The sequence below is a fragment of the Lampetra fluviatilis genome, chromosome 28 (assembly GCF_964198595.1).
Source record: "Lampetra fluviatilis chromosome 28, kcLamFluv1.1, whole genome shotgun sequence".
In the NCBI taxonomy this organism is placed as follows: domain Eukaryota; kingdom Metazoa; phylum Chordata; class Hyperoartia; order Petromyzontiformes; family Petromyzontidae; genus Lampetra; species Lampetra fluviatilis.
In genome coordinates this window covers 192,820-447,683 of record NC_136302.1, presented here as the reverse complement: position 1 = coordinate 447,683, position 254,864 = coordinate 192,820, and the positions used below count along the sequence as shown (strand labels likewise).

General features: G+C 48.8%; 3 protein-coding genes and 1 long non-coding RNA gene across 14 annotated transcripts; 2 read left to right on the top strand and 2 right to left on the bottom strand.

The window, feature by feature from the left end:
• Nucleotides 1-11,297: 11,297 nt before the first annotated feature.
• Nucleotides 11,298-143,090, top strand: GIGYF2 (GRB10 interacting GYF protein 2). Of its 9 annotated transcripts, none has more exons than XM_078869497.1 (29): nucleotides 11,298-11,367; nucleotides 27,058-27,110; nucleotides 30,035-30,164; nucleotides 39,836-39,931; nucleotides 41,123-41,234; nucleotides 45,202-45,310; nucleotides 46,504-46,547; nucleotides 74,743-74,931; nucleotides 78,535-78,758; nucleotides 79,067-79,241; nucleotides 81,448-81,630; nucleotides 85,320-85,453; nucleotides 86,661-86,805; nucleotides 92,542-92,708; nucleotides 93,745-93,845; nucleotides 95,255-95,371; nucleotides 96,187-96,296; nucleotides 102,616-102,710; nucleotides 102,915-102,986; nucleotides 104,053-104,172; nucleotides 105,179-105,298; nucleotides 105,765-106,100; nucleotides 122,718-122,837; nucleotides 126,064-126,267; nucleotides 127,780-128,012; nucleotides 129,042-129,199; nucleotides 137,600-137,781; nucleotides 138,182-138,341; nucleotides 142,202-143,090. In XM_078869497.1, the coding sequence occupies exons 2-29, from the start codon at nucleotides 27,070-27,072 to the stop codon at nucleotides 142,264-142,266; spliced, it is 3,942 nt and encodes a 1,313-aa protein (XP_078725623.1). In that variant the 5' UTR covers nucleotides 11,298-11,367; nucleotides 27,058-27,069; the 3' UTR covers nucleotides 142,267-143,090. The 9 variants fall into 9 exon arrangements, with proteins under 9 accessions (XP_078725623.1, XP_078725624.1, XP_078725626.1 ...); XM_078869498.1 differs by having other exon boundaries at nucleotides 105,176-105,298; nucleotides 126,064-126,258; XM_078869500.1 differs by having other exon boundaries at nucleotides 104,080-104,172; nucleotides 142,202-143,089.
• LOC144942685 (inward rectifier potassium channel 13-like) lies at nucleotides 58,764-65,365 on the bottom strand. The gene is made up of 3 exons (XM_078869508.1): nucleotides 64,888-65,365; nucleotides 62,144-62,460; nucleotides 58,764-59,084 (listed from the first exon to the last, which is right to left on the bottom strand). The coding sequence occupies exons 1-3, from the start codon at nucleotides 65,363-65,365 to the stop codon at nucleotides 58,764-58,766; spliced, it is 1,116 nt and encodes a 371-aa protein (XP_078725634.1).
• Nucleotides 143,091-143,660: 570 nt separating the features above from the next.
• On the bottom strand, nucleotides 143,661-193,257 carry LOC144942684 (monocarboxylate transporter 13-like). 3 transcript variants are annotated; one of them, XM_078869505.1, is made up of 5 exons: nucleotides 193,138-193,257; nucleotides 188,522-188,726; nucleotides 151,526-151,669; nucleotides 149,336-150,118; nucleotides 143,661-146,920 (listed from the first exon to the last, which is right to left on the bottom strand). In XM_078869505.1, the coding sequence occupies exons 2-5, from the start codon at nucleotides 188,718-188,720 to the stop codon at nucleotides 146,610-146,612; spliced, it is 1,437 nt and encodes a 478-aa protein (XP_078725631.1). In that variant the 5' UTR covers nucleotides 188,721-188,726; nucleotides 193,138-193,257; the 3' UTR covers nucleotides 143,661-146,609. The 3 variants fall into 3 exon arrangements, with proteins under 3 accessions (XP_078725631.1, XP_078725633.1, XP_078725632.1); XM_078869507.1 differs by having other exon boundaries at nucleotides 193,125-193,179; XM_078869506.1 differs by having other exon boundaries at nucleotides 193,144-193,161.
• A 63-nt stretch (nucleotides 193,258-193,320) lies between these two features.
• LOC144942687 (uncharacterized) lies at nucleotides 193,321-210,946 on the top strand. Its single transcript, XR_013639405.1, has 3 exons — nucleotides 193,321-193,459; nucleotides 200,282-200,374; nucleotides 210,866-210,946. It is a non-coding gene; the product is annotated as an uncharacterized LOC144942687 (long non-coding RNA).
• The last annotated feature ends 43,918 nt before the right edge of the window (nucleotides 210,947-254,864 follow it).

Here is a 254,864-nt window from a genome sequence, read left to right as displayed (position 1 = left end):
GGGTGAGGGGGGTGCAAAGTGGGAAGGGGGGGGTATAGAGTGGGGGGAGGGGGGTCCAGAGTGGGGGGGGGGGTACAGAGTGGGGGAAGGGGGGTCCAGAGTGGGGGGAGGGGGGTGCAGAGTGGGGGGAGGGGGGTCCAGAGTGGGGGGAGGGGGGTGCAGAGTGGGGGAGGGGGGTCCAGAGTGGGGGGAAGGGGGTCCACAGTGGGGAGAGGGGGGTCCAGAGTGGGGGGGGGGCGGGGGTACAAAGTGGGGGGAGGGCGGTCCAGAGTGGTGGGGGGGGGGTACAGAGTGGAGGGAGGAGGGTCCAGAGTGGGGGGAGGGGGGGGTACAGAGTGGAGGGAGGGGGGTACAGTGTAGGGGGAGGGGGGTCCAGAGTGGGGGGGGGGATACAGAGTGGGGGGTGGGGGTACAGAGTGGGGGGAGGAGGGTCCGGAGTGGGGGAAGGGGGGTCCAGAGTGGGGGGGGGGGGGGGCACAGAGTGGGGGGAAGCGGTACAGAGTGGGGGGGGGGGTACAGAGTGGGGGGAGGGGGGTCCAGAGTGGGGGGAGGGGGGTCCAGAGTGGGGGGGGGGGGGTACAGAGTGGGGGGAGGGGGTCCAGAGTGGGGAGAGGGGGTCTAGAGTGGGAAGGGGGGGTACAGAGTGGGGGGAGGGGGTCCAGAGTGGGGGGGGGGTACAGAGTGGGGGGAGGGGGGTCTAGAGTGGGGGGATGGGGGTGCAGAGTGGGGGGAGGAGGGTACAGAGTAGGGGGAGGGGGTCCAGAGTGGGGGGGGGGGGGTACAGAGTGGGGGGAGGGGGGGGGTACAGAGTGGAGGGAGGGGGGTACAGTGTAGGGGGAGGGGGGTCCAGAGTGGGGGGGGGGATACAGAGTGGGGGGTGGGGGTACAGAGTGGGGGGAGGAGGGTCCGGAGTGGGGGAAGGGGGGTCCAGAGTGGGGGGGGGGGGGGGGGGGGCACAGAGTGGGGGGAAGCGGTACAGAGTGGGGGGGGGGGTACAGAGTGGGGGGAGGGGGGTCCAGAGTGGGGGGAGGGGGGTCCAGAGTGGGGGGGGGGTACAGAGTGGGGGGAGGGGGTCCAGAGTGGGGGGGGGGTTCCAGAGTGGGGGGGAGGGGGGTACAGAGTGGGGGGAGGGGGTCCAGAGTGGGGAGAGGGGGTCTAGAGTGGGAAGGGGGGGTACAGAGTGGGGGGAGGGGGTCCAGAGTGGGGGGGGGGGTACAGAGTGGGGGGAGGGGGGTCTAGAGTGGGGGGATGGGGGTGCAGAGTGGGGGGAGGAGGGTACAGAGTAGGGGGAGGGGGTCCAGAGTGGGGGGGGGGGGGTACAGAGTGGGGGGAGGGGGGTCCAGAGTGGGGGGATGGGGGTCCAGAGTGGGGGGGGGTACAGAGTGGGGGAAGGGGGGTCCAGAGTGGGGGGAGGGGGGTGCAGAGTGGGGGGAGGGGGGTCCAGAGTGGGGGGAGGGGGGTGCAGAGTGGGGGAGGGGGGTCCAAAGTGGGGGGAGGGGGGTCCAGAGTGGGGAGAGGGGGGTCCAGAGTGGGGGGGGGGCGGGGGTACAAAGTGGGGGGAGGGCGGTCCAGAGTGGTGGGGGGGGGGGGTACAGAGTGGAGGGAGGAGGGTCCAGAGTGGGGGGAGGGGGAGGTACAGAGTAGGGGGAGGGGGGTCCAGAGTGAGGGGGGGGTACAAAGTGGGGGGAGGGCAGTCCAGAGTGGTGGGGGGGGGGGGGTACAGAGTGGAAGGAGGAGGGTCCAGAGTGGGGGGAGGGGGGGTAAAGAGTGGAGGGAGGGGGGTACAGTGTCGGGGGAGGGGGGTCCAGAGTGGGGGGGGGGGTACAGAGTGGGGGGGGGGGGGTACAGAGTGGGGGGAGGGGGGTCCGGAGTGGGGGGAGGGGGGTACAGAGTGGGGGGAAGGGGTCCAGAGTGGGGGGGGGTCCAGAGTGGGGGGAGGGGGGTACAGAGTGGGGGGAGGGGGTCCAGAGTGGGGGGAGGGGGGTCCAGAGTGGGAAGGGAGGGTACAGAGTGGGGGGAGGGGGTCCAGAGTGGGGGTGGGGGGGGTACAGAGTGGGGGGAGGGGGTCGAGAGTGGGGGGGGGGGTCCAGAGTGGGGGGAGGGGGGTACAGAGTGGGGGGAGGGGGTCCAGAGTGGGGGAGGGGGGTCCAGAGTGGGGAGGGGGGTATAGAGTGGGGGGAGGGGGGTCCAGAGTGGGGGGGGGTACAGAGTGGGGGGAGGGGGGTCCAGAGTGGGGGGATGGGGGTGCAGAGTGGGGGGAGGAGGGTCCAGAGTGGGGGGATGGGGGTCCAGAGTGGGGAGAGGGGGGTCCAGAGTGGGGGGGGAGGGGTACAAAGTGGGGGAGGGCGGTCCAGAGTGGTGGGGGGGGGGGGTACAGAGTGGAGAAAGGAGGGTCCAGAGTGGGGGGATGGGGGTCCAGAGTGGGGAGAGGGGGGTCCAGAGTGGGGGGGAGGGGTACAAAGTGGGGGAGGGCGGTCCAGAGTGGTGGGGGGGGGGGGTACAGAGTGGAGAAAGGAGGGTCCATAGTGGGGGGATGGGGGTCCAGAGTGGGGAGAGGGGGGTCTAGAGTGGGAAGGGGGGGTACAGACTGGGGGGAGGGGGTCGAGAGTGGGGGGGGGGGGTACAGAGTGGGGGGAGGGGGTCGAGAGTGGGGGGGGGGGGTCCAGAGTGGGGGGAGGGGGGTACAGAGTGGGGGGAGGGGGTCCAGAGTGGGGGCGGGGGGTCCAGAGTGGGGAGGGGGGGTATAGAGTGGGGGGAGGGGGGTCCACAGTGGGGGGATGGGGGTGCAGAGTGGGGGGAGGAGGGTCCAGAGTGGGGGGATGGGGGTCCAGAGTGGGGAGAGGGGGGTCCAGAGTGGGGGGGGAGCGGTACAAAGTGGGGGAGGGCGGTCCAGAGTGGTGGGGGGGGGGGGTACAGAGTGGAGAAAGGAGGGTCCAGAGTGGGGGGAGGGGGGGGGTACAGAGTGGGGGGAGGGGGGTACAGAGTAGGGGGAGGGGGGTCCAGAGTGGGGGGGGGGTACAGAGTGGGGGGAGGGGGGTCCAGAGTGGGGGGAGGGGGGTCCAGAGTGGGGGGGGGGGGTACAGAGTGGGGGAAGGGGGGTCCAGAGTGGGGGGAGGGGTGTGCAGAGTGGGGGGAGGGGGGTCCAGAGTGGGGGGAGGGGGGTGCAGAGTGGGGGAGGGGGGTCCAAAGTGGGGGGAGGGGGGTCCAGAGTGGGGAGAGGGGGGTCCAGAGTGGGGGGGGGGGCGGGGGTACAAACTGGGGGGAGGGCGGTCCAGAGTGGTGGGGGGGGGGGGGGTACAGAGTGGAGGGAGGAGGGTCCAGAGTGGGGGGAGTGGGAGGTACAGAGTAGGGGGAGGGGGGTCCAGAGTGAGGGGGGGGGTACAAAGTGGGGGGAGGGCGGTCCAGAGTGGTGGGGGGGGGTCCAGAGTGTGGGGGGGGTACAGAGTGGGGGGGGGGGTACAGAGTGGGGGGAGGGAAGTCCGGAGTGGGGGGAGGGGGGTCCAGAGTGGGGGGGGGGGGGTACAGAGTGGGGGGAGGGGGCACAGAGTGGGGGGGGGGTACAGAGTGGGGGGAGGGGGGTTCCGAGTGGGGGGTAGGGGGGGTCCAGAGTGGGGGGGGGGTACAGAGCGGGGGGAGGGGGTCCAGAGTGGGGGGGGTCCAGAGTGGGGGGAGGGGGGTACAGAGTGGGGGGAGGGGGTCCAGAGTGGGGGGAGGGGGGTCCAGAGTGGGAAGGGGGGGTACAGAGTGGGGGGAGGGGGTCCAGAGTGAGGGTGGGGGGGGTACAGAGTGGGGGGAGGGGGTCGAGAGTGGGGGGGGGGGTTCAGAGTGGGGGGAGGGGGGTACAGAGTGGGGGGAGGGGGTCCAGAGTGGGGGAGGGGTGTCCAGAGTGGGGAGGGGGGGTCCAGAGTGGGGGGGGGGGTACAGAGTGGGGGGAGGGGGGTCCAGAGTGGGGGGATGGGGGTGCAGAGTGGGGGGAGGAGGGTCCAGAGTGGGGGGATGGGGGTCCAGAGTGAGGAGAGGGGGGTCCAGAGTGGGGGGGAGGGGTATAAAGTGGGGGAGGGCGGTCCAGAGTGGTGGGGGGGGGGGGTACAGAGTGGAGAAAGGAGGGTCCAGAGTAGGGGGATGGGGGTCCAGAGTGGGGAGAGGGGGGTCCAGAGTGGGGGGGAGGGGTACAAAGTGGGGGAGGGCGGTCCAGAGTGGTGGGGGGGGGGGGGTACAGAGTGGAGAAAGGAGGGTCCAGAGTGGGGGGATGGGGGTCCAGAGTGGGGAGAGGGGGGTCCAGAGTGGGGGGGAGGGGTACAAAGTGGGGGAGGGCGGTCCAGAGTGGTGGGGGGGGGGGGGGGTACAGAGTGGAGAAAGGAGGGTCCAGAGTGGGGGGAGGGGGGGGTACAGAGTGGGGGGAGGGGGGTACAGAGTAGGGGGAGGGGGGTCCAGATTGGGGAGGGGGGGTACAGAGTGGGGGGAGGGGGGTCCAGAGTGGGGGGAGGGGGGTCCAGAGTGGGGGGGGGGGGTACAGAGTGGGGGAAGGGGGGTCCAGAGTGGGGGGAGGGGGGTGCAGAGTGGGGGGAGGGGGGTCCAGAGTGGGGGGAGGGGGGTGCAGAGTGGGGGAGGGGGGTCCAAAGTGGGGGGAGGGGGGTCCAGAGTGGGGAGAAAGGGGTCCAGAGTGGGGGGGGGGGGGCGGGGGTACAAAGTGGGGGGAGGGCGGTCCAGAGTGGTGGGGGGGGGGTACAGAGTGGAGGGAGGAGGGTCCAGAGTGGGGGGAGGGGGAGGTACAGAGTAGGGGGAGGGGGGTCCAGAGTGAGGGGGGGGGTACAAAGTGGGGGGAGGGCGGTCCAGAGTGGTGGGGGGGGGGGGGGTACAGAGTGGAAGGAGGAGGGTCCAGAGTGGGGGGAGGGGGGGTACAGAGTGGAGGGAGGGGGGTACAGTGTCGGGGGAGGGGGGTCCAGAGTGGGGGGGGGGGGTACAGAGTGGGGGGGGGGGGGGTACAGAGTGGGGGGAGGGGGGTCCGGAGTGGGGGGAGGGGGGTCCAGAGTGGGGGGGGGGGGGTACAGAGTGGGGGGAGGGGGGTACAGAGTGGGGGGGGGGGGTACAGAGTGGGGGGAGGGGGGTTCAGAGTGGGGGGAGGGGGGTCCAGAGTGTGGGGGGGGGGTACAGAGTGGAGGGATGGGGTCCAGAGTGGGGGGGGGGGGTCCAGAGTGGGGGGAGGGGGGTACAGAGTAGAGGGAGGGGGGTCCAGAGTGGGGGGGGGTACAGAGTGGGGGGGGGGTACAGAGTGGGGGGAGGGGGGTCCAGAGTGGGGGGAGGGGGGTCCAGAGTCGGGGGGGGAAGTACAGAGTGGGGGGAGGGGTACAGAGTGGGGGGGGGGGGTACAGAGTGGGGGGAGGGGGGTCTAGAGTGGGGGGAGGGGGGTCTAGAGTGGGGGGCGGGGTACAGAGTGGGGGGAGGGGGTCCAGAGTGGGGGGGGGGGTCCAGAGTGGGGGGAGGGGGGTACAGAGTGGGGGGGAGGGGGTACAGAGTGGGGTGAGGGGGGTGCAAAGTGGGAAGGGGGGGGTATAGAGTGGGGGGAGGGGGGTCCAGAGTGGGGGGGGGGGGTACAGAGTGGGGGAAGGGGGGTCCAGAGTGGGGGGAGGGGGGTGCAGAGTGGGGGGAGGGGGGTCCAGAGTGGGGGGAGGGGGGTGCAGAGTGGGGGAGGGGGGTCCAGAGTGGGGGGAGGGGGGTGCAGAGTGGGGGAGGGGGGTCCAGAGTGGGGGGAAGGGGGTCCAGAGTGGGGAGAGGGGGGTCCAGAGTGGGGGGGGGGCGGGGGTACAAAGTGGGGGGAGGGCGGTCCAGAGTGGTGGGGGGGGGGGGTACAGAGTGGAGGGAGGAGGGTCCAGAGTGGGGGGAGGGGGGGGTACAGAGTGGAGGGAGGGGGGTACAGTGTAGGGGGAGGGGGGTCCAGAGTGGGGGGGGGGATACAGAGTGGGGGGTGGGGGTACAGAGTGGGGGGAGGAGGGTCCGGAGTGGGGGAAGGGGGGTCCAGAGTGGGGGGGGGGGGGGGGGCACAGAGTGGGGGGAAGCGGTACAGAGTGGGGGGGGGGGGTACAGAGTGGGGGGAGGGGGGTCCAGAGTGGGGGGAGGGGGGTCCAGAGTGGGGGGGGGGGGTACAGAGTGGGGGGAGGGGGTCCAGAGTGGGGGGGGTTCCAGAGTGGGGGGAGGGGGGTACAGAGTGGGGGGAGGGGGTCCAGAGTGGGGAGAGGGGGTCTAGAGTGGGAAGGGGGGGTACAGAGTGGGGGGAGGGGGTCCAGAGTGGGGGGGGGGGTACAGAGTGGGGGGAGGGGGGTCTAGAGTGGGGGGATGGGGGTGCAGAGTGGGGGGAGGAGGGTACAGAGTAGGGGGAGGGGGTCCAGAGTGGGGGGGGGGGGGTACAGAGTGGGGGGAGGGGGGTCCAGAGTGGGGGGATGGGGGTCCAGAGTGGGGGGGGTACAGAGTGGGGGAAGGGGGGTCCAGAGTGGGGGGAGGGGGGTGCAGAGTGGGGGGAGGGGGGTCCAGAGTGGGGGGAGGGGGGTGCAGAGTGGGGGAGGGGGGTCCAAAGTGGGGGGAGGGGGGTCCAGAGTGGGGAGAGGGGGGTCCAGAGTGGGGGGGGGGGCGGGGGTACAAAGTGGGGGGAGGGCGGTCCAGAGTGGTGAGGGGGGGGTACAGAGTGGAGGGAGGAGGGTCCAGAGTGGGGGGAGGGGGAGGTACAGAGTAGGGGGAGGGGGGTCCAGAGTGAGGGGGGGGTACAAAGTGGGGGGAGGGCGGTCCAGAGTGGTGGGGGGGGGGGTACAGAGTGGAAGGAGGAGGGTCCAGAGTGGGGGGAGGGGGGGTACAGAGTGGAGGGAGGGGGGTACAGTGTCGGGGGAGGGGGGTCCAGATTGGGGGGGGGGGGTACAGAGTGGGGGGGGGGTACAGAGTGGGGGGAGGGGGGTCCGGAGTGGGGGGAGGGGGGTACAGAGTGGGGGGAAGGGGTCCAGAGTGGGGGGGGGTCCAGAGTGGGGGGAGGGGGGTACAGAGTGGGGGGAGGGGGTCCAGAGTGGGGGGAGGGGGGTCCAGAGTGGGAAGGGAGGGTACAGAGTGGGGGGAGGGGGTCCAGAGTGGGGGTGGGGGGGGTACAGAGTGGGGGGAGGGGGTCGAGAGTGGGGGGGGGGGTCCAGAGTGGGGGGAGGGGGGTACAGAGTGGGGGGAGGGGGTCCAGAGTGGGGGAGGGGGGTCCAGAGTGGGGAGGGGGGTATAGAGTGGGGGGAGGGGGGTCCAGAGTGGGGGGGGGTACAGAGTGGGGGGAGGGGGGTCCAGAGTGGGGGGATGGGGGTGCAGAGTGGGGGGAGGAGGGTCCAGAGTGGGGGGATGGGGGTCCAGAGTGGGGAGAGGGGGGTCCAGAGAGGGGGGGAGGGGTACAAAGTGGGGGAGGGCGGTCCAGAGTGGTGGGGGGGGGGGGGGTACAGAGTGGAGAAAGGAGGGTCCAGAGTGGGGGGATGGGGGTCCAGAGTGGGGAGAGGGGGGTCCAGAGTGGGGGGAAGGGGTACAAAGTGGGGGAGGGCGGTCCAGAGTGGTGGGGGGGGGGGGGTACAGAGTGGAGAAAGGAGGGTCCATAGTGGGGGGATGGGGGTCCAGAGTGGGGAGAGGGGGGTCTAGAGTGGGAAGGGGGGGTACAGACTGGGGGGAGGGGGTCCAGAGTGGGGGGGGGGGGGGTACAGAGTGGGGGGAGGGGGTCGAGAGTGGGGGGGGGGTCCAGAGTGGGGGGAGGGGGGTACAGAGTGGGGGGAGGGGGTCCAGAGTGGGGGCGGGGGGTCCAGAGTGGGGAGGGGGGGTATAGAGTGGGGGGAGGGGGGTCCACAGTGGGGGGATGGGGTTGCAGAGTGGGGGGAGGAGGGTCCAGAGTGGGGGGATGGGGGTCCAGAGTGGGGAGAGGGGGGTCCAGAGTGGGGGGGAGGGGTACAAAGTGGGGGAGGGCGGTCCAGAGTGGTGGGGGGGGGGGTACAGAGTGGAGAAAGGAGGGTCCAGAGTGGGGGGAGGGGGGGGTACAGAGTGGGGGGAGGGGGGTACAGAGTAGGGGGAGGGGGGTCCAGAGTGGGGGGGGGTACAGAGTGGGGGGAGGGGGGTCCAGAGTGGGGGGAGGGGGGTCCAGAGTGGGGGGGGGGGGGTACAGAGTGGGGGAAGGGGGGTCCAGAGTGGGGGGAGGGGTGTGCAGAGTGGGGGGAGGGGGGTCCAGAGTGGGGGGAGGGGGGTGCAGAGTGGGGGAGGGGGGTCCAAAGTGGGGGGAGGGGGGTCCAGAGTGGGGAGAGGGGGGTCCAGAGTGGGGGGGGGGGCGGGGGTACAAACTGGGGGGAGGGCGGTCCAGAGTGGTGGGGGGGGGGGGGTACAGAGTGGAGGGAGGAGGGTCCAGAGTGGGGGGAGTGGGAGGTACAGAGTAGGGGGAGGGGGGTCCAGAGTGAGGGGGGGGGTACAAAGTGGGGGGAGGGCGGTCCAGAGTGGTGGGGGGGGGGTCCAGAGTGGGGGGGGGGGGTACAGAGGGGGGGGGGGGGGTAAAGAGTGGGGGGAGGGAAGTCCGGAGTGGGGGGAGGGGGGTCCAGAGTGGGGGGGGGGGATACAGAGTGGGGGGAGGGGGTACAGAGTGGGGGGGGGTACAGAGTGGGGGGAGGGGGGTTCAGAGTGGGGGGAGGGGGGTCCAGAGTGGGGGGGGGGTACAGAGCGGGGGGAGGGGGTCCAGAGTGGGGGGGGGTCCAGAGTGGGGGGAGGGGTGGTACAGAGTGGGGGGAGGGGGTCCAGAGTGGGGGGAGGGGGGTCCAGAGTGGGAAGGGGGGGTACAGAGTGGGGGGAGGGGGTCCAGAGTGAGGGTGGGGGGGGTACAGAGTGGGGGGAGGGGGTCGAGAGTGGGGGGGGGGGGGTTCAGAGTGGGGGGAGGGGGGTACAGAGTGGGGGGAGGGGGTCCAGAGTGGGGGAGGGGGGTCCAGAGTGGGGAGGGGGGGTCCAGAGTGGGGGGGGGGGGTACAGAGTGGGGGGAGGGGGGTCCAGAGTGGGGGGATGGGGGTGCAGAGTGGGGGGAGGAGGGTCCAGAGTGGGGGGATGGGGGTCCAGAGTGGGGGGATGGGGGTCCAGAGTGAGGAGAGGGGGGTCCAGAGTGGGGGGGAGGGGTATAAAGTGGGGGAGGGCGGTCCAGAGTGGTGGGGGGGGGGGTACAGAGTGGAGAAAGGAGGGTCCAGAGTGGGGGGATGGGGGTCCAGAGTGGGGAGAGGGGGGTCCAGAGTGGGGGGGAGGGGTACAAAGTGGGGGAGGGCGGTCCAGAGTGGTGGGGGGGGGGGGGGTACAGAGTGGAGAAAGGAGGGTCCAGAGTGGGGGGATGGGGGTCCAGAGTGGGGAGAGGGGGGTCCAGAGTGGGGGGGAGGGGTACAAAGTGGGGGAGGGCGGTCCAGAGTGGTGGGGGGGGGGGGGGTACAGAGTGGAGAAAGGAGGGTCCAGAGTGGGGGGAGGGGGGGGTACAGAGTGGGGGGAGGGGGGTACAGAGTAGGGGGAGGGGGGTCCAGATTGGGGAGGGGGGGTACAGAGTGGGGGGAGGGGGGTCCAGAGTGGGGGGAGGGGGGTCCAGAGTGGGGGGGGGGTACAGAGTGGGGGAAGGGGGGTCCAGAGTGGGGGGAGGGGGGTGCAGAGTGGGGGGAGGGGGGTCCAGAGTGGGGGGAGGGGGGTGCAGAGTGGGGGAGGGGGGTCCAAAGTGGAGGGAGGGGGGTCCAGAGTGGGGAGAAAGGGGTCCAGAGTGGGGGGGGGGGGCGGGGGTACAAAGTGGGGGGAGGGCGGTCCAGAGTGGTGGGGGGGGGGGTACAGAGTGGAGGGAGGAGGGTCCAGAGTGGGGGGAGGGGGAGGTACAGAGTAGGGGGAGGGGGGTCCAGAGTGAGGGGGGGGTACAAAGTGGGGGGAGGGCGGTCCAGAGTGGTGGGGGGGGGGGGTACAGAGTGGAAGGAGGAGGGTCCAGAGTGGGGGGAGGGGGGGTACAGAGTGGAGGGAGGGGGGTACAGTGTCGGGGGAGGGGGGTCTAGAGTGGGGGGGGGGGGTACAGAGTGGGGGGGGGGGGGTACAGAGTGGGGGAGGGGGGTCCGGAGTGGGGGGAGGGGGGTCCAGAGTGGGGGGGGGGGGGTACAGAGTGGGGGGAGGGGGTACAGAGTCGGGGGGGGGTACAGAGTGGGGGGAGGGGGGTTCAGAGTGGGGGGAGGGGGGTCCAGAGTGGGGGGGGGGGTACAGAGTGGAGGGATGGGGTCCAGAGTGGGGGGGGGGGTCCAGAGTGGGGGGAGGGGGGTCCAGAGTGGGGGGAGGGGGTCCAGAGTGGGGGGAGGGGGGTCCAGAGTGGGAAGGGGGGGTACAGAGTGGGGGGAGGGGGTCGAGAGTGGGGGGGGGGGGGTCTAGAGTGGGGGGAGGGGGGTACAGAGTGGGGGGAGGGGGTCCAGAGTGGGGGAGGGGGGTCCAGAGTGGGGAGGGGGGGTATAGAGTGGGGGGAGGGGGGTCCAGAGTGGGGGGGGGGGGTACAGAGTGGGGGGAGGGGGGTCCAGAGTGGGGGGATGGGGGTGCAGAGTGGGGGGAGGAGGGTCCAGAGTGGGGGGATGGGGGTCCAGAGTGGGGAGAGGGGCGTCCAGAGTGGGGGGGAGGGGTACAAAGTGGGGGAGGGCGGTCCAGAGTGGGGGGGGGGGGTACAGAGTGGAGAAAGGAGGGTCCAGAGTGGGGGGAGGGGGGGGTACAGAGTGGGGGGAGGGGGGTACAGAGTAGGGGGAGGGGGGTCCAGAGTGGGGGGGGCGGGGTACAGTGGGGGGAGGGGGGTCCAGAGTGGGGGGATGGGGGTCCAGAGTGGGGAGAGGGGGGTCCAGAGTGGGGGGGAGGGGTACAAAGTGGGGGAGGGCGGTCCAGAGTGGGTGGGGGGGGGTACAGAGTGGAGAAAGGAGGGTCCAGAGTGGGGGGAGGGGGGGGTACAGAGTGGGGGGAGGGGGGTACAGAGTAGGGGGAGGGGGGTCCAGAGTGGGGGGGGCGGGGTACAGAGTGGGGGGAGGGGGGTCCAGAGTGGGGGGAGGGGGGTCCAGAGTGGGGGGGGGTACAGAGTGGGGAGAGGGGTACAGAGTGGGGGAAGTTGGGTCCAGAGTGGGGGGAGGGGGGTGCAGAGTGGGGGGAGGGGGTCCAGAGTGGGGGGAGGGGGGTCCAGAGTGGGGGATGGAGAGTGGGTGGAGGGGGGTCCAGAGTGGGGGTGGGGGGTCCAGAGTGGGGGGAGGGGCGGAGCTTGTTTCGCCAGTCATCCGGGTCCTCGAGTCACGTGATCCCCTCCGCGTCGCCATTTTGCGCTCAAGCGATAGTGGAGTCTACGTGCGGATCCGAGTTGAGGTGAGCGGCGCGGCGCCCTCCCTGGCTCCCTCGCACCCTCTCACCGACCCGCTGACTCACCCAGACGGTGCCCGCAGGCACCCGGTGGCAACACGGGGAAAAAGTGTGCGCGTCTTGCCGAATTGACCTGGAGCTGCCCGAGGCAGCGGCCTATTAAAGCGAGGCCTAAGCGAGGCCTCTTGAGACAGAGAGACGGGGACAGGGGCACTGACAGACGAGACACGCGGACAGATTACTAAATGAAGGGACATACACGAACCTGAGAGACGCACATATATATGAAGACGAACGACAACTGAAGGAGACTATAAAATACTGCTGTTTGGGAGGAACCCGGGGCTCATCGGTGAGAGTTATAACCGTGCGGTTAACGAGCGTGAATGTGCGCTTCAGTGGTATCTGCTCAGTGCGGTGTCAATGGGTTAATGTGTCGGTCGGTGTGTGCGCGCGTGCCCTTCGTGAATGCGGAGTCAGTGTGTGTTGTCGAGTGAGTACAGGATTGTCAGTGGTCTTGGGAGAGTGTCATAATCTGCGAGGCTGATGTTGAACCCAGAGCTTGCCATGACCAAAATAAAGCGCCTGCCTGTGTACTTGGTCACCTCACACTACAACGCGTCAACTCTCCATTGTAATTCTATAATGGGGTAGTTCAATAGAGGGTAGACGAGTTCCCATATTGTGTTCTTCGCACCAGCTTTGAGCTGTCTTAACTTTTCATATGTTGTGTAACCCTGTGGAACTGCCTGGCCAGCCCACTCCAGCCCAAGCTCAGCCTGAGTTATGGCCTGGGCCCTAGAGGTCGCGCATTCGACGCTTGCTGGAGAGGTTCATGGTTGGAATCAATTTGCCGCCCTGATTAATTGACACTGCGGGTGTAAACCGTAATACTGTAATATACATAGTGTGCTTCATAGCTGACCTTAAAATTCCTGATGTAATTAACAAGATGAGGCAATTGTGTGCCGGCGTCTAGGTCTAAACTTGCCAAATGCCTCATTTGTGGATGATATACAGGATAGCAATCATCACCCCCGACTGGCAGACGGGTGTCCTCCATTTGAAGACCAGGTGCCGAGTCACCTTGTGTCCACAGGGACAGCTGCCACTGAGGGTGTCCTTTAAAGTGTTTGAGATGTGATGTTAAACGCTCTTGAGACGCTCCGGCGTGTATTGCACTATATTATTTTTCAATATATATTTCTGCATGCAACATATGGATCCATTTACAGGATCATTTGCTTGGAGCATTCAGGTTGGCCTACGTACGAATAATCCTAGATTTAACTAGACTAGATTGTGTGAGGTCATAGACAGAGCTTTGAAATATCTTGATACAGTCATAACCGTGAGCACCGTCGGCAGACGAGGATGGGTTCCCTGAGTCAAGTAGCCCGCATACCCAAGTATTTTCTGTTTTGCCGGATAGAGGTGGATAAACAACCGCTACATCAGCAAAAGACACGATGATCCAACGTGTTAAAGAAATATTTGGATCTCACTGGACTTGTCCATGACTGATGTCAAAATTGACCTTTGTAGGACACAACTGGGCAATTGGAATTCAGTCACCCTCGAGCAACAACGGAAGTAGGATTAGCGATGCTCACAACTTAAGTGGAACGCCCGGGTGCCAAAAACACAGCAGCAACCTGACACAGTGGGGAGCACAGGTGGTGCATCTGCCAGTCATATCGGTTAATCAAATAACACTTGGTTCTGCACCTTGACCTGCCCACAAACCTTGGACACTTGACACAACCTTAAAAGTGCACCCAGCCTGGCACAAGAGGTACGATTCCTTATGTCTCTTTGCAACGTGCATATTTTTTGGAAACGTAAGAGTATTCATAAGCATTCGGCTTACTTTTTGTCCTCCCAATTTTATCACTAAGCCTTCTGATTTCGAGGCCTATTGAGATCATCACCAGTCATGGTCTATCCACTGCTGGATAAAGTCCTATTCAAGCCATCGACATTCCTTGTGGTCTCACAATGCCCAACCCATCTGGCACTTACCATGCACATGAGTTGATATCATCGTCCTATCTCCTTGGTGGTTGTCTTGCTCAACATGTTCTCTGCTTTGGCTGCCATGATTTCACAACATACTCTGAGAATATATGCATTGTCTTTGAGACTAGGCTCAAAAGAAAGATGTCTCTGGTGTGGACCAATCAGTTTCAAAGACAATGCACATATTATCAGAGTTTGTTTTTTGTTTCCATTCTGACCACACGTATTGTGGTTAGTGCAGATATGATTCCTTGTAAAGGGTTTCAGTTTGGTGTTTTCACATCTTAACACCTGTTTTGTTGTCAGAAAAAAAGGGAAAACCTATTCTCATATTTTGGTTCTGGCAAAGGAGTCCCATGATGACTTCACTTGTTTATGATGTTCAGCAGGGGGAGGAATTGCACATAATGGTACTCGTAAATATGGATATTCAAGTTACCGGTCAGGGCCAATGAGATACGGGTTTTGTTGGGCCTGCTAGCATCAGCAACAAAAACCTTGGATGACATTGGACCAATGAGTTGGCTTTGTGTCGACGAGTCATCTGGTGAAAGGGTTATTTGATCTGACGGCGGATGCCTGCGTTGATAGTGGTGATTTACATCTTCTGACCTATTGGCACAAGAAATTGTCGACATAGATTATACAGGCAGACCCCGTAGAACGCTGATTTGTTATAGTGCTATTTGTCGTGGAAAAAAAATCTAAAAAACATCTAAAATGCGTTTAGGATTGAGAACACGCAGCAGTGCCTGCCGAGGACACGTACTGGCTCATCCAATGAGAGCGACGTACGCTAAGCCAACCAGACCCCATCCCCATAATTCGGTTACAGGGGTACCTCGGTATACGTCGTTAATTCGTTCCAGAAGGTAGGACTTATACCGAAAATGACGTATACCAAACGAATTTTCCCCATCTTATATATAAAAGTCTCCACGCGCTCCCGCTTGCGGGGGATTTGGCTCTTGAACGATGGGCTATATGTAGAAAAAAAATTGCCAGGCGGCATGCCCTAAGCCCCGCGGTGGGAATAGCCTCTTTTATTTTCCCATCCCTAAACTTTAAAGTAGTTTAATTAACAAATTTGTGCCGTTTCTATTATTAATTATTTACTTATTGCGCGACATCGACCGTCCCAACTGACGCCAATTGCGTGGGGGGGGGCGGACCCTACCAAGTGATGCGCATTCGCTCCACCTCACGGGACATTTACTTTTACGCGTTTAACAGCCAACATACACACATGACGCTGCGGATATTTCTTCACAGTGTCATGTCTTCTTCGCCCCTCCCCCCCAACACGATGTGTCCAGTTTATACTACAGACTCCGTAGATAATAATATTTTACTGCTTACATACCATTATTCTTGCACGGGCGGGGGATGCTGGGTGGGGGGGTAGCGGCCCAGCCCCTAGCCTGGCAACGTGCCAACTCCGCCTCCTCGCCAATGTAGGCCAGGAGGGGGGCTACGGATGGCACAAGGCCTCAACACGCCTATGGTAAGTACAAAGTTCCAAGTTGCTTACACTAACAAATCAAGTCCAATGTTTTCTATTATTAAACACATTAGTTGACAAACATTACAATAATAATGTTTGTGTGCACAAAACTCCTTATTTTTAGGTTGCTAAATTTTCAATTTTTTGCTGCGCTTTTATGATGCTGCGACGGTCTGCCTGTCTGTGATGTGGCCATGTACGCCCATGTGTATGTGTGTGTCAGTCCATATATGTGTGTGTTAGTCCACATGTGTGTGTGTTAGTCCACATGTGTGTGTGTTAGTCCACATGTGTGTTAGTCCACATGTGTATGTAAGTCTATACATGTGTGTGTCACTCGATATGTGTGTGTAAGTCAATGCGTTTGTGTGAGTCCATATGTGTGTACATCCATGTCTGTGTATCTCAAGTAGATGTCTGTGTGTCGTATGTGTGTAGGGCTGTGTGTGTATCAGTCTATCTATGTGTGTCTAAGTCCATGTGTGTGTGTCTTAGTCCACATGTGTGTGAGTAAGTACATATGTGTGTTTACATCAATGTGTGTGTGAGTCCACGTATGTCTGTGTGTGAGTCGCTGTATGTGTGTACGTCGATATTTGTGTGTAACTCCATGTGTGTGTCTCTCAAGTGAATGTCTGTGTACGGCAATGTGTGTGTCACTCTAAAAACAACCTCCTACCTCCTCGCGGTGCCGGACGGGCAACACTGTCGTGGGCAGTGCTGTGGGGGGAGGGCCCAATGCCCATTGGCCTCTCCCCTCATGGCGTCTGTGACCACCACAGTGGCTAAACGGGGGCTCTGGACGGGTGCGAGGGGCTGGTAACCCCTCCACCTTCAATTAACCACCACTAAACTACGAATTAAACATAAACCTGTAATTAATAAGCTTGTGCCGGAGGCCCCGGGGGGTCAGGCTTTTATGACGTCTCCTGGCCAAACCCCATTTGGCGGAGCCAGGAGATTGAATTTTCACCCTCGGGGCTCCTCCAGAAACAACGAAAAACCATTGCGGATGGCCACGTGGAATGTTCGAACGCTCACTGCGGAGGAGAGGCTGCCACTCCTCTGTCGGGAGCTGGACCGGTACCGCCTGGATCTCTGTGGCATTCAGGAGGTCCGGTGGACCGGTTCTGGCTCCTGCCACCATGAGGGGTGGACAGTTCTCTACTCGGGGCAGGAGACTGCCAAACAACAGGGTGTGGCTCTTCTTCTGAACAAAAGAATGAAGGGGGCGTGGGAGCGTGGCGGTGAGGTGTGGGAAGCTGTAAGCCCCAGGATACTTTGGGCTCGCCTTCCCATCAACCAGAGGCGAGGAGTGGTGGTCGTGGTTACTTATGCCCCCACCGAAGACGAACATCCGTGGAGGGATGCAGGCAAAGCCGATGAGTCAGACGCTTTCTATGACCTCTTGTCACAGGTGCTGGCTAAAGTGGCCACTCGGGACAGAGTCATCTTGTTGGGTGACTTCAATGCCCGAGTTGGTCATGATGCTGGCACCTGGTCTGGAGTGATTGGAAGGCATGGGCCAGATCAGCTCAATAACAACGGTAGGAGGCTGCTAGATTTTTGTGCAGCCCATGGGCTTGTAATTACCAACACGCTCTTCCGGCATCGGCGCATCCACACAACATCATGGATGCATGCCGGGTCCAAGCAAGAACATCTGCTGGACTACATAGTGACGGACCAGCGGATGCGAGCCCATGTCCTTGACACCAGGACCTACCGTGGAGCTGATCTGCCCTCTGACCATCGACTAGTCATCTGTAAGATGCGCCTGCCATTTTTCCACTCCGGTGGTGGGTGTACACCCAGGACCCCATTCCAACCAAAAGTGGCCTGGTCTCAGCTAGCTGATGAAAGTTGCAAGCGAGAATTTCATCATTGCTTGCAGCTGGGGTTGGCATCGTCCCCCACTCCACCTGATGTCGAGGGTAAATGGGCGAGGTTTAAGACTGTGACTCATGCAGCTGCAATGGCTGCTTTGGGTACGCGGTCCAGACCTCCCCAGAAACCCTGGCTGACGGAGGAGGTGTTCAGGTTAATTGAGAAAAAGCGACAGGCCCACTCTCATCGCCTACAGCATCCCACGTCAGAGAATGAGGAGGTTTACCGCAGCCTTCGCTCGGAGGTTCGGAGAGCCGTAAGGCGCTGTAAGGATGGGTGGTGGTCGCGGGTTGCTGAGGAGATGGAGTCTGCCTCAGTGGCCCGCGATCACAAATCACTATTTAACTCCATCAAAAAAGTAACCTGCAGCGCCACACCTATTACCATCATTAGAGGAAAAAACGGTGATCCAATCTCCGACCCCCAGGAACAGGTTTGCAGATTTGCTGAGCATTTCTGTGAGGTCCTGGGGGAGGGAAAATCTCTCAGCCAGGAAAACATCATGGCACAAAGTGGGGATAACCCTGCTGAGGCTGCGGTGCCTCAAATATTGGAAGAGGTCACCCCCTGTGAGTGGCTGGCTGAGGTACCAGCTGTTGAGGAAGTACTGAGGGCGATCCGGAGGCTGAGACCAGGGAAGGCACCGGGCAGAGATGATCTCCCAAGCGAAATGCTGAGGGAGGGTGGCGTTTGTGCACAGACTGCCCTATATGACATCATAACAACAGTCTGGACCACTGGACGGGTTCCGCAGGACTGGAAGGATGCCCTGGTGGTCCCCCTCTTTAAGAAGGGGGACCGTACCGACTGTAACAACTACAGGGGCATCTCACTCCTCAGTGTGCCGGGTAAGGTCCTGGCAAGGATTATTCAACATGGCCTTGCTAGGCACGCTGAGGAGAGGCTTGCGGAGCCCCAATGCGGTTTCAGGAAAGGGCGGTCCTGCACAGATGCCATATTTTCTGTCCGTCTACTACAGCAGAGGTGTAGGGAATTCCAAAAAGACCTACATCTCTGCTTTATTGACCTGGTCAAGGCCTATGATACCATCAGTAGGACTGGGCTCTGGGTTGTTCTTCGTGCTTTCGGAGTCCCTGACCCTCTGCTCACGATCATTAAGGACCTTCATGATGGTGAGCGGGCCCGGGTAAATCTACGTGGCCGGGAGTCGGAGCCTTTCCCTGTACACCTTGGGGTGCGACAGGGATGTCCTCTGGCTCCCACATTATTTAACATCTATTTCGACTGCGTAGTTCGTGAAGCCTTCAATAGCTGTACCGGGGGAATTACCATTTGGTACAGATATAATGGGAGGCTGATCGACGCCCGGGTGCGATCAAGGGATGGCTCCCTATTGGTCAACCACGTTATGTATGCCGATGATTTGGTAATAGCTGCTCATTCAGAAGAGGAGTTGGAGACGCTGCTGCTGAGACTGGAGTGTGCCACTAAGAGGTGGGGCCTTACCATCAGCCCCACCAAAACTAAGCACCTGCCTGGGTATTTTGTACCATCGGGCACTCCACCCCCACAACTCCCAATCGGTGATGGGGCAGTTGTGGAGAGAGTGGAGAGTTTCCCATACCTGGGCAGTGTGCTTATGACCGGCTCCAGTTTATCAGCAGAGGTCTCACTCCGAATCAGTCGAGCGGCAATATATTTTCATCGGTTGCGTAACGCTGTGTGGAAGCTACCTGGTCTGTCGCTCCGCACGAAGCTTCAGGTCTTCTCGGCCACGGTCATTCCCTCCCTTCTCTACGCTTGCGAAACGTGGACCCCCCTAGTGGAGCATCTTCGCCGGTTGGAAACATTTAGGCTGGCCTGCCTACGATCCATCCTGGGTTTAACCAGGCTGGATTGTGTGAGGAGCTCACAAGTCCTTGAAAGATCTGGGCAAAGTCCCATCAGTGAGCTCCTCCGGCAGGCAAGGCTGCGTTGGCTGGGTCATGTAGCCCGCATGCCCAGCCACCGCATGCCTAAACAGCTTTTGTTCGGCCGGATCGAGGGGGCTAAACGGGCGCGGCACGGGCTAGAGAAGAGATGGAGTGATGTGGTACAGGAGGATGTGGAGCTGAGTGGACTTGCCGATGACTGGTACCAGCGGTGTCAAGATCGGCCTCAGTGGAGGAGGCTCGTGAAGGACGCTACTGGGCAGTTGGAGGCAGTCGCCCTCCAACAACAACGGAGGGCGGAGGAGCGACGCTCACAACAACGAGCGGAGCGCCGGGTGGCTAAAGCACAGCAAGTTGGCACAGTAGGGGGCACAGGTGGTGCATCAGCCAGTCATCTCGGTCATCTCGGTCAGTCGACCCGTGGCACCTGGGTCTGCCCCGTGACCTCCTGCCAGCGGGCGTTCGACACTTCACGTGGCCTCAGGGTGCACATGGCCTGGCACAAGCGTCGTGGTGACGTCACCGCCACTTAGTGGCGAATGGCGGTTGTTGTTGTTGGTTGTTGTTGTATGTGTGTGAGTCGCTGTATGTGTGTACGTCCATATGTGTGTGTAACTCCATGTGTGTGTGTGTATCTCAAGTGGATGTCTATGTGTGTGAGTCCATGTGCGTGTGTGTTAGTTGCTGTGTGTGCATGCCTCCATGTTAGTCAGTGTAAGTCCATTTCTTTGCGTGTCTGTAGGCCCATGTGTGTGTCTTAGTCCATGTGTGTGCTTTATTGACCTGCTCAAGGCCTATGATACCATCAGTAGGCCTGGCCTCTGGGTTGTTCTTCGTGCTTTCCGAGTCCCTCACCCACTGCTCACCATCTGTAATGACCTTCATGATGGTGAGCGGCCCCGCGTCAAACTACGTGGCCGCGAGTCAGAGCCATTCTCTATACACCTTGGGGTGCAACAGGGATGTCCTCTGGCTCCCACATTATTTTACATATATTTGGACCACGTAGTTCCTGAAGCCTTCAATGGCTCCACCGCTATAATTTCCATCTGGTACAGATACAATGGGAGGCTGATCGATGCCCGGGTGCGGTCAAGGGATGGCTCCCTATTGCTCAACCACGTTATGTATGCCGATGATCTGCTAATTGCTGCTCACTCGGAGGACGAGTTGGAGTTGCTGCTGCTGAACCTGGAGCTTGCCACCAAGAGGTGGGGGCCTTACCATCAGCCCCACCAAAACTAAGCACCTTCCTGGGTATTTTGTACCATCGGACAATCCATCCCCACAGCTCACAATTGGAAATGCAGCAGTTGTGTAGAGATTGGAGAGATTCCCATACCTGGCCAGTGTGCTCTTGACTGGCTCCGGTTTAACAGCAGAGGTCTCAATCCAAATCATTCGAGCGCCATTATCTTTTCATCGGCTGCGTAACGCTGTGTGGAAGCTACCTGGTCTCTCGCTCCGCATGAAGCTCCAGGTCTTCTCGGCCACGGTAATTCCCTCCCTTCTCTACACTTGCGAAACGTGCACCCCCCTAATGGAACATCTTTGCCGGTTAGAAACATTTAGGCTGGCCTGCTAACGATCCATCCTGGCTTTAACCATATGTGTGTGTGTGTCAAAGTCGATGTGTTTCTATGTGTGTGGGTCGATGTCTGTGTGGAAGTCCATGTGTGTGTCTGCCTTTTTTGCCCGGGCAACGCCGGGTACTAACCGCTAGTAAGAAATAAAGGGAAAGGAAATAATCTGTTCCAGAGTATAATAAATTATATTTTATATGGCATATTATACATTAATGGGGTTGTATAAAATTATCTAGACACTACTTAATACTAAAATGCATTCATAAATTAAAAGAAATGCTTAAATTAAAATAAATTGAAATAAAATTTAACATCACTTTACCTTGCTGAGAGGAGTTGATCGCCTACAAGGATGGTGGTAAGGAAGGGGAGGAGTCGTGAACGGGGGTATACGCGGGTACGCAGTGACTCATCCCGACCCATACAAGTTCCAGCAAGCGCGTCGTATCCCAAGCAAGACGTATCCCAAGGCATTTTTTCTCGTCAAAACACGACGTATACCAAATTCGATGTATTCCAAAGCGGTCGTATACCGAGGTATTACTGTATTACACTTATTACAATGTTATTACAGAGCGTTTAGCCAGTTGAAAACTCATGAGACTCGGACCGAGTCTCAGGCTCCATCTAAAATAAACCACAAATTTTTACTGAAGTCATCGCTCAGACCCAGATTGGAAGCACGGCAGCTCCAACTTCATCTACTCCCGCTGGCTTTTAGAAGTACAGTTGTTTGCACGTGTGAGTATAGTACATAATATTTACTGATTTTGTAATAAATTAGTATTTTTATTTATGAAAATAACGTTTACCATCTGTATTCTTAGCGCTTTCAATGATACCCCAATGAAGCCCTCATGTTGCTCATACGAAAGAAAACGCTGTCGGGAACGCATCCCCATATCTACAATGGTATAATTACCCCTTTTAGCGCTGATTCGATTAGCGCTCACTTCTCCAGGAACGAATCTTGAGTGCAAAGCAAGGTTTGCCTGCTTGTAATTATTTCAGCAAGAAGAGCCCAGTGACCTGCTATGCTCTTTTATGGGCGTCTTACAAGCACAGATCACAATACAAAATAGCAAGTATATCTACATGGATTATATGTTACGGGAATAGGCAATTGGTCAAAAAAGCAACAAAACATGTCTTCAGGAAAACTTTGCCGAACGCAATGTTATCGAAAGCATGTTTTAGCTATACACAGTTTACTTAAGCGATGAGAGTGCTGCATATATTGGAAAGTATGATTGTGTGAATGAATTAACTGTGAAAAGGATTCATTTATCACACATTGCTGCATGCATCTAGCAGTCCACTTATTGAGGACATCAGTCATACGGACGCTTAGATAGCAACTCATTAAAGTGATGTGAGGGACTGGCAATTGAATGTCAGGGGCGAGCGTTGGGCGTGAGTACCACAGCGTGGGAAGAATAATGAAAGAGTGAAAATTTTAACTAAACTTCATAATCATTCATAATCTAAACTAAAAATATTTTTTATTTTAACAGATATCTCTTATTCAGAAGCGACCTGGCCACAAATGATAGCTCAATGAAGTAGCTTATTATGTGGAAATGTATAGCAGCCAAATACTTAAAACTTATACTCTTAGGTTTTTTTCGGTAAAGTCACATATGTAAACAATAAAAAATAAAATTTATAAAAGTAATAATAGAAATAAAATAAAATCATAAATCACGACGTTTCGGAGGCAACACAAGTCTCCCTCATCAGGTGGGACCATCACAGCTAGATGTACTGTATCAAGTGAGGCCTCACATGACGGAGACTTGTGTTGCTTCCGAAACATCGTGATTTATTATTTTATTTTATTTCTATTATTACTTTTATTAATTTTTATTTTATTTTTTACCTATGTGACTTTACCGAAAAAACCTAAGAGTATGAATCCTTGCAGTCACGAAAGCTTCAAATCTAGACTTAAAACTTATGTTTCTAAATGTGGAGGGAAAAACCGAAGGACCCGGAAAATAATCAACATGACCACGGGGAGAGAGACATGCAAACTCCAAATAGACAGGCGTCAGGGTTGGGATCGAACCAACGACCTCCTGTATAGCAGGTGAGGTTGTTCACATCTCGCCACTGTAGCACACTACACACACACAAAATGGAGAGCGACTCAACATCCTTTATTACAATAGCAAGGGTAGACATCATGTAGAATTAGTTAAACAAAGAGGAAGGGGGTGAAAAAATTAAAATGAAAAACAACGACATTTTTACCTACGTGACTTTACCAAATAAAACCAAAGAGTATGGATTCTTGCAGTTACGGAAACTTCAAATCTAGAAGGAAGGGGGTGATCATTCCATACCAAGGAACGCAAAGCGATATTTCCGCTCAGGTTGAACGCGGTTTTGCGCAACACAGTTTTTCTTGTACATTTTTTCACCAGAAAAAAGAAAGCAACGAAAAAATACGTCATTTCACAAAGCCAACACAGTCAGTAACTGGGGGGGGGGGGCCCAAGTGTGATTCACAGACTCGGGTTCACGCTTCTCTTTGAAGGAACTTGAGTTTCGTTAGTGAACGGCGGTTTCTCATGGTCGTCAATTGAACCTTATGGCGGGACCCCGGGGTCCTGAATAAACGGAAGCCAAAATCATAATTAATACAAATTTTGCTGACTCAGTCCCACCGCGCACATAAACGCCGCAACCCACCTGGCGCGGATCATTCTGTTGTCATATCGTCCAAGCGCAGCGAGGACGATATGACAATCCTATTACCTGCAGATATTTAACAGATGAGATGGGTTGCACTGTTAATTCCTCCTGTTTCATAATACTTCTCTTCTCCGTATGCATCTGTGCAGATAGGTTTCTTTTTTTTGCGGTTAAGCCGTAGTCTCCACATACCGCTCGTATCAATACGGATAAGAGGAGCGGCGACCCACTACTTTGTAGAGTAACATTGTATAAACGCTTGTTACAGAATGAACAGCGCATTGAAAACATGTCCTATTTTATGTACTGTTTACCAAGTGTGTTCACAAATGCACACTGAGAAACACGATGATTGACAAAGGGGTGTAAAAAAAATTTTCGATAGTGTATTTAAATAGAGGTACTGCAGGTAAGTCGATTTCAATTTTAAAGGCATAATTTAACAAGACAACACTTGCCACCATCCTTCAAACCCATTGGGGAAAAAGAGCCTAGTTTGTGTTTACATTTTAATATGTTTATGGCGGTGTCCTGCCATAAGGTTCAATTATTAAATTGCCAAATCTAATGAGATAGCGATTTCATAACGAGGGCCTTTTTTCCACAGTCCGAATAAAACTTGGGGTTTTTTAAGAGGAAGTAGGATATTTTGGGGTCAACAGAACCATTAAGTATTTCTAAGATGTATCCAAGTGAAACGTTAAATTAAACAGAGCCCAGTGGATGTTTCTACATGCAGAATGAGTTCAAGATTGCATCAATATAAAGGTCAGAATGGTGAGTATTGTAGAAAGCATCCAGTGCAAAGCATATAGCTGAATGGTACAGTGAGTTGAGCTTATTTAATACAACTGCACAAACCATCTGATAAACGAGATCATGGTCATCAAAAATTGAAAGTATTGCTCTTGCCATATCTAAACCTAGAATAGATGGTGTGCAGTTAAGTATAGGAAGCCAATTTTAATCTTCGCAATGTAAGCAAAGTGAGTGAAACTTAAATTTAGAGTCTCTAGAAGCCCAATTATTTTTACTCCACCACTTCTTGGATGTGTTTATTATCTAGAGGCATAATCTGATTTGGAAACATGGCAGGATTTCTCTTATTTGAAAAATTATTACTTTGGTTTTATTCGCATTCAGAACCAATTTTAAGGAAATAAACTGATGATGAATTCGGTCAAAATCATTTTGCAATTTAAGGTCCTGTATACCTATTTTGGTGAACTTACACCTACCATTATTGGTTTATTGTCAGAAATTAGTTTGACAATCAGAGTAAGGAAGTTGACTTCCCAGATCATTTACAAAGAGGGAGAATAAGGTTGTTCAAAGTATAGAGCGTTGTGGAACTCCGTAATTTTTTTTTTCAACTGGAGAAATTGAGGCTTTTGAGTCTTTTTAGTATAGTCACATGGCCGACTATACCGAAGGGTTTGGACAAGTCAATGAATAGTATCATAGAGTGTTGCTTATTGTCCAGTCTATTAAATACGAAATGTAAGGAGTTGAGAAACCACGGAAGTTGTGCAATAATGTTCGTGGAAGCCTCATGGTTTAGGGTAAAGCAGACAATTTTTAGAGGTGTAATTGTTAATTGGGGCCTAGAGAAATTTCTCAAATATTTAGATTCGTCGTGATAGGATTGAAATTGGCCACTATTTATTTGGGTTGTTTGTAGATCCACTTCTTAGAAGGGGATGAATGGGTGTCTTGGAATGGAGTGCATAACTCTGAGGTGAATTTAATATAACAGACTGGCCCTGACACTTCAAGACAAGATTACAGGGCACATCACGACTATGTGACCAATTGGATGACTGGAGCAATGGCGAACAAAAGAGACTTGGTGAAGCTCATGCAGGAACTTGCCAATTGATGACATTGGCACAGGCTTGGAACATATCACTAGGAGCAATGTACCTGATGAGAGATTAACACCGTTGACAACCACCTAAGCAGGACTGGAATAGATCCATAAGGGTCGAGGATATAATCAGCCATAATCAATCCACTGCTGGATGAAGGCCTTCCGAAGCTGCCGTGACCTTGCAAGGTCTTGCTGCCACACCATTATTATTCTTGACCATCATCCCTTATAGTGATGTAGCCTGCCCAAGTCCACTTTTTTAAGCGTTTGGATGTTCTTATTAACCTGCGTATGTTCTCTAATCCATGGCTTCCTCTTTCTCTCAATGTAATCCCAAGCATGCATCTCTCTGCTTCTATGTGAACTTCAACATTTTCATTATATATTAGTCATGAATTACTGTTTTTCTGAACAATTTATCATACCCAGACATGGTTCTATGATGGAGTTATACAGTCAGTCGTCTACTTACGAACACAATCAGTTCCTGGGAACCGTTCGTAAGTAGAACGTTTCATCATTCGTAACCCAAAAATTACTATTTAAATGTCTATAGGTCAGTGTTCTGAAATGTGTTATGGTTCAACATGGAAGCATTGTTGAACTCATGAGAAGAAATATTGTACATTTGCATGCAACACTGTAAAAATACTGTATTAAATAAAACAAAATGAGGTAACAAATAGGGTTTTATCTTCACTTACCTTGCGTCCTAATGCTGGCTTGCTTGTCAGAAGGGGCACAATGAGTCACCAAAATTGCACACATACGGGGCACGCGCGCATGCACACACACATAGACACAAAAGACAAAGGCACACGGACAGACAGAGGGAATACGCACTCACACAGACACACTCCAACGACAATGGTCTCCCATATAGCCTTAACAGATAGTTGGAGAGCCAGCGCCTGTGAAGGCAGGCGCGACACACGAGAGGGTTAGTGGGCAACACTGCCCGGCCACCATTGACCACCATTGACTCCCCAGTGGCGATGTTTACACACTGAACCAGGTTCTCATTTGATGCTTAGTCGAACTAGAGGAGGCCTAGGACCCATGCAGATAATCGTCATTGGTGTTTGTCATGAGCGGAAATGAAACTGTTTGCCGGGTTCGTAGCGCACATTGCACTTGTGCTCCCCACACACACACACGAGGGCAACGCGCGCACGCACACACATGCACGTCCACACACACACTTTCACATACAGATACTCACTTTCACACACACAGACTTTCACAAACACACGCACACTTACTTTAACACGTGCGTGCACACACACAAACACTCCCAGCGCGAGGCTGACTCATTACATCTTGCGGAGGATCACTCCACTGAACAAAATAGTTCCACGGTTCAGTTTGCAATTGCGAGTTAGTGTTTAAAGTAATTTAAAAAAAATATGTTTCATGGAAGTTGGTTTGTAAGTGTGGGTTTTTGTAACTTGGATATTTGTAAGTCGAGGACTGCCTTATACTGCTAACAAAATACTTTAACGCCTGATGTTTACATCAGTTTGTGAATGTGCATTTGCTGTATTTGTGTGTGAAATTATTTGTACAGTCGAATCTCCCAATGAAGCAGATGCTCCCTGAATGGATTGGCTATCACGGTCGTCTTTATTCTATGCCAATGGTTGTTACCAGTACAGTAATAAAAAATGCTAAGCCATTGATGGCCAGGTGTCTCTCAGAGGTCAGAATGCTAAGCTGGCAGCACCGAGGTCCTGGTTGAAAATTCAGGCAGCTGCTTATAATTACACCGGTTACCAGTGACTGAAAAAAGCCCTCACAATAATTGGCATCTGTATATATTCTGGAGAAATGCCAGCTATGAAAGTAAAACATATCTTACTGTCATGTGCCAAACATTTATCTCTGTGTGGGTGGAAAAGGGTTTCCCCCTACTGTGTGGAACAGAGGTAACGTAAAGGGATCTCAGAGACAGCTATCTGAGATTGATTTCCATGTTCCCGTTCTCTCTCCACAAAGTGCCACGCTGCTCTGTGAGAGATTTGAATTGTTGTTTGGTTTCATGACGTAATGTCCAGCCCCCAGTCGGGCAGTAACATTTGGCAATGAGTGCTGACATGTAAACCTCTCAAAAGTAATTGAGACGTAACCATGGAGAAAATATCGCTCCTAATAGCATTTAAAAGTAAAACTAAACTTGAGTTAACCCGAATATAGGAATTTGTATTTGTTGTTTACATATGGAAATGTGTATTCTGTCCTCAGATAACACAAGCGATGGCTGCGGAAACCCAGACACTCAATTTTGGACCAGAATGGTGAGCACTGTTCTGTGAACTCGTTTATTGGGTGATAGAGATCAAGATGCAAGTACATTTTTTTACATTAAAAAAATGTTACACATTTATCTGTGTATCCAGCCAGGTTAATTGGTTTCATTTGGTTTAAAAATTAAGATTGCTGTGATTTTTGACTCTTGATATGAATAAAGATTAATTTAGTTGCCCATGAATAAGCTTTCATACCTTATTTTTTTGATGGAGCTTTCACATGCTTTCAGCTTGAATATGTGTGTAAAATTCGCTTTAGAAAGTTAATGTCATTTATATTCAAATTAGCATGAAGGCGGTGCTGGTCTCCAAATTAGCATAAAGGCAGTGCTAGTCTCCAATCTACGGTGCAGGTCTCTAATTTAGCATCAAGGCGGTGCTGGTCTCCAATCTACAGTCCTGAACCAGTGGTGGAAATTTCTCAGTTCTACAGCGAGTCTGTCCAGATGACAACCACTATCTATGGGATCTTTTTTGCAAGTATCAAAGTATGTAAAATGAGAATAGGTTTTACCCTGTCTGGCAATAAAACAGGACGTGGTAAGATGTTGAAACACCAAATATATACCTTTTTCAAGGTATCAAGTCTGCATGCTCTGATAATATATGCATTGTCTTTTGAAACTGATTGGCTAACATCAGAGACAGTCTTCTTTATGGCCTTGTCTCACCAATGTCAGACCAGAGAACGCCAATAGGCAAACATTACAAATACAAGTGTAGAGTAGTAGTTAATGATGTTACGTCATGCTCACCCTCCGGTGCGATGACGTAAGAGAGTGACGTCATGCACGGCGGGCAGAACGGTGACGTCATGCCCCCCTGGGGTATTTAGGTTGGGACCCGTGACTTGTTCCAAGTCGTTGTAGGAGTCCGTGATCGTGTGAAGATGGATGTTGGAACCAGGGTAGGGGGAAATTAGCGCCAGGATAGAGCAGCCTGTGTAAGTGCTAGAAATTCCCAGTACCCTTCCCCTGAGGTGTAGAGTGCGGCTAATTAGAGATGGGAACATGTGCCTGCAGTGGGAACAGCCCAGCCGCTGCCGAAGGAAGGCTAGAGGGTTAGAGCCCCACCTCATCGCCGGGCGGTGATGGGCGAGCCCCCGCCCGGGGCAGACGAGGGGAAGCCGTGCCGGGGGGTTAGAATAATGTGAGATAGTTCACGTGCAGGCCAGAGTTCTGACGCGCCCCCTAACGGGTGCAGGCGTTGGGTGTGGAGTGTAGGCAGTGAGCGGGCTGTACTCAGAGTGTAAGCAGAGTCGTGTGTGAAGAAGAGTGTTTAATAAAACAACTGGCGCAAGCCCTTACATGATGTTCCATCTCCGTGTGGATCTACAAGTCTCCAGTGGTGTCATGGTCAACCACACAACACAACTATCAAAGCATTTATAGCTCGGGTTGAGCAATTATATCGAGAGGACCTTTTTTGCCAGTATCAAAGGATGAAAAATTAGAATAGACTATGGGAACCTCATTTGCCAGTAAAAATATGATAATTGGTTCTTTACCCTTCTATCTGGCAACAAAACTGACACCTTTTTACAAGGAGTCATGTTTGCATAGACCGCAATACCTGCAGTCATAATACAAACAAAAGAACATAACTCTGATAATTATTTTGTTTGTATTATAACTGCAGGTATTGCGGTCTATGCAAACATGACTCCTTGTAAAAAGGTGTCAGTTTTGTTGCCAGATAGAAGGGTAAAGAACCAATTATCATATTTTTACTGGCAAATGAGGTTCCCATAGTGTAGATGCTTGCCCCGAGCTCTCATACTCTGATGGTGCATTGTTTTTGAGTTGTGCGCCTTTTGGCGTCATCTGGTCCAACCCATATGAGACTAGGCTCTAAGGAAAGCTGTCTCGGGTGTGGACCAATCAACTTCAAGGACAGTGCACATTATCAGAGTTATGTTCTTTTGTTTGTATTATGACTGCAGGTATTGCGGTCTATGCAAACATGACTCCTTGTAAAAAGGTGTCAGTTTTGTTGCCAGATAGAAGGGTAAAGAACCAATTATCATATTTTTACTGGCAAATGAGGTTCCCATAGTGTAGATGCTTGCCCCGAGCTCTCATACTCTGATGGTGCATTGTTTTTGAGTTGTGCGCCTTTTGGCGTCATCTGGTCCAACCCATATGAGACTAGGCTCTAAGGAAAGCTGTCTCGGGTGTGGACCAATCAACTTCAAGGACAGTGCACATTATCAGAGTTATGTTCTTTTGTTTGTATTATGACTGCAGGTATTGCGGTCTATGCAAACATGACTCCTTGTAAAAAGGTGTCAGTTTTGTTGCCAGATAGAAGGGTAAAGAACCAATTATCAAATTAGAATAGGTTTTACCCGGCCTGGCAATAAAACAGGACGGGGTAAGATGTTCAATCAAGTCTGCATGCTCTGATAATATATGCATTGTCTTTTGAAACTGATTGGATAACACCAGAGACAGCCTTCTTTATGGCCTTGTCTCACCAATGTCAGACCAGGGAATGCCAATAGGTGAACATTACAAATACAATACTAGTTTCAAATAATTTATAGCTCGGGTTGTGCAATTATATCCATAGGACCTTTTTTGCCAGTATCAAAGTATGAAAAATAAGAATAGGTTTTACTCTTGCCAGAAAGGATAAAATCTTTTCTTATTTTTCATACTATGACAACCACTGTTAACATCTCCACAAAGTAGTAATTATGTTGTGCACCCTGGAAGGATGATGGGCTGAGTTAACCCCAAATCAGGATTTGAACTCACAACCTTCCGATTGAGAGCTGCTCGCTCTACCGCTGAGTCCCCTGGCTAATTTTTGCTTTCCAGCATAACAGCCATATATATAGTAGCCATGTTATGGTTAAACGTTCATTGCACGAGTCTCTACATCAACACTGATGGTCCCTTTTCTCACAGGCTGCGTACTTTGTCAAGTGGTGGGAGTGTCACCTCCCCTCCTCCTTCACCGGCCTTACCTAAGTACAAGCTAGCTGACCATCGGTATGGCCGAGAAGAAATGCTTGCACTTTACATCAAGGAACACAAGGTATGTTACAATGGTCTTCTGTATCAGTATTGCTCTGCAATGTTAATTTTCTCTTCCGGAACTAAATATTCAGCTAGGTTGTAGCTCCATTGAAGGGTTAATGTAACTATCCAAACTGGACCAAAAGTACACGCAAAAACACACATCATATATGAACACATATACACAACACAAAAGACAAAGAGTCCCCATATATCTTCTTGGTTCTTTCGGTAAAGTCATGTAGAAGGGAAGTAATAAAAGAATAAAAATAAAACATAATAAAACAATTCTCACGACGTTTCGGCCACAACGCAAGCAGCCGTCATCAGGTGAAAACCAGGTCTGTCGAGGCGACAGCGTCTGAATGAAACAGCACACGTGCTTGGAGCATATATATAAGCTGGGTTGGAAGGGGGGAAAAAGGCGCCTTGACAAAAGAATATGCATATCAAGAGGAATTTAGCATATTTATGGGAAATGCAGGTATGTGATTAGTACTAATGCCCGTGCATTATGCAGGATTAGCAGCATCAAAGGGAAGGGATATGGGAAATGCAGTTTGTGATTAGTAATACTTATGCCCATGCATTATGCAGGATTAGCAGCATCAAAGGGAGGGGATATGGGAAATGCAGGTATGTGAATAGTACTACTTATGCCCGTGCATTATGCAGGATTAGCAGCATCAAAGGGAGGGTATAGGGGTAGCATTAATAAAGGGAAGGAGTGTTAATAGTATGTAGCTGCAGTAACTAAAACCACCACGTAAACAACTAAAGTATAAACTACATAGTATCATCAGTATACTAAATATACTCTTCAATAAGCTGAGTTACTCACAGTAAGTAATACATTACAATTCTACGTCGTAAAAATATATAATATGCTTCCATCTAAACTTTATTCTCTTACATCACACGAGTCTACACCGTACTATATACTGCCATAGACAAACCCAACATTAAATTAAATACTGTATTGCTATAAACCACCCTATACTTTATACATTGTAATATTACACTGTTTTATTCTACCCACCCTAATGTATATCACACTGCTGTATATTGACTATACAATTACGATACTATATATCAGAGGTGGGACAAAGTCATTGTTATGCAAGTCACAAGTAAGTTTCGATTTAAAGCTTTCGTGACTGCAGGGATTCATCTTCTTGGTTCTTTCGGTAAAGTCACGTAGAAGGGAAGTAATAAAATAATAAAAATATAAAACATAATAAAACAATTCTTGTTTTATTACAATTCTTGTTTTATTATGTTTTATTTTTATTATTTTATTACTTCCCTTCTACGTGACTTTACCGAAAGAACCAAGAAAATCACAAGTAAGTCTCAAGTCTTTGCTCTCGAGTCCCGAGTCAAGTCGAGGCAAGTCCAAGTCGAGTCTGAAGTCATCAAAATCATGACTCGAGTCTGACTCGAGTCCAAGTCGCATGACTCGAGTCCACACCTCTGAGGTGGGACAAAGTCATTGTTGTGCAAGTCACAAGTAAGTCTCAAGTCTTTGCTCTCGAGTCCCGAGTCAAGTCGAGTCAAAGATGAGGCAAGTCCAAGTCGAGTCTGAAGTCATTAAAATCATGACTCGAGTCTGACTCGAGTCCAAGTCGCATGACTCGAGTCCACACCTCTGCTATCTATTACTTTGTACATTGTATTAAGCATATAAATGTTATACTATTTGTTATTATACACTGTACCATTGACCGTCGTGTGAAAGATACTAAGAGGAAGCAACGAAATATGTCAATGGGTGAGTAGTGAGGGGAAACTTGCAGCGGAGCAAAGAATCCATTCCCTGCGGAGAATACAATGCCAGTGAGTGGAACGCGGTCTGAAAGTCACCGTAAACGTGAACACAATCAGTTAAGATCCGAAATGGTTTATTACATCCTTCCAATGATTGCTAAGCCAGAATCTATCTTCTCGGTTGAAAACCCGGTTGGCATCCCTCCATAGAGCAGAGAACCTACGGAAGCGCAGAAGGAAGAAAGAACAAACTAGAACTCGATTCTATAAAGATCCCTTCAAGTTCCTTAAAAGTCTCTTCACGAAGGAAAAAAGTGGAGTTCTAAAAACAACAAAGAAAGACCTAGAAGAGCACCTGAGAACAACAAACTTTGACTCAAAGCGACATGAACATCTGGCCATCCCATCAAATATCTCACCCATTGAACCCCCGGAATATCATATTGAGACCAGCCCTCCGACATGGAAAGAGGTGGAAAACACAGTTCGAAGGGCAAGAACAGCATCAGCCCCGGGGCCAAATGGAGCCCCGTACAAAGTGTATAAGAACGCACCAGACGTCCTGAGGTTCCTCTGGAGGCTCATGAGAACAGCTTGGCAAAAGAAGATAATACCCAAAGTGTGGCGTAGGGCAGGCGGGGTCCTGATCCCTAAGGAGAAGGATGCAGTGAACATCAGCCAATTCCGCCCAATCTCCTTACTGAATGTCGAGGGTAAAATCTTATTTAGGGTCATTGCCCAGAGGATTGCCGAGTACCTGCAAAGGAATGCGTACGTCGATACATCTGTACAGAAGGCAGGAATATCAGGGTTCTCTGGCTGCTTGAAACATTCCAGCATGATCTGGCACCAGATCCAAATGGCCAAGGTGGAGAAAAGGGACCTCCATGTAGTCTTCCTCGACCTCGCCAATGCATTTGGCTCTGTGCCCCATGAACTCCTGTGGTCTGCCTTCAGATTTTTCCACATACCGGACACCATCACAACCCTGGTGAAGTCGTACTTTCAGGATCTGCAGTTCTGCTTCACCACCTCAGAGTTCACCACCTCATGGCAATGCCTGAATGTAGGTATAATGGCGGGATGTACCATTTCTCCATTGGCATTCATAGTGGCAATGGAGGTTATCATCAGATCCTCAAAATGGGTTGCTGGTGGACAGCGAGTCGACTCTGGTTTTCGCCTCCCTCCACTCAGAGCCTACATGGACGACATTACAACATTGACCACCACTGTCCCATGCACCAGGAGACTGCTCAGAAAACTCGAGGAGAACATCAGCTGGGCCCATATGAAGATTAAACCATCCAAGTCACGCAGCATCTCGATTGTGAAGGGAGTACTCTGTGACCTGAAATTCTTCATCGGAGATGACCAAATCCCAACAGTGTCTGAGCAGCCGGTAAAAAGCCTTGGAAGGTGGTATGATGCAAGCCTGAAGGACAAAGACCAGGTGCAACAGCTGCGCAAAGACATCAGTAGTAGCCTACAGTCCATCGACAACACCCAGCTACCTGGAAAGTTAAAGGCCTGGTGTCTGCAGTTTGGTCTCCTACCCCGGGTGTTGTGGCCCCTAGCAGTGTATGAGGTTCCAATCTCAACAGTGGAGAAGATGGAAAGAGGAGTCACAAGCTACTTAAAGAAGTGGCTCGGAGTTCCACGATGCCTTACCACAATAGGCCTCTATGGAGATGGTGTCCTCAAGCTGCCCCTCACCAGTCTAACAGAGGAATTCAAGTGTGCAAAAACCAGGCTCCAGATAACACTGAATGAATCTCGAGACCCAGTGGTGAGCAACAACGCGCCGACCTTGGCAACTGGGCGCAAATGGAGGCCAGGAAAAGCAGTCCAGGAGGCAACAGCAGCCCTCAGACATGCTGACATTGTGGGTCATGTTCAGCAAGGGAGAGGATGCCTTGGGCTAACTAGCCGTGCTGCGTGGAGTAAGGCCACTGCACCAGAGCGGCGGAAGATGGTAGTGCAGGAAATACGCCATCAGGAGGAGGCTGCAAGGTGGGCCAAGGCAGTCTCTATTGCCAAACAGGGACAGTGGACTCGATGGGACAGTGTGGAGAAGAGGAAGATCAGCTGGAAGGATCTGTGGGCCATGGAAGCGAGGCGGTTGAGCTTTTCCATCAGAGCAACATATGACGTCCTTCCAACACCAGTTAATCTTCACCAATGGTATGGTGAAGATCCGGACTGTGCCCTCTGTTCCATGCCAGCCAACCTCAGGCACATTCTCACAGGGTGTAAAACAAGCCTCACCCAAGGACGCTACACTTGGCGTCACAACCAAGTCCTTAAAAATCTTGCGTCCGCCCTGGAGGACAAGCGAGCTGCCACCAACTCCCTACCACCCCCAGCAGCATCACACCCCTTACGGACGACCTTTGTCCGCGAAGGGGCTAAACCACCGAAGAGCGGCTCTACACCAATGGAGCGAGACCAGCTGCGCTTGGCCCGCGACTGGAAAATGCTAGCTGACATTGGCCGGAAACTTGTGTTTCCTCCGGAGATCGCAACCACCACCCTAAGACCTGACATGGTGCTCTGGTCCCGTTCGCTCAAGAAGGTCTTCATCATTGAGCTCACAGTACCCTGGGAGGACTCAGTAGATGAGGCTTATGAGCGAAAACATCTGCGCTATGCCGATCTAGCTGCCGAAGCACGACATCATGGCTGGAACACAGAAGTCCGACCAGTGGAGGTGGGCTGCAGAGGTTTTGTGGCAACATCTACAACCAGACTGCTTAGAGACCTGGGAATTAAGGGCCAGAGCCAGCGCTCGGCAATCAGAGCTGTATCAGAGGCGGCAGAAGGCAGCAGTCAGTGGCTCTGGATGAAGAGGAAAGACCCCAGCTGGGCCCCAAAGTGAGAGGGCCAGGAGGTATGCAGTCAACAATGCTTGACTCAGGGAGGAGGACACCCCTGCCATGCATAGTCCCATGGGATGTTGGCTATCAACAACAAGGCAACTCCTATGACTAATTGGGAATGGGACGCAAGCGTAGGATTGATCACCCTGTCGCTGGCCGCCTTTGGGGAGGGTGTATAGTATGAAAGGCCGAAACACCCTAGGAACCAAAGGTTCACTACTGACGATGCGCTCCCCAAATTTCACCAGGCTCACTGTTCATGAACTCTTGGAAGTGCTTGCACAAAGGATAGTAACATCTCATCCTGTGTTCTTTGGAATCTGTGTTTGTATATGTGGATCGCCTCATGAACGAATCTCTCATGGTAGCCAGATGGCTTGCAGAGAACCTCTGTCTTGGAGAAGTCAATATCATGTGAGCCCACTGAATTGTAACAGTGATCTGCCACGGCTAAGGTGTTTGTCCTACCGTGTTTCAAGTCTGCTTTATGTTCACGGATGCGGTCCGAGACATGTCGTTTGGTTTCTCCAATGTAACTGCTACCACAGAGGCAACATGTCTCGGACCGCATCCCTGAACATAAAGCAGATTTGAAACACGGTAGGACAAACACCTCAGCCGTGGCAGATCACTGTTACAATTCAGTGGGCTCACATGATATTGACATCTCCAAGACAGAGGTTCTCTGCAAGCCATCTGGCTACCATGAGAGATTCGTTCATGAGGCGATCCACATATACAAACACAGAGACAATTTCAACCGGGAAGATGGATTCTGGCTTAGCAATCATTGGAAGGACGTAATAAACCATTTCGGATCTTAACTGATTGTGTTCACGTTTACGGTGACTTTCAGACCGCGTTCCACTCACGGGCATTGTATTCTCCGCAGGGAATGGATTCTTTGCTCCGCTGCAAGTTTCCCCTCCCTACTCACCCATTGACATATTTCGTTGCTTCCTCTTAGTATCTTTCACACGACGGTCAATGGTACAGTGTATAATAACAAATAGTATAACATTTATATGCTTAATACAATGTACAAAGTAATATATAGTATCGTTATTGTATAGTCAATATACAGCAGTGTGATATACATTAGGGTGGGTAGAATAAAACAGTGTAATATTACAATGTATAAAGTATAGGGTGGTTTATAGCAATACAGTATATAATTTAATGTTGGGTTTGTCTATGGCAGTATATAGTACGGTGTAGACTCGTGTGATGTAAGAGAATAAAGTTTAGATGGAAGCATATTATATATTTTTTACGACGTAGAATTGTAATGTATTACTTACTGTTAGTAACTCAGCTTATTGTAGAGTATATTTAGTATACTGATGATACTATGTAGTTTATACTTTAGTTGTTTACGTGGTGGTTTTAGTTACTGCAGCTACATACTATTAACACTCCTTCCCTTTATTAATGCTACCCCTATCCCCTCCCTTTGATGCTGCTAATCCTGCATAATGCACGGGCATAAGTAGTACTAATCACATACCTGCATTTCCCATATCCCCTTCCCTTTGATGCTGCTAATCCTGCATAATGCATGGGCATAAGTAGTACTAATCACATACCTGCATTTCCCATAAATATGCTAAATTCCTCTTGATAGGCATATTCTTTTGTCAAGGCGCCCTTTTCCCCCCTTCCAACCCAGCTTATATATATGCTCCAAGCACGTGTGCTGTTTCATTCAGACGCTGTCGCCTCGACAGACCTGGTTTTCACCTGAGGACGGCTGCTTGCGTTGTGGCCGAAACGTCGTGAGAATTGTTTTATTATGTTTTATTTTCATTATTTTATTACTTCCCTTCTACGTGACTTTACCGAAAGAACCAAGAAGATGAATCCCTGCAGTCACGGAATCTTTAAATCGAAGTCCCCATATAGCCTAAACAGAAATTCCATCAATCTTGCGGAACCCATCCAGCAGACCAGGATTGCCAGTGCACACAAATGCCACCCTCCCTCAGCAATTCGTTTGAGAAGTCATCTCTGCCTGGTCCTTTGCTTTGGTCTCAGGTTGTGGATTGCAATTCAGACTTCAGCAACAGATGGCACATCAGCCAGCCACTCAAAGGGAGTGGATAATTCTTCCAATATTTGAGGCACGGTTAGCCCCAGCAGGGTAAACCCCACCTTTCCCCGTGGTGTTGTCTGAGCTGAGGGGTTTCCCCTTCATCCTCATAAATGCTCAGCAAATCTGCATACCTGTTTGTGGGGGATAGAGAATGGATCACTGTTCATTTCTTTAGTGGTGGTATTAGGTGTGGTGTTGAAAGTTACTTTTTTGATGGAATTAAAGAGTGATTTGTGATCACACCCTACTCGGGCAGTTTCCATCTCAGCAACCCGTAACCACCAATCATCCTTCCAGCAATGCACAGCTTTCTCTTAGTGAAGGCTGTGGTAAGCTTCCACATTCTCGGACGTGGGATATTTTAGACGGTGGGAATGGGCCTGCCGATTTCTCTCAACTAGCCGGAACACTTCTTCCATCAGCCAGAGTCTCTGAGGACCACGTACCCAATGATACACAGCAAACACAAAACACTCCTCCATACACAAACACATTTTCAACATAGACAAAAGATAAAGATCCCATGTATACAGTGAGGGAAAAAGTATTTGATCCCCTGCTGATTTTGTACGTTTGCCCACTGACATAGAAATGATCAGTCTATAATTTTAATGGTATTTGAACAGTGAGAGACAGAATAACAACAACAAAATCTAGAAAAACGCATGTCAAAAATGTTATAAATTGATTTGCATTTTAATGAGGGAAATAAGTATTTGACCCCCTCTCAATCAGAAAGATTTCTGGCTCCCAGGTGTCTTTTATACAGGTAACGAGAAAATCTGTGGAGGGAGCTGAAGGTTCGAGTTGCCAAACGTCAGCCTCGAAACCTTAATGACTTGGAGAAGATCTGCAAAGAGGAGTGGGACAAAATCCCTCCTGAGATGTGTGCAAACCTGGTGGCCAACTACAAGAAACGCCTGACCTCTGTGATTGCCAACAAGGGTTTTGCCACCAAGTACTAAGTCATGTTTTGCAGAGGGGTCAAATGCTTATTTCCCTCATTAAAATGCAAATCAATTTATAACATTTTTGACATGCATTTTTCTGGATTTTTTTGTTATTCTGTCTCTCACTGTTCAAATAAACCTATCATTAAAATTATAGACTGATCATTTTTTTTGTCAGTGGGCAAACGTACAAAATCAGCAGGGGATCAAATTCTTTTTTCCCTCACTGTAACTATAACATACTTTTAGGACAAATGCTGTTAGTGAGTACCTATGAAGGCCAGTACGTCAAACGAGCAGGTGGGTGGCCAGCACCATGCCCGGCTACTTTTGTATCCCTAGTAGCAATGTTTTCACACAACACGAAGTGCTAATTTTAGGCTGAGTCGACCTAGGGCATGCCCACAACTATTTCACTGGTGTTGGCCGTGAGTGGGAAACGAACTCGGGTCGCTGAGTTGGTAGCGCAGCGCCCTAACCGCTACACTACCACTCCCCATACCACCATATACAACACACGCACAGCTCGTACAGTCATGCTCTACGTGTTGTAATGTTGATAAGTTCTACTCGAATGTGCCAATGAGTCGTCATGCCATGATGAACTACTGTAATTATGGAGTCGCTTTATTTGCCTCCTGCTCACTTCGGCACTGACTTCCATCAAAAGTTGTTTGCAAAAAAACGTATTGAACGGTATTACACACGATTGACGGTCATGTAATCAGTCCAGCACAGGAAGTCACAAATCTAGGTGTCATCTGTGATCCCACATTGGTCCTTCAAGGCTCATATCAAAAAGATCACAAATACTTCATTCTTCCATATTTGAAATTTCGTCCGTATCTGATCCCTTCTCTCGGGCGCAGATGCAGAAAAGCTGCTCCATGCCTTCATCTCATCTTTCATTGACTATTGCGATGTCTTATTACTCCCTGGCGTGGCTAAGAAAGTGCTGATCAATTTGCAGCATGTTCAGAATGCGTTGTGAGCGTGTTAACCAGAACACCTTCACATCATATTGCACCGTGTTGGCCTCCCTGAACTGGCTTCCAGTTTCACATAGAATTTAGTTTAAAATCCTATGTTTAACTTACAAAGCGGTGAACCATCTTGTCCCAGCCTTCATCATTGACATGCTGCACCCATATATCCTCTCAAGGTGGAGGCTTCGGTCTATGGGTGACCGATATTTTTCCCTTGTAGGCCCTCATGCTATGAAACGCTCTTCCACGAGACATCAGAGTCTGGATATTTTAAAAATGTGTCTTAAAACCTATTTATATGCTTCCGCTTTTTAACTTTTAGTTCATTTAGTAAATGGATTATTAAAATGTATTTACAATATAAGAATTTTATCCCGAGTGTCTGCTGCTGCTGTGTCCTGTACAGCACTTTGAGATCCTTGATGAAAAGCGCTATATACATGTGTAATGCGGGCGTAAACGACCTCCCGGAAGTGACGTCATGGGGGGAGGAGTTACGTCACGTGGGGGAGAGGGTTCAGGTCTATAAGGGGGGAAACCAGAAGCAGTAGGGGAGTGATCGGAGACTGGGAAAGTGTGAGGCCACGCAGGGCGAAGGGTGAGAGAGAGGGTGGCGAGATCGCCACACACACACGGGCCACGAGGATCGGCACCGTCGGCCAACGGTGACCGACCCCGGGGCAGCAGGAGCAGCGAGGAGGCTGCGGAGAGCAGCGGGTCTGCAAGGGAGGAGTTGGGCAGCGGGGGTCTGCACGACGAGACAGCAGCGGGTCTGCTAGGAGGGAGTTGGGCTACGTGAGCGACAGCAGCCTGGGGCTGCAGAGCGAAGAGTATATAGGGGAGTGCCGTGAGGGAAAAGAGATCGAACCCAAATAAAGGACACAGGACAGAGAGAGAAGCGTCCGAGTCTTTTATTACACATGGAATGATTATTATTAATATACGTTCATGATTTTAATGAATGATGAAAATGTAAACATGTATTGCCTTTCCTTATTTGCTTGCTGTGCATACAGGTTCCAGAGGATTTGATGGACAAGGAGTTTCTGCCCATTCTTAATGAGGAGCCCCTGCTGCCACTTGCTTTGGTGCCATTCACAGAGGAAGAGCAAGTAAGAATCTTTATATCGCGGATCAGTCATTCACAAATACAAGTGCATGGGGTTGCGAGTCCTAGAAGAGAGACGTTTCTCACGTGGAGGCAAAGCCTCCTGACACTGGTGACATGTATCGTCTTGCCTGCCGTGCGCTTTCATAGAGTGGTCATCTCGGTCACACTGATGTGACATCGATTTATTGTCTTGTGACTTGGTGCCAATAGTGCAATATATCACGCTGAATGTGGTTATAAGTGAGACCTTTCTGCCTCCCCGTTTGGCTCTTTTGTCTGATTATAAGATGCATTTAATTTCAAGCTGCACCCTACGGCAAGGATTGCCTTCTCCCCTTGTGGGCTTATACAAGTCCTCATCCATCAGCTATTGTATACTTAAGGCACTTGGACCAACTCGCACGACCATTTGTGTAATATAACAACTGAAACCATTGCACGCACTTGGTTCCACAAGGGCAACCCACATACCTTAGGCAACGCTCTTGTGTTGGTAGATTAAAACCTCGAAATTAACAGCATAGTGGTTGTTTTTGCTCAAGTTGAATGTTATCTTGTTTAACCAGGTGAGATAACTCAAGAGACCAAGGTGAGTCTCCTTTGGAAGAATGACCTGGGTCCCCAAAAAATGATTAAAGCTAAACAAACAAAACAAAGTACAGCAACAAAGTAAAGCAATAAGACCAAAAATTAAATCAGAAGCACGATATGACATGAAGAGTTAATATTACACATATAAATCACAAATCGGCTCGGGCAGATTACTTCCATATTTGTTTCAGAACAAATTACACAACTAAGCTACATCAATATTAAACAAATATAGGTTGACTATAATACTTATATTTAAACAAACTAGGATATATGTCAAATGCTTTAATTTTGATTTGGTTGTTATTGCCCTGATTGATATTTACTTCATTTTTGCTTTAGTCATTTTGGTGACCCAGGATGCCCTTGCAGATTAGACTTATCTTGGTCTCTTTATTCAACTGATTACATAAAGCAAGCTGAACACGAAACAGCCTCTGCTACGAAGTGCTCAGCGTGCCGAGTCGGCTTGCCCTGCCGGCCCCACTGACGCTTTTGAACGAACCATCTATTGTCTGCGCAAATTGCGGTGTTGACGTGAGGGTTGTCTGATCCTCGCAGGAACGACTAACACTTTGACACGTCGTGTCTCCCACCGTAGAGAAATTTCTCCATGTCGGTGAACAGTGCGGCGGTGCTGAGGCTCATGGGGAGGGGAGGAGGGCCCGTGGTAGCAGGGGCTCCGAGAGGTCGGGGCGTCACTCGGGGCAGAGGTCAGTGGGCGCATGAAACCACCATGGCATGGTAACCCCCCATACCCCCACGTTCAACTCTTAGGCACCTGCCACTGAGGCATGGGGTTAACTTCTGCTCTTTATCACCTGGCATTTGGAATTTGGTCATCCTTTGCCACAATTTCTTTACCGCTCTCAACGTTGGTCGACACTTCTTTGTTTGAAGGTATAACACTACCACCGTATCACCAACTTCCAGCTGTTATGAAACCACCAGTACTTGCTGGCTAGGAACTTTTCAAGTTGCTTTGTTAATTTTCAGCTCCATTCAGTAATCATCGTCGCCATCAGCCATTCTATTTCCACTGCTAGTTGAATGCCTCCCCACACACCGTCGCCATCTCTCACGGTCTACTGCTGCTACTGTTCATCTACCTACTGCACATTCACGGATCTTGTTGCTCCATCTCCGTGGTCGTCTTCCTCTTTTCACCCACTTTTCTGCCCTTGGATGCTGTTCCATCAACAGTCTTGTCCGTTGTAAGCCCTTTCATCTTGTGATTTCCCTCCTCGGCAACACAGCTCCGGCTTTCATCACGTCGAGGGCACAGATGTTAAAACCCTGTCTTATATTGGAAAGGGGCTTCACACCCCTTCGTCCTCTCCAGCTTCGGAAGGATTTTTATTCCCTTGTATTTAAAGGATCCATAACCTTGGTTGGTCCTTTGGGTGAACCTCCTTTGCGTCCACTTTTGATCCACTTTAGGGTTGTCTACAATTCAAACCCCTTGTAAACAAGTGATAAAACTTAGCAAAATTCTGCTCAGCAACATAGATATATCTAGTATAAAATAATAATAAAATATTTTATACAAGAGAACTCCATTTAGCCGCGGCCCTATTAACCACTACTCGGATTGTCTGCGGCAGCTGTAGGGTTTGGGGAAACTCGTATCCGTGGCCCCTGTTTATATTATCTGCAATTTTACTATTTATTTTAGTGATGCTATTTCGGAATACTCACTTTTTTGTGGATGAGAGGATTCATGCTGCTAGTACCAGGGGGTTATCCGCGATTTATTTTACAAAAGTGTGCCGTTATCACGGGCGGCACTTTAATTGAGACAAAACAGACAGGAGTACCCTCACGGAGACACGAACAGGAAGAGACATACACAGAGATGCTGAAACAGACAAGGAGACACTCACAGACTGGGAGACACAGACACGAAGAAATTTCCATGCAGACATGGAGATGCACACGGAAACAGAAACGCAGAGAGGCATGGAGACCGACACAGAGACGCACACAAATACAGACAAAGATTCACCATATAGCCTTAACAGACCATACTCTTTGGGTCTTTTGGTAAAGTCACATAGATAGAAAAATTATAAAATAATAAACAATCACGACGTTTCGATCCCAACACAACCAATCGTCTTCAGGTGAAAAAATACAGCAGGCAGACTGCCGAGGCAGGAAGAAATATAGCGAGAGAGCGACTGCAGCCAAAGGTTATATAGGTTTGAGATGGGTATCACCCAAGGGTAAGTGGGCGGGGCTAGAGATGGAATTTGCAAGTAAATGTAAGATCACAGAGCTAGGTATACCTCGGCTATTGTGTTGCTAGAGATTAACATGTCAATCTGTTAATTTAACCCACGGTTACGGTGCTGAAGAAGCCATTGTATTGCTCGAGATTAGAGATTAGCATGTCAATGTGAGATGGCTCCCGCAGCAGCGGCTGTGTTAATGAGAGACATTCAGCCTATTAAACAACGAGCGCCACCGCCGCATCGAGGACAAGGGAGCAGCAGCTATGTTAGTGAGACATTTAGCCTGTTAATGTAAAGGCATTTAAAAAAGTAATGTAACTCGGAGAGTCGGAAATAACTGCTAACATAGGCAGGTACGATGGAAGCATCACAGCCAGTCATGACTTTACCTGGTTAATAACATCCTTCCAATGATTGCTCAGTTTGTACCCATCTTCTCGGTTGAAATTGTGTCTGCGTTTATATATCTGGATGGCTTCATGAACAAATCGGGTCTCCGATCACGTGGTTGCCTCGTAGGACAGAGAGCTTCAGCTTGAGACGTAGAGCTTCCCGCTTGTAGATGTTGAGCTTCCAGCTTGTAGAATGCAGCGACCCCGGTCCCTCTCAGGAACCCGCCTTATATCCCCCTAAGGTCGGGGCCGCTCTGACCTCGGCCCCGCCCGCCTTCTCGAGCATTCTCGTTCCTTCTCGATCCTTCTCAAGAGCTCTCTCCGGACACGTGATTACCCACTAGCCCCTCCACCTGGGGCCCCCTGTGTGGACATTCCGGATCACGTGTCTACGGGGTCAACCAGAGTGCCACGGCCCGGGACAACCCTGCCCCTGGGCTGACACTCACCCCCTCCCCCTCCGGGGAGCCCCCACCACACGCTGTGCGTGGTGCCCGCACTATCCCAGTGCTCGCCAAGCCCCGCTAGTGCTGGTATTACACACAGTCACCCACACGGCGCTGTCCACGATGTAGGAACATCGAACGGCACGACCCTTCCGGGCCGGCGCCATACAGTGACATCTCTGATGTCACTACACAGACAGACAAGGAGACACAGAAATGGGAGACACGGAAACAAAGACACGAAAACAAAGACACATACACAGAGAAATGCACACCCAGACATGGGGATGCACACACAGACATGGACGCACAGAGACACGGAGATGCACACAGAAACAGGGAGAAACGCACACACAAACATGGAGGCGCACATGCAGACATGGAGACACAAAGACACAGACAAGGAGCCACAAACAAAGACCTGGAGACGCACAAAAAGACAGGGAGACGCAAAAGATAAAGAGATACACAAATGTACAGAAAGAGACGACAGAGATGATGACAGAGACTTGGGCACGACATGTCCCTCACATTGTGCGCCTTGTGTCGTCATGTCTGTGTCTCCATGTTTGTGCCTGTCTTTGTTTATGTGTGTCTATCTCCCTTTCTGTTGTTCATTGTTCACTTTTCAAAGGCACTCCGTTCTCTTATTCCCTGCTTTATTTTTATCATTTGGATCCTGATCCACCTTCAATAACTGCCCTAAATACACATTTATTCTGCCGTGTTTTGTAGTTATGTTCGTACAGTGCTTTACTTGTTGAGCAAATTTGTTTAACATTACGTTTTTTTGCTCTTATTTATCTTTCATTAACTATGTGGCCTTCGTGAAGTTCTTCAGTGATATTTTGTTATTCACTTTTAATTCAAATTACTGTCATTGGTAAATCTGACATGGCTAAAACTGTCTGTTTATTGTTCAGCATTTTTATCTTCCATCTATAGATTTTGAATGGGAGAAAGATGTCTTCTGATATTGTGTAACACCTTATCTGACTGCTCTTCTGATTTGTGTTTTGTTTCTCCTGTCATGCAAACTCAACGTGGCCGTCACTTTATTAATAATTCTAGTAATGTCTCTACATTGTTTTAATTGATCCCTTGGTTGGTGAGAGCTTGGATAACTGCTTCAGTTTGCACTGAATCAAGTGCTTTTTCATAATTTATTAAATATAACCAGGCCTAATCGCATTTGTTTTTAGGATTTGATTGACCTTGTGTATGTGGGCATTGGTGCCAAAGCCTTTGCGATATACAGCTTGCTCATATGGTTGGTTGGCCTCTAAACCTCCGTAATTCGGTTCCCTAAGGGCTTTGTTAACAATATATATCGTTGCGATTGGATGCCAATGGATCTGTTATTCTTTAATAACTTCATCAATATTGCTGGAGTCCGCATCACAGGATGTGAATCAGTCTAGGGGTTATTATCATTTTACATCGATTGTATGGAAATGCAATCATCCCAGATGTGTTATGCTACACTTATAGTACGATCAAACCAAATGTCATTTTATCTTTAGTGTCCACTTTGTGGCAGAGAATCTCCTCAATGAGAGACTGCATTGACGGCGTTGTGCTAATTGTCTTTGTCGCTCCCGTTTATAGGGCGAGGGAGAGGTGAGCCAGGTTTCTACCAAAGAAGTTTCGATGAAGTGGAAGGAGGGTTTGGCAGGGGAGCTCGAGAAATCAACCGCAGCCAGAGCTGGGAGGAGCGGTAAGTGCTGCACCAGAGAGCCTTCGCGAGACGTTAACTGCCTCGCCTGGTATATAGGTCGTGGGTTTGATGCCGACCCTGACACCTGCTATATATTTGGAGTCGGCGTGCTCTGGTTTTTCCTTCCACATTTGGAAACATGCACTTTGAGCTTGGGAAAGGCGCTTTATAAATAAAATGCATAATTATTATAACATTTCCACATGATAAGCCACTTTGTTGAGCTACCATTTGTGGCCAGGTCGCTTATGAAAAAAGCTATATAGCTCAGTGGGCCTTACCTGGTAAAAAAATATAGATCTACAAGAGCAGTAATACATTTTCACTTATTTTTTCCGTTGACCGATTCATAGTATGTGGTTAATGGTAGAGAAACTTTTCCCAAAGCCTGCTTGCTTCCATAGGTGGTCAGTTGGACTCTAAAAGTTCCCGTTTTCTCTTCCTAGTGATTTCCACAATCAGTTTATGTACGTGCAATAAAGCGGGTAATGGGTTTGTAATTTTTCAAGTCGAAATTTATGTAGCTGTATGAATGGGATAACGATTGAGATATTCCATTTCTAGTTATTAAACGTAAATGTCAGTTTGTGCAATTTACCTCCACCGGACGTCCACTCTGCTGATTCCCTGTTTTACTCAAATCGCACCTTAAGGCGCCACTTATTTTTAAGGGCTTTTCTACTTCTTGAATTATTTGCTTTCGGATTGGATGTTATTTGTGTGAGCCTGCATGTACAGCTTTTTATGATCTGCGGGTGAAAAGCGCTTTAGAAGTATAAATATATTTAAAAATTACTCATAAAAAAAGTAAGTGGGCTTGGGCAGGATAAATTGCTGTAATGGGTGATGAAGGCCAGTGGTCGTGTCATAAGGATGAGAGTTGTCACCTTTGAATCGTTTTGGTGGCTGTGGAAGCTATCTTATGAAGCTAGGCCCTATAGTGGTGATCTAAATAGTCCTCAGCAGCACGATGCTGTAGCTGCAAGCGTCTTCGTGGTAACATTTTGCCATTTAGGTGTCTTGCTTTTTTTTCAATCACGAGTGCAGGAAGAATGTAGTTGTGATGGATCTCCTTTGCACACATCTTTAATGTTTGTCTTTTGAAAATAATGAGTAGTTTCTCTACATGCCATCCATGTAATTGGAAAGGGTTATTGATATTCTTTTGGCATGTTGTGCTTATCTGGCAACAGAGGTGGTGACAGAAGATTTGAGAAGCCAGGCCGACGCGATGCCCGTGAGTAAACATGTTTCTAACTTGTGCTACAATATTGACTATGTCGTGAAGGACTGTACACATGAGGTTGTGCATTGCCTTCATGGGGTACACATTTTTACACGTGTGGTTTTTATTTAGGCTCACTAAAACATTGTCGAGGACACTAAATAGGTTTGTGGTCTAGATATGAGCAGGTGCAATTTGGCATACAATTTCAAATGAAACCCCACAAACTCACCACATTGTTCATTGATGCTGTCTTATGAGGAGCACATGATAAATTGATCTTCTGAGCGTTGTCCCTACTTGAGGGTAGAAGGCTTAGACTGATAGACTTGTGGTTGAAGATTGTACTTTTCGCTCTAGAGCGTTGAGAAAAAAATTGACATGTGAACATTTTAGAAGTGACGCAGTTTTTCATTTGCAAATGGGTAGCAAACAAACCCTGAAGTAGTATATATATAAATATACAGTAAACCATGGCTATTTGACATTTATCCAGACTAATGACATAGTAATATTACGAAAAGAAATGTACTGTTAAATGTAGAATACGGTAAGTCGTCTCTTTACATACAATGCATAACACAGTGCTTCCAGAACACGGTGCTTCTATTCGGGAACGCTTTTCGCACAACACGGAACCCGCCCGATATAACGCAGCTTCTGAGTGGTTGATGATGAATAACTTTCTTGAGCTGCGCGGCTGACCGGTTATGATCCAGTACACGGAATTATACAGTACATGGCATAACCTTCTTCTCAGTTCTCTGTCTCTCCATGGGATAACTGCAAGCTGAGTTTACAGTGCAAATGTGAATCAGTACATTAATTTCTCGCTTGGTGCGTTTTTCGCTTGACGCGGAACTTTTGAGGAGCATGTCTGTCGCATTAAATGAGGGATTACTACGTTATAAAATATAACATGCATAATCAAAACACAATAACATGTTATATTGTTTACAATGCGTAAAATATGTCATTTTTGTGACATCAACACCGATACATGGGAAGCTATGGCAAGAGGAAGGGAAAACTGGCAACATTCTGGGTTGGCTCTCGGAACCTTGATGTCAAATGTCTTCAGTGGTGAAATAATCGCGAACGTGCGAAGCGGGGTGACAGCCACGGCCTTTGGTTGTGGCCCCACAAGTGTCTGTCTCTCCAGGATCAGCCTTTACAGCCATGCTAGGACATGTCATTCAAACTGGGTCAAGCCTTTCAGCATAGTATGCTGTTGACAGAAGGATACCGTTGTCTATAAATGTGTTGTGTGGTAGAAAGGACGCTGAAGCCGGTCGTGTAGGGGCTGACACCAAACTGTTTATTCAGGGCTTATGCCTAACTCGGGGGAAGGGGTTAACGCCACAAGAGTTCTTAACTAATCTCCCCAGGGCAAGGGTACTGGGAGTTCCCTACACCTTACCAGGCTATCAGGCTCTTCCCACAGCACTGACCGAGGGTTCAGCCAACTCGGCCAGTCGGGTAAAGCAGCTCTTTAGCCTGGCTCTCAACCCTCTATCCTGGAGCCCCCTACTTTCCTAACGCTCACTCCTCCGATTCCCGGCGTAGACCCCGTCTACGTCACGGGTCTTCCCTTAAATACTCCGGGTGGCATGACGTCACTTTACCTTGACGGCATTCCCCCCGAGGCGAGTGTGACCTGACGTCAGCACTCCACTCAACAAATGTACCTGCTGCAATACGGGTATGGTACAGGCTATTTTTCTTGTTTAACGTGAGGCTGGGGTTTCCCCAAGGGGTTCATACCACTGAAAGGGTTCATACCACTGAAACTTGCTTCATCACTGAAAAACACCCAACTCCCTCCCCAAGTAAATATTTTGGGTTGGACGCAAAAGCAGAGGTGGTGTTAGAGTAGTGTGTGCTCGCACACAGATAGGTACACTCCCTAAAGTTTTGACACCAAGACACTACCCCCCTTACTTTGGGCTTTAATTTTTATATTTTTTATGAATAGATTATTTAACTCTGCCATGGTGTAATGGTTAGCATTCTGGACTTGCAATGCAGAGGTCTTCGGTTCAGCTTGATTTCTTGGCATAGGAGTGGAAACAATGGCGCAAGTTTTGTAAATCTCCCCACCTCTGTCCACCCAGCAGTACAAATGGGCACAACATAGTTATGTGATTGACAAGTCACATGTGGTGGGGTAATGTGTGGGTTCTCCCACTGACTTCTTATAATATGTCTGAAGTGTGGAAGAGTAGGCCAAATGCCTCTAGAGGTGCTCTCTAGAACTCTATGTAGTGGAAGCCCTTCTGCCAGCAGAAAAATGAGCAGGAAATTGCAGGGCTCCACATTTCACTATTTGACTGCCAGCTGCCTATACACTGCGGAATCTTGTGTGTCTAGTGTGAGGCTTGTGTGCCTCGATGCCACCACCTTATAATGACTATATACATGACTAGCCTTTTGCCCGTCCAAGGACGGGTATATTTCAGTAAATCTGAAACTTCCAAGCGAAAAGAAGACTGCGACGTGATATTCATTGTATCAATTTGTGTGCAATTTGTAAGGCCGCGGTGACAGACTTATTTCATTTAAAAGTTATAATCCCTTGTTCATCATGACGTCCTTTTTACTTCTACGTCTTATTAGCATTACGGAGATCGCGTGATGTGAGGGTTGTAAGTTGACGCTGAGGAGGGGGAAGGAGGTGCCTCGCCCCCCCCATGTGGATTGACGTCACCCAATATTAATGGGGGGGGGTCCATTTGGAAGACGTCACCGTTTCATGATTAATAATGTGGGACGGCTGTTAGATGTGTAATGACGTCACCTGATCATGATTATTAATGAGGGGGGGTGCTACATTAGGAGTGACGTTACCCGCTCATGATTATTAATGAGGGGAGGAGGCGCCTCGTTCCCCCATGTGGAGTGACACCACCCGCTAATTATTATTAATGGAGGGGGGTGTCCATTTGGAGGACGTCACCTGCTCATGATTATTAATGAGGGGGCCTGGTCGACGTGGAGTGACGTCATGCGCGTTACACACTTACATTCTTGGGTAAATATAGTAGTCAATGTTGCTGTAATATATTGTGTTTGCACTTATATTACTCCCATAATGTAACAATACGTCTCAGATTGCACTGTTTAGATTCTTAGCCTAGGGGACCTCCTGATGGCCGTTGCCCCTATGGCACAGGGTAACTCGGCACCGGCTCGTAAGTGGGCATTAGTCTGCTAATAGGGAGCCATCATCGCTATATGTAATTCCAGTTTAATACATTTTGACCATGACTCCAGCACTCGATGGCCTCCTCTTATCAAATAACTTACATTGTAAAGCAGATGGTTTATATTTATGGTTAGTGCACACCGCAGGATTAACCAGAGTGGTTTGCCAGAATTGATCCATTAACCTCTGAACCAAGTGGTGAACACACTACAGCTGAGCCAATACATAAGATGCAAATGTTTTCTCTTCATATATATGCACACACACACAATGCAGTATACGGAATATGATCAAAACATCCGGCCTGATTTTGTTATGTGTGTAAATAAGACTTCTCATTAAGTAAAGGCTGTACCCTCGAAAGTACGCTCATCTGCAATTCCAGTGTTCCTGTAAATTCTCAAAACACTTTTGGTAACACCCTATCTCAGCCACTTGCAGAACCAGTTTTATTTGTAACTAGCGGTAAGTACCGGGCGTTGCCCGTGCGAAAGAGGCAGACACACACATCGACTTACACACAGACATCGACCCACACACATAGAAACACATCGACTTACACGCACACACATACATATCGACTGACACACACAGACATCGACTTTAGACACATACATGGAGTTACACACACACATCGACTCACACACACACATATGGACTTACAAAGACACACATATTGACTAAGACGCACACACATGGACCCATGCACACACATGGACCCACGCACACACATGGACCCACGCACACACATCGACTTGCACACACATGGACTCGCACACACATATACATAGACTCACACACACATGAACCTACACACACACATGGACTTACAGACGCACATATCGATGCACACACACACATGGACTCTCACACACATACACACATTGCCGTACACACATCAACTGACACACATAGACTCACACACAAACACACATCGACGCACACATGCATATAGAGGCACACACACATGGACTGACACACACACACATGGACTTACGCACACACATGTACGTACACACACACAACAACAACCGCCATTCGCCACTAAGTGGCGGTGACGTCACCACGACGCTTGTGCCAGGCTATGTGCATCTTGAGGCCGCGTGAAGTATCCAAACGCCCGCTGGCAGGAGGTGACGAGGCAGACGCAGGTGGCACGGGTGGACTGACTGAGATGACTGGCTGATGCACCACCTGTGCCCCCTACTGTGCCAACTTGCTGTGCTTTAGGCACCCGGCGCTCCGCTCGTTGTTGTGAGCGTCGCTCCTCCGCCCTCCGTTGTTGTTGGGAGGGCAACTGCCTCCAACTGCCCAGTCGCGTCCTTCACAAACCTCCTCCACAAAGGCCGATCTTGACACCGCTGGTACCAGTCATCGGCAAGTCCACTCAGCTCCACATCCTCCTGTCGCACATCACTCCATCTCGTTTCACAAGCGTAGAGAAGGGAGGGGATGACCGTGACCAAGAAGACCTGGAGTTTCGTGCGGAGCGACAGACCAGGTAGCTTCCACACAGCGTTACGCAACAGATGAAAATATATTGCCGTTCGACTGATTCGGAGTGAGACCTCTGCTGTTAAACGGGAGCTGGTCATGAGCACACTGCCCAGGTATGGGAAACTCTCCACTCTCTCCACAACTGCCCCATCACCGATTGGGATTTGTGGAGTGTCCGATGGTACAAAATACCCAGGCAGGTGCTTAGTTTTGGTAGGGCTGATGGTAAGGCCCCACCTCTTAGTGGCACGCTCCAGTTTCAGCAGCAGCGTTTCCAACTCCTCCTCTGAATGAGCAGCTATTACCAAATCATCGGCATACATAACGTGGTTGACCGCACCCGGGCAATGATCAGCCTCCCATTATATCTGTACCAAATGGAAATTCCCCCGGTACAGCTATTGCAGGCTTCATGAACTACGTGGTCAAAATAGATGTTAAATAATGTGGGAGCCAGAGGACATCCCTGTCGCACCCCAAGGTGTACAGGTCCTTAATGATCGTGAGCAGAGGGTCAGGGACTCTGAAAGCATGAAGAACAACCCAGAGCCCAGAGCTACTGATAGTATCATAGGCCTTGACCAGATCAATAAAGCAGAGATGTAGGTCTTGTTGGAATTCCCTACACCTGTGCTGTAGCAGACGGACAGAAAATATGGCATCTTGCCAGGACCGCCCTTTCCTAAAACCGCATTGGGGCTCCGCAAGCCTCTCCTCAGCATGCCTAGCAAGGCGATGTTGAATAATCCTTGCCAGGACCTTTCCCGGCACACTGAGGAGTGAGATGCCCCTGTAGTTGTTAGTTTGTGCGGTCCACCTTCTTAAAAAGGGGGACCACCAGGGCATCCTTCCAATCCTGCTGAACCCGTCCAGTGGTCTAGACTGTTGTTATGATGTCATGTAGGGCAGTTTGTGCACAAACGCTACCCTCCCTCAGCATTTAGCTTGGGAGATCATCTCTGCCCGGTCCCTATCCTGGTCTCAGACTCTGGATCGCCTTCAGTACTTCCTCAACGGATGGCACCTCAGCCAGCCACTCACAGGGGGTGACTTCTTCCAATATTTGAGGCACCGCAGCCTCAGCAGGGTCATCCCCACTGTGTGCCACGATGTTTTCCTGGTTGAGGGATTTCCCCTCCCCCATGACCTCACAAATGCTCAGCAAATCTGCAAACCTTTTCCTGGGGGTCGGAGATTGGATCACCGTATTTTCCCCTAATGATAGTAATAGGTGTGGCGCTGCAGGTTACCGCCGCAGACACATGCACATCGTTCCACACGCACACATGGACTTGGACACATGCATAATTATTGTGAAAATAAGTAACTTAATTTTAAAATAGTAGTTGTCTACACACGCAGACCACGCACACACATTGACTAACACGCACACATCGACTTAGGCACACACACATCGATGGTATGCACTGCTATCACTACAGCAATGCATACCGACTGTGGTGGTACCTGCTTTCAATACAGCAGTGCAAACCGACTATGGTGGTTCCTGGTATCACTACAGCAGTGCCTATTGACTGGTGTAACCTGCTATCACTACAGCAGTGCATACTGACTGTGGTGGTACCTGGTATCACCACAGCAGCGCATACAGACTGGTGGTACGTGCTTTCACTACAGCAGTGCATACCGACTGTGGTGGTGCCTGCTATCACTACAGCAGTGCATACCGACTTTGGTGGTACCTGCTTTCATTACAGCAGTGCATACTTACTGTGGTGGTACCTGCTATGATAACAGCAGTGCATACTGTGGTGGTACCTGCTTTCGCTACAGCAGTGCATACTGACTGGTGGTACCTGCTATCACTACAGCAGTGCATACCGACTTTGGTGGTACCTGCTTTCACTACAGCTGTGCATACTGACTGTGGTGGTACCTGCTATGATAACAGCAGTGCATACTGTATTGGTACGTGGTTTAACTACAGCAGTGCATACTGAATGTGGTGGTACCTGCTATTATTACAGCAGTGCATACTGTGGTGGTACCTGCTATCAGTACAGCAGTGCATACTGACTGGTGGTACCTGCTATCACCACAGCAGTGCATAACGATTGGTGGTACCTGCTATGATTACAGCAGTACATATTGTTGTGGTACCTGCTATCATTACAGCAGTGCATAGTGACTGTGGTACCTGCTATCATTACAGCAGTGCATAGTCTGGTGGTATCTGCTTTCACGACAGCAGTGCATACTGACTGTGGTGGTACCGGCTTTAACTACAGCAGTGCATAGCGACTGTGGTGGTAACCTGTTTTCACTGCAGCAGTGCATACTGCTATCATAACAGTAGTACATGCTGACTATAGCAGTATACATCAACTGTTTAGTACAAACCACGAACCTGACCGAGTGGCGTGGTGAGGCGTAATCCCGTGCAGAGCCCCCGGCCTTGCCTAGATTGCCCAGCCTACAGGCTGGGGGCTGGCCCGCTACCCCCCCCACCATCCCTCCGGCCGCGCTACAATACTATCTAAGCGCTATATACATAATAGCTACGGACTTAATAGCAGTAACTGCACGCATTGGGGTGGGGGGGAGAAGAGGACATCACACGGTGAAGAATTTACCTCAGCGTTGTGTGTTTTTAGCATTTTTAATGCGAATGAGTAATCCCCCTCTCCTCACACCGAACGCGTATGTGCATTGCTAGGGGCAACCACGGCTCGGCTTTGTCGCGCATGCGCAGATTTGTGCTTTGGCACGCGCTCGGCGAAGTAATATAATAATTAATAGTACTAAATTGTTAATTAAACTACAGTACTTTAAAGTTGACGGATGCAAAATTTGAATAGTGCTGGCTCACCACGGGGCTTATCGCGTGGTACCTGGGAACTTTTTTTAAACTTATACCCCATGGTTCACGAGTCAAATCCTTCGCAAGTTTCTTCCACACGCAGGCAGACAGACAGATAGACAAAAAATGCCTTTTATAGGTTAGATAAACACTCTCTACAAATACTCCTTTGTGACAACATCCTTTGGAGTAGGAAAGTCACAGAGTGAGATCTTCTTCTTTTTTTATATATAAAAGTCTCCGTGCGCTCGCGCTTGCGGGGGATTTGGCTCTCGGACGGTGGGGTTTAAGACCGAAATAATTTGCCAGCCGGCACGCCCTAAACCCCGTGTTGGGAATAGGCTATTCCGTTTTCCCATCCGTAACCTTTAAAGTAGTTTAATTAACACATTTGTGCCGTTTCTATTATTCATTATTTACTTATTGCACGACATCGACCGTACCAAGTGACGCCAATTGCGTGGGGGGGTGGGTGCGGACCCTGCCAAGTGATGTGCGTACGCTCGAGCTCACGGGGGACATTTTCTTTTACGCGTTTTACAGCCAACACATACACACATCACGCTGCGGATATGTATTCACAGTGTCATGTCCTCTTCGCCCCCCCCCCAACACGATGCGTCCAGTTTATACTACAGACTCCGTAGATAATAATATTTTACTGCTTTTTTGCTGCGCTTTTATAACGCTGCCACGGTCTACTGCCAGTCTGTGATTTCTGCTTATTTATTAAATGCATTTCTATTGTTTCCATCGCTCACGTCACGCTATTTACTCATACATAGTACTGCGATACTGATAGCTGTGCCATCATCGGGGATTGTTGTGCCCGTCGATGTGTGTGTGTGAGTCCATGTGTGTGTCTTTGAGTCCATATGTGTGTGCGTGTAGAGCCATGCGTGTCTTTAACTCCATGTGGGTGTCTTTTTCGAACGGACAACGTCAAAGTGTTTATGTGTGTGTGTTAGTCATGTGTGTGTGTCAGTCGATCTGTGTGCGTGTACATCGATGTGTATGTCAGTCCATATGTGTGTGTGTGTTACTCCACATGTGTGTGTATGTCTATACATGTGTGTGTCACTCGATGTGTGTGTGTAAGTCAATGTGTCTGTGTGTGAGTCCATATGTGTGTTAATCCATGTCTGTGTATCTAAAGTAGATATCTATGTGTCACAGTCCATATGTGTATGTGTGTGTAGGGCTATGTGTGTGTCAGTCTATGTATGTGTAAGTTCATGTGTGTGTGTCTTAGTCCATATGTGTGTGTGTGTGAGTACATATGTGTGTTTACGTCAATGTGTGTTTTAGTCCACGTATTGCTGTGTGCGAGTCGGTGTGTGTGTGTGAGTCGCTCTATGTGTGTACTTCCATATATGTGTGTGCAACTCCATGTGTGTATATCTCAAGTGGATGTCTGTGTGACAGTCCACATGTGTATGTGTGTGTACGGTAATGTGTGTGTCACTCTATGTATGTGTGTGTGTCGCTGTATGTGTGTACGTCGATATGTGTGTGTAACTCCATGTGTGCGTATCTCAAGTGCATGTCTATGTGTGTGTGAGTCCATATGTGTGTGTGTCTGTAAGTCGATGTGTTTGTGTGTGTCAGTCCATATGTGTGTGTGTGTGTCTCAGTCCATGTGCGTGTGTGTTAGTCGCTGTAACTCCATTTCTTTGCGTGTCTGTAGGTCCATGTGTGCATCTTAGTCTATGCATGTGCTTTATTGACCAGCTCAAGGCCTATGATACCATCAGTAGGCCTGGCCTCTGGGTTGCTCTTCGTGCTTTCCGAATCCCGAACCCACTCATCACCATCCTTAAGGACCTTCATGATGGTGAGCGGCGCCGCGTCTTAACTACGTGGCCGTGAGTCAGAGCCATTCCCTTTACACCTTGGGGTGCAACAGGGATGTCCTCTGGCTCCCACATTGGACCACGTAGTTCGTCGAGCCTTCAATGCCTGTACCGGAAGAATTCCCATCTGCTACAGATACAATGGGAGGCTGATCGATGCCCGGGTGCGGTCAAGGGATGGCTCCCTATTGCTCAACCACGTTATGTATGCCGATGATCTGCTAATGGCTGCTCACTCGGAGGAGGAGTTCGATGTGCTACTGCTGAACCTGGAGCTTGCCACCAACAGGTGGGGCCTTACCATCAGCCCAACCAAAGCTAAGCACTTGCCTGGCTATTTTGTACCATCGGACACTCCACCCCCACAACTCCCAATTGGTGATGGGGCAGTTGTGGAGACAGTGGAGAGTTTCCCTGGGCAGTGTGCTAATGACCGGCTCCGGTTTAACAGCAGAGGTCTCACTCCGAATCAGTCGAGCTGCAGTATCTTTTCATTGGCTGCGTAACGCTGTGTGGAAGCTACCTGGTCTATCACTCCGTACGAAGCTTCAGGTTTTCTCGGCCACGGTCATTCCCTCCCTTCTCTACGCTTGCGAAACTTGGACCCCCCTAATGGAACATCTTCGCCGGTTAAAAACATTTAGGCTGGCCTGCCTACGATCCATCCTGGGTTTAACCAGGCTGCATTGTGTGAGGAGCTCACAAATCCTTGAAAGATGTGGACAAAGTCCCATCGGTGACCTCCGGCAGGCAAGGCTGCGTTGCCTGAGTCATGTAGCCCGCATGGCCAGCCACCGCATGCCTAAACAGCTTTTGTTCCGCCGGATCGAGGGGGCTAAACGGGCGTGGCACGGGCTGGAGAAGACATGGAGTGATGTGCTACAGGAGGACTTGGAGCTGAGTCCACTTGCGGATGACTGGTACCAGCCGTGTCAAGATCGGCCACTGTGGAGGAGGCTCCTGAAGGACGCTACTGGCCAGTTGGAGGCAGTCACCCTCCAACAACAACGGAGTGCGGAGGAGCGACGCTCACAACAACGAGCAGAGCGCGGGGTGGCTAACGCACAGAAAGTTGCCACAGTAGGGGCCACAGGTGGTGCATCAGACAGTCGTCTCAGTCAGTCGACCTGTGCCATCTGGGTTTGCCCCGTGACCTCTTGCCAGCGGGCGTTCGACACTTCACGTGGCCTCAAGGTGCACATAGCCTGGCACGAGCGTTGTTGTGACGTCACCGCCACTTAGTGGCGAATGGCGGTTGTTCAGTCTATGTACGTATGTGTGAGTCCATTTGTACGTGTAACTCTATGTGTGTGTATCAATGGATTTGCATGTGTAACTACATGTCTGCCTTTTTCGCCCGGGCAACGCCAGGTACTAACCGCTAGTAATCAATAAGCTTGGTGGTCAAAAACTTGAAGGCGTTTTGATCAAAAAGCGGTGTTTCGACGTGCAATGTGTGCTTCGACATAATTTTCCTGAACCCTTGGGTGTCCTATTTTATGAGGCTATTTCAAATAGTTGCTGTGATACTGTCCATAAAAGGGTGGCCCATAGTGTGGTTGATAAAACCTATACTATAACGGTCTATATTGAGTTCAAACCTCCGATTAGCATAGTTGGCTACTTAGGGTGCGAAAGAAGTTCAAGAAAACGAGTTTGCATTGCCCCTGTGGGTTCCAGCATGTCTGCAGTTAACCATCTTTTTCCAATTTTCAAACAACAGCAACTCTGTGTTTACCATTAAATCTTCCACACACTTGAAGCATTATGCTACTAAATGTGCATGTGTATGTATTTTGAGATGTCGTTACATGTATTGAATCTTCGAATCCCAATGGAAAAACTACAGCGTTGTCTCATGGAATATTTGTCATAAATTATCTTCCAGTACAATCGGTCCGGCAATTAAGACTGAAGGGGCCGAATGGTGCTCACCCTGCCCAACTGCCTGAAACATCGCAGAAAGTTTTTGTGGACACTTAAAATTATTATACTTGTTTACCAAGTAAAGCCTCCCTACCAACAGTTTGCAGGAGGGGGCGACATTGCTATGTATAAGCCCAAATGTGAAATTTGCAGGTAATTATTTTGAATTAAGATGCACCAGTTACATAGTTTTTTAAAATTATTATGGAAGGAAACCATAGAGCCTAGAGGAGACCCATGTCGAACAGGTGAGAACATACAAACTCCACACAGAGATGCCCGAGTTGGGATTTGAACCCAGAAACTTCTTGTTTGAAGCACAAGTGTTACCACTCCGCCATGCTACCACGCGATGGGTTTTATTCATGGTGGCAGGATTTAATTCCACGTTCATTATGATAAACAATCATGGTCGGTAGAATTCTCAAGAGTAGACTATGTACACAGCTCTCCACACAAGTGGCTTTAATGTAAAATGCAGATCCATGCATACAAAGTAAAGTTTCTACATGTATGCTACACACCGCCTCATGCAAGAAAGTTGTACGCATCTATACGCATTTACAAGGAGAGTACGGATTGGGTTTACGTTTCATAGTGATACATTTATTAAAAATGTGCGCCACCTGCCCTTCTAAAAGCAACTCAGTACGTCAGTGTCTATAGTTTGTGTTGCATTATTAATCGTCTCTCCTACCCATACAGGGAAACTAATTCATCTGTAGCTTATTCACAACACGTATATGTTGGTAGGTTGACAACTAATTCACATACATATTTAAGTGAGTTGTCATTATAAATTCCTTAAATACCTTTTAGTTGTGGATGTGTTTTTGGAAAGTTATTTTTGTCAATAATATTTCTTCAAAAGATGAAAAGAATAACAGCAGCATAGGTCTTGCGTTCTACATATTCCTCTGGTTGGATTAGGGGCTGGACTCATCGATAATCAGAGCGACAGTGGAACGGTTTCCTTCGTTGGATTCATCGTCTCTCTGGTCTGCGGGAGCCCCGTTCATCGCGAGTCTCTCGATGTTTACACCTGGCTCTGGAAGGGGCCTGTCAAAGTCCCTCACGTTGTAGGTGTATTGTCCTTCTTTGCTGATCACTGCAGGAGGGTAGCAGTGGTTGCACAGGATTTCCTCGCTGATGTAAGATGTCCGCTTCTGACATACCTCCCCCGTATTTTCATCTCTGGCGGTGAGGAACACCACCAGCTCTAGGCCTGGCTGCACACTCCCAAGAACCTACAGCAATATGAGACCAAAAGTTAGAAACATAATGTGTTTGTTTTGTGTGAATTCCCAACATGTTTCACATTAACATGGAACTAAAGTTTGGTCGAATACAGTGATTCTTATATTTTCTGGACCTGCCCCACGGCACAAACCTCAAACAAATGTTAGCAGACCACCATGCTGTAAAGAATCTGGTGTTTTTTACTAAAACATTTACAACAGTTCCACGGAACCACTTTACACAGCCACTTGGCAGACCAGCTCTGAACCAATTCCTCAACCACATAAATTCCATACACCCAACCATCAAATTCACCATGGAGGTCGAAGAGGATGGCAAGCTACCATTCTTGGATGTTTTAATCGAAAAGAGACCAGATGGCTCAATGGGCCACTCCGTCGACAGGAAAGCAACCCATACGGATGCCTACCTAAAACCTGACTCCCACCACCATCCATCCCAGAAGAATTCCCTCATCAAAACTCTACACCATAGAGCGCAATGTATTTCCGACCATCACCTAGGTAAAAAATGAAATTTAAATTAATAAAAATAAAACAATAAAAATCACGACGTTTCGGAGGCAACACAAGCTTCCGTCTTCAGGTGAAACCGTCACAGCAAAATATCTGTACCTTATATAGAAGCTGTGACTTCTTGTCTCGTCTGTTAAAAATTCTAACAGATAGGTGAAATTCCTCCCCGTAGAGGGTATTAATTCTAGATTTGAAGCTTTCGTGTCCATACATAGCAGGGGTTACCAAAAATATTTCCCAAAGCATGAGCAAACACAAGATCCAGATTCGATTTAACACAGTACATACAATTTGTGATCTGATCCCATCTGTGAAGGATGTGATCCCCGACATGCAATACCCCGGCGTCTACAAACTAAGCTGTGGCTGCTGCAGTAGTTACATTGGGGAAACTAAGCGACATGTCTCGGACCATGTTCGTGAGCATAAGGCAGATCTGAAACACGGTAGGACCAATACCTCGGCCGTGGCTGATCATTGTTATAATGCGGTGGACACACACGAAATGTATTTCTCTAAGATGAAGGTACTTTGCAAACCCACTGGCTGTCAATAAAGATTCGCTCATGAAGCCATCCATATATACAGACATAGACATAGACACAATTTCAACCGAGAAGATGGGTACAAACTCAGCAATCACTGGACGGACGTTATCAACCAGTTTAAGTCATAATTGGCTGTAATGTTTCCATTTTAGACCTGGCAGCCCTTTAATTGGTGGAAGCCCACCACCAGGACCATCACTGCCCACTACTACCATCACCACTAGCAGTAGCTCTTTACTGGTGGAAGCCCACCACCAGTGCCGTCGTGGCCGTTTACGAGTACCATCACCTCTAGCAGCAACCTCCACCGTCAGCCGTGTGAGTGTGTAAAGCGAGGTGCAATGATTACTTAGCAGCCCTTTAATTGGTGGAAACCCACCACCAGCGCCGTCGTTGCACTCTATATGAGTATCATCACTGACACTTGGGCTACGCCCATTTCAAACCTTTATAACCAGTTTACCTTTAGAGGATGACCCCCTTTTCCTGGTGACGGCCCCTTGTGTTGCATTCGAAACGTCGTAGTTTTTTGTTATTTTCTTTGAACCTATCTACGTGACTTTACCGAAAGACCCAAAGAATATGAATTCCTGCAGTCACGAAAGCTTTCGGTCAAGATTTGGTACTCTTTTTAAATCCTTTATATTAAGTCCACTTGCTTGCTTGCTTGCGCGCTTACGACCATGCAAATCTTTCGGTCGTTTTTTAACCTACTTCCCGTGATCCAATCGAGCTGACATTTTGCACACAGACTCGTTGTGCGTGACAATTTATTTTCGTGAAAATTTTTTTCCAAAATTTTCCACTTTTTAGGAAAAAAAATTTTCATATTTAATTTAAAATACCAATGTGATAAAAATGAAACTCTTACTCAAGAAAAACAGAAATGAATAATAAAATAAAACCGATGCCACGCATATAAAGGATTTATAGTGAAAAACGTTGTTTTTTGGGTTAATTTTTATTGACTACAGAGGGATGATGGGCTGAGTCAACCCCCAACCAGGATTTTAATTCACCACTTTCTGATTGCGAAGTGCTCATTCGACTACTGTGCCAGCTGGCCGGAGCATCAACGGGAAAACTAAATAAAAAATAGAACTCCATTCTGTGTCTTCATATATCTAAAGAATAAGATTTCCAGACCAATATTACCAAGTGTCATTTTCTTAACAAGCAAACTCCGGACTCATATTCTTGGTTCATGTAGAAGGGAAATAATAAAATAATAAAAATAAAGCATAATAAAATAAAATTCTCACTACGTTTCGGCCACAAAGCAAGCAGCCGTCCTCAGGTGAAGAAACAGAGCTGTCGGAAAGACAGCGTCTTAATGAACACTGCTAAGCTTGGCAGCGTATTTTAAGCTGGGTGGGAGGAGGAGAGCGCCTTGACAAAGGAGTTTACATATCAACAGAGGAATTTAGCATATTGATGACAAATGCAGATATGGGATTAGTCACTCCTTGTGGAATGTGTAGGCGGTGGGGGGTCTCAAAGTCATATTATGCTAGTGTATTATGTAGGATTAGCAGTAATAAAGGGAGGGAAATTTTTATAATAAAGAACTGCAACAGCCCAAACCACCACGTATCAAGCTAGTGCATTATGTGGAAAACAAAAAAGGAGTTTCTAAAGAACTACACATACCCTACTACCATACAGTAAACCGATGTGAAAAAAACGAAATATAAACTACATCAATATAATCAATGTACTCAATATACTCTACAATAAGCTGAGCTGTTAACATTAATTAACTCTTTATACACTACACTATATAATGACTACCATATAATAAACTGACTTTGCCGAAAGAACCAAGAATATGAATCCCTGCAGTCACGAAAGCTTTAAATCGAAATTTTAACTCTGGGCTGTTTTCGACCTTCTGGATCTCAGCAGAGTATTGCTCGTTCCATACGCAGTTAATTCACGTCAGCACTCTCCACCGAAGTTTGTGAGTGACGTCGCACTGCTCACCTGCTGTTGCCTGTAGAAGGGGCTGGTCTCGGTGATGCCGTGGCAGTATGTGAGTGGGGACAGGAAGAAAGGGCAGTGTTCCTCCCCGTCCATGTGGTCGAGAGTGAAGGGGACAGCCGTCTGGTGCAGCAGCTCTGTGCCGTGCGTCTGGTAAAGCACCGCCTGCAGGCGAATGTGCAGAAGCGGCGATGGCAGCAGGTTCGCCACACGGAACTGGAGGCAGCTTTGCTCTCCCTGCCGGTTCACCACCGCGAAGTGGCTGAAGCGTAGTGTTTCCGAACGCAGCTTGGGCCTGGCTAGTTTGGCCACGAAAGCTCCTGTAAGAAAAAAAAAATGTGTACGTGTTCAGTCAGCACTGTGTAGACTTGGCCAGGTGGCATCAGTGGTCGAGCGATCGGCTCGCAATCAGAAGGTTGAGAGTTAAATTTCTGGATCCGGCCATTGGCTCAGCCCATCATGTCTGGGATGAAGACAAATGGATCACCACTTTGTGGGGGAAGCTAACTGTGGTTGTCCTATGGATAGACTCACCCACGTCATAAAATGGGGAATTTTCTGGCTGAGGGCTGTAAACGCGATATGAGCACCACCTGATTGTGTGAGAGCTTGGATGGTGCATCAGTTGCCACTGAATCAAAAGCCTTTTCGTAATTGATAAAAAAAAAACACATGCTTAAAATGCCAAGGAAAAAAAGTTGCTTGGCCTTCAAATAAAAAACTAATTAGTTGACCTAGTCACTGCATTTTTATATGGAAACTAAATCTATCGTACTTCAATATAGTTAACGCTCCTAACACATTGTTCATAAAGATGAAGTGAATAGGAAATTCAGATTATTAAAATGAGGTCTTCCAATCAGTGTTTCCACCATTAACCGCATAGACACTGTCATACGATTCTGTAAAACACAAAGGGTACGGTGGGTGTACCTTGATATACGTTTGGGTTATGTTCTTGAAAACATATTTCCCATAAGGTCCCATTATATAACCTAAAATAAATTCCTATGAAAAGATTTCTGACCCAAAATCTACTGAAATGACACTTTACAACACAACTGAGATCTTCATGCATACATATGTATGATAATGACTAGACAGGTAATGCAAAACAATTACTGTACACAGTAATTTACTAACCATAAACTGTTGTGCACATTCTGAGGTGATGCTGTGGTGAGGTGTTGATGAGCGGAGGGGTGACTGGGAGGGTGAGGGTGGGGCAGTATCTACAGTATGTACAGTACGTACAGTACAGAGCATGGTTGGATCATACGCTACTTTTGAACTACGCGGCGCTTGGCTTGGAAACAAGGGGTGGCGTTACATAATGCGGCGGCCAGGCAAAGAGCCTGGAACAGTATACAAATTCACGGACAAATGACACAGCATGCATTTACTTTAGGGATTTAGATTATTTTCCAGTAAAATTTTTTTCGAATACAAAATAATATGATCACAAAACAATCAAGGCATAAACCGAAACAGCGTCAATTAATGACGAACGCAATAGCGAATATTCGTAAAGCAAATTAACATACATTGGGATACACCACTATCAAACATTTAACCTGAGCATGCATTACTACGTTTGGATTTACTCTTTTAATGTTCATAATTTCAACAGATTTTAGTCACTATGGGCTAGTTTCACATTAAAATGGTTATTCATTAGGTTAACGTGCACTAAATGTAAGTTAACCCTTTACTTCTGTAGCTTTGAGTAATGTGAATGTAAGTAGAGGTCGCAAATTCCTGTTTTATCAGGAATGATTAGACTTTTTTAACGTGCAAAAAATACATTTAGCATAATTCCTTAGGTTACTTGAGTTTGATTGAGGTATGCTCAGTTGGCTTCTCTGCAGTGAATTTATTCATGATTATTTATATAAATAAGCGCACAATTTTATCTGTGATGAACGCTGCACTTTCTGTCGTTTTCATGCAGGGGGCGCTGCAAACCTACGCGCCCCCTGCATTAACGACGGAGGCGCAGGGACAGACGTTCGATTACGTTGGAATCGATCTGCAGACGGCGGTCTTCTCACATGACCAGCTCTGTCGCCTTATCTCGATCCCGCAATCCCAAACAGGTGAAAGGCCGCATCGAACTGAACCCCCAGCAAGGCCATCTATTTAACGACGAGAGAAAATTCACACGAAATGTCGTTTAGCTTTTAATGAAGAAATAAAATGATCTACTTCAAAACAATACAATTCAAAGATGTTTCATTTTAAAACTTTAAAACGGAGCATCGGGTGCTTGCGTGAATGCGTCGTTCGTGTGCAATTTTTTCGTGATTTTCCTGGCCGAAGGCCGTAAATGGTTGTGAGGGGGTGCCACAGGCTCCCCCGAATAATCCCGAGTTTTACATTTTTAGCCAGGAGAGCCTCACTGAGTCTCAAGATTCTTTTTCAGGAGGGTCCGGCTTCCTTTTTGCATTCAGGGGGCGACTTTGCGTTGTCGTCCTAATTAAGTATTCTGCCGTGATTTTTTTTTATTTGGACCATGACACTGGCACACAATGGCTTTACTCTTGTTCAAATTACTTCACAGGATTTTTAAAGTCCACTGTGAAGCAGACGGGAGCATAGCATCTTACGTTTAACACGCAGCACCGCGGTACTAACCTGAGCCACGAGCCGGATTCGAACGGCGAATCTCTGCAACAAGCGGCAAACGCACTCCTACTGCTGTCCCACATTACAATTTTGAAATGCAATGTGACGTAGCGACCTCCCACCTGTAATGAGCGCTTCCAGCATGAGTCCCAGGATCATTTGTACAGTAAGCAGAGCCACGGCCTGCGGGCACTCCCCGTTGGGGTACATCTTGCCGTAGCCGATGGTGAGCTGAGTCTCGACGGCAAATGAAAAAGCGGCACGCAGGCTCGTGATTGCCTGCACGCAGACCACGTGCTCAGGGTCCAGGGTGGCCTCCACGTCCCCATGCAGGTACGCAATGAGGTACCAGAGCAGCGCAAACACAAACCAGCTGAGAAGAAAGGCGGCGGAGAAGACGAGCAGCATGAAACGCCATCGCAGTGACAGCAGCGTGCTCCAGATGTCACGCACGTAGCTCCAACAGCCCATTGAGGAGGAGGAATGCATGCGCAGCGTGGGGCGGCCATCCTTGGTCATGAAGCGTGGCCGAGGTTGGGCCAGCAGCGGCCTCAGGCACACTTGCTCGTAGCCCACACTGTCTCTGTACAGGGCACACATTCTGAGACCACCTGCCATGGTGGTATCAAGTTAATATCACTCTGTTGACGTTCCTTACCCAGTCAGTCTTGGTCCGGTTTCCCTAGTTGGGCTACATTCTGAGCAATTCCTCTATAAATATTGAACTTCTGAAGGTGGCCGCAGGCGTGGGTGTCAAGTTTGACGACTTTAGACAAACACTCTAGAAGATGGCCGCAACCCAACCCGAAAAACCCCTTAAAAGCGCCTGTGGAAAATGTACGTCTTGAATTACCCAGTAAGCATATGTTACAGATGTATTTAGTTTGTATATTAAACCAGAGCACAAGTCATCATAAGTAGCTTATCGTTTTTGTTTTCAGGCTGCTTTTGGTTTGTCATTCCAAGATAACAGTGTATAGGATTGCTTCTATATGCAATGCTTTATGAAGTCAAGACTTTTCATTTTGCCACGTGATAATCTTGTGCCATGAACAGGATAAATAGCATACAAAGTACAGTGCTGAGGTTATAGATCTCTATAATTGGAATTCACATGCTCAAATTAAAGTTGCAATTAAAGGTTTTTGCAAATTGCATCCATCCACATTTAATAGTTCACTTACTGGGCTGGGGATGTAAGTAGTTTACTTACTAAATGTAGTGTTTATAGGTAATGTTTATATATACATGCTTATTGGTTTTCAAGGTATGGTGACATTGTTGCTTGAGGCTGCGATGCATGAACACCTTTCACTCGGGCAGTTATTTTTTTAGCTCTGGGCATTCAGGAATTGATAAAAGCTACCATACTGCCTCTACTTGATTACTGTGACATCGTATATAAATCAGCCCTCAGTACTGCACTGAAGAAGCTTGACTCAATTTATCACTCGGCCTTAAGATTTGCGTTGAACTGCCCATATAGGACCCACCACTGTGATCTCTACATTGGGTCAAACTTACCATCTCTTAATGATCGACGGCTTGTGCATCAGATCTTATTTATTCACGACTAGCTTTACTACCCGGCTTTGCTCGGGACTTGGATTCACCACGCCCGGCCGCCTTTGCCTCCCCAGTGGTGATGTTCACGCACCACACCAGTTACTCGTTTGAGGCTGAGTCGACCTAGGGGAGGCCCAGGAGCGGTTCAAAGAATCGTCACCGGTGTTGGCCGTGAGCGGGAATCGAACTCGGGTGGCCGGGTTCGTAGCGCAGCGTGCTAACCACTACACATGCGCGGGTGACATGACAGATGTGACGTCACAGCTCACTTGCCGGGCAAAAAATATGCATTATTGCGTCCCCCCCCCCCAAAATACCAAAGTCTATTTTTATAATTTTTGCATTGTGTACAGTCTGGAAAGTACCCACATCGCAAATTTCAAGTTTGTTACATGTCGGGAAGTACGCTAAACATTTTGAACAGACACACATTTTTTTGTATATATAGATACATACAAAAAAATCAGCAGACTACCTGCTGGATCTCCTCACTGTTTCGAAGAACAAATTATGCCATAAGGTTTTCGCTCATTTACCAGCTTCACATTACTTATTGCCGTACAAATACTGGAGGAAGGGCCTTTGCTTTTGATGCCCCCAGGGTCTGGAATGTTAGCGCCAATAAACTGAAACTTGGATCACTACCTGTGAGATCTTCACTCAAAACTGCTTTAGAGGAGTTGTACACCCCTAGCTGCCACTGCTATTCAGTGGCCTGAAATCAAAGGTATCGCTCTGGATGACCGCTGCAAAGTATGATCTTGAGTTTTGATTATAGTGTGCTGATCTTTAAAGGTGCATTGAAAAATGTTGATACTCCTACTGATACTCCTGCTGTTATGGAGTGACTCATGCTGCCAGCTATGGCTGCAAAGTTTGGTCGTACATGTTTATGTATATCGTTTATTGTTAAATTTGAATCACAGTTCCTATGATCACTGTAAAAAAAATGTATAGCTTTATTTTGCGGATTTTGAAAACGTTTTGGTTTAGCCATATTTGTTTGTTGTAGTACAGAGTTAGACTGATAACTTTAATTTAAATTGTCTTATAGTTATTGTTTGACTTGCATCCCACTGGTATTTTTGAACACAGCATTGATATACGGTGCTTTTTCTGGAAGACTTTGCTGTTTTTTCCTGGCTTTTCTGTTGCGTGTAGTCACTTCAAGTTGTTTCTTGTTCATGTTTTTGTTTGTTGCGGTTGCACCGGATTCAAGAGCCGCATGGCTCACAGGGCTATACCTAATAAATAAACTGAAAGAAAAACTAATATAACGTGCTAAACGTAAAGGCCTTCTTTGAAGACCTCGTGGTTCTTGAAGTTACTGCAGTGAGGCCCCGTTCACAATTTGGCTCTTAAGAGAGATATTTCGATCACAAGTCACCTTCCTGGATTATTTGCTTAAAGTCGTGAATAAACAACCACAGCTAGAAGAGTCGGTTTCATTGAGAAGGTAACATACTCTTAAGTGATTTTGGAAAATGTAATGGCTGTCTCTAATATTCACGTTTGTTAAATTTGAAATTCACAAACTCGTACCGTTTAAATTTTTTCTTAACAATTCGGTCACACTTATTTGTCAAATATATTCTTTGGGTCTTTTGGTAAAGTGATCTAGATAGGTTATTTTCTTTGAACCTATCTACGTGACTTTACCGAAAGACCCAAAGAATATTAATTCCTGCAGTCACGAAAGCTTTAAGTCAAGATTTGTGAAATATTCTTAAGCTTGATTCTTGTTTCCACCTCTGTGATTTGGAGCGCCATGCGGCCAGCAAAGTTGACAACGCACTGTACGTTGAGTTTGCTCGCAAGTCTTTCTTGGCCATACGCAGCAACGTGTCTTTTTTAGCCATTGGTTTTAATATATGGCCCAGAATTGAAAGGTTACAGGCTGCCAACATCACACTAACATTCTATGTAAAACATGCTGCTTGCCTCGGTCAACTTAGCAATGGTTATCTTGAACAAAAAATAAATATACCCCTGGTTTCAATGGACTCTCATCTGGTTATAAATGTCTACTAATACTACTGTTTTTCAACAACTGAAGACAAAGTAGGACATTTTGGAACATTCTTTATTATGTCAACAATACAGTAATATTTATCGCGTGTCATTTTGAGACTTTTAATTTGTAAAAAAATGTATTACCCCGTAGCGATTTAAACGTTTCACGCAGTGCAGTGGAAAGGCAAGACGAGGCATGAATGATGAAATGATCTGCGCTATTTCATAATTTTGCCGTTGGAACCAAGTAATATGTTATTGTTTATAAAATACACACTGTCATTCTTACAATGAAAACCCGTTTTTATGAATATTGGGTTGCATGCATTTTTTTAGACCCACCTTTGCTGGTCGTCGCTGAGCTGTCTAATAGTTGTAGAATGGATAGCAGCACAAATGTATTAATCGTTTTGCGTATGATGTGTACGTGTGTATGCTCTTTAATAAGTTACTCGGTGGTTATTGTTAATGTAATAACAAGCGACTGTTCTTACCGCTGGCGGTCTTTAGCCGTTCTTTAGACAGTCTTATTTAAAATCAAATGGCGGGAATTGTGTTGATTGGCACAAATAATGGTGCAGCGTCAGGCCTGAAGGAAATGTGATAAGGAAACCGCAAGAACAAATTGGGTTACTCCACATAGTACCCCGTGTAGTTTTATGTGTTTAAATATAAAGGACAAATCTGTAGCTTGATAATGTAAATTAGCATGTTCTGTTTACGTGACAACCCTTAATAGTTGGCTGTGTAGGGTGGTGGTGGATCTTAATGACACATTTATATATTTAGGTGATCTAACCCAAAAAAACCTTATGGACAGTGTGGTGAAGTATGCTCAAATGATGCCCCCGTGACTCACATAATATGGTAAGGCGAGTGTCCAGCAGTGGATTGACCAGCGATGTAAATAGTTATAGAGTAATTACAGGCCCGATGAGTCAGTGGTAGAGAGAGCGGCTCACAATCACAATGTTGAGAGTTACAATCCTGGTTGGGGTTGATAGCCTATCATTTATCTGGGGTGGATAAAATTACGGTAGTACCACTTTGTGAGGAAGTCAACAGCGGTTGTCCTATCGATAGACTCGCCTACATCACAGGAATGTAACATTTCTACCACTGGCTCAGTGCTGTAAGGAGGATATGAGCATCACCTCAATACTTGTTTGAGCAGAAAATAACGGAATTCTTGACAATAGATCATTTATTAAGCATTGGGCTGGAACTCAGTGATTAAGCGATGTCAGGATGCATAGGTTAAAGATGTTAACTGATGTCACTAAACACGTAAAATAATCATGAGTGCTATCGTGGAGACTATACGTAACAATAAATAAACAGCCGAATGGATGTGTGAAGAAAAAATACTTGTATTTATTATGTGGAGAGACCAATATGGGAATGAGGTGTGTTGCCTCGTTATTATATACCAGCCTTTTGCCCGTCCAAGGACGGGTGTATTGCAGTAAATCTGAAACTTGCAAGTGAAAAGCAGACTGCGACGTGATATTCATTGCATCCATTTGTGTGCAATTTGTAAGGCCGCGGTGACAGACTTATTTCATTTAAAGGTTTTAATCCCTCTTTCATCAAGACGTCCTTTTCACTTCTATGTCTCAACAGCGTTACGGAGATCGCGCGCGTGACGTGAGGGTTGTGAGTTGACGCTGAGGAGGGGGGAGGAGGCGCATCGCCTCCCTATGTGGAGTGACGTCACCCGCTAATTATTATTAATGGAGGGAGGGTGTCCATTTGGAGGATGTCACCTGTTCATGATTATTAATAAGGGGGGGTTCTCCATGCGGAGTGACATGACCTGCTCATTACTAATGAGGGACGGGTCCATGTGGAGGACGTAACCTGTTCTTGATTATTAATGAGGGGGGCTGGTCGACGTGGAGTGACGTCACGAGCGTTAAGGGGATTCCTGGGTGATTATAGTAGGTATTACGAGGGTGGTTAAGTGGATGAGTGATGCAGTGTGGTGGTTGAACACAGTATGGATGAGACGAAATAGTCAGTCTGGTCGACCGAATCTACAATATGTGTGGAGGAATCGATGAGTGAAGTTCATAGAAACAGTAACTATGGTAGTAGCCCGAGAAATCCTGTGGTTAGAATATACAGAAACTGGAATTGTAGGTGTCAGGCACATTGGTGTAAACGAAAATTTCAGTCGTGTTCACCTGTGGAAACTCCAATCCAGTTTTTAGCATCCAAATCACTTCACAATGGCCACTCTAGTCTGTGAATTTTTAAAATTCATCACTCTTGGCGTCCAAAGTATCTTCGAGCACAGTGTTCATTAATATGTGTTGTGTTGGTTGGCCAGCCTTCATTCAGGAAATAGTGAAAATACTGCAAGGGGACAATCTGCATAAACGTGCGTCTCGCCTCTCGGTCAGTCACGTAATCCGGTTTTTAGCTTCTGCTTTAGGAGGAAACTTCTACATTTAGAGCCATACACACATACCTCTGTTTATACCTATGCCTTTGTTTCCCCAATCCACTTTACAGGAACATCTTCTAATATCACTGTGAGAAACGTTGACTAACTCTGTCACCTTGTCCGACTCTTCTTCTGATATGTATGTTGGTATCTTAATGGATTCTCAGTGTAGTTCCACTCTATTAAATGGTTTGTTCGTTCCAAATCTTTTTATTTAGGCCTTGGTTTGAAGTCGTGGATGACTGCATGAATTTCCACTGGGTAAATGCCTTTTCATCGTTTAGAAAGGCTTGGATACGTTAACATGTAGGTTTCCTTAACACGTAGGATTTTTCAGCCATGATTATGAATAGTTGTTTTTTGGGTTAGCCCACGGAATGACCTGATCAAATTTGTGCCGTTAAACCCTCCACCACAAAAGCATTTAATACACCAGCTATTATTGTTTCAGGTCACCGGTAAGTGCAAGAACTATTTTCATAACTAAATTTAGCAATAAGATTTGTGAATTCGTTTCAAACCTTGTAAAGCCGCTTCAGTTCAAAATCCATGACGTCAGAATAAAAATCCAGGAAGTCGTGCTTCCCGTGTCACCTGACCAGGCTTCTTAAATAAGTGTCATGGCCTCAGAGGAACAATCAATCGGATTTAAGCTAGATATTAGGAAAATCTTGGCTCATCAGACTAATTGAGAAGCCCTGATTCTGTGAGCTGAAGTCTGGCTAGCTGCTAAATTTATGAAAACTTAAGTAACAAAAGCCCTATGTATATGTGTATATAAATTTAATGTACCAGTGTGTGAATGTGTGTGTATTTTCCATAATACAGGTTTTTTTGGGTTAGATCGTGTAAATATATAAATGTGTGGTGTTAAACCCGCCACCACCCGACACAGTCAATTAGTAAGGTTTGTCACGTGAACAGAACATGCCACTTCGTTATTAATACAGCACACCGGTGTGTTGGAGAGCAAAGCCACAACATTTAATGACACATTTATACATTTACGTGATCTAACCCAAAAATTGGTATTATGGGTGATATTGGTAACGAAAGCCTTACGTGTTAAACTGTGTATTTTACTATATAAGCCAACAACTATTTAATGTACTGTATTCTGTAGTGTTTTAACTGCATTACCATATTGTCTATTGGTCAGAATAATTTAACTTGTAGTTATGGTTAATGCGACAGTAAAACCCCATGTAGCCACACCAGTCTGCATTGTGCAGCTACATACAATCAATGTGGTTTTACTCTAGTGTTCACCATGGCCAATTAATTAATTATAGATTTATTCTCATTCATCTGGACCATTCATCAACATATGGATTATTATTCGAGCCACTCATGAATATACAAGCCTGTAGTGGGATAGCATTATTATATGAACTAAAGCTGAAAGAACATTTGATCATCTTACAAGAATTAGTTATTGAAAATATGACTACTATTTAAATTGTTTCCAAGCCACGTTAAATTGATAACTATCAGCTCAATTAAAATATTTTTTTCTAGTTTTCTATGTTGCTACAGCAGACACCCCAGTCTGAGTATTCAATGCATGTCTTGCATGTGAACGCAAATATTTGTTTCTTTTTGACGAATATGATACTTGTCACAAGTGCACATAATGCGATAGGTAAAATGGTAATTGATATTCATTCATCAAATTTGCTGATGACATGGTCATTATCATCAATCACCAATGGTAAGGAACTGTAGCAAATGAATTAAACACTTGATATGGCTGCAAAGTTTGGCACAAGATAAATGAGCAAAATGTAACTAATGTACAACAAGTTCGCTAAACGCTTGGAGATGTGTCGAAGGGACACAATTGGAAGACACAGCAGGATACATTTACTTCGGACAGCTATTGCAGATGAACCGAAATCAAAGTTACGTAATAGAGGCGGTTGAGAACAGGTTGGAATGCTTTTTGAGAACTGGAGTTCGTGATGAAAACAACATAAGTTATCCTAGGTGTATATTTTAATAAACAAAGCTGGATGAAAATGTTTAATCGCAAAGCGATAACCTTCCACCAGCAGTGAATTGATCATAGTTGATGATATTGTTGGTAAGTATATTGTTCATGTGTATGATTGTAAGTTGTATTTGTGTCTTAATGCACTTTGCTATAAATTCATTCGCATTAAATCGGCCAAATCAGAGAAACTCAGAGGACCCCAAGAGCAAGGGAAAACATCTCTAAGACGCCCTCGTTATTTAAACGCCGTGGATTTCTAATCAGTTTATTTTATTTATTAACGTTATTTTGTTTCTAATACCATTCCGAAATATACAGAGAAATGATATTACATCACAAACTGGTTTATAATATCTATACATCATCCACACCTATTAACATGGTTGGCTACATACGGCGTGAAATAAATTAAATATACGTACATCCAGTCACGTTTATTCACAAGCCTTAGCCAGCTATACAATACTCAATTTTTCTATGTGTTATTTATAAGTGCCTTCACTATGACCCTTGTTGAGACCAAACATATAAAACCATGTCAGCATATAATTAACAATTGTATACACATTATTTATGTCCACAAACTGAATCTCTACTTGTGTACATACAGACTTCTCGTATTTAAAAAAAAATGTCCATTCTCTGCTCATCGTTGTTCGGGTGCTCTTCACGGTTTTCTAGAATGTTTCTATCAACCCTGTCACAATAGATTGCCCTTATTGCTTGTGTTTAGCTTTTCCCCATTTGGTTACAATCCACGTGAGCACACATGATCTGCAGAATGCATGGGTGTGAGATTTATGAAAAATGTTGTTTGTTTGAAGTTAATTTGGGTCTTAAAATGTCCGTGGTTATGAATGTAAAATCTGCAGTCTTGGGTTTTTGCCATCTCAGGTCTAAGTTTGCTGTATATGACTCGATAAAAGTGAATCGCAGCACGTTCAGCAATAAGGCACGGTATAAATGCAGACAATATATGATAGATGTTCAAAAACATAACGTTGTGAGTTCAATGCTTTTTTTTTACAAACACATCAACTTGGAGAGAGATTTTGACAACAGGCACGTGTTATATACACAAACATTAAATATCCCACACACGGCTTTAGGCTTAGGAGAGGCGACATACCTGTGACCGGTATGAGCGCTGTGCGTAGGGCAGCACAGGAGCAGTTCACGATCATGCTTAGCCAACTGCAGGGCACTCACCGTTCTACTGGCTTATGGAAAAGTTGGATGTGTGCTCAAACCTCCCTATGCGCTGGGTGGGGGGTGACAGTTGTCTCTGTGTACTCTGTGTTGTTTTTACACTCCATTACCCAGTCGCACTGCTCCAAGCAGCCTTCTGAAAGGTTAATGCACACATGCCTGGTTGCTATTGAGCGCGCTAAGAGGGGGGAAATTCAATTAGTTGGTGTCTGGATTAATCATGTGACATGTCATATGAGAGCTGTGGGAAAGGGAACAAAAAAAAGATTGCAAAAGGATTGTAGTCTATACTTATAAACAGTGAATGAAATGTTAAAGAATGGATCTGAACCTTATTTTCTTTAAATATATTTGTATTTGCACATTTATTGAATGTGTGTGTACATGTTAAATATATATGTGCAGCCCTGTACTTAGTTTGCTAATGCCACTGTTGGCGGAAAATGCTTCTACAAATTAGAGCTCTGGAGGGTATTTGGTCTACTCTTTCACACTTGCCAGTTGTCTGAAAAGCTGAGTGACAAATAATTTAAGAAAAATCGGCCCATGGTTTCAACTGCCACGACAGGATATGGAAATGAAGCGGGGACCTCTGGATAGCAAGTTCAGTGTGGTCACTTTTACACCACGGCAACTCCTTGTAAAGTGTATGTATACATCAATATTATTTGATGATGTAGTGATGTAGCTTCTCTTGAGTGTAATTTTCACGCTGCACTGTTGTTCTTGTTTCTCAATGTTTTGCAGCTGTTGGAGCCGTGGTGCCACCTGCGCCCCCGCCACCCACAGCCGTTCCGTCCGTTCGACCGGTGTTTGACGAAGCGAGTGCATTACTGGCCAAAAAGCAGCAGCACGACTTCACGCGGTCTGATAGTGAGAACTGGCGAGCCATGCGCGAAGAGGCCAATGGGGAGCGGTGGAGGCAGAGCAGTCCGGGTAAGGTATAAATACAAGTCCTTACACGTAAAATTGACAAAGACCCCCCAAAGAGCCTTAACATAATTTTGGGGCAAGTGCTGTTAGTGAGCACCTATGAAGGTCAGAATGGTACATGAGCGGTTGCGTGGCAATGTTTACACACCGCACCAGGTACTCATTTGAATACCTGGCAATGTTTACACACTGCACCAGGTACTAATTTTGAGGCTGAGTCAACCTAGGGCAAGCTCAGGACCTGTTCAGATAATTGTCACTGATGTTGGCCGGGAGTGGGAATCGAACCCGGGTCGCCGAATTCGTAGCGCAGTGCGTTAACCGCTGCATTACCACTCTCACCACACACATACAGATACATAGACATACAAACACATGCACACATACAGCTGTCGTCCTGTTGCAATAAGCATCAAGGCTGTACTCATCTCCTCTCTACAGCACTGAGCCAGTGGTGAGGATTCCTCATTCCATAGAACAACCACTGTTGACTTCCCCACAAAGTGGTGATAGGCTAAGTCAACCTACATCCTGGATTTGAACTTGCAACCTGCTGATTGCGAGCCACTCGCTCTAGCGCCGAGCCACCTGGCCGGGTACACTATGGAAGAGATATTTTGAAACATACTATAGTAGAAAAAAAAATTCTGACTAAATTCCTGGCTGGCTTGTGCGCAAGTGCTCGCGTGTAGTAGTGGTGCCACCACACACATCTGCGTCACCGACATCCCACAGTTTTGAGCCAGGTTCATGCATCGCACTGACGTCACGCCTCCCTCCCACCCACGCTCCACCCAGACTGAGGATCCCGTGCAAATGGGATAGAGACGGGAGGTGAGGGAGGGAGTTAGAGGAGAGAATCAGAGTAGGATAAGAACAGAGAGGAGAGTGAATGGATGTTAAAAAGAGAGGAAAGAGAATGCACAAAGTGGGAAGTGCGAATAAGGAGAGTGAGGAAAGAGAGAAATGGGGGAGGGGGAGAAGGAAGTGGGTGAGATGTAGTTTAGGGAAGAGAGGAGGGGACAGGAATTGATAATAGAAACAGATACCAAGGAGGATGGTTAGATAAAATGCGATATAGATTACAGAGAAGGCAAGAGAACGGTGGAGAGATGCACGACTTTTATAAGATCAAAGTTTTTCAACGGTTTTACTTAACTTGATTCCTCTGTTTGTCGTGGTCAAATCTTGTAATAAAGTTTCGTCCACTTCCCGTTGTCCAATCAATTCCACATTTAGCACATGTACTCAGATCCGGTACGCCTGTATCAAAACCGGCATCAATTAATCAATTAATTCGCTACTTTAAGGCAATTCACATTTTGTATAGACGCCTTATTATTTATATATATTGGTGTAGATCAAAAACGCCGCGGTCCCTAAACTGTGGAATCGGCTCGCACAAAAAGCAGGCGCCGCGTGTCACAGGCGCCATTGACATACTTCTCGACCGTGAATTAAACGAAGTTGTTGATAAAACCGTTGTTTAAAAAAAAATGTTTTAAGGAGTTTATTTTTCTGGCTGACTTGGATTGACGGACTGTCACGTCCAAAGGATGTGCAGATTGCTAGTCTAATATTTATAAAAGAGAAGACCCTCACCAAGCAATCAACGTCTTATCAGTAAACAATAGATTGATAAAAAAAAACTGAAACGGACCAAAGTACTGGCTTGTTCATGACATGCACTTCAGTACCAAATTTAGAGATGGATCTGAGCCAGCATGTACATGGCCCCTTGTTACTCCACTGCTGGATGAGGCCCTCCCCACGCCAGGCCCATCATGGGAATTAATTGATCCTACATATTGTTCCATAATTATGTTTAGCCAAACATTTGGCTCCTGCACTGAAAGACGTTTTCAAATTACCTTTTTTTGACTGTTAAAAATATAATCTTTTAAAATTCGTATTGTACTGTTTTTTAACATATGTGTAATAACCGACGTTGACGACACACAGCTTGGTCTCCGTCTCTGTCTTTATTCTTGTTATGCCGCTCACACTCCGCCGGTCCCGACTGTGGACCGGCTGTTCCACTGGCGCGCCCCGCGCGCTCATTCCGTCAGTTGCACTCCCACACACCGTTGGCTGACGGTGTGCTTGGAGTCGTCTCCAGCCACGTGGCCGATGGCGCTGGAGACCTCCCACGGCTCGACGTGGTCCCACTTTGAGTCTATGCCAACTGCCACGAGCCTCTTCCGGATCCCCCATATATTCCCCTCTCTCGTCATCCCGTCTCCACCTTCCATCACGCCCTTTCCGAACCTTCCAGATCACGCCCTTCACTTAGCGCCCCCCCCGGCTCCGCCCCTAGGCTCCGCCCCTGATCATCCGGGCATCCGATTGGACCGGAGCTGAGCGGCGGACCTCCCCATACGCCCACCTTACTGGGCCCCGCCCCCAATACTCCGGACCGTCCGATTGGCCCAGAGCTGAGCGGCGAAACTTCGCTTACGCTCGCATTACATATTTATTATGAACTTCTTTCACACCGTACGTAGCCAACCTTGCTAATTGGAAGTGCGGGGAAGGACAACAAAGTAAACGGAAAAAGCACTTAACAAAGTTAATTTGAAAAAAAAAACAGATCCATTGTCATTACATGGTAGGTGTGCGATTTGGGTAGAGTTTTTTTTTTTTGCGTCGCTTATAATCACATGACGAAAGTCAACATCCGTACATGCAAAACCGATACAAGCCCATTTACCGGATTTCCACACACAAAGAAGTGTCTAGAGCACGAAATGCAATGCCTTCATATTTTAAACTGAGAAACAAAGGGAGCTGCCCCAGTTGTGTTATGGACAGCACACCGGAGATCGCTGGGTTCAGTTCCATCTCCTGGCCTGGCAGTTGAAACAATGGAGCAAGTTTCTCGAATCCCCCCCCCACCGCCTCTGTCCACCAAGCAGTATACATGGGTGCACCACAGGTAGTCGATCATGTCGAGTGTGGTGGAGTACAGTGTGGGAATGTCTACCTCTCCACATTTAGGAACATGCATTTAGAGTATTTGGCTGCTATCAATTTCCACATAATAAGCCCCTTCGTTGCGCTATCATTTATGGCCAGGTTGCTTCTGACAAAATAGCTATATAGCTCAGTGGGCCTTACCTGGTAAAATACAAATAGTTTTTTTACAACAGTGCAACGGAACAATTGCAGGGCTGCAAGTTTTTTTATCCTTAATGTCGCCACCCACTGAATGATGTTGGTATCAACATCAGCATTGTCCTGCACGGCCCATCCAGACCACAGAGGGAGATTTTGGCCACCTAGCCCATCCCTTAGTGCTACACAGCATGCCTTACTTCATCTCTGCACCCGACTCGTTTGCCGTGAGAGATTTATCTACAGACTAAAGTTAGTTAAAATTTAGTTTAAAATCGTGCAATGTTGCATTCAAGCCATTTGAGCCTCCGATGAGTTTTTAGCATCAGGCCTGCTGCCAGTGCAGTTTGTACATTCGCACGTGCTGATCGGTGTTGTACTAAACTTTCACTGGAATCAGTTGCCGGTTTTAGCAACAATGGTTGAACAACCCTGGTGCTTGGAAGAAGTGTTCTTATGATGCACCGCACGTCGGGGTTTTTGCGTATGTAGACGGGCCACGCTCTGCCGGGTGGCGCGAGCCGGGTGAGCGTCCCAGGAGGAGGTTCGACTTTGAGTTCCGGGAGAGGGACGAGGAGCGAGGAGGAGGAGGAGCGTACCGGCGCACGCGGTCTGGCTCGGGCAGTTTTGACGATGACAACCTGCCCGAGTGGTGTCTGGATGACGAGGGGGAGATGGGCACCTTCGACTCATCCGGAGCGTTCATGTCCTTCAAGGTAACATTCTGTCACCGATCCCTCTGTCCATTTGGAGTGCAGCATGGGCCTGTGGGAAATCTGTACTAAGATTTATGAATGTTAATCAAGAAATTACTATAAATGTGCAAATAATGACTTGGAATTATTTTGTATGGCAGAGTGATTCGCAAAGTTCTATGTTGATATCGAGATTGGTAAACCATTTGAGGGCTAAGGACGTGATGTCGTCTCTTGAGATACTGCCAGTGAATGAGCGAAGCCTGTAGTTGTCGTGTGTAGATGCAGGTCGGGCGTGTGGTGCTTGTAACGGGCCATTGCTTTTGCAGAAGGGCCCGAAGGAGCCCATCCCTGAAGAGCAAGAACTGGAATTCAAGGGCGCCGACGAAGAGGATGAGGAAGCAGATGATGAGGGGGAGTTCAGACGGGAAGATGCCGAGGAACGACAGTGCAGCAGGGACAACAAAGACGGGGAAAAACTCTTATCTCAAGACGACTGGGATGGTAATTGTTGTTCAGAGCGCTACTCGTGATGTGTAGATCTGCGTTGGTTCTGTAAACAATGATGAGAGATGAGCTCTGTCCACCCCGGTATCGGAAGACCTGCAAGTTTCTGACACTTTTTGGTCTGTCGATGCTCATGACGCAAGGTTAAGGCCAGATGGATTTTTAATCCTTTCACAGCCAGATCTCGTCTATTCTCAATACCTGGCAATGATGCCCTCCTGTGGCCGACATCGATATTTCATATGTGTGGATGTAGATGTGTTCTTTTGCAGGTCACACACGATGATAGTGTAGTGGTAGTGTAGGGGGTTAGCGCACTGCACGACGAACCGGGCGGCCTGAGTTCGATTCCTGCTCACCGCCAACACGAGTGACGATTAGCTGAACCAGTCCTGGGCCTCTCCTAGATCGACTCAGCCTCAATTGAGTACCTAGTGTGATGTGTAAAAAATTGCCACTCCAGAGACAAAGACGCCCGGGCTTGATGCTGGCCACCCACCGCCTCGTGTGCGGTTCTGACCTTCATAGGTACTCGCTAACAGCACTGGCCCCAACAGTCTGTTAAGGTTATACTGGGGAATCTTTGTCTTGTTCTTTTGCAGGTCACACATACGACTATATGCCCACTGCCATCTATTGGCAACATTTGGAAAACAAACATTGCAGTTTAAAAACAAGGGTCATGCCATGGTTATTCCACAAATTTCCACTAAAAAGAAATCTAGGCTCACCACCATTTTGAACAACAAAACGGTGGCTGGCTGGCTGCAGGCTGACACATGGATACGAAAAATGGGTGTATATCAAAGGGTTAAAACATTTGATTTAAAGCTTTCGTGACTGCAGGGATTCATCTTCTTGGTTCTTTCGATAAAGTCACGTAGAAGGGAAGTAATAAAATAATAAAAATAAAACATAATAAAATCATTCTCACGACGTTTCGGCCACAACGCAAGTAGCCGTCCTCAAGTGAAAACCAGGTCTGTCGACAGCGTCGCCTCGACAGACCTGGTTTTCACCTGAGGACGGCTACTTGCGTTGTGGCCGAAACGTCGTGAGAATTATTTTATTATGTTTTATTTTTATTATTTTATTACTTCCCTTCTACGTGACTTTACCGAAAGAACCAAGAAGTTAAAACATTCCTTTATCCATGGAAGAATATGGGGCATAATATGACAAGCTTCATTTTGTATTGATTTAGTTGGGTTTATCCTGCAGCAGATGTGTGTGCAGTCAGAACACGCGCAGTCCCACTTGTTTATGCAATGTACAGGGTGTTTCAAAAAGATGAACCCAATTTCAAAGCAGTATATTTCACGATGGCAACATGTTACAATTACACAAAAAGTTACAAACGGTTTAATGAGTTATCAAGTTTTTCTAATAATTTTCTAAATTCTCTGTGCCCTCCACCTGCTATACGGACAACATCGAGACGATAGTTGAATTCGTCCCAAACGCCTCTCGAAGTGTCTTCTTCCACTGAAGTCACCGCTGCCGTGATTCTGTTTTTGAGGTCATCCAGATTAGTCGCTAATGGTGGCACAAAAACACGATCTTTGATGTATCCCCACAAGAAAAAGTCGCAGGGTGTGATGTCTGGGGATCTTGGGGGCCAAGAGTGTAGCGCCAAGTCTTGGGGTCCCGTGCGACCTATCCAATGTTGAGGCAGTGTGTCTTGCGAATGACTGAGGATAGGGGCTGTTTGTGCACTGGGAGAGGCATCTAGTGGTAATCATTTGAAACTCTATGCCCTGCCCTTTCAAATAGTAATAGTTTCATTCATGGGCGGTTTGTGGTTGCAGAGATATAGCGATTTCAAATCGGGTCCATCTTTTTGAAACACCCTGTATATTGAACTTCTTTCGTACCGTATGTAGCAAACAGTGCTAATTGGAGGCGTGGGTGAAGGACAACAAACTAAACACAAAAGGCAGTTCTAAAGAAATGAGTTTTCAATCTAGATTTAAAAGTGCATAACTCCAGTTGCTTCCTAATATGCTGTTGCTGAAGAAATTTCTGCAACACCTGGGTTTTCTCGCTTGAGAGACAAGCATATTAACGACATACTTAGATGTGTAACGCAGCAAACAGCGAGCTCTCAGTTGAGTGTCGGATGGCATGTCTCCAGACACCTAGGATATGTGTCTTATAGCTTCCGCATTCTCATGATGTTATTGTTACATTCTCTCTTGTGCAGAAGCATCCCTCGAAAGTGGAAAACAGGAAGACCGACTGTCACCAACGCAATGTTTTTCAAAAGAGCTGCCTGCTGTGACTGGGAACCAGCTCTCATTGCGGGAAGAGGGTTCCATTTCACATAAAGATCCTGAAAAAATGGATGTGCCTGACAATCAGACACTGCAGCATGGCTCACCACAAGGTGTGTATATCACCATGCAGTACTGGGTACATGGTGTCATACTGGTAGGAACCTCCTGGTTACACCAGCCCACAGCGGATTATTGTATCCGTCCGTCGTGCATCAAAAAATGGGAGGGTCGGGCTGGGTGGAGAGGGGAGGGTGGGGAGGGGCTGGGTGAGGAGGGCGGGGCTGGGTGGGGAGGGGAGGGTGGGAAGGAGCTGGGTGGGGAGGGGCTGGGTGGGGAGGGGCTGGTCACCCCGTGGTGCCCTTATAAAACTCAACGTTTAACCTACTCACGCCGGCTTGTGCCCGCCCTCACAGTTGCGGAATACACCACGCCGCCGTTGACCCTGGCCATTGACCGAGCAACCCAACGTTCCTACCATCTCCCTCCGCAGGAAGGTGTTTATAACGATTGTCTTATACCTCGGGGAGCTGTTGTGGTGCAATTGTGAGTGAGCATATTAAATTTGCAGTTCAAAGTTCGCCAGTTTGAATTCACGTCTTGATGCTGCAGTTGAGACATTGGGAAATGCTTCCTCTATAATCAGGGGTTCCCAAACCTTCCCAACTCGGGACCCACCTGAGTAGGCACGTAATTTTTTTAGGACCCATATCCATTCAGGCGGTGTGTGAAAAGCAGTGGTGGCTGGTGGCTTCTAAGTCAGAAGAGGAGGCACAAATACTAACCCTTGCTGGGAAATAGGGTAATTTTACACATTTTGGAATTATCTTGGCAGCAAAGGTGTGTTTCAGAGGATCCTACCTTTGTATGAAGATGTTAGTGCTGCTCACAGGGTGATAATGCATTTGGCCAAACAGACACAGAGATACAAAGACAAATACACTTGCACAAATACATGGAGACAGATTGGAGACTGATATGGAGATACACAAACATGGAGACAAATACATAGGGAGACACAGACACCAATACTCTCGCAGACACACAGAGAAATAGACAGATACGGAGAAACACACAGATACAAAGACGGCAACAACAATAACCGCCATTCTCCACGAAGTGGGAGTGACGTCACCACAGTGCTTGTGCCAAGCTATGTGCACTTTAAGTCCATGTGAAGTGTCAAACGGCCTGCTGGCAGGAGATCACGGGATAGACCCAGGTGCCATAGGTTGACTGACTGAGATGACTGGTTGATGCACCACCTGTGCCCCCTACTTTGCCAACTTGCTGTGTTTTAGCCGCCCGGCACTCCACTCGTTGTTGTGAGCATCGCTCCTCTGCTCTCCTTATTTTCTAAGGGCGTCAGCCTCCAACGACCCAGTAGAGTTCTTAACGAGCCTCCTCCACAGGGGTTGATCTTGACATCGCTGGTACCAGTCATTGGCAAGTCATCTCAGCTCCATATCCACTCGTATCTCATAATTCCATCTCTTCGCTAGCCCCGTTTAGCCCCCTCTACCCTGCCGAACAAAAGCTGTTTGGGCATGCGGGTTACATGCCCCAGCCAACACAGCCTTGCCTGCCGGAGGAGCTCACCGATAGGACTGTTCAGATTTTTTAAAGATTTGTGAGTTCACACAATCTAGCCTGGTTAAACCCAGGATGGATCCTAGGCAGGCCAGCCTGAATGTTTATAACTGGCGAAAATGTTCCATTAAGGGGGGGGGGGGTCAATAAATGGAAGCTTTATAGCCCGAATTGTGCATTAGCATGAATTTGAGAAGCTGTATGCAGTCACTGGTCAAGTTATAAACAACAGGAACATTGATACACCTAATGATTGTGTTCTAAACTTTATTCAGTTTTATCTGCAATTTAATCTGTGAGATGGCCAGGAGACGGCAGTGCAGAGGGAGATTGAAGCCATATGCACGTATGTGTGTAGTTTTCCCTAGGTTCTCAGCTTTGCTCACCATGAGTAGTATTAGGATTCGCTGAGGCTTCTCTAGATAAAAAGGGCATTATTTGAAAACATCTTTTCAAATAAATGTGTGTTTTATGAAAATGGCATTTCTTAAACTGGTGATGTAAATGTGCCCATTGTGTGCCTTAAATGTGTTCATGAAGAAGAAACATTTTTAGTTTGTTAATTCCACCTCGTTACTGCATTCATGTTTAGAAAAAGAAAAATCTATACTTTTGTAGTGACATGGCTGGATGTGACCATGCAGTAGGTGCAGTACCGGCCCCAGAGGGGCACGGCGTGCGGTGTAGCGACATCGCCGGATACCACAATGTGGGTATAGTTCCGGCCCTAGAGGGGCACGGTGTGCACTGAATAATAGCGCTGGATGGCACCACACTTTAAGTGCAGTGCCGACCCTACAGGACAGGGTGTGTGGGTGCCGACCGAAGGATAGAGTTGTGTGAGGCCATGGCACTCTGGTTGACCTGGGAGGACACGTGACCGGTGAAGTTGATAGTGGCCCCAAGAGGGGGCTCGGGGAGTCACGTGATTGGGACCCAGATCCTTCCCCAAGAATTCTGGAAGGTGAACGTGGCATAGGGCGGAGCCGGCCACGCCATAGAGAATATAAGCCGGGTCCCGAGAGGGGACCAGGGTTGTTGTTCATCCTGGAAGAAACCCTTCCATCTACGATCTCCGTTCAACGAGTCTCAAACACGTGGACCCGGGCCGAAGTCGTTGGTCCCGGTCCGTAGTAGCAGTTACGTAGTAACCAGTGTAGTTAGCCGGGTGCTTCACCACCTTAGGTTGTTATTTTGTTCAGGGGAAGTTACCCCGTGTGTTGGAACTGAATAAATGTGTTGTTTCCAAAGTCTACGTTTGCGACTCAGTTGAACCCATTACACTTTTATAACGGTATATTTTTAGGTTATCCGTGTGGGGATAGAGTCCACATTCGTAAATAATCCAGCCTCCTATCCACTACAAATAGTACGTGGCTGAAGCCAATTCCCACCCAAACATGGACCAAGTAAGTTCATTACAATTCTCCGATCACGCCGTCAACGTTGTCACATTGCTACGGTGTACGAGACACCCAGACTCAATCTGATCAAAGAAACTAAATAAATTGATTTCAGCCACCTAAGTGGGACAGTTTGTCGGAGGCCGGACTTATTAACTAATGTGGACTCTCTCGCCACAGCTAACGTGAATATACTCTTAGAATTAGGTTTGATTTCATTCTGCAGAAAGGGCCCAATGAGCTGCTGTTCTCTTTTATGGGAGTCCCATGACATTATGAATGGAATATGCTATATATGGTGACAGATCTTAGTTCGAATCAGTATACCTGTGAAAGCCCAAGACAGAAATGTACTCATCGCTACATATGTTTTTGGGAAGGAACAATGTTGCATTGTTGAGCATGGAGCTCGAAGTTCAAAATTTTTATTTTTTTCAGGACACTTTCTGATGTTTTTTTAATTGTTTACATCTTGTAGTGTGTTTGTACGTCTGTGCGCTTGCAAAAGCGATATCACCCGATGCCAGTTGGTGCCATTTTTGGCGGGAAAACTACGTAAGTGACCAGACATCCGGTTTCTGAGTCAATCCAAAACAAAAATACATTTTGTGTTATATCCAGGCCTGATTTTCTGTTTTTTTTTTTATTTTGAATGAGAATGCCTATATTAGAGTGCATAATGCTCACAATGTATCTCCTTGATCCATAATCTTCCAAAACTAAACGTTCATACCATGCATCAATGTAGAATGTGTACTGAAGGTAAGAGTTAAATTTTCACCAATGCAACTTAATTTTTTCCCTTTCAGACCTCTCAAGCTCAAAGGCTGTCAGTTCTGATGTCCTGAACTCTGTGGGCATTTCGGGGCCTGGCTCTGGCAAGCGAGATGGAGTCGTTGGCCATGATCATGATGATGATGAGGGCCTCAAGCACTTAGAGCAGGTGAGCCCACACAAGCCGGGCGTATAATCTACAGGTGCTCAAGTCATGCGACAGGCCTTAACTGAAAAATTAAGACGTCTGGGATTATATAAATCATAGTTTCTTTAAAAGGACTGGACTCCAAAATCCATATTGAAACACATTGGTAGCATCTGCGCTATCATAACAATACAAACGCAACTTAATTTCTCATTCTGTCTGTGTGTTTGTGTCAGTCACAGTATCATACATGGTCAATTGAGGCCTCATTTAATTTGTTGGTCACACAAAGGTCCCTGTAGTTCTCAAGGTCAGGGACTGAAGGATCAAGTGACTGGTTTGGTTTTCCACCCGTTTGAAGGTGCAACATCAAAACAACAACGCTTAGGCTACAATATTTATTAACCCAAAATATGCAGGCTAAGGAACCTTAAGTAATAACGCAATCAAACACATTACCTTCGAAGAACAGACAGCATAAACTTAACGTAAGGTAGGTTTATACTGTTTACACATGGTAGAGTCGCTGCACGTGTTTTTATATCAATATCTATGTGCAGTGTCGACCACGTGACGCAACGGCTATTAACAGAGCACAATAGCATACACTCAATTACCCAACTCGCACACCACCATCAGCACAATACAGAACGTACCATCAATCACCGACCCACTCATCCCAATAGCACTGTCGTCTGCAGGATCAAAGTGTCGCAGGTGTCTGTTTAATGAGGTCCCTGATTGTCATTGAGATGGACCCCAAGGAGGACTCAGAGGGCAGAGATCTGCCTTGTTCCGCCCCACTCCAGATTATTGCCTTGGTCCCGACTCGTGCTGGTCTTGGCCCTGGGACTGAAGTCCTCGTCACTGGTCACTGGAATGCTTTTAGGCCACCTGTTCACTGACTTGGCCCTGCCACTTGCAGTGGAGTGGCTTAACTTGGCGCTGGCACTTGCGGTGAAGTGGCTTGACTTGGCCCTGCTACTTGCAGTGACTTGACTTGGCCCTGTCAGTAAGTTCTTCTTGGAGTGATTGAATCCTTCAATGTGAGTCCACTCCTTCAGCACTGTAGCAGCAAGTCCCCTCTTTTCTGAGTTGCACACCTCAGCTGGTGAGAGGTTTCTGTCATGGGTGGAGGCCTCATTTTCAGTGAGACCCCCCTGGCTGTTTAACTCCAGCGTGGTGTTATTTTTCCTTCTCACATCCCTCTCTCTCTCATGTGCCTCAGGAAGCTGAGAAGATGGTGGCATCGCTGCAGGACACCTCCCTGGAGGAGGATCGTCTGGACACAAAGAACAGGGCGTCTGCTCTTCCACTTACCCACGAGGCCGCTATGAAGTGGTTTTATAAGGATCCACAGGGAGACATACAAGGTATCAGTTGTTTGTTGTGTATGCAAACGGTCATGTCTGATTTATTATCTGTAGTCAAGACATTTGGTGATGTCTGTCTTGTATTAATGTTTTGCAAGCTTGTAATTTGTACTTTTCTAAGATAGGGTGTGGGAATGCACGATTCAAATGGCACTGTTTTCAATGCGCTTGTTGCTGCCATTTTAACCACAAGTGATTCTCAATTGTTGAGCAACAAATTGTATGTAACATAACTCTTCGTCTTTTCCTTCTATCGCACCGTTTTTTCATCGTTTTATTCTATACTCTTTGGTTTTTTCGGTAAAGTCACGTAGGTAGAAAAAATAATAGATCGCGACGTTTCGATTGCCACACAAACAATCGAACTCAGGTGGGATAGAGAAACAGGCTGCTGAATCAAGTCCTTATATATCGAGCCGAGAGGGGGGGGGGAGGGGAGTTGCCGCATCGGGCAAGAGGGTGGGGGCTAGAGATTGTGCCTAAGCGAGTGGGAAATCCAAAGATGGGAATCGATATGGGGGGGAGATACGTAGATGACACGTTCGTCATCTGGTCACATGGCCTGTCAGCACTGAACCAATTTTTCAACCACATCAATTCCCCATACACCCATCTATCAAATTTAGCATGGAAGTGGAAAATGATGGCAAGCTACCATTCCTGGATGTTTTGATTGAGAAGAGACCTGATGGCTCGTTGGGACACTTGTCTACAGGAAAGCCACCCACACAGATTACTATCTAAAGCCTGATTCCCACCACCATCCAGCCCAGAAGAATTCCCTCATCAAACACTACACCATAGGGCCCACTGCATTTCCGACCAGCACCACCTATCCAGTGAACTGGAGCACGTACGCCAAGCCCTCAAGATGAATGGATATTCTGACCGCACAATCCACAAAGCTGTATCCCCAACCATGGGTAGAGAACCATCTGAGGACCCAATCAAAACCATCACCTTGTCATAGATAGCAGGGGTTACCAAAAAGATTTCCAAAATCTTGAACAAACACAAGATTCAGGTTTGATTCAACACAGTACACAAAATCCGTGACCCGATCCCATCTGTGAAAGATGTGATTCCTGACATGCAATACCCTGGTGTCTACAAACTAAGTTGTGTCTGCGGTAGCAGTTAAATTGGGGAAACGAAACGACATGTTTCGGACCGTGTTCGCGAACGCAAGGCAGATTTGAAACACGGCAGAACCAATACCGCTGCCGTAGCTGATCACTGCTTGAATGCTGTGGGCTCACGCGACATTGTTTTTTCCGAGACCAAGGTACTTTGCGAACCGTCGGGCTACCATCAAAGATTTGTTCATGAAGCCATATAAACATAGACATAACGTCAACCGAGAAGATGGGTACAAATTGAGCAATCAGAAGGACGTTATTAACCAGGTAAAGCCTTAACTGGTTGTTCAATGTTTCCATCCTACTTGTCATTGTCAGCAGTTATTTCCGACTCTCTGAGTTACATTACCAATTTACATTACCAAGTTAAATGTTTTTACATTAACGGGCTAAATGTCTCACTAACAAAGCCAATGTTGCCCCTTTCCCTCGATGTGGCGATGGCTCTCGTTTTTTAGCAGATGACAACTGGCTGTGATGTTGTGTATGTGTCTTTCTGTGTGTGTATCTCTTTGTGTGTGTGTCTCTCGGTTTATGTGTGTCTCCCTCTGTGTTCGTCTCCCTCTGTCTCTCTCTTGTGTCTCTTTGTGTGTATGTCTCTCTCTGTGTCACTTTGTGTGTATGTCTCTCTGTGTATAGGTGTGTCTTTCTGTGGGTGTGTCTCTCTCTGGGTGTGTGTCCCTGTGTGGGTCTCTGTGTGGGTCTCTGTGTCTCTCTGTGTGTTTCTCTGTCTGTTTCTCTGTCTGTGTCTCTCTCTCTGCGTGGGTGTGCCTCTCGTTGTGCCTCTCTCCTTTCCTCGATGTGGTGTCGTTTGTCCAAAGAGCTGGATGTCTCACTAGCACAGCCACCGTTGCCGTTGGTTTGTTTACATTGACATGCTAATCTCTTCATGGGACCTCCTTTGCCAGTACCAAAATATGAGAGTAAGTTTTTCCCCTTTTATCTGGCAAAAAAACAGTTGTTAAACACCAAACTGAAACCTTTTAGAAATAAGATAAAACAAATCATGACGTTTCGATCGCAACACAAGCGACCTTCATCAGGTGGCACCCATATAGCAGGACAACCGTTAACATACCGAAAGAACCAAAGAGTAAGCTGTTACCAGCAAGAGCTTTCTAAGTTTTTGAGAACAAAGGTAGCTTAAGTTGTGTTACAGGGGTATTATAGTGTAAAAGTAATAAATAGCGTGGCATGTTAAAGGAAATGAACTTCGATTGGCAACCATTGGAAGGACGTGATTAACCAGCGCAGCAACCAGCTCCACAACCTGGTCTGACCAGTCTTCCTCTAGCAGCACAGCAGCGAGCTTCTCCGCGGCGGCAGCGAGCGAGCTCCGCACCCTCACGCGTTAGCACGGCCATCTTTTGGATCACTAACATTGACTTTAACATGATATTCTCATTAACTTCGCTCATTTACTTTTACATGCTTTTCTCATTAACTTTAACATGCTATTCTTGGTTACACAGACTGACATTCACTTGCTATTTTTTTCATTAACTTTACATGCTTCTCTCATCAAAATACATATGCTAATCCTACATTCTAATCTGAGCTCTTATGTGCTACGGAAGCTGATTAACTTTCCACTATAATCCAACATGCTAATCTAAGTTCATTTATTTTAACATGCCACGTTATTTATTACCTTTACACTATAATACCCCAGTAACACTACTTCGGCTACCTTTTTGTTCTCAAAAACTTAGAAAACTCTTTCTGGTAACAGCTTCTCTTCACAAGGCAGCTGACATCGTGCTGCTCGCAGCAGATATCGCGGTTATCGCGATTTTCACCTGAAGACGGGCGCTTGTGTTGCGTTCGAAACGTCGTGATTTATTTTGTTTTATTTCTATCTACGTGACTTTACCGAAAGAACCAAAGAGACAGAATTCCTGAAGTCACGAAAGCTTCAAATCAAGAAAAAACGTACTCTGATAATATATGCATTGACTTTGAAACTGATTGGTCCACATCAGAGACAGCTTTCTTTTAAGCCTCGTCTCAAATGGTGTTCGACCAGAGGACGCCAAAAGGCGTACAGCACAAAGACAAGCACTATCAGAGTAATGAGAGCTCGGGTGAGCATCTACATCATGGGACCTCCTTTTCCAGTACCAAAATATGTTGATAGGTTTTCTCCTTTTTTCTGGCAACAAAATAGGTGTTAAGATGTTAAAACACCAAACTGAAACCTTTTACAAGGAATCATGTCTGCATTGACCACAATACTTGTGGTCAAAATGCAAAAAAAAAACACACTGATAATATATGCATTGTACGCCTTTTGGCATCCTCTGGTCTAACACCGTTTGAGACGAGGCTCAAAAGAAAGCTGTCTGGTGTGGATCAATCAGTTTCAAAGACAATGCATATATTTTGATTGTGGTTAATGCAGACATGATTCCTTGTAAAAGGTTTCAGTTTGGTGTTTTAACAACTTCACCTGTTTTGTTGCCAGATAAAAGGGGAAAAACTTAATCTCACGATAATCTCTCAAAATACAATATGGCCACCCCCACGGCTCTCGCGGCTCTCGCATCAACCACACCCCCCCCCTTTCCCATCCTTCATCTCGGTTCCCATCTTTGGATTTACCACTCGCTTAGGCACAATCTTTAGCCCCCACCCTTTTGCCCGATGCGGCAACTCCCCCCCTCTCGGCTCTATATGTATATGAGGACTTGTTTCAGCAGCCTGCTTCTCTATCCCACCTGAGGACAATTGCTTGTGTGGCGATCGAAAAGTCGTGATCTATTATTTTTTCTACCTACGTGACTTTACCGAAAGAACCAAAGAGTATGGATTCCTGCAGTCACGAAAGCTTCAAATACAGTTTTATTCTACTTCTGCCTCACGCTACAAATACGGTATACCTCGTGTCATTTCTGTTGCGCAAGTGGCTGATAACGGATTTCTTTTTTTTCCGTAATTCACCCGCCTAACCTGACAGGACACGTGGATTTGTTATTCAGCTTTACAGAGCTGTTGAAGAGAGTTTCAAAAGGTTTCCTGAGTTGTAACAGCAAAGTTAATTATTCATGTTGTAATATTTATAATAATGTGGCACCCTTAAACAATGGATTTCTGACCAACTTGCATAAAAAGAAGAAATAAAAGTGAAGTTATCGAGGAGATAAAGATTAAAGAAACCAGATAGAGACCTAGAGAGGAGGAGATCAGTTGGTGGGGTCTTCAGCTGGAAATTAAAAGTGTCCATCCACTCTTGAGTTCCTGACTTCCCAAGGGCATGGAATTCGAGACCCTGGACACTGTACAGACAGAACCTCGGTGATCACCACCCAAGGCTCGAAACCTGGAGTGTGGTAACGCTGCTCAGTAGGGCACGGATTGGGGAACCTCAGATATCTCAGTGGAGCATGTAGCTGGATGTTTGAGTTTGTGGCTGAATAAAGTCGTGGATGTACAGTGGCGCAAGCCCATAAAAACCTTGAACACAGCGAGGAGAATCTTAAACTCAATGCAGGCTTGAGCCGGAAGCCAATACAGTGACGTGATGAGCACAGGTGAGCTATGATCCTGAAGAGGAGTGCGAGTGAGCACCCTGATGGCTGCGTTTTGGCCGGACTTCAGTTTAGTCAGGAGGTTATTCGGGGCTCCAGAGAAACAAGACATCGCAATAGTAAAGACTTGAAAAGAAGAGCGAATAGGCCCGCTTCTTAGTCTTCAAAGCAAAGAATGTGGTGCAGCTGGGTAACATTCCTTAAATGAAAGAATGATGTCCTCACAACTCTGTTGACATTTGAATGGAAAGATAAATACTGATTCAATAAAATATAAAGATTTTTAGTTTTGTGTGTTAGGCAGACGTTTTGATTGTCAATCACCAGATTGAGGGGGCCAACCTTGCACAGCTGGCTGGGACAGCTAATGATGAGGAGCTCGGCTTTCTGCCACATCCAGGATTTTACGAGCAAGAGCGACGATGTATGGCGCATAGGCCGAGGACACGGAGTCTGGGTTCCAGTTGAACATTTTGTCTTTGTGTGATTTCTGCGTCGCAATGGTCACGTAGGCCTTGGCCTTTGAAGCAAAGTTCCACGTGTGGCCACGATTGTTGGTGTTGGAGCAAAGCAACAAGCAGGGACATGATTATAACTTCATAAAGTAATTTATGTTCCATTTAGAACCTTTGATTTGATTGTGCTAAAGGATGAGTTAAATGTGAATTTTGAAAACAAGTAAACAGTTAAATTTTGGAAATTGAAAAACGTGTTAACTTGCAAAATTTTCTCAGTTAAATTATTGAACCTGGAAAATCCCTTGAGATGGAACATTTCGTTTGCAATAGTATCCAGAGTGTGAATTGACACATACGTGGCAATAATGCATGTACAAATATACATTTGCAGTGTTTGAACCATGCACAAGACAAAAACTGCTAAGTGGCTGCATCTTCCTAGTGGTCCTAGCAGGTTTATGATGTAGAAATCATTGCATGGTTCTTTGGAAAACATTTGTGTAAACAAAAAAAATCACTCTCTTATCTGGATGTCTTTTTTTTTTTAGAAAAGGCGTCCAACAGGATCCTGCGGCTGAGTTGGTGAATGTTCTGTCTCATGTATTTTGGCAGGTCCCTTCACCAACCAGGAGATGGCAGAGTGGTTCCAGGCTGGGTACTTCACCATGACTCTGCTTGTAAAACGCGGCTGCGACGAAGGTTTCCAGCCACTTGGGGAAGTTATAAAGATGTGGGGGCGTGTGCCGTTTGCGCCTGGCCCTGTACCTCCACCGTTCCTGGTTTGTTCTTGCGCTTTCTGCCAAACCTAGAATTTTATGCCGTTATTTTTTGTCATTTAATTCTCGTGCTGAAAGATACACCTGTACACATTGCCCATCTTACTGCAACCAGATGATTTCATGCTAAAGACATTTTTATGACTTCTACAGCAACCAAAGTACAACTGTTTTCTAAACACAACAGGTTTCCACTTTATTATTGAAACACAATGATTTTATGCTCATCCACTGGACGAAAATGTGTAAGACATTTTTCATGAGTTTTACTAAAGAACCTCAGTAACATGTTTTGCAATCGTATTCCAAATGTAACTTGGTCATTCGTTTTTATATCGTATTACTTCTGGTGCATTGGGTTTCACACTCGGCCTGTGTGGCTGTGGTTGTGTTTTTGCGTATATTTTCTCCATTAGCACACAACACAGTAGGGGAGTGACACACGGTAAAAGCCTGCCAAAGAGTAGCCATCGTTCACCGGGCAAGCGATGCACCCTGTGCAACCATGGATTTTTCTCTGAGTCCTCCGGTTTTTCCTTCCACATTTAGAAACATACCTTTTGAGTATTTGTCTGCTGTTCATTTTCACACAATAAGACACTTGGTTGAGCTATCATTTGTGACAGCCAGGTCGCTTCTGAAAAAGAGCTACATAGCTCAATGGGCCTTACCTGGTAAAATATATATCGTTGAGTTTTTTAAGCAAGTATTGAATTTTGGCAGCGGTGTACTTTTTTAGTGGGGTGTTCCAGTTTCTGTAGAGTTCATATTGATTATGAGGCTTAATACTATACTTGCAGGTAAGATGTGTTTACCCTCACTCCATTGAAGCTCTCTTAGTTAAGCGCATCATTTTATTTAAACGATGGGCTAATTTTATAAATGCCTTCAGTATTAATAATCATCTGCTCTATGCAATCTGCATCTCCGTTGCCTGCACTTGCCATTAGTTGTGCGTCTTCATTTTTACGTGCACTTCTCACTCTGAATTCTTACAGCGTCTCTGTGCATCCATGTCTTGTTTCCGGTGTCCCTGCAGAACGACCCTGACCACGAACGGTTGAAACGCCAACAAGAGTTGGCGATAATTCAGATGCAGCTGCAGTATCAACAGTTTCTGCAAGCCCAGCTCTACAGCAGGTGCTACACATTGCACGACATAAACAAATCTTGTTGATTTGTGTCCCTCTTTCACACTTTTGAATGAAGCTCCTAGTATGCCAATAAAAGTGTTAGAGGTTACACTTGAAGAATATATGGCCCTTTTTTTTTAGCTCACTTTGTGTTCCGATTGTGCTGTTGGTGCCTGCCATGTCATGAGACAGAGATGTATCATCCATGTGGAACACTGGAAGAGCAGCGCACCAACCTGTGTTAGAAAACAGCTCCAGAGTGGGGCATCACAGGATTACATCTGAGAGCACTCGGTACTACTTATCTGCACTTGTCCACGTGCCATGTTATGGAACTTTTTTGGCACAATTCCACTACATTTTTAAAAATAAATTTTCCCACCGGTGAAATTTTCACAAGTTAAACGAAATCTAAATTTACTACGTGTGTTGTTAGTGCAGTTCTTGGTGACCGTATTGAGAACATCAACTTGATACACAACCCGGTGTAGTCACAGTGGGCCGCTCCTCTCATGAGAACTTGTGTGTTCTATGTTCTCATCGGAGCCGGCTCTCAATACATTTGTTTTAAACTACAACATTAATATCATACACAACATCTAATACACAGTAGTCGACTTTTCAAGAAAGACTGCCAGTAATAGTAGTTCAGCTAGATCACTTTGTTGATAATTCTTTAAGTATTTAGCACTTTTATTGTCACTGTAAGCTTATACTTGTTGAGACTTCTTATTTTCCATGATTTTTATTTGAAAGTAAGCATGCGAGTTGTTAAATACTGCCTCTGCTAACTTTAGGTGATGCACTCAACATTCAAAACTTCTCGAGTCATTTTCCAAAAAAATTTGCACATGCTTCATTTTCTGACTATTTCTTATGAAGAAAAACAACTATGGGTTGGAGCTTTGGATGGTTGATATGGAAATTCCTCATTACCATGGTGGGGGAACCGTCTTGTCCATAGTCTGGCCATTGTTGAATTTCCACAAAGTGGTACAAATTTTATAAACCCTTGAGAGATGATGGGCTGACTTAACTCTTGAGAGGGGATTGAACTTGTGTCCTTTAGGTTGCAAGTCAGGCGATCAATTGCACTGTTAAACATGTTCATATAATTTAATATTGGTTATTTAAAAAAAAAGTTTTCTTCCACGTTTAAAATGTGCGAAACATCCCAGTATCGGACCACAGAGCTTAGTCAATTGTTGGTGGCAGCTCTTGCTGCCTTCCCTGCTAATCTGTGGGTTCCTGCATCTCTGTGTGAAAACAGTGCATGTTCCAAATTTTACCACATTTTTGAGGTGCAATTTTTATGATTAGTGCTGTATAAAAATTAATGTATTCACAATTATATTTTCAAAGAACGTGTGGTTGATTGAATGCTGATGGAACAATGTGGATGCCTTTTGTACACAGGCAATGTGCTCAGTCCATTGCGCAGCTCCAGCAGAAGGCCACTTTGGCACCATTGACCCCACAGCAACAGCAGCACTTAGCTCTTCTCATACAGCACTACCAGACGCTCAAGCAGAGGTGAGTGATGTGCACACAATCCGCTTGCTACTGGCATCTTCACACCAAACACGAGACACAAAACCAGCACACAGACTACACATACACAGACTACAAAGACAAAGTTCCCCCCTTATGGCCGTAACAGACTTTTGGGGCAAGTGCTGTTAGCGAGGAGCACCTATGAAGGCCGGGACGGCACACGAGCGAGTGGGTGGCCAGCACAGCGCCCTTTGTCTCCCCAGTGGCGATGACTAAACACTGCACCAGTTTAAACACTGCACCAGGTACTCATTTGAGGCTGAGTCGGCCTAGGGGAGGCCCAAGACCGATTCAGATTATTGCCACTGGTGTTTGCTGTGAGCAGGAATCAAACTCGGGTCGCCAGGTTTGTAGCAAAGCACGCTTATCAATACACTACACACTCGGACTAAAAATACAAAGACACATGCCAACACGAGCACGCAGATTCCAAAGACAAAGCTCCCCAGTATAGCCTTAAACAAACTGTTGGTGAAAGTGCTGTTAGCGAGCACCTATGAAGGGCAATACGGGGGTTTGGTGGCCAACACCATGCTCATCTGTCTTTGTCAGGCTAGCTGCACTTGGAGACCATGTTAAGGTTTGATGGCTTGCTGGCACTTCATTGACCAGATCCAGGTTTTATGGGTTAAATAAATTAGATAACTAGCAGGTGCACCACCTACATTGCCCCGCTGTGCCAGCTTGCTGTGCTTTAAGGATGAGTTATGGAATTATTGGTGTCTGTGTTTTTGTGTTCTGTTGCACTGTGTGTGCAGTGTGCTTCAGTGTGTTTAACGGCTGTGCTGTTGTAGGACCCAGGAGCACCAACAAGGCCTTATCCCTGCAGTGTCACGGTCCCTATCGGTACCCGAATCCACAGGTTCACTGTGGGAACTCAAGACGCCTACCTCCCAGCCTGCAGGTGAGCAGCACAGTGTATGAAAACCCTTGGTAGATAACACTATACAACATAATTTTTGTTCCTGGGTAGTAAGTGTTATTTCGTAATTGCTTATGCCTAAAAAGTATAGAAAATGGCTATTATTCCCCACAAACTTTGCTTTTGTGACCAGGACAGTGATATTTTTTAATTTACCTATTTTCAATGAGAAACGGGCGATTTGGGTCTTCGTTCACATAAAATCAGTAAAAAAAACATTTGAATCAAAATTAACATGTATTCATACTAAAGTAATACAAAAATTACGACAAAAGATTTAGAAGTGGGTAGTTTTTCGAGATTTACCATTATACTGTAAATCACTTTCACCAATCCACCACCAAATGTAGTCTCCCATCATGTTCCGTGATACTGTCCTTGGTAGCGGCGTTCAAAGTCCAGTATATCCTGGTGGAAGCGCTCGCCTTGCTGCTCAGAGTACACTCCCATCTTCTCCTTGAATTTATCAAATTGAGCATCAAGGATTTGGACTTTGAGGGACATCCTACAGCTCGTGCCGTAGTTCTTCACCAGAGTCTCTATCAGCTCCACATAGTTTTCGACCTCGTGATTGCCCAGGAAGCCACGCACCACTGCGACAAAGCTGTTCCAAGCCGCTTTCTCCTTACTAGTAAGCTTCTTGGGGAATTCATTGCACTCCATGATCTTCTTTTTCTGTGGTCCGATGAAGACACCGGCTTTGACATTTGCCTCACACAGCTTAGGGAAGAAGTCTTGAAGGTACTTGAAGGCTGCCGACTCCTTATCTATAGCTCTGACAAATTGTTTCATGAGGCTCAATTTGATGTGCAGTGGTGGCATCAGCACCTGCCGGGGGTCCGCCAGTGGCTTCCACTTGACGTTGTTCTTCCCCACAGAGAACTCGGTCTGCTGTGGCCAGTCCCGCCTGTGGTAGTGTGCCTTGGTGTCCCTGCTGTCCCAAAGGCAAAGATAGCAGGGAAAACTTGGTAAAACCGCCTTGGAGACCCATCAGGAATGCTACCATTTTGAAGTGTCTGATGACCTCCCAAACGTACTCATCATACTTCAAGGCATCCAGCAAGGTCTTGATGCTGTTGTAATTCTCTTTGAGGTGCACCGAGTGAGCCAGGGGAAGAGATGGGTTGTTACCATTATGGAGCAGCATGGCTTTGTGGCTCTTGGATGAGCTGTCAATGACGAGGCGCCACTCATTCTGGTTACAGGCGATTCCGATTGCCTCTAACAGACTGGTCACATTGTGGTAGAAGCAGAGCCCATCTTGACGAGGGAAGAAGCTGCAAAAAAGTTGCTGACGCTTCCTCTGATCTGCGACTTGCACACTTTCATCCAACAAGTTCCACTGCTTGAGCCTAGACGTCAAAAGCTCGGCATTGGACTTGGTAAGACTGAGATATCTGATCAAGTCGTTGAGGTCTTTCTGGTTGGGGTAGTATGGGTTTCTCTCCTCAGCTCCACCTCTAAAATTGTCATCTGGATCTACATCTTCCTCATTCTCTGACTTTGCTGCTCTCCGGAGAAGTGGGTAAAGAGAGCTCATGGCAGTGTGGCACCGGGATGATGGATGAAGGAAGGTCCGGATACGTGATAGCAGGTGCATTCTTGCCAGTCCGACGTTTGGAAGAGTCCACCATGCAGAAGTAGCAGTTGCTTGAGTGGTCAGTGGGTTCCCACCAAATTCTTGGGATAGCGAACTTCATGGCTCTCTTTTCCCCTCTGTAGCATCCTACAAAAATACATTTATTTCGCCCATGACTATTGTGTAAGAGATTCTCGCAACATTTTTCATGTATGATATATTTTTTCCATAACATTGAAAATTGTAAAACATTTTCAAATTATAAACTTTACAATTTTACAATTTTTTGACAAATTTTATAACATAAAATTCCGAGCAACAATTGTCCATCTTACCTTCCAGATTTTCTTGCATTGCTCGCAGGTGAAATGAGGTGTCCAGGGTTTGTCTTGATCCCTGACAGGTATGCCGAGATATGCCTTGCAGGCCTAACACATCTTAGCAGATCCTTTCACAGAGTACTTTTTCGCTCTTGTCTTGATAAATTGGCTGCATATAAAGCAAAATGTGTCTGCCGGATGCTTGCAGCCTCTTGATGCCATCTCAGAAAAATGCAGATATGTATCCTATTTAGGCAGCTGGAACTATACTGAACTGGTGGGCTTAAGGCCCCTGTATTTATGCTACTATTACTGGAAAGTTATAGAATGTTCTAGAAGTTACTCCAAATTTACTCAGCACTGAATCTATCTGGAATGTTCTGGAAAATAGGTACATTTCAAAATATCACTGTCCTGGTCACAAAAGCAAAGTTTGTGGGGAATAATAGCCATTTTCTGTACTTTTAAGGCATAAGCAATTAGGAAATAACACTTACTACCCAGGAACAAAAAAAATGGTTACACAGTGTAATTTACCTTTATTTAAACAAGTGCGAGTTCTAAAACATAGACATACATTTTCAAGATACACAGTACAACGTTTTATGGAGAAGCCCTAAATGAATACATTGCATTTGTGTAGCACGTGGTTAACAGCCATAATAACCTTTATTGTGCTCTGGAAGTATGATAAAGATTATTATGGCATTTGAGCACAGATGTCCGAGATGGATGATAAGAATTGTCATGTCAAGACAAGATTAGCAATGGAGAAGTCCAGAATGAGAACACTTTTGTGTTGTGGATACGATCAGGTAGGAACGGTGGCACTGGGTAGGGCACGAGTGTGTCGGATGGGTGAGGGCCGTTTGCCAAAACAAGCATAGGGAAGTGGTCTCCACGAGTCCGGCGGCGACCAAGAGAGCGACCTAAGGCCAGATGGTGAGGGACTGTAAGGGCACACCTTGGAGGTTGCGTGTCTACTGTGTGGCAGCTGGTAGATTTGGTGGAGGGTAAGGGAGTTTTGGCGACGTGTGGTGGCATCAACATCTTTGGCCCTGATGTGACATCTTGACATTCTGGGAAAGGTTTGCTTTCAGTAGCATAGAGGATTTTATGCGTTGACAAACTTGATATTACTTCCTCCATATAGCAGGATGTAAAGAGTAACAGTTTTGAAACGTATTATCGTTAAACGCTACACTTTTTCAACCAATCGAAGGGGGCAATAGACATACTATGGAACACATTGACGCCGCCAGGATGTGCATGGATGACACATTCGTCGATGTTGTAGGATAATGTAGGCAGGCTAAGCGTCCTCAAGAAATGGTGCAATGCAATGCATAACACTCAAAAAGTAAAAATCATTAATTTAACTGAAGGTAGGTTTGAACTCTTTCAACAAGGTATAGTCCCTGCGCTTGTGTCTATATCAACATCTATGCACAGTGTCTACCTGGCGAGGCAATGGCTATTAACAGCACAATAGCATACACTGAACGACCCAACTCACACACCACCATCAACACAATACAGAGCGTATCCTTGACACAATCACCTACCCACTTCATCCCAATAACACTGTCGTCTGGGTACTGTATGGAATAGAGACTGTCTCCTTATTGGCCCGTCCTGATGACCTAACGACATCTTGTCGTGCAGGATCAAAGTGTCGCAGGTATCTGTTTAATGAGTTCCCTGGTTGTCAAGATGGACCCCGAGGAGGACTCAGAAGGCGGAGGTCTGCCTTGTTCCGCTCCGCTCCCGATCCTTGCCTTGGTCCCGGCCCGTGCTCAATCCATGCTGGTCTTGGCCCTGGGACTGAAGTACTGTTCACTGGAATGCTGTTAGGCCACCTGCTTGCTGACTTAGCCCACGCACTTGCAGTTCAGTTGCTTGATTTGGCCCTGGCAGTTGCAATGGAGTGTCATTACTTGGCCCTGGAACCTGCAGTGCTGTGGCTCTACTTGGCCCTGGAACCTGCAGTGCAGTGGCTCTACTTGGCCCCGGAACCTGCAGTGGAGTGGCTTTACTTGGCCCCGGAAACCTGCAGTGGAGTGGCTCTACTTGGCCCTGGAACCTGCAGTGGAGTGTCATTACTTGGCCCTGGAACCTGCAGTGGAGTGTCATTACTTGGCCCCGGAACCTGCAGTGGAGTGGCTCTACTTGGCCCTGGAACCTGCAGTGGAGTGTCATTACTTGGCCCTGGAACCTGCAGTGGAGTGGCTCTACTTGGCCCTGGAACCTGCAGTGGAGTGTCATTACTTGGCCCTGGAACCTGCAGTGGAGTGTCATTACTTGGCCCTGGAACCTGCAGTGGAGTGTCATTACTTGGCCCTGGAACCTGCAGTGGAGTGGCTTTACTTGGCCCTGGAACCTGCAGCGGAGTGTCATTACTTGGCCCTGGAACCTGCAGTGGAGTGGCTCTACTTGGCCATGGAACCTGCAGTGGAGTGGCTCTACTTGGCCCTAGAACCTGCAGTGGAGTGTCATTACTTGGCCCTGGAACCTGCAGTGGAGTGTCATTACTTGGCCCTGGAACCTGCAGTGGAGTGGCTCTACTTGGCCCTGGAACCTTCAGTGGAGTGTCATTACTTGGCCCTGGAACCTGCAGTGGAGTGTCATTACTTGGCCCTGGAACCTGCAGTGGAGTGTCATTACTTGGCCCTGGAACCTTCAGTGGAGTGTCATTACTTGGCCCTGGAACCTGCAGTGGAGTGGCTCTACTTGGCCCTGGAACCTGCAGCGGAGTGTCATTACTTGGCCCTGGAACCTGCAGTGGAGTGGCTCTACTTGGCCATGGAACCTGCAGTGGAGTGGCTCTACTTGGCCCTGGAACCTGCAGTGGAGTGTCATTACTTGGCCCTGGAACCTGCAGTGGAGTGTCATTACTTGGCCCTGGAACCTGCAGTGGAGTGGCTCTACTTGGCCCTGGAGCCTTCAGTGGAGTGTCATTACTTGGCCCTGGAACCTGCAGTGGAGTGTCATTACTTGGCCCTGGAACCTGCAGTGGAGTGTCATTACTTGGCCCTGGAACCTTCAGTGGAGTGTCATTACTTGGCCCTGGAACCTGCAGTGGAGTGGCTCTACTTGGCCCTGGAACCTGCAGTGGAGTGTCATTACTTGGCCCCGGAACCTGCAGTGGAGTGGCTCTACTTGACCCTGGAACCTGCAGTGGAGTGTCATGACTTGGCCCTGGAACCTGCAGTGGAGTGGCTCTACTTGGCCCTGGAACCTGCAGTGGAGTGGCTTTACTTGGCCCTGGAACCTGCAGTGGAGTGTCATTACTTGGCCCCGGAACCTGCAGTGGAGTGGCTCTACTTGGCCCTGGAACCTGCAGTGGAGTGTCATTACTTGGCCCTGGAACCTGCAGTGGAGTGGCTCTACTTGGCCCCGGAACCTGCAGTGGAGTGGCTCTACTTGGCCCTGGAACCTGCAGTGGAGTGGCTTTACTTGGCCCTGGCACTTGTAGTGGAGTGGCTGGACTTAGCCCTGTCAGAAACTTCTTCTTGGATTGACCGATTCCTTCAATGTCCAGTCCTTCACTAATGTAGCAGCATGCTGTGTTGACACCTCAGCTCGTGAGAGGTCTCAGCCATCGGTAGAGGCCCCTGCTGTAGTACAACAGCATAGTGGTTATTTCTCCAATCTCTTCCCGTGCCTCTCCTTCTCATGTCCCTCTCCACGTAACTTGGCCTCGCCTTTCCCTCAATTTTCCCTTCCTCTGCAAGTGCAGCATTGGCATGGCTATCCCACGCCCCCTGTAGGATTGTTTTCTTTTCCATGTCATCCATACCCCCATTGTCCTTGACAATACATATATAGGTTCTCGGGGGGCATTTAAAACTCGCTTCGTCACATCGGCACTCTCTCCAATTTGCTCAACAAGGCTGGACAAGCGAAGAGAGAAGCAGAAGCAGAGTAATGTGGAGGAGAGAATTGTGGCTCAGCTCTGTCTACAGACAACATCGAATGAATGCATTTCCAATATATATTTCAGATTGCATAGATATTGGATAGTCCTGGAAATATAAAATATAATCATTCAAACATGCAAAACAAGAAACGTTTAAGAGCAGTACGATTTGACGTGTACATAGCAGAGGTGTGGACTCGAGTCATGTGACTTGGACTCGAGTCAGACTCGAGTCATGAATTTTATGACTTGCGACTCGACTTGGACTTGCATAACAATGACTTTGTCCCACCTATGAGATGTGGACTCGAGTCATGTGACTTGGACTCGAGTCAGACTCGAGTCATGAATTTGATGACTTGCGACTCGACTTGGACTTGCATAACAATGACTTTGTCCCACCTCTGGTACATAGCCATACCTGGTATTTATGGCCAACAAATTGTTGTCTCTGAAGTTGAATTGGTTTGCTTGTGTGTGCAGGCTGGGAGGGAGGCAGCATCTGGGATTTGCCACCCGAGTCGCAGGGCCCCACTCTGGAGCAGTTGCAGCAATTAGAACGTGAGAAGGGAGGCAAGGTGAGCAAATAAATAATCCTCATGTTAATTTTGTTTCGTTAATTTTGTTTCACCAGTTGAAATTTATCCAGGTTAATGGAACCAGGATAATCTCATTTGCAGTGAAAAAGACCAAATTGCAACTGCCCCATGGCATTCAAATCCAACACCTTAGGCAGTCCATTAGTGGTATGTGTGTGCACTGAAGGTGAACTTGTCTTTCAGCTGCTGGATCCAGAGAGATGCGAGGCTGAGCTCAGGATGAGGGACGATGATGAGAGAAAGCGTCAGGAAGAGGTGTGACACGGGGTCCCCTACCCTACCACACCTATGTACATTGTTAACACGTTTTCTTTGAGCTCGTAAAGCCTCGTGTATTCACACCAGTGACTGCGCTATTGCTTTGTTACTGGGCCAGTTAAATTTTTTTACAAAATAGGTTTTAGGTTATTTCTTGTATGTTATCCTAGATATGACTGGGTAGGCACCTGCTAATAAAGAAAGTTATTTAATTGACTTGTTTTTATTTTATTTAAAGGAGTAATGTTACCTTTTATTGACCAATACAGAAAATAAGATTTTTTCTTAAACATAAATGTTAATACCCTCACATGGTTTTGTGGGTTGTGAAAATTAACATCTATATATTGCTAAGGAAGAGAATGATTAATCTGTGTATACTACCTACAATGACATGGCTTTTAAAACATGGTCATTAATGTAAAATTTTGAATGAGAAGTGCACAAATAAGCGTGGATAGTTACGTTACTGGCATTGCATGCACACCTGGATACGGAAAGTGGGATTCATGGATTGGACAATGTACACAAGTTAATGGCAACATCTACATGCCGAGTAAAAGTGAGTGGGCTAGGGCAGGCCGCGTCCCAGCTAGAAGGGACGATGATGGCCAATGGTCACGAATAATAAAGGAGCGGCAGCCAAGGAATTGGAATGCGTACGGGAGGACATCCCCTGACGGACGTTATTAATTTTTATTGATTTGCGTACCTCTTCTATACTTTGCACTCCTATTAGTTTTTGTATTTTTTTTTTACTTTGACCTGCCCCTATTTGTGAAAAAGAGCTTCATAGCTCATTGGATTCCTCCAGGATAAGTACAGATTCTGAGATGGAAAAATACAATCAGTTAATGTATGTACTTTGAACTTCTTTTGCACCGTACCTAGCGAACCATGCTAATTGTACTGAATGTGCAGGTCTTGAATGGATTGCTACATCGCAGGATCATGAGAGGTGGTGGTGGTTTGTGGCAGCCTTTATCCAACAGTAAAATTGATCCATGTCTGATGACGACAAATGATTTGTTCACCTGTTGCGAACGTCGTGACATCCTCGCAGCAAGTCACCCGAACGTGTGCTGTGAAGGTGACAACGCGGAGACAACAGGAGGAGCTCCTCCAGAGGCAAGAGGAGGAGAGGAAACGGAGAGAGGAGGAGGAGGCTGCCCGACGAAAGCAGGTGACCATTGAGAAGTGATCTCTCCGTGTCGTTATCATTCTTCACCGAGACCTGGATTTGAGAATGGTCCACAGATTATTGCAGACCCTGCTCAAGAACCTATATTTAACGTCATGTCGGGTGACCCTGACAAATCATTGCTCTGCCACAGAGCAAAGATAAGATATAGAGCCAAGAGAGGCAGGCTCAGTTGGTTTTTTAAAAGATGAGACAGATTTTGATAGCATCCTATTAACAAGTTTTAGCTTTGACTTTGATGTGCCGCCTCGGTTGTGGAGCAGACCAATCATTCGTGGGGTTTAGGAGGGTGCTGTCTGTTAAGCAGACGTTTGTGTCATAAGGGACCGCACCAATGTCGGCAGCGCAATTGGATTATTATGGCACCTCATGCATCAGCATCTGAAGATATCACAAATGATGTGTAACCCCTTGGCCATCACCTTTCCTTATTTATTTCCAGGAAATTGGCTGTTGGTCATGACAAACAATATGTTTAGAGGAGTGGTTCTCAAACTTCCTGGATTTTCAGGCCATTATCAACCCTCATATATATTTAGTGGACCAATATAATGTAAACAAAATAGTGTTTTCTGAAGAATTCTTATCCGCAACAGTTAGGCTCAGCACTTCCCACGATCTTGTGGTCCCCATTACACCTACACAGGCTGCAAACTACTGGTTTACAGTATTGTGGGATAATAACATTGAAATGGTCAATGCTATAATAAATATAATTTTGGCAAAATTAGAAAATAATCAGACCGATAGTCAAGTTTTCATGATGATGTTTTTGGTATGAGTTGCATATGATGATAGGTGTGGTTGCGTAAATGAAATATTTTTTGTTTGCAAAATAAATACCAATGTCTCTCCATTACATACAAATTGGGGAAATGGTCAAGGCGATGTATTCCAGCTGGTGACCCATACAGCGAGTCATCGTTATTGTAACTGTGAATAGTGTGTGTTTGACTTGTCACCGGGGGGTAATGACTTGTCACAGCAGCAGGAGGATGAGGAGCAACTGAGACGCCAGCAGGAGCAGGAGATGCTGCGGAGACAGGAGGAGAAGCGGCGGAGAGAGGAGGAGGAGCGGCGGCAACGCGAGGACATGATCCGAAAGCAGGTGATAGCCCTCCTCCCCACCCGCAAGCCTTCCCCGCACTCTGTTGTGTTCCATCTTTTGCCTAGTCTCTGATGTACTTGTTGTCTCTGTTTTTGTTGGTGGCTTGTGCCAAAACACTCGATTATATAACATATTAACAACGTCAGAGCCAAATTCTGCCCTGAAGTACGTATCTTGCATTATTTTTGGTAACGTAACTTAATCCGGTCAGTGTGGCTCAGCGGTCAAGCAAGCGAATCATATTAGGAATGTTGGGAGTTCAAATCCAGGCTGGAGGTTGACTCAGCCCATTATCCCCCCCGGGGTTGATAAGTGAGCCCCCATGGTGGTTGTCCTGTGGATAGACTTGCTGCCGCCATTGGAATGGAGAAGGCCCACCACTGGCTCCGGCCTGTAAAAGAGGAGATGAGCGCCACCTCAACGCTCACTCGAGCAGCAAATCGCTTTTACTTTGTGCGAGAAAAAGGCGGTCACGCCGGCGGTGGCGTCTCTACCGCAGGAGGAGGAGCGCCGGCATCAGGAGGAGGAGGAGGCACGGAGACGCTGCGAGGAGGATGAGGAGAAAAAGCGCAAGGAGGTGGAGCTCCAGCGGCAGAAGGAGCTGCAGCAGCAGCAGAGGCAGCAGGAGTTGGAGTTGCAGCAGAGGCAGCAGGAGCTGGAGCTGCAGCAGAGGCAGCAAGATCTGGAGCTGCAGCAGAGGCAGAAGGAGCTGCAGCAGAGACAGCAGCAGGAGATGATGCGGCAGAGACAGCAGCAGGAGGCCTTAAGGCGGCTGCAGCAGCAGCAGCTTGCGCAGATGAAGGTATGGCCATTCATTTTCCCCATTGAGCACCGCTCTGTGTGGAAGTGAGCAGTGGTCCTTTGGATAAATACAATTTTTTATTTTACCAGGCAAAGCCCACTGCTATTATCTCTTTTATAATAGCACCAAAAAATCTAAATGCATGTTTCTTCATGTGGAGGGCAAAGGCGGAAGAATCAGGGAAAAATCCACATGAACACATGGAGAGAGAACACACAACCTCCAGAAATACAGGCGCCAGGTTCAGGATTGAACCCACAACCTACATACCAGGCGAGGGAGATTACATCTCGGCACCCCATCATAGGAATGTAGAATTTCCACCACTGGCTCAGGGCTGTAAATTGGATATGAGCACTGCTTCAATACTTGTTTGAGCAGAAAATCACTCTGGCATCTGTAGTGCATAACAGTCAACTAAGCTAACATGTCACACTTTTCATAATAATACCGAGCAATAGTCACATTATGGCGAGATCTCTGGGAACAAAATGTTTCACTTGAGTATCATTGTGTAGTGTGTGATACACTGCTGCGCGCACACAACACTAGCTACTTGGGTTCTGTAGCTAAGTGTAGCTATACTGTCACTATATGCGTGCGAGTTAATCTCAGCGAATGGGCCAGCCAGCATACACGCTGTCTGACCCACGATTCGCTGCTAAAGTTCAACCGACGAACGAAGAGCGAAGAGCATAGAGTTCCAGGATGATCCCCACAAACAAACCCCGATCCCTGTAGGGGCTTCCCATTTATTTTCCTGGCCGTGACTTTGCCACGCGCTCCCCCCCCCCTACTGTATGATGGCAAGGCTCTCGGCGCCCGGTCACGTGTCCCTCCAGTACCCGTCGCTACAGTATAGTGATAGTATATGTCACTACAATTGGAATAAACTATTCTGTAGGAAGTGGTTACTGAAATGGCACTGACTGGCAGGTTAGAGAATTAATACTGGTAGGAACCTCCTGGTTACACCAGCCCACAGGGGATTATTGTCTCTGTCGTGCAGGGAGGGGCTGGGTGGGGAGGGGAGGGTGGGGAGGAGCTGGGTGGGGAGGGTGGGGAGGGGCTGGTTGGGGAGGGTGGGGCTGGGTGGGAGGGGTGGGGCTGGGTGGGAGGGGTGGGGCTGGGTGGGAGGGGTGGGAGGGGTGGGGCTGGGTGGGAGGGGTGGGGCTGGGTGGTGAGGGGCTGGTCACCCCGTGGTGCCCTTATAAAACTCAACGTTTAACCTACTCACGCCGGCTTGTGCCCGCCCTCACAGTCGGGCATATTTGCGGAATACACCATGCCGCCGTTGACCCTGGCCATTCACCGAGCAACCCAACGTTCCTACCAGCTCCCTCCGCAGGAATGTGTTAGATTGTCTAACTGAAACACCTTCACAGATGGCCCTATGACCCCACGTTCAGCCACACATGTTAGACACAAGAACAAATTCTAAAGGCTATTTGAATGTTTTTATTGTTTTGATGCTGTGTAGTGACGTAGAATTGGTCACTAAGTAGCATAGCGCTGGCTGCTGGCAGGGAAGGCGATCTGCAATTTGAAGCAGCCCTGATTAACAGCAGGCCAAGTGATAGACCCGAGAGGGATCTAGGGGAAAGGTTACTGAAGGGACACATCTGGAACCCGCTAGTAGGTTCTATAAAGGGGGCGTGGTCAGGGCGGAGCGAGGCCACGCTGGGTGGATTAAAGGGGGCCCCAAGCGGGAGCTTATGGCTCATATTCTTAGGTTTTTTCCGTAAAGTCACGTAGGTAAAAAATTAATAAAGATAAAATAGAAATAAAATAGAAATCACGACGTTTCGGAGGCAACACCAGCTTCCGTCTTAAGGTGGCACTGTCACAGCACGATTGCTGTATCAAGTAAGAGAAATTCCACGAAAACAGTCCTTGTATATATACTGGTTGAGGGTGGGAGGAGCCAAGGCAGGCCCTTGGATATTATTATTGTGAGGTTCAGTGCGGCTGAAGCACGCTGCTAGGAATGAGCCTTTGTTGTGTAGACTGGTTGAACTGGGAGGTTCCAAGAGTTGTTAAGGTGCGGCTGATGTAAAGGTGCGGCTGCTGTAAATTGGGACTGAGCCTTTGTTATGTAGAGGTGGTGCGGCTGAAACCGCTGCTAGGAATGAGTCTTTGTTGTGTAGACTGGTTGAACTGGGAGGTTCCAAGAGTTGTTAAGGTGCGGCTTATGTAAAGGTGCGGCTGCTGTGAATGGGACTGAGCCTTTGTTATGTAGATGAAACAGCACTTTGCTATGTTGCTGGTATTAATTCTAGATTTGCCAAATATGTGTGGTAAAACTTAAAGCAGGAAAACCAGTGTGTGAAAAAAGAAGCAGAAACTATTCGGTAACTGAAGAATAGTGCCTGTCAAATAAGATGGTCCAAATATGTGTAGTTAAATCTTTTTTGCATGGTTAATAACATCTTTCCAATGATTACTAAGTTTGTACCCATCATCACGGTTGAATTATGTCTGTGTTTGTATATTTGGATGGCTTCGTGTACAAACCTTTGATGGTAGCCAGGAGGTTTGCAGAGCACTTTGGTCTCGGAAAAGACAATTTCATGATAGCCCACAGCGTTGTAGCAATGATCGGCAACGGCGGAAGAATATGTTTTGCCGTGTTTCAGATCTGACTTGTGCTCGCGGACACGATCAGAGATATGACGTTTCGTTTCTCCAATGTAGCAATCACCACAGCGGCAACTCAGTTTGTAGACTCCAGGATATTGTAAGTCAGGAATGACATCTTTCACAGATGGAATTAGGTCACGGATTTTATGTACTGTACTGAATCGGATTTGGATCTTATGTTTGTTTAGAATTTTGGAAATCTTTTTGGTCACGCCTGCTATGTATGGCAACGTGATAGTTTTGATCGGAGTTTCATGTGGCTGTTTCTGTATGGTGGGAGAAACAGCTTGGCGGATGGTGCGGTCAGAGTATCCGTTCATCCTGAGGGCCCGATGTACATGTCTTAATTCACTGGCCAGGTGGTGTTGGTCAGAAATGCCATGAGCTCTGTGGTATAGTGTTTTGATGAGAGAATTTTTTTGAGATGGGTGGTGGTGGGAATCAGGTTTCAAGTAGGAATCTGTGTGGGTGGCTTTCCTGTAGACAGAATGTCCCAAGGCTCCCCCTTGTCACCAGTGATAGCCAACATGTTCATGGAAAAGTTTGAATCAGACGCCATCCAGACATCCACCCTGCGTCCTTCCCTGTGGAAGAGGTATGTGGATGACACTTTCGTCATTTGGCCACACGGCCTCCCAGCATTGAACCACTTCTTGGACCACATTAATTCCAGACACCCATCCATCAGATTCACCATGGAAGTGGAGAAAGATGGTAAACTATCATTCTTAGATATTCTGTATGAGAGGAGACCTGACGGATCCTTGGGACATTCTGTCTACAGGAAAGCCACCCACACAGATTTTGACATTTATTTGTTGTTGGGTTTTCTGTAGTAATACTATGTCTACCTTTTATACTGATAAATAGACTCTTTAACCAATGAATATTTATTGTATTCAGATGGCTACAAGTGTAGCGTGGAGTGGAGTGGTCGTGTAATATTTAGCACACTGATTTAAATCCAATCACCCACATGGCATGAGCCTTCATCTGTCAATGTTTGCATCATCAATCCTCTGGTGTTTCTGTCTGAATTTTAGTGTACACTAGCGGGAAGTACCCGACGTTGCCCGGGGGTAAAATATATTTCAAAATGTATATACATACACAAATAGTAAGCTATTGTAAAAGCCTGGCGTTCCATTTGTCCATAAACAAAATTATAAGAGGCTTGCAGAAGTCCAGAAAGTTATAGAAAGTGGGGGGTAAATAGTTGATCTTAAAGGTTTCCGAAAAGTGTGGACCCACCCCCCCCTCAAAAAATATTTTCACCCCCGCATAGGCATATATACCTACACACCCAATAGTGTGAGTAGTACTGACTCTATAGTCGTATCTGCTGACTCTGTAGTTGTAGCTACTGACTGTACAGTAGTATCTACTGAGCCCAGTAGTAGCTACTGACGGTATAGTAGTATCTACTGACTGTCGTAGTAATTACTGACCGTAGTAGTATCTACCAGAGGTGGGACAAAGTCATTGTTATGCAAGTCACAAGTAAGTCTCAAGTCTTTGCTCTCGAGTCCCGAGTCAAGTCGAGTCAAAGATGAGGCAAGTCCAAGTCGAGTCTGAAGTCATCAAAATCATGACTCGAGTCTGACTCGAGTCCAAGTCGCATGACTCGAGTCCACACCTCTGGTATCTACCGACCCTACGGTAGTATCTACCGACTCTATATCATATTAGCATCTATCGACTCAATAGTAGCATCTACCGACTCTATAGTAGTAACTACTAACTCTACAGTAGTATCTACTCGCTTTATTGTAGTATCTACTGACTGTAGTAGTATTTGCCGACTCTATAGTTGTATCAACCGACTCTATGGTAGTAAATACTTACTCTACAGTAGTATCAACTGACTATAGTAGTATCTACTGAATTTGTAGTCATATCTATTGACTCCAAAGTAGTATCACCTGACTATAGTAGTAACTATTAACTTTATAGCAGTATCTACTGACTCTATAGTCGTATCTACCGACTTTACAGCAGTATATACTGACTGTAGTAGTATCTGACTATATAGTAGTATCTACTGACTCTATAGTAGTGGAGGACTCTTACTCGGGTTGTCTTTCTGTTCTCTTTAATTTCCGCTTAAGAGTCCACCTCCGCAGCGCCACCACTCCTCGTCTCTCTGTGGCCTCACTCCGCTCCGCGTCTCTCTCTGCAGCGCCACCGCTCCGCGTCTCTCCATGCCCTCACTCCGCTCCGCGTCTCTCTCTCGCCACGCCGCGTTTCCTCCTCATCTCTCTCTCGCTAGGTCTGTCGACTCCACTGCTACTCTACTCTGCACCCTTCAGATGCATGGCTACCCCTCGTTGCACACTGCGTTCTCGCTACTACCGTCTCTGTATACTCTACTCCGTCTGTCGCCGCTAACCCACTTTCTCTCTGCTCTGCTCTATTACCGTTACCGCCTGCTCTGCGATTCCCCGGGCACCGTCGCTGCAGCTCCATCCAAAACGCCGACCAAGACAAGACTCCCTTCTCTCCGTCGCGCTGTGGCTTATATCCCCACACCAATTAATCCCCATTAATTATCTCAACCCCCCGCTTATCACTCGCCCCCGGTCTCACGTGACCTTGTTGTTGCCGCCAGAGCGACGCCAGCTAATAACCAATTACCCTCTTAGCCAATCGCTGGCCTGTGTCCCCCCGGCTACCCCAAACACCTGTCTCAACACTTAACGACCCTCTCACCTAATGCCACAACAACAACCGTGTCCTCACATACACTCCACTGTACTCTGCTCGCTTGCATAGCAACAGTGGAAGAGAATGCGTGGCGCACTATAACTCAAGTCCTACAGTAGTATCCACTGACTATCGTAGTAACTAACTCTATAGTAGTACCTTCTGATTCTATAGTAGTTAATGCTGACTCTATAGTAGTGTCAACAAACTCTATAGTTGTGAATACTGATTCTAAAGTAGTATCTAATTACTATAGTAGTATCTAACTCTATTTTAGTAACTTCTGACTCTATAGTAGTATCTCACCTGATGATGGACGCTTGTGTTGCGACCTAAACGTCGTGTTCTTTTTATTATTTTTTCTACCTACGTGACTTTACCGAAAGAACCAGAGAGTATAACTCTATAGTAGTGAATACTGACTCTAAATTAGTATCTAATGACTAAAGTAGTATCTACTGACTTTATAGTTGTATCTACCGACTCTACAGCAGTATATACTGACTGTAATAGTATCTACCGACTTTAGTAGTACCTACTGACTCTACAGTAGTATCTACTGAATCTATAGTAGTATTTATTTACTCTAAAGTAGTATCTCCTGACTGTAGTCATAACTACTAACTATATATCAGTATCTGCTGACTATATAGCAGTATCTGCTTACTCTATAGTAGTATCTACTGACTCTAAAGTAGCATCTACTGACTGCAGTAGTATCACCCGACTACAGTAGTATCTACTGAATCTATAGTCGTATCTATTGACTCTATACAGTGATACCTCGGTTCACGAACGCTTCGGTTCACGAACAACTCGGTTCCCCGAACAGAAAATTTCATAAAAATATGCTCCGGTTCATGAACTCCGCTTCGGTTCACGAACAGGAGCCGTGGCCATTTTAATGCTAATTCCAGGCTGTCACATGGTCGTGACTTCCTGTAGGAAGATCGTGGAGAGAAGCAGAGACACAGAAAGAAGTACTGTGAGTACTGTGAAGACACTTTCAGTGACTTTTTGATTTTTGGTGTGCTTTTTAGCACATACAGTACTGTACTGTACAATACTGTACTTACTGTATTGTACAGTTCACCCGTTTGAGTGCTCACTGTCTCCCACCCGCCTCCCACCTGCCTTCCTCCATGCCAGAAGTCATCTCAAGCAAGGTTAGTGTTCTCTCTTTATACATTACTATACTGTACAGTACTACAGTAATGTGTATTGTCATTTGATTCATATTTTTGTGCTTCAAAAACCAAAAAAAAAGGTCAGAACGGATTAACCGCAATTTACATTGAACCCTATGGGAAAATGTGCCTCGGTTCACGACCAATTCGGTTCACGACCAGAGTCAGTTCACGAATTAAGTTCGTGAACCGAGGTATCACTGTAGTGGTATCTTCTGACTAGTCGTAACTAACTCTATATCAGTATCTGCTGACTTTATATTATTGTAGAGGTGTTACGGGAGGGCAAACAAACACACTGGGCGTGGTTATGCCCGTACGCGAAGAGATGCTTACATCCACGTCCGCACCGTTTAGCCTGGGGGGCTAACACGGTGCTGGGATCCCCCACGGCCCCACCCCTCAGTGGGGGAGTTGCTATATAAGGCAGTGAGCCGGAGGGCTCGGGGTTCAGTGTTCAGCTTAAACCAGCGAAGCAAGAAGACCGGCTAGATAGGCCCTGGGACTGTTGTATATGTTGTAATTATTAAATTTTGATAAAAAATAATAAAGATTAATGAAATTTCGAAAAATGCGCAAATCGCATAAATTATGATAATGTGTGTAATTATATGCATAAATTATGATAATCACAGAGATAATCGTAGTAATTTATGCGAATGCTTGTGATTATGTTAATGTGTGCAGTTATAATAATTAAGCTTAGTTTCGTTTATCCAGAGTTGTATCAATCAGGATAACACGATTATCATTGATTAAACATTTACTGATTATCTTAGTGTGTTTATGTTATGTTAGGTCTCCAATTTCATATCTCATCGCAGGATACAGTTCTTATGAATAAGACAGTTTTGCATGGATTTGAAAAGAAACACTCGAGATACTTCTGTGTTAACAATTTTATTCTAAACAAACCTGTGATATTCTAACATACACAGGCGAAAGCATACGTTAATAAATTCATGAGCAAGATTATGCAATTAACGAAAATGAATGACTAAAACACTTATTCATGTAACTCGACGGCAGCAACTGCTTTGCATGATCAGTTGATATTGAACGCACCACCCTGAAATGGCAACCCTTTTTGAAACGCAAAGATAACTTTTTGAAAGTCTTATTCATGTGCGTGTTGTGTGTGCGTTGTCCCCTTGTAAAATTAATGACATTTTCTTAAAGCCGGGAGTTGTGTCGTTAGCTTGTGGGGTGGGGGAGGATACAACCAGCAGCCAGAGAAGTTCCTCTCGCTTGGGCGTGGCCGCAGCGAGCCCGTGCTGCTCCCTCTCTCCACTGCTCGATTGAGTTGGCACGACGCTCGCCGACATGGTGCGCGATGATTCCGTCGTCGCTGCTGAACGTCTTGTCTGTTCTCACTGGGTGTTGGTCGGTGTGTGTATCAAACACACGGCGCATTCGATGGCGCTCTCTCTCTCTTGGTGGCAGCTCCAGGCTTCTCCACTGCTGGATGATTGTTGAGTCGGCACAATGCTCGCCTTCGGCGGTGTGCGATGATATCGTCGTCGCTGCTGGACGTCTTGTCTGTTCTCACTGGGTGTTGGTCGGTGTGTGTATCAAACACGCGACGCATTCGATGGCGCTCTCTCTCTCTCTCTTGGTGGCAGCTCCAGGCTTCTCCACTGCTGGATGATTGTTGAGTCGGCACGACGCTCGTTGACGCCCGGGTCGTGCTGCTGCTGTCGCTCTCTCCTTGATCGCTGCCGACTTCACACGGACACTCGCCCTTACTTCAGGCTGTGTTGGCTCAGGCTCTGGACGACGCAGCTGTGCGCGCTCACCGGCTTGGAGTGCTCTGGCAATGAACGATGGCTCTTGTTGCTCATCCGCTGCTGCTCGTCCTTTTCGATGCTCGCTTGGTCGACGCTTGGCGATTTCCACCCTTTTTTACAGGTTGATTGCTTGTTTTCACTTGTCACTCTCTCTTCTCCGTGCCTTCCTTTGTTCGTGCAGCTGCCAGCTTCATACGGGCACTCGCTGATGCCTCTCCCGCCCTCACTTCAGGGGCTTCGTTGTTTAAGTTCTCTCACGAGAATTATAGCTGGAATCTCCGTCAGCTTCACTCGCAGCTCGGCGACTCAGGGTAGCGATCCTTCTTCGTTGTCGGCGTTGAGATGAGATGGGGCCGGAGCCCTGGTGAGAGGTGGGGGCCGGAGCCCCGGAGAGAGATGGGGGCCCTGAGCCCCGGTGATCTGTGGGGGCCGGAGCCCCGGAGAGATCTATGTTCAATGGATTTTGCCTCGGCTTATATTGAGAAAATCCACTCGGTTTTCCGAGTTCAAAGGCCGGGGCAATATAACTTTTTGTTGTGGGGGTGGACACATCTGCGTCCGTGTGTGTCGTGTGCGTGTCCGTCCGTATGTGTCGCGTGTGTGTTTATTGGAGCTTTAAAGACACAGCTGTCCGTAATAATTCTGGAAGGAGGGGTGGGGTTTTCTCGTGAACGGCGCCACACATGAGTCATCAACTAAACCAGACCGACGATTCGCGTTCGTACCGAGGTTACACAATCCTAATCCACGTTTTTGATTATGAATAATATTGGTCGCGAAAGCCTACGCGTTAAGCCAGTCTTATAATCCCTTCCCTCGCTCTGGGCGTTTATCCTTTGTCTCATTGCTTCGTTTGGTTTGGAAGTTAAAATGACTAACTTTTGCTGCTTAGTAGTATTGTGATTTGACGGTAAGTGATTCAATGCATGCCGTAGCCGTGTTCACGGTATTTCATCGTGGTTTGATCTCCCTATGGGGAAATGTTATTTGCTCGCGTGCGCAAATCTTGCTGTTTGTGCTGCGGGAGACAAAGATGGCTGTGCTCCGTCGTTGGAGCACCCTGCGCGTGTGTTTATTTATTTTTTTAAGAGCATCTGCTTCTGTTAATTTCTTTCTCGAGCCGTCGCCAGCTCGCCACGAACTTTTATGAGGGCCATTTCCTGGCTGTGTGCCTGCTCTGTGGTCGTTCCTCTCGGGAAGACAAAGACGGCTGTGAGCTGCTCGCTTCCCCTGGAGTGTTGCGTGTTGGTTAATTATGATAGACTTCTCCGCCCTTAACTCTCCTTGGAGATCCACTCTAATTTCGTACTTATTATTTGACTTCTTGTTATTATTTAATCTGATATACCGGGGCTAGGTAATTTGTTTTGTTTTTTTGGAGCGGCCCTGACTGCCATAATTATTCTTTGATGCTTCGGCCCGTATTCGTAGAAAATTATTAACGGTAAATAATGTCAGTATTGAATTAACAAATGAGGATTCACGACCCTGGTGCAGACTGTTGTCTGGTTTCCAATTGGAGCGAGGATAGATAATGTTTGCTTAATCTTCATGGCTAAGTTGGTAACTTTGTTTAACTAACATGGTTCAAAACCCGTCTTGTTTTCTTGTTGTCAATGCTATTTTTTGTTAAGAATATAATTATATATATATTTCGTGGCGCCTGGTTTTTGTATTGTAAAAGGGCCTTTTGAAGAATGGGTGTTATCCTAACCCCTGCTTGCAACTCCCCCCTCCCCTTCTTTTGTGTGAAATTCGGGGAAGTTTTATGACATTTGATGGTTGTCTCTTTTATGCTTTCTGGCCTTTGAAGCGAGGTGTGCACGCATCTGTGGAAGTGGGGGAACGGGTTTTCCCGCTCGTCTTTGTTTGCTCCCAAGTTGCCCCGTGTCTATTAAAAAAAAAATAGTATTTATGTTGGCTGAATTATTCTTAATATTAATTTTAATTTAAAAAAGGGGTATAGACACAACAGGACTCCCCTGGATCGCTGTCCTTCTCAGGACCGACCAGGGCAAGCCAGTGGCGTGGCCCCGAGAGCCCAGAGTCGATGTTCTTGTAAGAGCCGGTCTGGGGACTCAGGGTGCCGTAATCCCAGCTTAACCAGAGCTGGGTCAGCTAGCCCTCCCCTAGCCTTAGTGGAGGACCTAGGAGTAGTCAAGCCGTGACAGAGATTGTGTGATCTCCCTGTTAGACGGGTGAAGGGGCCGATACCCCTTCGAGTGTTGTATATCTCGGCCTGTATTATACACTGTGGTTAATAAATAAGTGTGCCTCCGACTACGTCGTCCAAGTCTCCTGGAACCTACTACATTAGTATCTGCTGACTCTGCTGACTATATAGCAGTATCTGCTTACTCTAAAGCGGTATCTACTGACTCGAAGTAGCATCTACCGACTCTGCAGTAGTTTCTCCCGACTTTACAGTTGTATCTACTGAGCCCAATAGTAGCTGCTGACTATAGTCGTATATATTGACTCTATGAGAGCCTCCGGCCTTGCCTAGATGGCCCAGCCGGCCGAGGTAGCACCTTGGCAGGCAGGGGCTGGGCTGCTACCCCCCCCCCCCCCAACATCTCCCTACCTCTTCTTGGTTCTTTCGGTAAAGTCACGTAGAAGGGAAGTAATAAAATAATACAAATTAAACATTATAAACTAATTCTCACGACGTTTCGGCCACAACGCAAGCAGCCGTCCTCAGGTGAAACCAGGTCTGTTGAGGCGACAGCGTCTGAATGAAAACAGCACATGTGCTTGGAGCATATATATAAGCTGGGTTGGAAGGGGGGGGGGGGAAGGGCGCCTTGACAAAATAATTTGCATATCAAGAAGAATTTAGCATATTTATGGGAAATGCAGGTGTGTGATTAGTACTACTTATGTCCGTGTATTATGCAGGATTAGCAGCATCCAAGGGAGGGGATATGGGAAATGCAGGTATGTGATTAGTGCTACTTTGCCCGTGCATTATGCAGGATTTGCAGCATCACAGGGAGGGGATAGGGGTAGCATTAATAAAGGGAAGAAGTGTTAATAGTATGTAGCTGCAGTAGCTAAAACCACCACGTAAACAACTAAAGTATAAACTACATAGTATCATCATTATACTAAATATACTCTAGAATAAGCTGAGTTACTAACAGTAAGTCATACATTACAATTCTACGTCGTAAAAAATATAATATGCTTCCATCTAAACTTTATTCTCTTACATCACACGAGTCTACACCGTACTATATACTGCCATAGACAAACCCAACATTAAATTATATACTGTATTGCTATAAACCACCATTGTAATATTACACTATGTATTATTCTACCCACCCTAATGTATATCACACTGCTGTATATTCACTATACAATTACGATACTATATATTACTTTGTACATTGTATTAAGCATATACATTTTTATACTATTTGTTATTATACATTGTACCGTTTACCGTCGTGTGAAAGATACTAAGAGGAAGAAACAAAATATGTCAATGCAGCGGAGCAAAGAATCCATTCCCTGCGGAGAATACAATGCCAGTGAGTGGAACGCGGTCTGAAAGTCACCGTAAACTTGAACACAATCAGTTAAGATCCGAAATGGTTTATTACGTCTTTCCAATGATTGCTAAGCCAGAATCCATCTTCTCGGTTGAAATTGTCTCTGTGTTTGTATATGTGGATCGCCTCATTGAACGAATCTCTCATGGTAGCCAGATGGCTTGCAGAGATCCTCTGTCTTGGAGAAGTCAATATCATGTGAGCCCACTGAATTGTAACAGTGATCTGCCACGGCTGAGGTGTTTGTCCTACCGTGTTTCAAGTCTGCTTTATGTTCACGGATGCTGTCCGAGACATGTCGTTTGGTTTCTCCAATGTAACTCCTACCACAGAGGCAACTTAGTTTGTAGACGCCAGGGTACTGTATGTCTGGAACCACATCTTTTACAGACGGGACCAGATCACGGATTTTATGTACTGTGTTGAATCGGACCTGGATCTTGTGTTTTATCAGGATTTTGGAGATCTGTTTTGTGACCCCAGCAATGTAGGGTAAGGTGATGGTCTTGAAAGGCTCCTCAACGGGATCCTTCTTGATGGTTGGAGTGATGACTTTGCGGATTGTGTAGTCGGAGTAACCATTAGCCTTAAGAGCTTGGCGTACGTGTTTGAGTTCACTGGCAATGTGTTCCTGGTCGGATATGCATTGGGCTCTATGGTATAGAGTCTTGATGAGGGAATTCTTCTGGGATGGATGGTGGTGGGAATCCGGTTTTAGGTAAGCATCCGTATGGGTGGCTTTCCTGTAGACAGAGTGGCTCATTGAACCATCAGGTCTCCTTTTAATTAGGACATCCAAAAAGGGTAGCTTGCCATCTTTTTCGATTTCCATGGTGAATCTGATGGCTGGGTGTATGGAATTGATTTGGTCGAGAAATTGGTCTAGAGCAGGCCGGCCATGTGGCCAGATGACAAAAGTGTCATCTACGTACCTCTTCCATAAGGTCGGGCGTAGAGTGGCAGTCTGGATGGCGTCAGTCTCAAATTTCTCCATGAAAATGTTGGCTACAACCGGAGATAAGGGGGAGCCCATTGGGGTGCCCTCAGTTTGCTTGTAGAAAGTTCCATTCCAGGTGAAGTATGTATTGGTTAAGCAGTGTCTCACCAGGGGGGGTACCCCAGTATTCAGTCCTTGATGAACCAAGTCTTCAATGATTGCGATGGTGTCAGGTACAGGAACTTTGGTGAATAAGGAAACCACATCAAAACTGACAAGCAGGTCATCTGGGGACAGGGAAATCCCCTTGATTGTCGATACCAGGTCGGTAGAGTTTAGTACCGCAGAGGTGGTTTTTCCAGTGAAAAGCCGTAGGATTTCAGACAAAAAACGAGCCAGTTTGTAGGTGTGGGAGTTGATAGTAGAGACAATGGGACGAAGAGGTGTATCTTCTTTATGTATCTTTGGTAAGCCGTATAATCTTGGTGGCCTGGCTGCAGAAGGTTTCATCGAGAACTGTTTGGTCTGATCAATTAATGCGGTTGAAGCAGAAATGATGTTGTTGGTTTTAGTGACGAGGCTGTTGGTGGGGTCTCTTTTTATTGTTGTATAGCTGCCATCGTTGAGTAGTTCTTGAATTTTGTTGTTGTATTCTATTTTGTCCATGATGACAGTGGAATTGCCTTTGTCGGCTGAGAGGATAACAATGTCATCCCTCTTTTTCAATTGAGCTAATTCAAAACGCTCATCTTTGCTGATGTTGCTAGCAGGCATCTTAGCGTTTTTGAGGGTTGCAGAGATTTCAGATCTTGCTACGCCTGCAGCGATGTGACTCAGGCCCTTGAGAGCTACATCTACTCGGGCAATTATATCATTAACTGGTATGTGTCTAGGTGTGACTGCAAAGTTTAGTTTTTTAGCTAAAACGGATTTCAGACCTTCAGACATAGAACTGTTACTGCGATTAATTACGACTTTGTTAACGTCTAGCTTTTCAATGTGTGGGTCCGGTCTCTTGTTTGAGAGGCGGTTGAATTTTGAAATCAAGTTGTCCTTACATTTGGTCGACATAGCGGCAGCTGAAGAGGCAGTCATTTTGTCCACATGTTCCCAATCCGATGTGGACATTGTTGCACTCAAAGATAAGTGTGATTTGTAGAGTGTCTTGTCTAACTGATCTAGATCGGTGCGCGTAAGTCTGATTTTCTCTGAGATAAGAGCTAAGCTAGTTCTAGAAAGAATTCGTTTAGCATTAGAAGAAGTTACAGCAGCAGATGTTAGTGTAAATGCGTTTGGTATTACCTTAGAGTCGCGGCATCTTTTCAGAAAGGTGAGAGACTCGATTAGCTGAGCCTTCTTATCACGGAGCTTGTTGAAGGATCTCAAAGTTATGTGGAATCCCTCCCCGTAGAGGCGGTTAAATTTCGATTTAAAGCTTTCGTGACTGCAGGGATTCATCTTCTTGGTTCTTTCGGTAAAGTCACGTAGAAGGGAAGTAATAAAATAATAAAAATAAAACATAATAAAATAATTCTCACGACGTTTCGGCCACAACGCAAGCAGCCGTCCTCAGGTGAAACCAGGTCTGTCGAGGCGACAGCGTCTGAATGAAAACAGCACACGTGCTTGGAGCATATATATAAGCTGGGTTGGAAGGGGGGGGGAAGGGCGCCTTGATAAAATAATTTGCATATCAAGAGCAATTTAGCATATTTATGGGAAATGCAGGTATGTGATTAGTACTACTAATAACAAATAGTATAAAAATGTATATGCTTAATGCAATGTACAAAGTAATATATATTATCGTAATTGTATAGTGAATATACAGCAGTGTGATATACATTAGGGTGGGTAGAATAATACATAGTGTAATATTACAATGGATAAGGTGGTTTATAGCAATACAGTATATAATTTAATGTTGGGTTTGTCTATGGCAGTATATAGTACGGTGTAGACTCGTGTGATGTAAGAGAATAAAGTTTAGATATGGAAGCATATTATATTTTTTACGACGTAGAATTGTAATGTATTACTTACTGTTAGTAACTCAGCTTATTGTAGAGTATATTTAGTATAATGATGATACTATGTAATTTATACTTTAGTTGTTTACGTGGTGGCTTTAGTTACTGCAGCTACATACTATTAACACTTCTTCCCTTTATTAATGCTACCCCTATCCCCTCCCTGTGATGCTGCTAATGCTGCATAATGCACGGGCAAAGTAGCACTAATCACATACCTGCATTTCCCATATCCCCTCCCTTGGATGCTGCTAATCCTGCATAATGCACGGACATAAGTAGTACTAATCACATACCTGCATTTCCCATATCCCCTCCCTTGGATGCTGCTAATCCTGCATAATACACGGACATAAGTAGTACTAATCACATACCTGCATTCCCATAAATATGCTAAATTCCTCTTGATATGCAAATTATTTTGTTAAGGCGCCCTTTCCCCCCCCCCCTTCCAACCCGGCTTATATATATGCTCCAAGCACGTGTGCTGTTTTCATTCAGACGCTGTCGCCTTGACAGACCTGGTTTCACCTGAGGACGGCTGCTTGCGTTGTGGCCGAAACGTCGTGAGAATTATTTTATTATGTTTTATTTTTATTATTTTATTACTTCCCTTCTACGTGACTTTACCGAAAGAACCAAGAAGATGAATCCCTGCAGTCATGAAAGCTTTAAATCGAAATCCCCCTACCTGCTCTACAGTAATAGTATCTAAGGGCTATAATAGTATCTACCGACCCTACAGTAGTAAGTGCACACATTGGGGTGGGGGGGAGAAGAGGACATGACGCTTTGAATAATATTCCTCAGCGTTGTGTGTGGTTTTTTTGCATTTTTTATGCGAATTAGATTTCCCCCCTCCCACCACCGATCGCGTGTGCGTTGCTAGGGCAACCACGGGTCAGCTTTCTCGCGCATGCGCAGATGCGTGCGTTGGCGCGTGCTTTGTGTAGTAATATAATAATAAATAGTACTAAACTGTTATTTTCGACTCTTGAGTTACATTCACTAACACAGCCACCGTTAGCTGTGTTAGTAAATGGCGGCTTGCCATCCTTTTCCACCTCTGTGTGGCGATGGCTTTTTCCGAGCTCTCTCGGAGCTTACATTTACAAGCAAATTTCTTACATTGACATGCTAATCTCTCAAAATACAATGGCCACCCCCACAGCTTAGATTCTGAGTTACATTCACTAACACAGCCACCATTAGCTGTGTTTGCAAATGACGGCTTGCCATCCTTTTCCACCTCCATGTGGCGATGGCTCTTTCCTAGCTCTCTCCGAGCTTACATTTACAAGCATCTCTAAACCTTTGTAAACAGCTCTTTGATTGGGGTAGTAGACCTACTGCCGGTTACGGAGACCTCTCCTACATTAACATTAGCTGTCCCGCCCATCTCTAAACCTTTATAAACAGCCTGCCTCAGCAGCTTTCCCCCTCTTTTTTCACCTGATGACGATTGCTTGTGTTGCGATCAAAAAGTCGTGATATTGTTATTATTTATTATTATTATTCTATCTACGTGGCTTTACCGAAAGACCCAAGGAATACCCAACTAGGAATTTTAATTATATCTCCCAATTGCGAGCTGCTTGTTCTGCCACTGAGCCAGCTGGTCACATGGTCAACTGAGCTCTAAATATTATACAATAACTTGTCCTCGATGGGTGCCAGTTATGTGAAATTAAGTTGTTGTTTTGAAACTTAAGTGTTGCCAAGAAATCGAGTGAATGTTTTAACGCACGGAACACGCGCACATTCTTCTGTCTTCAGCTGCCCTCGTCGTCCACGTGGGGGCAGCAGGTGCCAGCCATGAGCAGCCAGCAGTCGTCGCTCTCCCTCGCCGAAATCCAAAAGATCGAGGAGGAGCGAGAAAAGCAACTGCGGGAGGAAGTACGTTCCCGTGTTTTAATGTGCATCACCATCAGTTTTCTTACATGATAGTGCAATGCAGTAGTGGTTCCCTACCTGCAGTTCGCATGGCCGTTGGGAGTGCTCTGCAGAACCGTTGCGGATGCTATTTTTTTACAAAACCTATTATGTTATGAGTATGTGGTGGTCTGCAAAATTTTTTTGAGGGTCGACATTGGTCTGCAGGTCCAAAGATGTTGGGAACCAATGCACTATAGCACAGGTAACAACACATTGGTAAATAACTCCACTGCTTTGAAAATAAATTGTTTCATTGGCAATGTTTTGGGCAGTGGACCTTCTTCACAACACAGAGAGAGTGTTAAGGATGATTGTGTTGATTGTTTTAATTTTTGTGCACCACAACCAATGGTGTATTATCAAATAAAGTATACTCTCCTATACTTTTCGTATTATAGGTGACTATCAGGAAGTACTTAAAAAACCGTCCAAGGACGGGTATGTTGCAGTAAATCTGAAACTTGCAAGCGAAAAGCAGACCGCGACGGAATATTCTTTGCATTAATGAGTGTGCAATTTATAAGGGCACGGTGACACAGACCTATTTCATTTTAAGGTTATCCCTTGTTCATTATGATGTCCTTTTTAGTTTGATGTCTCAATAGCGTTACGGAAATTGCATGACATGAGGGTTCTGAATTTGTAGTGAGGGTTGTAAGTTGGTACCAAGGAGGGGGGAGGAGGCGCCGCGTCCCCCCCATGTGGAGTGTCGTCAGCCGCTAATTATTATGAATGGGTGGGGGGGTGTCCATTTGGTGGACATCACCTTATAATGATTATTAATAAGGGGGGTTGTTCGATGTGGAGTGATGTCACCTGTCCATGTGGAGGACGTAACCTGTTATTGATTATTAATGAGGGGGCTGGTCGACGTGGAGTGACGTTACGAGCGTTGCACACATGCATTATTAGCTCATTATAGTCTTCTTTCTTTGTTTTTTTTATATAAAAGTCTCCGCGCGGGCTTGAGATCCACATCTCCATCTCGCGCGCCGTGTGCGTATGGCGTCAGTGCCCTTTAATCCCCTACTGTAAAGTCAGATACTACTATAGAGTCACTAGATAATACTAACTCTATTGCCCATGTTGTTTGCGCTACACAAGCTCACTTTCCCCCAACTCCCCCTTTGTTTTGCTTCTGCATTAGCGCACTGCTTCCGCAGCTCGTGTTGCTTGCACAGCTCTTTCCCCCGCCCACTCACTTTTAAACCCTTATAAGCAGCTCCATTTGGAGGCTTGTCCCCTCTTTTCTGTCCACCTGATGAAAACCGCTTGTGTTGCGGTCGAAACGTCGTGGGTTTTTTGCTTTTATTATTTTCAATTTATTTTTATTTCTAATTTGTAATTTTATTTTACTATTTTTATTGTGGGTTTTTTGCTTTTATTATTTTCAATTGATTATTTTATTTTAATTCTTTTAATTAATTCTTTTTTATTTTAATAGAATTTTTTTTTGATTTTTTGTTATCTATTTACATGACTTTACCGAAAGAACCAAGAATAAGAATGTTATTTTTTTTAATTTAAAGCTTTTGTGACTGCAGGGATTCATATTCTTGGTTCTTTCGATGCCCAATGCATCTCTGATCAGGAACACATTGCCAATTAACTCAAGCACGTACACCAAGCTCTTAAGGCTAATGGTTACTCCGACTACACAATCCGCAAAGCCATCACTCCAACCATGAAGAAGGACCCTCTTGAGCCATTTAAAACCATCACCTTACCCTACATTCCGGGGATCACAAAAAAGATCTCCAAAATCTTGAATAAACACAAGATCCAGGTCCGATTCAACACATTACATAACATTTGTGATCTGGTTTCCGTATGTCTACAAACTGAGTTGCCTCTGTGGTAGTAGTTACATTGGAGAAACCAAACGACATGTCTCTGACCGCATCCGTGAGTACAAAGCAGACCTAAAACACGGTAGGACCAACACCTCGGCCGTGGCAGATCACTGTTATAATTCAGTGGGCTCACATGACATTGACTTCTCCAAGACAGAGGTTTTCTGCAAGCCATCTGGCTACCATGAGAGATTCGTTCATGAGGCTATCCACATATACAAATACAGAGACAATTTCAACCGATAAGATGGATTCTGACTTAGCAATCATTGGAAGGATTTGATAAACCATTTCGGGTCTTAATTGATTGTGTTCACGCTTACGGTGACTTTCAGACCGGATTCCTTTTTCATTCTCCCCCCTCCTTTTTTCCGAACATAGATGAACTCGTCCATCTGGCCAACTGCCAAATCGCTGTCCGTGGTGCTGACGTTAGGAAAAACCACCACTTTTTTCAAATATTTTTGCTATGGATTTCACACCTGATGATTGCTTGTGTTGCAGTGGAAACGTCGTGAAAATTTTTGTTTTATATTTTTATTATTTCCCTTCTACGTCACTTTACCGAAAGAACCAAGATAAGAATGTTAGTGTTAAGCACTTCTTCTCTTTGAGAAATTGTATAAGGGGCTATCCATTTAGTACGTACGCAAAAATCTGTCAACTTAACCCCTCCCCCCCTCCCTGTACGCATGTGTACTTTTTACACCCCCCCCCCACCTGCGTACGTACGCTTGACGCACCCCCCCCCCCCCGAATCCTATAGAACGGCCAATGTTTAATGCATGCAGAAACGATCAAGGATATTAACGTGTTTAAGCAAACAGTCCACCGCCGGACTATCTAACTCATTTGAAGGCCAATGTAGACATTATTATCTTATTATCGAGGCTTCACCCCCCCACCCCGCGTTTCCTATGCGTACGTACATTGTCAGTAGACCCCCAATACTCAAGCGTACGCATTTGAGTTAACCCCCCTCCATGCGTACGTACTAAATGGATGGCCCCTAAATTGAGGGTACCAAATAAACAATGGCAGCCACTGTCATGGTGTAATGTCCATTACCCTGGACTTGCAGTTCTCTCTCCACCTAGCGGTATACATGGTATGACATCGTTCATTAATCGGCATATTGTTTGTGGTGGAGTAAAGTGTGGGTATGCCCGCCTCTTCCAACAAGTCTGGCCAACGTGGAAGATTAGACCTCGAGTTTTGGCTAAGGGCCACCTTACCAGCAGTGGCATAAGCAAGTGATTGCGGGGCTGGAGGGGGGCCACGTTGAAGTTTTTTTTTACCAAATGAACAATCTTCAATCTTGTTTTCGCTCACAGCAACGCCGACAGCAAGATTTGATCAAGACATTGCAACAGCAGCAACAGCAACAGCAGCAGAAACCCGTCGGGTGGAACAACGTGAGCAAGGCCGGCTTGTCGGCCAAGTCTCTGCTGGAGATTCAGCAGGAGGAAGCCCGGCATGTGCAGAAGCAACAGCAGCAGCAACGGGCGCAGGCACAGGCCCAAGCTCAGGCACGCGCAGTAAGAAATTGCAACATTTAATGCACTTGTCTACCCAGAAAAGTCTCACCGGATCTTGAGTGTCCTGCTACATTTTTGACAGGAGGTGTTGATGATTGCTATATGTTTTCAATTAATTGATTGGCGGTGTAATTTGGCGATTTTGGACCTTGGCACCAGCAAGCAATGGCTTACTCTTCTTCCAATTACGTCATGGGATCGTTAACATCCACTGCGAAGCGGACAGCCGTCGTATTTTGCGGTTAATACAAACTGCAGTATTAACCAGGGCGGCTTGCCAGTTCCACACCGCTAACCTCTGCAACAAGCGGTGAGCGAATTGCCGCTGGGTCATAGTTCTGCTCATACAGCGATGCTGTCATAGATGATGCCCACGTTCTCATCACTCACGAGGGATGCATATTTATGTTGTTGTGGCCAATAGCTTTTATGCTACCACCATCCTCTTACCATTGCTTCTGCTACAGCTGTTGCAAAGCCAAGTCGAGATATAGAAGGCCTGTTCTTACAATGCCTCATGCTCTGGTTTCAACTGTTTTCCTTGGTCACCATTCTGTGTGCCACACCAATGGCTGTCCATAACCTACCTGTTACTTGCGCCAACTGTTTCTTGTTCATGGGGAGCAGTAGTGTAGCAGTTAGCGGTATGAACCCGGCGGTCTGAGTTGGATTCCTGCTCACGGCCACCACTACTGACAATTATCCGAACCAGTCCTGGGTCTCTCCTAGGTCGACTCGGCCTCAAATGAGTACCTGGTGCGTGGTGTAAACATCGCCACAAGGGAGACAAAGACGACCTGGCGTGGTGCTGGCCACCCACTCCCTCGTGTGCCGTACCGGCTTTCATAGCTACTCGCTCACAGCATTTTCCCCAACAGTCTGTTAAGGCTATACGGGGGATCTTTGTCTTTTTTTTCTTGCATATGTGCTCTTTCCCTCTCAACCTTCCTCCTCCTTCCCATGTAGCCTACAGTTTATTGCTTCTTTGTGTTATTCTGAATTTTCAAGTTGCCTACGCCGTCCTCCCGTAGAGATGTGTAGCATCCTTCACACAAATCCGTGTTTGAATGGGGAACCAGTCTTCTTATCGCCAGTTGCTTTGTTACAGGGCAGCCGCTGTTACTTCTGCATCTGGCAGCCATTTTTTCAACACTTAAGTTGACTCGATTCCTTCAAATGTATTTTATATATCAAAACATCACTCTGCTACACCGGAAAATATGTATGGGAAAAAAATCCTTCTGATATCATTATTCCTCTATTTTACGAGCCTGCATCTTTAAAATAAAAAAAATGTTGCGGCTGAATCCATATTTGCTATGTTTGATTCACTCAAAATAATTTCCTTTGATTTATAATTGCTGTGTACAATTAATATTTCAGTCTTATTTGTAGCAGGCCTCCATTTAATTTCAAAAGACACCGATTGAGAAATGAATATTCTTTGTCAGTGCTGGTACGGCCGTTTCGCATTGCAGCGTGTGAAGGTTACCTTCCATCTGTCTTCCACAGCAACATTCAAGCGTCCCCATTAACAACGCTTCCGTGTGGGGGAACGTGAGTCCCGGTGGCTCCTCTAACCCGTGGGGTTCTGACGTGAGCAATCTGTGGGGGGGGGCTGGTGCTGGCACCATCCAAGAAAAGAAATCTCCCAACATTGGCTTCTGGGACGACGCTGTGAAGGAGCTGGGCCCGCCGGTGCGCAATGTCAACATGAAGACCAGCAAGAGCAGTCCTTCGCTCGGGTAGCGCTCGCGCACGCACATGAACGCGCGCACGCTCGCGCCGCCCACTGGCGAGAGCGCACCGAAGCAAAGTCCACAGCGCACGTAGCACTGTTACCACGGTCACTCGTTAATTCTTGCACCCATGTTAAGGACCCGGTCTACCAGACATTGACTGTTTCCTCTCATTCATACTGCATTCAACCACTAAACTGCAGGTCACAACTACACTGTCACTCATCCACTCACTACACTGCAGGCCACTTCACTTCTCTTTCCCCTCGCACTGCTCCACTGGAATTTCCTCCCACTGTCTCTTTTTCCAAGCTCTTATAACGACCTTCATCAATTCAAGAAATGTATAGCCTACCTATTGTTGCTGGCCACTTAACTTTTTGAGCCTTGTGATAAAAACAAAAATCACAGGTCTGAGTTGTTTGGTTTCTTATCAAGGTGCCCTTTCTGTTTCTCAGTGTAATTCCCTGCATGTATCTCTCCTTGCTTCTTTGTGCATTTTCCATAATTTATTTTGTTTTATTTGTCATTGTCCATGTGTTTGATCCACTTGTGGTAGCTGGCGGCCTGCACTGATTGAAGCGTTCTTCTTCACGTGCATCAAATAATGATTAACAAAATTGCTTTGGGTTTCACAAAGTGCTCTTCAAAGGTCTGGTTCATCTCATAGTTTAAATGTATCAAGTGATATCAATCTGCCTTCAGTCATTGCTCTACAGCCTGCAGTCATATTCTGTTGTTTTTTTAGTCATGTGTCTGGATGAGTTATGTTTAACGAACTTGTTGCACGTAAATTTATTTTTGCTTATGTTTATTGTGAATCCTGTTTTCCCAATACTTTTTTTGTCATGAAGGGTCCTGGCAAAGAGCAATAAGTGTGTGTGTGTTTTGCCTATGGGGGGAAACCAGAGAACCTGGAGGAAACCAATTTGAAAAGGGGGTAGAGCACCACACAGAGAGGCACCCGAGTCGGGGTTAAATTAAATATTTTAACATTCGTAATCGTATGTTTTGTGTCTTCTCAATGTTGCCTAGTGAGTCGTATGGAATTCCGTCACGTCAAAGCAAAAAGAAAACGGAAGAAGAAGACAAGCTGATGAAACTATTCCAGGGAGTGAACAAGGCCCAAGACGGATTCACTCAGTGGTGCGAGCAAATGCTGCATGCTCTCAACACTTCCAACAACCTCGATGGTAAGAACGGGCACCTGCATACATTTCGTTTTCAGCAAAATCTCGGCTAATAGGGCGGAGTCCTAATGTATGTTGAACTTCTTTTGCACCATACGCAGTCAACCGTGCTATTTGGAGGTATGGGGTAAGGACCACAAACTAAACACTACAACTTGCAATGATGTATAACGATAGTGCTAACAACTCTATATCCATCATTGGTGGCCGATACTCCAAGCACTGATCCATTTTTGTGGATCTTATTGGGCTCCACCAGAAAGCTATGACCAACGATGACCTCGATTTAACCATGTTTATTTCATCAGGGAAGCTACTTTATGTAACTAGATTCCGTTTCTTAACACTTTTTTCTCCTGTCCTGTTACACTGTTCTGTATATGTAACAAACGTGGAATTAAAATTTATAAAATAGAAACTTGCTATCATGTTTGATTAGTCTTGAATCCTGGCAACGACTAGGCCCGAGCGCAGGCTTGACCCATGTGCACACGCGGTACCAACGAGTTCCAACGAGGCCTGACTCAAGCGCCGCACTAATGCGAAATTAGGTACCAACGACCATCCACACAATTATCATTAAACGTTATGAAAATATACCATTGAAAGTAAGTCAGTGTGTACGTGTGTAATAAGAGAGCGCCATCTCCTGCATTATTGTGGGGGTTACATTTACAGACTGATACAGTCCACGGATTATCCATTGTAGGGTTTCTATCTGGGGGAAAGGTGATTGGGCGGATCTACCAGGGAAGTCTCTGGAACGTTCCCGAAGGTTCCAGGAGGGGCGTGGCCAGAGGCGGGGCTTAGCCTCCGGGTAGTGAATATAAGCCGGGGGTACAGCAACGTTAGGGGTCGGTGTTTGAAGATCGAAGAGGAGCTCCCCACCACTGCTGCCTCGACATCTCCACCTGCCACATGGCGGCTCGACCTCCAGCCGCTCCCTAGCGCTGCCAGCCAGCGGTGCATTAGCGAGCGAGGTGAGCGCCACGTGGCGCAGGGCAGTGCAGCCATGAGAGCAGGTCGACATCCGCAGAGAGAGAGAGAAGTGGCTGTACCGAAGATTAATAAATACCTTGAAATTATGTACCGTGTCAGAGCCACTTATTCCACTTGTATCGAACATCTTCTCTTTCTGGCAATAAAACAGGTGTTAAGATGTTCAAACACCACATAGATATATTTTGCAAGGAATTAAGTCTGCATTAACCACACGTACTTGTGGTGAACATGCAAACAAACATGCTCTGATAATCTTAACACCTGTTTTATTGCCAGAAAGGGTAAAACCTATTCTTATTTTTCATACTTTGATAGTGGCAAAAAGGTCATATATAGCTGCACACCTCGAGATATCAATGGTTTGATACATGGATTGTCTTTGTACTCTTCGCCTTTTGGTGTTCTCTGGTCCGACACTGATGAGACTAGGCCATCAAGAAGGCTGTCTCTGGTGTAGGCTAATCCGTTTCAAAGACAATGGATATATTATCAGAGCATGTTTGTTTGCATGTTCAGTACAAGTGTAGTAATTACTCAGGAGGCTTGACGACGGGATCGGAGGCACACTTATTTATTAACACAACTTGTATACAGTTAGCGAGTATACACAGGACCTAAGGGGTAACGTCCCCTTACTCGGCTAACAGGGAGACACAACATCTAAGCCCTGCTAACCTAAGCCCAAGTCCTCCACTAGGGAGCTAGGGGAGGCTACCTGTCCCAGCCCTGGTCAAGCTGGGATCCGACCCCCTGAGTTCCCAGACCTGCTCGTCAGTCTGGGCTCTCGGGGCCACGCCACCGGCTTGCCCTGGTCGGCCCTGATAAGGACAGCGAGCCAGGGGAGCTCCGGGGCCTATTCTAGCTGGTCTTCCGTCTTCGCTGGTTAAAGCTGATACCTCGACCTCGAGCCCTCCGGCTCACCCCCTCTTATAGTCCGCGGCCCCCCCGGGAGGGGCCCGTGGGGGATGCAGGTGCGGACGTCGGTGTGGCCACCTCCTATGTGTACGGCCCTAACCACGCCCCTTGTGTTTGTTTGCCATCCGCTCCCATACACAATTACACCTCTACATCACCCCCCCCTGTACAGCTCGCAGCCGTCCCCGGCTGCAACAAAATCAGAATAAAGGTGCATGCCTCCCCAAAACCGTGTGTGCCTCGCGTAAATTTAACAAGAACAATAACAGTCATAACAACAACAACAACAGGAAACAGGTAGAAGAAGAAAGAGAAAAAAATAACCCGGCGCACCCTCCCGAATAAATACCCCATTCCGCAAACCCAACATATATACACGCGCTCCGGATGCCCCTCCCCCACTGTCCGCAAGGGCCCCCCAACGGCCGACCTCACAATAGTCTGCGCGTTTTGGCGCGCGTTCTCGCGGCGGGCCCGTCACAAGGGCTCGACCCGGCACGCTCAGTGGTGGTTGGTGACGGTCCGGGTGCAAGAGAGTCTGGCGTCGCTGCCGAGTGACCCCCGACCCCTCCGGGAGGGGTTGGCGGGCGTGGACCCGTCACTCCTGTTGCACCTGGAGATGGAACAGTTGATGTCATGTTAGGCGAGAGCAGCGACGTCGGGGAGTCGGCGGACCCCTCACACGTTTGGCCATGCGTGTGTGTGTGTGAACCACGGGCCGGCGCAATGAACGGTTTCAACCTTGAGGGGTGCACGTACCACCGACGCCTCCCCCATTTGACGCGAACACATTGCGGCCGTAAGACCTGTACGACCTCCACTGGCCCCCGCCACGGCCGTACCAACTTTGACGAGGTTGCCAGTGGCACTTGGGGACAGTGCAACCATGCCCTGTCCCCTGGTTTCCATTTGAACACATGTACCCGCCCCAGCCGAAGCCTCTCGTTCGCCTTCTGGCGGAGTTCAGAATTTTGCACGGCCGCTTCCCGCGCCTCAGACAATTTGCTGATGTTAAATTTAACGTGTTCGGACAAGGTAGACTTCGCCTGAGGCGCCGAGAGCTTCAGCTGGGTCGTCACAGGGGGGTTAGCCTCGCGGCCATACATTAAAAAGAAAGGGGAAAATCCGGTGGCCGCATGGGGAGCCATCCTGTAGGCCTGCAACACACCGGCTATGCGAAGGTCCCAATCTGTCTGGGATTCGGACACCTGTTGGGACAGCATAGACGTGATGGTCCGATGCAGCCGTTCCACCATCCCGTCAGTTTGAGGGTGATACGGGGAGGTCCGAATTTTCTCCGTACCCAAGAGGTCGCACACCTCGCGGAGGAGTTTTCCCGAAAAATTCTTACCCTGGTCAGTAAGCAGCCGTTCCGGAGCACCTTTGTCGAGGACATAGCCCTGGACAAAGGCCTCCGCGATGGCTGCTGCCGACTGGTTGGCCAGGGGCCAGGCCATAGGCCATCTCGTGAAGTATTCGACCCCTGTCAATAAATACCTATTCCCCCTGGGTGTAGCGGGAAATGGCCCGAGTATGTCTAGCGCAACGAGCTCGTTAACCCGGGAAACCTTTATGGACTGCAGCGGAGGGTTGGACCCCCTAGCTGGTGGCTTTCGCTGCGCGCATTGCGTGCACGACCCCAGGAGATCCCCCACGTCCTTTGCCATGCCCGGCCAGAAGAAATCGAGCTGGAGCGTGGCAAAGGTCTTGTGAACCCCCAAGTGCAGAAGCCGCTCATGAACAGCCCATACCACCTTACCCCTCAATGCTGCAGGCACCACGAGCTGCTGGCGGCGGGTTTTTCCGTCCCAGTGCATTAAAAGACCCTGGAACAACCCCCACGAGTCAATGTTCGCCACCCCCTGCCCAACCCCCCCTGCGCGACGGCGCAGAGCGAGGAGGGAGGTGTCCTCCATTTGGAGGCGTCCCCATTCCGCGACCGACAACCCCAGCAACGAATCCCTCCCTTCTTGCTCGATAGGACCCGAAGCCGAATGCGCATCGGCGGCGGCCACGAGGACCGAATCGGTGGTGACGTTCGGGGGCCTACAACGCCTCGAACCCAGGAGGCAAGCGCACTCCGAAGTGGGTGGCAACCGTGACAGGGCGTCAGCGTTCGTGTGGCGGACGCCCTTACGATATGTGGTGACAAAGTCGTAGTCCTGGAGAATCTCCAACCATCGAGACAACTGGCCCGATGGTTGTTGAACCCGCAGAGCGTACTGTAGGGCCGCATGATCTGTACGGACGGTGAAACGCCGACCGTACAGATATGGGCGGTACTGCTGAATGAAATAAACAATTGCCAATAATTCCCGACGGGTAACGCAGTACCGTTGTTCCGCTGGAGACAGTACCCGACTACCGTAAGCCACCACATGCTCTACGCCCCCAATGAGTTGGGACAGCACGCCCCCGATGCCCGTGTTACTTGCATCTGTATCGAGCAAGAAGGGTTGTGAGAAGTCGGGGTAATTCAACGGCGGAGCCCCCACCAGGGCATTCCGGAGGGCGTGAAAAGCAGCCTCCTCCTCCAGCCCCCAATGAAACCTGACTCCCTTGGACGTCAAGGCATGCAATGGTTTCGCGATCGTAGCGAAGTCAGCCACAAACCGTCGATAGTACGACGCGAACCCAATGAAACTCCTGACCTCTCCCACCGAGGTGGGAGTCGGCCAGGAGCTGACGCATTCCGTTTTGGCGGGATCAGTGGATATCCCCGAGCGCCCAACAATGTGACCCAAATACCGCACCGATTCGCGGAGCAAATGGCACTTCTGCGGTTTAAATTTTAAATTGGCAGCCCGCATTTTGAGAAAAACAGCACGCAGCCTCTGGAGGTGTTCCTCGAAGGATTTGCTAAAGACGATGACATCGTCCAAGTAAATTAAACACGAATCCCATTGCAAGCCTGCCAAGACCAGTTCTATTAACCGCTGAAAAGTTGCCGGCGCAGAATGTAAGCCCATCGGCAAGCGGTTAAATTGGAAGAGACCTTGCGGTGTCCGAAAAGCAGTTTTAGGTTTTGATTCGTCATCCAGAGGAAGCTGCCAGAATCCAGATAGTAAATCGAGGGTGGAAAAGAATCGCGCCCCCGCCAAGGCATCGAGCGACTCATCCATTCGAGGAAGCGGGTACGCATCTGCCACAGAAATTTTGTTCAATCGCCGAAAGTCGACACAAAACCGCAGTGAGCCGTCGTGTTTTTTCACCAAAACGATCGGTGCGCCCCACGGGCTGTTGGAAGGGGAAATGATATCGGCGGCTAGCATGTCATCAACAGCCGATTTGACATGATCCTTTTCGGCGGGACTGAGCCGAAAGGGATTTTGGCGGATTGGCGCGCTGTCACCCGTGTCAATATGGTGTCGCAGCAATTTAGTACAACCAATATCAAATTTGTGTTTACTAAAAACGTCGGCAAATTCTTTCAGGAGAACTCGCAGCTGCGCACGCTGCGTGTCGGACAGATCCACAGATCCCGCGCAAAGTGCATCCAGCCATCCGTCATCACAGTCCGAATGCGGTCGCGACGGAGGATCGGTGGTTACCTGACCCACGAGTGGTTCCTCATAGGGCGCCGGCGTTGCGTGTGCAAGCACGGTCCCTTGAGGAACCACGGCCGTTCGCGATCCTACATTAAGGACTGCAATGAAGGGGTCCCCATCCCCTTTCACCATGGTCTGAGCCGCTAGCAAATCGGGTCCATTGACCCCAGCTCGAGATGGTCCCAACAAGACCCCCCGATCCGCCACCCCTTCAGCAAACGGCCGACGCAACCTAAGAGGGACGAGCATCTGAGCCCCCGGGGGTACGCGCACAGTTTTTGTCACGAGCGCCTGCACGGTGGCAAACGCCCGACGCTCCGTGGTGGGGGAAGACAAAAATGTAACACGTCGGCCCGATGGGAGCTCGATGCACCCCTGGTCAATCAAGATACGGATGGGCATTTTGGCCAAGAAATCCGTCCCCAACAGGCACGGAACCGCGAGTGAGGAGGAAACCAAAACAGGCCCGGATAATTTAATGTCTCCAATGCAAATTTTGGCGCGGATTTGCCCAATAATGCCCAGCGAGCCCCCGTTAGCAGCATAGCATGGCACGTCAACAGGGAGCAAGGGACGACTTTGAACGGGAAGGATGTTATAAATCAAATCAGATATAATGGTCGCCGATGCCCGTGTCAATTAAAATCCGCACCTCTACCCCATCAATATGACCGACCACAACCGATGATCCCGCCGACGCAGCAACGACACGATGGGCGAGCTCCGACCACTGACCCGGTTGGAGCGCTCGCCGCATTTCAGAACAATCGCGCGCGATGGGCGGCGATCTTCGAACCCTGTTCAGTTGAGCGCGTGAGTGTGTGTCGGATGTGTGCATGGGCCAAACGTGTGAGGTGCCACGACTCGCCGTATTTCTCTGCTGGAGCTTGGGTGGAGACGGCGTGGCGTCCTGACGAGGTGTCGCTCTGCGCTGACGGGGAGCCCGGCATCCTGACGCAACGTGGCCTTGCAGGCCACAGTTGTAGCAGCGTGTGAGCGCCCCAGATGGCCTGGGCTGCTCCTGGCGGCTCGGTCCATTCCGAGCCTGCGGTGCCGCCGATCTCCATTCCCCCCGCCGCTCCACCCCGCAGACCTCCTCTGATGGGAGGGCGGTGGCCGCCATGGCATGGCCGGCCACCCCCTTGGCAGCCTTGCGACGCAGGGACCGCAAGCCCCCGTGGATGTGGCGCGCGACCAGCAGGGACGACATCTCTCCGTCGTCTTGAGCCAAGACGGCGATGTCCAGCTCATCGGCGAGTAGCAGCAGCTTTTCAGCCACCATGGCGTCCACTCCCTCCTCGTCCATCCGCGGGAAAGCTGCCTTTGCCAGGGCCAGGAGAGCCGTTCGGAAGGCCAGGGGCGATTCGTTGGCGCCCCGATGCCGATCGTGGAACAGCTGCCTGCAGTCCGAAGGCGGCCCATAGACGGCTGACAGCAGCTGCAGCGCCAGGTGCAGCGTGGCGCGCTTTTCCTTAGGCGCCGAGGTGAGGGTAGCCAGGGCGTCGTCGTCCAGCATCGCCGGCAGCGCGCATAGTGCCTCGGCGTCCGTCCAGTTCGCCATCTCTTGATGAGCGATGAACCGCCTTTTGAAGCCGCCCCAATCTCCATCCGCTCCCACGAACTCCTTGAGAGGCGGCAGTCGCTGTTGTAAGGCGACGTCCGTGGCTGCGGATCTCGCTCCCTCGTTCCCAGCCGACGTTACAGTGTGGGCGGGCTGTGAGCATGGCATCGCCGGTCGCTCCGTTGTTGACGCGCTGGCCGGCGTTGATGATGTCACGGCTCGTGCTTGGCCCTCAGCAGTCACCTGACGCAGGCCGGCCCCGCCCTCTGCTCGCACTGTAGTGATGGCGGGAAATTTAACCGCGAGCCGCGTCGGGGTGGCGGGAAATGCCGGCGTGCGTCGGCTGCTGCCGTCTTCCCGCGCAGCCCCTCCAGCTCCCAGCCGCGTGATCTCCTCCAACACGGCGGCCGCGGCGTAGAGCAGCTCCGCCAGGCGGGAGTGAGCCAGCCGAAGTCCCTCGGCCGACGCATCCCCCCCCTCCTGTCGTAGCGGCGCGGGTGTACTCGGCCCCGGCTGCTCCGATCCGACCTCGGCCATCTCTGGTGGTGATTCGGCCGCGGTGTCCTCCCTCTCCGACTCCCTGGTACGTGTCGTCCCTCGTGTGTCCATCTTTGGACGTTTTACTTCTGACACCAGATGTAGTAATTACTCAGGAGGCTTGACGACGGGATCGGAGGCACACTTATTTATTAACACAACTTGTATACAGTTAGCGAGTATACACAGGACCTAAGGGGTAACGTCCCCTTACTCGGCTAACAGGGAGACACAACATCTAAGCCCCGCTAACCTAAGCCCAAGTCCTCCACTAGGGAGCTAGGGGAGGCTACCTGTCCCAGCCCTGGTCAAGCTGGGATCCGACCCCCTGAGTTCCCAGACCTGCTCGTCAGTTTGGGCTCTCGGGGCCACGCCACCGGCTTGCCCTGGTCGGCCCTGATAAGGACAGCGAGCCAGGGGAGCTCCGGGGCCTATTCTAGCTGGTCTTCCGTCTTCGCTGGTTAAAGCTGATACCTCGACCTCGAGCCCTCCGGCTCACCCCCTCTTATAGTCCGCGGCCCCCCCGGGAGGGGCCCGTGGGGGATGCAGGTGCGGACGTCGGTGTGGCCACCTCCTATGTGTACGGCCCTAACCACGCCCCTTGTGTTTGTTTGCCATCCGCTCCCATACACAATTACACCTCTACACAAGTATGTGTGGTTAATACAGACTTTATTCCTTGCAAAAGGTGTCTATTTGGTGTTTGAACATCTTCGTGTTTTAACAGGACTTTTCAATCAAATGTTAAAATAAATAAAATTACCAGATATTTTACATACGATTGATGCTTGCATCAACTGAAAATGTTTATTTAATGACGATATGTATCTCTTTCCGCAGTTCCTACATTTGTGTCATTCTTAAAAGAGGTGGAGTCTCCCTATGAGGTACACGACTACATCACAGCATACCTGGGAGAGACACCAGACGCCAAGGAGTTTGCCAAACAGTTTTTGGAGCGCCGTGCCAAACAGAAGCAAAACCATCAGCGCCAGCAGCAGCAGCTGCATCAACAGCAGCAGGTGCTCCGTGCTGCCTCAACACAGACAGCAGACAATCGCAAAGCACATAACAAATATGCAATTCGGTAATTTATCAGTTATAACTTCACTCCTCCGGCCAGGTGGCTTGGCGTCAGAGCGAGTGGCAATTCCTGGTTGGGGGTTAATTCAGCCCACCAAACTCTCTGAGGTCGATACAATGAATATCACTTGAGGGGATTTCAAAAGTGGTTTTCATATGTATATACTTGCCACAGCGATAGGGATGTGGAATTTCCATCACTGGCATGGGGCTGTAAACGTTATATGAGCACTGGCTCAATCAATGCTCATCTGAGCATAACATCGTGTTGTTTAAAATATAAATCTTGAGCTCGTTAACTTAGTCTGCGCATTTTTACCCTTGCCACGTGTCTTTCAGGAGTCCGTGTGGGGTCTCCCACAGGGCGGTGGTGGTGGCAGCATGCCTTCGGCATATCAATGTGGCCACAGTGCGGCGCAGCAGGCCAGCTTCGAGGCCATGCAAGCCAGCAAGAAGAAAAAGAAACAGCGCATGGTCAGGGCAGACCCCAGTATTCTTGGTAACTGTTTTCAGCCATTTTCTTCATACAGCAATGCATTGTCTGCCAAGAGTGGCTTAAGTAACAGCATTACGGTCAATACCACATTGTTCTAAAATTGCTTAAGACACATTTCTCTTGACAGTTGCTGAAATGTTGAAAGTGGTTGTCAAATATTGAAGAATGAAAACGAAACTGTTAAGGCATATTCTTATGTGCAATTGTATTAACTATGTATAATGTAGGCTCTTTTTGATCACATTTTTATTCTTATATTTGTGTGCAATATAAAACTTTCATAATTACCCTAATATTCAACTACTTTTAACAAGGGGAGATTAACATTGGAGGGGTGGTAAATGAGCAAATAATGTGGAGAATGGCAGCCTCAAGAAACAACAGGAAATTGCTCTGTAGCTAGCCATCTGCAATTTCCGAATGCTCGCTGTGGGAGAAGCTGTCATTCCTCTGCCGGGAGCTGAACTGGTATCACCTGGACCTCTGAAATGCAAGAGGTCCCATAGACTCGTTGTGGCTATAATTACCACGAGAGGTGGACGACAGTTCTCTACTCGGCATAATTAAGTAAAGCAATGGAGTGGCTAATTTTTTGAGTCAAAGAATGGAGGAGCCCTAAAGGTGTGATTGTGGTGGTGCTGCTCATGAGGTTTGAAAGGCTCAGTCTGTTATGGGCTCACCTCCCTATCAACAAGAGGTGATGTTGGTTCCCTTTGCCACCACCAAACATGCCTATTACTTGAGGGATGCAGGCAAGGCTGATGACTCACATGAGGAGTCATATGACAGGTTTTTGCTTGAGTGGCTGCTCTGGACAATATTTTCTTAGCTGACCAATGCCTGAGTTGGCTATGTGGTGCTATCACTTGTTTGGAAGACATGGGCCAGAACAGCTCAGTAGCAAATTTCGATTTAAAGCTTTCGTGACTGCAGGGATTCATCTTCTTGGTTCTTTCGGTAAAGTCACGTAGAAGGGACAGACCTGTTCCTCACCTGAGGACGGTTGCTTGCGTTGTGGCCGAAACGTCTTGAGAATTATTTTATTTTCGGTAAAGTCACGTAGAAGGGAAGTAATAAAATTTTATTACTTCCCTTCTACGTGACTTTACCGAAAGAACCAAGAAGATGAATCCCTGCAGTCACGAAAGCTTTAAATCGAAGTTATTTTATTATGTTTTATTTTTATTATTTTATTATTTCCCTTCTACGTGACTTTACCGAAAGAACCAAGAAGATGAGCTCAGTAGCAGGCTATTATTTTCAGTTTATGGGCTTGTAATTACCAACACACTTTTGTCACCAACACATCAAGACAAAAACTTAAGTGTATGCCAGGTCTAAGCAAGAATATATGCTGGACTACAGTGATGGAACAGCGAATATGAGTCCATGTCTTTGACACCAGGATCTACTGCGGAATCTATCCAGTTACCATCAACTTGTCATCTGTAAGATACACCTACCATTGTCAAACTGTTGGCGTGTCTACTTAGGGTGAGGTTCAGGCCTGTGGCTCATGTAGCCGTTATGGCTCACAGACCTCCCCAGAAACCCTGGTTGAAGGAGTAAGTGTTGAAGCTACCAAGAGAACGCAACATTCTTATTTTCAACATCCTATGCGTGAGAATGAGGAGGGGATTACTTCAGCCATCGCTCGGAGCTTTCAGACATCCGTTGCTGCACAAATGCAACAGAGCATTTGCTTAGTATGTCGCCATGAAATGAGTTCACGTACAAGAGCGAGGTGGATCGTGGCATCGTAAGACCATGAGAAATCGCAATGGTGCAACAAGGCCATCCAGCAGTGGCTGGACAATGGATTTTGATTATGATAGTAACAAGGTGATTATGCTACTAAACTGTGACGATGATGATTGTATGACACCCAGAAGTGGTCCGTGGGCATTACTTCATGACTCTTGTTACCTGCATCCATTCCACGGATAAGACGAGTGGACTGGAAGTATCTCTGTTATTCTCCATGTGCACCAGTGTACACTTGTTGAGTTTCATTTATCCACGGCTATCGATACGTATAAACTTCGTTGTGATTTACACATGATAGGATCTGTGAATAGTGACTCCCATGTTGCTGCAGATAGGAAGCGTTTCACCCTGTATTTATAAGCGTTTTAATTTTAGGACTGTCAGACAGGGTCCAATGAAGACTGCTTCTGACTAAGAAACCAAGTACACATTCTATTGACTTTCGGCTATACGCGATCTCTAACCATTAACGAGGTCTGGTGAGGGCCAGATGAGTTTAATGTGTTACACACATGGTCCTCTCTATAGTCGATACATTAGTCCCGTCATTCGGTCATCAGCAGCACTCGGTTGAAGGCCCAGAGAAAGTGCACCCCTATCGTGTTTTTGTATTGTTTTTTGTAACGTTCTTATCTCCCCCCCTTACTGGATATCTGTGAAAAAGAGCTTTATAGCTCATCGGATTCCTCCAGTATAAATAAATCTGATTCTGATAATAGGACGGGCAGATGTCATCCCACAGGGTCCAATGAAAGGTCATTCTGAATGTAAGCAATGTACAACCTATGGGAGAGCTGCCACTGGTATAATGGCATCTTAAATCTCCCCACTCCTCCCCTATCCCCCATGTGTAGCCAACAATGCTCATTGGAGGTGCGGGAAAATCTTGGTACATTCACAGTTGATCGACAGGTCGTGTAAGGTGGAGTAAAGTGTGGATCCGCCGACTTGTTCCAACACGTCTGGTCAACGTGGAAGAGTAGATCAAATGCCTTCGAGTTTGTTGTCATGGAGACTCGACTGTCAGCATTAAGCGATCTCACCGTTAGCTTTTACAACCAATGACTTTTGACCTGCTTATAAACCACGCCTGAATGCTAATTGTGATAAGTAGCGTTTCACCTGATGGACAAAAACGTGCTGCAGATGGCAATAGGTGAGTGGGGAGTGTGTGAGTGGCGAATGTATGAGATTGAGAGGCTAGAATGTGAGTGGTGTGTGTATCGGATGAGTGTATTTAGTGTGACTGGTGTTTGCTTGGTGTGATTGCCTGGTTAATGGTACGCAAGTGAGTAGTGTCAGGTGATTGGTGAATGTGCTTGTCTTCTGGTGTTGGACTGCATGAGGAGGGATGAGCGATTTCCACTATTAACTTTAACGTAGATATAATAAATTGACCCAACATTAGTTGCATTTATTGCTTCACTATCGGTAGGATAAACTGCTGTTGACCTTCATGCAGGGACAGCAAATCCAGCCCTCATGGCATTCCACGGCCACCTTTTCATGATTACCTATCTATTCATATACAAGTAGAGCCACTGCACAAAATTACACTCACCTGATAGTTGGCAGTCACGGAAAGCTGTACCGTGAGGGGTCGTGAGGACTGGGGTTGATCAACACTGACCTATGCAATACTCAGATAACATTCCATCATGTGTACTTTTGTCATGGGCGGCTGGCAAGTTGTTTGGTGAGAGGGGAATTGGAAATGACGAAAGGAGGCAGGGGAGTTGGGGTTGCGCGAGACATGGCGGTAACGTTAGACCCCCACCGTCTACAAAACCACTGCTGTTAATGAGCACATAGAGCAGCCCATTCCTTGGGGGTAGAGCACAAGACGGCGACGTCACAGGTCACACCGCAGTCCAGCGATAATTTGTGGCTTGCAACCGTGTAGGTTCTGTAGGCCACCGTAAAGAATTGGCAGGTGCCACGATGAGCTGTTAATCTCATTTCCTTTATTCACTACTAATATCAATCGTTACTGGTTGAAAAATGCACATTGGTCACAGTTTAACTTTTGTATCAAGTTCAAACGAGGCTCGCTATTGAAAGTGTCACTTCATGTCCTCGCTTGTTGTTTCTTACAGGATTCTCAGTGAACGCTTCGTCGGATCGTCCCAACATGGGAGAGATAGAAACCCTGGAAGACTAAGGTGGCTGTGGATGGGAGCGCAGATTTCAGGCCGAGGCTGGCGCTCTGTGGGCGTCCACGTGAACGTGGAAACGCATCAAAAGGTGTCGCTGCCGTTTCATTCTCTTCAAAACGCCCTGCTGCCACCCATCACCTCCACAGCCGGCAACAGTGCGAGCTGCAGAGGTTGGCATATCTCATGGGCGAGTTGTGTTGCATTCGCGTGAGCCAATGTTGTTTCCAGGCCCCCTGAGAGATGTTCGATTCAGGGAAAAGGCGTTCTCCAATTTAATACGATTTTTAATATCCGGTCCCAACACATCTAAACAAAAGTTTGCCGTTTTTCGACACTTGTACATTGTACTTGGTATTAGAGAAATTTCTCTATTAAAAGCAAATGTCCATCGAGTCAAAATATAAAGCATTACAAGCCTAGCTCAGTACATACTGGAAATACTTTGATTGTTGAAGTGTTTTAGACCGGGGACAATCTGCCTAAAGCTCTGGACTGCAACTTACATTTAAGAAGATGTAACGTTCTCCAGGCAGTATCAGGGGGAAGAGTTTACAAACTCCCCTTTTGGCAACTGTTCACATAACAGAAATATAACATGTTATGACCAACAAACGTACTCGTTTATTTGCTAGGCATGTAAATTGTTGGATGGCTGAGGAAACCCATTTTTTTCAATTGCATTTTTCAAAGTATAAGTTTAACCTTGTTTTGGGAAATGTTATGGCAGGGTTTTCAAAATGTGTGGATATTTTATGGAGGAAATGACTGCATCACTCATTGCAATGTAAATATGAAAATTTCCAAATAAAGAATATTGATGCATCTGTATTCTGCTGGTAACTTCATTTGACTTATCTTCAACCCTGGGAGGTGCAGCGGCTGGAGTGTATTGGCTTGCAATTGGAATGTTACCACCACTTGGAACTCCCAGCTGGGGTTTCATTCGGCATTATAATCCTCTGGTGCCGATAAAATGTCGCACTTTGTGCGATGGCAAAACAGCACCTGCACTGACAGACTTTGCCTGCTACTGGGATACGGACTCCACCACTGCTGACGTGTCCGCAGTGTCCGAGTATCGCAGTTCCACAAGTCCGATTGGTGCAGTGTGCCGTGTTCATGGTAATGATTTAATGGTGTTGCATTTGCAGTAGACGATTTGGTAGTTGAAGCAGACTTTGTCATGGGCAATGTGCCCTCTACTTGGCCGCTCAGGCATACGTGTCCTCCCGTGTTGCCTTATCACCACGCCCGACACGCCTGTGACACGCTCGTATCTGACAACACATCCGACACGTGCGTCCGCCATAGACCTGATTGAAATACACGAATCTGGCACACGTACAGTACGTATTTGACACGCACGTTCAACGCGCGTCTGCCGTGCACATACCTTGCATGCGTCTTTCAACACATTTATGATGCACCTCGCCTGACCGGTTCAGCCGGTTTTGTACACGTCGAAGTAATGTTGAAATTTGTGTTCGAAGTTTTATTTTAAAAAGTATCGCATCACATTCTGCCTTTTAAACCACAACTGCCAAAAACAAACTGCTTTCTCTTGACTTTTAATTTAAAACAAATAAGCACAAAACAAGTTTCCTCGTGTACACGTGTTGAACCCAATGCAGCCGCCCGTGTCACTCACAAACGCGAGTCTCGTGCACCAGACGCCACGTCTACATTCACAAGCGAGCGGACGCTGTCGCCCCGGTTCAACGCAGTTTATCCCGCAGTTTACATAAACGATACTGTTTTATAAAGTACATCGAATCCTTACAATAAAGGTTTTATGTCAACAAAGGCACAAACGTCATCCCCCATATGGATAAATCTTCCCCCATACCAGGATTGTCATAAATGCAACACAACTGAAACGTGTCACACCTGACACACACGTGACACATACACCTGTGATGCATGTCACTATCCAATTCATATTTCTGACCCACCCATCTGGCACACGTCTGTGGCATAAGAATGAGTCCTTAACACAGGTGTTAACAATTGTGGCAATTCTAAGAATCGGCGATGAACTGTTATTTTCTAAACAAGTAAAATCTGCAGTAAAATAGTCTGCACACAACTGAATAGCATGTATTTACACTGATATCTTTACAATTACAGAGTAAATTATATTTATGAGATATAAAGCCTAACCACTGCTTGTAAAAATGCAAAAAAGAAACATCAATTGCGCAGGTACAGATATACTGATTACAACGGGTCGACTCATACCTGCAGCCCGAGATGATTCAAATCACCCCAATAATAATCCTGAGTGGCTTCAGAGTTCTTCTCACGGAAGACTGATTTACAGACTGATATGATCTCTGCCCGATGCGAGCACAGCCCCTGCTCCCTCTTGCTGCTAAACTGACAGCATCGAGCCAACCCCACTCACGAAACCGGCGAGGCCCTCGCTGTCGACCTCAACAAGACTCAGCTGTTTCTACTCTGTTATGGTACAAACACCATCAAGTTAATTATGACTAATGGGTGTTTGGCTATAGGGGTAAATAGGTTCCTCCTTATAGGACAGTGGGTTTTGGTTATCTTCTCAATACAATTTTAACCCAATGTCATTGCGTGTTTCTGTTTAATGTGTGCACAGTCACCGTGGCAATTGTCTCTGGTAATTGATGTCTCCTGGATTTTGTGATGTAAATAATTGTTCCTGTGTAGTGTCAAAAGATGAGTATAGTATAAAATGCTATATTAATCCACATTGTTGTTGAACAAGATAATTATGTTTCGATTTAAAGCTTTCGTGACTGCAGGGATTCATCTTCTTGGTTCTTTCGGTAAATTCACGTAGAATGGAAATAATAAAAATAAAACATAAAATAATTCTCACGACGTTTCGGCCACAACGCAAGCAGCCGTCCTCAGGTGAAGAACAGGCCTGTCGAGAAGACAGTCTGAATGACACACCCCAGGCTTGGAGCGTCTATTTAAGCTGGGATGGAGGAGGGAAGAGCGCCTTGACAAAATAACTTGGATATCAAGAGGAATTTAGCATATTTATGGGAAATGCAGATATGCGATTAGTACTACTTGTGAAATGCGTAGGTTTGGCGGGGGGTTTAAAGTCATTATGCCCGTGCATTATGCAGGATTAGCAGCATCAAAGGGAGGGGATAGGGGTAACATTAATAAAGGGAAGGAATGTTAATAGTATGTAGCTGTAGTAACTAAACCACCACGTAAACAACTAAAGTATAAACTACATAGTATCATCAGTATACTAAATATACTCACCAATAAGCTGAGCTACTAACAGTAAGTAATACATTACAATTCTATGTCGCAAAAAATATAATATGCTTGCAGCTAAACTTTATTCTCTTATATCACACGGGTCTACACCGTACTATATACTGCCATAGACAAACCCAACATTAAATTATATACTGTATTACTATACACCACCCTATACCTTATACATTGTAATATTACACTATGTATTATTCTATCCACCCTACTGTATATCACACTGCTGTATATTCACTATACAACTACGATACTATATATTACTTTGTACATTGTATTACACATTACAATTTTATACTATGTATTATTATACAATCCGCTATACACTATACCATTGACCGTCGCGTGAAAGATACTAAGAGGAAGCAACGAAATATGTCAATGGGAGAGTGGTGATAGGAGACTTGCAGCTGAGCAAAGAATCCATTCCCTGCGGAGAATACAAGATATATAGTCAATGCCAGTGAAATAGACGCTCCAAGCCTGGGGTGTGTCATTCAGACTGTCTTCTCGACAGACCTGTTCTCCACCTGAGGACGGCTGCTTGCGTTGTGGCCGAAACGTCGTGAGAATGATTTTATTATGTTGAATTTTTATTTTATTATTTACATTCTACGTGACTTTACCGAAAGATCCAAGAAGATAATTATGACTTGTTCTTGACAATGACACTGTTAATAACAATCATCGTGATGTTGATTGTTATTATGAATGGGGGTGAGCACAATTTTTAGATCCGTGACACTTCCCTATCTATCGTGAGTTGGGCAGTCCGCTATTTAACCAGGAGATGCAATAAACCTAGTGGAGTACGAGTAATCGCCGCTATTACAAGGGCGACCTGGCTTCACAACATTTTAGCTTCCATCCACCGCTGATTTACAGACTTCCCCAAAGTATTAATCACCCCTATTATCTCTGTGGAATACATACAATTCCGACGATGTAAACAAAAATAAAAGCACGATTTAATTTAAATATTAAATCTGGCAAAATATTATGTTAACACTATCGGTGTAGATGTGCAACGCCAATTGTCGTAACGTATTGCCCCGACCGCGTTTTGTTGTGGTCCTCACACATGAGTGGCTCTTGATGCGGTCTCACTGACGACTTGAGAGGGTGGTAGATCTGCACCGTTGGTGACCTCATGTTGGTCGCATCGCTCGGCCGAGAGCCGCCCGGGAGGTTGCTTTACCTCACCAGACACTGCGAATTCGTCTTCATTGTCCGTTCCTTGGTATTGTTTATCCATAGCAAAGTCCATGGACGTTGAACAGGAAAAAAAATTTGCCAGCATCGGGAGAACCAAACATCCGAGAATAATAACCAATCCGGAGGCAATAAATGACATTTTATAATCCCCCGTGTAGTCTTTTAGAAAACCTGTGGAATAAAACAAAGAGATTAAAACTTTGAACTCGGAAAAAGATGCCGTCTTGGCCAAAGCCGTTGATGTCACCACCACCACACTTGACCACCACACTCTACCCTCCACCAGACCCCACAGGGGCTGAGCAGGAGACACGCGGCAACCTCCACAATCTGCCCTGACGGTATCCCACCATCTGGCCTCAGGTGGTCACCGGAGTCGTGTAGATCACCCCAAAAACCACGTTCCGATACAAATGATTCGGTCACGTGTTGGCAGTGGTGCGCTCGCACAATTAGCACAATCATTGACGACCGTATTTTTTTCCTTCAAATTATTGATGCATTTTTTACATTTCTTACCCTTTGTACACAGAAGGGGAAGGGTTTGCGCCAAAAAGCGTTTGTTCAAATCGCACTGCAGTTTAAATGACCGGAGCGAATGTTACGGCCGATCACAGGCCCGACTGAGGGGCACTGTACATTGGTGTCAACGGGCCCGAGGTTACAATAATAAGTGTCTTGACCTTCTTTCGCACCGTTCGTAGCCAACCGTTCTAAATTTACTTATGCATGAGTGCCAACACCTAGTTGTTATTTTAAGATTTGTTCTGGTTTACATGTGGGAAGAAACCAGATCATGCAGAGAAAACAGATCGACACAAATGGCGATTATTCCACTGGCTGTACTGCCTTCGCCTAGCAAACCAAGGTATGGCATCTCCTCAGCACCCACGGGAAGAGAGTTTTGCAAGATCTGTGCGGTGATCCAATCCTCACTGCCTACAGTGCTGGGTTAGAGGCCCCGTGCGTAGCCACCACCACCGCCCAGGTTAGTGGATTCGGGACGAGTTTCCAGTCGGCATCGTTCCCCACCACGCCTCGGTGTGCGTTGTGCTTCAAATGGACTTCGGCAGCGCTGGGGAGCAGCCAGGAGCTGAGCTCTGTCTAGTCTACTGTGCCTCAGTGTCTTGGTCTCAACTCATTAGCCCAAACGGAAGACAGAACGCATTTCTATGAATCAAAGGTAAAGCAGGTTTCCCTGACTTATTGCGGGATAAGTCTGCTGTTGTTATTGTATGCATCTCGAACAGGTTCGGTTTGTGCGATGTCACGGCTAGCCTTATTCTACTCAAATTTACCTATACACGCTTTGAATTCATATGCGGCTCTTCAGTCAGACGTGCGACAACATTGTGTGCACTGTACTGTATGCACGACTCAGCAGGTAGTTGTCTCGTTCGGTTTCGCTTTCTGCGTCCGTTTTTTTGAAAAGCATCTACTATCGCATAAAGCGAAGTGAGACCCGTACATTCTTACATGCACTTTAATACGTTTATTCCGACTGTTGTGATCCACGTGTTCCTCTCATTGTCTCTCGATGTAATTCCATGCATGTATCTGTAAATGTTTCACTGCGGATTTGTTGACTTTTGTTCCATTTTCTGTCAGTAGTCCACAAAGTTTGGCCAGTAATGCTGTGGGCATGAGGGCTGAGTTATTTGCCAGGGTTACTAAGCGGCTTAAACTAATCCAAACAATTGAAATTGATGGCTAAATTCACAGGACATGCTGCTCATATATTACAAACATGTTTCTAGCCACGTTAACGCATTGGCTATTGTAGACACGTCCACTTAAGTGCATATTGGCAGCACATTTATTATTTTACAGTTGTTATGATTAGGTTCGCACTTGCTGCCGAGCAAAGGCCAAAAGCCCAATCCGTCAAGCGGCCAACAACAAACAGTGCCATCAACGTTGTAATCGCCAAAAGTTGACGCATTTCTTGAATTGAGCAAGGTTATAATAAGAGCTCTGGAGAAGAAACGATGGGAGGGAATTCCAAAGTGGAGCAGGGCGAGGGAAGGAGAGTTGTTGCGACCTGCAGTGTTTATGATGGATAAGAGAGTGGTGAGCGGGTGGGTGCACTGCGCGACAAACCCGGCCAACATCAACGACGATTATTTGAACTGATCCTGACCCTCCCAAAGGTCGACTAAAATTAGCATCGAGTGCAGTGTGTAAAGATTGCCACTGGGGAGACAACGGTGGCCGGGCGTGGTGCTGGCCAAGCACCCCCTCGTGTACCGTGCTGGCCGACTCACTAACAGCACTTGGCACAAGTCTATTAAGGCTAGACGGGGGATTTTTGTCTTGTCTTTGTGTTGTGACTAAACAGTGTGGTAGCTAAACACAGTACGGATGAGACAAAACAGCCATTATGGTAGAAACCGAGTACTCAATATGGGTGAAAGAATTAACGAGTTAAATGTGTTTTTTTATGAACAGTAAGCAAGAGTGATAAGGTAACTGACCACACGCGGGAGAGTGAGCGAGTGGAGTGAATCGGTGAGTGCTGGATCTGCTTAAGATGTTGTGCGTGTGACATGTGCCTGGGATGCCGTGACGGAGATGGAGAGAACGCACCTGAGATTGGAGGGCCCAGCAGGCTGCCAATGCTTTCCAGCAGCATCAAAAAGCCGATTGCACTGGTAATGCGTGCAATCCCAACTATTTTAGAGAGCAAAGAGATACCAATCGGTGCCATCGCGCCACTTGCAAATCCATACACGATGCCAATTATAATCATGTCCATGTACGTTTGTCCAAAAGGGATAATTACAATTATTATTCCTGTCGTGAGTGTCCAAAAGAAAAACAAATGTACCATACGAATTCTGCGCAGATCTGCCAGCCACCCAGAAAACAATCGAGCGACTATATCAGCCACTGCAACGGCAGAGATTACGAAGGCTCCAGACAAACTACTGAAGCCGAGCATTTGCAGGTGGGCCAGAAAGTGCACATAGGGTATAAAAAACCCAGTGTTGATGAAGGTGAATGAAAGTGTGAACACCATAAACCCGCGATGTTTGAGCAAATCCAAATCCAGCAACGCATGCAGCTTCTTCAGTATTGTCAAGGATCGGTGTTTTGCTGCGTTTTCAGTTTGAAACATATAATCTTCTCTCAGGCGAATTGGTCTCAACAAAGCACCACAGACACACAGATTGAGCTCAAGGCCAGCGAGGATCATCAGCGCTCCCCGCCATGTGTATGTCTCCACGAGCATTTGAAATAGCGGAGAGAAGGCAAAGGACGACATTCCCACGCCAGAAAATGCAATCCCTAAAGCCAAAGATCTCCTTTTATCAAAATACTTTGACAATGTTGATATTGATGGACTGAAGACCATGGCCCAGCCAAAACCTGAAATAAAAAACACTCATATTCAACTGGGTAATGTATTCCTGTATCCACGTTTGTTAATTACGCAGGGTCATACACAAAGTCATACACATTCTCCGTTTACCGCCCTAAGTCAGTGAGAGACATTCAAACGGTGGTAGCCAGTTTATCCATAGGACGACTGTTGATTTGGCCCACAAAGTGTTGGTCAACACTCGTGTCTTAAATGTGAAATGAGAACAGCCTTTGATTCCATGTACAAATCGCCATGACACAAGTTAATGTCAACTAGAGCCAGACCGTTTTAGACTTCACATGATCTGGAGACTTCTTATCTAAAGTACATGTTCACACCTCCTGCACATTTAGTTTGAAAGTAACACAGTGATAGACATAAGCAGCCAAATACGCACATATCCACGTGACGTTTTGCCAGTATAAAAAATGAGAATGGGTTTTATTCTTATATTTTTTATATACACACGTTTACACGTGATTTCACACATGCATACGCGTGAATGCACACAAGCTACGACAAGCGAAAATACCCACATGCACAAGCAAGTATAAATGAATGCGCACACATGTGTGATCATATATACACAAATGCGTGTTACAGGTTGACTGAGCTGAATGTTAGATGCACCACCTGCACTCTACACTGTGACAACCTGCTGAGTTTTAACCGGCCAGGACTTTGCTTGTTGCAAGCATTGCACCACAGCCTCCCATTGTTGCAGGAGAGCAGCTCTTCGGTCAGACAGAAGCTGCTTGGGCATGTGGTGGCTGGGCAATTGTTGAGTAGTTACCCCATCATCAGTAGAGCTCACTGATGATAGGGACTGTCCAGATCTTTAAACAATCTGTGAGCCTCTCACACAATCCAGCCTGGTTAAACCGAGGATGGACCGTAGGCAGGCCATGCTGAATGTTTTAAGCCAGTGTAAAGATTCCTCTAAAACTGAAACATGAAAATAAAAGGTCAATTTCGGTGATGAGATTACCTGGAACTTTTGTCTTTCGCAAACCCTCGTTGGCCCAGGATATACTATTTTAAACTAAACTATTTTATTTACCAGGTAAAGCCCACTGAGGTCTTCACTCTTTTTCACAAATGATATCTCAATGAAGTGACTTATCACGTGGAAATTTATAGCAGCCATATACTCTAAGCACGTGTTTCTAAATGTGGAGGGAATAACCGGAGGACCCAAATAAATGTCGACGCTAACTTGGGGAGAACATGCAAACTCCAAATATCCAGGCATCAGGGTCGGGATCGAATCCACAACCTCCTTCATACCAGGCGATGTAGTTAACATCTCGCCATCGGAGGACCCCTTAACAAGCCCAGTTATATACCTGTGAAAAAACAGTGCCCTGAAATGTTGGTTGCATGGTGAAAGCTGAAGTTCAGACAAATGTTACCTGTCAACAGTCCAAGAGAAAGGTACAGGTGCAGGAGACAGTGTGCGAAGGAAGCGCAAAGAAATCCAATGCACGCCGAAATGCCGCCCAGGATCACGACGGATCTCGACCCAAACTGGTTGCTGAGCGTACTGGCAATGGGACCTGCAACGTAAAACATCATACACACACTTTGCTTGCAAGAGACCAAGAACCATTAGTGAACTATTACACTAAATAATATTTCGTCATATTGATACGGGACAGTATTGTGATCTGTAACTAAATGCAGCGTCTACCGCTGAATTCCAAGAATATAAGTAAAAATTTATTGTCATGGTCAGTCCACCAATGGATGAAGGCCTCCCTCCCAAAGCTGTCACCACTTCTCACGATCTTGTGATGCAACATTACATCCGGCACCTGCAGATTAATTGATTTCATCACTCCATCTCCTCTGCGGACTTGACACTTAGACGAGTTCCATCCTTGGCTGCCACTCTTATTATTCTTGACCTTCAACCATCATCTCTTTTAGCCATGATGCATTCCTGCCCAAGCCCCACGTACTTTAGAAAATGTATTCATTCATTGCGCAAAGTCAGCGAAGGACCATTGCGCCAAACGAGTGCGTTGCTGAGGCGTGAGGGAGACGACGTTAAGTGGCATAACAGGTGTTAAGGGTAACTGGGGATACAGGCCGGTGATTGGTTAAGAGGGTGAGTGCTTAATGACTGGCGTCGCCCAGGCGGGAATAACAAGGCCACGTGAGGCTGGGGGCGAGGGGTAAAGCGGGGGGTGAGATAATTAATAGGGACTGATTGGGGTGGATATAAAAAGGATAGCGTAACGTAGAGACGGGAGTCTTGGTGGAAGCTGGAGTGATGGTGGCCGGTGATGCAGAGTAGGGTAACGGTGATAGAGAAGCGTACGGACTTTGGGAGAGAGAGAAGGGTGTAGGGTAGAAGAGAAGCGTACGGACTTTGGGAGAGAGAGAAGAGGTTAGGTTAGAAGGGAGAGTGTAGGGTAGAAGAGAAGCGTACGGACTTTGGGAGAAACAGAGAGAGCGGAGCGGGATCGCGGAGCGAACGGAGAGACACGGAGCGGTGACGATCAGGAGGTGAACTCTAAGTGAATAAAGCGAATGGAAAGACAACCCGAGTAGGAGTCCTACAAATGTATTGAACATTTTTTTTAAATGCAAGAATGTTTTGTAACACAATACATACCGCTCACAATGCATAGAAAGCAGTATTTAGAAATTGATAATTCAGTGAAGCTTATTGTTGGATTCTGGGTAAGCATTAGTGAAGCGATTAAAAAATATATTTCGTACAGCATGTTTCAATATACTGTACAGTAATTTGCAGCATCTACATATAAGCGCACGGTTCAACCCAACCTTAAAAAGCAGAAATACTGGTCTCTGCCCATATGGATCCACCTCAACTGCCTTACCGAAGACAACAAAAAAAAGCTTTAATATGAAATCGACGTAGCCCCGACACAAACAAGCTGTGAGAATAATGGCGAGCGAGTGATCTCCACACAGGTTCCAGCAACAACGCCCACAGAAACGGTGACTCCTGGCGACTGGCTACGGGAGCTGGTGGCGGGGATCATGGGGGCCACGTCGCTGGTGGAAGGGGAGGTAAACGGAATGCGTACCCGAATCCTGCTGAACACGGGGGCGGTGGCCTCGCTCGTGAGCGCAGCGCACTGCAGCGCGATTGGGGTCGACGTGCGTCACCTGCAGGCTCCGGACCATGCGCTGCACACGGCGAGCGGAGCCGGAATGGGGTTGCTGGGGAGAGCCACCCTAGAGGTCCGCATAGGCAGCCAGGTGTGCACCCAGGAGTTCTACGTGTCGAGTGCGTTGTGTCACGAGTGTATTGCAGGTACCGACCTCTTAGAAAAGCTGGGACTCAACGTGCAACCCCGCCAGCGATGCGCCACCATGGAAAGCAACGGCGAGCGGATTCCATTCCTGGGACGAGAACCAACGCGCCCCCGCTTCGCACCTGTGGCCGCTATCCTGGCGACGGCAGTCACCATCGGGCCGCTCACCGAGATGCTGGTGCCGGTGGCAACATCCCCCACCAGCCCCGCGCTCCGACCATCAGGGGAGGTAATGCTAACTCCTCACCCGGAGTTGGCAAAACGGTATGGGGTCGTGGGATCCGCCACGTTGGTAAACGCAGATGGGGACCGATTGTTTATGCGGATGTTTAACCCGCACAATACCCCAGCGATACTGCGACGGCGCACCCCGATCGCCACTGTACACCCCCTGCACGCACGCCACTCTGACGAATCGGTGTTCGCACTCTGGGCTGAGGACCCCGGTCGTTCGGAGGGTGACCAAGACCTGGCCTGGCGAGTCGGCCCGACCCCCCGAGCCGAGGTCGTCCCCCTGCTCGACGCGTTACATGTGCCATGGGCGGATTTACCTAAGGGAGAGGCCGATCGGCTGCGCGAGTTACTGCGGGAGTATGCCGACGTGTTCAGTGAACACGACTCGGACGTGGGTCGGACCGACCTTGTTAAGCACCAAATTGACACCAGTGCAGCCCGACCCATCAAACTCCCTGCGTACCGAGTGGGCGCACCCGAACGCACCCAGATCAAAGAGGAGGTTGGGGACATGCTTCGCGATAACATAATTCAGCCCTCGGCGAGCCCCTGGTCAGCCCCGGTGGTACTAGTAACGAAAAAGGATGGATCAACCTGGTTCTGCGTTGATTACCGTAAACTGAACGCAGTCACGCTCGGCGACGCCTTCCCCATACCCCACATCGACGACACTTTTGACAGCCTCGCCGGAGCGCGATATTTTTCCACCCTCGATCTCGCATCCGGGTACTGGCAGGTGGAGATGGCGGAGGAGGATCGGCCGAAAACCGCATTCACCACCCCGATGGGACTATTCGAGTTCCGAGTACTCCCGTTCGGACTCACCAACGCGCCCGCGACGTTCCAGCGGCTGATGGAGTTGGTGATGCGGGGTTTGCAATGGGAACAGTGCCTGATTTACTTGGATGACGTGATCGTGTTCAGTAGATCTTTGTCTGAGCACTGGTCCAGGCTTCGAGAGGTGTTCCAGCGACTGCGAGCGGCTCATCTCAAGCTCAAGCCACGTAAGTGTTACATCGCACAACTCGAGGTGGGGTACCTCGGGCATCGCGTCAGCGAGGCAGGCGTGCGCACCGATCCGGAGAAGGTACGCGCCGTAGTGGAGTGGCCACGGCCAAGGAATCTGACGGAGATCAGATCATTTTTGGGGCTCGCCACCTATTATCGTCGATTTGTAAAGGGATTCAGCGAGATTGCACGCCCTCTCACCCAACTCACCTCCCCTAAGCACCCCTATCAGTGGACGGGGACCTGCCAGATGGCCTTCACCACTCTCAAAGATCACCTCACCCACGCCCCCGCCCTCGCTTTCCCCGATTTTACCACCGATTTTATTTTGGACACCGACGCCTGCAGCAGCGGGCTGGGCGCGGTGTTGTCACAGGTACAGGATGGGACGGAACGAGTCATCGCGTATGCCAGCCGGACCTTGAGTGGGGCCGAGCTGAACTATTGCGTGACCCGCCAAGAGTTGTACGCCGTGATTTTCGCATGCAAACAGTTCCGGCCGTATTTGTACGGCAGGAGATGTCGTGTACGCACTGACCATTATGCTCTGCAGTTCCTTCTTACATTCAAGGAGCCGCGGGGGCAGATGGCCCGGTGGTTGGCGCAGTTGCAGGAGTACAACCTGCAAATCGAGTATCGGGCTGGCCGGACGCATGCAAACGCGGACGCCTTGTCGAGGTGACCCACGGTGTACGCCGAGACAAGGGCGGAGGAGGCCTGGCGTGTTTCACGGGGGGACGCTGCCGGCAGGCAACGGACCCCCGAGAAGCCGCGGCCACTGACCCCCCCCCAGCGAGAGAGAGTGCAGTGTGCGCCACAGAGACCCTCACAGGTGGCACCGAGGATCCCGTCGACCGCCCGGCAAGCGCGGGACCCGCGGCTCGGGACCCGATCGGACTGATCCAGGAGGACGTCGGCTGCGCCTTCCCGGGCCTAAACGACGAGCAGCTGAGACAGACCCAGCAGCGAGATCCGGATCTGGCGGCAGTGGAGGCGGCACTGCGGGAGGAAAAGAGCGCCCTACCAGGACCCTGGAGCGGTTTGTATGCCCGGTTGTGTGTGCAAAACGGAGTGGTACGGGAGTTAACCGAGGCCGGCCAGCCGGGGTGCATCTGTGTTCCTGCCCAGGTGCGACCCCAGCTGCTACGGCTGGTGCATGACCACCCACTCGGGGGCCACGATGGGGAACGACGCACGCGAGAGACCCTGCGTCGCCAGTATCTCTGGCCCAAATTGGCACAAGACGTGGCGGCCTGGGTACAGGGCTGCCGCGCCTGTCAGCAGTGCGGGCCGAAACCGGCACGATACCAGGTACCCCTAAGGCCGTTCCGCGTCAGCCGCACGAATCAGCTGGTCGGGATCGATCTACAGGGGCCATTCCCGCGATCCCATCGAGGCAACCGGTATATCCTAGTCGCAGTAGAGTATTTCACCCGCTACCCCGTAGCAGTGGCCATCCCTGATAAAACGGCCTTGGGGGTGGCCCGGACATTCGTGGAACATTACGTACTTAAGCACGGGATCCCAGAACGAGTCCTCACCGACCAGGGTAGCGAGTTCGAGGCCGAGCTGTTCCAGGCACTGTGCCGAGAATTCGGAATCCAGAAGGACTGAACCACAGCGTACCACCCCCAAGCGAATGGTATGGTAGAACGCATGAATCAGACCCTAGCGGGGAAACTCAAATGTATGGCGGCCGCAAATCAACGGGATTGGGACGAACACCTCCCCTACGCCCTTTTCGCCTACGCCACCACCGTACACACGTCGACGGGAGAAACCCCGTTTTTAATGATGTTCGGCCGTGAGTCTCGTTTACCCGCAGATCTGCTATTCGGCGTCCCTTCCCCCCAGCCGGAGGAGGGAAGCCGCCCCGTGGAACACCTGTTGGAGACCCTGCGAGAAGCCCGAGGCTGAGCATACCTGCAAGGGGAAGCCGCGCATCAGCGGCAGGAACAGGGCACCCGACCCCGCATGGAACTGTTGTATATGTTGGGTGTGAAAATTTTGATGTGTTGTATGCGTGCGTGGGTGAAATTATTATGTTGTATATGTGGGTTATGAATATTCAGTGAAAATAATAATAATCAATCGAAATTTGGCCAAAGGTGTAATTATCCGGAAATACTTTAATCCATGTAATTACGCACATTTATTATGCCAATTCGAGAGGTAATTGTAGTAATTATGCGAGTGGGTGTAATTATGATAATGCAAGTCGTTATGATAACCAGACCCCGCCTCGGTGACGAGGGTGGGTTATCGATCGGAATAAGGCAATTAATCGTATGCAGTTATGCAGGTGTGGTGTAAGTATACAAGATTAACTTAGATTAACTCGGCCTCGTTGTCTAGGTTCGTCTCATTCTCGCTTATTTAGGTCCCCGGTTCGCCCCGTTATCGCTTTAACATTTACTGAGTATGTGTTAGTGTGTTTATTAAGGTCACCAAGTTCAGATCTCAACGCAGAAGCAGATCTTATGCATAGATTTCAGGAAGGAATCACACAACCACTTCTGTATTAATCAATTTATTACTAATTCAACCTCAACTATGATATAGTATGCGAACTCTCAATCTCGGAACGTCAATACGGCATCAATACAGTATCATCAACGATTGTCTGATTTCACTTGACAACGGCACATGGATCCCGCGTAACGCGATGGTTGTTAGTGAGAGAGAGAGTCGTTAAAACATGCAAATACTATGCTAAGAAAACCTTAACGTTAATGAATGATTATACTTGAAAGATTATACGGCGATAAAACACAATCAAAACAGTTATGATTCTTAAAGGCACCAATCTCAACAGATACATCGCAGGTTATCTGACAACAGAGTGGCTCGGCGGAAGGAGGTGCCAAGAATCAATTCGTATTGATGGATCTGTTGGGAATTTATGCGATTAAGAGTACAGTCCACTAAATATTAAAGATAATACTCTTACAAATGACGGATGGCCATCACTCGGTCTCGAGTTTTTCTTCACAGCCACGGATGGCTTATGGGTTCGAGTGGGTTTGAGTGGTAAGAGTTGTCTTCAATAGTCAGTGTTCGGAGTCGGTTCTTTATGTCAAACAGATGCCTGGGGGTCGTGTGGTGAGGGGGCGGTGCGCGTCATACGTATTAGTCGCTCCTCTGTCGTCGTGGGGAATTGGTTGGATGCCTGTTGATACGCTGTCGTAGTTCGGAACCCGGTCGGTAGGTGGCGCCCGCAGCTCGCTCGCAGCGCACCGTCGTCCTCTCGTCCAGACCGCGACCCTGGCTACCAGCAGGGGCTTCTGACGCGGCAGGTTGAACTGTCAAGCGGGTCTTGCCCGCCTGCAGAGGCGACGGGGAGCTGCTTGAGTCGAGCCCCGAGAGCCAGCTGAACTCGGCTGAGTCCCAGAAGCTGAAGAGTCGAGCCGACCCGTTAGTCGCAGCTCGGCTGGTGAGTTCGACCCTCTTGGTCGAACTCGGCTGATGAGTCGAGCCGACCCTTCCGGTCGAGCTCGCTCATGAGTCGACCCATTGGTCGCCCTCGTGATGAGTTGACTCTCCTGGTCCAACTCGGCTGATGAGTCGAGCCGACCCTTCCGGTCGAGCTCGCTCATGAGTCGACCCGTTGGTCGCCCTCGTGATGAGTTGACTCTCCTGGTCCAACTGGTTTCCAATGCTCAGAGTCCTTTCTTTTATGCCGAAAAATCCCTTTGGGTCCTGCCCACAAGGCGGGGTTTTCTTTTGATTTACTGTGTCAGGATCTGTCCGTGTGTAGGTGTGTGCATGTGTGTGTCCGTACGTCCGTGTGTCCTTGTGTGCATCACCCACGATATATCCCGTGGTCATATTCCCTCCATAAAATCCACGAGCAAACAATCAGGTGTTACAAATTGCCTCGAGGTCATGGGTGCGATTCATCCCTTGTTTGGCCTTCTTCATGAACCAAAACACAGACGTTACAAATCGTCTCATAGGCGTCTTTGTCCGTGTTGCACCACCTGGAGGGAGGGGCACACTCCCCCCGACCCTCGCTGACGCATGAAGAAATGATTAAAAGTTTTAACATTTGTCCCTTACCATTTCCCAGTTATGATTCTGTATTTAACCTAAGGTCTGTCATTTCCCATCGTGGTGCTTGACTCAAGTGGAGGTTTCCCCGAGCGTGTACACACTCATATCCCGCGCTGCGGGGATACAAAGACGGCCGGGATCTCCCTTTCTCTCCGACCCTGGGTTTAACATCGCTCTTTTATTATGTATTTTATTTCGACCTGGTGGTGATTTATCCCGTTATGCTTCGGGTCGAGTTGTATCAATAACTTTAGCCTACCCTGTTGTTAAACTCCGACTTTAACGTTATTTTAATAGCAATACAGAATAATTGAGCTTTTCGACTTAACTAGGCGAACACGAACTTTTGGTAACCCCCCCCCCCGCAGCTTCGCTGTTCAGCTGAGCCTGCAGCCTTGAGAGAGAGAGCAACACCCTTATTTTCGTCTCACTGTGGTCATCCAACCTTCTGCTCTGGGAGTGTGATTAATTTCAGGACAAAGCCCCCTCACGTTCAGACGTGCAGTGGTTGTTAATCAGCCCCCTCTCCTGTGTTCACAACCTTGAGCTGAGTTTATCTTTCAGCTGCAGAGAACAAGGCGTGTTCCTCCTCCCTGTGTGCACGTGTTCCAATTAGCTCGAAATCCCTAACACACAATCAGTGATGACCCCCCCGGCCTTCTGTGGCCGTGATCCAGACAAAGGCGCCTCTGCTCCTTTCATTGCCCAATTATTTGCCCATGTGCTGAGGTCATAGATGGTTGGGCTTTTTGCTTTAACTGTCTGGCTGACTCTCCCACTGCCTCTGCCCTTGCACGGGTGACATGCCCGTTTCTCAGGCCTTATCTATCCCTGAAGCAAGGTTGCAATTCTGCCATCTTAGCCCTCCTCCCGTTCATTACTACAACACCTGGTGTTTTGCAGTTTGCTGCGCTTTAGTGTTTTCATTCATTATATATCAATGATGATAATATATAAAAATCAAGTTTGGAAGAAGGGTTAGGATACAACATTCCGCCCTTTTAAAAATGGCCAGTGGTCAAATGGCCACGGGTTATTTTTAAAAAAATGTATACCCTTCTTCCATCATGAACCATCGATTGTCCTCAAGTTTTGCTGCTATTTCCTTACAACGCGCGCGTACGTGTCACAACTTAACATGGTTATATGTGACAAGAGAAGAAAAAAATTCTAAAGGAAGGCAGAACGATAAGGGAGGGAGAAATTATTCTATTGACTACGTGTTATAGGAGATATCGTTAAAAATATAGTTTTTACGGTTATTCTTGGGTGGCATCATCAGGCCTTGGCTCTATCTAGCTTGGCAAGGTACGTTAGCAGGAGCGTGAGCAGGAGGGCTGCCATTTCCTGGAAAACATGTTACACATTATCGTAGTGTGATATGCCCATTAGTTTAGTTCCCCAGAGATTGGTGTTTTATTCTGAGTTAATTTTTTTTTATGTCCTAAGGTTAAGCGTTATTATGTTTCCACTTAAGCTTTCTGGAATTCGTACTCTTTAGTTTTTATTTTTATTTTTTTTTGGAAGGTCGTATAGGTAGGAAACATATAATAATAAAAAGTATTGTTTGTTGGTTAATTATCTTTGTTAAGTTTCTACTTTTCGGTACGGAAAACGTTAAGAAAACGCGAAGTTTCAACCGTTATTTATTCTGCCCTTATCTGTATCTCTAGATGTCTTGGGAGGCTAGTCCATACATCTTTTGTCCATTTGGATGTCCATGACCTCTTTGTGACTGAACTCTCAACACTTTAACCGCCCTCCATGTTTCATGGATTCCTGGTGTTCTTGTGAGGAGAAGTGAGTTGTTTTCATTAATTAATTAAAAAAGGTATATATATAAATTTAAAAAATTATTATATTTTTTTTTGAATTGTTCTTAATTAAAAAAAATAGACACAACAATCCGGCCGTTTGAAAATTATCAGGGGTCGATTTGGCCACTGGCGAATTTCCAAACCAAGTAAATGCCCCTTTTTTTGTGTTATGCATCTATAGGCCGCCCTCACTCTCGGCGGTTATTCTTACGACGCGCACATAGGTATCACAATCGTAACATGGTCACTTTTGAAATAAGCAAAAAAAATAAAACACCACGTTAACCATCGGTACTAATCCATAACGCATTCCTTCCAAAGCGCGCGCATGTATCACAATCTTAACAAGGTTACATTTGGAATAAGCAAAAGAAATAAAACCCAACTTTAGCATCGATATCACCAGTTACATGGTTCTCATCCCTCATAACTCCGACGGATATTAATTTTCTTGTTTTTGTTAAATCCTGGGAAACGCTAGGTAGCGGTTTCGAACGCATTTTTGCGTTAATTCCCTCCTGTTACATCCTGGCAATCTTTTTACCAAGTTCCGAGTGTCTGGTTTACCACTTATCACTTTGATCATTCGATCACGGTTTTCCGGTTCGTTTTTGTAATTTCCCCTCTCACTCTCTCGCGTCGTGGGAGTGTGGGGTGTAAAATTGTGCTGCACATAATCAGAATTCGCGCACACAACCAACTTCTGTACTCCGTCCTCACTGGCATTCGCTCTCTCTGCGATTACATGCACATTTGCCGAGTCAGTGTGTCGATTTAATTCTGTCCCTCGTAATGTTGCCCTCTTTGTTTTTACGAGTGTGTTGGATTCCAACACCATTCCCGATACGTCATGGACATTCGTCTCCATTTTAGCACTCCTATCCACATAAATTTTGGTTTCCCTTGGATATTTTCCATTCAAAGGCTCATGCCTGCGCTCCTCAGGGCGTGTCCCTGCTGTCGGTTTTTGTACTGTCCGATCACGCTTCAATGCAACCCTGTCCTTGTATTCGATCCGCGCGTCATTTACGGTAGTACTGTCCACGTTTCTGCCCGCCCTGTCACCTGCAGCCTGCCCGTATTTCTCATTGAGTTTCGGGTTTAATACCTCGGCGGGTGGGACGCGTGTTGGCCGCTCGCTCGCGCTCACTATGGGTAGTTCATCAAGTCTTTGGACCGCATTCTGTGTTATTCCTCTATTCCCTCCTGGTATAGCCGGTGGAGGAATTGGTCGGAATTGGATCGATTGTGTTTGACCTCCCATCCTGCGATTACTCTGAATGTTCGCATCCATACCTCCGCGGTCTGTGTAACACCTTCCCGCTAGGTGGTTATCTTGCCATCTCTGTGCGTAATTTTGGCCTCGTGTGTGTCGTGGCATGGGGTGTTGGTATGGTTCTGTTCCGAACCTCCCCCTCCTGCGATTCCTCTGAATGTCCGGCTTTGTGCCGCTCTCATCCTCGTGCCAACCTCTCCCTGGGTTATTTTGGCATGTGTGCGTGCGTGTTTGCTCCGTCCTGCATTGTGGGACTGCTCGGTGATTTTTATTCCTCTCTGAGAGGCTGGGTTCCTTATCCCTCTCCCTGTGTTCTGGATCCGAATTATGATTCTTAGCTCTGTATAACCATGCCATGTACGCCTTGCTCTCTATGCGGCGTAAGGATGCGGTTTCTGGATTCAAAACCATTCTCACCCTTTCTGTAATCTCTGGGCTCAAGGATTCAAAAAACATAATTTTGAACATTTTATCTCCTTCGTGGTATTGATTCACATCGCCTGCGTAATACGCTCTTTTAAATTGCACGAGGTAGTCACGTGGATCTTGGTCCATGCCCTGGGTCATCGATTTTACAGCATAAAACCCCTCAGTGAGTGTCGAATATTCTCCAAACTTCCGAATCACTGCCAGGCTCAGTTGTTTAAAATCATTTCTAACCTTGTGTGGTAGTGACTTTACCCATGTAATAGAATCTTTATTTAAGCTTCGTTTCAACAAACTCGCTTTTTCATCCCGTCTCATCAACCCTCTAATCATTGCCTCCTCTTCCACTGTCGCGATATGTGTGTGGATATCCATAGTCTTATTGTGGGGGTCAAAATCGGGAATTCTGACTAGAGCCTTGTCCATCAATTTAAGGGTTTTACTGTTGAAAAAGTATTCCGAAAGTTGATCGCCGTCAGCGTCATCATCAAACAAGTTATCATCAGGCAATCTGTCACTTTTATCTGTTCTGCGTGGGGCGTGATTAAGCGGTGTGCATTTTCTGTGTGCGTGCCCAGTGCCGTGTCGCTAGTGTTGCCATTTCCCTTCAGTTTCTTCCTCTGCCCTTAGCGGAACACGTCCTGTCAACTTTACTTTAACATTTTGCTTCCCTCTATCTGTGAAGTTGTCAATCTCACATGTTTTTGTTTGCATATGTATCTCTCCCTCCCTTCTCTCGAATGAGTGTGATTTAATGTTACTTCCACATTTATTCTGTGGATCCACGTCTGTGAGTTTCGCTGGTGTCGCGAGCCCTGATTTCTCCTCCCTTACAATGGTGTGAGGACATTTTTCCTCGTTTATTAGAGACGATTTATCTCCCGTTTCCTTTCCAAATTTCCCTTTATTCCACCATCCCTGTCTGTATGCCTGTGTGAGGAGGAATGAGTCCTGTCCTGCCTTTCCTGTAGTTTTTGCATCGTGTTCGCCTTTGTTACATTTTATCCAGTCAATTAGTTTCCCCCGAGGTGTGTTCGTGTTATCGATACAGCTCCCTCCCCATATGTCTCTCTGACTGTACTGCTTTGTAACAGATTGGTCGGTACGTTTTAATACGAGCTCCCCGTACCCCGTCACCCATTCAAAAATTATTCTTAATCCTATCATCTCAAGTGGCAGGAGTTACTTTGACATTCCCCTTCAGCGCACATATAAACAATTGTATCACAGGATGCGTCAGTTCAACTCGAGCAAATAATTTCAGCCCAGCTGTCTTTGTAACACTCTGCTACTCTGGTATTTCCCTTCAGAGCGCGTTTTGTTTTGTTTTACGCCCGTTTACAATCACAAAGCAACGTCAGTTCACAACTCTTTGATTAACACAACAGTGATTCGTTCCTGAATTCATGCATAAACTGTCTGCGAGAAATCCCGGGCGACGCCCCCATTATGTTGTATATGTTGGGTGTGAAAATTTTGATGTGTTGTATGCGTGCGTGGGTGAAATTATTATGTTGTATATGTGGGTTATGAATATTCAGTGAAAATAATAATAATCAATCGAAATTTGGCCAAAGGTGTAATTATCCGGAAATACTTTAATCCATGTAATTACGCACATTTATTATGCCAATTCGAGAGGTAATTGTAGTAATTATGCGAGTGGGTGTAATTATGATAATGCAAGTCGTTATGATAACCAGACCCCGCCTCGGTGACGAGGGTGGGTTATCGATCGGAATAAGGCAATTAATCGTATGCAGTTATGCAGGTGTGGTGTAAGTATACAAGATTAACTTAGATTAACTCGGCCTCGTTGTCTAGGTTCGTCTCATTCTCGCTTATTTAGGTCCCCGGTTCGCCCCGTTATCGCTTTAACATTTACTGAGTATGTGTTAGTGTGTTTATTAAGGTCACCAAGTTCAGATCTCAACGCAGAAGCAGATCTTATGCATAGATTTCAGGAAGGAATCACACAACCACTTCTGTATTAATCAATTTATTACTAATTCAACCTCAACTATGATATAGTATGCGAACTCTCAATCTCGGAACGTCAATACGGCATCAATACAGTATCATCAACGATTGTCTGATTTCACTTGACAACGGCACATGGATCCCGCGTAACGCGATGGTTGTTAGTGAGAGAGAGAGTCGTTAAAACATGCAAATACTATGCTAAGAAAACCTTAACGTTAATGAATGATTATACTTGAAAGATTATACGGCGATAAAACACAATCAAAACAGTTATGATTCTTAAAGGCACCAATCTCAACAGATACATCGCAGGTTATCTGACAACAGAGTGGCTCGGCGGAAGGAGGTGCCAAGAATCAATTCGTATTGATGGATCTGTTGGGAATTTATGCGATTAAGAGTACAGTCCACTAAATATTAAAGATAATACTCTTACAAATGACGGATGGCCATCACTCGGTCTCGAGTTTTTCTTCACAGCCACGGATGGCTTATGGGTTCGAGTGGGTTTGAGTGGTAAGAGTTGTCTTCAATAGTCAGTGTTCGGAGTCGGTTCTTTATGTCAAACAGATGCCTGGGGGTCGTGTGGTGAGGGGGCGGTGCGCGTCATACGTATTAGTCGCTCCTCTGTCGTCGTGGGGAATTGGTTGGATGCCTGTTGATACGCTGTCGTAGTTCGGAACCCGGTCGGTAGGTGGCGCCCGCAGCTCGCTCGCAGCGCACCGTCGTCCTCTCGTCCAGACCGCGACCCTGGCTACCAGCAGGGGCTTCTGACGCGGCAGGTTGAACTGTCAAGCGGGTCTTGCCCGCCTGCAGAGGCGACGGGGAGCTGCTTGAGTCGAGCCCCGAGAGCCAGCTGAACTCGGCTGAGTCCCAGAAGCTGAAGAGTCGAGCCGACCCGTTAGTCGCAGCTCGGCTGGTGAGTTCGACCCTCTTGGTCGAACTCGGCTGATGAGTCGAGCCGACCCTTCCGGTCGAGCTCGCTCATGAGTCGACCCATTGGTCGCCCTCGTGATGAGTTGACTCTCCTGGTCCAACTCGGCTGATGAGTCGAGCCGACCCTTCCGGTCGAGCTCGCTCATGAGTCGACCCGTTGGTCGCCCTCGTGATGAGTTGACTCTCCTGGTCCAACTGGTTTCCAATGCTCAGAGTCCTTTCTTTTATGCCGAAAAATCCCTTTGGGTCCTGCCCACAAGGCGGGGTTTTCTTTTGATTTACTGTGTCAGGATCTGTCCGTGTGTAGGTGTGTGCATGTGTGTGTCCGTACGTCCGTGTGTCCTTGTGTGCATCACCCACGATATATCCCGTGGTCATATTCCCTCCATAAAATCCACGAGCAAACAATCAGGTGTTACAAATTGCCTCGAGGTCATGGGTGCGATTCATCCCTTGTTTGGCCTTCTTCATGAACCAAAACACAGACGTTACAAATCGTCTCATAGGCGTCTTTGTCCGTGTTGCACCACCTGGAGGGAGGGGCACACTCCCCCCGACCCTCGCTGACGCATGAAGAAATGATTAAAAGTTTTAACATTTGTCCCTTACCATTTCCCAGTTATGATTCTGTATTTAACCTAAGGTCTGTCATTTCCCATCGTGGTGCTTGACTCAAGTGGAGGTTTCCCCGAGCGTGTACACACTCATATCCCGCGCTGCGGGGATACAAAGACGGCCGGGATCTCCCTTTCTCTCCGACCCTGGGTTTAACATCGCTCTTTTATTATGTATTTTATTTCGACCTGGTGGTGATTTATCCCGTTATGCTTCGGGTCGAGTTGTATCAATAACTTTAGCCTACCCTGTTGTTAAACTCCGACTTTAACGTTATTTTAATAGCAATACAGAATAATTGAGCTTTTCGACTTAACTAGGCGAACACGAACTTTTGGTAACCCCCCCCCCCCGCAGCTTCGCTGTTCAGCTGAGCCTGCAGCCTTGAGAGAGAGAGCAACACCCTTATTTTCGTCTCACTGTGGTCATCCAACCTTCTGCTCTGGGAGTGTGATTAATTTCAGGACAAAGCCCCCTCACGTTCAGACGTGCAGTGGTTGTTAATCAGCCCCCTCTCCTGTGTTCACAACCTTGAGCTGAGTTTATCTTTCAGCTGCAGAGAACAAGGCGTGTTCCTCCTCCCTGTGTGCACGTGTTCCAATTAGCTCGAAATCCCTAACACACAATCAGTGATGACCCCCCCGGCCTTCTGTGGCCGTGATCCAGACAAAGGCGCCTCTGCTCCTTTCATTGCCCAATTATTTGCCCATGTGCTGAGGTCATAGATGGTTGGGCTTTTTGCTTTAACTGTCTGGCTGACTCTCCCACTGCCTCTGCCCTTGCACGGGTGACATGCCCGTTTCTCAGGCCTTATCTATCCCTGAAGCAAGGTTGCAATTCTGCCATCTTAGCCCTCCTCCCGTTCATTACTACAACACCTGGTGTTTTGCAGTTTGCTGCGCTTTAGTGTTTTCATTCATTATATATCAATGATGATAATATATAAAAATCAAGTTTGGAAGAAGGGTTAGGATACAACATTCCGCCCTTTTAAAAATGGCCAGTGGTCAAATGGCCACGGGTTATTTTTAAAAAAATGTATACCCTTCTTCCATCATGAACCATCGATTGTCCTCAAGTTTTGCTGCTATTTCCTTACAACGCGCGCGTACGTGTCACAACTTAACATGGTTATATGTGACAAGAGAAGAAAAAAATTCTAAAGGAAGGCAGAACGATAAGGGAGGGAGAAATTATTCTATTGACTACGTGTTATAGGAGATATCGTTAAAAATATAGTTTTTACGGTTATTCTTGGGTGGCATCATCAGGCCTTGGCTCTATCTAGCTTGGCAAGGTACGTTAGCAGGAGCGTGAGCAGGAGGGCTGCCATTTCCTGGAAAACATGTTACACATTATCGTAGTGTGATATGCCCATTAGTTTAGTTCCCCAGAGATTGGTGTTTTATTCTGAGTTAATTTTTTTTTATGTCCTAAGGTTAAGCGTTATTATGTTTCCACTTAAGCTTTCTGGAATTCGTACTCTTTAGTTTTTATTTTTATTTTTTTTTGGAAGGTCGTATAGGTAGGAAACATATAATAATAAAAAGTATTGTTTGTTGGTTAATTATCTTTGTTAAGTTTCTACTTTTCGGTACGGAAAACGTTAAGAAAACGCGAAGTTTCAACCGTTATTTATTCTGCCCTTATCTGTATCTCTAGATGTCTTGGGAGGCTAGTCCATACATCTTTTGTCCATTTGGATGTCCATGACCTCTTTGTGACTGAACTCTCAACACTTTAACCGCCCTCCATGTTTCATGGATTCCTGGTGTTCTTGTGAGGAGAAGTGAGTTGTTTTCATTAATTAATTAAAAAAGGTATATATATAAATTTAAAAAATTATTATATTTTTTTTTGAATTGTTCTTAATTAAAAAAAATAGACACAACAATCCGGCCGTTTGAAAATTATCAGGGGTCGATTTGGCCACTGGCGAATTTCCAAACCAAGTAAATGCCCCTTTTTTTGTGTTATGCATCTATAGGCCGCCCTCACTCTCGGCGGTTATTCTTACGACGCGCACATAGGTATCACAATCGTAACATGGTCACTTTTGAAATAAGCAAAAAAAATAAAACACCACGTTAACCATCGGTACTAATCCATAACGCATTCCTTCCAAAGCGCGCGCATGTATCACAATCTTAACAAGGTTACATTTGGAATAAGCAAAAGAAATAAAACCCAACTTTAGCATCGATATCACCAGTTACATGGTTCTCATCCCTCATAACTCCGACGGATATTAATTTTCTTGTTTTTGTTAAATCCTGGGAAACGCTAGGTAGCGGTTTCGAACGCATTTTTGCGTTAATTCCCTCCTGTTACATCCTGGCAATCTTTTTACCAAGTTCCGAGTGTCTGGTTTACCACTTATCACTTTGATCATTCGATCACGGTTTTCCGGTTCGTTTTTGTAATTTCCCCTCTCACTCTCTCGCGTCGTGGGAGTGTGGGGTGTAAAATTGTGCTGCACATAATCAGAATTCGCGCACACAACCAACTTCTGTACTCCGTCCTCACTGGCATTCGCTCTCTCTGCGATTACATGCACATTTGCCGAGTCAGTGTGTCGATTTAATTCTGTCCCTCGTAATGTTGCCCTCTTTGTTTTTACGAGTGTGTTGGATTCCAACACCATTCCCGATACGTCATGGACATTCGTCTCCATTTTAGCACTCCTATCCACATAAATTTTGGTTTCCCTTGGATATTTTCCATTCAAAGGCTCATGCCTGCGCTCCTCAGGGCGTGTCCCTGCTGTCGGTTTTTGTACTGTCCGATCACGCTTCAATGCAACCCTGTCCTTGTATTCGATCCGCGCGTCATTTACGGTAGTACTGTCCACGTTTCTGCCCGCCCTGTCACCTGCAGCCTGCCCGTATTTCTCATTGAGTTTCGGGTTTAATACCTCGGCGGGTGGGACGCGTGTTGGCCGCTCGCTCGCGCTCACTATGGGTAGTTCATCAAGTCTTTGGACCGCATTCTGTGTTATTCCTCTATTCCCTCCTGGTATAGCCGGTGGAGGAATTGGTCGGAATTGGATCGATTGTGTTTGACCTCCCATCCTGCGATTACTCTGAATGTTCGCATCCATACCTCCGCGGTCTGTGTAACACCTTCCCGCTAGGTGGTTATCTTGCCATCTCTGTGCGTAATTTTGGCCTCGTGTGTGTCGTGGCATGGGGTGTTGGTATGGTTCTGTTCCGAACCTCCCCCTCCTGCGATTCCTCTGAATGTCCGGCTTTGTGCCGCTCTCATCCTCGTGCCAACCTCTCCCTGGGTTATTTTGGCATGTGTGCGTGCGTGTTTGCTCCGTCCTGCATTGTGGGACTGCTCGGTGATTTTTATTCCTCTCTGAGAGGCTGGGTTCCTTATCCCTCTCCCTGTGTTCTGGATCCGAATTATGATTCTTAGCTCTGTATAACCATGCCATGTACGCCTTGCTCTCTATGCGGCGTAAGGATGCGGTTTCTGGATTCAAAACCATTCTCACCCTTTCTGTAATCTCTGGGCTCAAGGATTCAAAAAACATAATTTTGAACATTTTATCTCCTTCGTGGTATTGATTCACATCGCCTGCGTAATACGCTCTTTTAAATTGCACGAGGTAGTCACGTGGATCTTGGTCCATGCCCTGGGTCATCGATTTTACAGCATAAAACCCCTCAGTGAGTGTCGAATATTCTCCAAACTTCCGAATCACTGCCAGGCTCAGTTGTTTAAAATCATTTCTAACCTTGTGTGGTAGTGACTTTACCCATGTAATAGAATCTTTATTTAAGCTTCGTTTCAACAAACTCGCTTTTTCATCCCGTCTCATCAACCCTCTAATCATTGCCTCCTCTTCCACTGTCGCGATATGTGTGTGGATATCCATAGTCTTATTGTGGGGGTCAAAATCGGGAATTCTGACTAGAGCCTTGTCCATCAATTTAAGGGTTTTACTGTTGAAAAAGTATTCCGAAAGTTGATCGCCGTCAGCGTCATCATCAAACAAGTTATCATCAGGCAATCTGTCACTTTTATCTGTTCTGCGTGGGGCGTGATTAAGCGGTGTGCATTTTCTGTGTGCGTGCCCAGTGCCGTGTCGCTAGTGTTGCCATTTCCCTTCAGTTTCTTCCTCTGCCCTTAGCGGAACACGTCCTGTCAACTTTACTTTAACATTTTGCTTCCCTCTATCTGTGAAGTTGTCAATCTCACATGTTTTTGTTTGCATATGTATCTCTCCCTCCCTTCTCTCGAATGAGTGTGATTTAATGTTACTTCCACATTTATTCTGTGGATCCACGTCTGTGAGTTTCGCTGGTGTCGCGAGCCCTGATTTCTCCTCCCTTACAATGGTGTGAGGACATTTTTCCTCGTTTATTAGAGACGATTTATCTCCCGTTTCCTTTCCAAATTTCCCTTTATTCCACCATCCCTGTCTGTATGCCTGTGTGAGGAGGAATGAGTCCTGTCCTGCCTTTCCTGTAGTTTTTGCATCGTGTTCGCCTTTGTTACATTTTATCCAGTCAATTAGTTTCCCCCGAGGTGTGTTCGTGTTATCGATACAGCTCCCTCCCCATATGTCTCTCTGACTGTACTGCTTTGTAACAGATTGGTCGGTACGTTTTAATACGAGCTCCCCGTACCCCGTCACCCATTCAAAAATTATTCTTAATCCTATCATCTCAAGTGGCAGGAGTTACTTTGACATTCCCCTTCAGCGCACATATAAACAATTGTATCACAGGATGCGTCAGTTCAACTCGAGCAAATAATTTCAGCCCAGCTGTCTTTGTAACACTCTGCTACTCTGGTATTTCCCTTCAGAGCGCGTTTTGTTTTGTTTTACGCCCGTTTACAATCACAAAGCAACGTCAGTTCACAACTCTTTGATTAACACAACAGTGATTCGTTCCTGAATTCATGCATAAACTGTCTGCGAGAAATCCCGGGCGACGCCCCCATTATGTTGTATATGTTGGGTGTGAAAATTTTGATGTGTTGTATGCGTGCGTGGGTGAAATTATTATGTTGTATATGTGGGTTATGAATATTCAGTGAAAATAATAATAATCAATCGAAATTTGGCCAAAGGTGTAATTATCCGGAAATACTTTAATCCATGTAATTACGCACATTTATTATGCCAATTCGAGAGGTAATTGTAGTAATTATGCGAGTGGGTGTAATTATGATAATGCAAGTCGTTATGATAACCAGACCCCGCCTCGGTGACGAGGGTGGGTTATCGATCGGAATAAGGCAATTAATCGTATGCAGTTATGCAGGTGTGGTGTAAGTATACAAGATTAACTTAGATTAACTCGGCCTCGTTGTCTAGGTTCGTCTCATTCTCGCTTATTTAGGTCCCCGGTTCGCCCCGTTATCGCTTTAACATTTACTGAGTATGTGTTAGTGTGTTTATTAAGGTCACCAAGTTCAGATCTCAACGCAGAAGCAGATCTTATGCATAGATTTCAGGAAGGAATCACACAACCACTTCTGTATTAATCAATTTATTACTAATTCAACCTCAACTATGATATAGTATGCGAACTCTCAATCTCGGAACGTCAATACGGCATCAATACAGTATCATCAACGATTGTCTGATTTCACTTGACAACGGCACATGGATCCCGCGTAACGCGATGGTTGTTAGTGAGAGAGAGAGTCGTTAAAACATGCAAATACTATGCTAAGAAAACCTTAACGTTAATGAATGATTATACTTGAAAGATTATACGGCGATAAAACACAATCAAAACAGTTATGATTCTTAAAGGCACCAATCTCAACAGATACATCGCAGGTTATCTGACAACAGAGTGGCTCGGCGGAAGGAGGTGCCAAGAATCAATTCGTATTGATGGATCTGTTGGGAATTTATGCGATTAAGAGTACAGTCCACTAAATATTAAAGATAATACTCTTACAAATGACGGATGGCCATCACTCGGTCTCGAGTTTTTCTTCACAGCCACGGATGGCTTATGGGTTCGAGTGGGTTTGAGTGGTAAGAGTTGTCTTCAATAGTCAGTGTTCGGAGTCGGTTCTTTATGTCAAACAGATGCCTGGGGGTCGTGTGGTGAGGGGGCGGTGCGCGTCATACGTATTAGTCGCTCCTCTGTCGTCGTGGGGAATTGGTTGGATGCCTGTTGATACGCTGTCGTAGTTCGGAACCCGGTCGGTAGGTGGCGCCCGCAGCTCGCTCGCAGCGCACCGTCGTCCTCTCGTCCAGACCGCGACCCTGGCTACCAGCAGGGGCTTCTGACGCGGCAGGTTGAACTGTCAAGCGGGTCTTGCCCGCCTGCAGAGGCGACGGGGAGCTGCTTGAGTCGAGCCCCGAGAGCCAGCTGAACTCGGCTGAGTCCCAGAAGCTGAAGAGTCGAGCCGACCCGTTAGTCGCAGCTCGGCTGGTGAGTTCGACCCTCTTGGTCGAACTCGGCTGATGAGTCGAGCCGACCCTTCCGGTCGAGCTCGCTCATGAGTCGACCCATTGGTCGCCCTCGTGATGAGTTGACTCTCCTGGTCCAACTCGGCTGATGAGTCGAGCCGACCCTTCCGGTCGAGCTCGCTCATGAGTCGACCCGTTGGTCGCCCTCGTGATGAGTTGACTCTCCTGGTCCAACTGGTTTCCAATGCTCAGAGTCCTTTCTTTTATGCCGAAAAATCCCTTTGGGTCCTGCCCACAAGGCGGGGTTTTCTTTTGATTTACTGTGTCAGGATCTGTCCGTGTGTAGGTGTGTGCATGTGTGTGTCCGTACGTCCGTGTGTCCTTGTGTGCATCACCCACGATATATCCCGTGGTCATATTCCCTCCATAAAATCCACGAGCAAACAATCAGGTGTTACAAATTGCCTCGAGGTCATGGGTGCGATTCATCCCTTGTTTGGCCTTCTTCATGAACCAAAACACAGACGTTACAAATCGTCTCATAGGCGTCTTTGTCCGTGTTGCACCACCTGGAGGGAGGGGCACACTCCCCCCGACCCTCGCTGACGCATGAAGAAATGATTAAAAGTTTTAACATTTGTCCCTTACCATTTCCCAGTTATGATTCTGTATTTAACCTAAGGTCTGTCATTTCCCATCGTGGTGCTTGACTCAAGTGGAGGTTTCCCCGAGCGTGTACACACTCATATCCCGCGCTGCGGGGATACAAAGACGGCCGGGATCTCCCTTTCTCTCCGACCCTGGGTTTAACATCGCTCTTTTATTATGTATTTTATTTCGACCTGGTGGTGATTTATCCCGTTATGCTTCGGGTCGAGTTGTATCAATAACTTTAGCCTACCCTGTTGTTAAACTCCGACTTTAACGTTATTTTAATAGCAATACAGAATAATTGAGCTTTTCGACTTAACTAGGCGAACACGAACTTTTGGTAACCCCCCCCCCCGCAGCTTCGCTGTTCAGCTGAGCCTGCAGCCTTGAGAGAGAGAGCAACACCCTTATTTTCGTCTCACTGTGGTCATCCAACCTTCTGCTCTGGGAGTGTGATTAATTTCAGGACAAAGCCCCCTCACGTTCAGACGTGCAGTGGTTGTTAATCAGCCCCCTCTCCTGTGTTCACAACCTTGAGCTGAGTTTATCTTTCAGCTGCAGAGAACAAGGCGTGTTCCTCCTCCCTGTGTGCACGTGTTCCAATTAGCTCGAAATCCCTAACACACAATCAGTGATGACCCCCCCGGCCTTCTGTGGCCGTGATCCAGACAAAGGCGCCTCTGCTCCTTTCATTGCCCAATTATTTGCCCATGTGCTGAGGTCATAGATGGTTGGGCTTTTTGCTTTAACTGTCTGGCTGACTCTCCCACTGCCTCTGCCCTTGCACGGGTGACATGCCCGTTTCTCAGGCCTTATCTATCCCTGAAGCAAGGTTGCAATTCTGCCATCTTAGCCCTCCTCCCGTTCATTACTACAACACCTGGTGTTTTGCAGTTTGCTGCGCTTTAGTGTTTTCATTCATTATATATCAATGATGATAATATATAAAAATCAAGTTTGGAAGAAGGGTTAGGATACAACAGAACCCCCCTTATTCCTGACAGGCGCTAAGGTGTGGCTACACACCCCTCGCGTCGGGGCCGGGCAGGTGGGGAAACTGACGACCTACTGGCGGGGACCCTGGACCGTGGTGCGGCAGATCTCCCCCTGGACGGTACTAATTTATGGCGGGGAGAGGGGTCGAGAGACGGTGGTCAACGTCCGCCGCCTAAAACCGTGAAAAGCGGCCCCAGCGAGAGAGAACCCCGTCACCCGAAGGCCCCGAAATCCCGGAGTACCCGCACCCCTCGTGTTGGGGGGCCTCGCACACTACATGGGCCCCGCCGGGCTCCCGAGACGCACCAATCCAGTCCGGAGACGGCGCGGACGACGGGCCCTAAACCCTTCCGCTGCTGAGTTTGTGCCCCAGCCCACAGGTGCCGGGGGACGGGGAGAGCCGCTGGAGTGGAGGAGGAGGCCGCCGCAGGAGCTACAGAGGACGGAACCACCCGCCCCGAGACCAGCCACCAGGTCCGGACGGATCCCCCAGACCCCGCAACGTTTCCTCGTGGGCGCGGCCCAAGCGAGGTGCTCCAGTCAACCTGGGACGAGGACTGGCACCTCGGGGGGCTATGTGATGCCGCCGCCACGAAGCCGTTCGGCAGGCGCCCCATCCCCGACCTCGCCACCACCAAGCAACGGAGCCAACCCCTCGCCCCCCTCACCTCACCTCACATGAACACACCCGCACGCATTTTCCCCCACCCATAGAGCTGGAAGGGGAGATCACCTGATCGACCGGTTTTTATCCGAGAAACCCTTATCGGGATTAACTCTCACGGTTTCCGGCGATCAGGGAATTGGACGACCTCCCCCGTGCTACGTTGCGCCGCGGCGCTGCGACACAGCATTAATATGGTATGGTCGAGGCGTGGGGCATTCGGCCACCGCGGTTGAGGCGCATCCCCCCACACACACCCCCACGGGTCGACGAGACAGGCGGAGGAGGGACGGGGCGGAATAGTTTAGGGTGCGCAGGAGCACGGCGCCATGCATGAGAGGGAGATTAATACAGGTAGGAACAATGTTCCACACTGCCCACCAGGAATTATTGGTCTCTCTGTCGTGCACGAATGCGCTGTCCAACCAAGTTCCTACCTGCTCACTCCGAAGGAGCGTGTTTGGAATCGGCGCCGCAGCACATCCGATTAGCATAACAAAAGCGCCGTGGAGGCGCCGCGGAGCCACCGTACGCGTGCAAGCCGGCGCGAGCCCATTGTTAGGGAAGGGCTGAGGGACGCCATCCCGTTCGGAGCCGCATCCCTTTGAAGTAGGGAGGATAAAAATGGGGCACAAACGAGAAATCGCTCTCTTTTCTCCAGCGCCAGAGGACCAGCCGCAGCTCCAGCCAGCGACCCGGACGTCCGTGCGACGCATCGAGGTGCGCTGTTAGCACAGGGAGCAGCGAACCACCATGGGCACCAAACAGTGAGTGGGGAGGTGAAGTAGGATAATAACCGATAGATAGGGAATAGGTACAGGTTTAGTGGAATAGGCCAGCCTCGTCGACTCACTGATTCAACATTAATTACCAGGTAGCAGATAATAAATCACTAATAGCGAAGCGTGGCCTCGCGTGATCTTGTCGAGCAGTGTGTGCGTGTGTGTGTGCGTGCGTCCACCCCGTGGGCGATACAGGTGCGCGATCATAACGTGAGTGCTCAGTGGTGAGTGAGTGCGGCGGGGAGCTGTGTACGTGAGTGCACGTACGTTCGCTACGTGTCGGATACGGGTGCGCATTGGTCACGTGGTTATTCGACGTGGAGGCGAGGGCCACACAGGGCTATAGACGGGCACAAGCTCGCCGCGTGCAAGAGCTGTACGTAGCGGTGTAAAGAGGGGGAGTATGGCGCTTGATTGACGATGCGGTGCGCACGTATGCTCGCAGCGTGGGAGCGCGGCGCGAGGCTGTAACAGTAGGGGCGTCGCGTTCGAATGCCGGCGAAACCGTAGCGGGTAACAGGGCGGTGCGGCAACGCAACCGGATTAGGGGATGCAGGTGGAGGGGACCCCGGGGGCCAACGGCCCCCACAAAGTGTCAGGGGCCTGGTCTCCCGACCTCCAACCTTTGGCCAGAGCAGAGGCGACGACCAGCGGGACGATCGATGTGCCGGCCCCGGCGCCGGTTACAGTAAGAATGGCGCCCTCACTGTCCAGTCGCAGCGCTGATGACGCGGTATACAAGGTTGCAGACAGCTGTCGTCCGGCGGTGAAGGTCGCAGCGCTGATGACACGACGTTATTTGGTTGGACCGTGCTGGGCCCGGAAGTGACGTTGCTCCCAGCGGTCATTGCTTCCCCGGTGGAAGTGATGTCGCTCCCAGCGGCCACTGTGCCCCCGGCGGAAGTATCCCCCACATTTGTGGCGGGAACGGCGGTGGCATCCACCATGTTTGTGGCGGCGGCGGCGGGCTCGGGCGGGCGCTGCGCCACTTCTCTCCCTCCCGCCATCGCCTGTGAGCGCCACATCTCGCCCAGGAGGGAGGTGGTGGCGCAGAGCAGCTTTGTGAGGCGAAGCAGCGCTTCCTCCATCCCTGCTCCCGACGCTGGAGAGGGGACGGCGGGTGGAGCAGACAGCTGCTCAGCCGGCGGTGCGGCGTCGTTGTTGGCCGCCCCATCGCTGCTTGCTCGCCGACATCGCCATCAGGACTGAAGGCTTTCTTTTTGTCTCCATGGCCACTTCTGACGCCAAATGTAATGGGTTCCGGAGACACTTGTAGAGGTAACTTCTTTATTACAATACAACACTCCAACAGTCCTGATACTCTGTTACAGCCTAGGTACACAACCTAGGTACACAGCCTAGATACACTACTCTGGCTACGCTCTGGGGTCCTCCGGCTAGAATTACCCTAGGGGAGGCTAATTGACCCAACCCAGCCAAGGTGCGGGTCTGGACTCTGGCTTCCTCGGAACTCGCCCTTTTCAAGGACGTAGAGCCGGGAGTCCCAGAGTCCCACCACTGGCCCTCACAGCGTCCCGGCCCTTACAAGGACCAGCGGGACGAGGGGGTCTAGGGTCCTAAGCTGGCTGGTCTTGGGTCTTGGGTCTTGAGCTGCGACTGGCCCCGATCGGCCAGGGAGCTGCCCTTTTAAGCCTCGTCCCCAACGAGGGGTGGGGTTGTGTGTGCCCCCAGATATCCCACAGAGCACACACAGCCCCCCCGTTGGTGGCGCCAAGGGGCTTAACTGTCTGGGGTGACTGGGATCCTAGCGCCTGGCGCTGAGGGCTTATCTGCCTAGGATCCCAGAGCCCCCAGCAGCCCCTCCCCTCTTATGTCACTACACTTGTATTAAACCACCTTTTCTGAATTCATGAACGCCCCAATAGCTGTGTGGCCAATGGGACAAGTAAAAATAACACTTTAATGTTTTACGTGAAGATACGGTTATGGAAAGGAGGTGCATCGTCTGCAGTTATTTTGTTATCATTGTGACGTCATTTTGTCTTTCCATTTTCACCGATGACGTGACTGATGTTCAAAGTTAATGTATAAAGTGGTCATATGTGAATTCTAAACCGTTCATTTGTCACCGTCGAGAGTTGTTTGGGCACCCCAGTGTAGAGTGTCAAGTGTGACCTGCAACCATCTCAATCTTTCTGCCCCCTCTTCACTCTGAAGAGGCTGGGACCGAATTGTTGTTCGATATATTCCGTGATAAGGCATGATTACGGATGGATGTGGGCGAGTTCATATTTATCAACTAGCATCTTTGCCCGTCCTAGGACGGAAGCTGTCATATTTACGAAAAAATCGAGCAGAGTATAATTGTATCTTGCGTAAATGCAATGGCAGTGAATCTTGCACGAAACGAAGTCATCAAACACTACACTTCATGTCACTGTAGCACTGTATATAAATTAACCTTCAATTTGTTCCAATTCACTGCCTTGATACTTTAGTCTCTTCTGCTTTCGGTCGCTGGGGTTGAAATACATTGGAAATCGATACAATATCTGGAAAATCAGCGAGAAATGTCTATTTTACCATAATGTAGGAACATAAATTTGACTTATCTTTTGTAACGTCACGTACGGATGTAGCACTGTGCTGCGTATATTTATTGTTTAACGTCACTTTATGTAAAGAAACGGCAGCAAATAATTATTTATTTTATTACTTTCAATAAAGAAACGTCAAATTTCAAGCAAATTTGCGTAATTTTTTTTATTTCCCCTCAACCTGCGGGAGTGTCCACCCGCTCATGATTATTTTATTATTAATTACGGGGGGGGGGGGTGCGGCACGTGGAGTAACATCACGCGCATTGCACACATTTCTGGGCTATTATCGTAGTAATACTACAGATGGTTTATGTGCAATGAGCCAACTCAGAACTCCCTGTGCTAAACTACCGTTCAAGTGACGATGCGGTGCTCATACCCTCAGTACACCGCTGAACCAGTGGTGGAATTTGCACCCAGTCGACTGATCCACAAAGTGGTTCTTATTGTATTGACCCCAGATGGATGACGGGATCAGTGAAACCCCAACCAAGATTTTAACATGTGTAATGTGAGGATATATCCGGGTCGTTGACGGATCACAACTCGTCACGATGATTGGCTCTGCCGGTCCTGGTCCATAGCCAATGGGGGGAAGCCTAGGGGCGTGGCCCTGACGTAATGGAAAGGTGACAGCTGTAAGTAGAGGATTGGTTCTGCTGGCTTTAGCCACAGCCAATGGGGAGACGAGTCAGGGGCGTGGTCCCGGGAGCCTGCGGTGGAGTCTGGAAGATTCCATATAGGCTAACCAGGATTGGTGGAAACGTACCACGTGACCCGGGTATTAAATAGGGGTGGAGACGAATAACACGTGGTCAGAACTGGAACGAACGAAGGGAAGAGGCCACGCGAGAGCGGGGGTCCAGGCTGCCACGTGACTGCGCGCGTCTCTCTCTTTCTATCCCTCTCACGCTGTCTGTCAGCAGCGTGAAGGAGTGTTGTAATGAAAGACGAATAAAGACCGGATTCCAGAAGTCGCTTCAACGACCTTTATTACATTGGTGACAGAAGTGTCTCTTGAGACCGTTTGGACGATTCTTACAAAATGTCCAAGCACCTCAAGAAGAGAAACCCACCGGACCCTCCGTCGGAGGAAGAGGTTGAGGCGGACGAGGACGAGCTGGTGGGAGCTGCGGGTCCTCTAACTCCGTCTGCTGCTCTCCCCGACGCCGCTCATCGCCGACAGGCCGGCGAAACAACGTCTCTGGCTGCGGACGAGGGGTGGCGTCGGCTGGCGGAGCAGATAAAAACGCTCCATGCGATCCTGCTAAATCTTGTAACGGCGGTCGCGTCATCAGCGGCCCTCGGTCGGCCGCGTGGAATTCACCCAAGGGCCGATGATCAAGATTTTCAGCAGGAAACGACGTCCGCCATTACTCCTGCCGCGGAGGGAAAGGCCTCCATCTTGGGCGGAGCTGCTGCAACGGAGCCGCCGGACGCCATCTTGGGCGGGGCTGCTGCCACGCAGCAGCCCCGCCCAAGATGGCGTACTGCGCGGGGAGCGGGATTGGAGACGCTCGAGGCCTCGGACATTCACCGCGGCCATCACCTTCCTCAAATTAAAGAATTTGTCGCCGGGGGCGACTGGAGCGCGTTCACGTGGCGGTTCGAGTCAGCCTTTCGGTCGGTGTGATGGACGGAGGCAGAGGCGCTGGAGGCTCTGCCCATGCTGTTGGATGATGTCTCCTTGGCAGTCTTCCGATCCATCCCGGCAAGTAAGAAGAAGACACTGCGTGACGCTTTCACGAAAATGGCGGAGTTCTGCAGCGTCGTCGAGGAGCAGAAAAATCGCCCTTGGCTTACCGAGGGGCGCTGTTAGCGCTTGCCATGGCCGCCTACCCCGATTCGTCAGCCGATCTCCTGGATCCTCTCATCCTTTCCAAAATGATTGAGTTAGCCCAGGAACTTAACATCTCATTACCGGTGTGCGGCCACGAACCGCTTACGTCTCGATGGGCGGCGCGCTGCTTGGACGCCAAGTTCAACCTCAAACGCTGGGATCAGATGGCTGCATGGACGGGGGATTCTGAGATAGACGGGCCACCGTTGGGGTGGTCTCCATGTCGGGTCGTCCACGGCTCCAACGACTCCAGCGATGACGAGGTGATGGCTGCTGTTCCTCGCTGGGTCCCGAAACGCCGGCCACGCGAGCAGCGTGATGGGGCCGGACGACCACGAGCGGGGACCGGGGCGAACGACCGCCAGGCAGCGGCGGCCACGTGTTTTAAGTGTGGCCGACGAGGCCATTTCGTCCGGGATTGCCGCTGCTGACTACAACCTCCTCAGCTCCCGTCGGGCCGGACGCGGATCCACGGCACCCTCGGGCAAGTCGGCACATATCGGACACCCGGCAAGGCTTGACACATCACCCATCCACTTGCACACATGTTTGCACTCCGGAAGGGAATTGTGGGTCACCTGTGTCGATGCCGCACTCGGTTACACAATACACAATGAAAGAAATTGGCCCATAGAGTGGTGGCAGCCGTATTTTGGTGGACACAGGCGCGTCTGCTACCATAATTTCCGATGCTATTTTTCATCTTCTGTCCATTCCTACGTCGCGGATCCGACCGGCTAACGATGCGTGCGTTGCTGCAAATGTTCATTGGCCGTCCCATGCCTATTGGGCACCGATTTCTTTCGCCACATGCCCGTTAAAATACTCGTCGACCAAGGTTGCTTGGAAATGCCAGGGGGCCGTAGAATGTCGTTCCTGTCGTCCCTGCTGGGCCGTTCGCCCCCAGGAAATGCTGTTAACACGATTGTTGCTGTCACGGAAGAAGTACCATCAGGCTCACAAATGCTTATTCCGCTGCATTACCGGAAGCGATTGGAAGCTGCGGACGGTGCGACAGGTGTGCTGTTGTCCCCGTCGAATTCTGTGGCAAAATCCTTTTCCCTAGTGGTGGCTCAAACTATCGTTCGGCCTGGTCAGGCCCCGTTTATACAGTGTTAAATGGGGGCCCGGACCAGGCCATCGTCCCGGCTGGCTCGGTGTTGGCTCACGCCACTACCGATTTCACCAGCTTTGAGGGTGAACAACCCACAAAAATGGCCGCTGGCGGGCCACGATCAGATCGTTCGGACGATCGATGGATCGGAGATTTGTGCGGGGAAAATACGTCTTTGTCAGCCACGCAGCGGAGCGCCTTGCATTCATTATTGTCGGAGTACGCTGACGTTTTCAGTGAAAACGATTTGGATTTGGGCCATACCTCGCTCTTGTCGCACCATAGAAAGGGAACACGTGCGTGGCGCGGTGGACGACATGTTGGCGGCCAATATAATTTCGCCGTCAAACAGTCCTTGGGGCGCGACGATGGTGCTGGTTAAGAAAAAGGATCTTGGGACGAGATTTTGTGTAGACTTCCGCCGATTGAATAAGATATCCGTGGCGGACGCATACCCCTTGCCACGGATGGACGACTCGTTGGACGCTTTGTCAGGTGCAAATTTTTTCTCTACCCTCGACCTGTCGTCTGGGTTTTGGCAGCTTCCCCTCGATGACGCGTCCAGACCGAAAACGGCGTTCCGCACGCCACAAGGCCTCTTTGAGTTTAACCGCCTACCTATGGGCTTGAATGCAGCACCAGCGACGTTCTAACGCCTGATGGAACTGGTGCTAGCGGGGCTGCAGTGGGGAAACGTGCCTCATATATTTGGACGATATCATCGTATTCAGCCGCACCTTCGAAGAACACCTCCAACGACTGAAGACTGTCTTTAAGAGGATGCGCTCGGCTGACCTAAAATTTTAACCAAAAAAGTGCCACCTTTTGCAACGATCCATCCGCTACTTGGGACACATCGTCAGCTCTGACGGTGTGTCCACGGACCCTCAGAAAACGGCCTGTGTCCGAGAGTGGCCCACGCCCACTTCGGTGGGCGACGTACGGCGGTTTATAGGGTTCGCATCCTACTATCGCCGATTTGTTAAGAATTTTGCGACGCTGGCTAAGCCGCTGCATGTTCTGATGGAGAAAAATCAGAGATTTAAATGGGGCCCAGAAGAGCAGCGCTCTTTTCAATCTCTCCGGGATCACCTGGCCACCGCTCCGACGCTCGACTACCCAGACTTTTCCTAGCCGTTCATCCTTGACACGGATGCTAGCGATATCGGCATAAGAGCCGTTTTGTTGCAACGGAAAGACAGGGTCGAGCGAGTGGTGGCATACGGCAGCAGGGTTCTGTCCCCTGCCGAGACGCGATATTGCGTGACGCGACGGGAACTGCTAGCAATCGTACATTTTGTTCGCCAGTACCGGCCGTACCTGTATGGAAGGAAATTCCTCGTGCACACTAACCACGCTGCCTTGCAATATTCTTTGAAACTGGAACAACCGTCCGGTCAATTGGCTTGGTGGTTGGAATCATTACAGGAGTTTTCCTTCAATATCGCGTACCGCAAGGGTACTCGCCATGGCAACACAGACACTCTCGCTAGGTTGCCCCCGACTCCTCCCTGCGCCTGTCTGACGGGTACGCACCGCTGTGCGGCACTGCCTACCTCGCCCTGTCCGGTCATGGGGGCGATGTCGAACAATAAAGGCCAGGATGTACCCGTTGGCACCGACGATACGCTGCATTTGCCACACTCGGTGTGGCTACGCGAGCAGGAGGCTGATGCCTCTCTGGCTCCGCTGCGGAAGCTGATCGGGAAACCGAGATCTCATTTGACGGGATGGAAATGGCAGTTGTTTCGGGGCCAGGCGGGATTACTGATGTGTACGGATAAATTGTCTGATCGTTCACGCCTGGTTGTGTCGACATCCCTTCGCCACAATCTGGTCCGCGCTCTGCACGCCGACAAGCTGATTGATGCACCTCGGCGTGCAGAAAACATTGGCTGCGATGCAGCAAGATTTATTTTGGCCCGGCATGACAGCAGATGTCACTAACTTTATCCGGTCATGCCATGATTGTGCAAAGCGGAAACCGCCTCGTCAAAATTATATCCCGCCCCTACATTCGATCGAGGTATCCCGTATTAATGAGCTGGTTGCTCTGGATATCCTGGGCCCGTTACCTCCATCGGCTAGGGGAAATAAATACCTTTTGGTTGGGGTCGAATATTTTTCTCACTGGCCTATGGCCTGGCCTTTGCCTGACCAAACGGCCTCATCCATCACCGAGGCTTTCTTGAATGGATACGTCATGGATAAAGGAGCACCCGAAGGGCTGCTCACAGATCAAAGACGTAACTTCTCCAAATTGCTCAAAGACGTGTGCTCTGCTTTGGGTACAAAGAAAATTCGCACTTCCCCTTACCATCCGCAAACGGATGGCATGGTGGTACGATTTAACCGCACCCTTTCGGCCATGCTTTGTCACACGGTGAGTAAAAAACAAACCGATTGGGACTTCCACATACCGGGCATCCTGGCGGCATACCGCATGGTTCCGCACGTGTCCACAGGATATTCACCATTTTTCCTGATGTATGGCCGTGAGAATGTACCCCCGATTGATGTGCAACTTGGTGCAGCGGGGAAACAACCGTCCCCGTCCTTGCCTGACCACGTGCGGGACTCGCTTAAAAGGGTTACGGAGGCGCGAGAGGCCGCCAGATGTGCGACGGCCCGTACGCAGGCAAGGAACGAGATGTATGCGCGTCGATCGCGAACTGACATGCCTTGGTCGGTGGGCAATATGCCATGGCTCCATTGCCCTCAGGTGCCAGTGGGTACGTCCCCTAAACTGCACAAGCCTTGGCGGGGGCCTGTGAGGCTGGGGGACATTCGGAATCCCCAGAGTGTTCACATCCAGTACGGCCAACGTCGTTGGTATGTCCATTCGTCACGGCTCAAGCCATACGTTGACCCGCGTGCTGGCCCTTCATCTCCACTTGTTGACCTGCCGGGGTCTGGCGTGCCGAATGTGCCACTTGCCTCGCCGATTGATCCCCAGCGGGGCTGTGTTATACCCCCTGCAGATGACCAGGTTTTGAAGGACGACGAGACCCCGGACGTTCCACCTCCAACGGGGCCTGTCCCAGATACAACGGAAACCGAAAATGCTTCTTCTTCTCCACGGCAACCACCTCCTGCTGAACAGTCGACGAGGCAACTACGAACGAAACGAAGAGAGGGTCCGGCGTCGCGTACGCGGTCGAAGTCTCTCCCATTTCGCTAATATTGCTTGCCTTGCTACTGCGCTACAGGGGCGCCCTAATGTATGTCTGTTGTTTTAATGTTTTAAAATCCCCCTTACCTTGTTAATGCGTCTTAGACGCCCTAATATTTATTCAAAGGGATTCGGCCTGTCACCCCTTTTCCCAGCCGAGACGGCTGACTTTTTACACCGGGGGGGGGGGGGGGGGGGTGAGTTGTGATCCGATGGATCACAACTCGTCACGATGATTGGCTCTGCCGGTCCTAGTCCATAGCCAATGGGGGGAAGTCTAGGTGCGTGGGCCTGATGTAATGGAAAGGTGACAGCTGTAAGTAGAGGATTGGTTCTGCTGGCTTTAGCCACAGCCAATGGGGAGACGAGTCAGGGGCGTCGTTCCGGGAGCCTACGGTGGAGTCTGGAAGATTCCATAGAGGCTAAGCAGGATTGGTGGAAACGTACCACGTGACCCGGGTATTAAATAGGGGTGGAGACGAACAACACGTGGTCAGAACTGGAACGAACGAAGGGAAGAGGCCACGCGAGAGCGGGGGTCCAGGCTGCCACGTGGCTGCGCGCGTCTCTCTCTTTCTATCCCTCTCACGCTGTCTGTCAGCAGCGTGAAGGAGTGTTGCAATGAAAGACGAATAAAGACCTGATTCCAGAAGTCGCTTCAACGACCTTTATTACACATGCAAACTTCATATTACAAGCCACTCTCTCAACCACTGGGAAACCTGGCCAGTTAGCGTCTGCCCTTGGGGGAGGATTTGTTGCGAACAGGCTCTACGTTAATGCAGTTTCTTTGGTTTGCCTGTGCTCATAGACTAATGAGCATGCCAATAACAGCATCGTAAGAAAGCACCCTAACACCCTCAACATGAGTCAAAGAAAGCACGCACAGTTCTGCAGCGACAGCAGTCACGACTGAACATGTATTAAGTCACACATTCAGTGCACAAAATATGCTGAACGCTGTGATCTACTGTGTGACATTGTAGATACACGTTCAAAATAAATGTTGATAAGAACTAAAGGTCACCACACGATCATGTGTCACGATACAATACAACTAGTTCATCTGTAGCCGCATTTCCAGCGTAAAATGTGTTGTTGCCTACGTACTTGATACTCTGCTTTCATTTACTTAAATCACAGGGGAAGTTCACGGTTGATACACTCTTCCTCTGTATGTAGTACAGTAAGTCCTCATTTGACGCAGTCGATGCATCCCTGAAAAGTGCATTTCCCAATGGAAGAACCACGTTATAGCAAAATGTGTTGTCAACACGCGCTAAACGAGGACTTACCATATATGTTGAATTGTACATTTTTTAAAGTCGTGATTTTTTTTTTGCTTATTTTGGCTTTTTTTTCATGCCCCACCCCTTCCGACTTAGGCCCCGCATCTTAGTACGGTGCAAAAGATGTTCAACATACATCCATACAAATGGGTAAGGTTTAGGACTGTGACTCGTGCAGCTACTATAGCTACATTGGGTACGCTGAAAGAAAGTGGCAGGCCCACACCTACCGTTTACCGCAGCCTTCGCTCGGAATCTGCCTCAGTAGCGTATTATTACAAATCAGTCGAAAACTCCATAAAAAACTAACTTGCATAGCCACAATCGCCATCCTGAAAGGAAACACTGATCCGATCTCTGACCTCCATGAATAGGTATGCTGCGCACTTCTGAGGTCTTGGGGGATGGAAAACCCCTCAGATCAGATAACATCATGGGCCAAGGTGGGGTTTACCCTTTTAGGGCTGCGATGCCTCAAATATTTGAGAAAGTAGGCACCCCCTGTGAGTGGGTGGCTCACATAACATATGTTGTGGAAGCATAGAAAGGTGATCCAGAGCTTGAGACCAGTTAAAGCACCGGGCAGAGACGACCTCTCAAGCAAACTGCTAAGGGAGGGTGGCATGTGTGTTTAGGCTGTCCTATATGACATCATTACCATTGTCTGGACCATAGGATGGGTACCGCAGAATTGGAAGAATACCCTGGTGGCCCCCATATTTAAGGTGGAGCGCACTGATTTTGACAACTTTCAGGGCATCTCCCTCCTCAGAGTACCAGGAAAGGTCCTGGCAAGTATTATTCCATATCGCCTCCCCAGGCACACTGAGGAGAGGCTTGTGGAATACCAATGTGGATTCAGACTGGGACAGCCCTGCATGGACGTCATGTTCTCTGTCTTCGTGCTACAGCAGAGGTGTCGGGAATTTAAACAGGACTGACATCTCTGCTTTATTGACTTGGTCAAGGCTAGGGCTCTGGGTTATTCGTGATGCTTTCAGGAGTCCCTGATCCTCTGCTTTCAATCATTGAGGACCTTCATTAATGGTGGGCAGGCCCAGGCAAAGCTGCATGACAAGGAATTGTAACCATTTCCTATTCACCTTGGGGGTGCGAGAGGGATGTCTTCTGGCCCCTGCTTCTCAAAATGTTTCAATCCACGGCTCAAACATTGGAGCTTGCTCGATCTTCACTGTGGGCCTTTCATCCAGTAGCGGATTGATCATTCATAATTATGTGAGCGCCGCTTTCTCAAGTGATACACTGCTACGGATGGAAACACGGAATTTCCACAACCTCGTGTATCAATCTCCCATCGATCACCAGGCCTCGCCCTGACTCAATTGGACGGCAGACGCGTGAGGCTCGGATTTAAGTACACACCTGGGGGGGCACCAAACTCAGCCAATTACCTAAAGGGGGGGGGGGGAGTTGTGTAATTTTGTGCATCAGACGATGCGCTTGTCTGTGAGTTTAAATGGTAATTGTCTGGATGGCCTTCTGTTCATCTGTGTTATTGGAATTACTGTATCTGTCTACTGTGTTTATCAAATGTCTTGTGTCTTTGTTTTACTTCGACGTCTGTGTGCCTCTCAATCAATTATAAACATCCCGGCACACCTGCTGGGACTTTACCGCCAAGGCACACCCGATGCGAAGCACTGATTTAATCACGTCGTCGTGATTCAGCCCTGCAGGGCGGCGTGACCGCGACGAAGCCATACGCATGGCTTCAAGAGAAAACGATGTCATGCGGAATGGGATCAATGGTAACAATAAAACACGAGTCAGTCTTGCTTTGTATTGAACGTTATTCTTCTTAATTTGGTCAGAATGTAAATTTGGAAAGGTGAAAATTTTGGGGGAATGTCCTCACCAAGAGACATATTTTTGTCTTCATTGAAAGCTTTCATGACTGCAGGAATTCATACTCTTTGGGTCTTTCGGTAAAGTCATGTAGATTGAAAAATAATAAATCACAACGTTTCGATCACAACACAGGCAATCATCTTCAGGTGAGAGAGAGAAAGCTACTGATATAAGGGGTTGCATCACTAGGGTGGATGTCTATGTATTGACAGGCTGGATGTCCTACTCGATCTGCCACCGAAGCATCAACATGCTAATCTCTCACAATACAATGGCTACTTCCACAGCCTCAGGCAGACCATCTCTAGTCCCGCCCTCTTACCCTGAGGGGACTCCCATCTCAGGCCTATATAAGACCTTGTTTCAGTAGCTTTCTCTCTCTCACCTGAAGACGATTGCCTGTGTTGCGATCTATTATTTTTCTATCTACGGGACTTTACCAAAAGACCCAGAGTATTTTTGTCTTCGTTATTTTTCATATGATAAACCGTGTGCGAGATTCAGAACATGATGGACGGACTCCTGTGCATTTTTTATGGATTTTCTCTGCATTATTTTCGTACTTTTCTGTACAATATTAACAGCATGTACTTGGTAGCTCTTCGACTTTAGTTCACTTAACATGATCCTGCCATAGGTCTTCTAACCATTGCCACTTTATAAGGAATAACGCTTTTTATAACACACATATTGACAGTTGTATACTGAAAAATATAGAATTTAAATTATTCCTAAAATAAATACTTTGCATAATTACAATGCCATCAAATTGCTCCAAAAATATTTTGCAAAACAATAATAAAAATGGATAATAGGTATTTATTAGATTTGTAATTATTGTGCTTGTTTTTTTTGTCTGAAACGAAAATATTTTCTAATGTAAAACGAGCAACAGATAATTATGAGATGACAATGTTTTTCAAAATGAATGATACAATTAGTGCGTATCGTAGTGTCAGCATATCGCGACGACCCTGGTAGGAATGCGTCAATCTGATCTCAGCCACGGATCAGTCACTACGCTGAAGTCAAAGTGGTAAAGAAGCAATTGCTCTCTCACGTCACTAATGGAGGAAGGGCATCCACGACAGTGAACTCTCGAGGGCGTTTGGTCTTCTGTTCCATGCTGACCAGACGCATTGGAAGAGGTAGGTATACCCACACTTTAGCCCAACATACGACCTGCCAATTGACTGTGGCGTACCCATTGATACTGCTGGGTGGACAGAGGCGGGGAAGATTTAATACACTGCACCATTGCTTTCAACTGCCACGCCGAGATGAAACCAAATCGGCGACCTGTGGACTGCAAGTCCAGTGTGTTAAACCTCACGGCAGCAGACGTTAATAATTCCTTGATGCTCTGTAACGCATTGCTTATCAACAGCTCGGCATCCGTGTGATGCAGTTGCAATATGTATTTAAATGCCAAGAGAGAACTAACTTGCGAACTGATGCACACAGAGGGCAATGGATGTGATCCATGAGATGGCCGTGGAGGATTCTTGAAAGTATTCTGTGAATTCTATGAAAAAGACTCCGACAGAGCGCACCACGCCAAACACCAGGGACACCTGAACGAAAGCGGCCAGGACAATGAGCCAGCCCCAGCCTCCATCTGGCGCTTGCTGGCACGTCTCCATCACCACCTGCAGAAAACGCAGAGCACAAACCACAGTCTGAAGTGGAATCATTACATAACGAAAGTAAAAAAATGACAATGCATAATGTCTAGACGACATTATTCATTGTCAATTTTTTATACGACATTATTGTCCTTTTATAAGTATCAAATGGTGGCTTCCCACCCAAATGAGCATTGAGACAGTGCTCATCTCCTGGTCCACAGCTCGAAGCCAGAGTTGAAATTTTCACATCTTTTGGGCAAAGGTGTGTTTCTTCACCAGACACGCTTGCAATATGCGGCATGTGAATACAAAGGGAATCCATTACTGCTATGCAAACCCTAGCTCAAGGAATATGTTGCAGAATGCTTAGTTGTATCAATAAAGGGATGTCTTTCACGTAAAGTTTTCAAAGCTGAAGCAGTAACTGAGAGACTTTACACAGCAGACAAGCACACTTGATGGTCAGGTAACAAGTAAACACACTGCCAATGCAGAGGCTGGTCTATGAATTGTTTTTCTTCTGATTAATGATTGCAAACGCCTTGTAGTTGCAGAATGTGGCAGCCAGGGTCACTCACTTGTACCCCAATGTGAAGATGAATCTCTCCTGTTCTTTAACCAATACGATGACTTCCTGTCCCTAAACGAATGAAATATAAGATAATCTTTTTCTTGTTTAAGGCCTTACGACGGCTGGCTCCATTTTATATCGAGCTAATTCAAGCTTATGCCCCTTAAAAGACATTAAGAAACGCGCCTAAGAAGTGCACATTATCAATATTATTGTACTTGCTAATGACAGTCTGCACCAGACAGCGTAATAACGTGATTAGGAGGTTACAGGACCTTATCTTGCACGGCACCAAATCCTGGAATGGCCTCATCACAAATCTTAACAGTGTCCACATTAACCTTCTGTAGCCGCGCGTGTTCAACTTAGTGCAGCAGAATCACCTCTACCACTGTTACTATGAATGCCATAACCAAGCTCCGTTATGGCTGAGGCTGTACACACGGCTTGTCGACACACGTATTGTCGACACACGTCTGTAATATTATTTGTTGATACTTGTTGATATGTGTGTATGCACCGTTTATTGTTGATCCTGTTTGAAGCGAGGGACTGGGTTTCTGGCTTGGGTTTCGTGTAAATAATGTTTTTGCTCCGGTTTGTTTGCACGTTCCCTCCACCCTGCAATGTCCTGTAACTGTTGCCATTGAATACTGTTTTGGGCTGGGGTCCACGAGTCTCTGTGTAACTCTATGGACATTTTTATAACTCTGTGTAACTGCAATTTTCTGTAACTGCCGCCACTGTCGACGCTCTTGGGCTGCGGTAGTCCTTGGAACAAAATTGCTTCGCCCAATGGAGCTTTGTCAGCTGAAATGACTCTTGAGTCTGAGGTGGCTCAGCGGTGGAGCACGGGGAAGTCAACAGGGGTTGTCCTATGGGTAGACTCGCCTCTGCCATAGGAATGTGGAATGTCCCAACTGGCTCTCGGCTGTCAATATAAGATGAGCACTGCCTCATAGAGCCACTGCCCACATAGTTGCAAAGATTATAGTGGTATCATCATACATGGCAGCAGCATCAGCAGCATTATAAGCAGCAAGTAACATCAGGAGCTGAAAGCACTATCAATTATCATGGGCGTAATATATATAATTAGCATCACAATCAGGATGCAGCAAGGTCTGCTAGAATAAAAAGTTTAATAATTTCGTTTATTTATGGGTGGTGACCAAGCTAAGCGGTACGGCGTTCCGCAAATGTTGAAAAGGTTTGCAGTCCGAATCTGGTATGCCGCCCTGGTTATTACTACGGGTGTCTTAACGGTTGCAATATAGGCACGGATTGCTGCACAGTGGACAATACAGATCCCCTGACATCATTCGAAACATCGGCGTTAACGGTCCAAATTCGCCAAATTACAAAATGTACTCAAGTAGATTACTGTATTACTGGTAGGAACGAAGTGAACCGTCCGTCCGCCCGTCCGTGTAGCAACATCGCCCCCTACTGCAAACACTTGGCAGGACCCTACAAAAACCTTTAGACTCAGTGACGCTTTCCTGGCTAAACAAGTGTAACATTCCCTTATAATTCCCTGAGATAGCTTTTAATTAAAACATTTAAATTAAAAATTAACTCACAGCGGCCTAAAGCCTACAGCTAGGCCTAAAGCCTAGTAATTCCCTGAGAAAGCTTTTAATTAAAACATTTAAATTACAAATTAACTCACAGCGGCCTAAAGCCTACAGCTAGGCCTAAAGCCTAGAAGTAGGCAGAGGTGGGACAAAGTCATTGTTATGCAAGTCCAAGTCGAGTCGCAAGTCATCAAATTCATGACTCGAGTCTGACTCGAGTCCAAGTCACATGACTCGAGTCCACATCTCATAGGTGGGACAAAGTCATTGTTATGCAAGTCCAAGTCGAGTCGCAAGTCATCAAATTCATGACTCGAGTCTGACTCGAGTCCAAGTCACATGACTCGAGTCCACACCTCTGGAAGTAGGCCTCAAACTCTCCCTTCGTATCATACCCCCGCGTGTGTGAAAGGGAGTTAATGTTTAACAATGTTACATTCCCTGATGTTTTTAAATAGAAACATTTAAATTTAAAGCTTTTACATAATGTAAACATTTAAATTAAAAATTAACTCACAGCGGCCTAAAGCCTACAGCTAGGCCTAAAGCCTAGAACTAGGCCTCAAACTCTCCCTTCGTATCGTACCCCCGCGTGTGTGAAAGGGAGTTAATGTTTAACAACGTTACATTCCCTGATGTTTTTAAATAGAAACATTTAAATTTAAAGCTTTTACATTAATAATTACAACATTTAAATTAAAAATTAACTCACAGCGGCCTAAAGCCTACAGCTAGGCCTAAAGCCTAGAACTAGGCCTCAAACTCTCCCTTCATATCGTACCCCCGCGTGTGTGAAAGGAAGTTAATGTTTAACAATGTTACATTCCCTGATGCTTTTAAATAGAAACATTTACATTTAAAGCTTTTACATAAATAATTAAAACATTCTAATTAAAAATTAACTCACAGCGGCCTAAAGCCTAGAACTAGGCCTCAAACTCTCCCTTCGTATCGTCCGATTAGGTGTAGCAACATCGCCCCCTACTGCAAACACTTGGCAGGACCCTACAAAAACCTTTAGACTCAGTGGGGCTTTCCTGGCTAAACAAGTGTAATAATACATTATGTTTATATTCTTTGGTTATTCGTTCCTACCAGCCCACCCCGCAGGTCCTGTTAAGTAGCAGTAGAATTCTCAAAATCATCATGGGCAGCAACACTGTCATTAAGTCATCATAGGCAGCTGCGGCGACAGCAGTGTCCGCTGTGAAAGCGATGCAAGCCTGTGAGCCAGCGCTTCGGAGACAGGTTTTGTTCTGCGAGCTGTGAAGCTATCAGGAGATTTCAGGACAATGTGGAGCTTCGCGTGTGGTCTCTTCTCACGTATAGCCTCGGGTTTACCAGCCAGTAATGCTCACACAAGGTCGCACTCATTACGCACAAAGTGTATGCCACAATGAACCACAATACCTCGCTGCAGATCTCGGCAACGAGCATAAACCATCACGCGAGTTCCGGTCATCCTCGCAGCAGCTTCTGGCTAAGCCATCGCACGCTTTCAGATGACTTATGTGGTAGTCTGGAATGCTCCTCCGATATTAGGAAGCCACTTCAGCTATGTACTTTTAAATCTCTACGGGAAACTAATTTCTTGAGAACTGCTTTTTTGTGTTTAGTTTGTTGTCCTTCCCCCGCACCTCCGATTGGCAGTGTGGCTACGTACGGTGCGAAAGAAGTTCAACATACCCTACGCGCCGCACGCTTCCCAGTGGTCAATTAAGCGCCCTACAATAAACCGTGACACATTTGGTGTATGACGATCAACACGCTTGGACCTTTGCCATCCGGAGGTCGCCGGTTCGCTTAAATCTCGCGGCGCGGCCGTGGTGGAACACTGGCGGTGGTGCTGGTTGAGCCCAGCCCGCCCACCCGCCCCCAGCAGCCGTGCGGGTCGGGGCAGCGTCTTCTGACAAGCGTCGGGACGCGGTACCGCCTGGAGGGGCTCTTGGGCAGGGGCTAAACCCCCACGCGCCTTCCTTCTCGCGTCGCCTACGGCTTATGTAAGTATACTGTACGCAACGTGTTATTCATTGTCGCGTATACAGGGCGCGTGTCATCCGGATCGGGTTCGGATACCGTGCCGATTAACTTTCCCGTCATCACAGTCAACAGCCACGCTCTATCTACTGCTGGTTGAAGGCTTCTCGCATTGAAACAAGTCGCAAAAAATAAAACCCACGCCCGGCCACGAGAGGCTTGACCGCATTAGCCGACAAGCCGACAGAGAGAGCAAGACATCCCCCCTAACCCGCCATGACCCCGTGTCGTGACCTCCTTTACTCACGGCGACCTTCTCCAGCTGCTGCTGCTCGCCTCGCCCTGCAGAAGCCGCTCGCTGCGTTAATGACGGCAGGAGGGGGGAGGAGCGCGACCCCCACGTGGACCTTCACCGGCACGAGTCGCGGGATTCCCCCCCCCTCTCCAGGGAGTGAGGGGCGGGGCTCTCCCTCCTCCTGACCCCTCCCCCGACTCGTTTCCGGGGCAGCGCGGTGACGTTGTCGGTGACGTTGCCGGAAGCCGCGAGAGACGAAATCGCGCGGGAAAGAAAGATGGACTCGCGAGAGGAGACGGAGCTGCGCGCCGCGTTCAGCGCGGAGATCGTCCGGGTGCGCCGCTCCACCCCCCCCTCTCCCTTCTGCTCTCACCTCCCTCTGCTCTCCCTTCCATCTCCACTGCTCTCGCATCTCTCTAAAATCGCCTCACTCTCCACTGCGCTCTCATCTCTACACTCCCCTGCCTCCCAACTCACTCCAGTCGGTCCTCTCTACCCTCTTTTCACGATTCTACTCCCATCACTAATTGCTAATTCTCCCCCCAACCATCCACTCCCTTTGTAAGATATTGGGAGGCGTCAGTGCTGTATAAAATAGCAGTCGTTAACGCATTTCAATACAAACCCTTTCACACTGCCCGGTCAAATCCATGCACACGTCGCTCTCATCCGAAGCGCTCGTACTTCTTGTCGATTGATATCTTCACGGGCACGGCCAATTCACTGGCTGCTCCTATGTTATTATTATTGACCATCCCTTCTAGCCCTCACGCGCTGTAATACGATAAAGGAGGAACATATAGATTTGAAGCTTTCGTGACTGCAGGAATCCATACTCGTTGGTTCTTTCGGTAAAGTCACGAAGGTATAAAATAAAATAAATCACGACGTTTCGGGCGCAACACAAGCGTGTTGCGCATGGTCTGCTGCTGAGGCAGACTGCCTCAGCAGCAGACCATGCTTTCCCACCTGATGATGGACGCTTGTGTTGCACCCGAAACGTGATTTATTAAATTTTATACCTACGTGACTTTACCGAAAGAACCAAAGAGTGAGGAACATATTCTTTGGTTCTTTCGATAAAATCACGTAAATAGAAAAAAATAAGGAAAATAAAAAAAGCACACTAACTAGTCTATATAAAGTGCATCGACTGCCTTGTTCTTAATCGGAGTGAGTGTACTGGCAATCTATAATGTAGACTGTAGACTGGTTATTAAGTTTGGTGAGTGTACTGGTAGTCTATAATGTAGACTGTAGCAATGGTTATTAAGCTGGGTGAGTACTGGCAGTCTATAATGTAGACTAGCCTGGTTTTTAACCTGGTTCTCCTGACTGGTTATTCAAAAACACGTCTATTATGATCTTAAAAGACAATGAAAACTCGGTGAACTAGTCTCTATATAAAGTGCGTCGACTGAACATCTGCTGTAACAGTAGACCGATGTACAGACCAATGTTAGTCCTGAAATTCGGGCAGCAGCAGCACAAACAGCACCACGGCAGCTAAAATCTTGAGCCAGCGGCAGTCTGCAGTGAGGCCATATTGAAGGATGTGTAATCCATGGGGCAAGCTGCCAGACTGTCAGACTCGCTGCTGAGCTGAGTGATAGCTAGCATACTCTTAGGTTTTTTCGGTAAAGTCACGTAGGTAAAATTAAAATTAATAAAAGTAATTATAAAAATAATAAATCACGACGTTTCGGAGGCAACGCAAGTCTCCGTCATCAGGTGGGACCGTCACAGCTAGATTTACTGTATCAAGTGAGGCAAAACATTTCAAGATACAAGTTCTTAAATACAAGTTAAGGGAGGAGGAGGGGGGAGGGGCTTATCTGAATGTGGTAGCCAATGAATGGAACGTATTGGGGGGGGGGGGGGGCAGGGCTAAAAGAGAACAAATGCACATGCTAAAGGTGCACATGCTAAAGGTGCACATGCTAAAGGTGCACATGCTAAAGGTGCACATGCTAAAGGTGCACATGCTAAAGGTGCACATGCTAAAGGTGCACATGCTAAAGGTGCACATGCTAAGGGTGCACATGCTAGAAGAGAACGACAAAGCACATGTTGTTTTACCCAGTGTTGGTTGACAATCCAAATACATAAAAGGAGAGTACTGTTAAACGCTGGGGATGTTAACACTCGGTAAAGTAGAATAGTACCTGTCAAATCTGCGAGCAAATGAGCACAATCAATAAAATGTAATCAAAGCAAATCTTATTTGACAGGTACTATTCTACTTTACCGAGTGTTAACATCCCCAACGTTTAACAGTACTCTCCTTTTATGTATTTGGATTATCAACCAACACTGGGTAAAACAACATGTGCTTTGTCGTTCTCTTCTAGCATGTGCACCCTTAGCATGTGCACCTATAGCATGTGCACCTTTAGCATGTGCACCTTTAGCATGTGCACCTTTAGCATATGCACCTTAAGCATGTGCATTTGTTTGCTTTTAGCCCCGCCCCCCCCAATACGTTCCATTCATTGGCTACCACATTCAGATAAGCCCCTCCCCCCCTCCTCCCCCCTTAACTTGTATTTGTAATGTAGTAACTCGGCGGGAGACGACTTCACGGGTAACACACTCTTTATTTTATCAAACTCGTTTACAGGTGACTAACACCTACTTTGTATCTCGGGTGACAAACACCCACTTAGCTACTTGGCGACTAACGCCCACTGAGCTACTCGGATGACCAACATCCACTTAGTACTCGGGTGACAAACACCCACTTAGCTACTTGGCGACTAACGCCCACTGAGCTACTCGGATGACCAACATCCACTTAGCTACTCGGCGACTAACGCCACTGAGCTACTCGGATGACCAACATCCACTTAGTACTCGGGTGACAACCACCCACTTAGCTACTTGGCGACTAACGCCCACTGAGCTACTCGGATGACCAACATCCACTTAGCTACTCGGCGACTAACGCCACTGAGCTACTCGGATGACCAACATCCACTTAGCTACTCGGCGACTAACGCCACTGAGCTACTCGGATGACCAACATCCACTTAGCTACTCGGCGACTAAGTCTTCAGCTCCGTCTTCGGGTCTTCAACTGGGTAACTCTCCCCGAGTGCTCTCGCGCGTCCCCCTTTATACCCCACCTGCGGACGTCGCTGCGAGCACCCACTTATTCGACCAATCGCCGGGCGCTGGCTACGATCCTCTTTTCCCACATCTCATCGTGCCTCACCACTCACGCCGCGCCGCCCCGTCATCTGTCACTCCCGGCGCGCGCGTCCACACCACGCCCACGACGCGTGCCCAACACCGCACCCCGCGCCGCCCCGTGATCCATCACTGTCACAGTCGGCGCACGTCAATACCACCACTACATCACCCCCTACCACATAGCTCGCAGCCGCCCCGGCTGCTATAAAAATATACAAACCCCCCCTGTGTGCCCCGTAACACAACCCAACAACAAGAACAACAACTAAGCTAACAACACAACACGACGCGAACACTACCATCCGCAACCCTCAACCAATGCCACCGCGACAATAGAACAATATATACAAACCGGCGAGTGACAATAGCAATGTGTATGCAAAAAAAAAAAAAATGGAAATTTTTTTTTTTCTTTCGACTCGTGCAGTGTCCCCTTTTCTTCCGAGCGTCCCTACAACGGGACATTACCCCGGCAGAGGGGAACACCGGCCGAGCTCGGTGTAGAGCAAAAAACGTCTTCATGAAAATTGTTGAGACCTAGCCCGAGTCCGCCTTGCCGGTCCGTCGTACGGCACCAGACGCGGTTGAACGTCCGGTGGTGCCGGCGGTTCAGGAAGACAGCGGCCAGGCATCGAGGACTCGTGCGTGCCCCGGGGTTCAGGCTCTCGACGGTCAGCAGCCGTCAAGCCCGAGGCACCGGGTTTTGTTGGGATGACTTGTGGCCCTGGTCGTCGTCCCGACGTGGTCCTGCGGCGCGCTGACGCGGGGCCCGGCACCCGGCTGCGACGTGACCCCGAAGGCCGCAGTTGTAGCAGACGACGGACGTCGTAGGTTTCGGTTGCTCCAGCTTGCGGGGCGAACGTGTGGGCGAACGACCTCCCGTTCTCCACTCCCCCGGACGCGATGCAGCGAAGGCCTGCTCCTGCACCGCAGCTGGCTGAGGTTCGGCGATCGTGGCGGCCAGTGCCGCGTTCCCCGGCCATTTGCAGACGACCCCCGGCTTGCGTTTGAGGACCTCGTACGCGTGAATGCTCGTGGCGATCGCCAGGGAGCAGATCTCCATCTCGTCTGCCACGTTGATGGGGACCCCCAACTCGTGGGCCAACACCAGCAGCTGCTCCGTCACCATGGCGTCCTTCCCCTCCTTATCCATGCGGGGAAAAGCTGCGTCCGCCAAGGCGAGTAGTGCCGTGCGGTAGGCTAGCGTCGTTTCCCCAGCCACCTTCCGCCGATCGTAGAACTGGTGGCGACACGTGGAGGGCGGCCCGAACACCTTCGCCATCAGGTGTAGTGCGGCCTGGAGCGTAGAGCGGGACGACCTTGCAGCAGATGTGAAGGCTGCAAGCGCGTCGTCGTCAAGCATCGCTGGCAACGCACGCAGGGCAGTGGTGTCGGACCACCCCGACATCTCCTGATGAGCGAGGAACCTTCGTTGGAAGGCTCCCCAGTCGCCCCCATCCGCCTTGAACGCCGACAGCGCGGGCAATCTTTGCTGGAGGACCCGATCGTCGTCGACGTCGGAGAGATTTTCCCGCGCTCCGCTGGAGTTGTGTAAAATGTCGGCTCGGTTGTCAGGCGCAAAATGGAGGGCTCCGGCGCGCGCTGATGACGTGGGCTGCGCTGCGCGGAGGTGTCCGGCCACGTGGCGTCCGTCTTTCCCGCCAATCGGTGGCGGCCCCCCAAAAACGGCGGCAACTTCCAGACTTTTGGCGCGAAGCGCCTTTTGGCGGGAATCCTCCAACGTCGCTTCCTCCACGACCCCCGCAGCCGTTTTTCCGCTCGCCGGAACGGAGATGTCGGCCAAGACAGCGGCGGCGGCGAGTAGCAACTCCGCCAACCGGGAGTGCGCGTCCTGGAGGCTGGTGTCGGAGGCAAGCGGAGCGTCGGCCATCACCGCGAAGTGCTGCATCGGCGGCAACTCCTCGTCCTCTACTCCCGAGGTCGGTGTCCCCGGTACGCCGTCGTCATCCCGACCTCGCTCGTGGGTACGGGTAGTCTTCCTTGTGTCCATACTTCTTGAAGACAGGTTTACTTCTGACGCCAGTTGTAATGTAGTAACTCGGCGGGAGACGACTTCACGGGTAACACACTCTTTATTTTATCAAACTCGTTTACAGGTGACTAACACCTACTTTGTATCTCGGGTGACAAACACCCACTTAGCTACTTGGCGACTAACGCCCACTGAGCTACTCGGATGACCAACATCCACTTAGTACTCGGGTGACAAACACCCACTTAGCTACTTGGCGACTAACGCCCACTGAGCTACTCGGATGACCAACATCCACTTAGCTACTCGGCGACTAACGCCACTGAGCTACTCGGATGACCAACATCCACTTAGTACTCGGGTGACAACCACCCACTTAGCTACTTGGCGACTAACGCCCACTGAGCTACTCGGATGACCAACATCCACTTAGCTACTCGGCGACTAACGCCACTGAGCTACTCGGATGACCAACATCCACTTAGCTACTCGGCGACTAACGCCACTGAGCTACTCGGATGACCAACATCCACTTAGCTACTCGGCGACTAAGTCTTCAGCTCCGTCTTCGGGTCTTCAACTGGGTAACTCTCCCCGAGTGCTCTCGCGCGTCCCCCTTTATACCCCACCTGCGGACGTCGCTGCGAGCACCCACTTATTCGACCAATCGCCGGGCGCTGGCTACGATCCTCTTTTCCCACATCTCATCGTGCCTCACCACTCACGCCGCGCCGCCCCGTCATCTGTCACTCCCGGCGCGCGCGTCCACACCACGCCCACGACGCGTGCCCAACACCGCACCCCGCGCCGCCCCGTGATCCATCACTGTCACAGTCGGCGCACGTCAATACCACCACTACATATTTAAGAGCTTGTATCTTGAAATTTTTTGCCTCACTTGATACAGTAAATCTAGCTGTGATGGTCCCACCTGATGACGGAGACTTGTGTTGCCTCCGAAACATCGTGGTTTATTATTTTATTTTTATTATTACTTTTATTAATTTTATTATTTTTGACCTACGTGACTTTACCGAAAAAAACCTAAGAGTATGAATCATTGCAGTCACGAAAGCTTCAAATCTAGAATTGATAGCTAGCAGTCAGCGGTACGGTGGCATACAAGTGACACATCTCCCACAGTACTACTTCTCCCGGTAGGACTTGTCTGACCGTTGAAGAAACTGAACTGTGGCTCATTTGAAGGCCAATGTAGACAAATTTTTATCGAGGCTTCATCCCCCACCCCCCGTTTTCTATGCGTACGTACATTGTCAGTAGGCCCCCCCATAAGCAAGCGTGCGCATTTGGGTTTGTTTCCCATTCCATGTGTACGTACTAACTGGATGGCCCCTTAAAACCCTCCGCTAATGGAGCTATATTGATTCTATATATCAAAAAAGTGTTATGCCTTTTAAAATTGTTTTTACTGTGTCCGATTTCATCATTGTAGCATGTGAGTGGTCGCTTTTGTTTCCAATTCTGCGAGCAAATGAGCACAATCAATAAAATGTAATCAAAGCAAAGATTTTTTCCTGGATCGAGCTGGGTACATCACGTGCAAGTGGCACGCCCCCTCAATCCCCTTTTTTTGATTGGTTAAGCGCCACTTTTATTTCAGTCTGCTTTTATCGAATTACACCGCCCCTACCAAAGCCCACTTAATAGTTTGGGTGGTGTAAGAACCTATTATTTATTATTTGTATCCTTGTTATTTTAAACAAGCATCTCTAATTGTGTTATCATCATAGCCTATCAACTCCTGTGTGAAGATCATTGTATCTTAATCGGCCTATGTCCACAAATCCATGTGTACTATGTCTCGATGCAATTCCAAACATGCATCACTCCACGCTACTATGCACACTTCGTTTTTGTTTAAACTCGAATTTTTTTTTTATCATTGACCGATGTTGCCTGTACTGTACATGTCATGTGACGATACTTCGTAATGGACGTGTTTCATTGAAGGAACTGGAGAAAGCTGTCGTGTTGGTGACCCAACTCAGAAAGAATATGTCTACTTTGGATACATCTGCAAATGAAATTCAGACACTTTCACAGGTAGTGAATTAATTTCAACTGTGGGCTTACAGCTGCCCGTTAGGGCTGTTAAACAATAACTATTAAACCAGTAACCATTCTCAATATGGGTTACCAGTTCTGAAAGTCGGTTACCAGTTCTGACAAGTCAGCAACCAGCAATATAAACCAGCAATAAATGCGTCGTGTAGGGCGTGCGAAAGGCACGGTGGCCTAAAGTCACCGGGTGGTAAAATCTCTCGTTTCTCACTTTAAATGTTACAGGCGTAACCCTACAATTGGGACACTCGCACCACTTCTGGCGGAAGGACCTCCACTAGAGGGAACTCTCGAGGGTATTTGGTCGACTCTTTCCCGCTGACCAGACGGATTGGAAGAAATGGTCACATTCACACTTTACCCCACTGTACGTGGCCTTGCTGATCGACTAAGTGTGGTGCACTCATGTATACTATTGGGTAGATAGAGGCACGATTCAGGAAACGTGCACTTTTGTTTCAACTTCCGCATAAAGTAGATGGAATCGAACCAGCGACTTCTGCATTGCAAGTCGAGTGTGCTATCCCCCCCTAGCATCTCCCTTGATTTCTCAGTTTAAAAGGTATTCATGTTATGGTAACACTATGTAACACATTTTTGTTCCTGGGTAGTAAGTGTTATTTTGTAATTGCTTATGCCTATAAAGTATAGAAAATGGTTATTATTCCCCACAAACTTTGCTTTTGTGACCAGGACAGTGATATTTTGAAATTTACCTATTTTCAATGAGAAAACGGGCGAATTTGTGCGATTTCGTTCACATAAAGTCAGAAAAAATTTATTAATAAAAATTAACATGTATTTATACGAACATAATACAAAAATTACTAGAAAAGGTTTAGAAGCGAGTAGTTTTTCGAGATTTATGATTATACTGTAAATCTATTTCACGAATCAGCCCCCAAATGTAGTCTCCCATCATGTTCTCATACTGTAGCGGCGTTCAAGGTCCAGTATATCCTGCTGGAAGCGCTCGCTTTGCTTCTCCGAGTACGCTTCGATGTTCTTGAATTTATCCAGATGAGCATCAAGGATTTGGACTTTGAGGGACATCCTACAGCCCATTGTGCCGTAGTTCTTCACCAGTGTCTCAACCAGCTTCACATAGTTTTGGACCTTTTGCCCAGGAAGCCGCGAACCACTGTGACAAAGCTGTTCCAAGCCGCTTTTTCCTTACTAGTGAGCTTCTTGGGGAATTAATTGCACTCCAGGATCTCCTTTATCTGTGGTCCGACGAAGACACCGGCTTTGACCTTTGCCTCAGACAGCTTAGGGAAGAAGTCTTGAAGGTAATTGAAGGCTGCCGACTTGTTATCTACAGCTCTGACAAATTGTTTCATAAGGCCCAATTTGATGTGCAGTGGTGGCATCAGCACCTTCCAGGGGTCCATCAGTGGCTCCCACTTGATGTTGTTCCTCCCTAAAGAGAACTCGGTCTGCTGTGACCAGTCCCGCCTGTGGTAATGCACCTTGGTGTCCCTGTTGTCCCAAAGGCAAAGATAGCAGGGAAACTAGGTAAAACCGCCTTGGTGACCCATCAGTAATGCCACCATTTTGAAGTCTCCGATCTCCCAGCCATACTCATCATACTTTAAGGCGTCCAGCAAGGTCTTGATGCTGTTGTAATCCTCTTGAGGTGCACCGAGTGAGCCAGGGGAAGAGACGGGTACTTGTTACCATCATGGAGCAGCACGGTTTTGATGCTCCTGGATGAGCTGTCAATGATTACAGCAGTGCATAGTGTCTGACCAGCTAGTTGTGCTTCAGGCTTGTTTCATCTGGGCCGGCCCTCTAGCTGCTACCGTAGGCGCATACCAGGCTCAACATCCCTGGTGAGTCGGTACAATCAGCAGCTGCCAACGCCGAACCCCTGGCGGCGGTTAACTAACCCGGACAACTCAGCTTGTCTGAGCTTGGGCATGTGGAACACCTGGTGGAGGAAATTCCACCAAAAGGGTCTTTGGACCTTCCACTGCAACCAGGACCATCTCCAGTCGTCTTGACTACATCTTGCCACTGGGTACAGATGGGGCTGGTCGAGAGAGTGAGGTTGACGCTGCGCAAATCACCCTCACTTAAATCCAAGTTCTCCGCGCAAGTCATGGCACTTTTTACCATCGTCATTATCCAAGTCCTGTGGCGATGGGTGAGCGACGAAGCAGCAGGCACGGATATGCTGGAAGCTGTAGCCGCAAACCTGCACGCAGGCGGCTCAGGATATTGGTCGTTCCCTCACTGGACTGAAGCAGCAGTGAAGTCTGGCAGCACCCTGAGTCACTGAGCAGCCCTAATCAGGATCACACTGCTCACCTCCATAGTGAGGAAAGGGTTAGAAAAGGTACCCTAAACATTGCCTGCTTCAAAACATCCTGGCCTTCCTACCGCAGCTGGCGGGATCCCATACTTGCGGTCGAAAAACAAATAAAATGAAAAAGACCAAAGTGATACCACTCACTGTTGGCGCCTGGAATGCACGGACTTTGATGGACACATCTGGATCAAAAAGTCCTGAGAGATGCACCACCCTTGTGGGCAGAGATCTAGGCAGATATAATATGGATGTTGCTGCCCTTAGTGAGACCCGACTGGCCAATACTGGACAGGTGACTGAAGTGGGTGCAGGTTACACATTCTTCTGGAGGGGATGAGGCCAGGAGGAGAGACGTGATGCTGGTGTTGGTTTTGCAGTAAAAAACCACCTGGTCAACCAACTGGCAAGCCAACCCAAGGGTATAAACGACCGTTAAATTACCTTAAAGCTCCACCAATTGGGTAAAAAGGAGGCCACCGTCAGCAGTGCCTATGCCCCCGTCACCAGTGCCTATGCCCCTACCATGATCGTGAGGAGATCAAAACCAAGTTTTATAATGACCTGGAAGTCATTATTGCTGCCACAGCCAGCTCTGACAAATTCCCGATAATTGGTGAATTCAATGCCAGAGTTGAAAGTGACCATCGATCATGGAATGGAGTAATAGGCGCACATGGCATTGGAAAATGTAACAGCAACGGTCTTCTGCTGCTGAAAACATGCTCTGAATTTTACCTGCGCATCACCAACACGATATTCCATCTACCAAAGCGCAATACAACTTCATGGATGCATCCTCGTTCACACCACTGGCACTTGATTGATTACGTCATCATGAGAAGGAGCGACCGGCACGATGTCAGGCTGACTGACCATCATCTCATCATCTCAAAACTTAACATCCGGATTAAGCCTTCCAGACGCCCACAAGGAAAAAGACGTGTCAAGCGTCTTCACATCACTCGCCTACAACAGGAACACACCAGACTGGCCTTTGTTGAGGCTCTAGACCAGGGGTCTCAAACTCAAATTACCTGGGGGCCGCTGGAGGCAGTATCTGGGTGAGGCTGGCTTCTCTTGCCTACTTCTTGCTGCCAGAGACCTGGCAGCGCTTCCTCTCACATAGCTGAGCCACATTTGGCTTGAGGGAGGAAGCAGTTGAGACCCTCAGTATGGCTTGAAGATGATCATCAGTAAATCTGGACCTGTACTTGGACTTATTGAAGTTCAAGGTGGAGAAAAGCTTTTCACACAAATATGTGCTCCCAAAAAGGCACATGGTCCGCTTGAACATTCGGGATAGCTCAGGGAAGCTGGGGTTCAATTCTCGCAAAAATTGCCCAAGCCTGTCTTCTTTTCCACTCACCTCCCTGAACTTGGCTTTGAGGTCAGAGTTGCACTGCAGGTCAATAAGCTCCATTTGAAGCACAGGAGGGGCATCTTGCACATCAAAGGAGAAGGGATCCGCAAAAATTTGAAAAGTGGCTCTGTGCGTCTTGAAGTCTGCAAATCTGTGATCAAATTCCTCCTGTAGCCTCAAAATGGCATCAACATACTTCTCACCACTGAATGGTGTGCCTGCATTCAGGAGTGCCTTGCATGCTGGGAATTGGCAAAGGTTTGTCTGAGAGAGCTGGGCTTTCCATAACACAAGTTTTGTGGAGAATGCTCCCACGTTGTCATAGGCAGCACTGACGAGCTGCCCCTGGCCTTGTAACTTCTTGTTCAGTACATTCAGCTCATGCGTGATGTCAACAAGAAAAGCTAAGTCCATGAGCCATTTGGGATCACTTAGCACAGGAACAGCCACCCCATCCTTCTCCATGAAGGCTTTCACTTCTGCTCTCAACTCAAAAAATCTCTTCAAGACGTTTCCCCTGCTGAGCCAACGTACCTCGGTGAAGTAGAGCACATCCTCATATTCTGACTCCATTTCCTCTAAAAAAGTACGGAACATCCGGTGCTTTAAGCCCCTGGTTCTGATTTGGTGGATGCATTTCACAACAACAGACATCACATTGTCAAACTTCAGGCATTTGCTGCAAAGGGCCTGCTGATGGATGATGCAGTGCAGAGCAATGGCCTCCTCCACACCCTCCTCTACTAGTTTTCTTTGAACAAGTGCCACCAGTCCATTTTTCCTCCCTGTCGTTGATGGCGCTCCGTCGGTTGTTATTCCAACAAACTTCTTCCATGGCAAACCGGCATTCACAATGGCATCACACAGCTGGCAAAATATCTCCTGAGCGGTGGTGTGGCTATGCATTGAAATTACTGTGAGCAACTCCTCCATCACTTCAAAATTGTCATCAACACCACGGACATATATTGTGAGCTGGGCAGTGTCAGTGATGTCTGAACTCTCGTCAAGAGCGACTGAGTATGCATTAAAAAATTTGGCTTTCTCACGCAGTTGATCATAAATGTCACTTGACAGGTCAGAAATGCGCTCTGCCACGGTGTTAGCAGAGAAAGGCTGATGTTGCTAAATTGACCTTTCTCTCCCGGACAGACTATACTTGCAGCCTGTAAGATGCACTTTTTGATAAACTCGCCTTCTGTGAATGGCTTTCCTGCCTTAGCAATCATCTCACTAAACACGTAGCTTACTTCGACTGCTGCATTATTCTCTTTGGTTGCTTTCTTGAAGACATTTTGTTGCCTCAGTAGACATGTTTTAAGATTGGCAACCTGGTTGGCTCTCTCATCTCCCTGGTATTTTGCATACTCCTCAGCATGTCTAGTTGAGTAATGACGTTTGAGGTTGTATTCCTTGTGCACCGCAACTTTTTCTGTACAAATAAGACACGTCGGGGTGCTCATGTGCTCAACAAAGAAATATTGCATCTCCCACTTTTCCTGAAATTGTCTGTGCTCGTCACCAACCTTTCTCTTCACTGCAGGCTTTGAAAAATACATGGTTGGGGCTGTGTGACAAGATATATATTCATTCCACTTGCTGTCGCTCATGCAATAAAGTTTCAGTCAAGTGTTTAGCCAACCAGCGACGCACGGAGACGTAATTTCCGCAAATGCACGTTATTTCCGCTTTTTCCGGTAACAACAGGTGCGTAGATTATGGGGGGGGGGGGGGGGGGGTAATGCGTTCCCATCAGATTTCGTCCCCACACCCCAGTCACATACAGACACAGCTGTAGCGGCTGCTATTATACACGCTTCTCTGTTTAAAGCACGGGGATCTGAGCCGGGATGAGCTGTGGATCTGCGCTTTGACGAGCTCCGGTGTGCGCACAGTGGAGAGCCGAAAGAGGGAGAGGAGAGGACTATATGAGGCAGCGTCATTGTGTGACCACGGGGTTCAAATGCTGCTGGCCACTGTCGGGGCTTTCGCTGCCTTCAGTCACATCATCACATTTTTCTATGCATTTTGTGCTTACTTTGTGCCGGCGTGTTGGCTTGCCTGCGTTCCGGGACTTATTTGAGCCAATTCGGTACCTCTCGTATCGAAAAAAATATGAATATTAAAAAAAGTTTTTTAAGAAATGATTAAAATAAAATATAACAATATAATGTAATCACTAGAAAATTACGGAGCCCCTGTTGACATCGGTTGATGAATTACTAATTTGTGGCCACGCAATAACAAGATAATCTAATAAGTTATATATAAAGCTTTCTTAACAACAGCATCACAATTTCATAAAATAATAACAAATGCAGACTTCTAAGATGAACCAAAATAATTATGCACATCGTCATGTACAGTCTGTGGCTCGGTGCGTAAATGTCACCACCAGAGGATGAGGGAATTAAAATAATTAAAATTCATCCACACATATCAGGTGTAAATAATAATGTAAAACAGCCCAGACTGTAAAATGTAGGTATTAGCTCAATGACGTGTTATAAACTGCTGCGGTTTAGAATAATCCGTCTGCGTAAAGAAGCTCCCAAAACCTCACAGCGCAGCGTGTGCGTAAAGGAGCCGTGGTCTCCCTTGAATTTGCCTTCAATTTAACAAATTGTGTGTGTTCCGTTCGTTTTCTCCGCTGGACACAGAAGTCGCCTTTTCTCAAGATGCCACTTTATTAATCACTGACACAAAGACTGATACCGTCACTGCAGAATAGCCTAAAAAAGTCCCACTGCTTTGTAAGTGGCATGTGTGTGCTGTTTTAAGCGTCGTTTTATGTGCGTTCTGGGACCTGTGCTCGTCGTACCTGCGCTGTCATATGTACTTAGCGTTCCTGCACCTTGTGATTTACAAATGAAGCACTGGATACATCATGACCTGCGCAAAAGAGGGCGGAAAACTATGAATATCACCCTCCTGCTCTCCGCACATCCAAAGCCACTCTTTTCTCTCCTGGCTCTCTCTCACTCACTCTCACACGTACATAAACACACACACACGACCCCGCCCCCCATGTCACTCACATGCATGCCGCATTCACTGGACAGGCACACAGTAGGAAACCAGAACATCATAACATTGTCCCACACAACAGCTAACAGCGGGGTTGCTACAATATAAAACTCGCGGGCCGCACTAACATTAAACTTTCATATTAAGGTGGGGGCCACAAAATATCGTCCCGAGGGCTGCAATTGGCCCGCGGGCCGCGAGTTTGAGACCCCTGCTCTAGACCATCACCTGGAGTCTCTAAGCTTCGAACATACAGATGCTGAGGCAGACTGGACTGCTCTCAAGACCGTGTTGCATTATACAGCCCTTGAATTACTTGGTGTTCCCATACATACACATCAAGATTGGTTTGATGAGAACGATGCAGACGTCTGAGCACTCCTTGACGAAAAACATCGCCTGCATGAAGCATATTTGAATGACAGCAGCTCAAGCTTAAAGAAAACTGCCTTCCTCAACATTCGCAGGGTTGTCTAGTGGAGACTCAGAGTCATGCAAGACACCTGGCTGTGTGCAAAAGCTGAGGAGATTCAGTCCTACGCTGACAGTAACAACACCAAGTGCCTCTATGATGCACTCAAGCAGGTCTATGGTCTGCAACACTCAGCAACTTCACCTCTCCTGAATGCAGATGGAACAACACTCCTCACAGAGAAGGACAAAATACTTGCGAGGTGGGCTGAACACTTCAGCGATGTCCTCAACCAGCCATCATGCATAAATGAGGAGGCAATTGCGAGACTGCCTCAAGTTGAAATAAACCAGTCCCTTGTTGTTCTACCATCAATTGAGGAAACCAGCAAAGCCATAAGCCTCCTCTCATCAGGCAAAGCTCCGGGGTCCGATGCTATTCCAGCAGGAATCTACAAGGCTGGAGGGCTTCGCTTAGTCTTGAAACTGACCGACCTTTTCCAGTCTCTGTGGAAATTAGAAGCCGTTCCCCAGGAGTTCAAGGATGCCTCTATAATCCATCTCTATAAGAGGAAAGGCAATCGGCAGGCCTGCGACAACCATAGAGGCATCTCCATACTATCAATCGCTGGCAAAATCTTGGCAAGAATCCTTCTGAACTGCCTGCTGTAACTACAGCAGTGCATAGAGACTTTGGTGGTACATGCTTTGACAACAGAAGTGCATACTGAATGTGGTGGTACCTGGTATGATTACAGCAGTGCATACTGACTGCGGTGGTTCCTGGTATGATTACAGCAGTGCATACTGACTGTGGTGGCACTTGCTTTCACTACAGCAGTGCATACTGACTGCAGAGGTACCTGCTATGATTACAGCAGTGCATACCGACTGTGGTGGTGCCTGCTATAACTACAGCAGTGCATTCCGAAGTTGGTGGTACCTGCTTTCACTACAGCAGTGCATCCTGTGGTGTAACCTGCTATGATTACAGCAGTGCATAGCGACAGTGGTGGTACCTGCTATGATTACAGCAGTGCATACTAACTGGTGGTACATGCTATCACAACAGTAGTACATGCTGACTCTATAGCAGTATATATCGACTTATAGCACAAACCATGAACCTGACAAAGTGGAGTGGTGAGGCCTAGTCCCATGCAGAGCCCCCGGCCTTGCCTAGATTGCCCAGCCTGCAGGCTGGGGGCTGGCCGTTACCCCCCCCCCCACCATCCCCCCGGGCCGCGCATGGTCCCTCCCCCCCACCAAAATGCGTGAGATGGTGTGGTCGAGCGTGCGTATAAAAGAAATAAATAACAAAAAACGCACAATATCGCTAATTAAACTAATTTAAAGGTGACGGACGTGAAAAATGAATAGCGCTTGCCAACCGCGGGGCTTTCGGCGTGGTACGTGGCAAATACATTTTTACGTAAAACCCCACCATTTGAGAGCCAAATCCCTCGCAAGCGCGTGAACACACATACAGACGGACAGACAAAAAATGACATTTATATATGATATTTTTTCAATGACATTGAAAATTGTCAAACATTTTTTAATTTAAAACTTTTACAATTAAAAAAATTGTAACAAATTTATAACATTAAATTCCGAGAAACAATTGTCCATCTTACCTTCCAGAGTTTTTTTTTGCATTGCTCGCAGGTGAAATGAGGTGCCCAGGGTTTGTTTTGATCCCTGGCAGGCATGCCGAAATATGCCTTGTACGCCTCACACATCTTAGCAGATGCTTCAACAGAGTACTTTTTTGCTCTTGTCTTGATAAATTGGCCGCAGACAGCAAAATGTGTCTGCTGGATGCATGCAGCCTCTTGATGCCATCTCAGAAAAATGCAGATATGTATCCACTTATACTGGTAGGAACGAAGTGAACCAGCCTACAATAGATTATATCGTCCGTCCGTCCGTCCGTCCGTCCGTGTAGCAACATCGCCCCCTACTGCAAACACTTGGCAGGACCCTACAAAAACCTTTAGACTCAGTGGGGCTTTCCTGGCTAAACAAGTGTAATAATACATTATGTTTATATTCTTTGGTTATTCGTTCCTACCAGCCCACCCCGCAGGGTCCTGTTACAACTGGAACTAAACTGAACTGGTGGGCTTAAGGCCCCTGTATTTATATTACTATTTATATTACTGGAAAGTTGTAGAAGTTACTCCAAGTTTACTCAGCACTGAATCTATCTGGAATTTTCTGGAAAAATTTTTAATTTCCAAAAATCACTGTCCTGGTCATAAAAGCAAAGATTGTGGAGAATAATAGCCATTTTCTGTACTTTGAGGCACAAGCAATTAGGAAATAACACTTGCTACCCAGGAACAAAACAAAACAAAAAATGTGTTACACTGTTATTGCTGTAAATATTTATATTTGTATCAAAACGGTAACTTGTTTTAACCAGTTGCATTGGTGTGATTCACGATTTTGCAAAATAACTGAATTTAACAACTTCATTGGCGATTATGTTTCTTGTTGCATTTTTTCTGCAATATTTAAATTTTACATGTCTTGTCACGTTGAGGTGAAGACATTTCCATTCGTAACTGTGACGGCCTGCAATGCACAGTTGCCAATTATGGGAAATTGCATAATTGGTAACTATAAAAAATGGTGAGAAAAAAATTGTTACCTCGTTGCTACATGTAACATTTTCTTCAGCAAAAACACATTTTTACCTTTTTAAGTGAGAAATTAAGGGACTTTGCCATAGTGTCATGGGTTGCGCACTAGACTTGCAATCCAGAGGTCACCGGTTCCATTCCATCTCAAGGTGCGGCATTTGAAACAACGAAGCAAGTTTCCTTAATCCTCGTGCCCCTGTCCGTCCAGGAGTATACATAGGTGCACCACAGTCACTCAGCAGGTCATGTGTGGTGGGGTAAAGTGTGGGCATGTCCACCTTTTCTAAGATGCCTTTTAGGGCTGCCTCTAGTGGAGGTGAGCAATTGCAAGAATGCACTTGTACGTGTTAACTGCTCAGAAACGGGAAATTGCACCACGTGGTGACTGGGGCTGCTATGCGGGTTGTACATTCGCGTATACAAATCGGTACATTCATTACTAACATTTCATTTGAATTCACGACTAGTTCCTGGCTTCCAGGATCGGTAATTTAGTCTGAAAAACGATTACTGATTTACCAGTTATTTAACAACCCTAGTAAAAACATATCTATATGATTCAATAGAGAGCTCCAAAAAACTGGTGAATTGTGGGGTATATGATCCACAATATGGTCCGCTGGTATCAATGTGGTTTTGTTTTTAGTTCTGCTGTACTGTAATTGTTTTACATGTTTTTTCGGATTGTTTCTCACATTCTAATTCTTGCTTTTCAGAAATGGAAAATCTTTCAAGTATATCTGGATAACATCAATGAACTTGCCGCTGCATTGTCAACACTGCAATGAACTGTTTCCTTAACCTCAACATTTTGTATGTGTAATAAACGACTGGACCACGATGTCTGGCTCAGTGTCCTTTATTCGGTTCGTACTGTATTCCCACACGGCTGTCTCTACTCTGTAGCTTCTCCACGGTGCTGACTCCGATGTCGGCCCGGTCCACAACAGCAGCCCCGCTGCTGTTACTCTCACACAGCCCCCCTTGGCTGTACTCGCTGCAACTCCTCTCTCCTTCGTCCTCTGCAGCTCTGACAGCCTCGTGCTGTCTCTCCCTCTTCTCTCCCGCCACACCTGGCAGCCACACCGCTGCCTCTAACACGCAGCCCTTCTGGCTGTCTTCTCCGCAGCTGCACACCACTCCGTAGCTTCCTCCTGTCTTCGGGGTTGGCTCCCGATGGCCGTCGGTGCCCCCCCTCTTCTCACTCGCCCGCGTGGCCTCACTCTTTTCCGCTCACACCCCGACTGACTTCCCCTTCCGGTTTACCCGCTTAAGGACCCGAACCTTCCACCCACGTCACATGGCTCCACCCCCCGTGACGTCACATCCGGAAGGTCGCTTACGCCCGCATTACACCACCCTCCCCCGTAGAAAAATCCCAGCCGACCTCGGCTGACCAATAGCAAATCGTAATGCGGCGAATCGACCTTCCCCCCTAAAGGACACTAAGCATACAATGTAACAGCAAGAACAACAACAACAACGCAATTAACATCAACGAACGTACAAAAAGCATGCAATAAATACAACTGTAAGAAAAAGATAACAACACAGCAACAATCAACGAAACGTAAGCGATTTGGAACGTGTGCGGGTCGCCGGCCCGTCCCGGACGGTCGGCGGCCCACTCGCAGAACGGAAACGCGATGAAAGTCGAGGAATGACAAGGGGTAATCCCCCTGTCGCAGCTGGAAGTCCACCAACGTCCCGTGTCCCTAAAGAATCAGTCTTGGGCTTGTCCCGTGACCGTGCCTGCAGCTGGGTCGGAAGGGCTGCAGGGCTCGAAGGTCCCGCAGACCTGGCAGGCGTCCTCCGAGCAGGGCCCCTCGTCCCCCGCAATGTCACGGCCGGCCTGTCTGGAACAGGTACGACAGGCGCTCTAGCAAGATCAATGGACGCAGGCAGGGGAGAGTCAGCAGCAACAGACCCCGGCAAGGCAACATTGGGGGATGACGCATCATGTAAGGGAGCAACATATGGTTTCAAGCGCGACGTATGCACAACCCAGCGACGAGATCCAATTTGGACGCGTGCTGACTCCGATGTCGGCCCAGTCCACAACAGCAGCCCCGCTGCTGTTACTCTCACACAGCCCCCCTTGGCTGTACTCGCTGCAACTCCTCTCTCCTTCGTCCTCTCTGCAGCTCTGACAGCCTCGTGCTGTCTCTCCCTCTTCTCTCCCGCCACACCTGGCAGCCACACCGCTGCCTCTAACACGCAGCCCTTCTGGCTGTCTTCTCCGCAGCTGCACACCACTCCGTAGCTTCCTCCTGTCTTCGGGGTTGGCTCCCGATGGCCGTCGGTGCCCCCCCTCTTCTCACTCGCCCGCGTGGCCTCACTCTTTTCCGCTCACACCCCGACTGACTTCCCCTTCCGGTTTACCCGCTTAAGGACCCGAACCTTCCACCCACGTCACATGGCTCCACCCCCCGTGACGTCACATCCGGAAGGTCGCTTACGCCCGCATTACATATGTATTAACTTACATATGTATAGTTATTAATAAAGACTAGAATGTGATGGCCATTTTGTGCTCTATTTGATATTAAGACTAATTGTTCCAAATATTTGAGTGGTACGTTTCCATGCCCCTGTGAATTCAGCTCTGCATATGGGAATGTGCCTATGCATTTCATGATAGTAATGTAAATGCAATTTAAGTTACTCGGAGTTACAACCACGGCTAGTGATCTCTTGCTAGACTTAAGCATCCAATACTTATACACTAAAATGAAACACTAATAAAATAAGGTGCTGTCGAGTGACTCGGACTCCTCCAAACGCAGGATGAATGTTGCTTTGGCACTGCTCTCATCCACCACAGAATCAGCAGGGGGCCGCTATGGTGTACCCAGATAATGTGGACTCTGCTTGTCCCAGTTGCCGAGTCCTACGATTTTTGCCTTCCGTTATGCTGGAAGCTTCATTCACCCATGGCCGTCACCCCCCACCCATCTCGCCTCGCGTGTCTGCTGGTGGACAAACGGGGTGACAGCAGAGTATGTGTCCCCAGGCCGGTGGGACAGCACGACACAGAGCTGTGCTGCACCATCCATGGTGAAAAGCCGGCTTGGACGCGACCGGCAAATCGTCATCATCGTCACAGTATCTCGTCCACATATACTTTTGAGATGCCCGAGCATGGTCTTCACCTCCACGGCACTCCTATCACAGCGGCTTCATCTACATGATAGTGTGCCACTTCTGCTGGTGTGCCAGTCACCAATTTGCTGCCTGGTTGAAGCCAATCTGAAGAGTGAATAGAGGACAGCTAGATGCCCTGTGCAATGGACTTGAATGTCCAATTAAACTCTTTAAATATGTTGTGTTTTCTTGATCAATGCTGCCATGCACAGGTGTGGGATTTGCACAGCAGCTGCAACCTGTTGCCCATCTCCTGGCCGACTTGCACCAAGAACCTGAAATTTTGCCAGCTATCATAGGTGATTGCTGACACCACTTGCCCCTGCAGGCTTCTAATGCTATAAGGTGGATATTTGGTATGTGGTGCAGGGGTTACTGCACTATGCTTAAAACCCGGTGACTGGAATTTGATTCCCGCTAAGTCAGCATCGATGATGAAAAAAAAAATTTGGGTCGACTGCCTAAAATGAGTACCTGTGGAGACGACGGTGGTCGGGAGTGGAGATGGCCACCTACTTCATGTGCCGTGCCGGCCTCAATAGATGCTCACTAACAGCACTTGCTACAACATTCTGTTGAAGTCCATATATAGTCCTTGACTTACGAACATCCGCACTTGTGAACCCGCTTCCATGATATTTATGTAGGACTCGTACTCTCGTCTTTCTTGTCTCGTTTATTCACGCGTAGAGTTCACACCTCCTCCTTATCATCGCTCCGTGTCTCTCCGTTCGCTCCGATGCACAACCCGCCATTAACACTCCATGTCTTTCCGTTTCTACCGTACACTGTATTCTCTCTATCCACCACTACCGTACACTGTGTTCTCTCTATCCACTGCTACCGTACACTGTGTTCTCTCTATCCACTGCTAACCATACACTGTGTTCTCTCTATCCACTGCTACCGTACACTGTGTTCTCTCTATCCACTCTACCGTACACTGTGTTCTCTCTATCCTTATCGTATCTATCCCTGCTCACTGCTGCTCTGTCCCGGGCACCAACCACTCACTCCAGCTCCAATCCCAACCAAGACTCCCGTCTCTCCGTCCCTGCACCAATCAGTCCCAATCAATTATCTCATCCCCCGCTTTGCTACTCGCCCCCAGGCCCCCAGTCTCACGTGACCATGTTATTGCCGCCAGGCCGGCGTTGGTCATTAACCACTCACCCTCCTGACCAATCACCGGCCTGCGTCCTCAGTCACCCCTAACACCTGTTGCGTCTCTTAACGACCTCCCCCTTAATGCCACGACAACAACAACCGTGTCCTCAGATGCTCCCACTGTATTCTGCTCGCTTGCCTAGCAACATGTCGCGTGGCGCATGATATTTCAAGTCCTACATTTATATAATTTTACATTGACTTAAAACGTGAACTCGCACTTGTAAACTGAACCACGGAACTATTTTGTTCAGCGAAGCAATCGTCCGCGAGATCTATTGAGTCAGCTTCACGCTGAGAGTGAGTTTGTGTATGCACGCACGTGTGTGTGTGAAAGTGAGTGCGTGGAGTGGTAGTGTAGCGGTTAGCATGCTGTGCTACGGGTTCAGTTCCCGCTCACAAACAACACCAGTGTAGTGTTTTGTAAAATCACTCGGTCGGACACGTTACAAGTCACCTGCTTACACTTTATTACTCTATTCTTGCACCAGTTGTAGGCACTCCTGTCTCTGTCTATACGGTCACTTTTGTTAACCAACTTTCCCTATCTACTTGACACCTCGCTGACCTGCCTGCGGCAGCTCTTCCTCTCAGCAGCTCCGCACTCACAGCTCCGCACACAAACAGCAGCCCACACAGGGCTTGCACACAGCTGTGCTCACACAGAGCTTGCAAACAGCAGCGCTCACACAAAGGCTTCGCTCACAGCTTGCACACAGCATCCCTCCCTCTGCGCCGCTGCCCTCGCCTGCGTTCCCTCAGATCCACTCACTCGTCCAATCCGGGTGGGGGGATCAACCATCACCTGCCCGGCGACTTGTGAGGGTTGAGGTCCGTGCCTGGCTTGAGCGGCAGCAGCGAGATGTCTTCACTTTGGTCCCAGCAATCCAAACTCCCGCTTTGCTCTCACGCACCTCCTTATATCCTCCCAATTATCCAGCTCCTCCCTTGTGTCTCTTTAGGGCCAGATGGCTGGCGCCTGTCAGGCCTTCAATCACCCCTTATCGCACACGTGCACCTGCATGCCCTCAGTTGCCCTCGACTCAGCCTCAAATGAGTACCTGGTGCGGTGTGTAAACATCGCCACTCGGGAGATAGGTGGTTGGGTGTAGTGGTAGCCAGGGCTGGATCATGGTCCCGTGAGGCCCCTGGGCACATGTCTTTTGTAGCCCCACCCCCGCTTTTCTATATTGGTGTCTGTCTTGCCTTCCTCGCAATATCATCCACTAGATCGTCAAAATCTAGCTGTCTGACAAGGTCTGACTTGACATAAGTGACAATGAGCTGAGACGTGTTTGGCATATGCTACTCCGCAGCTCATTTTTTATTCTGCCTAAAAGGGAAAATGTCTGCTCACCCTGGCAGTTTGTCACTGGCAAAATTAGAAAAGTCTGAAGTGCTGCGAAAACATTAGGGAACACTGACTGCAGATGAAGTGCCTCTAACGTCTCAAGCAATTTAGTTGGGCACTTATCACCCTCAGACATGAAAGACTTGAATTGGATGAGTTCGTTGGCAAAGTTCATGTCCAGATCTGATGGATATGCAGCAGAGAGTGCATTTACCTTTTCCACTATGACATCACTGTTAGACACCTGATCTGACATAAATAGAACTATAAAGAGACTGGTCAAACGCTTGTAAGCATCCAAGCGATGTTCAAGGCAAACCACTAGCTTATCAATGACCACATAAAATGTTTATATTATGAACTTCTCCTGCCCCTCAAGTGTCACACCTGGCTCTGAGCTCTCATCTGCAAATGTTTTGCGTTTCCGCTTTCGCTGAAGATCGTGCTTATGTGACTGAGAGAGACCTGTCACAGTTAAGGCTGCCCTTCCAAAAGCCTCAAACTGGTCTCGCCGTCCTGCCACAAAATCCCTCAACGAAGACGAAGCTGTGCTGCTACAGAGATGTCAATGTTACTTTTCTGTAGGTGCATGCTTGTAGCGTGGAACCGGTCAAGTATGATGTCCCAGAAATGTGCCATGAACACCATCTCTAAAGTGTCCAACTTACCACATAGTCCAGCGGCCTCAATTCGAGTATCTCTTTTCTCATTATCATCATTGCACATACCACCGAAGTCCTCTCTAATGTGGGTGTAATTTCTCCATAGTGCCTTGGTTGACTCTGCCCGAGCACTCCACCGAGTAATGTCAGTCTGACATGGCTTCCGAAAGACGTTCCCCCACCTGTGTGAATGAAGAGCAACATGTGTAGTGACTGCAACATGTGAAAAATTCGTCAGCCTCTGGGCTACTGCCGTCTAAGGTGTTAACACCAACTAAGTTAAGTGAATGTGCTGCACAAAGCACATACTCTTATCAGAGGTTTTTTTTCTTTCAGGTGGGCCTGTAGCCCATTGTATTTCCCTGATATGTTGCTTGCATTGTCATATGACCGACCTCTACAGCACATTCCCGCTGCTGTTAACAAACCAGAATGTGAACGTCAATTGGTCCACATGTGACAGGTCAGGGTGAAAATAATTATAAAAAAATATTTGTCATCTAGAAACCCATCTGCTTTTGTTTGGCGAGTTTTCTGACCCATTAGCTCAATGAGTTTTTCACATATTGTCGATGACAAAAAGGACACTGTGCCTATTTTCTGCCAAACTTTTTAATATGTTCAGCTAAGAATGGGTCAAATTGTGATAGCAATTCTAGGATGCCAAGGAAATTACCGTTATGGGTTGACCCAAACCGTTCATCTCCTCTAAACGCAAGTCCTCATCACCCTTTTTTTTTTCAAAATGTCCCTCCAGTCTTCTTGGTTCTTTCGGTAAAGTCACAGTATTTACGTTCCCCATCAAGTTGCTGCATGAGATCTGCATCTATAGAACTGCCCTTTGTCCGCTGGTACAAGGCAGGCATGCATGATCTGTGTTCTGCACTCTTTTCGTGTTCCCCTATTCTTTAAGAGTGCTTCCAGTCACTAAACCCCTGACTAAAGCTACCGAGCTTGCTGGAGAACAGTTTGCATGTAAAACAGTACACACAACCTGTTGATGGTGAGTACAGTAGACACTGTCTAAAAACCTGCCCATTTGGCAATATACAGTTCTGAAGTTTTTTGTTGAAACTTCTAGTCTTTCCACCAAGCACTTTGGGACCGAAGCGGGGTATTTTTCACTGCGATTTTGGAAGGGGACTGCTCTTTCAATAAGCACTGACTTAACAATGTCACTGGAAGTGCTTTGCCATAATGCAGGGTCAGTGACCTCATAGGACCAGGAATGGCTTGGTTGCTGATTTGATTCTTGTGAACCATCCAACTTCTCCTGAGGTGGAAATGATGGTTCTTGTATACCATTAGCTGTTGAGGGTTCGCCTTCAAAGGATGGCTCTGGGGGAATGACAACATTACTGGAAACTGAACTAGTGCTAGTTCCTTCCTCACAGCTGACAATAGTGCTGCTGTAATTGTTGCTATCTGAGTGTTTTTGAAAGGAGTTGGTAATGAGTGGAACACTTTGAAGCAAAACTGCCTCTCGCCTCCTTTTCTTTTTTAGCTTTACTTTTCGAAGCACCACTATTCCAAGGTTTGTGGTCCATATTTCATAACTAGTATGCTATTTATATGAATATATTTATAGCATATCTCAATACTTATGAAATAATAATTGAATTCATATATATTACTAATGACAACACCCTTCAAATACTGTTGTTGGTAAATGCATTCAAGTGGTAGTATTTAATAGTCTACTTGTACCTGAAGGCAGATTTGAGTTGATAAAAGAAAAAAAAATTAAAAGCATATAAAATAAAATAACCCTAGCCTTTTTAAAAGGATGTTAGAAAATATATACCTCGCGACCCCTTCCAGAACATTCTCTAGAAGAACCCTCTTTGATTGGCAGATATCGGTTTTTTTTTAATTCCGGTCCACCTCCCCCCTTGTTTACCCCAACAGTCATCCTGACCTTAGCTGCTCTTAACATCCCCCCAATGATGCTCACCAACCGCCTCTTCTGGCTACCCAGCGCAGACATGCAGCCGTTCCCTAATATGCGTGCGTTGAACCACTACATCACCTCCCCCCCCCCCCCCCCGTGATGAAAAAGCTAGCCGTCCCGGCTAAAATACAACCAAAACAACGTGCGATTAGTGGCACAGGTTAAACAACAACAACATTTTGACAACGTAACGCAATCAGTGGCCTGGGTATAAACCAACAACAATAACAGCAGTAACAATAATGTGCCACAATAACAGGTGTATGTGTAGTGGAATGCTCCCGCAGTGCCCTCAACGGAAGGCCGTTGCCCGGGAGCGGGTTCCAGCTGCTGGTCCGTCACCCCTGAATGGGTCAACTTGGGGCGGTGGCCATTCGCTGGTACACTGGCACCCCGCTTCCGTGTGTCCCGGGGTGCATCCCGAGGTCACGGCTGGCCAACCGGCTCCCGTTCTAAGAGCCTGCCAGCCAGCTCATCCCGTGCTAATAGTGGTGGTCCTGCAGGCACACGAGGGGCAGACCGCTGAGGCGCGTCCACATGCGACCGTACCACAGGTTCGTCGGACACATCCAATACAGGCTGCTTTGGGATGGTGGATGACGCATCATACGGAGGAACAAATTTCTTAAGGCGTGACGGGTAAACGTGCCATTGGCGCCGGCCAAAGAGAATATGTCCCGACGAGTTTCCACAATCTCGACGGGACCCTGCCAGGGCCGACCGAGCTTTGGCAATGTGCCCACTGGCACCATGGGGCAATGCAGCCAGGCCTTGTCCCCCACACACCAGGGCACCCGCGGAGACTGTGTGCCGTGCAGGCACTCATTGCCTGCCTGTCGCGCTGTGTTACCCAGTGAGGCCTCTCTTGCCTCATTCAGTCGGTCTAACGTCACCTGCATGGGGACAGGTATGGCCGACGTCTTCCCTGGCGCACGCACGCCCAACCTCACCAGGGCAGGGGCCTTGAGCTCTCGTCCGTACATTAAATAAAATGGCGAATACCTCGTCGAGGCATGTGGGGCCAATTTGTAATCGGCTAGGGCACCCGGTACGTGCAGGTCCCAATCGTTCTGCGCTGCGTTCACCTGTTGGCATAGCATAGACGTTAGTGTCCTATGCAGGCGTTCGACCATCCCGTCGGTTTGCGGGTGGTACGGGGATGTCCGAAACTTTTTCGTCCCTAGCGAATCGCACACCTCCTTATGCAACCGGGCGGTGATTGAAACCGCAGATTGGTCCACCAATGGCCATGCCATAGGCCATCGGGTGAGGTACTCGACCCCTACGAGCAAGTATTTGTGGCCTCTCGGAGTAATGGGAAACGGACCCAAAATATCCAGGGCAACAATCTCGTTAACACGGGAGACCTGTATGGATTGTAATGGCACCCGGTATGGCTGCGCAGGCGCCTTCCGCCGCGCGCACTCGTGGCAAGATTTAATGAATTGATGCACGTCATTTTGCATGCCTGGCCAATAAAAATCTTTGCACAAGGTCAATGCGGTCTTTTTTTCACCCAAATGCATACGTTTTTTGTGTGTATCATGAATGAGCTTGCCCCGCAGACACAAGGGCACGACAATACAGGACTTCTGCAGTTCGATGTCCCATTGCACGAGAAGTCCGTCGACAAGCCGAAGGAAAGGGCGATCCACCGACCCTTTAGAGCGAGAAGCCCGAAGCCTCGTCCTGGTCAAGGAGGAATCCTCCACTTTCAGGCGCCTCCAATCGCCAACGTAAGGCCCAATATGCCGTTCCCCTGCACGAGCAAACCATCACTGGGACCGAATCAGCTGCGGCGGCCATCGCCGGAGCTGCCTGCAGTGGTGGACCGCACCGTAGTGAGCCTTCTGCACACCTACAGGAGCCTGATGGCTGCGGCAATCGTGACAACGCATCTGCGTTGACATGACGCGTCCCCTTGTGTTGGACCGAAAATATATCCTTGCAGGACCGAAAGCATATCCTTGTAGGATTTCGAGCCAACGGGCCATTTGGCCCGAGGGCTGGTCAACCCGCAAGGAGTATTGCAGTGCCGCGTGGTCAGTGCGGACCAGGAAATCCCTGCCATACAAGTACGGCCGGTACAGTTATATGAAGTGCACGATGGCCAGCAGCTCTCTGCGTGTTATGCAATATCATTGCTCTGCAGGAGACAACACGCGGCTGCTGTATGCTACAACCTTCTCAACACCGTCGACTGTTTGCCACAAGACGGCCCCTATGCCAGTGTCACTGGCATCGGTGTTGAGGGTAAACATCTTGGAAAAATCTGGGTATCCGAGCGGCGGTGTGTCTGCCAATGCGCCCCGAAGCGTCTCAAATGAACGCTGCTCCTCTTCGCCCCACAGGAACTTTTTACCCTTAGCGGTCAAGGTATGCAGCGGCCTTGCGATTATTGCGACATTTTTGACAAATCGGCGGTAGTACGACGCAAAACCCACGAAGCTACGTACCTCTGACACTGATTTCGGGACTGGCCACGTGCATACACAGCTGGTTTTGTCCGGATCGGTGGCGACTTCCGATGTGCTAACAACATGACCCAAATATTTAACATGTTTTCAACAAATGGCACTTTTGGGGCTTAAATTTCAAATTGGCGTCCCGCACGCGGCCAAATACGGCACGCAATCGCTGAAAATGCTCGTCAAAATTTTTACTAAAAACAATGACATCTTTTAGATATATCAAACACGATTCCCACTGCAATCTGGACAATACGAGCTCCATTAGACATTGGAAGGTGGCCGGCGCGGAGTGGAGTCCCATCGGGAGCACGTTGAAATGGAACAACCCTTGCGGTGTTCGGAAGGCTGTTTTTGGCTTGGACTCCTCATCTAGGGGCAGTTGCCAAAAGCCCGATAAGAGATTGAGTGTCGAGAAAAATGTTGTGCCAGACAGTGCGTCCAATGAGTCGTCAATGCGTTGAAGCGGGTACGCATCCGCAACCGAAATCTTATTAAGTTTTCGAAAATCGACGCAAAATCACAGGGAGCCATCGCGTTTTTAACCAGCATGATGGGAGCCCCCCATGGACTGGTGCGGAATGCAGTCTTTCCAGTGGGCTCATTCGATGGGAATTTAGGGGAATTGGGGGCGCGTCCCTCGTGTCGATGTGATGCCGCAACAGGGATGTCCGACCAATATCATATTTTCCCGAACTAAAAACATCCCTAAATTCCAAAAGTAGTTTATGGAGACGCGACCGCTGCTCGGGTGTCAGATCGTAGTTCTGCTCGTACAATCCCCTCAACCAATCGGGCTCCTCATCACACGGCGGCAGTGCATCCCCCACTCCCGTTGCCATGCACACCTCCACGTCCGAACCTGACGCTGCCGTCGCGTGTGCCAACGTGGTTCCCTTTTGAATGACAATAGGCTCGTGCCCCGCATTGACAATCTGCATGAATGGGTTGCAATTTGCTGACACCACCGTTAAAGCCCCAACCAAAGAGGGCGTCCGTGACACAGCACTTGAAGGGGTTAGTAATATCCCTTGAAGCGGGTTTCTCAAAGGCAGGTTTTTTTTCAAGCGCAGCGGCACGAGCATTTGCATGGTTGGCGGAACATGCACCATGTGGCTAACCACAGCCTGCACCACGGCGTTTGCTGCCGTGAATTTAGATGGAGTTCCCAAGAATTTGAGGCACTTCCCAGAAGGCATTTCCAAACAGCCCCTCTCTATGGACATCTTGAGAGGCATCCTTTGCAAGAAATCTGTGCCCAATAAACATGGCACAGCCAGGGCTGTGGAAACCAGGATGTGTCCTGTCACACACATCCCCAATTTGAACCGTGGCAAGCATGCGGCCCAAAATATAGTAATAGGTTTTTTCTCTTTAAACTGGTACAAAAACTGACACCTTTATACAAGGCATCATGTTTGCAATAACCACAACACAAGCAGTCAAAATGCAAACAAAAAGAAACAACTCTGATAATGACCAGATGACGCCTTTTGGCACCAAATGGAAACTAGGCTTTAAGAAAAGCTGTCTCGGGTGTGGACCAATTAACTTCAAGGACAGTGCATATCATTATCAGAGTTGTTTCTTTTTGTTTGCATTTTGACTGCTTGTGTTGTGGTTATTGCAAACATGATGCCTTGTATAAAAGGTGTCAGTTTTTGTACCAGTTGAAAGGGTAAAAACCTATTACGACAAAAAACACATGTACCACCAAACCCTGTAGCGATAGCTGGCTGCATGAGTCACTCCACAACAGCAGGAGCATCAGTAGGAGTATCAATTTTTTTTCAAATGCACCGTTAAAGATCAAAGATAGAGAGCTCTGAAATCAGCTCGTACATGTATGCAGGTGCTCTGTGGATTGTAGCATTGCAAGAAAATTTGATGACAGCTTGGAGAGGCCTCCATCCAGCATTGGATTTAATTCTGGTTGATAATGATGATGAACATGAATCTATAACTAAGCTTTGCCGCCCGTTTACTTAAGACTCGTCTGAGCTGTATCGCCACTAGGTGGCACCATATTACAATTTACTCCAATTCTGGCAATATGTTCAGGAGATACATGAAAATGTCGAGGTCTGTTAGCCAGAAGAGGGCTTCGGGAGAGAGTTGGTGTAGCTTTGTTATTCCTTCATTGCAGGAACGAAGACTACAGTGGTTTAATATATGGTTTACTGTATTTACCGGGTAAGGTTGCCCTTTGGGTTTATTGCCGACGCAACTGAACAACATAAGCAAGATAAGCGGGCTTCCTCACTGCTCCGAACGTGAACCAACGCTAACAGACGGCGCAGTAACAAGGCACCATCCCTGCAGATCATTGCCAAAAACCTCGACTGCCGCTGGGACATTCCAAACAAATACAATCACAGTTGGAATGTTTCCATAAAAGCAAACCGTCCTGGATTGTTTAAAACTGTTTCCAAAGACCAGCATGTTCCATTTCTCTATTAAATGTTCACCATTCATCTCCTCTGGTTAGTGATGCCAGACTAGCACTGTGACACACTGGGTGTGGCAGGACAAAGTTTCAAGCGAGTGTAGCAGAGGGAAAGCCAACTAGTTTCCCTTGCCAAATGAATCTAACCAAAAAACCACACACAGAGTTGTAATGTTAGGGCCTTTAATAACCCTTGAACAAGATCAAAATTTACGTCTTGTTTGGGGCGATGTGTCAGTTGTAAAGGTCACAAGGCGATCACAATTTGTTCAACAAATTGTGCAACGCAACAGTAAATTCCTCTCCACTTAGTGCAAGTGAAGGATAATTTATTCCATCAAGCGGTAATATTTAACTCTTAGGTTATTTCATTGTTGCGGTTGTTGTGATGGGAAATGAACAGAAACACATTCCTGCGGAGGGAGCTAGTAGGAACATTGGGTTGCTCGGTCAATGGCCAGGGTCAACGGCGGCGTGGTGTATTCCGCAAATATGCCCGACTGTGAGGGAGGGCACAAGCCGGCGTGAGTAGGTTAAACGTTGAGTTTTATAAGGGCACCACGGGGTGACCAGACCCCCCCCGCCCACGTGACCAGCCCCCCCCCCCGCCCACGTGACCAGCCCCTCCCCCCCCCCCGCCCACGTGACCAGCCCCCCCCGCCCACGTGACCAGCCCCTCCCGCCCACGTGACCAGCCCCCCCCCCCGCCCACGTGACCAGCCCCCCCCTGCCCACCTGACCAGCCCCCCCTGCCCACGTGACCAGCCCCCCCCCGCCCACGTGACCAGCTCCCCCCGCCCATGTGACCAGCCCCCCCCCCGCCCACGTGACCAGCCCCCCTCCCCCCCGCGACCAGCCCCCCGCCCACGTGACCTGCCCCCCCCGCCCACGTGACCAGCCCCCCCCCCGCCCACATGACCAGCCCCCCGCCCACGTGACCAACCCACGTAAAATTGCTTACAACAGAAGTATGTTGAGTGTTTTTTTCCAAGTCCATGCAAAACTGTCTTCTTTATAAGAACTGTATCCTGCGTTGAGATATTAATTTGGAGACCTAACCTAATATAAACACTATAAGATAATCAATAAATGTTTAATCAAAGATAATCCTTTTATCCTGATTGATACAACTCTGGATAACGAAGCTAAGCCTAATTATCATAACTGCACACATTAACATAATTGCAAGTGTTGCACACTCGAAATGAAAGACGTGGGCAGGTGCTCCATATCGAGGGCAAGCACATCTATTTATTGTGGTTAATATTAATCTTGGGAAGAACAGCACCATCACTCTGTAAAATGCAACAACACGTGTGTTACAACCAGCCTTGCTCCCGAGCCAAGGCGTGTAGGGAGCTCTGGGTAGAGGTAGTACCTTTGTTTTCTGGTAGCTGCACTCAATTTTTGAGTGGACGGAAACACTGGTCCTCATCCATCTCCTAAATCTCTGACGTCTGGCTCCTAGTGCCACACCCCGGTAAACCGCTTCAGCTGGCGGGCTAAACGACGTGAGGGGGTGATGTCAACACTGCATCACTGGGCGAATAAACTCCCACGACGGAGTCACTGTCCAGGGCGGAAGGGTCTCATTAGGACCAAAACGGCCAAGTGTTCGGGACTAAGGCGTGCCACTTCGTTACTGTGGACTGCGGCTGTGGCCTACCAGCTATGGTTTGAAATAGCAGGGAAGGTGGATCTCTTCAGCCTTGGAAGGCCGTCTACCTAGGAGAAGGAAACTCTGATGTAAAACCTACGGCCCGAGGACCTCGCTGTCACCGTCCCAGCTTGCTAGGCCATGGCAGACGAACCCCGGGTTTAAAGGGTGGGGTCAGTTCTGCGCACACTGCACTCCACTTGAAAGCTCCTTTGCGCAGGCAAGAAGGAAATCTTCAAGTCTACCCCCCCCCCCCCCGGTCTCACTAAGTCCTGTAGCGATGGGAAAGGGGCGAACTCGGCAGGTGTAAGATGACACTGGCAGCCGCAGTCTCAATCCTGCATGCAGGCGGCTCAGGCGCAAGTGGTCGTCTGATAATGACCTGGAAACGACATCATCACCCGGCAGCACCCTGAGCGACCAAGCAGCCTTTTCTAGGGACAGCACTGCTTGCTCCACACGGAGAGGGGCCTAGAAAAGGTGGCCTAAACAAAGCTCGTCTCCTCCTCCCTTAGTTGGCTTACCGCGGTCAACGGGCATCTTCATATGCGGTCGAATTACATCAAAGAATCGACGGCGCATCCCATTCGCCTTAAAAGGTGGGAAAGGACTCAAACTCGCATGCTGGAACATCAGAACCATGCTAGACTCAGCTGACAGCACTCGACCTGAGCGACGATCTGCTTTAATTGCACACGAACTCGCTCGGCTGGATGTTGACATCGCCGCCCTCAGCGAAATCCGCTTTTCAGAGGAAGGCAGTCTGAGGGAGCATGGCGCAGGTTACACTCTATTGGTCAGGTAAACCAGCGACAGAGAGACGCCGTTCAGGTGTCGGCTTCATGATCAGGGACTCTATCGCTACCAAGCTTGCAAGCCTGCCAACTGGTCACTCTGACCGCATCATCTCAATGCGTCTACCACTTCGTGACCAACAACACGCAACGCTGCTCAGTGTGTACGCTCCAACTCTCCAGGCAGATCCCGCTGATAAAGACAAGTTTTACTCCGACCTACGCAGCCTTCTGCAGGATATCCCAGCTGACGACAAGATTGTCACCCTTGGCGACTTCAACGCCAGAGTGGGCAGAGACTCGGAAACCTGGAAAGGCGTACTTGGAAGGCACGGTGTGGGCAGCTGCAATGACAATGGACGCTTGTTACTTGAACTCTGTGCGGAACAGCAGCTTTCCATTACCAACACCATCTTCCAGCAGAAAGACAGTCTGAAGACAACCTGGATGCACCCTCGGTCAAAACATTGGCATCTCATAGACTACATCCTTGTGCGCCAGCGTGACCTAAAATATGTCTTTCACACCAGGGTAATGCCCAGCGCCGAGTGTCACACAGACCACCGTCTTGTCCGCTGCAAACTCAGCTTTCACTTTAAACCCAGACCAAGGAAAGGTGGCGCCCCGAGGAAGACGCTCAATGTCTGCAGCCTTCAGTCTGCCGCGGTCAAAGCAGCTTTCCAGAAAAGCCTACGATCTAGGCTAGAGGAACCGAGCTGCCTAGGAGACTCGCCTCCGGTTCCTGAAGTGCTGTGGGACTGCATCAAAACTGTTGTTCTGCAAACATCTGAAGATACCCTCGGATTCTCCACGAAGAAAAACAGAGATTGGTTCGATGAGAACAACTTAGAAGTCCAGGAGCTGCTGTCAAAGAAGAGATCAGCACACCAGGCCCACCTGGCCCGACCATTCTGCCCGCACAAAAAAGCAGCCTTCCGCCTGGAATGCAGCACCATCCAGCGCAAGCTTCGAGAGATTCAGAACGAGTGGTGGACCAACCTCGCAGTAAAAACTCAGGTTTGTGCTAATACTGGCGACTACAGGGGATTCTACGAAGCTCTAAAAGCGGTATATGGCCCCTCGTACCAAATCCTGAGCCCCCTGCGGAGTGCAGACGGGAAAGAACTGCTCACCGAAAAGGACTCAATCCTGAACCGCTGGTCTGAGCACTTCTACACGCTCTTCAATGCTAGCCGCTCAGTCCAAGAACCAGCGATTGACCGCATCCCACAACAACCAGTGAAAACCGAACTGGATGTGGCACCAACATTACAAGAGACTGAGGAAGCCATTAAACAGCTGAAGAGTGGTAAAGCTGCAGGAGTTGATGGCATCCCTCCTGAAGTATGGAAGAACGGAGGCCCAGCACTGCACACCAAACTCCATGAATTCTTCGTCTGCTGCTGGGAGCAGGGTAAACTCCCTCAAGATCTCAAAGATGCAGTCATCATCACCCTGTACAAGAACAAAGGGGATAAATCAGACTGTTCCAATTATCGTGGCATAACACTTCTGTCCGTCGCCGGCAAAATCCTCGCAAGAGTACTGCTGAATAGACTGGTACCCGCAATAGCTGAAGATCACCTCCCAGAGACCCAGTGTGGCTTTAGAGCCAACCGGGGAACCACAGACATGGTGTTTGTCCTGAGGCAGATTCTGGAAAAGTGCCGGGAGCAAAACAAAGCACTGTACGTCACCTTTGTGGACCTGACAAAGGCGTTTGACACCGTGAGCAGGCAGGGACTTTGGAAAATCCTGGAAAAGCTAGGTTGCCCACCGAAGTTCCTCACCATGATCGTCCAGCTTCATGAAGACCAGCTTGGACAAGTCAGACATAGCAACAATCTCTCGCAGCCCTTCCCTATTGCAAACGGCGTGAAACAGGGCTGTGTTCTTGCTCCCACGCTGTTCACCATTTTGTTCAGCATGATGCTCCAGCAGGTCACAGAGGACCTCGACGACGCTGATTGCGTATACATCCGTTTTCGTCTCGACGGGAGCGTGTTCAACCTGAGGCGTTTGCAGGCCCACACAAAGACCATGGAGCAACTGATCAGGGAGCTGCTGTTTGCTCACGATGCCGCCCTCCTTGCTCACACAGAGGCAGCTATGCAGCGAATTACGTCCTGTTTCGCGAAAACAGCTCAGATTTTCGGCCTTGAAGTCAGCCTGAGGAAGACTGAAGTTCTTCATCAGTCCGCACCCCATGAGGAGCACCATCCACCAAGCATCTTCATTGAACAAACAGAACTGAAAGCTGTCCACCAGTTAAACTGCTTGGGGTGCGTGATCTCGTCTGACGCCAAGATCGACAACGAAGTCGACAACAGTCTGGCCAAGGCAAACAGTGCATTTGGCAGACTATACAAACGTGTCTGGAACAACAGCAACCTTAAAAGAGCCACAAAGGTCAACGTCTACAAAGCTGTTGTGCTGACCACTCTCCTGTATGGCGCTGAGTCCTGGGTCACGTACCGTCGTCACCTGAGTCTCCTCGAGCGTTTCCATCAGCGCTGCCTCCGCACAATCTTCAATATTCACTGGAGTGACTTCGTCACCAACACTGAAGTCCTCAAGTCAGCGAAGGTCATCAGCATCGAGGCCATGGTCCTCAAGACACAGCTTCGTTGGGCAGGGCACATCGCCAGGATGGAGAACCACCGCTTACCTAAGATTGTGCTGTATGGGTAACTGTCCTCTGGCCATCGCGACATAGGGGCACCACGAAAGCGATACAAATGTAATGTAGTAACTTGTCGGGAGACGACCTTACGGGTAGCACACTCTTTATTAACACCAACTTATATTACACGGGTGGCTAACTGCAGCCTAACCCACTGGGTTCCCCTGGCTACACCCACACGGGCTCTTAAGCCCCGTAGCTTCTCGGAACCCACCCGGCTGGGGTGTCCGTCTCGACTCTGGGTCCCACAGCCTCGTCCCACATGGACGTCAGACCACGGGTCCCACAGTCTCGCCTCCGAGCCACACAGGGTCCCGGCCCTTACAAGGACAGCGGGACTACGGGTCTCAGGGCCCTACCTCTTCAACTCCGTCTTCGATCTTCAACTGGTTATCAACTCCTCGAGTGCTCCCGCGCGTCCCCCTTTATAGTCCTTCATGCGGACGTCGCTGAGAGCACCCACCCCAGTTGACCAATCACTGCGCGCTGCCCACGATCCTATTTTCCACCTTGTGTCAGCGCGCACAACCACGCACCCCGCGCCGCCCCGTGATCTATCACTGTCGGCGCGCGTCAACACCACCACTACATCACCCCCTACCACATAGCTCGCAGCCGACCCGGCTGCTATAAAAAAAATTTATTACCCCCCCCCCCCCCCGTGTGTGCCCCGTAACACAAGCAACAATCACAACAACACAACACAACAAGAACTCCGCCATCCGCAAGAATCAGAACATGCCACCGCAACAACAAGAACAATATGTACAACCCGGCGAGCGACAGCAATAAATGTGTATGCAAAAAAAATGACTCGTGCAGCGTCCCTTCATTTCCGAGCGCCCCTTGAACGGGACATTATACCGGGCAGAAGGGGAACGCGGCGACGAGCTGCAATCTCGGGCCCCCCCCTCTTTTTTTTTTTTTTTTCATGAAAAGTGTCGTGTCTTAGCACGAGTCCGCCTGGCCGGTCCGTCGTATGGCACCAGACGCGGTTGACCATCCGGTGGCGCCGGCAGTCCAGGAAGACACGGGGCAGGCATCGGAGATCCGCGCATGCCTCGGGGTTCCGGTTCACGACGGTCAACAGCCGTCAGGTCCGAGACACCTGGGAGTGGGTCAGGTGGAGAAACGTGAGGATCAGACTGCGACACATCCCTCCCCGAGTCGACGGCCACATCACACGCTCGGTCGTTACGGCACAAAGGGAGGCCATGTGGTGCCGCGAAGGGTTTCAGCCGGGAGGGGTGTACGTACCAACGGCGTTTTTCCCATTTAATCTGGATACTCTGGGGTCGCGCAATACGCACGATTTCCACCGGTTCCCTCCATGGTCTCAACAATTTAGGGGATGTAGCCAACGGTGCATGTGGGCAGTGCAGCCAGGCCTTATCGCCTGGTTTCCAATCGTGCGTATACACCTTTCGTGCATGCAATCTTTCGTTAGCGATCTGGCGAGACCTTGAATTCAACCTCGCAGCCTCTCGCACTTCAGCCAGTTTGGCGATATTAAATTTGATGTGGTCGGCCAATTTAGATTTCGCACGTGGCTGGGAAATCCCCAGTTGGACATCCATGGCCGGATCGGCCTCCCGCCCATACATGAGAAAAAATGGGGAAAACCCCGTCGCCGCATGGGGGGCCATTCGATAGGCCGCGAGTACCCCAGGTAAGTCCCAATCAACCTGATCGTTGCAGACCTGTTGGCACAGCATAGAAGTAATCGTCCTGTTTAGACGTTCAACCATTCCATCAGTCTGCGGGTGGTACGGGGAGGTACGCACTTTCTTCGTACCCAACAGGTCGCACACCTCGCACAACAAAACGCTCGAAAAATTCTTTCCTTGGTCCGTCAGCAAGCGTTCGGGGGCGCCTTTGTCCAAAACATAGCCCTGGACAAAGGCGTCCGCCACTGCCGCAGCCGACTGGTTGGCGAGTGGCCACGCCATGGGCCATCGGGTGAAGTATTCTACGCCAACCAGCAGGTACTTGTTACCCCTAGGTGTAGCGGGAAAGGGCCCCAAGATGTCGAGCGCAACCAGTTCGTTCGTGCGCGAAACCTGAATGGATTGTAGCGGTTGATTAGCCGCTATTGGTGGCGGTTTTCTTTGAGCGCACCCCACCCATCCCTTGAGGATGTTTGCCACGTCGCTCCCCATACCCGGCCAATAATAGTCCCGTTGGAGTAGGGCGAGCGTTTTATGAAATCCCAAATGCATGAGTCGTTCGTGAGCAACCAGAACGACCCTACCCCGCATAGCAGATGGCACAACGAGCGTATGACGCCGGGACATATTGTCCCACTTCATCAGGAGGCCCTGTCTGACCACCTAGGAACCGACCCGTGTCTCCCCCCCCCCGGGTGCCTCTGCCTTCCGACGCAACGTGAGTAGGGAGCTGTCGGCCATTTGGAGACGGCCCCACTCGATAAGAGACAACGCGAGTAACGAGTCCCCGCCCGTGGGAGCGGCGGGCGCGTCGACCCCCGGAGCGTCAGTGGCGGCGAGCAAAACTTCCGCGGGGACGGCGACAAGGGGTTTACACCGCGCCGATCCCAGAAGACATGCGCATTCCGAGCGAGGCGACAACCGCGACAAGGCATCCGCATTCGAGTGCCGCAATCCCTTACGGTAAATCGTCGTGAATTTGTAGTCTTGGAGGACCTCCAGCCATCGGGACAATTGGCCGGAGGGTTGCGCCACCCGCATTGCGTATTGGAGAGCCGCGTGGTCCGTACGAACAGTAAAATGACGGCCGTAGAGATACCGCCTGAATTGCTGTATAAAAAAAATGATCGCTAGCAATTCACGACGTGTCACACAGTAGCGTTGTTCCGCAGGTGACAAAACTCTGCTACCATAGGCGACCACCCGTTCGACCCCCCCGACCACCTGTGAGAGCACTCCCCCGATACCCGTGTTACTGGCATCCGTGTCAAGCAGGAACGGTTGCGTGAAATCGGGGTAACACAAGGGAGGAGCCCGCACCAAGGCGTCCCGAAGGGAGCAGAACGCAGCCTCCTCTTCCGGCCCCCAGTGAAACCTTACCCCTTTAGCCGTCAAAGCGTGTAGGGGCCTGGCTATGGTGGCAAAATTTTCGACAAAACGGCGGTAGTAGGAGGCGAATCCTATGAAGCTGCGGACTTCAGTGACTGAGGTTGGCGTTGGCCATGAGCTGACGCAGTGCATCTTAGCAGGGTCTGTAGAGATCCCTGAACGGTCAACGATATGCCCCAAGTACCTGACCGATTCCCGAAGCAGGTGACATTTAGCCGGTTTAAATTTTAATTTAGCGGAACGCATCCTGAGGAATACCCCTCTCAATCGCTGGAGGTGCTCCTCGAAAGTCCGGCTGAAAACGATTATATCATCAAGGTAAATCAAACAGGTGTCCCATTGGAGTCCTGACAAAACCAATTCCATGAGCCTCTGGAACGTGGCGGGAGCGGAATGTAAGCCCATGGGCAATCGATTGAATTAAAATAGGCCTCCTGGTGTCCGGAAAGCGGTCTTTGGTTTCGATTCCTTATCGAGGGGCAATTGCCAAAATCCCGAAAGCAGGTCAAGCGTCGAAAAAAACTGTGCTCCCGCCAAGGCATCCAGCGACTCATCCATCCTGGGGAGTGGATACGCGTCGGCCATCGAGATTTTATTTAGGCGGCGGAAATCCACACAAAACCGCAAGGACCCGTCCTGTTTTTTAACAAGGACGATGGGAGCACCCCACGGACTGGAAGAGGGCGAAATGATGTCGGCAGCCAACATGTCATTAACAGCCGACTGCACATGCTCCTTCTCGGCTGGGTTGAGCCGGAAGGGATTCTGCCGAATAGGGGCCGCGTCACCCGTCGCTATGTGGTGGCGCAACAGGTCCGTGCAGCCAATATCGTACTTGTGTCTGCTAAACACGTCAGCGAATTCGAGTAGCAGGCCCCTCAACGCTCCCAACTGCACACTAGACAAGTTACTAGACCCAGCACACAACGAGTCCAACCATTCTGCCCCCTCGTCCAATGGAGGATGCGTATCGAGGCTAGAATCCGCATGTGCAACGAGCTGTTCATCGACGGGTAGCGGTGCCGCGTGAGCCAGCACCGTGCCCTATGTAATTACAGCTGGCCGCGACCCCGTATTCAGAACCATAACGAACGGATCCCTGTCCGCCCGCACCATGGTCTGAGCTACCGCTAAGTCGAGGCCCCCAACAGTTCTGTTTGACGGCCCCAACAGAACACCTTGTTCCGCCGCATCCACCCCGAGGGGTTTTCGCAATCGAAGGGGTACCAACATTTGCGATCCTGGGGGTACCCGCACAGTCTGAGTTGCCAGCGCCTGAACCGTTGCACAAACCGTGCGTATTTTGGTAGGACTCGTTAAAAATGCAACCCGCCGACCCGATGGAAGCTCAATGCAGGCCTGATCGACGAGAATTTTAATGGGCATTTTAGCCAGAAAGTCCGTACCCAGTAAACAAGGAACTGCCAGAGATGATGACACAAGAATAGGACCCGCCAATTTGATATCGCCAATACAAATAGTCGCCCGAATCTGTCCGATGATTCCCAAAGAACCCCCGTTCGCCGCGTAAAACGGTACGTCCACCGGAAGAAGGGGTCGACATTGGACGGGGAGGATGTTATAAATAAGGTCCGAAATGATAGTGGCCGACGCACCCGTGTCCACCAGCACCCGGACCTCAACCCCGTCAATAAAACCCGTTACTACGGACGACCCGGCTGACACAGCCACTATCCTGTGGGCCAACTCGGACCATTTGACTGCTCCCGGGCCGTGTACGAACCCCCCTCGCCGAACCGAATCCCCGGTACCCATACGCGGTCCCCCACCGCGAAGCGGCGACCCGAGTGTGCCGTGTATGTGGACCGAGCGTGTGGGGTGCCGCGACTTGCCGGGGTTAGCTGGGACGACTTGGGGCCTTGGTCGTCGTCCGGACGTGGTCCCGTGGCGCGCTGACGCGGAGCCCGGCACCCGGACGCGACGTGACCCCGAAGGCCGCAGTTGTAACACATGACGAGGGACGTTGTAGGTTTCGGTTGCTCCAGCTTGCGGGACGATCGTATGGGCGAACGACCTCCCGATCTCCACTCCCCCGGTCTCGACACGGTGAAGGCCTCCTCCCGAGCCATAGCAGTCTGAGGCTCGGCGACCATCGCGGCAGGTGTCGCGATCCCCGCCGATGCACAGACGACCGCCCGCTTGCGCTTGAGGACCTCGTGTGCTTGGATACTTGTAGCAACCCCCAAGGAGCAGATGTCCATTTCGTCCGCCGTATTGATGGGGACTCCCAGGTCGTGAGCCGACGCCAGCAGCTGCTCTGTCACCATGGCGTCCTTCCCCTCCTTGTCCATGCGGGGAAAAGCGGCGTCTGCCAGGGCGAGCAGCGACGTGCGATAGGCGAGCGTAGTTTCTCCATCCATCTTACGCCGTTCGTAGAACTGGTGGCGACAGGTCGAGGGCGGTCCGAACACCTTAGCCATGAGATGTAGCGCGGCCTGGAGCGTTGAGCGGGACGACCTTGGGGCGGATGTGAAGGCCGCAAGTGCGTCGTCGTCGAGCGTCGCCGGCAGCGCGCGTAGGGCAGTGGTGTCGGACCACCCCGACATCTCTTGATGTGCGAGGAACCTTCGTTGGAAGGCCCCCCAGTCGCCCCCAGTCGCCCCCGTCCGCCTTGAACGCCGTCAGCGCGGGCAGTCTTTGTTGGAAGACCTGGTCGTCGTCCTCCGATGAATGCTTTTCCCGCGCGCCGCTGTGGTTGACGAAAATGTCGGCTCCGTCGGCAGGCGCATGGTGGAGAGTTTTGGCGCGCGCCGATGACGCGGGCTGTGTAGAGTGGAGGTCCCCGACCACGTGGTGTCCACGCTTCCCGCCAATCGATGGTGGACCCTCAAAGATGGCGCCAATTTCAAAACTTTTGGCGCGGAGCGCGTTCTGGCGGGATCCCTCCGGCCGCGCTCCCTCCTCCAACCTCGTAGTCATCCTCCCGCCTCCTGAAGCGGTGATTTCTGCCAAAATTGAAGCGGCGGCGAGCAGCAACTCCGCCAGGCGGGAGTGTGCATCCTGGAGGCCGGTGTCGGAGGCGAGCGGAGCGTCGGCCATCGCCGCGAAGTGCTGCATCGGCGGCATCTCTTCGTCCTCGCCTTCCGAGGCTTGTGGCTCCGGTACGCCGTTGTCTTCCCAATCTCGCTCGTGGGTACGGGTAGTCTTCCTAGTATCCATCCTTTTGAAGACAGGTTTACTTCTGACGCCAGTTGTAATGTAGTAACTTGTCGGGAGACGACCTTACGGGTAGCACACTCTTTATTAACACCAACTTATATTACACGGGTGGCTAACTGCAGCCTAACCCACGGGGTTCCCCTGGCTACACCCACACGGGCTCTTACGCCCCGTAGCTTCTCGGAACCCACCCGGCTGGGGTGTCCGTCTCGACTCTGGGTCCCACAGCCTCGTCCCACATGGACGTCAGACCACGGGTCCCACAGTCTCGCCTCCGAGCCACACAGGGTCCCGGCCCTTACAAGGACAGCGGGACTAGGGGTCTCAGGGCCCTACCTCTTCAACTCCGTCTTCGATCTTCAACTGGTTATCAACTCCTCGAGTGCTCCCGCGCGTCCCCCTTTATAGTTCTTCATGCGAACGTCACTGAGAGCACCCACCCCAGTTGACCAATCACTGCGCGCTGCCCACGATCCTATTTCCCACCTTATGTCAGCGCGCACAACCACGCACCCCGCGCCGCCCCGTGATCTATCACTGTCGGCGCGCGTCAACACCACCACTACACAAAGACTCCCTGAAGAAGTCCCTCACTGCTTGCTGCATCGATCACCGTCAGTGGGCAACACAAGCAGCTGATTGCAACTCCTGGCGGCACACAGTCCACCAGGCCACCTCCTTCTTCGAAGATACCCGCAGGGCCCGTATGGAGGACAAAAGGAGGAGGAAGAACCATGATCCCTCAGCACCCATCCCAGATCAGACCTATACTTGCAGCTGTTGTGGCAGGACCTGCCTGTCCCGCATAGGCCTCGTCAGCCACCAGCGTGCCTGCAGAAGACGTGGATGTCCTTCCTAGATCTTCGTTCGCGAAGCCAAGCCATGACATGCTCCCGAGCCGCCATTAACCATGTGACTGGTATATCCGCATGGTCATTCAATAACCCTGCCAGCCACCTACAGGCCCGACTCAGTCATCACATGCTACTGTACACACATGTGAAGTATTGGAAAATGACGGCAGGAAACTCCTTGACGGGAACACACTTCTTTTATTAAATCTTGACTTGTAACAATACAACGCGTGGCCTCTCTTCTTCACAATGCGCTTCTCTTGACTCTGGATTCTGTGCTGCTGGCTCTCTGTGCCTCGTGTAGACTCCGCGCCTCGGCTACACTCCTCTCTCGCCTCGTGTAGACTCTGCGCCTCTGCTACACTCTCCACTCGCCTCGTGTAGACTTTGCATCTCTCTCTCTGGCTACACCGTATGCATACTCGGCTCGTGTAGACCTTCCTCTCTCTCTGGCTACACCGTATGCATACTCGGCTCGTGTAGACCGTTCTCTCTCGCTGGCTACACACTATACATCACTCAGCTCGTGTAGACCGTTCTCTCTCGCTGGCTACACACTATACATCACTCAGCTCGTGTAGACCGTTCTCTCTCGCTGGCTACACACTATACATTACTCAGCTCGTGTAGACCGTTCTCTCTCGCTGGCTACACACTATACATTACTCAGCTCGTGTAGACCGTTCTCTCTCGCTGGCTACACACTATACATTACTCAGCTCGTGTAGACCGTTCTCTCTCGCTGGCTACACACTTATACCTTACTCTCCTCTACTCTCCATTACTCTCCATTACTCTCCTCTCCGGGCTCTATCTCTGCACCTTCGTCTTCATTCTTAGATGGTTCCACTTCTGCCCCTGCTCCTCTGTGCATCACCTTATATACCCCTTCTTCCCGGGAGACGGAGCGGATGCGGACCTCAACGTCGGCACCGCTCCTCAGTTACCCAATCCCCACGCGCTATCCCTACGATCCGGTTCCGCTCAGCGCGTGTTTCCACTCCCCGACCAATCACACCGCGCTGCTACCCGATCACTCCCTCTGGGCGCGTCACCGGCACACAGCCAATCAGCAGCACTACCCCCACCCGCGCACTGATGCCTGCTCCTCCCCGTCAGCGCGCGTCACCACACACACACCCGTACATACGCGCTGGCACACGACATATACACCCAGCGCGTATCACCACTACATCACCCCCTCCCACATAGCTCGCAGCCGGCCCGGCTGCTAACAACAACCAACCGCGACGATAAAACGACAACCAACAAAAAAAAACCCCGTAACCCCCCGAGTGTGCCCCGTAACATAACACAACAACAACAACAACAAGAATAACTATGTACAGATTGACAATGAACCCGAAAAGTCAACAATAACACGATACGAGCAAATTCGAAACGAACGCGCCCCACGTCCCTGCGACTACACGCAGTGACGAGGCGCTCCAACTGCCCCGACTCCTCACGAGGCAGGTCATGCAAAGTAGCACGACCTGGCGCGAGTCCGTCTGGCTGGTCCATCGTATGGGGCGGGACACTGACGACCGTCCGGCGGTTCCGGCTGCTCCAGACGGCGCGGAACGGGCCTGAAAGGGTCGGCCCCGCCGCGGAGATCCGGCCGCCGGTGATCGGCAGCTGTCAGTTCCGAGACACCTGGGAGCAGATCAGGCGAAAATACGTGTGGATCAGGCAGAGACATTTCCCCCTCTGGGTCGCCGGTCACGTCACACACCCGGCCATCACGACACAAGGGGAGGCCATATGGAGGCGAGAACGGTTTCAGTCGGGAGGGGTGAACGTACCACCGGCGCTTTCCCCACTTTATCTGAACGCACTGGGGCCGTGCAACGCGCACGACCTCCACGGGTCCCCTCCACGGTCTCAACAATTTAGGCGACGTAGCCAAGGGTGCCTGAGGGCAATGCAGCCAGGCCCTGTCACCTGGTTTCCATTCGTGCATGGACACCTTCCGTGCCCGCAACCGTTCATTAGCAATTTGGCGAGCCCGCGAATTAAGCCGCGCGGCCTCCCTCGCCTCTGTCAGCTTGTGAATATTAAACTTAATATGTTCTGCCAAATTAGAATTAGTTCGTGGAGCGGACAGGCCAAGTTGCGTTTCTATTGGCGGGTCAGCTTCCCGACCGTACATCAAATAGAATGGGGAAAACCCCGTAGCTGCATGGGGGGCCATTCTATACGCGGCAAGGACTCCCGGGACCTGCAGGTCCCAATCTACATGTGCCTCGCACACCTGCTGGCACAGCATGGAAGTCAAGGTTTTGTGGAGTCTCTCCACCATCCCGTCAGTCTGCGGGTGGTACGGGGAGGTACGCACCTTCTTGGTACCCAACAGATCGCACACCTCTTGCAACAATTTACTCGAAAAATTTTTACCTTGGTCGGTCAGCAGGCGTTCGGGAGCCCCCTTGTCCAGGACATAGCCCTGGACGAAGGCATCCGTCACAGCCGCTGCCGACTGGTTAGCGAGAGGCCACGCCATAGGCCATCGGGTAAAGTATTCGACCCCCACTAACAAATATTTATTCCCTCTCGGCGTGACTGGGAAGGGCCCCAAAATATCGAGTGCAACGAGCTCGTTGGTACGCGAGACCTGAATAGATTGCAGCGGTGGATTAGCTGCCACGGCCGGTGGTTTACGCCTGGCGCACTCAACGCACCCCTTCAGAATATGCACCACATCACTTCCCATTCCCGGCCAGTAATAGTCACGCTGAAGCAGGGCAAGCGTCTTGTTAACTCCCAAGTGCAAGAGGCGTTCGTGTGCCGCCAAGACAACCCTCCCCCTCACAGCGGAAGGCACCACGAGTGCGTTCCGCCGGGACAAACTGTCCCATTTCAATAACACGCCCCGCTCAAGTACATAGGAGCCGGTACGCTCCTGGTCCCCCTCGGGACCCCCAACCTTGCGGCGCAATGCTAGCAGCGAGCTGTCCGCCATCTGGAGGCGGCCCCATTCGCTGAGCGACAGCGAGAGCAGCGAGTCCCGACCCTGAGAGGCAGTGGAATCATCCCCGATCGGTGCGCCCGCTGTCGCAGCCAGTGCCCCCATCTCCCCCGCAAGCGTCGGTTTACAGCGCGCCGATCCCGACAAACACGCGCATTCATCACAAGGCAACAACCGCGACAAGCAATCGGCATTCGTGTGTCGCAACCCCTTACGGTACGTAGTCGTAAACTGATAGTTCTGGAGGACTTCCAACCAACGCGACAACTGGCCCGAGGGCTGGGCGACCCTCAATGAATACTGTAGCGCCGCGTGGTCCGTTCGGACTGTAAAGTGACGACCATAAAGATATGGCCTAAACTGCTGCACAAAAAAAACAATGGCAAGCAGCTCGCGACGGGTGACACAGTAGCGCTGCTCCGCCGGAGACAACACCCTACTACCGTAGGCGACAACTCTTTCGACACCCCCAACGACTTGGGATAGCACCCCCCCAATGCCCGTGTTGCTAGCATCCGTGTCCAGCAAAAAGGGACTGGCAAAATCGGGATAACACAAGGGTGGGGCACCCACCAAGGCGTCCCGGAGGGAGCGAAACGCGGCCTCCTCCTCCGGTCCCCATTTGAACTTCACTCCCTTCGCCGTTAGAGCGTGCAAGGGTTTTGCAATAGTGGCGAAGTGCTCAACGAACCGCCGATAATAAGAAGCAAACCCGATGAAACTACGCACGTCGGAAACGGACGTAGGTGTCGGCCACGAACCGACACAATCCGTCTTCGCGGGATCGGTGGAGATCCCCGAAGAATCGACAATGTGACCCAAGTATCTAACGGACCTACGAAGGAGGTGACATTTGGCCGGTTTAAATTTCAACTTAGCCGATCGCATTCGCAAGAACACCCCTCTCAATCGCCGGAGGTGTTCCTCAAACGTTTTACTGAAAACAATGACATCGTCCATATAAATCAAGCATGTATCCCACTGCAAGCCCGACAAAACCAACTCCATAAGTCGCTGAAACGTCGCTGGAGAGGAGTGAAGTCCCATGGGTAACCGGTTAAACTGGAACAGCCCCCCTGGAGTCCGAAATGCTGTCTTAGGTTTCGACTCTTCGTCGAGCGGCAACTGCCAAAACCCCGATAACAAATCAAGAGTCGAAAAATATCGCGCACCAGACAATGCATCGAGGGACTCATCCATCCTGGGGAGCGGATACGCGTCAGCCACAGAGATCTTATTCAGGCGACGGAAATCAACGCAGAATCGCAGGGACCCGTCCTGCTTCTTAACCAGCACAATAGGTGCTCCCCACGGGCTAGAGGAGGGCGAAATAATATCGGCTTCTAGCATATCGTTAACAGCCGACTGAACATGTTCCTTCTCCACGGGACTCAGTCGGAAGGGATTTAGCCTGACCGGCGCCGCATCGCCCGTTTCAATGTGATGGTGCAACAAATCCGTGCACCCAATGTCATACTTATGTTTACTGAATACATCAGAGAATTCAATGAGCAACTCGCGCAGCGCACCCAACTGCGCCGCCGACAAATCGTCCGAGGCGGCACATAACGAATGGACCCACTCAAGGTCTTCCCTTGGCTCAACGTTCCGCGCGGGGCTCGAGCCCACCTGCGCAACCAACCCATCATCCCCAGGGACCTGCGCCGCGTGAGCCAGCACGGTGCCCTGCGGAATGACAGCTGGTCGCGACCCCGCGTTCAAAACCATCACAAACGGATCCCTGTCAGCCCGCACCAAAGTGTGAGCCACCGATAAATCAAGACCCCCGACAGCCTTGTTAGAAGGACCCAAAAGCATACTCTGTCCCGAAGCCTCCCTCACCCATGGTTTCCGCAACCGGAGGGGAATCAACATCTGTGAACCCGGGGGCACTTGCACTGTCTGCGTCGCCACCGCTTGTATCGTAGCGCACGCCGTCCGAATGTCAGTAGGGCCCGTCAAAAATGAAATCCGGCGACCCGATGGCAGTTCAATGCATCGTTGATCGATAAGAATTTTAATGGGCATTTTAGCCAAAAAGTCAGTGCCCAAAAGACACGGAACTGCCAAAGAAGACGAAACGAAAACGGGTCCCGACAATTTGATATCTCCAATGCAAATGGACGCCCTAACCTGACCGATAATGCCCAACGATCCCCCATTAGCGGCGTAAAATGGCACATCCACTGGAAGCAGCGGACGACATTGGACCGGAAGAATATTATAAATGAGGTCCGATATAATAGTTGCCGATGCCCCCGTGTCCACTAACACCCTAATCTCAACCCCATCAATAGATCCCGTAACAACGGACGAACCCGCCGAAGCAGCCACAATTCTATGCCCCAATTCCGCCCATTCAATGTCTCCCTGGTCCCGGCCGAACCCCCCTCGCCGAACCGAATCGCCGAACCTTAACCGGCCCTCCTCCGCCGCAACGCGGCGTCCCATGTGTGCCGAATAAACAGGCCGAGCGTGTGAGGTGCCGCGACTTGCCGGGGATTGTAGAGATGACTTGGGCTCTCGGTCGTCGTCCAGCCGAGCTCCCATGGCGCGCTGCCGCGGAGCGCGGCACCCGGACGCCACGTGGCCCCGGAGGCCGCAGTTATAGCACGTGACGAGGGTCGGAGTAGATCTTGGTTGCTCCGACTTTCGGCCCGATCGCAGAGGCGACCGGGCCCCCGGCCTCCAGTCCCCTGGTCGTCCCGTGGCGAACGCCTCCTCTCGTGGGCTGACGACTTGGGGTTCGGCGACCACCAAACCCGGGGCTGCGACGACAGCAGCGTTGCAACCAACGCCTTGCTTCCGTTGTAGGGCCTCGTGCGCTTGAATACTCGTGGCGACTCTCAAAGAAGAAATATCAATCTTGTCAGCTGTGTTGATAGGGACCCCCAGGTCCTGCGCCAACTTGAGCAGCTGCTCCAAAACCATCGCGTCTTGGCCCTCCTCGTCCATCCGAGGGAACGCAGCATCAGCAAGAGCCAGCAACGCCGTGCGATAGGCCAGCGCGGTCTCCGTGGCCGCTTTCCGTCTTGCGTAGAACTGATGGCGGCACGTAGAGGGAGGCCCGTAGACCCTGGCCAACAAACCCAGCGCATCCTTCAGCGTGGAGCGGTCCGACTTCCGTGCAGCCCTGAAGGCCGCGAGCGCATCGTCGTCCAGCATGGCGGGCAATGCCCGCAGCGCCGTAGCATCGGACCACGCTGACATCTCTTGATGCGCCAAAAACCTTCGCTGAAATTGGCCCCAGTCTCCGCCTTCCGCCTTGAAGGCTGACAACGTGGGCAGGCGCTGCTGAAAAATGAAGTCATCCGCCTCGTGGTTCCTCTCCGCCTGTCCGTCGGTGTCTAAGATGGCGGCTCCAGCAGCAGACGTAAGATGGCGGACCCCCTCGCGCGCTGATGACGTCGATGCGCGCGCTTGGGAACCCACCACCACGTGGCGCTCGCCGTTCCCGCCAAAAGTAGGCCCAGGCGCAATGGCGGGAATCCCCCATTCGTTTTGGCGGGAATCTGCGGGGCGACCTTGTAAAATGTCCCCCACCGTCCCCGCTCCTCCCGACGAGCTGATCTCCGCCAAGATGGACGCGGCGGCGAGCAGCAGCTCCGCCAGTCGGGAGTGCGCCTCACGAAGCCCGGCGTCTGTCCCCGGTCGCTCGGCCGGCGCCGTCGACGGACCCTGCAGCGTGGGCAAGTCCTCTTCCTCACCCCCCGCCACCAGCGGCCCCGAGTCGTCCAGGTCTTCCTCGCGGTCAATCCCGTGGGTCCTACGGGTCTTCCTCGTCTCCATACTTGGAAGCCCGTTTCACTTCTGACGCCAGATGAAGTATTGGAAAATGACGGCAGGAAACTCCTTGACGGGAACACACTTCTTTTATTAAATCTTGACTTGTAACAATACAACGCGTGGCCTCTCTTCTTCACAATGCGCTTCTCTTGACTCTGGATTCTGTGCTGCTGGCTCTCTGTGCCTCGTGTAGACTCCGCGCCTCGGCTACACTCCTCTCTCGCCTCGTGTAGACTCTGCGCCTCTGCTACACTCTCCACTCGCCTCGTGTAGACTTTGCATCTCTCTCTCTGGCTACACCGTATGCATACTCGGCTCGTGTAGACCTTCCTCTCTCTCTGGCTACACCGTATGCATACTCGGCTCGTGTAGACCGTTCTCTCTCGCTGGCTACACACTATACATCACTCAGCTCGTGTAGACCGTTCTCTCTCGCTGGCTACACACTATACATCACTCAGCTCGTGTAGACCGTTCTCTCTCGCTGGCTACACACTATACATTACTCAGCTCGTGTAGACCGTTCTCTCTCGCTGGCTACACACTATACATTACTCAGCTCGTGTAGACCGTTCTCTCTCGCTGGCTACACACTATACATTACTCAGCTCGTGTAGACCGTTCTCTCTTGCTGGCTACACACTTATACCTTACTCTCCTCTACTCTCCATTACTCTCCATTACTCTCCTCTCCGGGCTCTATCTCTGCACCTTCGTCTTCATTCTTAGATGGTTCCACTTCTGCCCCTGCTCCTCTGTGCATCACCTTATATACCCCTTCTTCCCGGGAGACGGAGCGGATGCGGACCTCAACGTCGGCACCGCTCCTCAGTTACCCAATCCCCACGCGCTATCCCTACGATCCGGTTCCGCTCAGCGCGTGTTTCCACTCCCCGACCAATCACACCGCGCTGCTACCCGATCACTCCCTCTGGGCGCGTCACCGGCACACAGCCAATCAGCAGCACTACCCCCACCCGCGCACTGACGCCTGCTCCTCCCCGTCAGCGCGCGTCACCACACACACACCCGTACATACGCGCTGGCACACGACATATACACCCAGCGCGTATCACCACTACACATGCATTGATGCACTGCACAGCACATCAGGACTTTCACAGAACCACACTTTACTCCCTTGCTGCACAAGGACATACTTAAAAGAGTGATCCATTCCTAATGTGCCACACAAGCATTCGCATAAATTTATACGATTATCTTCGTGATTGTCATAATTTATGCATATAATAATAATCATTAGCATAATTTATGCGAATTATGCTTTTAGTTATTTCACTAATTTGTATAATTTTTATCAAAATTTCATAATCCGACATATACAACACCACTTAATGGCGGAAGTTTGTGTTGCCTCCGAATTTAAACGTTATTTGTCTCCTTTTTCAAGACCTATTACACATACAACACCACCATCGTCATCACCATCAGGAGGGGGAGAAGAGAGAGGGGGGGAGATGGGGAGCGATACATGAGAGACTGTGGCAGGGGTTTGGTTGTCTAGTCACTTCGAGCGGAGATTTACAAATCAAAGTTTCAAAGTTTATTTATTAGGTGTAGCCCTGTGAGCCATTCGGCTCTTGAATCGGGTGCAACCGCAACAAACAAGAACAAAAACATGAACAAGAAAACATCTTAAAGTGATTCTAGATTTGAAGCTTTCTTATGTTTTTTCGGTAAAGTCACGTAGGTAAAAAATTTAAATTAATTAAAGTAAAATAAAAATCACGACGTTTCAGAGGCAACACAAGCTTCCGTCTTCAGGTGGAACCGTCACAGCCCGACAGCTGTATCAAGTAAATGAGATATTACAAGAGATACCACTCCGTATATATAATGGTTGAGGGGGGAAGGGCCAGGGACGGCACACTTTTTATTAATATGGTAAGGTGAGGCTTAAGACTAAGAATAGACTGCATAACAAATGACTGAGCCTTTGTTATGGAGAGGTGCGGTTTGTGACTACGCATAGCCTACATAACAAATGCTGTAAATGAGACCGAGCCTCTGCCATGTAGATGATAATAGGCTACATAACAAAAGACTGAGCCTTTATTATGTTCGGTTTGTGACTACGCCTGGCCTACATAACAAAAGTGTGAAAAAAGAAAGCTAAACCTGCTAAAACAAAACTGGCTGTCTATCAGTAACCTGTAATAGTTGTCTGTCAAATAAGATGGTCCAAATAAGTGTAGTTAAATCTTTTTTGCATGGTTAATCACATCTTTCCAATGATTACTCAGTTTGTAACCATCATCACGGTTGAAATTATGTCTGTGTTTGTATATTTGTATGGCTTCGTGTACAAACCTTTGATGGTAGCCAGGAGGTTTGCAGAGCACCTTGGTCTCGGAAAAGACAATTTCATGACAGCCCACAGAGTTGTAGCAATGATCGGCAACGGCCGAAGAATCAGTTCTGCCGTGTTTCAGATCTGACTTATGCTCGTGGACACGATCAGAAACATGACGTTTCGTTTCTCCAATGTAGCAATCACCACAACTGCAACTCAGTTTGTAGACTCCAGGATACTGTAAGTCAGGAACGACATCCTTCACAGATGGAATCAGATCACGGATTTTATGCACTGTACTGAATCGGACTTGGATCTTATGTTTGTTTAGAATTTTGGAGATCTTTTTGGTCACGCCTGCTATGTATGGTAACGTGATAGTTTTTGTCGGAGTTTCATGTGGCTGTTTCTGTATGGTGGGAGAAACAGCTTGGCGGATGGTGCGGTCAGAGTATCCGTTCATCCTGAGGGCCCGATGTACATGTCTTAATTCACCGGCCAGGTGGTGTTGGTCAGAAATGCCATGAGCTCTGTGGTATAGCGTTTTGATGAGAGAATTCTTTTGAGATGGGTGGTGGTGGGAATCCGGTTTCAAGTAGGAATCTGTGTGGGTGGCTTTCCTGTAGACAGAATGTCCCAAGGATCCGTCAGGTCTCCTCTCAAACAGAATATCCCAGAATGGTACTTTACCATCTTTCTCCACTTCCATGGTGAATCTGATGGATGGGTGTCTGGAATTGATGTGGTCCAAGAAGTGGTTCAATGCTAGGAGGCCATGTGGCCAGATGACGAAAGTGTCATCCACATACCTCTTCCACAGGGAAGGACGCAGGGTGGATGTCTGGATGGCGTCTGATTCAAACTTTTCTATGAACATGTTGGCTATCACTGGTGACAAGGGGGAGCCCATAGGGGTACCCTCATTCTGTTTGTAGAAGGTGCCATTCCAGGTAAAAGTGGTGTTGGTGAGGCAATGCCTAACCAGCGCAGGTACATCAGAATTCAATCCATGTTGGACCAAGTCCTCAATTATTGTTAGGGTGTCCGGTACTGGGACTTTGGTAAACAGAGATACTACATCAAAACTGACGAGGATGTCATCAGGAGATAGTACCATGTCCTTAACCATAATTGGGTTGAGTTGAGTACTGCCGAAGAGGTCTTGCCTGTGAAGGGAAGCAGAGTATCTGATAGAAACCGGGCTAGTTTGTAGGTAGGAGAGTTTATCGTCGACACGATGGGTCGTAGCGGGGTGCCTTCTTTATGGATCTTGGGAAGACCATAGAGTCTGGGAGGTCTTGCTGCCGATGGTTTTAGAGAGGGACGTTTGCTTGGTTCGATTAGGGAAGTCGAACTCGTGATGATTCTGTTGGTTTTTGTCGTTAGGCTTTTAGTGTGATCGTTTTTAATTTTGGAGTAACTCCCATCATTAAGTAGGTCCAGGATTTTGTTGTTGTATGAATCTTTATCCATGATGACCGTGGCATTGCAATTGTCTGCCGAGAGGATGACTATATCATCTCTCTTTTTTAGGTCCGCGAGTTCAGAGCGTTCGTTTTTGCTGATGTTATTAGTGGGTTTCTTAGCATTCTTAAGAATAGTGGCTATTTCAGCTCTTGCTACATCCGCATGGATGGGTCCTATGCCTCTGAGGGCTACATCAATCTGAGAAATCACATCCTCTACTTGTATATATTTAGGGGTGACGGAGAAATTTAGTCCTTTGGCCAGTACCGTTTTTAGATTGTCAGAAATTGGGATGTTACTCTGATTAATAACGGTCTTGTTAACATCCAGATTTGTGATGTGTGGCTCTGGTTTCTTCTTAGATCGGAGGTTGAATTTAGAAATCAGGTTAGCTTTGCATTTGGCTGACATTGAGTCAGCAGAAGCCGAAGTCATGTTATCAACGTGGTTCCAATCGGATGGTGACATTTTTTGTGTTAACATTAAATGGGTTTGTAAGAGAGTCTTGTCTAAATTATCGAGTTCAGATCGATCTGAACTCGATAATTTCTACAAACAAACTGAGGGCACCCCAATGGGCTCCCCCCTATATCCGGTTGTAGCCAACGTTTTCATGGAGATATTTGAGACTGACGCCATCCGGACTGCAACTCTACGCCCGACCTTATGGAAGAGGTACGTAGATGACACTTTTGTCATCTGGCCACATGGCCGGCCTGCTCTAGACCAATTCCTCAACCACATCAATTCCATACACCCAGCCATCAGATTCACCATGGAAGTCGAAAAGGATGGCAAGCTACCCTTTTTGGATGTCCTAATTAAAAGGAGACCTGATGGTTCAATGAGCCACTCTGTCTACATGAAAGCCACCCATACGGATGCTTACCTAAAACCGGATTCCCACCACCATCCATCTCAGAAGAATTCCCTCATCAAGACTCTATACCATAGAGCCCAATGCATCTGCGACCAGGAACACATTGCCAGTGAACTCAAAACATGTACGCCAAGCTCTTAAGGCTAATGGTTACTCCGACTACACAATCCGCAAAGCCATCACTCCAACCATCAAGAAGGATCCTGTTGAGGAGCCTTTCAAAACCATCACCTACCCTACATTGCTGGGGATTAGGGGTTAAGGTCCGATTCAACACATTACATAAAATCCGTGATCTGGTCCCGTCTGTAAAAGAGGTGGTTCCAGACATACAGTACCCTGGCATCTACAAACTAAGTTGCCTCTGTGGTAGCAGTTACATTGGAGAAACCAAACGACATGTCTCGGACCGCATCCGTGAACATAAAGCAGACTTGAAACACGGTAGGACAAACACCTCAGCCGTGGCAGATCACTGTTACAATTCAGTGGGCTCACATGATATTGACTTCTCCAAGACAGAGGTTCTCTGCAAGCCATCTGGCTACCATGAAAGATTCGTTCATGAGGCGATCCACATATACAAACACAGACAATTTCCACCAAGAAGATGGATTCTGGCTCAGCAATCATTGGAAGGACGTAATAAACCATTTCGGATCTTAACTGATTGTATTCACGTTTACGGTGACTTTCAGACCGCAGTCCACTCACTTGCATTGACTATATATCTTGTATTCTCCGCAGGGAATGGATTCTTTCCTCCGCTGCAAGTCTCCTATCACCACTCTCCCATTGACATATTTCGTTGCTTCCTATTAGTATATTTCACGCGACGGTCAATGGTATAGTGTCCATCGGATTGTATAATAATAAATAGTATAAAATTGTAATGTTTAATACAATGTACAAAGTAATATATAGTATCGTAATTGTATAGTGAATATACAGCAGTGTGATATACAGTAGGGTAGGTAGAATAATACATAGTGTAATATTACAATGTGTAAGGTAAAGGGTGGTGTATAGTAATACAGCATATAATTTAATTTAACACGAAGGCTTTCGCGATCAATATTATTCATAATCAACGTTTTTTGGTTTAGATCGCGTTAACTATAAATGTGTCGTAACCCTCCACCACCCGACACGGCCAATCAGTAAAAAAGTGTCACGTTGACAAAAGACAAATAGTTCACTGCTTTAGCCCACCGGTGTGTTGAAGCATGAAACCACAACATTAACAACTTTGAAACCAGAGCACTTGCCTCGAGCACATTAAAACCATCCTTTTGGTTTAGATATTTGGATGACACTTTGGTTGCTTGGCCACATGGTAAAAATACACTTAACGATTTTCTAAATCATCTCAATGCACAAAACCCGGCCATTCAGTTCACCATGGAAATGGAGGTGAATAACACACTCCCGTTCCTGGATATTTTACTTGGGCATGGCCTAAATGGTAAAATAACACACAGCGTTTACAGAAAGCAAACGCACACTGATGCCTATCTGAATGCAGATTTGCATCATCAGCCAGCTCAGAAATCCTCTCTTATCAAGACGCTCATACATCGGGCTAAAACAGTGTCAGATGGTGAAAGTCTAGTGAGAGAGATTAAACATGTTGAAGAAGCACTAAGACAGAATGGCTACAATAATGCTCAAATTAACAGAGCACTTAATGCCAAATCACGATCGCAAAGCAACACTGCTGAAAACGATCAGATTATTAAAACAATAAAAATACCATTTATCTCAGGAGTAACTGACAAATTAGCCCGTGTTTTGCAAAAGCAAAACATTACAGTAAGATTTGGTACAGTACACAAAATTCAACAACTAGTAACGTGCACTAAAGACGAATTACCTAAATTATCAACAGAAGGTGTATATCGGATTAATTGTGTATGTGGCAGATGCTATATTGGACAGACAGGGCGTAACGTTAGTGTAAGACTAAAAGAACACCAGAGAAATATTAAACTATCGCAAACACAACTGTCGGCAGTGGCAGAACATGCATGCCAACAGGGACACTCAATTGATTTTGACAACGTTGAAGTGTTGTGTAAAACTAGTTACTACTGGCAAAGACTAATTAGAGAATCCATTGAAATTGAGAGAAACAGAAGTAACTTTAATAGTAGGTTTTTACCCTTTTAACTGGTACAAAACTGACACCTTTATTCAAGGCATCATGTTTGCAATGACCACAACACAAGTAGTCAAAAAAGCAAACAAAAAAAGCAACTCTGATAAAGATGATAATATGCACTGTCCTTGAAGTTGATTGGCCCACACCCGAGACGGCTTTCTTTAGAGCCTAGTCCCTATTGGTGTAGGGCCAGATGACACCAGAAGGCGTACAACTCAAACACAGTGCAATATCAGAGTATTGAGAGCTCGGGGTAAGCATTTACACTATGAGATCTCTTTTACCAGTGGCAGAAGTAACTTTAATCGCTCAGACAGCTACAGGCTTAGTGCGGCCTGTATATAGCGATCCACATATACAAACACAGAGACAATTTCAACCGAGAAGATGGATTCTGGCTTAGCAATCATTGGAAGGACGTAATAAACCATTTCGGATCTTAACTGATTGTGTTCACGTTTACGGTGACTTTCAGACCGCGTTCCACTCACTGGAATGGTGCAGTGTGCAGAGTAATGTATGGTGTCGTAATTGTATAGTAAATATATAGCAGTGTGATACACATTAGGGTGGGTAGAATAATACATAGTGTTATATTAAAATGGATAAGGCAGCAACTGCAGCAGCAGCAGCAACTGCAGCAGCAGCAGCAACTGCAGCAGCAGCAGCAACTGCAGCAGCAGCAGCAACTGCAGCAGCAGCAACTGCAGCAGCAGCAGCAACTGCAGCAGCAGCAGCAACTGCAGCAGCAGCAACTGCAGCAGCAGCAGCAACTGCAGCAGCAGCAACTGCAGCAGCAGCAGCAACTGCAGCAGCAGCAACTGCAGCAGCAGCAGCAACTGCAGCAGCAGCAACTGCAGCAGCAGCAACTGCAGCAGCAGCAGCAACTGCAGCAGCAGCAACTGCAGCAGCAGCAGCAACTGCAGCAGCAGCAGCAACTGCAGCAGCAGCAGCAACTGCAGCAGCAGCAACTGCAGCAGCAGCAACTGCAGCAGCAGCAACTGCAGCAGCAGCAACTGCAGCACCAACAGCAACTGCAGCAGCAGCAACTGCAGCAGCAGCAACTGCAGCAGCAGCAGCGACTGCAGCAGCAGCAGCGACTGCAGCAGCAGCAGCGACTGCAGCAGCAGCAGCGACTGCAGCAGCAGCAGCAACTGCAGCAGCAGCAGCAACTGCAGCAGCAGCAGAAACTGCAGCAGCAGCAACTGCAGCAGCAGCAGCAACTGCAGCAGCAACTGCAGCAGCAGCAGCAGCAACTGCAGCAGCAGCAACTGCAGCAGCAGCAGCAACTGCAGCAGCAGCAACTGCAGCAGCAGCAGCAACTGCAGCAGCAGCAACTGCAGCAGCAGCAGCAACTGCAGCAGCAGCAACTGCAACAGCAGCAACTGCAGCACCAACAGCAACTGCAGCAGCAGCAGCAACTGCAGCAGCAGCAACTGCAGCAGCAACTGCAGCAGCAACTGCAGCAGCAGCAGCAACTGCAGCAGCAGCAACTGCAGCAGCAGCAACTGCAGCAGCAGCAGCAACTGCAGCAGCAGCAGCAACTGCAGAAGCAACTGCAGCAGCAGCAGCAACTGCAGCAGCAGCAGCAACTGCAGCAGCAACAGCAACTGCAGCAGCAACTGCAGCAGCAGCAGCAACTGCAGCAGCAGCAACTGCAGCTCCCTTTGATGCTGTTAATCCTGCATAATGCACATGCATATGTAGTACTAATCACATTCCTGCATTTCCCATAAATATGCTAAATTCCTCTTGATATGCAAATTCCTTTGTCAAGGCGCCCAGCTTATATATATGCTCCAAGCTCGTGTGCTGTTTCATTCAGACTCTGTCGCCTCGACGGACCTGGTTTTCACCTGAGGACGGCTGATTGCGTTGTGGCCGAAACGTCGTGAGAATAATTTTATTATGTTTTATTTTTATTATTTTATTACTTCCCTTCTACGTGACTTTACCGAAAGAACCAAGAAGAAGAAATAACTTTAATCGCTCAGACAGCTACAGGCTTAGTGCGGCCTGGAAGCGTATTATTAAATAAAAGATACATTACAATTCCTTATAAGGGAAACAAACACTAACTGATTACTAATGTAGCATAATCACAATAAAACACATTCCAAATGATTACTAATCTACAACTCGCATCGTAACAATAGCCTGATTACTAATCAAGTATATAATTACAATAACCCCCCTCAAATCTTTGCACCTGATGAGTTAATGAGTTAATGATGACGTCACCCTCCTGCTGCTGCTCTATATAAGAACGGTAGACACAGCAGAGCCTCACCATTCTGGCGAATTGCCCGATGATGCTGGATGCAATTACCAGCGAAACGTCGTACTCAAATTGTAAATGTTGTGGTTTCACGCTTCAACACACCGGTGGGCTAAAGCAGTGAACTATTTGTCTTTTGTCAACGTGACACTTTTATACTGATTGGCCGTGTCGGGTGGTGGAGAGTTACGACACATTTATAAATAACGCGATCTAAACCCAAAACGTTGATTATGAATATAATTTAATGTTGGGTTTGTCTATAGCAGTATATAGTACGGGGTAGACCCGTGTGATGTAAGAGAATAAAGCTTAGCTGGACGCATATTATATTTTTTGCGACATAAAATTGTAATGTATTACTTATGTAGTGGTGATACGCGCTGGGGTAAGGATCGTGTGTCAGCGCGTAGTGATTGGCTGTGTGTGTTGGTGATGCGCGCTGACGGTGAAGGATCATGGGTCAGCGCGGGGTCATGGGTTATGAGGCGGTGATTGGCTGGGTATCGGTGACGCGCGCTAACAGCGAGGGGATCGTGTGGCAGCGCGTGGGGATTGGTCAACTAAGGGGGTGCTCACGTCGCGGTCCGCATACGCTCCGTCTCCCGGGAGCGGAGGCTATATAAGGCGGTGCGCACAGGCGCACGGGGAGTTGGTGACCAGTGAAGACAGAAGACGGAGGAGGAAGAGATAAGGCCCTGAGGCACCTAGTCCCGCTGTCTTTGTGGGGACCGGGGCCCTGTGTGGCTCAGAGGCGGGACCTTGGGACCCGGGGCCGAACGTCCGTGTGAGGGCCGGCCCGCGGGACCCAGAGGTCGTGACCCACGCCCAAGCCGGGGTGGGTCTGTAGGCTCCACGGATGCTACGGGGCTGGAGTGCCCGTGAGCATGCACCGTGAGCGAGTAGCGTGAGCGTGCAGCGTGAGCCGTAGTCACCACACGTGTCAAGTGGAGTGTGTAGTGTGAGAAATAGTAACCACGCGTGTCAAGTGGAATGTGCAGCGTGAGTTGTAGTGACCACACGTGTCAAGTGGAGTGTGTGGTGTGAGAAATAGTGACCACACGTGTTATTGTGGAAAGACAAGATTGAATAAAGTGTGCTACCCGTCAAGTGGTTTCCCGCCGTCATTCCGAATACTACAACTGGCGTCAGAAGTGAAACAGTCTTCCAGGCATGGATACAAGGAAGACTCTTCGACTCACGGGATTGACCGCGAGGATAACCTCGACGACTCGGGCCAGCTGGCATCAGGGGGAGAGGACGTGGAGATGCCGATGCCGCAGGACCCACCGGGGGCGCCCGACGAGCGGCTGGGGGCTGATGCCGGACTCCGCGAGGCGCACTCCCGTCTGGCAGAGCTGCTACTCGCCGCGGCGTCCATCCTGGCGGAGATCACCACGTCGGGAGGAGCGGGGACGTCGGCGGACATTCAACAGGCTCGCCTTGCTGATTCCCGCCAAAATGACTTGGCAGTTCCCGCCATTTCAACCATGCGGACATCTTTTGGCGGGAACGGCGAGCAACACGTGGCGGGAGTTCTCCAAGCGCGCCCGCTTACGTCATCAGCGCGCGCTACGGACCGCCATCAGCCACCCGCCATAGGGGCCACCATCTTGCAGACCGACGGTGGGGCGGAGAGGAACCACGTGGCAGAGGACGACTTCATCTTCCAGCAGCGCCTTCCCACGTTGACAGCCTTCAAGGCGGAAGGTGGGGACTGAGGCGCATTCCAACGCAGGTTTCTGGCGCATCAAGAAATGTCGGCCTGGTCCGACGCTACGGCGCTGCGAGCACTGCCTGCCATGTTGGACGACGACGCGCTTGCGGCCTTCAGGTCCGCACAGAGGTCGGACCGCTCCACGCTTAAGGCTGCGTTGGGCCTCATGGCCAAGGTCTATGGACCTCCTTCGGCTTGTCGCCATCAGTTTTACGAGCGACGGAAGGCGGACACGGAGACCGCGCTCGCCTACCGCATGGCGTTGTTGGCTCTCGCCGACGCCACGTTCCCTCATATGGACGAGGAGGGCCAGGATGCGATGGTCTTGGAGCAACTGCTCAAGTTGGCGCAGGACCTGGGGGTCCCCATCAACACGGCCGACGAAGTCGACATATCTTCTTTGCGGGTCGCAAAAAGTATACAGGCGCACGAGGTTCTCAAGCGTAAACAGGGGGTCGTCTGCACTGCTGCCGTGGGCTCAGCTCTGAGCCCACGGCAGCAGTGCCGTGGTCACCGAGCCCCAAGTCGTCTGCCCACGGGAGGAGGCGTTCACCGCTGGACGACCGGGGGACTGGAGGGCCGGGGGTCGTTCGCCTCTGCGATCGGCCCGCAAGCTGGAGCAACCGAGACCTCCGACGTCCCTCATCACGTGTTACAACTGCGGCCTCCGGGGCCACGTGGCGTCCGGTTGCCGCGCTCCACGTCAGCGCACCATGGGACCTCGGCTGGACGACGACCAAGGCCCCAAGTCGTCCCTACTACCCCCGGCAAGTCGCGGCACTTCACATGCTTGGCCTATATGCACGACACACATGGGCCATCGCTTTGCGGCGGAGGAGGGCCGATTAGGGGTTGGGGATTCGGTTCGGAGAGGGGGGTTCGTGCGGGACCGAGGGGACATTAAATGGTCTGAGTTGGGTCACAGAATAGTGGCTGCGTCGGCGGGTTCATCGGTCGTTACGGGATTCATAGACGGGGTCGAGGTCAGGGTGTTAGTGGACACGGGGGCGTCGGCGACTATTATTTCAGACCTCATTTACAACATTCTCCCCGTCCAATGTCGACCTCTGCTTCCGGTGGATGTGCCATTTTACGCGGCAAATGGGGGCTCGTTGGGCATTGTCGGGCAGATTCGGGCGTCCATTTGCATTGGGGATATTAAATTGTCGGGACCTGTTTTCGTCTCCTCTTCCTTAGCGGTTCCTTGTCTGTTGAGCACAGATTTTTGGGCTAAAATGCCCATTAAAATTCTCATCGATCAACGTTGCATTGAGCTACCATCGGGTCGCCGTATTTCCTTTTTGTCGAATCCTACGGAAATTCGGACGGCGTGCGCTACGATACAAGCGCTGGCGACACAGACCGTGCACGTGCCCCCGGGTTCACAGATGTTGATTCCCCTCCGGTTGAGGAAGCCATTGGATGGGGAGACCTCGGAACAGGGCGTGCTTTTGGGTCCATCAAATAGGGCTGTCGGAGGTCTGGATTTGTCGGTGGCTCACACGTTGGTTCGGGCTGACAAGGACCCATTCGTTATGGTTCTAAACGCTGGTTCGCGGCCGGCCGTTATTCAGCAGGGCACTGTGCTTGCTCACGCGGCACGGGTCCCTGCGGAAGAGCGCCTTGTTGCGCATGTTGATCCAGTCCCGGCGCAGAAAATTCGATCGGAGGAGGACCTTGAATGGGTCGATTCGCTGTGTGCGGACTTGTCAAGGGTACAGTTGGGTGCGC

Coding starts and splice junctions, on each gene's coding strand:
- GIGYF2 (XM_078869495.1), top strand. CDS start 27,070: ATGGCTGCGGAAACCCAGACACTCAATTTTGGACCAGAATG. Junction 102,711..102,914: donor AACGTGAGAAGGGAGGCAAG/GTGAGCAAATAA, acceptor CTTGTCTTTCAG/CTGCTGGATCCAGAGAGATG. Junction 122,838..126,063: donor AAAAGCAACTGCGGGAGGAA/GTACGTTCCCGT, acceptor TTTCGCTCACAG/CAACGCCGACAGCAAGATTT.
- LOC144942685 (XM_078869508.1), bottom strand. CDS start 65,365: ATGTGTGCCCTGTACAGAGACAGTGTGGGCTACGAGCAAGTGTGCCTG. Junction 62,461..64,887: donor GCTGGAAGCGCTCATTACAG/GTGGGAGGTCGC, acceptor TTTTTCTTACAG/GAGCTTTCGTGGCCAAACTA. Junction 59,085..62,143: donor CCTTCTACAGGCAACAGCAG/GTGAGCAGTGCG, acceptor ATATTGCTGTAG/GTTCTTGGGAGTGTGCAGCC.
- LOC144942684 (XM_078869505.1), bottom strand. CDS start 188,720: ATGGAGACGTGCCAGCAAGCGCCAGATGGAGGCTGGGGCTGGCTCATT. Junction 150,119..151,525: donor TTCTCTTGGACTGTTGACAG/GTAACATTTGTC, acceptor TTTTTATTTCAG/GTTTTGGCTGGGCCATGGTC. Junction 146,921..149,335: donor GCTGGGCCCTCCAATCTCAG/GTGCGTTCTCTC, acceptor TTTATTCCACAG/GTTTTCTAAAAGACTACACG.